The sequence below is a fragment of the Meleagris gallopavo genome, chromosome Z, assembly GCF_905368555.1.
Source record: "Meleagris gallopavo chromosome Z, MGAL_WU_HG_1.1, whole genome shotgun sequence".
NCBI lineage: Eukaryota > Metazoa > Chordata > Aves > Galliformes > Phasianidae > Meleagris > Meleagris gallopavo.
In genome coordinates this window covers 9268138-9479256 of record NC_139435.1, presented here as the reverse complement: position 1 = coordinate 9479256, position 211119 = coordinate 9268138, and the positions used below count along the sequence as shown (strand labels likewise).

Genomic DNA, 211119 nt, shown 5'->3' with positions numbered 1-211119 from the left:
TGATCAAGGGAGATTTAAACTAGATTCAAAGCGGGGAAGGGATAAAACTAACTTTGCTAGTGGTATGCCATGTGTTGGCACACTAAAACATGAGGGACTGTGTGCTTGCAAGATCCTTCAGCCTGCTGCACATGGTGCTAGGTACAATGAAGCACATTTGAAATGTTTCTACACCAATGCATACAGCATGAGAAATAAGGAGGACAAGCAAATAAAGCAGATGACATTGTGGGAGCCTACGATATGCCACCCAGCCAGGACAGTGACACTAATGAACTGTTCTTTACGGAACTAAGAGATATTTCTAGATCAAACACATTACTTGTGACGTACTTATGAGTAATTTATGAGTGTACTTATGAGAAACTTCAGCTTGCCAGACATAAGCTGAGAACACCACACATTTGATACAAACTGGTCCAGGAGATTCCTAAAATATGTTGATGATAACATCTTGGTACCAGTACTAGGGAAATAGACAAAAAAAGGTGCTTTCCTAGATCTGTTGCTTGTGAACAGAGAGGGTAGGGAGAAGGTATGTGCAGTGAAAACCCAGTTGAAGTTGAAGAATGCCAAACTGGGACAACAGAAAGGTCTTTGTTAAATATGTTAGCAGCACACAGAGGAACAGAGATAAGATTGGTCTGTTACTTGACAAGGATGGTCACCTCACAAACAGGGATGCAGAAAAAGTAGAGACCTTTAATGGCTTCTTTGCCTCTGTCTTCAACACTAATGACGAGCTCTGGAACCCCTGTAGCCCAGAGCTGGAGGACCAGGGCTGCAGTAACAACCAGCTCCCAGCCAACTCCCAACTTGTGTGACTTGTTACTCCAGATGCATACATCTAAATCCACAGGGCCCTATGGGATTCACTGCTAGCGACTCAAAAGATCTGGCTGATGTCATCACAAGAACCCTTTCAATTACTTTTCAGTTCTCCACTGAGAGAACCCATTTGATGGAAGCTGGAAATATTGTCCCAGTTCTCAAGATGGGCAAGGAAGAGGACCCTGATAATGACAAGCCTGTCAGTCTCACTGCAGTGCGTACGGAAAAGATTATTCTGGGAGTTACTGAAAAGCACCTGAAAACAGTACAGACATTGGTCACAGCCAACATGGACTCACAAGGGGAAAGTCCTGTTTAATTAAATTGATTTTCTCTTATGACAAGGTTACTCACCTAGCTGACCGAGGGAGGCCAGCTGGGAGCAGCACCATGGATCTAGGAGTTCTGGTTAGCGGGAAGTTGAACATGAGTCAGCAGCTCAGAGGGCTGACCGTACCCTGGGTGCCTCAGGCCCAGCACTGCCATCCAGTGAGGGGAGGGGTTGTCCCCTCTATGCTGGGCGGCCTCACCTCCAGCACCGGGTGCAGGGTGGGTGCCACAATATACAGACATAAAGCTGTCACACAGCGCCCAAAGGAGGGCTGTCATGGTGGTGAGGCTCTGCAGGGCAAGGAGTGTGAGGGGTGGCTGGGAGCTCTTCTTAATTCCTCTGTTTCTTGTCTGAGAAAGAAGTCAAGAAACACAGAGCCAGTCCCCAGGCCACCTCCCGGAGTGAGGTAACTTGTCTGAACTCTCTCCTCATGTACTTAGAACTTCTCCATGTAAATTACTTTATGTCTACCAGCAGTGACTTTGCCATTTGACTGTCCAGATTAGTACCTCACTTTGCCCAGCAAGCCTTGTTCCATCACCACACACACCCTTTCCCGAACTATTTATGAAACGAGGAGGAAGCACAAGCCCAAATGCAGATCCTGTTAGGCAACACTGGTAACTCTCCTGCCCTGTGTGACCACTTTCCATTCAGTATCTCCTGCCCTTTTACTAACTGAGAATGAATATGCTGTAGAGAAGAAGGATTAAAGGCATTTGGTGGAAGACTTGGCTGAAAATGTTTTGGGCATCCAGGTACAGTATATCCATCTGCCCAACTACATCCATGGAACTGGTTTCCTAACTCCTTCAAGGATTGACATGACTTTCTCCCCAGAGCAAACTTGTTTCCTCCCCCTCTGTTCAACCTTCCTGCGTGCCCAGAGTGCTGTTCCTAATTCCCAGAAGCCACAGATCCACAGACTTACCTAAAGCCCTTAGAGCAAAAAAGCAAAAGCCCAACCCAGGCATCTCATTTGCCTTCTGTCATTCCTCTGGTTTCAGGTTGAGTTAAGCAATACGTTGCGTGCCCCAAAGCTGCTGAGAGATCTGTGTTTGGGTTCCTCCAAGGTCTTGGATAAATGCCATCTGTGTCACTTAATGTTTGTGTTATTAATTTGTTTTGAAACATATCTGGCTACACTTTCGCTTGAAGCAAGTTATCACATTTGTTCTGTAAAACATGGTTTCAGGATGGGAGGTTCCTTTAACTGCTTGATAGTGTGGATAACTCACTGTTTCTTCCTGCTCTGCGACTATCTTCTCTGAATGACTCTCATGACTCTATTATCTACTGACTCTGTGGTAAGCTTCCAGTGTGAATTTATTTTCTGTTGGTTTTGAATGAGCCCTGTTTTTTCAGTTTTTCATATTCAGTCACTTATCATTCTAAGGTTATCATTATGGCTTTCCACTTTTGTTGTGGTTAGTTTCCTTCATAGAATTGCAGGAAGTTTTAAGGTACAACAAAGGGCACATCATTTCTCAAAATATGTCTCATTTATCCTTTTGCATGCTAATTTGATTCTTTAGAACTAACCTGGAGCTCACTGGAAACCCAGAAGGAAATCCAGTCCTGATACCTTCCTGTCTCCTCAAGGCAGCCTTACATGGCAAGCATATAAGAGTTCAGCAGTCTCACCTTGAGTTCTTTTAGATCTGCATCAGAGGACGGTGGGACATGAAGCATTCAAAAAGGTCCAGGATTAAATCTTTCTGCAATAGCCCTGCATTGATCAACAAAAATTACCACAGAGCCATAAAATCATTTGAGTTGGAAGGAACCCTTAAAGGTCATCTAGTCCTACTCCTCTGCAATGAGCAGAGACATCTACAGCTAAATCAGGCTTCTCAGAGTCCCATCCAGACAGTCCTCAGCCCCTTTTGCCCCTACTTTCACACCGGAGTGAAGCTCTGGGCATTTACTGATCCTGCAGTCATTGCATTTTGGGATGCTGCTGCCTACGGATCTGTGGATAGGCACTTTGCAGTTTATCCAGTCCCTGGAGGAAACACTGTGTTTCTCAGGCTCACCAGGCTGGGCTGGAGGGCTCTCAGCTCGTGTTTTGGTCTGTGCATCAAACTTGCCTTGTGCAGAGTGAGCACTGAGTACGACAGATTCTAGTGGTTAACAGCCTGGGGAACCTCACGCAACATGGATTTTGTTCCCAAAGCTGTACTTGTCTTCCTGTAAAGCAAGAAAACATTTGGCAAGTTAGAATTTTGGCAAATTATGAAGAAAGAGCACTTCACAGCACAATAAGGCCTGGTAAAGTATTTCCAAGGGTTTCTCCTGATGCTTTTGTGCCTCAGAGATGTCTGCCAGCAACAGTACCTGCCATGGTTGCTGTGCCAAAGTCACAGTCTCTCCCAAATACTGTTCAAGCTGAAATGACACCAGCCATACAGCAAGGGCTGGCCGAGCTGAGGGTATGCCAGCCTCACCCAGCAATAGCCCTGCACAACCTGCTGCAAGGAGAAAGAGGAGGAAGAGGAGTAGAAGGGAAACAAGGGAAGTGTGCTACATAAGGCCAAAGTTGCACAGGGCAGGTGTCAGTGTGAGTGCTGCTCTGGCTCCAGTGTGGCTCTGCCACACTGCTCACATCAGCCAGGGGTAAGGGGCAGCATGTTTCCTCTGCATAGAGCTGCACAGGCATCTTGGTGCACCTGTGGGTGGGGATTTAAGATAGAATTGCTTCAGCATGTAGGCTTGCTCAGTGGATTCTTAGTTTGGGCTCTTGTAAATAAGCAGCTGGGGTTTTTCTAGCCTAGAAAACAAAATGTAAGGATGTTTACTTAGCCTTGTCTGTGGATGGGCCACCTCTGAATCTTCACATCTGCAGTGTGCAGTTAATCTGCAAACCATCCTCAAACAAGGGAGAGCTGGAGTTTCAGAGGGGACTTTGTATTTGAGATAGTGCTACAAAAGCTGACTTTGTGCCCTTTGCTATGGCTAGCAAGATTCTATGACATTTTCCTATGGCCTTCAATTGCAATTCTCTCCTGGTTTTATCCAAAGGTGCTTTTGTTCTGGTCACATAACGAAGTGCAGGACTTCCAACTCAAGTTCCAATTTTCCATAAGTAAATTTTCCTTTCCTTTCTAACCTAACTTGGAATAAGAAGAAAGGAAGTTTCTACGGAAGCATCAAGACTGGTGCGATCAGCCTGTCTAGCGTATGTCCCCTGCAACATGTGGTGAACTCCTTCCATTTCTGTGATCCCAGGATGGAGGGAATTTGGCTAGTTCTCTGTCAGATGGTTAATGGTTGAGATGGAGACGGCAGTGCTAACACTGCATCAAAGGCTTAGTGAATTCCAAAATCATGTGCTTCGCATGACGGCACTAATGCTTCCCTTCATCAGCTCATTCAGGATTCTGCTAAAAACACATTTGTCTGCCGAGTTCCAAAGGCTTGTCACTGCTCCTTTGATCCTGTTTTTCCCCTCTTGTTTCTGCTGCAGTGTTACTGAGGTGGTGATTTGTCAGATCTGTGCATTGCTGAGCAGGACCCCAGCTCCAGCCTGGCCATGGAGAAAGGATGCAGTGCCACCAAGGAGGTTTAATGACCGGCAGATCATGCAGGACTGAACACTACTGGCTTTGATTTTTCTTTCATTCTTTCACTAGGGTTTGCTAACTTTTGTGTTTTTTTCTGACAGATTTTTATACTCCCTGGATACAGTTTGAGAGAGAAGCTGGTCTGCAACTTAATAATGAATGGCCCAGTTTTCTCTGCAGTCCTTCTTGAAAAACAGCAACCTGTACCTGTGACTTTGCAGTTATGCAGATTTTGTATTTAAAACCTACTGCATTCTGCTCACATTGGCCAAACTCAGTATGATATGTTGTGCAAATCTTTTTTACTTCTTCTTCCCACATATATTTTATACATATATGAAATAGCTTTTCTTTGTTCTTTCCAGGTTTCAGTGATGAACAACTTTGTTGAATTTTATATACTTATATACTTATATATTTTATATTTATATTTTATATAAATAAACCTGTGTTTGCACAGGTTTATTTCACTGTGTGCAAGAGCAATTAGCACTTGCATGAGTCCCTCAGCTGCCTCTACTGGATTCAAAGCAGTTAAGCTGCTCTTCCTTGGCTCCATACACGTAAAACATATTCTGTTCTGTAGAGATTGCTGCCCAAGAAGACACTTGGTCTGGCTGGATTTGACTAGGAGAGGATCATGTGCTGTTTGTACTTGGGGTCTGTTTTGGATTGCAGTGTGTTTCCCAAAGCTTTGGCTTTGCTTAGTCCCATTCCTGCCAACCAGGGAGGAGCTGAAAGGTCTGTAACTCATAGAATCATAGAATCACAGAGTCACAAAGTTGGAAAGGACCTACGAGATCACCTAGTCCAACCATCCTTCCATTACCACTGCTACCACAAGTACTAAATCATATCTCATAGCCCATCATCCAGACGCCTCTTGAACACTGCCAGGGACTGTGACTCCACCACCCCCCTGGGCAGCCATTCCAGTGCCTGACCACTCTCTGAGAAAAAAAGTTTTTCCTCGTGTCTGACCTAAACCTCCTCTGGTACAATTTGCGGCCATTTCCTCGGGTCCTATTTGTTGCCTGGGAGAAGAGGCCAAACCCCTCTCATAACAACCTCCGTTCAGGAAGTTGTAGAGAGCAATAAGGTCTCACCTGAGCCTCCTCTTCTCCAGATTAAACAATCACAGATCCCTCAGCCATTCCTGTGCTCCAGACCCCTCAATTGCAAGTGTTGGGTTGGATCAAATACAAAAGGTCCCAATTTTTCTTGAGTGCTGTATGCGTATGTCTATCAAACAGGGTGGCTGGATATTGCACTGAATAATTCTTCATAGGGAAGAGCTGCATCAGGAAAGATCTGTGATTGTCTGCCTTAATAACACTTAATTTGTTGTTGCAAAGAAAATGGGATCTAAGAAAATGGGATCTGATATGCCAGACATATGAAGTACTGGAAGACTGACTGTGGGAGGAGGGAATTACCTGCACCTAATGTAGGCAAATCCACGTTCTCTGCATTCCTGCTGTAATTACACCTAACAGAGAAGAGTTTCTGCGTAACAAAAAGCTGCATATTGCAAGAAAGAAGTTATCAGTTCACAGAATTATAGAATATCCTGAGTATGGAAGGAACCCACAAGAATTACCAAGTCCAACTCCTGACTCCACACAGAACCACCCAAAAATTACAAGCCTGAAAGTTTTGCCCAAATGCTCTGTAGCTCCAGCAGCTCAGTGCCGTGCCCGCTGCCCTGGTCAGGCTGTTCCATGCCCACCGCCCTCTGGTGCAGAGCCTTTCCCCAGCCCCCGGCCCTCCCCTGGCACAGCTCCATGCCGTTCCCTCGGCCCTGTCGCCTTCACACAGAGCAGAGCTCAGCGCTGCCCTCCGCTCCCTGTGAGGAGCTGCAGCCGCCATCAGGCTCAGCCTGCTGATGGACATGATAGTGCCAGAAGCCCCGGAAAGAATACAGGATCCTTTGGCCAGCCCTTAGAAGGTGGAGGAGACTGCTTGCAGGCAGTACTTGCCACATTGAGCAAGGCCAGCTTGTCCTTGAGGCCAGGCCATGCTTATCAGCTCTGCTGCTGTCTGGTGGCTCACAGCAGCTGAGTTTTCTGGCTTCTCAGACTGTCCCTGACTGCTTCTTGGGCCACTGGCAGAACCCTCTGGGGCAAGCAGGTGCTGCAGACTCGCTGCTTTAAAGGGTTTGTGGGTTGGTTTGCTTGTAACCCTTAAAATGATCATGTTAATGAAAGTTTTGCAGGAGTTTAACACCAAATCTTAGAGGCCATGGTGTTCACAGGAGCTGTAGTGTAGTATGGGAGACTTCTGTTCCTGCTGTCTTTCTCTGTGCAGCACCATCCAGCCCCTGCTGGTGCTGCAGCCCATGTCAGGTGATGTGGATCACCAGTTTCCTGCCTTAGTGGCTGTGGGCTGTCTGTTTCATTTATGAGAACTTCTTTTATGAGAGATCTGCTTTTCTTCTGCTCCCCTGGACAGCTGTGTTTCTGTCATCCATACGCCTTTCTCCCTATTGAGCACATTGCTACAACACCTGCACAGATCTGCAGTCCTGTTTTGGGGCTTTGCCATTTGCCTGGTAGATCAGGGCAGATGGATGCTGATGTCATGCAGGGCTGTGCAGTTGCTCTTCCTGCCTCTGGTTCCCTCTATGTTCCTGCCCAGGGCAGCAGCATTGGTATGCTTATCATGGTGTACTGCTGCACATTCTGAGCACCAACCCACACCTTGTGTGAGCTGCTGTCATCTTTGTCCACATGGAGATGTGACAAAGTATCCTGAGGGATCCTGGTACCTTCTGTTAGCTTTCAAAGTAAGGGATGCCTGGTCTGGAACATGTCAGTAGCAAAACTCATGTTAAACAAACCAAAAAAAAAGTCATGAGAGGTTATAAAGGGTTTCAGGTAAGAAAGTTTAGGGAAAACAGCCCACACAGAAAGTTGTATGGGGTCAGGTTCCCAGCTGGTTCTGTGATTCTGCTATCTGACCTTCCAAAAAGCTCTCTTAGTGCATTCTGCTGGCAGCATCAGTCTCCTCAGGCGTCAGTTGTGGATGGAGTTAATGTGAATGAAGATTTAGGCAGGGCAACGGGGGCCAGCCTGGTTGCTAGTGATGGTTTGGTGAGTAAGTATGGTTGTAGAGTTTTTTGGGATCTCTTTGAGTCTGCAGGAGAGAGACATGCTGGCTGGTCTCTAGCACAGCAATGGGGTGTAGGTAGGTGTCCCCATACTTAGCTCTGCGGAGACCTTATGCTTCCACTGGGGAGTCCCAAATCAAACTCTGAGACAACCTAAGATCTTGTGCTCAGGAAGCGCTTCCTGCAGCTCATGGTCAGTGCCATACATTCAGCCTCATGCTTGCTGCCAGCCAGAAGGCATGGATTAGGGTAGTGAAGGAATCTAGTGCATGTGATAATGAGGCTTTGCCAAGAAACCTGGGAAACAAAATGCTTTTGCCAGAGCTCCTTGGTAGGGCAGTACTTGCCTTGTAGTCATGGAGCAAATCTTAAGTTCATGAAATGCCAGAGGAGAGCAGGGAGGGGCAGAACCAGCTTGGGGGAAAACAGCAACACACAACACTTTGGTGAATTGAGACATCCTCACTGCTTACGGAGGAGCTCCTTTCCTGGGAGTCATCATCACCATCAGCAATCCATGACTGAGAGAAGGATTGGGACAAGGAATAACAGCTCACATGCTTCCCTCCTCCCCTGACCTCATGTCCTGCATCCTAGGCCAAGAACTGAGCTGTGCTCAAGCTGTTCACCCATATTCTGCTCTGGTTCTTCCACCCTTCTCTGTCAGGAAGATGTTCCACAGAGGTTGTGGAAGAGTGTTTCTAGGAGCTGCAGCATATACTGTATGTACTGTATGTACTGTAAGGCTGTGTTACCAGCAGCATGTTTCTATGCAGTTTTTCTCTCTATTCTTTGCCATTTCAGCTCATGCTGTGCTGCTGATCACGTCCACTCCAAAAGCCCGCTGGCATGGTTATCTGTGGGTTTTATCACCCAACAATGCGTGCAATGTTATTGAGCTAGAAAGAAAACAAAGCCTAATCCATTTTAAATTAAAACAGTGCCCCACTGTCGTGCAACAGATACAAACATGGTCTGGCTACATTGTCCTGCATGCATGTCAAGGGCCTCAAGGGGTTCACCCTGGAGGCACAAGGAACCCTGCTGTGCTCCCAGCACACATTAGCCGTCAGGCTGGAGACTGGTTTGTGCAGGACCCCCATGTCCAAAGCCTAAGAGAACTGCACTGCTCTGAGTGAGAGGTGAAGCACTGACATGTGCCGATAATTAGCAGCAGACAGAAAACAAAGATGGAAATGCCTGGAATCCTTCTGTTGTGGAACAAATCTGCTGTAGAGCCTTAACCAAGTCTTTATGAAGTTTTTAACGGTTTGAAGAGTTGGGGAGCAAGGAGACAGAGCAGATTACTTTTGGCCCAAGAGACCATTTTTTTTAATTATACTCCTCGTGCTATAAGAAATTTGTTTCCATTGAGGGTCCTCCCTGCAGCACTGTCCCTCAGCAATATCCCAGAGCTACTCATCAAGCCAGGCTTATCCCGGAATCTGCTGCCTCCTGGAGCTCCTGCCCAGCCCTTCTCCTCAGCAATCTGTTCCCAGCTGATCTGTGCATGGATGCCAACTGCAGGTGTCATACAGGGCATACCCATGGTGCCCAAAATGGGGAGGACTGCCGACAGGTACTGCTGTGTGGCTGCGATAAGCAGGCTCACTTCCTCTTCTTCCTCAAATCTGGCAAAATGAGAAAAGTTTAATCCCACTGTATAAGGGGATGCACTCTGCCCCAGCCAGCCTACTGTGCTAGGCAGAGTGCTCAGGTGGTTTGATCGGCAGGTCCTTTCTCTTTGCACTATTGTGCAGCCATCACAGGTAAGGGCTTCACCTAGCAACAACCATGTTGCAGCAAGTCTTGCCGGGAGACCTTTGCCTGCATATCCCTCCTTATATCACAGCCTGTCTGCTTTTCCACTGCTTGTCATGGCATGCAGGAGGGCCTGGCGCTCCTTGATCTGCAAAAGATCAAGGCCAGCACGTGCTGATGGCATTTGAGACTTACTACGTTTTTATAAACCTGATTCAGACAAGTAAGCTGGGTGGCAATGAATAAGAGCTTGTTAATTGGAAGCACCACATCTCTCTGCATCTGACCCTGCAGCAAAACATGTGGTGTTTGTCCAGTGGCTGTGTGTCTGCAGCTGGCACTATTTGCAAGGTAGGCAATGGGCAGCTGGCTGGTGCCAAGCACCCTGAGGCAAGCACTGGGTTGTGCTCAAGCTGCCTCAGGGCAGCCTGTTCAGCACACGGCACAGCCTCATGACTGCTGAAAGTGATGATTAAGAGCAGAGATGAAGCAGTGCTGGATCTCCCCTGCCCCTGCAGTATCTTGCTACATTCTAGAGAAGCTTCCTGTTTTCTGTCTGTTGGTTTCCACCTAAGCAGCACCTGAGTTCGGTTCAGTCAGACTTTGGATGATGTATACCTCTCCATTGGAAAGGCACTGCCGGGCTGGCCACTGGGAGCTGCTGCTGGCTGTTCTGCAGAGAACAGTACTGGCTGGGGGCAGTCTCCCTTTCGGAGGTTAGTACACAGGACCTCTGGTTCTCAAAAGCTGGCAAAGTTGTTGTGAACCAAAAGATCTGAGTGACTTGGATCTCTTTGTAAGTGTGACCCAGGAAAGCCACGCATGTGGCATGGAGCAGGCTGAAGAGATGAGGAAGTTTTTCTTGAAAATCCATGTGCTGAAAAATGTTTTTGGATCCTCAGAGCAGAATGATAAGAATTCCTACCAGGACGATGTGTGAGGAAGAGCTGATGGTTTTTCAGCTGAGAATCCTGCACCAGTGATTGTGACAGGGCAGAGACATTTCTTTTGTGTGCAGTTCTCATGATGCTGAGGCTGACATAAAGATCTGCTTCTGGTATACACATTTAGAAGTAACTTTGGTGGAAAATTGGAGAGTACACAGGAAAAAATTACTGGCTGCTCTAAGGCAGGGAAAGTGCCCTCTCGAGAGAAATTTAAAGGGCTTCAGGTGATGAAATTTTTAAGGTGGCTGCTGAGACATTCCTGGTTAGGATATGGGAAAATACACTGGCACTGAACTGACAGCAAGGCAGATGGAGCCAATGCCTTGGTTAAAGAAAAATGGATCAAAAGCATGACATTCCAACACTGAGAGAGACTGTGCATGAGAGGAGTTTCCTATGGGAAACCTTACGCTTCTTTGAGTTTTTGGAGCTCTGTCATTTGAAGTTTCCTCATCCCACATGCAACTTAGTCACACAGGCTGCTGAGCATTATAGCAGGGTGACTGCGTGCCGTGTTGCACAGACAGACAGAATACTCCAGAGACTATTGCTCCTTGCAGCTGCGAGTCCACAGCCACAGACTCCTCCATTTGTTCTGCCACAGGGGCATCCTGCCCCTCATCCCAGATGTTTTCAATTTTGTTTAAGCTGGTTTAGGTAAAAAAGACTCTGTTGCATAAATTCAAAGTCAGTGTTTTTAACTTGCAACCCCCCAAATTTCCGTTCCTTTAGATGGCTTCTGGATGTATGGTCCTCAGGGAAGTTTCGTTAGTGTGTCTCCCTTTTTGGAGGAGCAATTTAGAAGGAGTAATTCACCATTCAGGACAAAGTACCCTGATCACCACCTCACCACTCATCTCCAAAGAAATGAATCATGTTTGGTTTGCTTTGCGATTTGGGAAATGTACAGAAAGAAGCATTTCACAACTTTCTGTAAATTAGAGGCAAGATCTTCAACTGTGCTCATTTCTTATTAATTGAGACACAGTTTCTTTTTCCCTAATGCCATTTCACACTAAGGCAGCAGAAGCAAGAGTAACGTCACAGTTTCCTGTGACAGTACACACTACAGAAGCTGCTGGTGGCTTTTGACAACACCTACTTGCAGCAAGCACTGTTTGCTCAACTTAAACATCCAAGACACCACCCAGAGTGGATTGACATAGTTTCTTAAATGGGATGTAATGGGAAAATACTGCATAATAGGTGGCTTCTGAAAAATTACCTTATGTCAAGTGATAAAAAAGATTCAAAATTCCTAATTTCAAGGACAACTATTAAAGAAAAATATACAAAAACTAATGACTCCTACCTAGATTGAAGCACAAGAGCACCCAGCGTAATAAAGAGTGGGATGGAAATTTTTTGTTCATTTCAGTACAGGAGAGGTCTGAAACTTGTATCCCAAATAATGTGTAGAGTTTTTAGAGGGTGACTCCATCCCTCAGTGGTTGTGTAACTGCAGTGAATGGTACTGAGAATGAACAAAGAATTTGCTAGCAGCAGTAAAAGCTGAGAAGGGAGGTTGTGGCTTGGTGGCGAGTACATGCATGGAAAACTTGAGAACTGCTCCCAGTCAAGACCCTAAAGAAGAAACTCTAATACTATACAGAAGGGTCTTCAGTAGTTTTAGGAGTCTGATGGAACAACAGATGGCTAACATGTAAAGATTAAAAAATAAACTTTAGCTGTGACTCCAGAAATGAACGATGTTTCCCTCCATGTTGCTAGATGCAGGAACAGAAGCAGAGGACCCCCCAAAAAGCAAATTTAAGAACAGACCACCCCATTCAAAATAAAGCTCAGTAAAATATGATGTGACTGAAATTCCTCAAAGGTTGGCTTTTGGACCTACCTTCATGAAAAATATCGTTAGGGATGTTTACAAAGGGGAAGAATGAAGCTAGGAAATGCTGCCACTGCAGCTGAAAATCAGGCCATCGCAGAAGGGTTGTGAAAGATGAAGGAGCACAAAACCTCATATTTGTGAGTGCTGATGAGCTGCTAATGAGAACTCATGGTATACAAGAATAACAAGCAGGCAAAGCACTTGATCATGTATTTACTATGAGAGATTTCACATGTAGCTGGAGAAGTATTATTCTTATAAAGTAAATGTATAATTTAGGGTGTGTATGTTCAGGAAAGGTTGATTAAAACCTGAGGTGCAGAGGGTTAATGTGATCAGGAGAAGTAGAGACATTTATTTTCTGATAAGCTAAGCTGGTGTGGACTTCTGTTTAACCTTTCAAAACATGGTTTGTGAAGGGATTGAATTGCTATCTATAAATAAATGAGAGAATAGACACTATCAAAAGGGCAGCCCTACTTAGAAACAAATAAATATATTTTAGTGGGGAAACACATTGAGGCTACATAATAAACTCAGAGAAGAACAGAGGAGGAGGCAGACTCCTGCTCTCCAGATACAGCTCAGACAAGTCATGAGGGAAGTCACAAAGCTGCTTTTCCACAAGTAGGACTGGACTTGGTGCACAGGCAAGCTATGTCAGCCCTGGTTTGCACAAAACTATAGGTAAAATCTTGTTCTGCTTACTGTAATTAAAGAGATTGACTTATTCACTGCTTGAGAGAGATCATGCTGCTGCTCAGTGCTCTTAAAAGTGCTTGCCAGCTGTGAGTCTCCACATTTTTGTCCTGCTGGGACCACACTATGGCTGCTGTTTGACAGCAGGTTCTGGGATGCTTGCCTGCATGAAACACTCTGACACAGGGGCCAAGTCATATGTAGACCTTGCCCAAAGCCAAGCTTAACAGTTCCCAGAAGTTTTGCTATTTTGAAGCTGAGATTTGGGAGTGAATCCCTTAAAATTAAAACCAAATTCAGTTTCTCCTTACTCCAATTACTTTTTAGGCTTGTCCAACAGTTAGGAATAGACATGCAAACATCTTAACTGTTTGTAGAGACACATAAGTACATATTTTTAAGCAATCTCCACTAGAGTTGCTGGAATTCATAGTTCCAAAGCAGCTGCTGCACTGCAAGTATAGTCCTGGTTCAGGAACTGCCAGGGGAACCAGTTCCTCTGGTACCTGCTTCCTACCATCCGACGACAGAGAAGCAGACCACTCCAAGGACTGGCCAAAGTGGGTCCAGAGCCCCATAACAAGGATGTGCTGGGGTTGCTCTGAAATTAGGAATTATTATCCTAGAAAATTAGGTGATGTCAACAAACTAATTATCACTCTCACCTCAAAGTGTTCTTCACCATCCTACCCCCAAGCACTGCATGATGGTTACTTGCTGGAGATAAGCCATGCACTGCAGCAGTAGAGGGCTTGGGTGGTAATGTAAGTCCGTGGAGCATCTCTTCAGGAAGCTTTGTTTTAGCAACGTTTTAACAACGAACACAATAAGAGGGTCACCATGTCATTATCACTATGATATTCCAATTTTTGGAGAGTTCATTTTCTCAAATATCAGTAATGGAATAAATACCGCATGTGATTCACCCAGACAGGTAGTTTTCTTGCAGAAGTCATCCATCAAGCCCATAAGTCATGAAGGGGAACAACAGTGATGAAGTGATGCCCACTGCTGTTATATTAGAAGTTAGCCTGCACAAGATCTCAGAAATTCACTGTACGTCCTGAGAGAAAGGATTACCGCTCCAATTTTAATAAGGAACAGAGTCATGGAGTTCTCCTAGGCATCCAAGTCTTTTCTTAGTTGAGCTAATTTTCTTAGGAATTATATCTTTTTCCTTAGAATAAATCCTTTTACAGGCATTTGGAGATTATCCCTCCCCAGAGGACTATGACTAAACCAAGACTAGACAGCATTTCCTAAGGCACATCCACTTGAGCACAGCCTGTCCTGTGCTGCTGAGAATGAGAGAAGCTCCCTGGAGAGTTGGAGTTTTGTGCCTTGAACTGGATGCATGCTAAGATGAGCAGAAGTTTGTGTTGTGCATTTCAAGAGGTCCTATCTCAACAAAGGGCACATGTTGTTGTAAACCTTGCAAAGGGAGACGCCACTGTGTTCTTCCACCTTGCCTGCCAGGCTTGTGGGATGAGGCCATGATCCACAACCCACCGCACTCCCCGATGACACATCCAATGTGGCCTGTCCACAGATTCACCTTTTGTCCTCCAGTGTCTGTGAGTGCCAGTTATCTTTGTATCTACAAAAAACTGACAAGACACAGGAGGTGGAAAGGAGACGTGTGCAATTACAGCTTCTGTGATAGGATACATGCAGCCTTGAAGAGTAATGAAGAGGGAGGACAGTGAAACCAAAAGCAGGGCAGCAAGGCTGATGGCCTCACAGTGACTCCAGCTGCACAGAATAGAAACAGCAAATGCAAGGCGACCTACCTGACAAGTGAACAGGAGTATGCCCAGGTGTAAGCTGAGAACTTCATGGAGCTTGGCCAGAAAAGAGATAGATTCAGCCTGTTCTTCCTAGATAACCAGACTTCTTCCTCTTCTTCTGTTTTGATTAAAAGGATCAGGACTCTTCTTCCATTTTATCCTGTAGGATAATCTACAGGAATGTGAAAAGGAAAGGGTGTCTGAGTTGCATTTTATGGTTTGTTTTCCCCCCCACAGTCTTGTTTCCTTGAGCCTTGACAAATATCTGATGGTTTGGCTTATCTGGTGTTGGGAGGAACAAGGTGAATCAGGATAAAACCTGCAGGTTGGGAGTGCACTGATCCCACCTTCAGGTCATCCATCCCTAGAGACCCCAGGTGCACGCGGTAAGGCACCTGTTACAGGGGAGAGCAGCAATGCACAGTGCCAGACTGCAAAGAATCAGTGCAGCAACTTGTGTCCTAGCTGTCAGCTTTTGGGGACATGTTTCTCACACTAAGCACAAAATCCAGGCTGCACAAGAGCTCTCTTCCTCTGTGACAGGTCTCAAGCTCCATCACGGTGACAACAGCAATAGGTCTGGATGCGCTGGTTAGGGCTACACTGAGTGTGTTCATATAGGAAGGTGTGGGCTAGGAAACACCTGGGAAAACTGGTTTAGAAGAAGTGTGAGGCAATGGAGATATGGCACAGAACTGGGATGCTGGTAATAAGGAGCCCACCAACTTGTCTGGTGTCTTCTTGTACAGACACAAATTATACATTCGGCTGAAGGAATTCCCCCATTCCCTTCTGCAGTGTATGAAAAGATACTTTGCTGGTTGTTCTCAAACTTCCTGCTAGACAACATGGGTTGACAGTGTTGTAAATCCACTACTCAAGGAGTAAATGCGTCCTTGCTCCCTGGTCCTGTATGACCTGGGATGCCAAGACCACAGACTTCATCTCATCTTTGCTCTTTCCTTGTTCAAAAGCCATTTATATGCCCAGCCTGGCCCTGCACTTGCTGCTTCTGTACCTTTTGTGATGGGAGAAACAAAACCATGGGCAATAACTGAGAGGAGGATTCACCAGAGGTTTATACAACAGAAGAATGTGGTTTTTTTATTTGTTTTTTTCTTTTTTTTGTTGTTCCTGTTGTTTTGTTCTTTGTTTCCTTCTTGATAATCCCGAATGTTTACTTCATTTACTTTACTTTCTTGGCAAGCAGTCACCTGTCATCTCCGTGACTTGGATCTCTTCTGCGAGCTGCAATATCTGATTTAAAACCACTCTCTTGCACCCTTGCTTGCACTACTTCTGTGTTCCTTTGTATCTACAACACAGACTGCAACATGTTGTAGATCTGCCCAAGCACCACACATCACAGCCCCTTGAACTCTTCAGGACCACTTCAGCCTTTTCCTGACCCAAATTAAAATCATAGCTAATTCTATCTTGTCCCTGCCTGCACACTTTTTCAGACTACTGCTGAAAACACTGAAAGCAAGAGTCCTGGCACATCCACTTGAGCACAGGCATCACTGGCACATGGGGGGACACCCAGTACTGATGGAGTCCCTCAAACCCCTGCTAAAGGAGGACACACTGGGAAGATGGGTCTCACCCCACTACCAAGAGATCTCAAGCCAGAGCTGAGGATGTTCCTTACTGAGGAGGTCACTCACTGGAGATGTCTGTCACTGGAGATGTCAGTCACTCCATCACTGGAGATGTCCATCACTGGAGGTGGGGCTTTTTCAGCCCAGCACTGTGAGAGGACACCCATTGCTGGGGAAGTCTCTTGTGTCATTGCTGAGGGTGTCCCATACCCCATCGCCGATGATATCCCTCACTTTTTCACTGAGGACATCCATCACCCTATTGTTGAGTAGAAAGCTGAGGAAGCCCTCCACCCCATCACTGAGGGAATCTCATAGCTGACAATGGCTCAGCGCCTCACTGAGGGGGTCCTTCAGTCCAGCACTGAGGGAATCCTATAGCTGAAATGTCCCTCGCCCCATATCTACGCACACCCCTCAGCCCCCCCCGAGGGGCCCCTCACGCCCTCAGCAGAAGAGCCAGAGGGGCGTACGGGGTCTCCCGCCCCCCCTTGCAGGGGCCGGGCCTAGCGCCCCACTCAGGTGCCCACGGGGCAGGGTGGGCGGGGGCAGCCCCCTCCTCCGTCCCGTCAGTATCACGGGTTCGAGTCCCGGTGCGGGGGGCGGCGGCGGCGCCGCTCACCTGTCCGGGCCGGGTGGCGGCAGACTTTGCCTCCAGCCTCTATAAAAGGTAACGGCGGCGTTGAGTCAGGGCTGCCTCCTCCCCCCTCCTGTTCCCATGTATGTACGGCAGTCCTGACCAGCAGGCAGCCGCGGGCCGTCCCGCACGCCGCACTTGCTAGAGATGAACCGCACCGCGCTGCGGATCTGCGTCCTGCTGCTGGCCGGACTGGGCCGAGCCGCCGCTGGGCAGGAGCACGACCATAACGACGAGAACGCTCCGCACTCCCAGGAGAGAGGTGAGGGGAAGCGGCCGGGCTGCACAGCGCTGGCTGTGGGGTGCGCAGTGCGCGGGGCACCCCGACGGACGGAACAGCCCCCCTCCTCCGATGGGGCTTTGGGATCGCTGAGGCACTGAGCAGTGCCGCGCACGGGGCACCCTGGTGCCGGCTTCGGGTTATTCCGATGCACGAAGCACCTCTGTGCTCCCATGCACGATTCTGGGGGTGCTCTCTCGCTGGGACTTGGGGCTGCAGTGCCCACCGTTACGGAGCCCCGCCTCCCGCAGCCCCGCACGCCGCTGCCTTTGTCCCCGCTCCCGCCAACTCTTCGACCCCCGCGGGGTCCGCGTCCCCGCCCCGCGCGCTCCCGCCGGACGGCTCGCACCGCACCGCGGCTCGGGGCTCTCGGCCGCCCGCAGGGTCCGTGCGGCGGGACAGGTGTGGGGCTGCACCACAGCGAGCGGTGGGATGGGGGGAGCGTGGGAAGCGCGGGGCTGGATGCTGTTGCATGCCTCCCCTCACCCCACGCAGGGGGCTTTGAAGTTTTGGGGTCACTTTTGGGGGGTAGTGCTCAGTCCCTGTGGTCTCGGCCCCTTTTCTCATTCCGGCGTTCAGCAAGGTTTGAAGATGGTGAGGTGCGTTGCTCACTCGCGGCTGAGCATAGTGCAGGGATGTCCCCGTCCCAGCCCATGCGTTGCTTTGCCCATGGGTTTGCCTGTCCGGGCTCACAGTGCGTCTTCACTATTCCCTGTGTCAAATACGGGGTGCTGCGAGCTGCTGCTGTTATTGCAGTGATTCACATTTCTTACCAAGTCCTTGTTGGGCTGTGCATGGGGTTTTGGGGATGCACTGCTCCTTGCCACAGAGATGGAGAAACTCCTCCGCAGGGTGGGAGGGAGCTGGGTGACACCGTCTCCGTGCGGCTGTGAGCGTGGCGTGGGGCTGGGTGAGACGTGGGTGGGAAGAGGATGTGGGTGAGGAGCAGTAGCTAGCCCTCAGTGACGGTCCTTGTGCTGGGGCCGGGTCCCATACACATTCCTGTCTCTTTCCACCCCTTTCGGCTCCTGCATGGGGCCAGGCTGGCAGCATCCATTGCACTCTGCAGCCTTCTGTAAGGCTTTCCATGAGATTTCCTAGCGTGGGAGCCTGAGGAACCTCTGGTGTCTTTGTAGTAGAGCAGCCTATCTGTTCTCTCCCTCCTATTCAGACCTGTCCTGCTTTGTGTCCCCTGATGCTCTCTTCCTCCATCTGAGCTCCCTCCTCTTCTGTAACCCCCTCATTCAGCTCCTTCCCCCGCTTCAAGCCTCAGTCTTTCCCTGGGATTTCCCCGTTTTTATCCCATCCCTTGCTCCCCAATGCCCTGTAAATGTTTTCCCTTTCCCCGGCACTCTTCAAGACTGTTTGGGTTCACAGGCAGGAGGAACAGACCAGGAGCCATTCCTGCCCTGTGCTTCCCCCCCACAAACTCTCGCTGCTCCATGGGATGCTGCCTGCCTTGTGAGGCCCCTCTGTTTCCCAGCAGCACAAAGAACAATCCCTGCGGCGACCTGAGCTCCGGTGCAGATTAAAGGCTGATCCCCATGGCTCGCTGTTGGCTCGCTGTTGGCCGAAGTTAATAAACACAAAAGGGCTTTAGTGCAGCCAGGATCAGTGCCCCGTGGGCATTGTGCGCAGGGATGGCTGGGGCTGCATGGCTGTGGGTCTGGGTGGGTAAAAAGGGGCTGTGCTTGTAGAATCAGGCTAGGGTCTGCTACCTTCCTGTCCATGGGGTGCAGAGGTTCTTTGTACAGTTTGGCAGGGAATGCTGGCTATTCTCTGGACCCTGTACCAGTCCTTGCCTTGGGAGCTGGCTGCGGGCAAGCATGAGCGCCCTGGCACAGCCTCTGTACCTTGGTCAGGTTATTACTTGCAGGGGACAAGGTGCCTGGATGCGTGGTACACTGTGGACTTGCAGCTGTGCTGCTCATGCTTTGAGACATGGTGTATCTGTGTGTCCTGGTACAATCCACGTTGCTCTGTTCTGTGGACTGACTCTCCACGTGAGGATGGAGGGCTACACCGAGCCCTCTCTCTTCTCTGGTATTGGCTCTTGCTCTGTACAAACAGCGTTAGGTATGTAGTCCCTGCAGCCATGGGGATGTTTATGGGAGCAGCCTGCAACTTGCTGCTTTTCCCCACTGCTAGCAGCAGCTGCGCTACTCACAGTCCACAGGACACGCAGAACAGTGCACTGTTAATGGCAGCGCCCGCCCCGACTCTGCGGGGAGGTGTTGTTGGATGGTGTTGGACATCAGGAAGAAAGCAAGCTGGCGGCAGCACTGGAATCCCAAGATGGAAAGAAGGAGAGAGAGTGAATACAGAGGGGAGAAAGCATTGAAAGGGAGAAGTATTCCTGCTCTTGGGTGTGAAACACCCCCTGCTCAGGGGAGGGGTGGGCTTGGAGCAAGTTGGGAACAGAGGGACTCCACGTGTCCAAACAGGGCGCCTTTGTGCTGTCTGCAGTGGCAGCTGGCTCCTGCTGCTGCCCCTCTGTGCCCCACAGTATTTTCCTGCTGGGACTCTCCTTGCTCTCACCTCCCAGAATGTACATTGAAGCCCTATTGCAGCACTTTTTTCCTTACATGCACATTTTTGGGAGTATGTTGCAGCTCCTGCCGGGGCTGAGCGCGCCCACAGGCAGGGCAGGGCATGCAGGGAGCTGCAGCTGCGGCACCATCACCTCCGTTGTGGTGCATGGCAGCAGTTCAGCAGCAATCAGAGGGAGAAGACGTGCTGCAGCAGGGAGCTGGGATGGAGGCTGGGATTGCATTTGGGCTGGGCAGGGCAGGGGGTTAATGTGCTTAAAGGATGTGGGATTGTGAATGCCCCCGTGTGGAAGGGAGCAGAATACTGCAGGGCTGAGAGCTGAACCGCAGTGCCAAGGGATGCCACCCTGCAGCACCAAGGGCATGCTCCAAGGGACCCAGCTCCATGGGGTGGGAAATGTTGCCTCAGTGCTTGGGAATGTGTGCATGGGAGGTCTATGCTTTCTTCATAGGCGGAGCCCCAGAGGGAAGCAGAGAGGAGGGTGCTGGGGCAGACTGTGGGAGCTGAGACATGTGCAGTGTGCCCAGGTACTGTGTGCCAGCCCCGGGGTGCCACATGCTACCTGTGCCAGAGCACAAGCCCTGTGCTGCAGCTGAGGAATCAAGCCTGAGAAAGCTGCTGGAATATCTCCCACGGGTCTCAGCTCTGGTGCGAGTGCACCTATTCATCCTTCTCGTCTCCCTCTCACCTTGCTGTTCCCTTCACATACACCTTTGAGAATGTCCCACACTTCGATGAATGGCTTCCACGCATCACTCCTAAGCCTCAGCAACAGTTTGGGTTAGAAGGAACCTTAAAACCCACACAGCCCCAACCACTGCCATGGGCCGGTTGCCCTCCACAAGCTCAGGCTGCCCAGGGCCCCATTCAGCCTGGCCTGGAGTGCCCCTCGGGATGGGGCACCACAGCTTCTCTGGACTTCTCTGAGATGCCATCCCTTTAGAGCTGTCCCCATCCCTGTCCCTAGGCATCCTTCAGCTGTGGCCACCCGCTGCCTGGGGCTGGGAGGAGGACAGGATCCTGCTGGGCTTGGGGCTGTGCGCCGATTGCCTGGGCCTGGGAAAATGTGCCTTTTCCTTTCTCACCATGAGATGGAATCTGCTCCTATTAATAGCAAGTGGCTGTCAATGGCTGTTGTCACTAGGGGCTATGGGGACCAACATGGTGGCCCTCCTGCCTCCCGGCCACCCTGGCAGGCACTCACCCTAATGAGGGATAGATAAATGGTGCTGGATGGTGCTTACAGGAGCTGATGGGAGTACCGTGGGAGCAGTTGGAAGGGCATAACTGGTGCTACTCAGTGATGGGAGCGATATCTGTGAATTATTTTCCACTATAATGATAATAAGCAAGTATCAAGCCCTGGAGTTTTCTCTCTGCATGGAGGAGGCAGCGTCCCTTGGGAGCATCTCTGGTTCTGGTGAAGGAGGAGGACGAGAAGGCAAATGCTGGGAGAGCACTGAGGCAAAGGGTGCATGGCTGCCGCAGGACCAGGAGTGCTGCATGGCAGAGGTGTGTTTGCAGCCAACCTTTCCCTTCCATTCATGCTCTTTTTTTTTTCTTTTTTTTTTTCTTCAAGGTCCCAGTGACAACCATTGGAGCTATGAAGGTAAATATCCTGCAGTTGCTCCTGCTTTCCCCACCACCCATCAGACCCTGGGCTCCAGCCAGTCCTAGTTAATGATTACCAGGCAGCTGTGCACACTCAGTGTCTCACCCTTCCCTCCCTTCACCCTGCTGGTTCAGCAGTGACCAAGCCAGCGCACCCCCATTTGTGAGGCAGCAGGGATCCCCTATGCCTCAGTGTGGGGGTCCCTGGGGTTGTGCCTCCCCAGGCAGGCACAGGCCCGTCCCATGCTATTCTCACTGAGAGGCTGTACTGGGACTTTGCCCAAGGATCACCTTGTGTCTTTGCACCGTCTCCTAGAGCAGGGGGACGGCGCTGGCTTGCAGTCGCCCAAGGCAGAAGCTGCCGATGGTGGCACCGTGCTCAAAGGGGGCTGTGCCTGCCAGCAATGAGTGTGATGAGCTGCAGAGCTCCCCTGCCTGCCAAGTCCACTTGTAAATGATATTCTCACACTCTTCCCAAACACCCCTAAAATAGACTTTCCTGGCAGCTCACCACACTCAGAGCCCTTTCGTGATGCAGCCACAAGCGGTCATGTAGCAGCATAGAACCATTAAAGGTTGGAAAAGACCTCAAATATCATCAAGTCCAACCACTGACTAACCACTACCATGCCCACAGAGCTGCTCATGAGCTGACTTGGTAGAAACCAACCCTTTGTGCATGGTGCATGGCCCATCCCTTCTCCTGCACCCATCAAACCCCCAGGGTCCTGTCCCTGCCCGCTTTCACCACTGCCCTTTCCCCATGCCAGATCTAGGGCAGTGGGCCAAGCACTCCCCAGCGTGCGCAGGCAACATGCAGTCTCCCATCAACATCAACACGGAGACGACCATCTTCAGCCCCCAGCTGCGACCCATCCAACTCTCCGGCTACAGCCTGCCTGCCAGCCAGATGCTCACACTGGAGAACAATGGGCACACAGGTGGGTGGGGAGCTCGCTATTCACTGCAGTTGGGTGTTGGCTTCAGGAATTTATTGTAATTCATGTTTCCTTTAGAAATTTGTTCCTAATGCAGGTTTGCAGCCACTGGTTCCTTTCCTACATTTCACCTTTTTCAAAGGAGAAATCATGGCCTTGTATGAATTAGCCTCTAAAGTACCCACCTCTCTTGTAGGACACACTTTTTGAAGTCTATATTTTGAGATGCTATCTGAGGACCTTAAGACACTTTTAAAAGGCTACAACAGTTTTAGAAGGGCTTTTTTCACTCTATCTAGCGTGGTGAGACTGATAGTAAAATAACGTGAACAGATTCTGTCCCAGCTTTCCAGAAACCTCATCACTTCCTCCCTGCAGCAGTGGATCCTGGCTGCCACCAGCTCCTTCCAGGAGCACCTCCAGCCCTGTGCGTGCTGCTCAGACTGGGACATGCTGGTTCTGAGGGTGCAGCAGGATAGGATAGCCCCATGCCCTTGTCCGTGGGAGCTGATCCCTGCATGCTGCAAACCCAACAAGTCAGACTTGCTGCGCAGGGCATGCCCAGCACTCTATTTTATAGCCTCCTGCCCTAGCTGCCTGCATAGCTCAACGGTCTGAGGTCAGTGGTTGCTATTTTAGGCACCCTGGCATCTGGTGCTGTTTGGTGTTCGCAGAAACACTTGTAGCATTTTCATCCAGAGGGGCCAGGGCTGAGGTAGTTTTTCATGTGCTGACCTCTGTGATCACTCAGGAAAGACAGAACAAAGTGAAAAGTTGCAAGTCAGCTAGGACAGCTCTACAGTTACTCCTTCTTACACGTGTATACGTTGAAAATGACTCAGATGAATGCTAGGAAAGCACCAATTTAGATATACGATAGAAACATAGGAGGGTATAAATGCACAGAGAGGGAGGAGTGTATTTGAGTTCTGTATCTCTGTGCCCGGTGGCACAGGGGAGGACAGATGACTCATCACAAACCTGCACCCTGGTGATGTGATTGAAATACTTCACCTATAGGGATGGGACAGAATCACAGAATCACCAAGGTTGGAAAAGACCTACAAGATCATCCAGTCCAGCCATCCAACCATCTACAGCCTCTCCCAGGGTCCAGGGATGCTCGTGATGTTGGTGCTTGTACCCCCCCATAGCTCAACCCTTAGGTTATCCACACCACTGTTCTGCTCGCCAGGTATCTGGGGCTCAGCTTTCCCCTAAACCACACCTAAAGGTAAAGGCAAAACCAAATACATGTGCCCAGTGTCCAAACAGGCAGTGCTCTAATTCTCCAGATTTCATGTGACGCCAGCCCTGGTGGTGGCCAGGCCTGCAGGCTGCTCTGTTTGATGCAGCGGATGCAGCTCTGTGCTCCCACAGGTGTACGTGACTCTGCCAATCCCCTTATCCTCTATCCACAGCCTCTTTGTGTTGTTCCCACATAGTGAATAAATTTATTCACTGGGTGTCCTGCAGGCTGAATCCTGCTTCATAGCGTGGCTCTACTCACTGCCCTACTCTCAACCTCATTTAAGATCCAAAGCCACTTTGTTGTCACCAACCTCCCCCAGCCCAAGGTGACTCCTTCCCTTCAGCCATTCTGCAGACTCTGCCTTACCAGCCGCACTCTCCCTCCCTCTGCAGTGGTCCTGATACTGCCTGAGTCCTTGGCCATCGCGGGCGGCTACGCGCAGCAGTACCGTGCCAAGCAGCTGCACCTGCACTGGGGCTCACCTTCGAAACCTGGCTCCGAGCACACCGTTGACCACAGGCGCTTTGCTGGGGAGGTGAGGAGCGTTCTGTCCTGCCGTTGGGCTGGTGGCACAGGACTGTTAGCTGCACACAGCCAGCTCAGGCTGATTTCATCCCTTCTGGTACAGCTGCTATCCTCCAGGGTGGTTGTCTGCCCATGTTCAGGGCAGCTCCTGGTGCTCACTGCTATGGCACCTTTTTCCCACTTCACCAGCAATGTGCCCCTAGCAGGAGCTGCATCCCTCCTCCAGAATATGCTCTGTCCAAGGAAGTGAGCACCATCCGGGGGTGCCCATCCCACATCAGGGCTGTGTTTCCTTTCAGCTCCACGTGGTCCATTACAACACCAAATATAAGAACTTCACGGCAGCCCTGACCAAACCAGATGGGCTGGCAGTGCTGGGGGTCTTCCTGGAGGTGAGCAGTCCTTGAGCAAGGAGGGGAAGGAAGAACAACATGATCTGGGGGATGGATAAGGGGACAGCAGGACATGGGGCCCTTTGCCAGCAGCCATTCCTTCCATCACTGCTGTGTTGCAGGTTGGGCCAAGGGAGAACCCATATTACCAGCAGATACTCGAGCACCTGCACAGCATCCAAGGAAAAGGTAATGCCCTGCTGGTACTGCAGAGGAAGGCTGTGGCAGCTATTGGCTCTGTACACAGGGGAAGCTTGCACAGCAGCAGTTCACCACTGCCCCATATCTCCTCCCAGGTGATAAAGTCTTTGTGCCCGGGTTCAACATCGCTGGCTTGCTGCCTGATAACCTGCACTTCTATTTCCGCTACAACGGGTCCCTGACCACCCCACCCTGCCATGAGTCTGTCAAGTGGACTATCTTCAACCAAACTGTGATGCTCTCCAAGGAACAGGTCTGTTGGCCATGTGCGTGCTGGATCTTGGCTCCTCAGGGCATCCTGCATCCCACCCCGCTCACACTGCTTTCCTCCCAGATGTCCATACTGGTGAGCAGCCTGCAGTCAGATGACAATCACATCCTCATGAACAACTTTCGGCCGGACCAGAGCCTGCACAGAAGATGGGTGCTGGCAAGCTTTGAGCCCAGCTCCTCCTGGGAGAGGCAGATGCCTGTGGGTAAGGAATATGTGAGCATCCTGGAGGGAGGAGTGAGGCCTCAGAGCTCTGCTTCTCTTGGTGAAGGGTTTGTGCATGGATCAGCCCTGCTCCTGTCCTCAGTTTGTCCTCAGAGCACTTCCTAGCACTGGTGGTTTCCAGCTATGACTCGAAATTCCTGTTCGCCCTCAGGTGTGACTATCACTGCATCACTAAATTCGTGACCTTTCTCAGTTCTCTGAACTTACTCAGGGTTTTATTTTTTTGCTGTCCAACATCCTGTTCCCTCTCCCTCTGGGCGGCGTTTCCGATGCCCTGTGTCACACTGAGTAACAGCACCAGTGCCTGGGGCAGTGTTGGGGCTTCCCCTGGCCGTGGGCTCCCAGCACCGCAGTGCCTGGGCAGCACCACGGGAATGCTTCACTGAAGTCCGGGAGATAAAATCTACCGCATTTTCTTTGTCTAGAATCTCACTTATCAAAGAAGGATATCGGGTTAGGCTGGCATGCTCTATCTTTGGTAAACCTGTTGGCTGCTTTCATGTGTTCACCATTTACCTCCAAGCCTTTTGCCACTTTCTGCAGAAGCTGCTCCCTGGCATTGCAGAGGTGGGGGTGGAGGTGCAAACACTGCTTTTTCTCTCATATTTGCTATTTCTATCAAAGCCCTGAGCTCAAACAAAGCCCTTGTCCCCAAGCAGTGGTGGGAGTGCTGTTGTCGTGGTGGTGACTTCCCTGAACCATGGGACACTGCCACCGATAGTGCCAGCCGGCACCAGAGAGGCACAGAGGCGATAATGCAGCTGTGTGCAAGCAGCACCACTGTGCTGGGTAAATATTTGCCTGGCGCAGCCCCGGTCCAGCATTTAGGGCATGGACATACACTGGCCATCCCTATGCAGGGAGCAATGTGAGCAGCCTGGCTCTGGGGCCAACCTCTTGTCACTTCTGGCAGAACCCATAGTGGTGTTTCCCTTCCCTCTGGGCACCCCCTGACTGTGATGTGTCTTCTTTCAGGTGGTGGCACCTCAGCGACAGCAGGTAGGGGAGATGCCAGGGATGGGAAAGGGACTGGGGGTGCCTGGTGGGGATGGGGTTTCTGGCAGCCTTGTGCTGAGCTGAGGGTGAGAAAGCCAGGGGGGATACTCTAGATCCACCCCGGTGTCCCTGCAGCATGCTCTCACACTAGTTCTTTTTTCTCAGCAGGACACACCAGCTCATTTCATGCAGGTAAGCATGCTGGCTGCTGGCTTTGTGTAAGCTGCCACCAGCCTCGCACAATTCCCTCCCCCTAACCAACCTTGTATCATTCTTGGGCTCACAGGGGATGTATTGGCTGTGCTTTTCGGGGTGCTCTTTGCCATCACAATGCTGGCTTTCCTGCTCTATGTCTACAAGAACCGCAGCCAGAATGCACGGTAAGAGATGGGAACACAAGCGGTGGGCAGCAGTCCTCCCCAGGGATAGCAGCACCCACTGCAGGACAGCTGTTAGCAGGGCCCCCTCCTGCTCTAACTTCTCCTCTTCCCTCCTGCTCCAGGCTGGACTCACCCACTAAATCCAAGGTCATCTACACAGCAGCCACAGCTGAGAACACCGCCTGAGCCACTCCCACTGAGCTGGGGGAGGACCTCCTGCAGCTGCATGGATTGTTCACCTGGGACAGCACCTAGTCTAAGGGGATATTTTTGTTACAAAAATGATAAAACCATTAAAAAAAACCCAAACACTCCGATAAAAGCCTTTTGCTCTGCCAGCCACCTCTTGCAGAGGAAGCATCAGCTTCCATCCATGCATACGGCAGAGCTCCAGAGCAAGCAATGCAGGGCTCCTTGCACAGTCCCGCCCTGCCCTACATCGCTCTGGGACTTCTTCCTCCTCTTATTTGTGCAAAGTGTTGGAAAAACATCGCAGTGCTGTGAAGAAATGCAGAGGTGATGGTGGCAGACCCACCACTCATGGCCAACCCCCGCCCTGCTCCCCTTTGCAGCTGGAGCCAAGAGCAACAGGCTGGGTATGGAGCAGGAGGGAGCCTGTGAGCAGCCTCCACCCCAGTGCATCAGAGCTCCATACAGGAACAGAAGGAAGGATGCTTGCACGTCCAGCACACAACTTCTGCTCACCTCTGGTACTTGTTTTATTGGTACAAAAGCCCACTGTGGACAAAACCGCCTCTCAGCCCTGAGCCCATTGGCAGTCCTCCCTGTCCTGTAGCAGGTTAACAGGGAGGTACCTGCCTTAAAATCCCCTTTTGACTCAGGGAGAGGGCAGTGATCCCCAGAACAGCCCCAAGCCCCCCTCCCCAGGCGGTGCCAGCACCAACTGCAGCCCACTGCTCACCCCAAGCCCTTGGCTGCATGTCCACCAACAATGGTGGATGCGTTCTGCCCCTGTTCCTCCACATCATCCCCTAACCTTGCCATGCCAACCCCCATCTGCCCACCCTGGGATGCTCACTACAGTTCAGTGCTGGGGGTGCATCTCCCAGTGCAGCAAGTTGAGATGGAGAAAATAGCACCACAGCATTCAGTCCTGGCCCCAGCAGCACCTCACAAAGCCACTCCCCAGGAGAGGAGGAGACGTTGTGTCCCTTGTAGGCACAGGGGACTGCAGAGCATCTTCTGCACCAGGGGGAAAAGTGAGGGGGCTTCCTGGGCTTGGGTCACCGGCAGTCCAAGGAAGTACCCTTCCCAGGTGATAGCTCAGGGCCAACAGAGTTGAGTCCCCCAGACTGAGTTGTCCCCAGAGGGGCAGAAGAGCAAGCCGGTCACAGCACCGCTGCTGCAGCCGGATGGCAGCGTCCCCCGTTCCAGGAGAAAATGTATTGCAGAAAAGGCGACGGCCAACCTTGCTGCTGACAGGGGAGGGCAGGGGCAGCTGGGGATGGGAACGTCTGCAGGGCCTCAGGATGCTGGCTGGGGGCTAGCTCCACTCTGTGCACCTGCAGGAAGCAAGGGGTCAGTTTTCATCAAATTAACTTCCTCAGAGAGGCAATAACCCAAACCCTGGAGTCTCTTCCTTGTAGCAAAGACCATCACCTTGCTTCAGCCTCCAAGACACCCTGCCCCACCTCAGGACACAGTAACTAAAGAAAGCTCCATTTGGGTGACTTACAGAGCAGGAAGCGGCGCAGGTTCTGGACAGAGCCCCCTGACAGCATATATGCCCAGACAGCAGCAATGGCCATCAGCACGTAGGAGGGCACCAGGCTGCCTACATACAGCGGGTTGCAAAATGTCTGCAGAGAGAGGAGAAAGGGAAAGGGTGAGCAGGATCTCTCATGGTTTAATTGTCACACACAGCCACAGTGTGCCCCTCTTGGTTTGCCCCAGTGCTCTGGGGAGTGGCTGGGACAGGATGGGGACAGAGCAGCATCACTCATGGCCCCAGGGGTAGGAAACCAGCTCCAGGGTTTGGTTAGTGATGGGCACAGCCCATGGGGAACTCCTCGTAGGGAGTTCTGGTCTCTACATGCTTTGCCAGTGCACGTAGCTGCTCCTCCACAGGCACAGGCACCAGCAAACCCCACAGCCGCCCCTGGTGGCAGCACTGAGTTCTGCTCCGGCTACTCACCGACCCTGAAACGGCCAGGTGCATGACAACGACGGCTACGATCTCCCACCAGTGCCGGTTTTCACAGCCGTGGAAAAAGAGGATGCCCCAGAAGGTGTGCAGGAAGATCAGCACCATGGTCATGAAGGCTGCCGGGAGAACAGTGGGGAGTTAATGGAGATTCAGTAGTGCTGCAGGTCAGGGGTGGACAGGGTCAGAGGGGACTACGATATCACAGATGGGGGCTGCAAGTGGCTATGATACATCTATGGGTCTGCCGCTCTGTGATGAAGGCTTAGGGCACAATCCTGTCGCTCACCTGAGGTCAAGAAATAGAGCTGCGAGTCCCCATGGATGCCCACGGTGCCAGGTCCCAGAGCGTCCGCCAGGAGGTTGATCATGGAGAAAGCACCGCTCATGAGCCCAAAGCCCACGCCAGCCACTGCCAGGACACAGAGAGGCTGTGACACCCCAAGGACACAATCCCCCCCACCCCAAGCACCTCCAATACCCCAGGAGACCCAACCTCTCCCTCCCCATGCAGCACTCACCATATGCCATTTGCTGGATGGAGATGGGGGAGCAGCCGTCCTCGCTGAGGGCCACCAGCCCCTCGATGGCCTTCCTGCAGGGGACAGTGTGATGGGGCACCACTTGGCACCCTGGATGGACGAGGCAGGGGACTGGGGACTGTCCTGCACCAGCCCATGCCTCTCATGACTGCGCAAAAAGGGTACAGCAGTGCTGCTGGCAGGCACCTGGCCTTATCCTAAATGACCCTGAGGTTGATTAATGAATCAACAGGCACTCTGCACATCACTGAGATCCATTTAGGACTCTGCTGACAGCTCCTGGAGTGCTGACCGAGGGCAGTTTGTGGCTGCCAAGCTGGCTACCACTGTAACAATCACCATGGGTCCTCCTTGAATCTTTTTTCCAGAGAGCAAGACAAGTACACGCCAATGCTCAGACACGGGCTAGTGGGATGCTGCATGCAGCAGCACCCCTGGTTGTGAACACAGTGCAGGCATCAAAGAAATGAGACCTCAGCAGTTGTACTTTCTGTGAGATGGTGAAAAAATGCAAGGAAGTGCAGAGAAAAATGCTGAAAGCTAGAAAAAATTCAATTTTGGGCAAAAAACTCAGAAAGCTAAGCGTCCCAAATCTTACTGCGCAGCCAGGAGGGCAGTGGTGCTGGCACTGCCGTGGCTCTGCAGGGTGAAGCACGGATCTCTGCTACCCTCTGCCTGCCTGCCGCAGTGCTGCCACGAGGAGCGGCATGAGCCCTCCTCCTCTTCCTCCTCCTCCTCCTCCCTGCTGCTGCAGACACCGCGGGGCTGGGCCCAGACTTTGCCCTGTACAGGCAGCGGTGTGCCACCCACAGCAGCCTGGGCTGGGGGAAGGCAATCCTGCATTCACAACACTGCTCCAGATTGGGCAGACTGCGGTGCTGCAGAGCCCTAGAATCTCCTCCAGGCTCCTTCTGCTGATGCAGAGCTATTCCTGGGAAAGGCATGAGACTTGCAGCAAGGGCTGGTCCCTCACCCTTCTGCCTCCCCCATGCAGCAAAGTGGGAACCTTCTTGTCTGTGGTATCCCGCAGGCATTTGTCTGAGCTGCAGGAGCACCACCCACTCCAGTCACAAGAAGGGCGGGCAGAGAGGATGCTACAGGAGCTTAAAATCACAGCCAACCCACACAGAGATCAGAAAGACACTACCACACACTCAGCCTCCGGTCCTGAAGACCTGGGGTTGCTCTTCTCCACCACGCAGACATCCTGCACCTTAACCCATCTCTGCGCAGCAATTTTGGCCATAAGAGCTTTTGGTTCACCAGACCCCCTGACTGGGACCCCGAGCAGCAAGATGATGTGGCACAGGGACACAGAGCGGCTTCTCCCGGCACCAGGCTCACCGACACTACGTGCCCCCAGCCCGTAGCCAGGCAGGAGTTGCCCTTACCTGAGGAGCTTGTAGTAGAGGAAGCGGAATGCCTCCTGCAGCAACACAGAGAACATCACCCCGAAGATCAGGAGCCCCTTCTGCAGTGGCTCATCACGTGGGTCGCTAGCCTTCACAGCAATGAACCAGATGAGGGAGGAGAGCAGCAGTGAGACTAGCCAGAAGAATGCCCTGGGGAGGTGGGAAACAGCAGCAGCTGAGCTGTGTGGACACCAGCACGGAGCCATGGTAGGGCTTCAATCCCTGCTGCATGAGGGCTAGTACCAGTCCTGCAGTGCCACTGGCTCCCATGCTCCTACAGACCCCCCGTCCCTGCCGTGTCACAGCTACAGTGGCACCAGTGCAGTGGTCGTGCAGACACTGGTACCAGTAGCAATAGTGGTACTGGTGGTGCTATCATGCTCACAAGGTGCCCACCAGCACCCAGAATGGTGCTCAGACACCAGAACCAGCACTAATACTGTGCCAGCCCCCTGCATGCACTGGTACCAGTGCCATACTGGTGTCCTGGCACCAGATTGGTGGCCCACCACCCCCACACTGGTAACACTGCAGTACCGGTGCCATGACATCTCTGCACTGGTACCAGTGCCATACTCGTGCCCCACTGTCCCCCCACTGGTACCAGCACATACCAGCACCCTACGTCCCCCGCTGGTACCAGTGCCATACTGGTGCCTGAGCTCCCCACAACGGTACCAGTCCCATACTGCAATCCCAGCACCAGAACCGGTACCACACCAGTGCCTCATGTCTCCCCACTGGCACAGGCCCTATAGAGATGCCCCGATGTCACCGTACTGGTACCAGCCCCACACCAGTGCCCGATGTCCCCCCCCATCCCGGTACCACTCCCGTCCCGGTGCCACGATGCTCCCGTTTCAGTACCAGTGCCAGAGCACCGTACCGTGCCCCGACGTTCCCCAGCCCCGCACTGACCCCGCGATGAGGATGATGATGCGGAGGGGGTCGCGAGCGATGGTGAAGAGGAAGAGGCTGAACGCGGGCCCGAAGGCGATGAAGGTACACCCGAAAAAAACGGCGAGCGTCATGGCGGCGCGGCGCGTGGTACGGGGGTGGGGCTGCGGCGGGAGGGACGGGGCCGGACGGGGCCCGGCGGCGGCGGCGGCTGCTCCCGGCCCGCGCCCTTCCGGGCCGCCTGACGTCACACGCCGCGGCGCGCCGCCGCCCGGGCCGGAAGAGGCGGAGTGGGCGGGGCGACAGGAGGGCGTGGTCACCAGAAGGGGCGTGGTTTTGTGGGTGGGCGTGACTGGGTGCGGACCGTCTGCGGGGGCGGGGCCTGAGTCGGGGCGGAGCTTCTATATGGGAGGGCCTCAACGCTGTGGGCGGGGCCTGCTGGAGGCGTGGCCTACAGGAAGGGAGGATGTGGTCATGGCGATGCGGGTTTGTGCTTTGGCGCGGCCGCCAGCGTGGGCATACTGAGTGCAGAGTGCTGCGGCTGGGGCAGAGCAAAACCACACAGCTGCGGAGAGTTGGAGAGCAGCCCTGTGGTTTGGGGCTCAACACGAACCGACGGTGAGTTCTTGTGGCCCAGAAAGCCAGCAGCATCCCGGGCTGTCAGCAGGGGGGGCAGCAGGAGAGAGAGGTGCCTGTTCCCCCTCCGCTCTGCTGCGCTCTGCGCTGTTCTCCTTTCATGAGGCCCCATCCACAGTATTGCGTCCAGGTCTGGGACCCCCGGCACAGGAGGGATGCAGAGCTGTGGGAGCAGGTCCAGAGGAGGGTGCAGGGACAGTCAGAGAATCGTGTGAGTTGGAAGGGATCTTTAAAGGTCACCTGGTCCAACTCCCCTGCAGTAACCAGGGACAGCCGCAACTCCCATCAGGTGCTCAGAGCGCCCACTCTGATCTTGGGTGCTTCCGGGGATGGAGCATCCACCACCAATCTGGGCAGCCTGTGCCAGTGCCTCACCACCCTGACTGTAAAAAAAAACTTCCTTATATCCAATATAAATCTCCCTTCTTTCAGTTTGAAGCCATTTCTCCTTGTCCTATCACCTTCTTTTCTGTAGCTCCCCATTAGACACAGACAGGCCGCCCCCAGGTCTCCCTCAGCCTTCCCTTGTCCAGGCTGCACAGCCCCAGCTCTCTCAGCCTGTCCTCGTAGGGAGCTGCTCCATCCCTGATCCTTTGTGCGGCCCTCCTCTGGACGCTCTCCAACAGGCCCCCGTCTCTGCTGTGCTGAGCACTCCGCCTGTGGACGCAGCGCTCCAGGTGAGGTGTCACAGCGCAGAGCAGAGGGGCAGGATCCCCTCCCTCGCCCTGCTGGCCGCGCTGCTTTGGGTCTTGCAATGAGTTCCTTATCCATCAAGCAGTCCACCCATCAAATCCGCATTTTTCCAATTTGGAAAGAGGGATGTTGTGGAGAACTGTAAGGGAGATGGAATACCTCTCCTATGAAGAAAGGCTAAGGGAGCTAGGGATGTTCAGTCTGGAGAGGAGAAGGCCCCAGAGAGACCTCACTGCAGTCTTCCAATGTTTATAAATAGGAGAGAAACCAAACTTTTTACATGGGCAGACAGTGATAAGAGGAGAAGGAAAGACTTTAAACTAAAAGAGGAGAGATCCAGATTGGATGCTAGGGACATTTTTCATTGAGAGGGAGGTGAGGTGCTGGCATGCTACCCAGAGAGCTGTGGTGCCCCATGCCTGGAGGTGCTCAAGACCAGGTTGGAATGGGGCCCTGGGGAGCCTGAGCTGGTGGAGGCAACCAGCCCAAGGCAAGGTGGTGTGGCATGGATGTGGCTCCCAGCTGACTCTTGGCCAGCACAAGCCTCCTGGTGCCTCCCCTTCTTGAAGAAAAAAGGGGAGCAGAGGGTGACGAAAAGCAGAACTGGGGATCAGCTGGTGGTCATAGGCAGAGCATTACTCTGGGAGCAGCTTCCAGGGCCTTGCAGAAATGGAGAGTTTAAAGGTAAAGAAGAAGGATCTGGCATAGGGATGTAAATGGTTAAATGGACCAACCCAATTCAGGAGGCTGGAATGGGGAAAATCACTGGGTGTGAAAGGGCTCTTTGTCCCAGCAGGAAAGGACGCCCAGAAACTGAGTGCTGGGGACGCACCCTGATAGGAAGTCTGGGCAGGCTTGTTTGCAGGATAGGGTGCTGCTCACAGGGAAAGGCTGTAGTTTTGACTTGTTCTTTTACAGCAAGACAAATCCATTTCAGGAAGGTGCTTTTACCAAACACCGCTCAACACAGTGATGTACTGTAGGGAAGCAAGGCAGACCCAAAAAGAAACCCCAACCCTTGCACAGGACAGGCTCTGCCAGGAGAGTAATGTCTTTCTCTTCCAGCACATCCTGGGATGACACAACCCAATCAGGAACAAGCACCAAGGCAGGGAATGGGGAGCCCCCTTGTGAAGGATGCCTTTTGTCACATTGCCAGATGCAATTCAGAGTTGCAAATGCGATTTGGGGACCAGGAGGAGGGCAGGAGGCCAGCAGTACCTGGGTAGGAAAGAACTTGTATCTCCACCTTTCTTCTTTGAGCCAGGAGACACAGCAAATAAAGGAAAGTGGATGGGAAAGCTCTCCCTGTTGCTTGCTGGGTTGATGGCTTAGCCCAGCAAGGGGTCTGCATGAATTATGCCTCCTGGTCACATAAGGCTATGCTGTCACAGGGATATCCGCCAAGCAGCGTGAGATAGCTGGGCTCCATGCAAGCCACAGGGGCCCAAAGGAGAGGGCGGGACTGGATGATGGCTTTGGGCATCCCCAGGGAGTCCACCCCCTTTTGGTGACATCGATGAGATACATCCTGCTGCTCTTCTATTTGTGTTGGAGAAATTACAACAGAGTGGGAGGAAATTTCCTGAGTGCTCTTGGAATTGGTTGCCTGCTGTATTAATACTTGCTAGTTTATATAGCTGTCCCTTAGGCAGGCGTTCAGCATCTGGTAGTAGAAAATGCGAGTGCTACAGATAATGGTACAGATACTGAGCTGGGTGAGACACTGGAAGGTAGTAGTGTGTGTACGTGTGTAGTCATGCACTTGTACATGTCCCCATGTGGCACTGTTTGCATGGGCCATGAAGCAGAGTAAGTAGAAGAGAGCCAAGGATCCTGTGGCTTCCCCAGGTGCCAGGCAGATAATGTACTGGGTTGGAGGGGGACAGGCTGGTGACATATCTCTCTCACTGTGTGCATGAGGAGGATGCTAAGTTTGGATTGCCCTTGAGACTGAGGTTACCTGTGTGTCCTAAGGAACTGCTATCACTCCCATCCAAATTACTGCTCCTGCCACATCACAGGGCCCCTGCAGAGGTCCCAGTGCCCATTCCCATCCGCAAGGACCATTCACACCCATCCTTCTTGTTAAACTGCTTTAATATTTGGACATGAAGACAGGACAGAGCCATTCAGGCTGTGCACAGACAAGACGCCCCCGAGCCATGGTGTAAGGCTGCAGGGTTTCCCTTCTCAATGGATGTGTGGATTTGGCCAAAATGCAGTTTAGCTGGTGACGTCCTGAGCGTGCCAGTGGGGTGCACGTGTGGGATAGGGAAGGGGGATAAGGGTTCCCCAGGCAGCTCAGAGGTTGTTCAGCTCCAGCAAGGTCTGGTCCAGGACCTGGTGTATCCCCACATTCTCCTCTTTGGCACTGGCCAGACTCTCTGTGAACACAAGGGACACCCAGCCACACAGCAAGATGCACACGCAGACACAGCACAAGCATATCCAGGCACAGCCGAACCCACACACACCACACCAAGCACAAACACACGCACACAGACAGACATCTCAGTGTGGTGCCAGCAGGGATGTGCCCAGACCCTCTGGGACCCCCAGGGACAGGTAGTCCCTGCTCTTTATCTTCTCCATCCTCCCACAGTGCCCTGTTGCCCATGGACAGCCCTTCTGTGGCATGGGTACTGCTGGCAGGTACTACTCCAGCCAGCCATCCTCACATCCCCATCTCCCCATCCTGTCATCACCACCAGCCACAATGGGCACGTGTGCAAACCCTTGGCTGCAAAAGAGGAGAGCCAGCGCCTGCTGCACGAGCCACATGCTCCTTGAAGGAGAGGAGTGAGACAGCAGCCCAGAAAGGTGGGCGGAGAAGACAGCAGAGAAGGAGCAGAGCTAATGAGGCTGCAGGGATGAGCTCACTGCTAGGGCGGCCTCCTTCAACGCTCGCTTGCAGATGGTATCCTCCTTCCGTGAGAGATGGGAATGGGGCAGGGGTTCTGCCCATTCTGCTGCAAGGGCATCCTGCTGCGAGGGCATTCCCCTTCTCAGTTTGGGGTGACCAGAGGGATAGGAAAAAGCTGGCTGCCTGGGGAACGGGAGGAAGGAAGATACACAAGGCACTGTGTCTCTCCCCAGTGGGGCCAGGCTGATGCCAGGGGACAGCCACCACCTGATGGACATTCTGGGACATGGCAAAAGCTCTCATCCCTCCCCCAAGAAAATCCCATCAGCTCCACGGGGCTTCTCTGTACCACTGAGCAGGGCAGTCACCTAAGGGGGGAGCGGGCAGGGCTCACAGCCTCAAGCCAGCCTGGTCAAAATGGGGTGGGAAACAGCTGGGGCTGGGGGCATCCCAGGGGCTGGGGCAGGAGCTGTCGCAGCTCAGTTGTTAAGTTCGGTAAGGATGACCCGCAGCTCGTTAGTGAGAACGCGGTTTTTCTCGGCCTCCTGCCGGGAGCGCTCTAGAGAAAACAGAGACATCAGCGCAGCAGTGGGAAGAGAAAGAGAAAGGAGAGTTAGAAAAGAGACAGCGTTGCCCACGAGTCTTCACTGGGCACCCGTGGCTACCTGGGGGGCAGTAGGGGAAGCAGAAGGAGGAGGCAGCCAGTCGTAGGGCTGCTGGTCCATCAGTTCCGTGGCAGGGCTGTGGGGTAGGGTGGAATGCTCAGGGAGGTCTGGGACCAGAAATCACCACGGACAGCCCCTGCGGCCAGGGAGGGTGATGGAGGACAGATGCCAGTCAGTGCTGAGAGGATGTTGTGATGTCTGGGAGCACAGATGGGGAATGGATAGACCAGGTCTAGCCCTATGAATTTAGGCTGAAAGAGTCACGGAGGGGGGTCTGGAAGATGGCACAAAATGAGGAAAGCTGTATCCGAGAGCCAGGGGTGGTGGGGACACAGCTGTGCTGGGGTCCCTGAGACCACCCCAGGCTGCCGGTACGTGCATGAGACGGCAGGAAATGAAGGATGAGCGTGGAGAACCAGAGCAGCATGAAGAAAACAAAGGAGAAACCAAGGAGAGAAAACGCTTTATTGAGACCAACTCAGTAACCCAGAGGGACAGAACAGAAAAGAAAAAGTCATGAAATGCAAAATGCAAACTGAAAAGCAATGTGCAAAGGACAGAGGCAAGGCAGGGAGGGGAGCGCAGGTGGTGGGGGTGTCTGCCTGGGGCCAGGACCACCCCCCTCCATCCCATATCCCCCCTGGCATGCAGCACCGGGATGGCTGTGCTGGAGGGACATGGAGTCCCTAGTGCTTGTGCTGCTGGGGGGAAATGCGGGACACAAGGCCCCTGGGCATAGCTCCATCCTCCCACATCCCCGTGGGGTGTGGGGTCCTGGGGATGCACCCCTTCCCCTTTAACACCCCATAGCGCCTACACCTCATCTTGTGGGAACACAGAATTATAGAATCACAGCATGGCTGGGGTTGGAAGAGACCTTAAAGAAGAGGGTTGGAAGAGACCCTGCCATGGGCAGGGCTGGCACCTGCTATGAACACCCCAGGCTGACTCCTGTTGACCAGTGGCCACGGGCCAGGAAGGACAGAGAGGGGACAGAGTAGGGACAGAGTGGATAGTAGGAGTGGGGAAGGTGCCGGGCAGGCAAAATGGCCGAGCTGGGGGGGAGGAAGGCAGGCAGGGTGTGCGGTGCTGGTGCCCAGTGTGGGATTCAGAGTGAGGTGATGTCGTTAAGCGCATTGTCCAGCTCCTCGCTGATGGCTTTGTACTTCATCTTCTGTGCATATACTTCGTCTGCAGGTGGGGGGAGTGGGGAGCAGGTGGTGGAGCAGGGAGAGAGTGAGTGGCAGAGAGAGAGAGAGAGAGAGGTGGTGAGCAGGAGGCAAGGGTGGTGGGAGCGTGCAGGTACGGCACCGGGCACAGATGGTGTGGATGAGGCCATATTTCCCATCTGGGACTCCAGCAACTCCACAGCATCCCACCCTCCCCCTCCCATCACCCATGCCTACCCCCAGCACAAGGACCCCATCCCTCCCTGCCCATGAAAGAGGGATACAGGGCAGCGAGGACTTTTTACCTTCTAAGTCATCAATGGTTTTCTCCAACTTTGCCACAGACCGCTCAGCAAATTCTGCCCTGGTCTCAGCCTGCAGGAACACAGCAAGGACAGTGAGTGTGATGGGAATGCCCTTAAGTCCACACCTCCACACCCCAAACATGCTCTGCACCCCAAAACTGCCCCATTTGTTGCATCTGGGCTAGTGAGCATCTCAATTTGCCTCCAAGGCAGAGGGGTGAGATGTTATTTTGCTGCTGCCAGTGCATGTCCTGGGAGCAGAGCATCATGCATCCAACAGCCTTACCTCCTTCAGTTTCTCCCCTAGAAGCTTGATTTCCTCCTCATACTTGTCCTCCTTGGTGGAATACTGCAGGGACAGAGAGGACCTTTAGCTCTAGAGGACACCTCCAGTTCTTCACCCCAATCAGGGACCCTGCTCCCCTCAACCCTGCACGCTCTGCCCAGCCCCAGCAGTCCCACCAGGTCATACCTTGTCAGCCTGGGCCTCCAGAGACTTCAAGTTGTTGGTGACAATTTTCAGCTCCTCCTCTAGGTCACCACATTTACTACATCCCAAGCAGGGGCCACCAGGCAGGGGAGGGGGTGATGAAGGGGAGAAGGGGGGAGCGGAAGGAGCACAGGGAAGGAGGAAAGAAGGAGAGAGAACAAGTTGAGAGAGGAGAAAACTCAGAGTGGAGGAGCAGCAGAGCCACTGGGCACATATCCCTTCCTCGCATGTCACTGCTGTACTCCTGCATCCCTCTGAGGAGGAAGAGAGTGGACATGGAGGACCATGCTCTGCCCACAGAGGGACAGGCGAGGTGAGAGCTGTGGCAGCAGTGCAGAGAGGAGAGAGGTGGCTGGCGTGGCTCAAGAGACAGCGATAGAGAGAGGGGGGCTGCTGCACCTTGCCCCACACCCTTGCCCCAGTACCTCTTCCTCTGAGGCAATGAGGGATTTGAGGCTCTGGTCCATGGTCCGCAGCTCCTCCTCCAGCTGTCTCACTCGACTGGGGTGGAAAAGGGGCACCCACAGAGGGGGCCAGCAGAGAGCAGGTCAAGGATGTGCCGGGGGCCAGTATCCCTCCTCCCTCCTCCCATCTGATGGGTGACTGGGATGGAGCTCCCCATCCCCATGTGGACACATGGACATGTCCGCAGCTCCCATGGGCAAGAGAATGGGACAGGGGTGGTATGAGAGTCTCATGTGCCTAGAGCCCTGCTCACCTCTCCGCCACCTCTGCCCGCTCCTCCGAGCGCTCCAGCTCTCCCTCAAGGACCACCAGCTTGCGGGCCACCTGTTAGGGACATTCAGAGGAACATGTCAGGTTGGATATTAGGAAAAACGTCTTCTCAGAGTGGTGATTCACTGGTACAGGCTGCCCAGGGAAATGGTGGAGTCATCGTCCCTGGAGGTGTTCAAGAACCCTGGGATGTGGTTACTGGGCTTGGTGGGAATGGGTCAGGGTTGGATTGGATGATCTTAGAGGTCTTCTTCAATGATTCTATGAGGCTATGTCAAATGCAGTCTAGGAAGTAGGGCTGCAGGGCTGCACTGCCTTTGATGACACCAGGGATCAGGGGACATAGGTGGTGGCACGCACCTCCTCATATTTGCGATCGGCCTCTTCCGCTATGTGCTTGGCCTCCTTCAGCTGCATTTCCTGGAGTTCCATTTTCTCCTCGTCCTTCATGGCCCTGTTTTCAATGACCTTCATGCCTCTGAGGAAAGCCAGAACAAGAAGGTTAGGAAGAATTTATTCATGGAGAGGGTGGCCAAGGATTGGGATGCCCAGGGAGATTGGTAGAGTCCCCATCCCTGGAAGTGTTTAAGAGATGTGAAGACTTGTCACTAAGGGATATGGATTAATGATGGATCTCAGTAGGTTGGGTTGGCGATTGGGCTATTTGATCCTGAAGATCTTTTCCAGTCCAGATGATTCTGTGATTCTATGACGTTATGGCTATGGGTCAAGGTGGCACCTACATCACCTGCCTGCCCACTGTACTCTGATCTGTCCATCTTCTCGCTGCGGAGACACAGTACATTGCCCAGGAACACAGGCACCCTGTGCAGTAGTGTCACATCAACAGTACCCCGGGGATGCACAGCTGAAGCAGCAGAGATGCCCCATGGCAACCCAGGAGATGTGCCTCACAGCCAGGCAAGTCAAACTGATCTTTGCCAGTGGAGGCAAACAGCTAGCTGCAGATTGTTCATTGCCATCTGCCCAGAAGGCATTGACATGTCTGCCCTCATCTGCATGGCTCCTGCCCAGGAAATGTGTGTGCTGAAAGCAGGTACTTCACCAGAGGGTGAGCAATGCCCCGTGTGTGCTCTGCAGCCCTCTTCAGGATGCTACTGCTTCATTCCCAGGGGCCAATCTCAGCTCCTGAGCTACTGCTCAATCGTCAGAATCACAGAAGCACAGAATGGCCAGGGCTGGAAGGGACTTCAAGGATCATGATTCTCCAACCCCCCTGCCACATGCAAGGCCACCAACCTCCCCATGGGCACAAAACCAGTTCTGAGAACCCTCTGGCTCCAGGCACAGCTTAATAATTTGTATGGGCATCAGATCAAATTGTTAAGGATTTAATTTGTGCCCTGGAAATTTCAAAGCGTGCCACAAATGCCTGTAGCAAAGGGGGCTGTGTTGTGCTCCCTCCCTACAGAAAAAACAATGCAAACTCCCATGGGGTCAACTCAAGGGGTCCCCAAGCCCTGCTGCAAACCCAAGGGGCTGTCTGCTATTATGGGCAACCCAAAGCCACCCCCAATTGTCCGCCACTCCCCCCCTCCCTGTCACACCTCTCGCTCTCATCTGCCGCCTTCTCAGCCTCTTCCAGCTTCTGCAGGGCGGTGGCCAGGCGCTCCTGGGCCCTGTCCAGCTCCTCCTCCACCAGCTGGATGCGGCGGTTCAGAGAAGCCACCTCGGCCTCAGCCTGTGGAGCAGAAACCTCTTGGTCACCACATGGCACACAGACCTGTATATAGCACTGTCAGGAGTTACTTAGCTGGGACACCACTTTGCACCATGCAGCAATCACTTCTGACCCGCTCTGACACTTTGAGCACTCGCTCCATCACCCCTCCGTAATGACATGGGGTTCCTCCATCCCTAACATTGTGCTTGATGCCAGCTGCTCCTTAACATGTGTGCACAGCCCCCAGACCAAATCCTCGCACCCCCAGCCCAGGAGATAGAAGAAATGCCCTCAATGGGTACTCAAGGCTGTGCCTTCCCCAGGCCGGCATTAGGGTTTTGCAGAGCACCGAGTAAAGGACGAAGAATGCCTTGTGCTGACCTGCTCCCGAAAAGGAGATGGGAGCCACTTGTGGATTTCCTGTTTACGGAGGCGGTGGAGCAAACCGGCCCCATAGAGCCGAGCCCCCTCTTGGGGCCACCCGGAGTTCCCCTGTGCTGCGCTGCCGACTCACACAGCCCGGCCGCGGGGTGATGGAGCGAGCTGCCCTCGGACGCATGGCGCCCGGCCAACATCGCACCACCGGGGCCGGAGGGAGCGGGGCCCCCCGCGTTCCCATGCTCCCCGTGCGCCGACGGGGCGGGCAGCCAGAGCCGGCCGGGAGCGGTGGCCCTGGCCCCCCGCCAGTCCCCGGTCTCCTGGCCCCGTTCTCTTTCCATTCTCTAAAGCTTCCCTGCTCCATCACAGCGGGGAAACGCTGCCTCAGCAGTTCCAGACCCCGCGGAGGGGAGAAAAAACCCAAAACTCAAAGGGATGGGCTGCGGTAGGAGCGCCCTGCTTCATCGCCGGTACGTGGGGCAGAACGAGCAGGGATGCCCGAAACGGAGGTCCCGGTCAGATGCTCAGCCTCACCTCGGCGTGAGCTTTTTCCCAGGGAATGACCCCCCGAAGTGGGTCAGCGCTGCCCGAATGGGTGCTCGGGAACATGAGCTGCTGAGCGGGGAACCCGATCTGCGGCTGCAGGAAGGGGCCGCTTCCTCTGCCCGCGACAACGGCGCGGGTACCGCGCCCAGCTCTGCCGGCCCCGATAGCGGGAGGATGCGGGAGCCGGGGGAGGGCAGCGGAAAGAGAGACAAAAAACCTCCCCACAACAACAGCACAAAGCCAAACCGGGAACGACCCGCAGCCTGGAAAAGCCACAGAGCGGAAATACTGGCCTGTGCCAGCGCACAGGGATGGTTTGTCCTTACGACAGAGTGCAGAGGGCTTTGTGGCCGCTCCCGAAGCAGGCAGCAGCCGCTCGGGCGTGGGGAGCTGGGCCGCGATGTGGGGCCGTTTCCAAGCAGAGTGCCGCCGCGGAGCATCCCCGCGAGGCCCCGGCAGCGGGGAGCTGCCCGCAGCCCCCGCCCCGCACCGGCACCCGCGGCGGGGCTCCCCAACGCCCACCGGGACGCGCGGCCCCGCGGCCCGCCCGTGCCCTTCGCTCCCCGGTGCGCGGCCCCGAGGGGCGGCGCCGCCCCGGTCCGGGTCGCGGGGTGCCCCCAGGAGCCTTACCCGCTCCCGGGCCTGCCGCTCGGCATCGGCCTCCCGCTGCAGGTGCTCGGCGCGTTCCTCCGCCTCGTCGGCCACCTGCTGCAGGCTCTGGATCTTCTTCTTGACGGCGTCGATGGAGCTGATGCCGGCCATGGCCGTGCGGCCGGCGGGGAGCGCAGCGAGGCCGCTCCGCTGAGCCCTTTGTGGGATTCGCCTGGCTCGGGCAGGAAGCGCTCAGGCGGCGGCCGCTCCCGCCCTGCCTCCATCCCTTCCTGCTCCTCCTCCTCCTCCTCCTCCTCCTCCTGCCGCACACCGATCCGCTCCCTTCTGCGCTCCCTGCGCTGAGCGCTCGCCGCCCCCCGATCAGGCGCATTGCTGCGCCATGGAGGGCACGCTGTGCCCCCCCGCATTAGGGATGCAGCCCCCCCAAAGCAGGGCACAGAGTGCCCCCCAGGAGGGCTGCATGCCCCAGCCGAGCCTCAGAGGGGAAGGCGGTCGGGGTGTTTGTATTCCTGGGAGCAAAAGGGGCAGCAGAGGCTGTGAGCCCCTCTGCGTAGAGTGTATCCAGGGGTGCTCCCCAGAATCCCCACATATCTGCTGCAGAGACTTTTGACCCATAGGTGAAGCAATGAGAGAGATGGGGATCCAGGCCATCCTCTGGATACAGCTCTTGGCCACACAAAGACCCCCAGGGCTGATGCCCCAGGGTACAGGTATATCCAGCTCTGCATCCCAGCCTCAGCACATGCTTGGGTCCGTCAGAAGGGCAAGGTGTGGTGGCATTCAATCCTCCCTTAAGGACCTCTTGAGCTGCCGGGCAGCCCCAGACATACTCCATGCCTGCCTCCAGGGATGCCATTTCCCAGGATCCGGGGCTTCCCTGCAGGGGCAGCATCTGGCCATGCCCCCGCAGCGCTGTGTCCCAAACCAGATGGCAGCATTGTGGCAGCACATGGCTTTGGGCTTAGCCCTAGTCCCAGCCTCATGCTTGGGCACAGAGCAGCTCATGGGGTTCAGGGCAGAAGGGGAGTCTCAAGAGTAAAGAGGCAACAGAAGCAGGCTGTGGGGCAGGCACCCTGGTCCCATATTGGCCAGAGCAGGGTGCCTCCTGCTCTGGCCCCACCCAGGGATGCAGTCACTTCCCAGCAGCGCCCGTTCCCTCCCACCGGCTCAGGGAATCGCCAAATAAGAGCAAAGTCTCAGCTTGGGAGAGCGCTGGGGCGGGAACTTGGGTGAAGCCTTGTGGGATTGTGGCCTGTGATCATGGCCTGGGAACAGCAGAATGTGCGTATCCCTGTGCTCGCAGCTCACTGGGACAGGCCAGTGGCCAGGGACAACACGGGGCTGGATGGGGACATACCCTGCTCCGACCACCACACTGTCCTCACGGGATGTCTCTTTTGGGGACAAGGAGGGAATGGGGCTGCAATGACCTTGCTCAGCACTGCCAGCACGCTGATAATCAGTGGCTGCAGAGCAGCCTGTCCCCAAACTCTGTGTCTGGGGCATCCTGCACCAAGCTCACCCCATCCTGCACGAACTTGCTCAGAGCAGTACAGAACCACACACAGCACAGTCGCCCTCTGGACAAGATAAACAAACCCCTCCAGGGAATTCCCACTGCTTTGACAACTTGGTGTCTAACTTTGGGCAGCCTTAAGGGTTGGCAGTCAATGCCAGAACCTTTCTCAGGACAAACTTGTAAAACCTCCCTACAAGACGCAGCCTGGCACTGGGGCCATTGGCATCCAGTGAGGCTCTCTGCCTGCTCTGCCCACATCCCTGACCTGGCAACCCCTGTTCCCCTGTCGGCTGGGGGTTCCAATAGGGGACACAGGCTCCTTCAAGGACTTCACTGCCGTTGTCTGTCCTCATCTGCTCTCCCCTGTCCTTGGCGGCCACCTTGGACTTTTGACGCATCTCCCCCATTTAGCTCCATAAACCCGCCAGGATTGAATTTTTGTTCTCAATCCTAAAAAACCTGGCCATGCCCCTGCTGGCCATGCTCCAGACAGCTCCCCTTTAGCTTCTCCTCCAGTTTCCAGGGTTGGTTTTCATCAGAGAAGGACTGGCTACCAAAAGGAGCATTTATTTATAGGGTGTTAAATACTCCGTGTGGCACTGCGGGTTGTTATACCCAGCTCCTGAGCAGGCTCAAGCCACGCACAGCTGTTCCACCCTTCATCTCAGCCAGGCGCAAGCCAATTTCAACACCTTCCTAACATCTCCCCACTGGGATCCATTTCCCAGGAGAAGCATCAGTCATGGCCCTAAATAAAACTCTTCCCAGCCTTTCCCTTCTCAGGGTACAAGGTGGCACGTTGGACCCCTAAAGGGCTGTCCCCATGCTCCCTGAGCATCCTTCCCAACCAGTGCTCAGTACGGCCAAGAGCTTTTCCTATTTCTCAGTTTCTTTTCCCATTTTTTCTAGCACACTTTAGCAATCATTACGAAGTTTTTCCTACATGTGCATGTTGGTGCAGTGGGGATGCTCATCTCTATGAGCTCTAGGGCACTGCGCTAAGTGATGCCCCGGTACCCTGGCACCTACATGGCATCCACAGCCAGAATGGGTCTGACACCCTTCCCACCAATGCTGACCATATAAGGTTCCCCTCTTCCTTCACCCCCCCGGGGTCCAGTGCCTGCTCAGGGGAGGGGTTGCCTACGTACGTCCGTGGCTTTCTTCTCCGCCTGCTCCAGCTTCTCCTGGGCCTCCTTGACAGATTCAGAGTATTTCTCCACCTCATCTTCTGTGCCCTTCAGCTTCTTCTGCAGGCCCTGCTGTTCCTCCTCCAGCTGGGAAAGGGATAGAGCACGGGTGTCATGATTGGTCACCCTGGAGCACCCACCCAGCAAGAGGCAGCCATCCTCACCCTGTGGTGACCACAGTCCATTTTGGGGCCACAGGACTTCGGAAAGCCCCATGTACCCAGGGCTGGGGACAGGAGAAGTCCTGACATGGAGACACAGCTGTGGGGCACTGGGAAGGTCCCTGTCCGTGTGGCTATGGTGGAAGTGCATTGTCTCCCAGGGTGTCCCAAGCAGAGGGGTAGGGAGGTGGCAATAGGGGATCCCAGCAAGACACGGTCTGGGGATACTGAGATCAGAAACAACAGGCACTGGTCCCCATGGTTGGACAGCCCCAGATTGGAGAGCCCTAAGGTTGGACACCCAACAGGACAACTGCCTTAAGACTGGATATCCCCAGACTGGGGATCCCAGAGGTGAAAAACCCCTGAATTGTGGATCCTCAAGATTGGACACCCAGCAGGACAAGGTCCCAAAGGTTGGACAGCCCTAGGATGGGAGTTCCTACATTGGACACCCATTAGGACAAGGGCTCCGGGGCCAGATATCCCTAGACTGTGGGTCCTCAAGGGTTGTACACCCCTATAATGGGGGCCGCCAAGATCGAACACCCAGAGAAGCATGATCCTTAGGGCCAGATCCCTTTAGGGCTGGGATTCTCAGCACTTTTTTGGGGAAGGCTTTGGGACACTCACCTGCTTGCAGCGATCCTCTGCCTGCTTCTTGTCAGCCTCCGCCTGCTCGGCACGGTCGATGGCGTTCTCCTTGTCCAGTTTGAGCATCTGCATCTTCTTCTTGATGGCCTCCATGGTGGCGGTGGGGCGGCGGCGGCGGTGGGGCGCGAGGCGGCGGCGGTGGGAATCGGAGCACCGGGGGCGGCGGCAGCACCGGCACTGCGCCCACCGCCCCGCCGCGCCGCCTAAGAGCCGGGGAGGGGCCGCGCCGGGAGGGAGGGGGCCGCCCCGGGACCTCCCCCGCCGCCCGCCAGCACCTTTTAGGGACAGACTTCGCCGCCGTCCGCGGCACCGAGGGAGACGGGGGGGTCGGCACCCGGCGGGCGGCCCCGGCACCTGGCACCGAAGGGGCACCGGGAGAGCGGTGTAGCGGTGGCACTGTGCTGGGGACACCAGGTCTCTGCGGTGGGGGTGCCGTGATGGCACGGTGCTGAGGACACCGGTGACAGCACGCTGGGGACGCCGCGAGGGGTCTGATTGGGGGGACACTGTGCTGAGGGCACTCCTGGTGGCACTTCCGCGGGGACACTCCGGTGACGCTGGGCTTGGGGACACCGCGCTTTTATCCCTGTGCCGTTATTGTCACCTGGGGACACTGCTTGGTGACTCGCTGATGTCAGTGACCCACCTCTGTCTGCAAAGCTGTCCCTGAACGAGGGGACACCCTGCACTTTGTCACTGTGCCCTGGGGAAAGGGGACCCTGAGGGCTGGCACTGCTCTTGGGGGGCACCCACGGCAGTCCTGGGGGTTCTGGGGGTGCTGCAATGGCACTCGGACACCTACAGGCTGTGACCACCTGGGGACACCCCATAAGCCAGCTCAGTTCTCTGCAGAGCAGGGACAGAGGGGCACTCCATCAGTTTCGAAAGGAGCAGGGGATACCCAGAACCACCATGATACTGCTGTGCCCCAGGGTCCCCCGTGTTGTTTGTGTCCCTGTGTCCCCAGCAAGACACTGTTCTTCTGGCACTGCAGCCCCCCATAGAGCCCCATAGTATGGGTGCCCCATCAGCCTGGCACAGCTGGAGATTGGGGTCATGGCCCTAAGCCAAACATAGCACCCCTCTCCCAGGGCCAACAGTGGGCACAGGCATGCTCTGTGGAGGTGGCCACAGTGAGACCCCCCTATGCCATGCAGGCTCCTCCTAGCACAGCCACCCCGGGACCCTCCTCCACACAGCCTCAGTGTCCTCTGTGCAAGGCCTGGCAGCAAAACACAACAGAAAAATCCTCTGGGACTGGAGAGAGCCGAGCACTGCCCCCCCCCTTCCCATCCTGCTGCTGCGTCACAGCACTAGCACTGCCCCATGTTACCACCACCCCAGTGCCATCATTCCCAGCAGGAGGGCACCTTCAATGGGACAATGTTTCAGGGTGACTTGGGACATGCGGGCTTCCTTGTTCCTTCTTTCTTCTCAAAATAAACCATATTCCATAGGCCAAAAAAAAAAAAAAAAAAAAAAAAGCAAACCCTTCTGATCACAACTCCTCCAAAAATACCCCATGCTTGAATACCGCTCGTAAATGCTTCTGATGCATTCCCAGCTGCAGGGTGGGTTGGGAGCTGGGGGGGTCTGAGGGGATGGAGTGGGATGGGATGGGTGAGGTGAGGGTCTGTGTGAGCTCCAAGGCCATCTCTTTGCACCCGCATCCATCAATGGGGCTCACACCTGACTTTCTGGCACAGAAGTGCAGTGAGAATGGTCAGAGGTGAGAACTGGAGAAAGTGGCTTTATAAGAGCAAGACAAGGATGGTTGGCTCTGAGGAAGATGCTTCAGCCCAGAGCAGCCCAATGAACTCAGAGGTGATGAGCACAGTGTGAGCAGCTGGGGGAGCTTCCTATGAGTCCCTCTAGGATGCAGGTCCCACTCACTGCACTCTCCCATTTTCCCCATGGCCACATACTACAGGGACACCTGGTGCCATCCAGGTGTTCCTGTCCATGGCTTTGTCCTCAAAGCCAAACTGCAGGACAAGGGGTTCTGGGGTGGGCACCCTTCTCCAGTGTGCTCCTGGGGAAGGGACTTCCTTGGTTGTCACCACTGCCCAGTGTTCCCCAATGGCCAGGCTGCAGGTCCTCTATCCACCCCAAATTTGGGGCCATGGTGGGACTGCTGGCACCTTGTGATTGACATATCCCGAGCACCACTTGTGCCTGCTGGAACCTGCATGCAAAAATAGCCCCTCCAATCTCAGCTGAAAGATTTACGGGGTCAGGGCTCCAATCATGCTGAATGCTGTCTTGCGTCCCTCCAACATGTATTTACAGCTGGCACCTGTGTCCCAACCTTCGCTTGAGAGACGTGGCTGGGAGTCCCCACTGCTGCAGCCCACTGCCCTGGGTGGTGGAGCTGGGCTGTGCTTGTGTCTGGTACCTGGTGCTGGGTCAGGCAGCATAGATTGTCAGGGGACAGCTGGCAGGGCTGAGATTCCTGCAGGAGGCACAAATCTGCCCTGGAGCTGGGCCATGGGACAGCGTCCCGGGGGGGGGATAGTGGCCCCTCTGCACCTCGACACCCCAAGATGCCGCAGGACACCACAGAGCTGCAGGAAATGGAGACCCCAAACAGTCTCTTGGCCAGCCCAACAGACACGGCTGAGAACTGCAGAGTTGTGACATGCCATGAAGTGCAGTTCACCGTCAAGGCTGCTTGCTGGTGCTGGCCCTGCAACATGGGTACTTGGGGTGCAGTGACAGAGGTATCCCCACTGCATCCCACTGTATCCCTCGTGTCCCCAACTCTGCTGAGTGACGGGAAGGGGTGGCAGCAGGTGGGGAAGGGGCCACGCTGGGGCAGCCGGGGTGACTATTTCAGGGCCTGAGCTTAGCCCAGGCAGCCAGAGGGGCTCCAGCTGCATTCCCGGCTGCTGCCCCACTGGGGGGTCAATGCATAGGGGGTGCCCCACCTGCACCCCCTCCCACCGCCCTGCCTAGGGATATTTTCGGCTGCCTGCAGGAATGGGGCCAGGAGCACAGAGCCTCAGGGGCAGGTGCTACACTGGAGCTCAGCCGGCCCCCAAATCCCCCTGCAACAAAATCCCCCCCCGCGCCGGGCAGCACCTGTGAGGCTGCCAATGGGGGTCTGGGCTGCCGGGTGCTGCTTTGGACGTGCCTCAAATAGTTTCCATGCTGTATAAGCACTCATGCCGCTTTCCCCCTGCAAGGAGGGCTGGCAGCCCCATGCCGCCCACAGCGGGGTCTGCAGCACTCCTCCCCCTCTAAAGCCCTTCTCCTTGGGGGCACCCGAAGTTGGGAGTCCCTGCACTCCCCCATGGACACGTGCTCCAAGCAAGCAGAAAAACCACTTTTATTGATGAAAGCGTCTTTCCGAAGAGCCATCCGCATCCCCCCACCCCGGAGCTTCGGGGGAGGTGGTTTCCTTCCATGTGTAATATGGGATGCTCAAAATATCAAAATAGTGAGAAAAGCCTCAGCGAGTGCAAAGGGGAGGGAGGGAGATCCCAGAGCCAGGAGGGGTGGAGAGCTGCGGGCTTCGGGCCCTCGGGCAGGCACTGGGCTCCGGGGGTTAGTGGGGGTGATGTGAGCGAAGGGATAAATGAATTTGGAAAGCTGCAGGCTCAATACTACAGAATTTTAAAAGTTATAAAAAAATACTGAAGATCTCAGAAAACAATGCAGGCACTTGGGAAGGAGGAGAAGGCAGAGCTGGCTGGGAGACAACAAGATGGGAACAGCAGCTCTTGGGGAGAAGCCATGGCATCGGCCCCCCAAGCAGAGGCACTGAGGAGGGTGCACGGTGCCTCCCAGGAGGCTGCTGCTGCGGAGTGCAGGGGCGTTCAGCCAGCAGTAAGGCATAGAGGTGAAAGGAGGCTCTGTGCGAGGCACAAGGGAAGGTGCAGAGATGATCCCCAAACAAGGGCAAGGCACAGGCCTCACCCACTCCCACCTGGAGGAGGGAGAAGAAAGAAGCAAGAGAGAGGACAAGAAGGCACGAGGAAAGTCCTGAAAGGCGTGAAGGGCCAGGCCCCAGGCAGCAGGGAGCCTCGGGCCCCAGGGCACCTTGAGTTGCCCCAGGTCAGGCTCCCAGCCCGGTGTGCTGCGTGGAGAGGTGGGCTGGGTGGCGAAGCAGCAGTGCAGGTGCTGCACGGTGTCTGGGTCAGTCCTGGTGCACCGGTGCGGGCAGGGCACTGGTCTCGCCGAGGCAGCCCAGCATTGTTGGAGGTGGGGTGTCTTAAATAGGAGCTGGCGGCAGCAGTCTGTGCAGGGAGTGGCGGGAGGGCTCTGCCTGGGCGCAGCGCAAGGCGCGGGGCTCAGTTCTGCTCCTCGTCCCGCAGCTCAGTGGGCAGGAACTTGTACTGCTGCTGCCGGATCATGGCCAGCTTCTTACGTGCCTCCTCCAGCTCCCGCTCCTTGCGCAGCATCTCCTCCTGGGCGGCAATGATCTGCAGAGAGAGCAGTGAGATGCTTTGTCCACCCGTGGCAGGGATGGGAGCACATCTTGCTCTGCATCCTCCCATCACAGCCACAATTACGGCTAAGGACCCCCCGTGGTCACAACATGGTGCTCATGAGATAGAGCCCACAGCATCCCGCAGGCAGGTCCCACCAACACAAGAAGCTGGGACTTGTGCCATGCCACATAGGGCTATGCCTGTCTCTTGAACAGCATTCTACCCTTCACACACCCCGTGGCCACTGGGATGGTGCAGGTATTACACCAAAAGCATCAGCACATGTTTGCTGGCTGTACCCACTGCTAAACAGTAGGAAGAATATCAAGCCCTGCTGTGTGCGAAGGGAGCAACTTCCCAGCCTGCAGTGCTGTTCAATGACCCATGTTGGCAGATGGTAAGTATGGCCTTGGGGGCAGTTAGAGCCACCTTGCCCTATGGAAACAGCCCCACTCCTCACCTGTGCAATTCCTCCCACCATCTTCTCCTTCACCACGACTGTCTCATCATGGTCCTGGAAGGCAGCTGCCTTCTGTGCTGCCTTCACCAGATTGTCTGATGCTCTCTTCACAGCGTTGCCAGCAGCCTGGAGTGGGGAAAAAAAGGGGAGTATTACACTCAGCCTAGGGTACAACTGCTGTCTTGGTGGGGGAACGCCTGTGCCAGATGGGCTGGTCTGCAGAAGAGGCAGCTGGGAGAAGCGGACATGCCGGCAGTTTCTTGCTCATGGCTCGCTGCCACCACAACTGCTCATGACCATTTCAGGCACTGCTACTCCTGACTGAGAGCCCATGGGCTCCCTTGCTCTGATCCCACATGAACAGCGGATCAGGGAGTGTCCCATCCCAGCCTTTGGCCCAAGATGACACCTCCGAGGTCCCACTGGGATCCCTCCTGCAGCACGTGGGCATTCACCTCTGCCCTGCAGCCACGGAGATGGCCACATCAAAACATGTTCCCAAACTTTAATGCCAGGGATCTGGTGCATACATTTCAGGCATTCCCAAGCCAGGCCATCAGCCGTGAATGCCCCCAGGCTCTGCAATACCAGCCTGGTGGACAGGAGCCCAGGATTACATGTGCAAGCAGCTCAAGTCCAAGCTATGTGGAGCCAGCGTCCCAGTGAACCACCAAGAGCAGTGCCACAGCCCCATCCATGATCCTAGATGCCTCCCTGCTCCCACCCACCCCTCAAGCACACAGGGGAATGTTCAGGAACCTGGAGGAGGCAGCTGGGGCTCTAGGGACTCACCTGGAGCCTCTTCATAGCCTCTGAGTCATGATCAGCCTTCACCTTGCAGGCCACCAGTAGCTGTGCTGTGGAGGCAGCCACCTGCTTGGCTGATGAGATCAGTTTCTCCTCACTGGCGTGGCCCTGCACTGCTGCATTGGCAGCTTCGCAGAGGTTGTTGGTGGCAGCAGCCACCATGCGTGCCTGGAGTGAGAGAGGGTGTCAGAGGGGTGCAGGAGAGGGTCCCAAGGAGGACACGGCGCATAGGATGGGGACAGCTGGCTTCCATGCCACACCCCAGATGGTGGGAGAGGGAGTAAGCAGTAGGGCTGCTTCTTTTCGTATGCAGAAACACAACAACAGAGAGCATCGTGCCCAACACGATGAGATGTCCCCTGCCCCTATGTGTCCTTGATACTCACAGCTGAAATGAGTCCTTGGGACCATTGTCCATCATCCACTGCATTGGCCGGGATGACTCCCACCTGTTAAGCACAGGAGGTGAGTGAAGCACAGGAGCTGTCAGCAGCCCTTGGAGAAGAGGACCAACCACAGGCCCAGATCCACCTTCCCCTCCTGTGAAATTTCTGCATCTTGATGACTTCAACTCTCTTCCCTCCCAGCCTTACCTTTCCTTGGGCCACCAATTCTCGCTGGGCTGCGGAGGCCGCTTTCACCAAGGCACTTGTGGCTGCAGCGATGGATTTGGCAGCCTCCAGGATCTGCTCCTCAAAGTCCAGGCTCTCATCTGCTTGCTGCAGGCAAAAAATGCACATTAATCCTATACCGAAGGGCAGGGAAGGTGGCAGGGAGCTGGGGAGGTGAGGTGGGGCTCAGCACTCCATGCTACCTTGGGTTTGGCCCTTGGTTTCAGCTGCTCCAGCTTCTTGGCTGCAGCCTCGATGGCAGCTGCTGCACCCAGCAATTCATTCTCAGCAATGACCGTGGGATCTTCTGGGTCAACCCACTCCGTCCCTGCAGAGATAGGAACCAAGAGAAGTTAAACCCATGCACAGCTTGATTTCCCATTGACCCTACCTCCTCCCATCAGCTGCGGAACCCCAGGTGCCAGCCCAGAGGAGGATGTGGCCGTGGCACTCACCCTTCATGGCCTCGGCTGCCTGGATGAGCTCGGTGACAGAGCTGGCCACCCGCTTGGAGTACCCAGCCAGCTGCTGCTTCAGCTCATGAGTTGGCTTCTGCAGAATCTGCGAGAGCAGGAGTGAGCATGTTAGGGAAACTGAAGCAGGGGATGGTCCCTATATGGCAGCTCCCTGCCCCCAGAATTTGCCTGCTTGGAAAACGTGCTTTTTGGGGCTCAGACACCCTCATTTCAGGTTACTGTGAGTGCCATCACAAGGCAAGGAGGGTCCCATGGGTCCATTTAAGATCTTCCCCTAGAGAAGGAGGGGGGGAGTCCCCACCCTGCATGTGCATATCGATCATTGTTTGCCATCCTGTCTGCAGCAACTCTGGTGGGTCTCCTCCTGCACAGGGACAGGATGCTCTTCTAGGACATCGCACAACACTGAGGTTCTCAGCTTGACCCCTTCCACCACTCAGTGGCTGTCCCCTTGGATCTCCTCCCCACTCCAAAGCACTCCAAGCTCCAGAACCCTTCCCTCCCTCGCTGTCCCCCCCTTAGAAACTCATCTGCAAACACAAGCTGGGCAAGGGAGGACGTGGAGCAAGGTCCCAGCTCCTGCAGGGCACACATCCCCTTTCTAGGAGCCACCCGGAAGAGGGTGCTCTGGGGGACAGGCATGCACACACCACGCCACACCCGAGGCCACACGTCAGCTCGAGCAGGAGTGAGTACAGGCACGGACCGCGGGGTCCTGCTCCAAACCACGCAGACGCAGCTTCACCCCAGCGCTGGGCTGGGCAGGCAGACACGCTGCCAGCAAGGCTCATGCGGAGGTTAGACACTGGCAAGCACACCAAGTGTCGCCTTACTCACCGGCTGCACGGGAGGACGGAGAGGAGAGAGAAGGCGGCAGTGAATGCCCCAGGAGAGACACACGGGCAATGGGTGAAGGAGGTGAGATAGAGAAGTGGGAAGGAAGGTTCAGAGGCTTCCTGAAAGCTGCCATCACCACTTCGTATTTCAGCCCCAGCACATTTTCCGCTGGCCGGACCCAAAGGCTGCAGGACTGGAGGGACCACCCATGCCCAGAGCAGCACCTTACTTCTCCCTGCTCCTAACTGCCTGATTGCAATTTTCAGCCTGAATTTCTCTGCTATTGGTGGCAGAGACCTATTGTTACAAAATACCACATCCCTGAGGAGGTTCAAATTCCTTCCCCTCCCTGGTGAAATATGCTGCTTGCTTACTCTTCTGCTGGAAGCCACGTTTTCCATCCCAAGCTAAATAACTCTGTTTCTTGAACTACAACCACTCCTGTTCACACTCTGCGAGGCGTTGGCTCCCAAAGGGACCAACCCAGCACACATACAGCAAGTCTTGCTGTATTCTGTTGGTATCAGGCGGTATCCTGTCCATAACTTCCCCTTCCACACCCTTCTGTATGGGAAGGGACCAGCTCTGCATTCTGCCCCATCAGCACCTCTGCATGCCTTCTGCTCACTGCTTTCCAGGAACTTGCTGCCCTCCCACCGACATGACCCTGCACACACAGACTGGCACGCTGCTGAGACTGGGAGTGCTTTTGACTTTATTCTGGACTTGCGTGGGGCAATCTCAGAAAAGTCACAGGAGCTCCTGAGCTGACAGCATACAGCAATGGCCGGTTTGCCCTCACGAGCATATCTGGACAAAATGCCGTACTGTTAAGTCTGTTGTCTGCTCTTCTGATATGTTTTAAATTACTAAATGCTCTCTTTCTAGAGGACATAGCCTTCCCAAGATGTACCTTTGGTAAGTACTGAATGTACTGCATGTGTGATATTCAGGAGACGTCACAAGGCAGCTGGAAAGTTACACCCAAAATGCAGTGGAATAGCATGCTTCTGCAAGTAGACTGACCTTGGACACTGCCACAGTATGTCAATGCCCAATCGTCTGTGAACAACAGGTCAGCCAGAGAATTTCATCTAGTATGTCAGTCTTGGCTGTGATGTCTTATGTGTGGCTACAGCATCTTCCAGAAAGACATTTGATCTAGAACATGCAAAACTCACTGCTCCTCTTGGAATTGTATCCTGGTTGTTACCTCCTTCAAGCACAACCAACCATCCCCTGATTTCCCCTGTCTCTCTTCAATTTCTTGCCCTTGGCTCCTGCCTTCCTCCTTTTAGTTCTGCCAGTGCTGGCAATTCTCTTCCCCAGGGAGCTTGACTTTCCTTGACTTTCCCTGAGCTCCACCACTTCACATCTGGTGAATTTGAACATGATTTATCAGTCCCTTTTAACTAACCCAGTGAAACCATGCTGCGTTACTGACCCATGCTTGCTCTTTTTCCTTGCTCCTGGTCCAGGGCTATCAGCAGCTCCAAAGGCACACACCCTGCACATCCCTGCAGCAGGGTCAAGTCTGTCACTATGTAATCTTGCCAAGAATGCAAGCCACTGGAAGCACCTCACTGAATCCTTGCTTTCCATCCCTTGGTTAACCCAGATTTAATTTGCTTCAAGTAAGCTACGTTGATTTTGTAAGACAGCTAATTAAAGCAGCCAACTGAGAGGACTGCAGTAGCAGCAGTACCTGACCGGACTAAGCTGGAGGAAGACTGGATGAATAGGGCGCAGCTGGCCTTTGCAGCCAACACTTCTGCCACCACAGACATTGCCTGTCTCACACTTCTCTGTGAGCTTAACAAGTTCTGATTGCACACTGGCGGAAGTTTCTCCCTCCCACCACTTTTAATGGAAGCTGCTTCAGGATGCTGTTCCTGTGTTGTCGAATTTCCAGCCTCCATCTGTTTATGGCCAGTTAATCTCCATCTGTTGTTAGCCAAATACTTTTCTTGCATGACTGTTTATGGCTCTGATATCTGCTTCTGTAAGTAACTACAGGCAGTACTCCCATCCCTCCTCACCTTTCATTTGCCTGTCTAACCTAGGTAGGGACAAGGAATGAGACAGGAATCCAGCACCAGCTCCTCAAGAATCTTTTTGACACTGACTGTCCAGCTCAGGTCAAAGCAATTACAGCAGCACTAGCTCAGAGCACTGCAGCAACAAATAGCTGCAGTCTCAAGGTAGGGACAGGTCTCTCTTTTATGCAGGACCTGAAAAACAGGCATTGCTACCTGTTGTGCCAGTAGCCACTGCACACCATCTTTTGCCCTGCACTCACTTTGGGCAGTTCGAGTACAGGCAGTAAGGGTAAACTTGCTAAAATACCTAGTGAGGATAATTACAGAGCTCAGGGGTAGCTGGGGATCTGGGGAGCATCCTGGTAACCAAGTGCAGCCTCAGCAAACCATGGTGTTGGGGACACTCACCACCAGCACATGCTCCAGCAGCTCCAGGTAGCCATCAGCACACTCCTTGCCGAAGCGCAGCGCCCGCTGCCGCACATCTGCGCTCACCTCTGGGTGGTAGGCAGCTTCCTGCAACCCAGAGATAGCATTTTCATCCAGACATGAACACTTGGGCTCAGGCCAGGGTCCCCCCAGCCCTGTGTCAGCCCCACGTCCACCGCCCACCCATGCAGCACCTTGCAGGAGCGCAGCATGTCGGCAATGGCACGGCGGCTCAGGTTGGCAGTAGCGATGACATCCTCCTGCCGACATGAGTTACCAGCAGCCACAGCTTTGGCTGTGGCCATCGTGATGCCTTTTGTCATTCGGATGAAGTCCTCTGGGGTTGAGACCTGGGCAGGAGGCACTGGGGAGGAGAAGACCTGCAAGGAGAAAGGCAGGAGTGAGGCATGGGGCAGTGGGTGGGCAGGGTGTCAGCTGTGACACTGCAGTGGTGCTCACCGCCAGTTCTTGGCGGATATGCTCTATTGTGGCCTCCAGTGCTCGTGTCCCCTTTGTGGCCTCATCCTCAACAGCCTTCACTGTCTTCAGCAAGGAAGTGACGTTGGTGACCATCACCTGTGGAAGGGAGAACAGAGCCAGGTAAAGCCCTGCAAAAGCTCTAGGATGCTGCCAGCACCACCTCTCCCTCATGGTTTGGTGCAAAACTGTCCCTTCCCCAAACTCCACTCACACCACTTCATTTTGATCTCTCACCAATTCGTGTGTGCTGTGCCCCACTTTTCACATGTCTCTCTGTGCCCTTGTTCCAGTTGCCTCACAATTGTCCCAGTGCCCCTAGACATGCACAGAAGTCCCCAGCACTTTCTCCAGCCCTCCTGCCCCAACTTCTCTTCTCCATTGCAGACCTTGGCAGAGTTCTTCAGCTGATAGACAGCAGGATCGTCCCCAGCTTTGCCAGCAGCTGCTTTGGTGGCACCGATCAGGTCCCCAAGCGCTTTGGCCACATCCTTCACAGCATTGATCAGAACCACCTAAGGAAAGCAAGGTTGGGGTCAGGGCTTGGTCACACTCTAGCTGGGGTGGTGCATCCCAGTGATAAAAAACATGGGCACTGTAGGATACACCATATACATGGAGTTTAGCTCAGCTAGAGTGGCCAACTAGGGTCAAGGCCCAGTCAACCCTCTTTAGAACACGTGGAGTCCAGCCCAAACCATACACCCTCAGCTCCATTCTCTTCCTGCAAGGTATGAGCACCCTCCATTCACTCCATTCACATCCCAAATGCTCCATCCTACCTGAGTCTCTGGGTCTTCAGATCCCAGGCTGGCAGCACCCAGCTTCACCACCTCGGCCAGGCGGGTGATGGTGGACACAGAGGACTGGGCAGCCTGGGCTAGCTTCTCCTGGCTGGCGGTGGCGTTCTGCACCAGCACCTTGGTGTCCTCCACCAATGCCTTGGCTGTCTTCAAAATGCCCTCCCTGGGGAGAAGAAGAGTGTCAGAGAGAAGGCAGTGCTGCAGAGGTGTGCTTGCACAAGGTGCTCAAGAATGACATGCAGGTGTTTGTCCCTCTGCATGTGCACATATTCCTTGCTTCCTGCCTTCCATCTGTACGTGCTGGGTGTGAAAACAGAGCCAGCATGAATTTGCAGATCTCCCTGGGGCTGGCCCACAGCTTACGAAGATGTGAGATAGCAGGACAGAGCCTGACCCCTTCACCTCCAGCTGAGCAAAGTGTCCTATTACTCGGCCCTGTTACCTGTGGTCAGCAAAGGTTTCAGAGTTCTCCCGATTGAGAGTTCCTGCTGTGGCAAACATGATGGTGGTGTCGAGGTCAGCAATGATGCCAGAGACAGCACTGGCTGCAGTGATACAGGCTTGAGTCCCACGGTTCCCAGCCTGCAGGGCTGCCAGCACATGGGACACCTGTGGGGTACAAGTAGGTTGACTGGAGAGACAGACACATGCAGCCCCCACCAAGCACCTCTTTAAATCAAGGGAGGGAATCAGGAATTAAATGATACAACATCCCTTCTTAGCATCCAGTAATTTTTATCTCATATCTCTCACTTCTAGGATTGCAAGTACCACTGGACTCTGTTACTCTCCAAACAAGTGAGGCGTGCAGCTTATTACACATTACAGCTCATTCCTTCTGTAAGTGCTAAATCCAAATCCTTCACTCTGCCAAGCACTCTCAAAACAGTAATTTTCCTGGTGAAAAGTAAACTTGGAAAGGAAGAATCTGCAGGGGGTCCTGAGCATGGTGGTATGCGCCAGACAGTACAAACCAGTGTTTGTTTTTGTAATCTTGCTTACAAGTACTTCAGCTCTACATTTTTAACCCACGTTTGCATCTGTTATTAACCAGTGTGCTTTAAATGGACAAGGTTTTCCACCATGCCAGTAGAAGGTGCAGAGGAGATCAATCACCCAAAGTGAGTTGCAAGCTCATTAGAAATGCAGCGAATGCTACACATATTTCTATAAGGGCAGGTTTTTCAGAGCCCTGAGCTGCCATGAGGGTGTGATCAATACTTCTTGGCAGCTCAGCTCTTCAGCAGTGAGCACCTAGCTGTTGCACTCTCCAATCACAGCACAAGTTGGTACGGTGTCAGGAGGGAACTGGGGTTGCTCCTCCACCCCAGTTGTGCCAGAGCAAGCATGGCCAAGAGCAGACAGAGTCCAGGACGACCACCAGAGAAACCAGATTGGTGGCCATAGGACATGAGGTTCAACCCAGCACTCCTCCCCCTCCTATTACATGCTCTGAGACCCTCAGGGCTGCTCACCTTCTCAGAGACCTTGCGTGCACTCTCTATCAGCTCCTTCTTGGTGTAGGCATCACTGGGGCTACATTGCAAGGCTCCGGCCTTGGTCACCAGGGCAGCACAGCCATGGCCGAGCTCCTGTACCCGGCGCTTGATGTGGGAGCCAATCTGCAGGCAAACATTTGCATAAGAGAGCCTGAAGGGCATTAGCTTTACACCCAATACACCTAATGGGAAATGCCAATCATCCAATGCATCCAATCCTCCAGGCCAAACATCTTACCTCCTCATTTTCAGCAGTGAGCGCAGCTGGCTTGGCCTGTTGTGCCAGCTGCCCGTAGTCATTAGTAAGCTGGTTGGCCAGTATGCCCAACTCATCTGGGTTGGTGGTGGATTTGGTGACCTGCCAATAGAAGAAGGGCAGAACTCAGATAGGCCCTGTAGTAGGACAGGCAAGCACCAGTGGCAGTTGCCTTGCCTGGGTGAGACCACAGCACCACTGTCTGCTTCCTGCCTCAAGCAGGGGTGAATAGGAGAGCAGAGACTAGGCCCTGTACGCACCATCTCCTGCACAGTCACCGCAATAGCCTTGGCTGTCTTCACCATTGTGGTCTGGTAGTCCACAAATGTCCCCTCTGGCTCACCCATTGGTCCCTCATCCAGCTGCAAGAAAATATTTCAGGAGAGTTTGGTTCCAGCCCCAGCCCAGAGGCGCTCCTTGACTACAGCAGGGTAGGAGATTTGTGCTTCCCACAAGGGCTCCAGATGCTCCTCCCATAGACTATCCCCCCAGAGCTCCCTCAGGGGAAGATCTGAACAACTTCCAGCATCTCTCCCTGCCTCCTTGGCTGCCTAGGCACAGTACCCTGTTTACCACTCCTCAAGCAGGACTTCCTTGGCAGCATCCCAAGGAAGACGAGAAATGACAAAGTGTCACACAGAGTTTGAATCTGACTCCTCCTCTCTCACAGCCCTCTCTGTGTTCCCTTCACCTGGTTGATGGCTTGGGTGATGGAGTCCACCATGCCCCCAACAACGCCTGCAGCGCTGGCTGCCTCATTGAGCGTGGTGGTCAGATCCTCCACTGCCTCCTTCATCATCTGCACGGCCTCCTCCAGAGCCTCCTGTGTGTGGGCAGCTTGCTGCAAGGACAAGACAGAGTGAGAGAATGAAGTTACTTCACTCCAATGCAGACACCACATGCTTGTCCTGAGTTTTGGTGTCAGGCATGCACATATGATACATGACACATATCCAAAGCTCATGGTGTCAACATGTCCACCTCCTGCTCACCTTGGGGTTCCCACCAGCCTCCTTGGCTGTGTACAGCATCTGCAGGGCAGACTCAGCCAGAGTTTTGGTCTGGTCCAGGAGGTTCATCTGCTGCTGGTGGTTGGGTGTTTTGGAGGCAGCACCGATAGCTGCCAAAATGAGTGGCTCGAAGTACTGAGCCATCTGGGACACCTAGGGAAAAGCAGAGTCAGTGCTGGCAGGTCCTAGCACCCACTAGCCTGAGCCTCTCCTCATGGCGCAAACCGCTTGACACACATTTGGTGCCTGATCACAAGCTCCCCATCCCTGCCCTTCCATTACCTTGTGTCCCAGCTGTGAGGCTTCAGCCCGTGCTGCACTGGCCACAGGTTCTATCAGGTTGTTGATCTCCTGAACAGCTGTGATCATCTGGTTATGCAAAGCCTGTTGTGAAGAGAGTACCTTGCATGAAACTGCAGCAGAGTTGCTCTCACCAAGCTCTGGTGAGAAGGAATTAACCTGTCTGAGGTAAGCAGGACACCAAGGTGCTGGCTGCACTGCTAAATCAGATCTGAGTGCAGGGGTGGCCTGACGAGACAGCCCTGCTCCGTCCCACTGAACCAAACAGGCAGCAGGAACACACAGCTTGAAGCTAGGCTGTTCTGCCAAGCACTTAGCTAGGTGGATTTAGGACTCCTGCTAAAGATACAAGAAGGGCTACAGAAGCCCTTTGTGAGGGCAGAGGGATTCCAGGGTAAGATCCTGGCCCTGGGAGCATGTTCCTCACTTACCTCCTGGGAGATACCTTCTCGGGGGGCCAGCTGCTGGCTGATGGCTGCAAGGGAGGCCTGGTCCACCTCCCGCATGCATCTGTTCAGGACCTCAATGGCCTCATCACACTCCCGCTGTCCAGGAGCTTTGTCCCTGTATAACAGACATATCAGCACTGTGCAAGGCTTGCCATGCCATCGCTTTACCACAAACCTCTACTGGTGCTGGAAATGGGCAGGACCCCTTTCACCAAGCAACTTGGTGTTGGAGCCAGGGACTGTAGCTGCACCACATGACACCTCAACACTTTTCAGTGCTGCAATAGGGGCAAGAGGAACAACACCTTCCTTGCTTCCCCATGGCAATAGCCAAGGAGAACAAAAGCAAGATGTGCCAAAATATTCCCAGCCTGCTTGAAAGTGCACCCAATACTGGTCAGTGCAAAGGGGCCCTAGCCACACACACCAGATTGGCTGAGATGTTCCAGTCCACTCTTACCTCATGTTCGTGATGAGTTTCTTGATGGAGTCTGAGACAGTCCGAGAGTGGCCAGCCAGCACCGACCACTGTGGTGGGTCCTTGGGGTTGACAGCCAGGGAACGGGCAGTCTGAATGAGGCCAGCAGAGCTCTCCAGCATCGTTTTGGCAGATATGACAATGGGCTCCATGGCTCTGCGTCCCTGTGCGGGAAGGCGGTGGCCTTGTGAAACAGATGGACTGGCATGCGTGGGCAGCAGTTCCCACCATAGCCAAGCCACCCCTCCCAGTCCGAGTAACACCCCACCTCAGGGCTGATCTGGGCAGGAACAGTGGCAAACTCTGGATTGGAGGCAAAGGCTGTCAGGTTGTCCACAGCCTCTATGAGAGGAGCTGTGGCTGCGCGGCACCGCTCCCGGTTCTCCTCATTGAAGGCACCATCCAGGGCCTGGTGTGCAGAAGAGAGCGAGCAGTTATCTAGCCCTGAGCATACCCTAAAACCCTATACCCTACCCATACTGCCCCAACAGGAACCACACCTTGATAGTCTTCACCAGGTTGGCTGTGCTGTTGGCCACCTCCTTAGCTGACTGGACGAACTGCCGCTTGGCGACAGGGTTGGCGGTGCGGGAGGAGGCCAGGCGGCAGGTGTTGCACAGGGCTGAGGTATGCTTTGCCACAATGGTGGCTGCTGACAGCACCTGTATAGAAGAGTAGAGTGAGGCAGGACCCATAGCATCTCCCCATTTCTTCAACACTCCCTTTTAGACAAAAAAATGCCCACCACAGCAGCCCACCTCCTACTCACCTGAGACTGTGTGCAGGCAGGATCCACCAGGTTCTGGCAGGCCATCTGGATGGCCTGGTTAGCTCTGGCAAACTGAGTGGGGTCTACCAAGCCCTGCTGTCCAGCCTGGCTGTTGGGATCAGAAACTCCCACCAAGTAGGCAGCCTGTGAACATGAGAGATACAATGAGGGATTGCATGGGAACAGAGGCAAGCGATAGTTCCCAGCCCCAGGAGTGATACGTGAGGCTGGGAATGAGTGTATCTCACCTGGGCTGCTGCTTCCGTGAGCCCGCAGAGAGCTTTGGAGGCTGCGCTGATGGACTCTCCAAACTCGGGCAGCTTGCTGTTCTTTGCATTCTGGGAGATGCCAGCCATGGACTCACCCAGCACCTGAAGGATACACAGCCACCAGCTAGAGACCACCTCCTGTTTGCACTGAGTGCTCCAGATTCAGAGCTCACCAAGATCCACCAAATGAGAAGTGAGGGAGGAAGCTTCTTTCCCTTTGCCACATTTACCCTCACATACTTCCCCAAATCTCCCCATCCTTCCCCAACCTTCATTCTTTGCTCTGCTCCTGGCTCACCTTGGAGTTCTCCATGACACTATCCAGGCAACTGAAGTAGGACATGTCATTGACAGTCTGGGTGGGGTTCTCCAACAGCTCCTTCACCGTCTATAAAGACAGAGATGCCACATAAAAGGAAGTGCATTCCCTACATCCCACTCTGTAGCTGTAGCTCCTCTCCCCCTGCCAGATATCTCAGCATCCAGCCAACCCCAAACAGAGGAGGGCCTGGGTCACCAAGTTGCTGCTTCTCACCTCCAGTTCCCTCAGAGCATTGTCGCACTCCTTCTGGCCTGGTGCCTGCTGGGTGCACATGGTGATCAGCTGGTTAATGCTGTCAGTCACGGCCCTGCCAGGACAGGAGAGAGGCACACATGGATCAGTATTAGCTTCACCACCCAGAGCCATCACTATTGCAAACACTTTAACTTGGTTTTGGGGGACATCTTGGTACAGGAAATGGACAGACGTTTTGGTTATGAGACCGTCTTGTCAGCCCAGGGTCTATCTCTTTTCATAGACTGCAACAGCAGCCAGTTTAGGATTATATTAGACAAATGGGCTTAGGGCAGCCTCGTAACAAGCTGATTCTCACAGAGGCAAACACCTGGCCTAAACTGAGCCATCTGCAGCCCAGCCCAGCCCTTGGCATTTAACCACCTTTCCCCATGCACTGCAAGCAGTTCTTCCTACCGTGCTGCTGCTGCCAGTTGACTCTTGAGGTTGGGGGCTGTGGGGTCAGCAGAAAGCGCCTTTGCTGCCAGCAGCAGCTTGCTGGAGGACATGGAGATGCTCTTCAGGTTTGACACCACCTGCGCCTGGTCTTCTTTGTTCTGCAGAGAACCAGTAAGAGTCACCAACAGCAGGTTCCCAAGCTCTGTGCCCACCCTCAATCTCTTTGGTGCTTTCCAGGCTGTGTCAGACCCCTTTGTTTACTTTGTCTGCCAGCTGGCAGCAGCAAGGATCTGGTGAATTTGCTGAACCAACCCTAGCCTCTTCCTACTCCTCTACTGCCATTTTACCCAGTCTTGGGCTCTCCAAATGGGTGTTTGCACTCACTGGAGACAGGCTGGCCATTTCCACTCCTGCTTGCAGGAACTCATTGAAGTCCTGTCCAAATTTGCCAGAGGATTTCGCCAGGTCCTGAGGTGTGCCACGTGACGCTTGCACCAGCTCGTTGGCAGACTGGTTGAGCCCTGCAGCCGCCCGGTTCAGCTGGCTCTGCGCCTCCTGGAAGGTCTTGTTGCTGGGAGGGAACTGGAGGCAAAGAGGGTGTCAGGAGCTGCGGTGAGGTGGTGGCAGCTGGATGGGCATTCCACACCCAACAGCAGGGAGAGCATCCAGCAGTGCCCACCTCGACACTTCCCGGTTCCCTTTAGCCCCAGACTGAGCTCACCGAATCTGAGAGCAGCCTCTTGCTGGCCTCTCCCACCATGCGGATGGCAGCATCCACATCCCGCTGCCCAGGCAGGCAGTTCACACAGCGATTCAGAGCCTGTGACACCGCCTTGGCCACCTGCAGAAGATATGAACAGAGCCTGTTCAGCAGCCATCCCTGGTGGCCCGCCCTCATCCCACAGCCATCCAGGGGCCCAGACCCACCTGCACCAAGCGCTGCTGGCTGTCAGGGTCCCCAGGCTTGGCCACGGCTTTCCGTGCCTCCTCGATGAGGTTGTTGGCCTTATCCATCACATCGCTAGCGCACTCCAGCATGGCGCCCTGCACCTGAGGGTCTGAGCTGTTGGCCGCCACACCGCGGGCAGCCTGGCTGAGTGAGCGCAGGGCCTGGGCCACCTCCCGGGCAGCGATGCCTGCCATAGAGGAAAGCGGTCAGTCAGTGAGGGCCTGGCCACATGCTGCAGCCTGGCTGGGGGCCGAGGGCTGGTACCTGTGTAGTTCTCATTGCCCTGGGCTACCTCGCCCAGGAGGTGAGCGATGGCAGAGGTGACGGCCTTGGTGCTGTTCCCCAGGTCCTGCGCACACTTCTCCATCTACAGGGCAAACAACATGGAGGGGTTCTGCCCTGTGACCCACGCAGAGGGGTTTGGCCTCACCCAGGCCTCCGTGTCCATCACCCCGCGTGCCCTCACCGTCTCTCCCGGCAGAGGCTTCAGCTTGCCATCCCTGGCGGCCGCCTTGGCCTCCTTCAGGTCCCTCTCCAAGCTCTGCACCAGGCCCAGTGCTGAGTCGATCTCCAGGGGCCCACAGGCCTCCTGCGCCTGCAGCGGGTGGAAGGACGGACAGCATTACACAGAGCTCAGCCCACATAGAGGGCCATCCTGCCCACCTGCCCTCCGCCAGCCCCTCACCTTCTGTGCAGCTGTGCGGAGCTCAGCCAGGGCTGCGGCCAGGTTCTTGGCGCACTGGCTGAGCTGCATGGCTGAGGCCTGGTCAGTGATGGTGGGCACAGTGGCCTTAGCTGCGGCAACCATCTTCCCACCGGGCTGTCAAAAAAGAAAAGAGTGAGACATGGCATGGCACATAGTTGTCTTGCTGCCTGCATCCAGCGGCAGGTTTGCTGGTACCTGCAGGAAATTCTGGCTGGCGGCGATGAGAGCCAGCTGGGCGCTGGGGCTGTCCGGCTGTGACTGGCTTCCTCGCACGCCCTGCACCAGCATGGGGATCTGATCTGCCACCACCTATGAACAAGAGAGAGCAGGGTCACTGCAGGAGACATGGAGTGTGTGGGCCCCCCGATGGCTGCAGCTGCTCACGCTCTGAGGGCAGGAGCTCCCCTCCTCAGCACTGGCAGCTCATCCATGCAAAGATCTGACCACTGGTGACTTTATCAGGGAGTGCGGTGATGGGACAAAGAGTAGATGTAGATGCCCCATCCCTGGAAATGCATAAGGCTAGGTTCGATGGGGCTCTGGGCAGCCTGATATGGTGGGGGTTGGAGCTGGGTGGGCTTTCAGGTCCCTTTCTCACAGCAGCTTTTCTCGCTGTTTTGCCTAGCGGCCCACTGACACCCAGCCTGTGTCTCCCAAGTCCCTCACCTTGCAGCTCTGCACCAGCTGCTGTTGTGCAGCAGGGTTCTTGTTGGAGGCAGCGGCATGCTGTGCGGCGGCGATGGTCTGGGTGGCGGAGGCGGCTGCCTGCTTGGCCGCGTGCTACCAGGGGAAAAGCGGGAGTCAGATGTGGGGAGCCCAGCACAGGAGCCCTGTGCCACAGACCGAGGTCCCGCTCCCCAGTACACTTCTGTTCAAAACACCGTCCCTCTTTGCCCTCTGCAGTCCAAACCGCAGCCTCACCTCCAGCTTGTGCACCAACTTCTTCTTGATGGCGTTCTGAGCTGCAGCGTTGGTGGCCATGCGCAGCCCTTCTGCTGCCTCCCGCAGCCGCTGCTGCTGCTCCTCGCTGTCGGGATGGGCGGCAGCCCCCTGGAGAAAGCAGAGAGCCGTCGTACCCGGCATGACCCTCAGTTCCCCTGTCATTCTGCCAGAGGTCGCTGTGCTATGCCCCTGCCTCCAGCGGCTCCTCCCGCCTGCCACCAACCTTTGCAGCCTCCACCATCTTGGCGGTGGCATCAGCCAGGATTTTGGCTGCACTCAGCAACTTGCGTGAATTCTCCAGGTCAGTCTCTCCCTCTGCGTCAGCTTTAATAGCATTAACGAGATCGGAGGTGGCCTGGGCCAGAATACGAGCCTGGCGCACCATTTCCCCTAGGAAGGAAGGAAGGGTGGCTGTCAGCAAGTCCTGAGAATCATCGATTCGCTGCTTTGCTGCACCAGCCCCCCATCTTGGGGCAAGTTCCAAGCATGAGCCCCCAACAAAGCATGACTCCAGAGCCTGCTTCATCTCACCGTGCCTCTCAAGCCCACCATTCCCAGGTGCCACAGCCACTCACTCTTACCTGCATCGCCCATGGAGCTGAATATGTTCTCAGTAACGTTCAGGATGGTGTCAGTGGCCTGGTCGTAGCGCCCGATGGGCTGCCCACCTGTGGCGTGCTGCTTGATGTGCTGCAGCAGGTCATTGAGGGCCTGGGTGACGGCAGTGGCTGCCACCCCCACCTGCTTCAGCAGTTGGTCATCATTGGTGGCTGCCTTAGAGGCCTCCACACAGCCCTCTGCCGACTTGGCTACCAGCTTGCCAGCCTCGATCAGCTGCTCCTGGCACACTGGGGAGCTGATGGTGGGAGCCACCACCTGCAGGACAGGAAAAAAGCTGGGCAGTGCTGCCACTCTGCAGCCCCAACTCTCCGTCCAGCATCCAATGACCCCAATGATTGCTGACCTTGACCCCCAAGAAGAATGTTCCAAAGAACCAGGGTCAGAGGAAAGAGAGACTTCTAGTCTCAGTAGAAGCAAGGTGAGGGGTGGTGCTTACCTTGGTGCAGGCCACCAGCTGGGAGGTGGAGAGGGCACACTGTGTGGCAGCTGCAATCACCTGCGTCTGCAGGGCTGAGTCTTCTGTTTTCTGGGCCACGTTCTTGGCCTTCAGCACCAGCGCAGCGGCGGCGCTGGCCACAGCCTTGGCCAGTTGCATCAGCATGTCCTGGGAGGACGGACAGAGTCAGTCCTGGAGCCACCACAGAGCCAGGCACAGCCGCCTGCATGGCTTTCGTGAAATATTCAGCAGGGAAACATGAGATCAGGGGGCCTTTCCGCCACCCCTGCCTTGCGCCGAACTCCTGGTGTGTGCCTGGCAACACCTCCAGCCCATCCCTACAGCTGGGTGCTGTGGCATCTACCAGCACTAGGACATTGCCATGGCCAAAATCACCGCCTGGAGCAACTCAGCAGCACCGCCCATGATGTTGTCACAGGGACAACCCACGCAGCACCTCTGATCATCCCACAGCCAGAACCTGCAGTGAGGCCCCACGCTGCCAGGAGGCCCTGCAGCACACAGCAGGATCTTCCTGGCAGGATGCCCAGCACACTGCAGCCATCTGGATTCGCCCTCATGCCACGCTGCTGGATGCCACCAGCAGTGCTTGGGACAGGGAGCTTGGGCAAGGTGTATGGGTCACAGCTCCTCTCACTGCCCGTCTTCCTTCTGAGGGCATGCTTGCAGAACATAAACAAGACAAACACACCACCACCAGACTCCTGAATGAGCCCTAAAGCCGCACCCTCCTACAGCAACGCCACTGGCCACCAAGCAACATCAGAGCATCCCCACACCTACTGCAAGCCAAAGCCACTCCTGCTGCTGTCCATCACCCTGTCAGACATGGCAGCAGTCTGGAGAGCACATGCACCAAATTCTGGAGCCCACAATTCCCAAAAGCACAGCAGCTGCCTGAGGCAGAGAAGCAGCCACTCAGTATGAAGAGTCTGGAGGAAGGAAGCAAATACACTCGGGTCTGGTTGTGATACAGGCTATACATCCCACGATGTTTCTAAACCTGTCCCCTGCCCTGTGCTAGTTGCATACAGGATTGCATGGTCTTCAGTGAGGGCCCCCAGGAAGGAGCTGTCCCCCCAACTCCTCCTGCTAGCTCCTCCACATGCTGCCTCTGTCTCATTGCATCCCCCCACTAGCTGTTCTGCTCTTCTTGGTATTCTCTCCAGACTTTGCTGATCATATTGAGGCCATGTAGCTGCAGTGAGCAGAAACCTCATTTCATGAGCACATTTTGGTCCACACTAGGTCAGGTTCCCTCTGCTGCCTCTGCTGTGCTGAACAGCTACAGGAAACCAGCATGGGAAGAGCTCAGCTCAGCAAAAACAACAACCACATGGCTTTGGCTGTCCCAGATCCCTGTTCTGGGCAGCCAGGCACTGCAGGCACAAGGTGGTAGCGGGGGCACTGACCCGAGTGCATGGACTTCTGAGAGCTGATCAAGAGAAAAGCAGATTTTCCACCAGAACCCATCTCCAAAGAATTCAACTGATTGTTTCCAGAGGAGCAGCCCTGATATCCAAGAGGGGCGGACATCACAAAGCCATGCCTACAGCCCCCTTTTACCGTCTTTGGGTCTGAGGAGGGTGGGATCCAAGCACGCCGGCTTTCGGGCATCTACATGGGAATCCACAAGATAAGAGGCATTACATGACAGCGGATCGAAGGGCAGGGATGGGAATTGGCCTGTCTGCTCCCCCGGCACAGTCACTGTGCACAGGTCAAGCTTCAGCACGGACCTCTTCTGGGGCTCCTGTGCAGGGCAGAAGGATTTTCCAAGCGTATGTCCCCAAGCACAGCCAGAGCCGCTCACCTGGAACCGAGGGTCAGTGTCGCTTTCCCCGATCTGCTGCAGCAGCTCTCCGCTCGTCTGGCCCACAAGGCCAGCAGCCTGCAGGAGATTCTGGCGGGGCTGCAAGAAAAGAGGCAAAACCATCAGGTTGAGCAAGCCCTGCACCAAGCTGCTCCCATGGCTCCCATCCATTCTGGTTCAGCTCCCTAGTGCCCGCCAGTCCTTCCTGCTCCTTCGCACCTCAGCACTGGCGGGCTGTGCTGTCTTCAGCAAGTCTGAGACGGCACTAGCCAAGTTCTTGGCTGCCTGCAGGAGCTGCCGCCCATTTCCTCCCTCATCTTCCATCAGGGCAGCCAGCAGCTTCACGCCCTTGGACATCTCAGTCAGGTTAGAAGATATGGTGGTGACAGCGCAGCCCACAGCTGTGTAGTCTGTGTCAGCCGGATCCCCTGCATAGAAAAGAGAGGGATGTGGGGATGCTTGGAGAAACATCAGAAGCACCCAACCCTGTGCCTGGAGTAGATGTGCCTGAAATTAGTGTGATTCACGAGAAGCTCCCTGGAGCTGGAGCACACTTGTGGCTGCTACTACAGCTGAAAGTGGACAAATATACTCCTAGCAGGTAAACTTAGAAGGGGAAGGATGGGGAGCAATGATGCTGGGGTATCCACAGTCACCATGGGAGCTCTCCGGGCAGACCAGAAGCAGTCTGGACTCAGCACTGGCTAAGCCAGGCTGCCTCATTCCAGAAGGAAGAAACCTCAACCTTCATATAATCATACAGTGAGTTGGGTTAGAAGTGACTGTGAAGTCCACTCATTCCACTAATTTCCATCCTCCTGCCATGGGCTGGTTGCCCCCAGCAGTACAGATTGCCCAGGGCCCCATCCAACCTGGCCTTGAGCACCTCCAGGGATGGGGCACCACAGCTGCTATGGACAGTAATGCCAGTGCCCCACCACCCTCCCAGTGAAAATTTTCCCTGATATCCAATCTAAATCTCCTCTCTTTTAGTTTAAAGCTGTTCCTCCTCGTCATATCACTGTCTGCCCATGTGAAAAGTTGATTTCACCCCCATATATATGCTCTCTTTAAGGAAGGCAATGGACAATGAGAGACCAAAGCCTTCTGCTGAGAGGTGGTCCACTGCTGCCCTACCTGCAGTGAGGTTGACCACTGAGGCTGTGCCGGCAGTGATAGCATCCACCTGGGAGTGGATCTCATGCTTGGACTCATCCATCTTGTTTTTGCGCCAGGCTTTGGAAGCCTGAAATGAGGAGAAGAGGGTCAGGAGGTGAAGGTAGTTGGGAGCTGCAGTGAGATGTGAAAGGAGACAGGAGGTAATGGAGGAAGAGCTGCCACCACCCAAAACCCCTCAGCATGTCCTAAAGCTACAAGCACAGAAGAAGCTCCAAGACTGAGTATCCCAAATTCATGAACTGATGACACTTCTTGTCTCACCTACCCCACCAGCTAACTTCTAGCCCCAGCATCCTGGCACCCCTTCCCCAGGCACTCACGGCATCCTGCCCGAGGGGCGGCAAGGTCTCGAAGTCATCCAGTGTGGCCTGGGCTGCATTCACAGCTTGCATGCTGGAGTTGATGGTACCTGTTAGTGCCTGTTGTGCTGAAGTCTGCAAGGCAAGAGCAGAGTGAGGGGGCTGCTTGGGACAGTGCTCTAGGCAGGTGCTGACTGCAGAGCCCCTGCTCCCCTTGACAAGCCAATGCCAGGCCAGAAGGATGGGTCTGCATGAATCCCTTGGCTACCCTGGAAGCACCTACCAGAGGAGGCATGTGCCCTCGATGCATCTGGCCACTGGTGATTTGCAACTGGGCCTGGGGCATTGTCCCCACCTGGAAGTTCTCTGGCCCTCCGGCCCCTGTGCGCATGATGGCTGGCAGTGCAACCGAGCCCAGCTCTGCCTTGCCCACACGGTTAAACTGCTGCTGCAGGACGGTTGACCTGGAATAAAGAGAAACAGCAGCAGTGAGATCCTCCTCCTCCCTGGACAAGCACCTTGGCTGCTCTCCACAGCGCTGCCCTGAAGGCTGAAGGATGCCCAGAGATGCCAGGGGCTGAATTGTGGTATGCCACCTGGCAGCCAACTTGCTCCTGATACTTACTTCTTTGGAGACACCGAGTCTTCCAGCATGGTAGACTCCTCATCTCCCTCCAGACCAAAGTGGTCTTTGCTCTTTTTCTGTTAAGGCAAAGAGAAAATGCTTTGGTCACTGCACACCTCACAGCCTCCCTGTTGCTGCCCAGGCTGGGGAACTGCCAAGTCCATGGGATGTCCCCCCACCTATTCCCAGCAGCACCATGAGCCAAGGAGAAGAGCAAGCTGCCTTTCCCTGAACTTGCCTTTTTCAGGATGATGTCGATGTAGCCAGCAATCAGCTGGGCGATCTGCTCCCCTTCTGTTGTCTGCACCGAGTAGTAGCCATCCTGGTAATCTCCAAAATCCTACAAGGGCACAGCACAGGGTTGCACCAAGGCTGGATGCTGGCACATATCCTGAGCCCCTCTGGTATGTGCTAAGCACCATGGCCAGTGCTGTGCCAGCCACTTTCTGCCTGTTCTTGGGGCCAGGAGAGGAAGGGAGCAGGGCACAGAGGGCTGAGAGCTGGGGCTGGCTCCTACCAAAGTGAAGCTCTTGGGGGAGGCTGCCCAGCGCTTGATGTTGGTCAGGCTCCACTCCTGAATCACTTCCTTGGTTTTCTCATCCACACGCATCACGCATTCCTTAGTGATCCCCAGCAGACGTGGCACCAGCTTGTTCTTCCCCTTCATTTTCTCCTGCAGGACATGACAAAGGGGTTAGGGGGCTCACCAAAGAGCCGTGTGGGCAGCAAGCAACCCTAGGGCCACAAGTCCAGGTGTGGTAATTACCACATGGGTCTTGAAAAGGATTGGGGAAAAGCAGAAACTGGGTGGGAAGGCAGTGCAGATAAAAAGCCACAAAGTCCTTAAATTGGCCATTGGTTGCACCAGAGGAGGTTCAGGTTGGATATTAAGAAAAGTTGCTTCTCAAAAACAGTGGTAAGGCACTGGCACAGGCTGCCCAGGGAGGTGGTGGAGTCACCATCCCTAGGGGTGTCCATGAACCGTGGAGATATGGCACTGAAAGATGTGGTTAGTGGGCATGGTGGGGACAGACTGGTGGTTGGATTAGATGACCTTAGTGATCTTCTCCAACCTCAATGGTTCTGTGATTTGAAGAAGGGCAGGCAGATAGCAGGGATACAGGGAGAGCTAGGGTAATGTGGACTGAGAGGTAAATGGTGAGTAAATGGAGATGGGAAAGATGAAGAGATGCTGAAAAGGAAAACTCAGTCAGGCAGCAGGAGAAGTAGAACTGCAGAGCTGCTCTACCTTGACTAGGAAGAAGGAGACCCCATAGGTCTTGAGGGAGCGGGCCAGCTTGACATAGCGAACTTTGGCCTCGATCTCGCTCATGTTCCCGCAGTTCTTGTGGGCCTGTAATCACCAGAGGACATCAGGTCAGCTACCACATTGCCATCACCACCTTCACAGCTTCTCCAGGCTCTCCTCCTGCCCTACTAGTGTTCCGTTCCCCACCGTTCCCCACCCAAATCATCCCTCTGACCACCTGGAACTTCATATTTGTCACATGTGCCCAACTACAGCCACACACTCCTCTTCCTCACCTGCCAGGCTGTGATGTGCTGGGACAATAGCAGCCCAAACCTTTGGCAAGGAGTGACAAGCCTGATTTCACCACAACCTCGCACTTACCATAAAGATCTTGCGTTCCCCTTTCTGCTTGATATACTCCTTCGGCAGGAAGTCCTTCAGCCTGCCAAGAGACAGCAAAATCAGCTCCCACAGCACAGCCCAAAGCCAGCATTTGTGTTCCTCTACGAAGACGCTCAGCACAGAGCCTTCCACAAAACCTCAACGGTGCAGTGTTTTTGGGAACAGGAAGGATGTGGGAGAGGTCACTGCAACTAATGACAACTCCAGAACCCAAAACCTTGGAGCCACTCTCTGGGATGATGATGCCCTGGGGGATGGAACTTGGCACATGCGCAAAGGGACACCCTGGGACACTCACTCCAAAAAGCCTGGCTTGTGCTTCTGCTCGTTGTGTGGCCCGAACTGGATCTGGCACTGGTAGCCAGCAAACTCACACGCTTTGTCAAATGAGACGGGATGGGAACCGTTAAGGATGTCATCGCGTGCCTAAATGGAAAGAGAAGACACTGGGGTCTGCTCTGCTCCCTTCCACATCTGGTGGGATCTGTGCTAGCACAGAGGAGCTAGCCAGGCACCTGAAATGCCCCCCTAGCTGCTCCTGACCAAACACCTGATGGGTTGTCACAGGGCAGCATTGCTGTACCTGCACGTAGAGCAGGTTGAGCTGTACAGGATCTCGTGAGTCCACGTTCTGGTCAGAGTAGAAGAACTTCCGTCGCAGCAGTAGTGTCTCATTGTCATCGATGCCTTGTTCACGCAGAGTCCGGCCATGGTCCAGCCAGTTCACTGCAGGTGATGGCAGAGTGTGAGCAGGGACAGACAGCCAGGCAGGGACAGACACACAGAGACACACAGACAGTGGCCTCATTGCCATTCCCACCACCCCCAGCATGGGATGGCTCTGTCCCCAGAGCTTGCCAGCACATACACTCGTCATCAGTGTGCAACTTCTGCTTGAGTTTCTCCATCTTCTTCTCATCCCGCAGCAGGGTCTTGTCCTTCTTGAGGGTGCCAGTGACTTCCTCCTTCTTCTCCTCCATGATCTCCCGAACGAGTGAGTACTCATCATAGTTGGTGATGCCTGCAGGAGCACATACCACTGAGCTGGTGCTGCTCCCCTGACACTCCACCTTCCTCTCTGCCCCACATTGCCACCCCTCCTCTCACCAATTCGAGCACATATTGTCATCAGCATGTCTGTGACGGTCTTGGAGTCATCAACCATAACAGTTTTCACAGTCCCATCCAGCATGCGGATCTTCAGGGGCCGCTGCTTCTTCTTGTACTCCATAGTATCCTACATGAACAATCAGCACAACTCCAGTAGCTATACTGAGTACCTCACACCACATCCCCCTGGCTCCCATCTCCTCAGCAGGACCATGGGGCACGCACAGTGCTGGTTGAATGCTTACCCCATTGCGAAGCATGTAGTAGTCCAGTGCCTTCCCAGCCTCCAGCCAGATCCCCTTCTTTGGGTCTTCATCCGAGAGGAACAGCCCAAAATCATTGGCTGGAAAACACAGAGAGATTCTGTGTGGTTGGATGGGGCCACTGGGATGTGCATGGTACAGCAGCACCCCTGCACGCTGCTGGAATTGACTGCAGTGGCCATGAGATCAGGGAAAGCCTGAGTGGGCAAAAAGCTGGCAAACAATCTCTGCAGGGTGGGTGTTTTACATCTGTTTGTCTGCAGGAAAGCTCATCTGAAGCATGCCCACACAGTGCTAACTGGAAAATGGCAGTCACAGCTGACAGATGAGCTCGGAGTGGTGGCTGACAGCTCTAAAATGTTTGATGCAAAACATAACAACCAAAAGATGATGATAAAATACTGAGCATTGCCAGGAAGGGTGCAGGGAACAAAGCAGAGTTTGCAAACACACCAAAAGAGCAGAAGAAGTGATGGTTCCAAGAGGGGCAGCTGCTTGCTATGAGGGACTGACGAAGGATGTAATGGAGGTTTACAAGGTGAATTTGTACAGAACTTTGATGTTCTACAATCCTGCCCACTAGGGTGGGTCTGCTGCTGCCCAAGGACAGCCCTGTCACTGCTGCTGCGAGAAGTGCTGCCCTGGGAAAAGCCCTTCTGCTCCTTGCCAGCAACCTCTGGTTGTGTAAGCAGGCAGGGAGGGGGAAATTCCTGAGCTGCCCTGTGCCTGCCCAGCTCATGCTGTGCAGGGGATCCTGCTGAATGGAGCGGGGAACCAGTGAGGCTGCCCTTTGTTGGCTTTTGGAAAAGCAAGCTATTTCCAAAGCCAATTCTAAGAGGGTCTTTCTAAAGCACTGAGAACCATGCAGCTCACTCAGATCCCTGCAAAGGAGAGAGGCACTTCCTGGGGCAGGGCAAGAGCAGAGCCAGAGCTCAGCACACTGTGCAGAGAGGCAGCATTCAGCCACAAAACCCAGGCAAAAGGCAGGGAAAAGGGCAACAACTGCCCCAGCAGCTCGGGACTCCTCTCTGGGGCAGGAAAGCAGGCTCAGAGGGGTTTGCTGGGAAACATGCTCAGATGAAACTGTAACAGCATCCTGGAAAAGGAGCAGAGCAGTTCCAAAAGAGACTGACAAATGTCACTGGGTAATGGCAACAAAGAGAAACAAGAGAAAATGGTGAGCTCTGTGGCAGGGATGAGGTAAAAGCAGGTAAGTGGAAGAACTGCCTTGGGGATTCCTAGCATTGCAGCCTGAACGCAGGGACCCAAAGGCTCCTTTGCAGCAAGGCTGAGCTTCAGCTGCTGCCAGCAGAGCAGAGGGCAATGGTCAGAGCTGGGGCCGAGCGGCTCCCTTTAAGGCTCTCTCCTTGCGCTTTATGAGCAGCCTGGCACGGACCCAAGGGCAGGAAGTGCAATGGCTGCAGATCCGCGTAAACACCCTGTCCCCCTCCGAAACTGAAAGCCATGGTTGTGCAGAGCGAGAAGGCATTTCCTCTGCTGCGCCAGGAATCTCCTGCTCCCAGATGTTGCTGCCCTCCTACCACCTCCTGGAGCTGGTGGTGCCCATCCTTGGGACAGCTCAGCGTCCCAAAGTGCTTTGTCACCCACTTAATTTTGAGTCTGACGGCAGCAGGGAGATATTAGAGCTGACAAAGCTCAGCACAACGGCAGCACGTCACGGCTCCACAGAGGGCTGCCGGGGAGGGTATATGTTCCCCAAGAAAGGAAAAGTTAACTTATATGGTACAGGAACACCCACTGGGAGCGCCACAGTTGTTGGAACCCACAGAGTCCTGGCCAACTTTGTGCAGGCATGTAGGAGAGAGGAGACAGGAGGCAGGGAAAAGGCTCACAGCGATGGACACACATTTCACTTCCAATGCATTTTTCCTACCCCCCCCCTCCAAGTCCCCAAAATTCTTCCCACATTACTGGGAGGAATTTTTCTACGACTCGCTGCATGCTGATGGGAAGCCTAGAGCAGATCAAAAGCAGCACTTGCTGGGCTGCAGGAATTATTGCCTGTTCTCGTGTATTACTTATTTTGAAGCAAGTGACCTTAGCAGGTGACAGCGCCTGGGCTCAGGTAAAGTCTGCTCCTCTTGGAGCTCTTTTGTGCCGCCCTGTGTGGCTGAGCAATTCCTTCATGTCTGGGAGCCTACGCCTCGCTAGAACCAAGGCTCATAGAAACAGCTCTACCAGAGCAACCCCTCCAGTTGTTGCAGAGAGGGACCTGCATCCCTCCTGCGAGCGAAGCTCTAACACGGGAAACCTGCCTAGCAAGGGGTTGGACCAGATGATCTCCAGAGGTCCCTTCAACCCCTACAATTCTATGATTCTGTCTACAGAACTCCAAAACAGCCACGGTGCACTGACAAACACTCCAGCAAGATAACACCACCGAACGCTCCAGCAAAGTCCTCATTTTGCACAAAGCTTCCCAAGCTCAGAATCAAACTTCTTCACCCAGGGCTTACAAGATGCCTTGAAATGAGCTCTCTCATCGCCCTGGAGCATCCAGCAAACACCCTGTGGGTGCAGAAACCCAGACCTCGGGGGGACAGAACAGGAAAGAGAAGGTGAGAAGAGCCATTACACATATATTTTAGAGATGCAAACAGCAGAGCAGAGCAGGTCATAGAGCACAGCCTGAAATAAGATGGGCTTGTCCAAAGCTGCAGGAGCGTGCTGAAATTATGGGTGCTTAAAAGCTACCCATCACAGGCAGGTGAGAAGCAATGAGAGCAATTCCAGGGCTGCCAGAAGAGAAAAAAGGAGGTGTAGCTGGGGAAGCAGAAACACACTTGCAAAAGAGCAGGGGACGAACCCCAGACCGCACACTTACGCTGTCCCATCTGTGCCTCGGGCACGCGCTCCCGGATCATGCGGCAGGCGTCGTACACCATGGTGGAGGGCTCAAATTGCATCGTCTTCACCACATTGCCAATGCTGATTTTCAGCGAGAGGGCAACCATGGTGGCGGCCGGGCTATCCCCACTCCTGTGTCACCTGCTGAGGACACAACACGTCAGATCCCACTGCCAGGCACCAGGACACGATGCTGGGTGGAATGTGCTGGTGTTCACCCCTCTGCAGGTGCCTGGAGGTGGTGGGGGAGCAGAGACCAGAGCTCGGGTCCCAACCCAGGAGCAGGTGATGGTGGTGGAGAATAGGAGTACGGACTGAAGGGCTTCAGATGGAATTCCCAGCCTGGCCTACTAATGCAGAGCCCTGGAGCTGCTGTGCCCTCATCATGCACCCAGTGTCCCCAAGCGGGCTATGCTCGTTCACAGCTGTCACCCACAGCACAGAGGAAATGTGTGTCAGTAGTGTGCTGAGATAAGGCAGCACTGTGCAACGGAAGGGGCTTTAATTAAAACTGTGACAAAGAAACCGCAAGAGGAAGACCTCACGTGGTGCGTGGTCCGACCCCTCTATCGGGGTCCAGCAGGGAGCCCTGTGGGGACCCCAGGAAGCAGACACGGCGCTGCTCGAGGAGACAGGGGCTGGGGCAGCACCCAGCTCGCCGCAGTCCACTCCGGAGCTTCCTCCCCATCGGATCCCGGCGGACATAGGGCTCTGCTCGGGAGGAGCGCGGTGCCGCCTCCACCAGCGCGTGGAGCCGCTCCAGCTGCGCATTCCTGAGCCGTTCGGCAATGCGGCGCAGGAGCCCCGTCGGAGGCCCTCGGCCCCCGCCGACGAGGAATGCAACGCGAGCGGGACGGCCCCGCACGCAGCCGCCCCACAGCCCCACGGCCGGGAGCCGTAAGGGGCCGCCGGGATTTGAGGGGACGGACGGGCGGGGCGGCTGCGGCCGGCGGGACGGGGATCGTCCTCTTCCCTAAATCTAAAAATACCCCGGAGCGGAGTGCTGAGCCTTTTCCATCCCTCCCCCCGCTTCTGCCTACAGGGCAGGGTCAGGGAGCGGGGAGGAAGAGGAACGCAGAGGCAGGCGAAGAAATTAAAACTGTCCCAAAGCAGGACAATACTGCAAAGAAAACACGGGATGCCGCACCCGGCCGCCCAAGCGGCCCGGCCTCGTGAATTTCTGCAAAATCGGCGAACTCGGCCCCTGGCTGCACGATGTGCCGGAGGGGAAACTGCAATGGGACAGGGGCAGCTCCGGCTCTGTGGGGCCATCAGCAGCCGCACGTGGCCACCGCCCTGCGCCCCAAATAACACTGTGCCCCAAATAGCTCTGTGCAAGGCGCTTAAACCATGCAGAAGCCGGAGGCTCGTTGCTCTTCCTACGTTCTGAGGAAATGCTTTGTGCGTTGCTCTCCACCAGCGCGTTAAAGCAGAAGTGGTCTCTGCTATTTAGAGCAGTCCCATAACAACGTGGCGGCGGGGCATGATGTGAGGGTTGAACGTCTGCTCGGCTGCCGCCTCCCACATCCCCATGGCAGCACCCCGGGGTGCACTGGAAAGACCTGGGTACATTTCCGCACTGGGGTATGCGCGGGGACACTATACAGGTCAGGCGCAGGGGATGGGAGCATGCGCATTTGGGCATCGGAGGGCAGCGAGAGCCCTTCTGCGAGCTCTGCGGAGGCTCCGGTGCGGCAGGAAGCAGATGTGGGGCTCTGTGCTGATGACAGCAGCACCGTGTTCCCAAGGCACCAGTGCAGAGACAGCACCGGCAACAAAGGCTGTACTGTGATGGTGCTGCTGTGGGCACAAAGTGCAAGAAGCGAACCGTCAGCCCCAGGCTGCCCCACCAGGAGGTGAAAGAAAAACACAACAAAAAGCCAAACGATGTAATGAATGCACACCAATTTTCAGGACTGGCCGCCCTCCAGGGAAAGCAAACAAGTCAGCAGTGCTCGCTGGTAGGCGAGGCAGATAAGCCAGCACAGCAGCAGTGCAGCGGCTGCGGGCACTTCTGCATTTCTCTTCCCTTCCCCGCGACGCCTTCACCGCCTTCCCCGGGGCACAGAGCGATTTTCCACCCCATGACGTCGCCGCTGTATTTATATCTCCCGGCTTCAGAGCAGCGCTGCTGCGAGCGCGGGTACAGAGAAAGTTTTATGTTTGAAAAAAAAAAAAAAGAGAGAGAAAAAAGAAAACAAAGCAGAGCCCAACCGGGTTGTGCCTCACGGGCTGTGCCTGCAGGCAGCCTGCTCTGCAAACCGGTGGCACACATCCAGAGGCCGCAGAGCTTTCCCGAAGGAACCGAATTTGCTGCTCTCAGCCCGGGGAAAGGGGCAGCAGTGCGACCACACCGCAGGAAGTTCCCGCAGCCCTTCCGCTCCTGAGGGGAGCACCTCGCACCGCGGCACGGTGGAGCACTGGAAGGACTTAAACTGCTTTGTTCTGGATTTCTTTTTGTGTGTGTGCGTGCGTTTTTTGTTTTGTTCTGTTTTTTCATTTTTATCTCAGAAAGCGCAGCGCAGTGAGGTCTCATGCTCCGACGCCTTCCTCTTCCTCCACCGAATAAGTTAATGTTTTAACCCAGAGGCGCAGCGCAGCGCCGGCCCCGCACGCCCCGCAGCACCGCGGATCCCGAGCGGGCAGCTTCGTGGCGCGGTGACTCAGCCCCACGCAGCGCGGCTGATTCACGCCGCTTCCTCTTCTCCGGCAGCCGCGACCGGTTCATGCCCGCCAGGGATGGGCGCCGGGTGGCAGCGGACTGACAGCAGGGCCGGTGACCTCGTCCCCGGTGAACGGCACCGGGAGGGCCCCCTGCAGCACGGAGCCGCGCACCGCGCCCCACCCTCCCCACCCGCATCCTAAAGTGACGGCGTGGACAGGGGATGCTCCGACTCTCCCACGCCCCGACTCGCACTGAAATACAGCCCCGCAGCGCAGTGGCACCCACGCCCGCCGGCCCACACTGGGTGTCCCGGTCTCGCGGCATCGCTTCCAAATATGGGGCTGGAAGCGATGCAGCCCCGGGGCCGGGTGGGGGCGCGGAGCTCCGGGGCCGGGCGAGGGCTCCGCTCCGGGGACCGACCGCCGCGCTTCCCACGCGGGACCGCGGCCGCCCCGCGGATGCGGGAAACAGGATGCGGCCGCGCTCCTCCCGCACGGAGCGCCCGAGGGACGGCGGCCGCACCGGGATGGGGCGCGCTTCGCCCCGCACCGCTCAGCTGCACGCGGGGTCTCCGAGCGGCGCTCCCTCCCGCACCCCGCCGGCCCCACGGCGGCAGCCCCCACCCCACGCCGCGTGCCGCCGCGGAGCCGCCGCGCCGTGCTCCAAACGGTCTCCCCTTCCCCTGATCCCTGCTCGGCGTCGCCCCGCACTGGCGGGGCCGCGCCGCCCGCTCCCGGTGCCGTACCTGAGCGCGGCCGAGCAGCGCGCCGGGGCCCGCCGAGGCTGTGCGGCAGTGCAGCGGCACCGCCCGCTTCCCGCCCCGCCGCCCCCCGCCGCGCATGCGCCGGGCGCGGCGCGACGCCGCCGCCGGGCGGAGCGGAGCAGATCGGCCCGGCCCGGCCCGGCCCCCGGGCTGCGCCGCGCTGCGCCGCGCTCGGTCCCCGCCCACGCCCGCCCGCGGCCCAGGGCCGCGCCGCACGGATCCGCCGCCGCCGCCACCGCCACGCCCGCGCGCGCCCGCCGCCCACGTGCCACGGGCCAATGGCAGCCCGCGCTTCCCGCGTCACGTGGGAGTGGGGCCGGGCGCGGCGGGGCGGGGCCTCGCGCGGGGGCTGCCGGGCGACGGTGACATCATCGCAGGGCGGTGGGCGCGGAGCGGCAGACGCGGCCGCGGGCTTCTGGGCGCGGGGCGGCGGAGGAGCAGAGGAGCGGCCCGGCCCGGCCCGGCCCGGCCCGGCGGTCCACGGCGGCCCCTGCGCTCCCTGGAGCGGCTGCGCTGCGCACCGAACGTATCTGCGGCCCGCCCGTTCTGTCTCCTCGCGCTGCCCGGGCCCCGAGGCCCGGCCCGCCCCCCGTCCTCCCGGCGCCGCCCAGGCCCGGCTTCCCCCCCCTTGCGCTCTTACCCTTCGTGGCTCCTTCCCGCTGGGGCTGGGCGCTTCCTGGCTCCGATGGCGGGCCTCGAGCCTCTGGCCGCGCTGTCGGACGGGGACCTGCTCGACTTCCTGCTGAACGATGACGCGCCGGCGGCGGGGAGCCCCGCGGGGGACCGCTCACCGCTGGGGGACTGGATGCAGTCGCAGTTCGAGGTGGGTCGCGGAGGAGCCGCTGCCGAGTGCTGGCGGGAGGGTTGGCTCCTGCTTAGCTGGAGGTTTTTCTCCGCAGCTCCTGGACAAGGAGATGGATAGCTTCTTCAGCTACCTGCTGAGCACCCCTGAGGACGAGCCGTGCCCGCTGCAGGGCTGTTTGCCTGCTGATAGTGACAGCAGCACTTCTGAGGATCAGAACCCGTTCCACAGCTCAGGCAGTGATGTTGCCAGCAGCCCTCAGAGCTCAGACATCGTGCAGTTTGATCACAACTATTCTCTCCATCAAGATTGGCCAGCACTGGAAAGCGTGAGGTCTGACATGGCAGAAGGAGATGTTTCCATTGACCTCGGTAAGTGATGTGTGGGATCCCTCTGTCCTAGCTGCAGGCAGTGCTGTGCCTAGTGTGGAGATCTGGTGTAGGGACACAAAGTAATGTTGGAGAAAGATGAGCATGGTGGCTTTTCACTGTCATATAACTGATTTCATGCTGATCAAATCTGTCTGGTGAGCTTTTTGTGCAGCTTTATTAAGGCCCAAACCTTGATTCTGCCTTTATTACCCAGAGACGTGGATGTGTTTGGAAGGCACAAATGAGACGCTGGAACAGAACTGCAGTTTTCCTGTCACTGTTGCTGTGGATACTGGACCCCAGCATACACCTGGAGCCCCCATGCAGGTACTGAGTCTTTTGCCTCAGGAAGCGTGTACTTCTGGGCACTGTGTTTGCTTTTGCTCACATCTCCCTTTCTCTCTGGGCATGGACACTCGAGGAATGTTTTAAGGGAGACAGTGGTGCTGCTTTGGGAGAGCCGATTCTTGTTCTGAAAAATTTGCACACTTTTTCTACCTAGTAATGGACTCCCTTTATTTTGTGTTCTCAGTAGATGTATTTTTCTTGTTTGTTTGATTTTTTTTTTTCTTTTTTTTTTTTTTTTCTTTCAGTCCAACTTCCCAGAGCTGGTCCTGACTGAGGAGGAGAGACAGCTTCTGGAGAAGGATGGTGTTTCCTTACCAACCTGTCTGCCACTGACCAAAGTGAGTCCTCACTGCAGCCTTTAACTCCCAAGCAGACTTGGATTCCTTCAGCTCTTCAGTGCTGAAAATGCAGGATGATGCCTTGGTGGTGGGACAGTGTGCTCTCCTACACCACCATTGCTTTCAGCCTTTTTCATCCTGCTTACTTGGTGCTTCCTGAGTTGTGTGTTTTCCATCTCCTTCCAGTGTGACCCAGTCCTCTGGTACGCTATGAAATTGCCAGTCTTATCAGCAGACCAGAGTTTGCTGTGCAACCTGTGCAGTTTGTTCAATGGTTTGAAAGGGACAGAGGACAAAAGTACATTGCTTTCTGCTTCTCTAAGCAGGGCCGAGTGCTACACAGGATTTGTAAGGGCTGGATTGCCTTCATCCAGGGCTGGCTGCTAATGAGAAATGGTTCTTGCAGGCTGAGGAGCGACTTTTGAAGAAAGTGCGTCGGAAGATCCGGAACAAGCAGTCAGCCCAGGATAGTCGTCTCAGGAAGAAGATCTATGTTGATGGCCTGGAGAACAGGTATGAGCACACAGTACCTGTGCTGTGCTACTGCTGAGGTCTTGCCACTGTGCGCAGAAAATAAGCAGACCATGGAGGGAGGTCAGAAGCTTGTGGCGTAGTCTGCCTGCTCTCTTGTACTTGGAGAAGACCCAGAGGCTGCTCACTTTGAGTCAGGTGCTGACCTGCTAGGTGCAGCATGTTCTCCGTGTCAGGCTAGTTTGCAGTACAGACTGGTATCTCTGAACACTGCTGCTGCTGTGCTGCCAGGAGCAAGCATCCTTACAGATTAGTATGGCGCTTTCCTGAGGGACACAGCAAAGACTTCATCTTCCTCCCCGCCCTTTTTCCCCATGTCCTGTGTGAGGGATGGTCTCTGGGTTTTGCTCCACTTGATGTCCAGTAGATTCCAGAAGTGCTTCCATCTGCCCCAGCCACTCAGGGGCGGTGGCTGATCCCATGAAAAGGGATGCAAGAGAAGTCCCTGTGTTGTCTAACAAATTAAAACCTTTCTGTTTTTCTCCCTTGCTGTTCGTCTGTCCTGGGCAGGGTAGCAGCTTGCACAGCCCAAAACCATGAGCTGCAGAAGAAGGTGCAGCTCCTGCAGAAGCAGAACATGTGAGTTTTTGTTATATGACATGGCAGGAGATGTGATGGGGAAGGTTGTCCCTCTGCAAGGATTGTATTCTGTCACTGACTGTGAAGGAGGGGAGCACAGTTCATGCCTCAGCTGCTGCATTAACCTGCCCTGTTTGCTATCCTGCAGGTCTCTGCTGGAGCAGCTGCGTAAACTGCAGGCCTTGGTAAGACAGTCCACAACCAAAACTACCACAGCAAGCACCTGCATCATGGTGAGTGTCTTCAGCCCCAGTGTTCGTGATGGAGGGGTCTCTGCTGTCCCCATAAGCTTGGCAGGCAAGCATTTATTGCAGCTCTTGATGCCTATTCATGTATTTTGCTGTTCTTTGTTTTCAGGTCCTTGTCGTTTCCTTCTGCCTCATTCTCTCACCCAGCCTCTACTCGTTTGGCAACAAAGGGCCACAGCCAGAGTTCAGAGGTGAGTTCCCCAAGCATGATTGCAGGAAAAACGTTGTCTGCAAGAACAGAGCACTTCCCACAGAGACAGCCTGAACTTTGGGGCACTTCCAACCCAAGAGCCCCTTGCCTGAGATGAGCAAGTTTGGTTTTCCTTCCCTTTCTTAGCCTGTCTCCAGATTCTTTGTTCCTCTCACCTAGGGCTAGGGGTGATACCACCAGAACTGCAGAGTTCCTCTGTTGCTTGCAACACAGGCTGTGCTAATGGCTGGCAGCTGTGCAATGTTCTTTCTGTGCCACACTGGGAGCAGGCAGCCCCAACTGAACAATTTGAGTTTATCTCGCAGGTTCTGTATTGACCTGCAGGACCGTGAGAGGTTGATGCATCCTGCTCTCAGGGTGGGAGTGTTGAAGCTGGCTCTCTCTCTTTTGCAGTTCTGTCACGGCAGATTCGTGAGTTCCCAAACAAGGTCTGGCAGGCAGCACCCGCTGTGCAGGAGGAAGTTGTACTGGAGAGGTTCAGTCCAGAGCCTGAAGACACTTCACTGTTGGGCAGCCTCAATCAGTCACGGGAAGAGGGGCAGAGTCCACCCAAGCCTGATCCGAGATCTGCGTTCAACAGCAACTCATCCTCTGACCCTCCTGTGACAGCAGGCTCTGAACGGGGCCCTCCCCAGCCGCAGGAGCAGCACTCCCAGAGAGACGCCTTGCAGTCGGAGGTGCTGGCACCATGGAAAGATGAGAGTCAGGAGTGGGTGGAGCACACCACCAGTGTTGTCATCCAGCAGCACCACACCGATGAGATGTGACCATCCCCTTCTTGCTGCCTGACAGGATGAGGCTGGGCACTCTGTTGGGGAGGGTCAGCCAGAAGTATGTTAACAGATAATCTGTAAAAGCAAATGCTTTTATACAGTTTCCTGATTGCTGTCAGCTCGGAGGAATCATTTTAGAGAGGAATTATTTTAGAGATGATCTGTCCTTACACTCTGCTCTGTGTATCTGTAACAGAGGCTCCTATCCAAGATGTGGTAGGAAGCTCAGGGAGCGTTGTTCCCTGCAGCCTTGGGCAAGCCTTCAGACTCACTGGGGATGGGCTCTGGCCTGGAAGCTGAAAGCATCTGGGCCTGAGGTGTGAGTACCTGCAGGCTGCTGTTGATGAATGCCATTGCCTCGCTTCTTTCCTGCCCAGGTGGAAGTGAACAGGCTGGGTCCTGCGCTTCTTACTGCATCTGGTGGCCACAACCGCATGTCCCTTGTCCCTTATCTTTAGTCCTACAGTGATTTGTGATTTCTCAGTGTGATGCTGATCTTTAGTGCCCTGACAGGGAGTGGTCCTGCCCTTGCAACAGACCCTGCACTTCCTGTGTTCTTGTTCACTGTTGAGCCATGGGTGCAGCTTTTGGTTTAGCTAGAGGAGATGATGGGGAGTTCTTTCCAAGTTGTGCATGCTCGTTCTGTCACAGAGGCCTGAGCTTCTCCTCTCCTAAAGCTCTGGGAGCTGGGCTTCTGCCTCTCAGGGAGATGAGGAAGCTTTCTGCTAGACTACTAACTGCAGCAGAGCCTGTTATTCTGAAGGTTTTCCTTTCTGCAACTCAGGTGACCAGTGAGGCTTTTTGCTGGCTCTGGTTGCTCTGTGAGGCTGAGCAGAAGCGCTTTGCACTAGGGCCTTTCCTGGAGTACTGTTGAGTGGTACCTGTTGAGCATATCTCTTTGTCCTACTTTAGATCTAAGCAACTGACATTTCCTTGTTAATGATGGGAAAATAAAACGTGTCCTCTGTGTAACTGTGCACTTCATGGTCTTTTCAATCTGGGGCTGGGCTGACCAGAGGAGGATGGGGGCTGTGCAAGGGGTTGGGAGCATTGTGAAAGAACCCTGAGTGCAGGAGCCCTGCTCCCAGCCCAGCAGAGGCCAGGGGCATGCAAATATCCTCAAAATAGTTCAGGACAAATTTATGTTGCCAGCACGCATGCACAGTGACAGTGCTCACAGCACCATGCTACACAGAAATGCTGTTACCACAACGGAACTGAGCAGCTTCCCTTGTAAGTAACTGCTGTCTGTCCCCACCTCTGCTTTCATAAGGAAGAACTGCACAACTGCAGGAAGGCTGCGAGTCTGGAGTGGTGCAATAGCCCCATTGCTGGGGGGAATGGGGAGGGCCCTGCCTGCTAGGAAAGTGATGGTTGCTAGTTCAAGGCTATGTATTGGAGTCAGGCGGGATCACTGGATCCAAAGAGGCATCAGTGGCTGTGGAGTTCAGGCTGCTAAGCCCTGCACAGGGTTTGGGGTGCAGGAACTCGGAGAGGCAAGCAGCACATGCTTGTATGAAAAGTTCCTTGTGCAGATGGGCAAGAAGTCGAAGTGTATGCCAGATTTCATCACGGAGGAGAAAAAGTAAAGAAGGATGTCTCAAGACTGGGCCATGTCTCTGAACTGACAATAGCATGCTTCTAACAGGATGAGCTGCCTCATCCTGTTAGCTCAGAGCAGTACCTCAGTCTGGCCTTGGGAAGGCAGCCATGTTCACCCTGGGAGTCACTGCACCTCCTGCCCCAGGAGCCCTGCTCAGTGGTGGGGAGGTGTAGGAGTCTTGGCTGAATTTTGTTGTGTTTTTTCACAAGTAAAAGCTAAGATGCGTAATGGCACTGATGCTACCTGCAGCCCCTGGTGCTGGCCCAGCTCTACCCCAAATCCCTCTGAGTGATCCGAAAGCAAAGCGGGTGGTGCTGCCAGCAGTGCTGGGAGCAGACACCACAGTCGCTCTGGGGCCAGGAGTGTGGGGCTCTGCTTAGAAAGCACTGGACCTGACGCTGCTGGCACAGTGTGTTGGCCACACCAGCCAGCACAACCCTTCTGTGCAGAAAGATACTGAGCTGAAGAGTCTGGAGCATTTCGACACCCACAGCTGTACTGGGTAGAATAGTAGGGGGCTTTAGGGCTCGCTGATCTGCTTTCATAGCCTGTTCTACCCTAGTACTGCTGTTTTTCCTCCTTGCTTGCTTTGTTCTCACTTCTGTGCCACAGCAAGTGGCTGTAAGCCAGCAGGGGAAAGGAAATGCAGCCTGGACCTCCCACTGTGGGATGAGGGGCAGCGATGATAAAAATGCCAGGAATGAGCCCTTCGATCAAAGAGGCTCACGTTTTATTCCTGCAAGGCAGAGGAACAGGAAGTGTGCTATTTCTGCAAGCTCCTGGCAGAGCTGTCCCTGACAGCTTTCCTTGCACGCTCTGGGGTTTGGAGCCCTCCCTTTGTGCTCTGTGGGCCCATGCACACACAGCCCCTGCACACACTAGCAGATACGGCCCGTCTTCTCTTCCCTTTTGACTTCCTAACCTTCCTTCCCAACACACTTCCCAAATGTGTGCAGTCTCAAAGGCATTGAGCAGTACCTGTGGTAGCACAGGGGATGTGGTGATACAAGTGTCATGGGGTGTGGGACAGGTGGGGGGAGAGGAACAGGGATGCGACCGGGGGATGTGGGAGCCAGAAGTGCAGCCCAAAGGGACATTGCAAGAGCCACAGTGTGTCTGATATAAAGCTTTATTGGGAGGAATGTCACAAGCAGCGTCAGCACTGCAGCATTGTTGCTGATGTGGGATTCGCAGAGCCATCCTCACTCCTTCACTGAGCGCAGGCGAGTGAAGACATTGATGCCAACCCTGTGGGGACAGAGGGGAGATGTAAGGTGGGAAGTGCACAGCCACTAGGTCACTACCTGGGACGATGTTCCCCTGCCCTGGGCTCACCTGGTGGCTTTCCAGTCATCATTAATGTCATCAACGATTGACCGCAGCAGCCACATGGTCTTCAGGACCTCCTTGCCATTCCTGTCTATGAAGCACTGGCCCGTGAAGACAGTGGTGGACTCTGTGGGAAAAAGGGCAGATGAGTGGAGTGGAGTCATGAGCTCCACACAGGGCAGTGCCGTGCCAGCGCCATGGTCCCTCTGCCCTGGAGACAACTTGTCTGAGTAGTCCCTGCCCACTGGGGACATCCCCAGCACCTCCCCTGATCCTTGGACCAGGAGGTGACAGCAGCCCAGCAGTTCTGGGAGAAGTGATGGGGCTGCTGGGAACACAGTAGGGGATGGGGCAGCACCAGGGCCATGAGAGGCAGGGCATCATTGGAGGGACTACAGGTATGGCTAGGAAATCATCAGAGACACCACAGAGAGGAGGAGAGATCATCAGGGACACTGTAGGAAAGTGCAGGAGAGCACTGAGGCACTGTTGGGAGTGCAGGAGAGCATTGGAGATGTCGTGGAGAAGGGCAGGAGAGCAAAGGGGATGTCACAGGGAAGGGCAGCAGAGGAGCAGGAACATTGCAGGGAGGCTGGGGGAGAAGTACCTGAAAACTTCCAATTGACAGTGAAGCCAAAGGTAGGCTGGGTCTTCTTGTTGATGTTGTTTTGGGTCCCGTACAGTGGTGACTCTTTGATGTCATTTGATGTGGCTGTTACAGCTGTGTGGTAGGTGCCACTGAACTCGCCCCTGTTGTTCACAGCCCCGATGGTCATGTTGGAGCCCAGGTCGTTGATCCATTTCCCAGTCAGCAAGCACTGGGATGAAGTAGGAGGACTCAGTGCCAGGCAGGAGGCAGGGGTGGGCACCTAGGGGCACCCACTCCCAGCTCCATCCCGTTACCTTTTTGGCAGAGTGTCCGGGAGCCAGCAGAGCCAGGCTGAGCAGCAGCAGCAGCAGGGAGGAGGTTGCGTGCACCATGTCTGCAGCAGGTGGACAGCCGGGTGCGCTCCTGGCAGGACTCATCCCTCCTGCACGCTCTCTCGCCTTTTTATTGCTCCCATCAGTGACTCTGCCCAGTGTTATGCAATCTGGGTGAGCCCACATTTGCTGTTCCTGGTTGCAAACATATTTCCAAAATAATGTGCTGAAACTGACCCTCCTTGCTTACGTCTCATGTTTGTGCAGGACCCTTCAAGGAAGCTGGCAGCAGGATGTTCAGCTGGGGAAAATCCCTTTTTCTCTGGTCACTCTTGTGCTGTCTATTGATCACAGCAGAGCCATACACATGGTGAATGACATCATTAATGCCCATCTGGGAATGGCAGTACCCACGTCCCATCCCATTCTTCCTCACCTTGCTCAATCATGCATACTATTTTGGGACCAGACTGCAAGGGTCTGCAGGCATACAACATGTGCTCCCTACAGTTCAGTCCTGTGTGCAGCCAGGCTCAGGGTGCCTGCTGCAGACCCAATGGCTCAGACCTGCCCCAAGACCCCAATGCACTCAGAAGGCAGCGAAGAGCACAAATCCCACCTGTACCTGGGTTCCTTTTGCTCAGAGCTAGTGTGCAGGTTCATTGTTGTTTTAACAAATTGGCTTTTGTTGGAGGAAACAATATTGTTTATGGAAAAACAAGCATTCCCTGAATATCTTGGATGTTATATTTTATTGCCAACGAATATTGCAATTGTCCTAGGGTCTTACAGTTGCTTTTCTTGTGTATTTTCATGCTTCCCCTTCTGTTACATTTTTTGCTGGCCAGGGAGGCTGATGTAACTTGCTTTGCACTGCATTTTCTCATATGTTCCTTCGCAACATTCCAGGGGTCTGTTAAAATAAGAGTGTTTTACTTCTGCATTCATCACACCGCAACCTCATGGTGACCTGCATGTCAGAAAGCACTCCCTATTTTTCTTGTAAGGGAAACAGAAAATTGGCTGCTGTGGTCAGTTTCTCTTTCCCTTCAGACTCACTTCTGAGCTCTGATTACCGAACTGATCCCTGCTCATACTGCTGAGAATTGCACTGGACAGCTGCCCCAGTGCCACCTCAGTGCCACTTGTTACCATCAGTCAGTGTCAACTTGTTACCATCACTCTGGTGGGCAGACCCACCAACACTGCACTTCCATGAGGGGCCACATCCTATGGTTCATTTCCTGATGGATTTCCCAGCCCTTGTGCTCCTGCTGCTCACTCCCCACTCTGTGACAGCAGCCGTGCCTGGCTGGCCTTTCCTGGCTGCTCTTCTGTAGGAAATTCCTGCCCCAGTGTTTACTTTGCCTTTTTCTGGGAATTGGCTGCACATTAAATTTCCCTTTCCCACAAGGCTGCTGAGTTCACTTTGGCTGCTCAGGTACAGCTCATTCACACATGGACAGGCTTAATCCAGCAGAATAGAACCTACAACACTGCCATTACCACTGACCTTTAGAGTCACAGAATCACAGAATATCCCAAGTTGGAAGGGACCCACAAGCATCACTGAGCCCAGTGGTGCATCTTGTATCTTGAAGGTGGATTTGTTGGCAAGTCTCAGATAAGGGTGCTGAGCAAGGCAGGAGCCAGGAGGAGCCCTGTGGCTGAGTCAGCCCTGGGAATCATTTCTCCACAAACAGTGGAGAAAATGACTTCTCTTTGGTTGCCCAAAGTAACCAAAACCACGCCAGCCTACAGACATGTCCACATGGACCCTTCCAAAAGCTGACTCTTAAAGATACAATTTTAACTGAAGTGCTTGAAAAGTAAGAAAAGAAAATAGTGGAATTGTCCAGCAACACAGTAACACCAAATTTCCCAGCCTTTGAATGAAAGCCTGTAGGCAGCTCATTGTATAAGCTTAAAGAGCGATGCCAGTAGGTCACAGCAATAAAAGCAGCCTCTAAGAAAGCGTGACGGCTTTCACAGCTGTTTTTGTTCTTTGCCTGTTTGGATCAGGATGTGGTTATTGTGGTGATGGCCAGTGAGGGTGAACGGCTTGTTCCTTGGCGAGGAACAGACACTCCTGTCCTGGCACCCATTCTTCAGTCCTACAAGGGAAGACAATGGGCACAGGTGGTAGGGATGCAGGCAGCAGTGTGACATGGGCACGGTGTCCCCAGGGTGGCCAGCACTGTGCCACCACCCACACACTCTGGAGCCACAGCTGAACTCAAGCCATGGCACCCGTGGATGAGGGTTTGGGAAGCTGCACTGCACCGTGCTTCCAGTGCGAATGCAGGGCCCTGGATGGGATGTCCCACTGCAGTGTCCACAGGGAGACAGCAAGGGGTTGACAGGTGAGGGATGAAGGGCACCTCCCCAAAACCAGTTCAGTGCAGCCATCACAAGAGATGTGGGCTTAGAGTAAAAGTGACAACTAACTAAGGAATCCAGCTTTTACTCCATTAATCAGCCTTACTGCTGATTAACCAGTCATGGAGCCAGCCCTGGAAACCTCCCAGGCAGCTTGGTGTCATTTCATAGAACCATAGAATGGCTTATGTTGAAAGGGTCCCCAAATCCCACCCAGTCCCAACCCCTGCCATGGGCTGGTTGCCCCCACCAGCTCAGGCTGGTAAGGGCCCCATGCAACCCAGCCTTGAGCACCTCTAGGGATGGGGCACCACAGCTGCTCTGGAAAGTCTGTGTCATGGCCTCACTGCTCTCTTAGTGAGCAATCTTCTCCTGACATCTAACTTAAATCTCTCCTTTTAGTTTAGAGCTTTCCCCTTATCCTATCACTATCAGACTGTGTAAAAATCAGTTCCCCTCCTGCCTGTAGGTTCCTTGCAGGTACTGGAAGGATGCAATGAGAGGTCCTCTTCTCCAGCCTGAACAAGCCCAACTCACTCAGCCTTTCTTTGTGGGAGAGGTGCTCCAGCCCTCTGAACATCTTTGTGGCCCTCCTCTGGACCAGCCCCAGTAGTTCCACATCCCTCCTGTGCTGAGGGCCCAGACCTTTACATAGTAGTGCAGGTGGGGCTCATGAGGGCAGAGTAGGGGAGGACTGGGTCATGTTAAATCTTTCATGTCAAGTCCTTCTCTGCAGCGTTGCTCTAAAGGAGTTCTTTTCCCAGTCTGTGTACACACCTGAGATTGCACTGACCCAAGTGCAACACCTTGCACTTACAGGATCAGAGAATCATAGAATACCAAGGCTGGAAAAGACCTACAAGATCATCCAGTCCAACCATCCACCTGTCACCAATAGTTCTCACTAAACCATGTCCCTCAACACAATGTTTAAATGTTCCTTGAACACCTCCAGGGTCAGGACAGCCCGTTCCACTGCCTGACCACTCTTTTGGAGAAGTATTTCCTAACGTCACCCTGAATCTCCCCAGTACAACTGGAGACCATTCCCTCTAGTCCTATCACCAGTTACACGAGAGAAGAGGCCGACCCCCAGCTCACTACAACCTCCCTTCAGGTAGTTACAGAGAGCAGTAAGGTCTCCCCTGAGCCTCCTCTTCTCCACACTGAACAATCCCAGCTCCTCCAGCCGCTCCTCATAAGCCCTGTGCTCCAGACCCCTCACAGCTTCGCTGCCCTTCTCTGGACACACTCCACGGCCTCGATGTCTTTCTTGTAGTGAGTGCCTAAATCTGAACACAGTACTTGTTCAATCTCATTTGTTTCACATTGGCCCACTTTTTGAGTGTGTCCAGGTCCTCTGAATGGCATCCTTTCCTTCTGCCATAAAAACTGTACTGCTCAGCTTGGTGTCATCAGCAAACTTGCTGAGGGTGAATTAAATGTGGTTGATAAAAATGTTAAAGAATGTCAGTCACAAGATGGATCCTTGGGAGCACTCCAGTCACTGGCCTCCACCTGGACATAGAGCCATTGACCAAAACCCTCTCGCTGCAACCATTCAACCAATTCCACACCCATCAAATAATCCACCCTTCAAATCCATCTCATTCCAATTTGGAAATAGTGATCTAATGTGGGAACATGTCAGAAGCTGAGCATGATGCAACAGCCTGCTGAAGTCTATCCCTGTCTTTCTTACATTCCCCCATTAGACACAGACAGGCCGCCCCCAGGTCTCCCTCAGCCTTCCCTTGTCCAGGCTGCACAGCCCCAGCTCTCTCAGCCTGTCCTCGTAGGGAGCTGCTCCATCCCTGATCCTTTGTGCGGCCCTCCTCTGGACGCTCTCCAACAGGCCCCCGTCTCTGCTGTGCTGAGCACTCCGCCTGTGGACGCAGCGCTCCAGGTGAGGTGTCACAGCGCAGAGCAGAGGGGCAGGATCCCCTCCCTCGCCCTGCTGGCCGCGCTGCTTTGGATGCGGCCCAGGATCCGGCCGGCTGTGTGGGCCGCAGGGCACACTGCTGGACATTGTCAGGACATGCAGGGATGACACAAGGAAGGCTAAGGCCCACTGGGAATCAAATTGGGTCGGGGGGTCAAAGACAACAAGGACTTCTTCAGCATGTCAACAGCAAAAGAAAGACTAGGATATCTCATTGCAGCCTTCGAGTAGTTGAAGGGAGCTAACGGGCAGAGGACTGTCTTTTTATTTGGTGTAAAACTGATAGGGCAAGGAGGAATGACATTAAACTAAGAGTGGAGATTTTAGGTTAGATGTTAAGGGGAAATTCAGAGGGCAGTGAGATGCTGGCACTGCTGCCCAGAGAGCTGTGGTGGTCCATCCCTGGAGATGCTCAAGGACGGGCTGGACTGGGGCCCTTAGCAGCCTGAGCTGGTGGGGGCAACCAGCCCACGGCAGGGTTTGGGTCTGGGTGGCCTCTAAGGTTCCTTCCAACCCAAAGCCATTCTGTGATTCTGTGAAGGCTACGGATGGATTTCTGGATGACTATTAAGACCACAAGTAAGCAGTGGCCCAAACCCTGCTCCCCGGCCCATCCCAGCCAAGGGCACGGTGACAGCACGGCCTGTGCCGCCCTGCCGGGCCAAGTTCGGGGACGCCGGAGGCACGTCCAGCGGAAGGAAGGCTGCGGCACCGCCGCCATGTAGCCGCGGGCCGCGGTCTGCAGCCGGGCAGCGGGCGCCCGTTGCGCTCCGTGCTGGGAACCGCGCTGCCGCTAGGTGGGGAGGGCAGAGCGCCGCCTGGCGGCAGAAGCGAGCAGCGCTGTTTCCCAGGGACAGCCCTGCGGCGTTCACCGCGGTCTTCTGATCCGCGAGCACCGGCTGCTGGAGGCTGCGGGGAACGGACAGGCTGACGGAACTGCAGGGCCCGACCGAAACACAGCTGCGAATACGGTGGCTGGCTGTTGTATACCCGACGCCGTGTGCAGCTGCTTCCACGCCGCACCTTTGAATCCGTTTAGGTACGTCGCGTTTGGGAATCCTGCCTGTTACCCCGTTTCACAGGTCGCTCTTTGCAGCGTGGAGAGCAGCCAGGACACGTTCAGCGGTGTCCAGGGCCAAGGGTCGTTTTGCAGCCCAGCTTGTTCCTGCACAGGTCCCCTGGGACCAGGGGACATGACAGCATGTCGGAGCACCATAGCTCCCAGCACCTCGGCGGTGCTTACCTTCATGGGGGCTGTGGGGCCCAGGCTGAGCAGGAGGCAGCATGGAGGTGCTCCATGGCCGAGCTGCGCTCCGCCTGCTGCCCTAGTCCTGCTTGGACCTGTTTATAAGCAGTGGGGGCTGCAAGGGGCCCCTGGAGTCCTGCCAAGGGAAATCTACATTCTGTGCTCCCTTTTCTACCCTGAAGTGCCTGTTTACCGTCACATGCAGTGTGGGGAATGAACAGGAAGAGTCCGAGATCCATGGATGCTCGTAGGGCCGTGATCACATTGCGATCAGCACAGGGACGTAGTGGGAAAGCTCACATGACAGGAATGCTTTCAGGGATGACTGTCTACTACTTTTTAGGACAGACTGACAGCAGTGTGAGGTGGTGGATTTGCTGACTATGTGAGACATCAACTGGAATGTACAGACCTCTGCCAAGGGATGCATGATGAAGTGCCAGGTCAAGTGCTTTTTAAGCGGAGCCCCACGCTCCTGGTCCCAGAGTGTTTGCTCCCAGCACTGCTGGCAGCACCACCCGCTTTGCTTTTGGATCACTCAGAGGGATTTGGGGTAGAGCTGGGCCAGCACCAGGGGCTGCAGGTAGCATCAGTGGCATGTGGCGGAGGAGCAGGCGGAGCGTGCTATTTCTGCAAGCTCCTGGCAGAGCTGTCCCTGACAGCTTTCCTTGCATGCCGTGGGGATCGGAGCCCACCTGCATGCACCCTGTGCCCGTGCACACCCCGCCCCTGCACTTGGTGTGCAATATGGCCCGTCTTCTCTTCTGTTTTGGCTTCCTAACCTTCCTTCCCAACCCGCTTCCCAAATGTGTGCAGTCTCAAAGGCACTGAGCAGTGCCTGTGGTGGCACAGGGGACGTGGTGACGCAAGTGCCATTGCTGGCACTGCCACGCCATGGGGTGTGGGACAGGCAGAGGCGACAGGTGGGGGAGAGGAACTGGGATGCGACCGGGGCATATGGGAGCCAGAAGTGCAACCCAAAGGGACGTGGCACGAGCCAGTGTCTGATGTAAGGCTTTATTGGGAGGAATGTCACAAGCAGTGTCAGCACTCCAGCATTGTTGCTGATGTGGGACTCTCGGGGCCATCCTCATTCTTCCCTGTGTGCATGCGAGTGAAGTCGTTGTAGCCAACCCTGTGGGGGACAGACGGGAGATGTAAGGCGGGAAGTGCACAGCCATCGAGTCAGTGCCTGAGAATTGTGCCTCTGCTCTGGACTCACCTGGTGGCTTTCCAGTCACTGCCAATGTCACTAACACTTGACCGCAGCAGCCACTTGGTCTTCAGGACCTCCTTGCCATTCCTGTCTATGAAGCACTGGCCCGTGAAGACAGTGGTGGACTCTGTGGGAAAAGGGACAGATGAGTGGAGTGGAGTCATGAGCTCCACACAGGGCAGTGCCGTGCCAGCGCCATGGTCCTTCTGCCTTGGAGACAACTTGTCTGAGTAGTCCCTGCCCTCTGGGAACATCCCCAGTGCCTCCCCTGATCCTGTGGACCAGGAGGTGACAGCAGCCCAGCAGTTCTGGGGGAAGTGATGGGGCTCTTGGAAACACAGCAGGGGATGGGGCAGCACCAGGGCCATGAGAGTCAGAGCATCATTGGAGGGACTACAGGTATGGCTAGGAAATCATCAGGGACATCACAGAGAGGAGAGATCATCAGGGCAACCGTATGGAACTGGAGGAGACCAGTGGGGACATTGTGGGGAAGGGCAGGAGAGCAAAGGGGATATCACAGGGAAGGGCACCAGAGGAGCAGGGACATGGCAAGGAGGCTGGGAAAGAAGCACCTATAAAAGTCCATTGGACTGTGAAGCCAAAGGTGGGCTGGCAGACCGTGTTGTTTTGGATACCAAGCAGCGGTGACTTTGTGATGTTATTTGGCGTGTCTGCTACAGCTGTGAGGTAGGTGCCACTGAACTCGCCCCTGTTGTTCACAGCCCCGATGGTCATGTTGGAGCCCAGGTCGTTGGTCCAGACCCCAGTCAGCAAGCACTGGGATGAAGTAGGAGGACTCAGTGCCAGGCAGGAGGCAGGGGTGGGCGCCTAGGGGCACCCACTCCCAGCTCCATCCCGTTACCTTTTTGGCAGAGTGTCCGGGAGCCAGCAGAGCCAGGCTGAGCAGCAGCAGCAGCAGGGAGGAGGTTGCGTGCACCATGTCTGCAGCAGGTGGACAGCCGGGTGCGCTCCTGGCAGGACTCATCCCTCCTGCACGCTCTCTCGCCTTTTTATTGCTCCCGGCGCAGGCTTTTCTTCCCAGGTATTTCACAATCTGGGTGGGTCCACATTCACATTTTCCAGTTGTGGGCACAACCCCAAAATTATGCTGGCAGGTCTTTTAGGAAGCTTTCCTTGGGGTACAAGAGCTCTCCATCTCCAGCTGTAGAAAGTCAGAAAGGAAGGCAAGAGACCAGCATGGCTGAAGCAGGACTGCTGGTCAAACTGGAGGGAAAGAAGAAAAGAGAAGGTGGGATGAGCCAAGGTGCAGAAGTGAAAGCCATCCAACTGTAGAGCTTGCTGAAAATGAGAAGAGGCCAGAGCTCTACCTCCACATTGACTTCTGTTTGGTGGCCAGCACCCTTTTGGAGTGGCTACAGTAATGCAAGCAAAACAACAGCCTGCACAGAGGCCAACCCATCTGGGCTGCAGCAGTGTGGAAAGACACTGCTGCCCCGAGAGAGAACAAGGCTGTTTTCAGTTGGACCACTGAAGAATAGCAAGATAGCCAGCAATGGATCGGGCCTCCAGAATTCAAGGGTTTCAGGTCGGTCTGGACTGGTGAACAAAGGCGGAACTACTTCTAGCTCAGTGGGCTCCTGACACTTCAGGCCACCTAGGAAGAGATGCAACATACCGGTGGGCGTGGGATCGAGGGGTGGACTCATCCATGGACACTATTGCTCAGGCTTTCTGTGAATGTGAATGACGTGTGGCAATTGTGGAAGTCAAGTGCATAAAGCCTCTTGTGTACGGTGGATGATGGCGGAGGTCTACGTATGGGGAGGTCTGGCAGCTGGATTTCACCACATTTCCAGAAGCCTGCCACGGCAGGCACCGCGTGCTTACAGTGGCGGAAGCAATGATGGGATGGCTGGTAATGCAGCCTGTGCTCCGTGCCACTGCCCAAAGCACCATCCTGGGTCTTGAAAAGCAAGTCTTGTGGCAACATGGCACCCGAAAAAGAACTGAATCAGATAATGGGGCTCATTTTCAAAACAACGTCGTAAACACGTGGGCCAGAAAGCGTGGCATCCACACATCCCTTATCGTGTACAGCCTCTGGAAATGATTTGATGGACTGTTAAAGATGACACAGAGAGCAAAGGGTGCTGGGACACTCATACCTTGGGATACACGCTTAGCAAAACCCACTCGCTTAGTCAACTCTTGTGGATCCATCTGCCAGCCGAGCTGGTCCTGCCCAACCTAATGGCTTATGTACTGCAGAAGGAGGTGAAGTCCCTGCAGTGCAGCTGAGGGCTCAGACCTGCCCCAGGACCCCCTGCACTGCAGGAGGCTGCAAAGGGCACAAAGCCCACCTGCACATGGGCTCCTTTTGCTCAGGGCTGGCGTGCAGGTTTCGTGTAGTATAACAAATAGGCTTTTGTTGGAGGAAACAATACTGTTTACAGAAAAAGAAAAATCCCTGAATATCTGGGGAGTCGTATTTTAATGCTGATGAATATCACAGTTGTCCTGGGGCTCTACAATCCCTATCACTGTGAATTTTATTACTTTCCTTCCGTAACACTGGACCAGAGAGGCTGATGTAACTTGGTTTGCACTGCATTTCCTCATAGGTTCAGTGTAGTTCCCTGAAACAAGTGTGTTTTATTTCTGTGGCCATCGGCTTATGGCCTCATGGTGTACCAGGAAGCACTCCCTTTCTTGTAAGGGAGAAAAGGCAGCAGTGGTCTGTCTTTCCCTTCAGCCTCACTTCTGAGCTCCGATTAAGAACTGATCCCGACTTGTAGGAGTCTAAGCTGCTACACAGACTGGGGCATTTTGGAGGCCACAGCAGTACCACGGTGGGGGGCTTTCAATTCAAACAATGACCGTGCCTGCTTACCAGACTTACATAAGATCTCTCCTACCAGAAGGAAATATCCCTCCGTTCAGTCACGCCTCATTCACATCTTTGCTTTTTGGCTGCCGCACATTTGAGAAAAACCACTTTCAGAGATGAAGAACCGGAAGAGTAAAATTGCTGTAAACCATTGATAAGGCAAATAGCAACCCCAGTAATGAGGGACAAGCCACATTATGTAGCAGTTAGCATCACACAGCTCAAAGATTGGCCGTTCTCACCCAACATCAAGTCCCCTTGAGGCACACACAGGATGTCCCCATCCTTCCACATTACCCACCATGTGCACTCAGTGCCTTGAGCAAAAGCAGCCTCACCGGTGGCAGGAATAACCCAGGCCGTCCTGCCCAGCATGTTTTTCAGGTGCACTGCAGGGACTTCATCTTCTTCTACAATCCGTAGCACGTTAGATTGGACCATTGGACAGGACCAGCTCGGCTGGCAGATGGATCCACGAGCGTTGACTAAGCCGGTGGGCTTTGCTAAGTGTGTATCCTAATGTTTGAGTGTCCCAGCACCTTTTGCTCTCCAGGTAGTCTTTTGCAGTCCATCAGATAGTTCCCAAAGTGGTCCCGTATGGGAGTGCAGTGCTGGGAGTGGTAGAATTGAGATTGCCCTGAGTTGTCACTGGTGAGGCTGGCAGTGGCAATGCATTGCTATTAAATGCTGTTGGCATTAAAGTATGACATCCAAGATGTTTGGGATGAGTAGTTTTTTAATACACAATACCATGTTTCTCCAGCAAATGCCAGTTGGGTATAACAAAGCTAACCTGCACACCAGCCCTGGTCTAAAGGAGCCCAGGGGGGACATGGCAGGGAGTTGTGGCACTCACCAGCTTATTCACAGCGGTAGGTAGGGAGGGCATCCAAAGGGATGCATGATGAATGAGTGGAAAGGTTATGGGTGAGAACTAAGGGCAGGCTGTGATGAGTGACACTGTTGTGAGTGTCTACTACAGGCCGACTGGTCAGGAGGAGGAAGCTGAAGAGGCCTTGCACAGACAGCTGCTAGCAGCCTCGTTATTACAGGCGCTGGTTGTCATGAAGGACTTCAACCACTGTGATATTTGCTCAAAAAGCAATGCTGCCAGGCACACACAGCCCAGGAGGTTCCTGCAGTGCGTGGAAGATAACTTTCTGGCGAAGATCGTGGAGGAGCCAATGAGGAGAGGTGGGCTGCTGGATCTTGCTCCTACAAACACCAGTTCCTCCCCAGCCAGTCCAGGAAGGTCTGGTTGGGGATGTGAAGGCTGGGGGAAGCCTTGGGTGCAGTGACTGTGAGATGGTGGAGTTCAGGATCTCACATGGGCAGTTTGTGGGATCTCAGGCAGTTTGCGGGATTGCAATCAGGACTTCAGGAGAGCCGACTTTGACCTCTTCAAGGACATGCTTGGAGGCCTCCCGTGGGTTGGAGCACTGACAGGCAAGAGGGACCAAGAGAGCTGGTTGCCATTCAAGCACCGCTTCTTCCAAATTCGGGATCGGTGCATCTCTAAGACCAAGAAATCAGGCGAAGGTGGCATGAGGCCTGCAGAGGTGAGCAAGAAACTCGTGGAAAGACACTAATGTAAGAGCCAAGCCTCTGGAATGTGGGAAGGGGCTCTGGCCACTTGGAAAGAAAATAGGAATGTTGTCAGGACATGCCAGCATGCCACAAGGATGGCTGAGGCCCACTGGGAATCAAATCGGGTGACTTCCCAGTCAAGGACAACAAGAAGGGCTTCTTTAGCAAGAGGAAGACTGGGAGAACGTGTGCCTGCTGCTGAATGAGGTGGGTGACCTAGTAATAGAGGACACCAAGAAAGCGGAGTTGCTGACAACTTCTCTTCTTCACTCTTTCCTGCTAAGACTGCCCCTTGAGAATCCCAGAGCCTGGAGACAAGAGCGTGGGCAAAGGAAGACTTCCCCTTGGTCAAGAAGGATCTGATCAGAGGCCATCTAGACTAACTCAGTTAACGCACATCCATGGGCACCGATGAGATGCACACATGAGTGCTGAAGGTGCTGGCAGAAATGACTGTCAAGATGCTCTTGATCATCTTTCAAAGGTCATGGAGAACAGGAGAGGTGCCTGAGGACCGTTTCCTCCAGAAGGCCAATGTCACTCCAGTCTTCCAAAAGGGCAGGAAGGCGAAGCTGGGAAACGACAGGCTGGTCAGCCTCACCATTGTGCCTCGAAGATAGTGGAACAATTTGTTCTGAATGCCATCTCTAAGCAATTGGAAGAGAAGAATAGTCTCCATGGATTCACCGAGGGGAAATCACGTTTGACCCATCTAATTGCCTTCTAGGATGTCATCACCATCAGGGTAGTTGAGAGGAGAGCAGTGGATGTTGTGTGCCTCGACTTCAGCAAGGCTCTTCACACTGTCCCCATAACATCACTGTGGGCAAGTCTAGGAGGTGTGGGACAGGTGAGAGGACGATGAGGGCCATTGAGAACTGTCTGACTGGCAGAGCTGTCTAATGAGAGGGATGTCACTAGAGGAGTTCCTCAGGGGTCGGTTCTGTGCCTCCTTCAGCATCTTCTCCAGTGACCTGGATGACTGGATTGTATGTGTCCTCAGCAAATCTTTTGGCGATGTGAAGCTGGGAGAAGCAGCTGGCATACCAGAAGGCTGTGCTGCCATTCAGCAAGATCTGTGCACACTGGAGAGCTGGGGGGAGAGGAAGCTTATGATATTTAACAACGGCAAGTGTAGAGTCTTGCAGTGGGTGGGGAATAACCGCACACATCAGTACAGGTTGGGGGCTGTCCTGTTTGAGAGGAACTCTATGGAGAAGGACCTGCGGGTCCTGGAGGCCAAGCCGTGGGCCATGAGCCAGCAGTGTGCCCTCGGACCAAGAAAGCCAATGGTATCCTGAGGTGTATTAAAAAGAACATGGCCAGCAGGTCGAGGGAGGTGATCCTTCCTCTCTCCTCTGCCCTGGTGAGGCCACATCTGGAATACCGTGTCAAGTTCTGGGCTCCCCAGTTCAAGAAGGACCGAGAACTGCTGCAGATTGTCCAGCAGAGGGCCTTAGAGATAATGAAGGGCCTGAAGCATCTCCTGAAGGAAGCGTGGTTGGGAGACCTGGGGCTGTGTAATCTGGAGAAGGCTGAGGGGAATCTTATGAATGTTTACAATTATGTACTATCATCAGAACATGAGCAAATACTTCTTTACTTCAAGGGTGTCACAGCACTGAAACAGGCTGGCCTGAGAGGATGTGGACTGTCATTCTCTGGAGATATTCAGAATTCCACTGACACCTGGCGAATATATCTCATGCTCTGAGCTACCTCCTCTGCCCCCCGCCACCGAGTCCACACTCCTGTCCTGCACTCCTGACGCCGCTCACCACTCACATATCATGTCTGTGGTCAGCAATGCCCCCGTTCTCAATGAGCAGTCATTGCTTCAGCTCTGTCTCCATCACAGTCTGCGGAAGGCTGGGGGTATTCATGCAGCATCCCTACAGTGGCCCTCCCAGATGTTTCCCAAAGCCCACCGGCTTAGTCAACGCTCGTGGATCCGTCTGCCAGCCGAGCTGGTCCTGTCCAATGGTCCAATCTAACGTGCTACGGATTGTAGAAGAAGATGAAGTCCCTGCAGTGCACCTGAAAAACATGCTGGGCAGGACGGCCTGGGTTATTCCTGCCACCGGTGAGGCTGCTTTTACTCAAGGCACTGAGTGCACATGGTGGGTAATGTGGAAGGATGGGGACATCCTGTGTGTGCCTCAAGGGGACTTGATGTTGGGTGAGAACGGCCAATGCTTTGAGCTGTGTGATGCTAACTGCTACATAATGTGGCTTGTCCCTCATTACTGGGGTTGCTATTTGCCTTATCAATGGTTTGCAGCAATTTTACTCTTCCGGTTCTTCATCTCTGAAAGTGGTTTTTCTCAAATGTGCGGCAGCCAAAAAGCAAAGATGTGAATGAGGCGTGACTGAACGGAGGGATATTTCCTTCTGGTAGGAGAGATCTTATGTAAGTCTGGTAAGCAGGCACGGTCATTGTTTGAATTGAAAGCCCCCCACCGTGGTACTGCTGTGGCCTCCAAAATGCCCCAGTCTGTGTAGCAGCTTAGACTCCTACAAGTCGGGATCAGTTCTTAATCGGAGCTCAGAAGTGAGGCTGAAGGGAAAGACAGACCACTGCTGCCTTTTCTCCCTTACAAGAAAGGGAGTGCTTCCTGGTACACCATGAGGCCATAAGCCGATGGCCACAGAAATAAAACACACTTGTTTCAGGGAACTACACTGAACCTATGAGGAAATGCAGTGCAAACCAAGTTACATCAGCCTCTCTGGTCCAATGTTACGGAAGGAAAGTAATAAAATTCACAGTGATAGGGATTGTAGAGCCCCAGGACAACTGTGATATTCATCAGCATTAAAATACGACACCCCAGATATTTAGGGATTTTTCTTTTTCTGTAAACAGTATTGTTTCCTCCAACAAAAGCCTATTTGTTATACTACACGAAACCTGCACGCCAGCCCTGAGCAAAAGGAGCCCATGTGCAGGTGGGCTTTGTGCCCTTTGCAGCCTCCTGCAGTGCAGGGGGTCCTGGGGCAGGTCTGAGCCCTCAGCTGCACTGCAGGGACTTCACCTCCTTCTGCAGTACATAAGCCATTAGGTTGGGCAGGACCAGCTCGGCTGGCAGATGGATCCACAAGAGTTGACTAAGCGAGTGGGTTTTGCTAAGCGTGTATCCCAAGGTATGAGTGTCCCAGCACCCTTTGCTCTCTGTGTCATCTTTAACAGTCCATCAAATCATTTCCAGAGGCTGTACACGATAAGGGATGTGTGGATGCCACGCTTTCTGGCCCACGTGTTTACGACGTTGTTTTGAAAATGAGCCCCATTATCTGATTCAGTTCTTTTTCGGGTGCCATGTTGCCACAAGACTTGCTTTTCAAGACCCAGGATGGTGCTTTGGGCAGTGGCACGGAGCACAGGCTGCATTACCAGCCATCCCATCATTGCTTCCGCCACTGTAAGCACGCGGTGCCTGCCGTGGCAGGCTTCTGGAAATGTGGTGAAATCCAGCTGCCAGACCTCCCCATACGTAGACCTCCGCCATCATCCACCGTACACAAGAGGCTTTATGCACTTGACTTCCACAATTGCCACACGTCATTCACATTCACAGAAAGCCTGAGCAATAGTGTCCATGGATGAGTCCACCCCTCGATCCCACGCCCACCGGTATGTTGCATCTCTTCCTAGGTGGCCTGAAGTGTCAGGAGCCCACTGAGCTAGAAGTAGTTCCGCCTTTGTTCACCAGTCCAGACCGACCTGAAACCCTTGAATTCTGGAGGCCCGATCCATTGCTGGCTATCTTGCTATTCTTCAGTGGTCCAACTGAAAACAGCCTTGTTCTCTCTCGGGGCAGCAGTGTCTTTCCACACTGCTGCAGCCCAGATGGGTTGGCCTCTGTGCAGGCTGTTGTTTTGCTTGCATTACTGTAGCCACTCCAAAAGGGTGCTGGCCACCAAACAGAAGTCAATGTGGAGGTAGAGCTCTGGCCTCTTCTCATTTTCAGCAAGCTCTACAGTTGGATGGCTTTCACTTCTGCACCTTGGCTCATCCCACCTTCTCTTTTCTTCTTTCCCTCCAGTTTGACCAGCAGTCCTGCTTCAGCCATGCTGGTCTCTTGCCTTCCTTTCTGACTTTCTACAGCTGGAGATGGAGAGCTCTTGTACCCCAAGGAAAGCTTCCTAAAAGACCTGCCAGCATAATTTTGGGGTTGTGCCCACAACTGGAAAATGTGAATGTGGACCCACCCAGATTGTGAAATACCTGGGAAGAAAAGCCTGCGCCGGGAGCAATAAAAAGGCGAGAGAGCGTGCAGGAGGGATGAGTCCTGCCAGGAGCGCACCCGGCTGTCCACCTGCTGCAGACATGGTGCACGCAACCTCCTCCCCGCTGCTGCTGCTGCTCAGCCTGGCTCTGCTGGCTCCCGGACACTCTGCCAAAAAGGTAACGGGATGGAGCTGGGAGTGGGTGCCCCTAGGCGCCCACCCCTGCCTCCTGCCTGGCACTGAGTCCTCCTACTTCATCCCAGTGCTTGCTGACTGGGGTCTGGACCAACGACCTGGGCTCCAACATGACCATCGGGGCTGTGAACAACAGGGGCGAGTTCAGTGGCACCTACCACACAGCTGTAGCAGACATGCCAAATAACATCACAAAGTCACCGCTGCTTGGTATCCAAAACAACACGGTCTGCCAGCCCACCTTTGGCTTCACAGTCCGTTGGAATTTTTCAGGTGCTTCTTTCCCAGCCTCCCTTTTGCTCTCCTACTCTTCTGCACTATGTCCCCAATTCCCTCCTGCACTTTCGTACGGTGTCCCTGATGATCTCTCCTCTCTGTGGTGTCCCTGATGATTTCTGGCCCGTCCCTGCAGTCCCCCCAGTGATGCCCTGCCTCCTATGCCCCACGTGCAACCCCATCCCTTCCCCCAGAGCTGCTGGGCTGCTGTGACCTCCTGGTCCCCCGGTGCAGGGGAGGTGCTGGGACTGTTCCCAGAGGGCAGGGAGAGCTCAGATGAGTTGTCTCCAGGGCAGGAGGACCATGGCTCTGGCACTGCCCTGCCCTGTGTGGAGCTCACTCCACTCATCTGCCACTTTCCCACAGAGTCCACCAGTGTCTTTGTGGGCCAGTGCTTCATAGACAGGAATGGGAAGGAGGTCCTGAAGACCAAGTGGCTGCAACGCTTAAGTGTTGGTAACCTTGGCGATGACTGGAAAGCCACCAGGTGAGCCCAGGGCAGAGGCACACGGACCCTAGCAGAGACCCAGTGGCTGTGCACTTCCCACTTTAAATCTCCTCTCTCTCTCCACAGGATTGGCAACAACGACTTCACTCGCATGCACACAGGGAAGAATGAGGATGACCCCGAGAGTCCCACATCAGCAACAATGCTGGAGTGCTGACACTGCTTGTGACATTCCTCCCAATAAAGCCTTACATCAGACACTGGCTCGTGCCACGTCCCTTTGGGTTGCACTTCTGGCTCCCATATGCCCCGGTCGCATCCCAGTTCCTCTCCCCCACCTGTCACCTCTGTCTGTCCCACACCCCATGGCGTGGCAGTGCCAGCAATGGCACTTGCGTCACCACGTCCCCTGTGCCACCACAGGCACTGCTCAGTGCCTTTGAGACTGCACACATTTGGGAAGCGGGTTGGGAAGGAAGGTTAGGAAGCCAAAACAGAAGAGAAGACGGGCCATATTGCACACCAAGTGCAGGGGCGGGGTGTGCACGGGCACAGGGTGCATGCAGGTGGGCTCCGATCCCCACAGCATGCAAGGAAAGCTGTCAGGGACAGCTCTGCCAGGAGCTTGCAGAAATAGCACGCTCCGCCTGCTCCTCCGCCACATGCCACTGATGCTACCTGCAGCCCCTGGTGCTGGCCCAGCTCTACCCCAAATCCCTCTGAGTGATCCAAAAGCAAAGCGGGTGGTGCTGCCAGCAGTGCTGGGAGCAAACACTCTGGGACCAGGAGCGTGGGGCTCTGCTTAAAAAGCACTGGACCTGGCGCTGCTGGCACAGGATGTTGGCCACACCAGCCAGCACAACCCTTTAGCAAGCTCTCAGAAGACACCAAGCTGAGCAGTGCAGTTGACATGCTAGAGGGAAGGGATGCTATCCAGATGGAGCTGGATATGCCTGAAAGATGGGGTGCCATGCCAACCTCATGAAGTTCAACAAGGGCAAGTGCAAGGTCTGGCACCCGTGTTGGGGCAATCCCAAGCCCAGATATGGGCTAGGCAGAGAATGACTTTAGAGCAACCCTGAGGAGAAGGATTTGGGCATGTTGGTTGATGAAAGACTCAACAAGCAATTTGTGTTTGCTGCCCAGAAGGCCAACTGTATCCTGCGTTGCATCAAGAAAAGGTTCTGCACCCCTGCTCTTCTCTCATGAGACCCCTCCTGGAGTACTGCATACTTCCCAGTTCAGGGAAGCCCAACACTGGGAGGACATGGAGCTGTTGGAGTGGGTTCAGAGGAGGGGTATGAAGATGATTAGAGGGCTGGAACACCTCTCCTTAGAGGACAGGCTGAGAGAGTTGTGACTCCAGCCAAGAGAAGGGAAGGCTCAAGGGAGACCGTATAGTGGCCTTCCAGTAACTGAAGAGGCCTACAGGGAAGCTGGGAAGGACTTTTATAAGGGCATGTAGCAACAGGGCAAGGGGAAGTGTTTTTAAACTGGAAGAGGGTAGATTTAGGCTAGATATCAGGAAGAAATTCTTTACTGTGAGGGTGCTGAGATGCTGGAACAGGTCGTGCAACGAGGTTGTGGATGTGCCCTCCCTGGAGGCGTTCAAGGCCAGGCTGGATGGGGCTGTGAGCAACCTGGTCTAGTGGAAGATGTCCCTGCCTATGGCAGCAGGTTGGAACTAGGTGATCTTAAAGGTGCCTTCCGACCCAAGCCATTCCATGATTCCACGATTCTACGCAAGAAGAGACCCTCACTAGTGAAGAGACTGGGGCATTTTGAAGGCCACAGCAGATTTGGAACTGCAATCAGGGGTTTCCGAGTGCTTCCTTACCAGACTTACATAAAATCACTTACATCAGTGAATATCACAGTTGTCCTGGGGCTCTACAATCCCTATCACTGTGAATTTTATAACTTTCCTTCCGTAACACTGGACCAGGGAGGCTGATGTAACTTGGTTTGCACTGCATTTCCTCATAGGTTCAGTGTAGTTCCCTGAAACAAGTGTGTTTTATTTCTGTGGCCATCGGCTTATGGCCTCATGGTGTACCAGGAAGCACTCCCTTTCTTGTAAGGGAGAAAAGGCAGCAGTGGTCTGTCTTTCCCTTCAGCCTCACTTCTGAGCTCCGATTAAGAACTGATCCCGACTTGTAGGAGTCTAAGCTGCTACACAGACTGGGGCATTTTGGAGGCCACAGCAGTACCACGGTGGGGGGCTTTCAATTCAAACAATGACCGTGCCTGCTTACCAGACTTACATAAGATCTCTCCTACCAGAAGGAAATATCCCTCCGTTCAGTCACGCCTCATTCACATCTTTGCTTTTTGGCTGCCGCACATTTGAGAAAAACCACTTTCAGAGATGAAGAACCGGAAGAGTAAAATTGCTGCAAACCATTGATAAGGCAAATAGCAACCCCAGTAATGAGGGACAAGCCACATTATGTAGCAGTTAGCATCACACAGCTCAAAGCATTGGCCGTTCTCACCCAACATCAAGTCCCCTTGAGGCACACACAGGATGTCCCCATCCTTCCACATTACCCACCATGTGCACTCAGTGCCTTGAGCACCATGTGACTTGAGCAAAAGCAGCCTCACCGGTGGCAGGAATAACCCAGGCCGTCCTGCCCAGCATGTTTTTCAGGTGCACTGCAGGGACTTCATCTTCTTCTACAATCCGTAGCACGTTAGATTGGACCATTGGACAGGACCAGCTCGGCTGGCAGATGGATCCACGAGCGTTGACTAAGCCGGTGGGCTTTGCTAAGTGTGTATCCTAATGTTTGAGTGTCCCAGCACCTTTTGCTCTCCAGGTAGTCTTTTGCAGTCCATCAGATAGTTCCCAAAGTGGTCCCGTATGGAAGTGCAGTGCTGGGAGTGGTAGAATTGAGATTGCCCTGAGTTGTCACTGGTGAGGCTGGCAGTGGCAATGCATTGCTATTAAATGCTGTTGGCATTAAAGTATGACATCCAAGATGTTTGGGATGAGTAGTTTTTTAATACACAATACCATGTTTCTCCAGCAAATGCCAGTTGGGTATAACAAAGCTAACCTGCACACCAGTCCTGGTCTAAAGGAACCCTGGTGCGGGTGGGACATGGCAGGGATTTAAGCCCCTCACCAGCATATTCACAGCAGAAGGTAGGGATGGCATCCAAAGGGATGTGCAGAATAAAACTCTATAAACCACGTATGGTTATCAAGCAGGTATGTTTATTATGGCACTGTGAAGCACTGGTGATTTTTCCACCAAAAGTGATTAATAATTAGCGTAATTCAGATTCCCTTATATTTCCACTGATAATACGTATTCTTTAATTATGGGTGTGACAATTAACATATAAACACCTATTTCAGGGAGTGATTCATGAGGTCTCCAGTATTCTATTCCATGGTCTCTTCTACTGTCCAGTGTCCTTTAGCATCACGGCAGTACTACCAGCAGTCATTTACTTCAATCAGTGCTTTTCCTCACTTGTCCTTTAGATGAACTTTCTTCCCTGATGCATGCTCATTAAGAGAATGCCAATTGTAAGTAATTTATAGATACTAAAATCGTAACATTTGCTCACTCAGCAATCAGCCATTATTTCTGGACTTCTGCTTGACCCTGGATAGAGATAAGCTTGGAAGGAAGATAGAGGGCAGTATCTCGATGCCTTCCTGCTGCATCCCAACCCACCCCACAGTGAGACAATCCAGCCTTGAGTGGAGGCCCTGGCTTCTTTGATGTTTGATAAGCCTGCTGTTCTTTTGCCAAGGCTCTCTTATCCAAACATAATAACCTTACAACATGCTATCTAGTCCATAGTACTAGACCCATACTATTCGCAACATTCAAAAATCACTGCAGCTTTGCAAGTGAGAATTAATCACACAATTGAACAACCCTATTTCTAAAACATGCCCTGCGCGCTGCCAGCGTCAGCTTGGAGGGGAAAGTAGAGCGCCGCCTGGCGGCAGAAGCGAGCAGCGCTGTGTCCCAGGGACAGCCCTGCGGCGTTCACCGCGGTCTTCTAATCCGCGAGCACCGGCTGCTGGAGGCTGGGGGGAACGGACAGGCTGACGGAACTGCAGGGCCCGACCGAAACGCAGCTGCAAAGACGTGTGTGCCTGCAGAAAGTGGCAGTGTGGTTTAAATCAGTTTGCTCGCAGGCGCAATGCTGTGTGTCCGTGCTCCCGCAGAGCTGTGGGTCTTTGATAAGGGTTTTGTAAAGAGAACAGGGTGTGGCCCAAAATCTGGGCTGTGCATTCTCCCACTGTAAACCGTGCTGTGCCAGCTGACCAAGGCAGGCACAGTGAGGTTGGAGTGGCCAGGTATAGACACTGCTGCAGAACAAGGCAGGAGATGCTTCTGTTTGGATATTAGTAAAATTTTCTTCTCGGAAAGTAGTGGCAGAACAGTCTGCCCGGGTAAGCAGTGGAGTCACCCTTCTGGGGGTGCTCAAGAACCCTGGAGATGTAGCACTAAGGGACATGCTTAATAGGCATGGTGGGGATAGGTTGGTCTAAATGACCTTGGTCTCCTTGGCAGGGGGAGCATGGATGTTGCATGGCAGGATTCTGCAGGCATAGCTCACAGACACTGCGGCATAATTGAGCAGCTTGGGTCTCAGAGGTGCAAATATCAAGGGGGTGGCTGCAGCCACAGCACACCATCATGGGGTGGGTCAAATGACATCCTCAGTGGAGGAGGATAGCACCCTCTCAAAGCCTCCTTTCCCTGGGGTGCCCCAAAGCACCCTGAGCAGAATTCTCACCTCTGATGCCCCTGCACTTATTTGACCACATAGTGAAGACCATGCCATCTTACTGTCCTCCTGCTGGGATCCCTTAAGGGTTGAGGCATCGTCACAGCCACCAGTGAGGGTTGTCCTGGTGGAGCACTTGCCCTGAAACCCCCCATTGTCTTCCAATGCCAAAATCTCATAGAATCCCGGAATTGTTTGTTCCCCTACAATGAACAGGGACACTCACAGCTTCACCAGGTTCTCAGAGCCACTCCACCCTTACCTTGAATGTTTCCAGGGATGGGGCATCCACCACCTCTCTGGGCAACCCGTTCTGGTGCTCGCTACTGATTGTAAAAAAATTTCTTCCTTAAATCCTATCTAAATCTCCCCTCGTTTAGCTTGAAGCCATTTCTCACTGTCTTATCACAACAAAGCTTGTCCCCATCTTTCTTATAGACCCCCTAATGGGGGGTCTCAGGGCCACTCTCAGGTCTCCCTCAGCCTTCCCTTGTCCAGGCTGCACAGCCCCAGCTCTCTCAGCCTGTCCTCGTAGGGAGCTGCTCCATCCCTGATCCTTTGTGCGGCCCTCCTCTGGACGCTCTCCAACAGGCCCCCGTCTCTGCTGTGCTGAGCACTCCGCCTGTGGACGCAGCGCTCCAGGTGAGGTGTCACAGCGCAGAGCAGAGGGGCAGGATCCCCTCCCTCGCCCTGCTGGCCGCGCTGCTTTGGATGCGGCCCAGGATCCGGCCGGCTGTGTGGGCCGCAGGGCACACTGCTGGCTCACGCCCAGCTGCCATCCACCGGCACCCCCAGGTCCTTTCCGGCAGGCTGTGCTCTATCCCTACGTCCCCCGGCTCGTACTGGCAGCGGGGGTTGCCACGACCCGGCTGCGACGCCTCGCGTTGGATGTGTTGAACCTCAGCAGGTTCACCTGGGCGCACTGCTCAGCCGGTCCAGATCTCTCTGGATGGCACCCCGTCCCTCGGCCGTGTCGACCGCACAGCTGGGTGTCATCCACAAAGTGCTCAGGGTGCACTCCATCCCATGTCCGTGTCACTGATTAAAGAGCGTCAGTCCCAGAACTGACTGCTGAGGAACACCACACACTGCAGTTTGCACAGGGTTCTCGCCCTGGAACCCCTCTTGTCCACCAGTGCTATTTTCTTGCTGTTTGCTTGACATTTTGTCCAGAATGATAACGTGCAAAGCAGTATTGAAGGCTTTACTGAAATGCAAAAGGATTACATGAACTTGTTTCCCTACATCAACTAGGTGGGTGATCTTTTCTTAAAAGGAAATTTAGTTAAACAGGACTTTCCCCTCATGAACTCATGTTGGCTGTGACCCATGACTGCATTATCCTTCAGATGTTTTTCAGTAGCTCCCAGCATAATGTCTCCATAATTTTAGTAGGTGCTGAAGTGAGACTGACAGGCCTGTAATTAGCAAGGTCTTCTTGCTTGCCTTTCTTGAACAAGAACAACATATTCTGGAACAATATTTCCCAGCCAGCTGGGACCTCTCCAGCTTTCCAAGACTGTTGAAGAATAATTGAAGTCTTGTGATGACATTGGCCAGCACTCCGAGTGCCCTGAGGTGGATTCCATTGGGTCTCATGGATTTAGATGCATCTGTATGGAACAGCAAATCGCACACAGGTTGGGAGTTGGCTGGGAGCTGATTGTTACCACAGCCCTGGTCCTCCAGCTCTAGGGGTCCCAGAGTCCATCATTAGTGTTGAAGACAGAGGCAAAGAAGCCATTAAAGGTCTCTGCTTTGTCTGTGACCCTGTTTGCAAGGTGACCATTCTCATCAAGTAATGAACCAACTTTCTCTCTCATCCTTCTTTCATTGTTAACATATTTAACATTTAATATTTAAAAATTTTATTGTCCTGCACAGCACTGTCCAGCTTCAACTCTAACTGAGCTTTGGCCAAACAGTTTTTTTCCCTACAAAGGCAAACAGCATCCCTGTATTCTTCTCACGTTGCCTGACCTTGCTTTCAGTGGCCTTTCCTTCTAAGCTATTGAAGAAGATCCCTGTTCAGCCAAGCTGACCTTCTGCCCCAACTGCTTGACTTCTGACATTTTGAAATTGCCCATCCCGTGGTCTTAGGAGATGGTACTTAAAAAGTGGCCAGCATTGATGCACCCCAGTGCCTTCAAAAACAGTTTCCCAGGGGGCATCACCAACTAGTTCCCCAAGTAGCCTGAACTCTGCTTTCCCCATATCCAGGGCTGGAATTTTGGTATCCATTTTCTTCCTAACACCAAGGATTTTAAATTTGACTACTTCATGATCTGTGTGGCCGAGACGGTCACTCCATCCACAAGACTTCTCAAACTACATATCTAGGAGGGAAGTTTTCCTCATTGGCTCCTCTAGTACCTGCACCAAGAAGTTGTCAACAAAGTTCTTTAGAAATCTCCTGAAACTGTGTGGTGTTCCCACTTGACATCTGGCAAGTTGAAGACCCCATAAGGAAAATGGCGGTAGAGGTCTCTCAGTTCCTGCATTTGTGGTTCTGAAATATCATCCCTGCTAGGATGTGAATCCTGTTCTGCAGAGCTGAGGACCAGGCCCAGGGGCTCCTCCATCCTCTCAGGACTTGTCCTCTGCTCTTGGAGCCAGGGAGAGTAGCATAGCAGCAAGACCAAGCAGCTGTTTGTCCCTCAGCTGAAGCTGGAACTCCCTCACTTCGTCTGCTCAGGAGAGATAACAGCTGAATGGACATCGTGGGCATGGAGATGTCAGATGCCAAAATGTTGTGCAGTGAGCTGCTGGGCTTTGAGATGTTGGAAACTGGGAAGCTGGATGCCAGGATGTTCAATATTGAGACATGAATGGTTGGTAGGAATGATGCCTGCAGAAGATGTCCCTACTAGGGCCCTAAGGTAGGGAGTGTCTTGCTAATAGCCCTGCCAGCCCATGCCCTATTTCCTAATTCATGTGAAGCAGATACTTGGACTAAATATTAACTGAAAATGCAGGAAGCTTGTTAAAAGGTAACTCCAGACAGAGCAGCCAAGAAGGGAAAAGGCTGCAGCAGAGCAGCAGTGTAAATGCACTCTGCTCAGAAAGGTTGAGAAGGAACTGCAAAAGATCAACAGACTCAAGCCTGGGAGAAGGAAAGCATCAAGGATTTGGCAATGTGTCAGAAGAGGAATCCAAAGGAGAATGCTTTATTGGCAGCAGCAGGTACTCAATGGAAAGTTTTGTCCCCCAGCCACTGCTGCTATCCCTGCTCTCTCCAAAACTGCCCTGAAATGCTGCCCTGCCCTGCCCACTGGCACTAAGGATTTATTCTGCTATCATGAAAGAGTATGCTGTGCTGCAAGCAATGCTTGTTGGAGGGCCTGCAGTACAGAGAAGGTACTCATCCCCCAGTCAAGTGCATCCTGGTTGCTGGTCCCCTGCCTGTCTCTGTTCTGAGCTCAGCTGGAGGGGAATAAGAAGCACATGCAGTACAGCTCTGCTGATGCAGAAGGGTTTATTTGGCTCCTGTTGTATAGGCACAGGGATGCAGCAGGTAGGCAGCAGGACACAGTGAGGAGGCAGCAGAGAGCCCAGGTGCTGCAGACAGGATCGCGAGGTACAGGCAGTGCTCCCCATCACTTGACACGGGTGAAGACATTGGTGCCAACCCTGCAGGAAGAGGGGTCAGTGGAGTGGGGTGAGCATTGCAGGGGTGGCAGTGAGAGCTATGCTCACCTGATGGCCTTCCAGGTGTCCTTGCGGGAGGGAACCTCTTCCCGCAGCAGCCATGCCATCTCCAGCGTCTCCTTCCCACGGCGGTCCACGAAGCACTGTCCCACAAAGACAGTGGTGGAGTCTGGGGGTAAACCAAGGGCTGAAGCCAGGGGAATAAAGACTGCCTTCTCTGATAGACAGACACCCTGGGTGCCTGGGCTGACAGATAGCTCTATCAGACCCTTAGACAGACAGACAGACGCTTTGGGCAGAGCTGTCTGGCTACCTGTGGCCTTGCTGATGCTGCCGTACCTGCAAACTGCCACTGTACAGTGAAGCCAAAGGTGGGCTGCTGCCCCTTGGTGCCGGGGGGCTGCTGGGCTCCTTGCAGCGGTGACACCAGGATCTGCTTGTTGGTGACTGCTACCGCTGTCTGGTAGGAGCCGGAGAAGGTTCCAGCCACATCCAAGGCTGAGATGGTCATGTTGGAGCCCAGCTCATTTCTCCACAGGCCCTGCAGATCACACTAGGACCAGGGGACATGGCAGTGTGTCAGTCACAGCACGGCCCAGCTCAGCTCGGCAAGGCAGCTGCCCCCCAACACTGCAGCTCTGGCCGCCCTCACCTTCCTGGAGGCTGCGGGGCTGAGGCCAAGCAAGACCAGGCCAAGAAGGAGGCAGTAGCGGAGGTGCTCCATGGCCAAGCTGTGCTCTGTCAGCTCCAGTCCTGCTCAGAGCTGTTTATAGTGGTGGGGGCTGCGTGGGGCCCCTGGGCCGCCTGCCAAGGGTCACCAGCAGGAGATGGGCCATCGCGTGCAGTGGCATGGGGGATGTGGTGACGCAGGCATTGCTGCCACAGCGCTGTGCGGGGGCACAGGAGAGGCACTGGGAGGACATATGGGGGCATGGGAGCCAGAAGCACCGCCTGAAGGGATGTGACAAGAACTAGAGTGTGGCTGCAGTAAAGTGCTATTAGAAGGAGAGTCAGGAACAGTGTCGGCACCCCGGCATTGTCAACAGCTTGGGAGCAGCAGGGCTGCCCTCACCCCACAGGTTGGGGAGATTGGTGCCAACCACGGGAGGACAAAGGTCAAGATGAAGGCGCCCTACCGCAGTGCTGAGCAGCCCGCACAGGGAACCAGGTACGCTGTTTCTCCTGGGCCACTGCTTCTGGCCTGAGCTCCCCCACAGCTCTCCAGTCATAATCAGTGTGTGACTGCATGAGCCACAAGGCGCTCTGGCCTCCTTCCCAGCAGCTGGTGGCAGCCCCCGTGAGGGCTGGTGACATTTCAGAGCCCAAGCTGGTTTCTTTGCCTTCTTGCAGACATAAGTAGGGAGCTGGCTGCCACCCCAACTCTGCATGCAAAACCCTACCCCTGCACCTGCACACACACCAGGAAGCACAAGGAGAGTGATGGACAGCTGAACAATAGTTTATTAAAAACTTAAAACAATTAAATTTCTAAAACCCACTCCCTGCCCACCCCAGCTCACAGCACGGTACCAGACCAGGCTGGGCACTGCTGGGGCTGCGACTGTCACCATTCCCCAGTGATTGTCCCAGCTGGGCCCCCCAGCTGCAGAGTCAGCCCAGGGAGCTATACACTACAGCATCCACGTGTCAGTGTGGGCCGCATCCTGTCCCTGTCACATTCTGCAGGCCACATACCCCAGGACAGGTCTTGGGGCGTGGGGGTCCTGCAGGAGCCCTGAGCACCAGGGAGGGGACACACATATCCCCATCCTGTCCCCTCCTCTCACCACAATGATGACAGGACATAACACGTGCCTCTGGTCTCCTGTGCAACACAAGGGCTGGGGATCCCCCAGAGCAAGGGGCAGAAATGTGGGGGCCAAGGAGGTATGAAAGAAAACAGCAATTTGAGTATTCTCAAGAGAGGGAGGCACAGGATGAGATCCCTGCAACTCTGCTCTGTGCCACCAGTCTCAGGGGTGCAGAGGATTCTTCTGGGTTGGTGTGGGGCTGGGGGGCCGGCGGGTTTTGCTTTCCAGGGCCAGCTGCATGCTCCAGATGCTGAGGGGCCGCATGTATGCCAGCGAGCGGTAGACTTTCTTCTCACAATAGGCTTCAGGGGTCTGGAAAGCCATGCCCAGGTTCTCCCACACCGTTCGGTAGCAGCCCTCTGCTGTGTGGAAGCCCTCCTGCACCAGTCCCTGTGGAAAAAAGCTGCCACTGTCATCTCTGTGGCATGGAGATGGCACATGCCAGATCACCCCCTAGCACACCCACTTACCTCCTGGATCATGGTAGCAGCCAGAGCATAGACAACACCAACCCACACCTCACTGGACTGCACGCTGGAGGTGTCAGGCACACCATCAGGCCGCATGCCATTCACAGCACCCATGGTGCCACCTGCAAAGCTCATCACATTCTTCTCAAAGATGGTCTTCAGTGCGCTGACAATGTGGCTCTTGGGGAAGACCTGCATAGAGAGAGTGCCAGCAACTTGGTGACATTTCTCGCTAGGAATAGGTCAACACTGCTTGCTGATAAGTGGGCACCTTAGGAAAACACCAGGTAGAAGGCTTTTTCCCCCCCAAAAAAGACAGAAAGGAGAGGCAGATCTTTATGCCACCTTTCCCAATGGTGGCTAGTGACTCCTCCACAACTGTATCTCACTCCTGCTTTTGGGTTTGCTTTGGCGACAGGCCAGCCACACTCTTCAAACTTGCCCTACTTGAATTCCCAGCCTGCACTTATGGTCACTGCTGATGTTTTTCAGGCTATTGCCAACTCAGAACCCAGGCTTTCTGCTGGTTAAAACTGCTGTCTCATCCCCATCATAGCTACTTCATGTAGCTAGTGTAGCCTGCCACCACCTACAACAGGTATTACAATGCCCAGAAAAGATGAGACACGGACCAGAGCCAGACAGGAGATGCTGGTCAGGGATGCTGGAGGGGAAGGCTGTGGCACAGCCAGGGTAGTGACACGGGGATACATCCTGCAGCTGAAAAGTGGGATTACAGTATGTGTTGGGAATCCTATCAAAGCACTGAACATTGAAAATTACCCAGGCAAACAGGAGATTCAGCTTCTGCAGAGTGGAATAAGAAAAACTGAGCATGGTTTTGACAGATTTCAGGACTTCAACCCCTTCAGGTTTGCCATTAGGTGGCAATGCAGGGACTGCGTCCCTGACCAAGGGTTGAGGCGAGATAAGACAGCATGAGGATAAAAGGTTGGACTGTGACACATGGGACACCTTGTGATTTTCTGCTTACGGCAGGAGAGCCTTGAGACTTTTACCGCTAGCAAAAGACCTGTGAAAGGTCAGCAGTACTCACTGAGCAAACAGTCGCTTCAAGAGAATACAGGAGGAAAAACAAGTTATTCAACAAGCCAAAGCCAAGAGCTCACAAGAACTACAAGAACAAACTGAAGCACCATGCTGACTAAGCCCTCACAAAACAAAACAAAACCAAAACAACCCGAGCATGAAAATGCCTGCCAGTCAAACAGCAAGGAGGACTGCATAAAGATGGAAAGACTCTGCATGTAGTTGGAAGTAAATAATGCTTCTCCGTGGTGCTAAAACTAAAAAGTCATAAAAAGGGCATTGGGACAGGAAATAGGCAGTTTGCTTGCTTAGCCCCAGCACAGGATGCACCGACTTTTTGTGCACGTTTGCTGGAAATGTTGAGGAAGTGGCAAGCATGGTGACATGCCACAGGAGCTTGCCAAAGGCTGGCAGAGATAACCCAGCAATTTTTGCAGACTCATCAGGGGAAAGGCAGTGGATTGTTTTGTCTGTGCTAAAGCCAAGCATCTGATACAGTCATGTTTTCCAGTGTGGATCTGGAGATAAGCAGAAAAGCTGCTTGGGAAACAGTCTTCTCCAGCAAAAAAAGTTTCAAGGCAGAATTTCTTCAGGACTGAGGTCACCGATTTATCTTACTCTGCATTTCATTACTGACCTGCATACACAGCAGGAATGCATTAATGAAGTTACAAGCAGGAAAACTGCCAGCAGGCCAAGGGATCAAAATACATGGAAAAAACTGGATGACCATAGTAAACAGAGAGAGTTCATCAGTGCAGACTTCAGCAAGCTCAGAGCTCACCAGAGAGCAGGGGACAAATGATACCTTAAGCAACAAAGTCAGACATCAACAAAAACATAGGCGAGATTTCAGACTGTGCGACATTTACCACTTGCATCTAAAAAGGCTGTTTGAGCATCACTGTCACAAGGCTGGAGGGCACAGCCAGATGCTGTCTTCTCACTAAGTCCCTCAGAATTTGGCACACTGCTCCCAGGAAGAAGCTTTTGCATATTCTTTCCCACCACAGAGAGTTCTGCTCTGGAGCAGCGGGATCTGACGCCTTCCTTGGTCGTAAGTAATCCACAGGAGTGCTCTCTGCTGCCACGCTGTGTTCCAGCACTATCTTACTGATCACTGTTCTTACTGCCTTATCACACAGAGCAGCCTTTGGCCAACTCCTCCTTCGTGAGGAAAGAGCTGTGGACTTTAGGGCCACAAATCAATCTCCATGTCTTCCAACACTCATTTAGGACTTCAAACTGGGCAACAAATAGCACGTGGAAAGTTTCATGCATATTTTCACTGGTTTCTAAGCAAACACCATTTTGCTGAAAACAGAGCCCAGCAGGACCCTCCTAGCAGCATGCCAGACTTGACCAAGGTTACACACACTGCTCTCGCAGCCTATTTCTGAGCTGATTTCCATTCAGTGCACTGATGTGCATTAAGCCACCTTCACCCAAATGCTGCCCAGTGCACACCAGGAGCTAGCACAAAGCCAGGTGCTCACCCTGCTGAGCTTTCACAGCCCCCTTCTCCTCACCTCCAGCTCCTTCTGGTCCAGGCCACAAGCCCCCAGGAACCACTGCCCCGCACACTGGTCTGACATGATGCTACTGGAGGTGCTGCTCCCGCTACTGTCATAGTTGTAGTATTTTCCTGGAAAGAGCCAGAAATATGGTATACTGATGGCTGCAGCTGGCGTGCTGTTCCATCCCTCCTAACCTTCCCACCGGCCAGCACGCACCATTCCACAGCAGCCTTTCAAATGACTCCTTGCCCTTCTGCAGGATGGCACCATACTTCTGCTGGGTCTCAGCGTCACCCAGCACCTCTGCCATCTCACACATCATCCGGACAGCTGCCAGCCACAGCCCACCACAGTATGCACTGCCAGAGCAAAAAGGACAATTGTGTTGGCAACGCTGGACACATTGTGCAGTGCTCTGGTGACGTATGGGGAGCATGTCCCCAGCTCTGAGCTACTTCCCATCACTCAGCCCACACTCTTGGCCTGCTCACCTGGCCCCGTTCACCACCCATGCATCATACGTCTGGTCAGCAGTGCCCCCGTTCTCAATAAGCCCGTCATTGTCAGTATCAAACTTCAGCTCCGACTCCATCACAGCCTGCAGGAGGCAGGAGGTGGTCATGAAGTATTCCTGCTGTGTCCCTCTCCGGATGTCTCCCATCTTCTAAGAACCCTCCCACAGTACCTGGCAGACCGGCCACATGTCCTGCAGGTACAGTGCATCGTGCGTCAGGTAGTAGTCACGATACACCTGCAGCACAAACTTCAGGTTCAGGTCCTTCCAGTTGGCAGTGTCGTGCATCAGATAGGCATTGACTCGCTGCCAGGGCTCATCATCTGCATGAGGACAGGGCAGATACAGCAGCACAGCAAGCAAAAGGCATCCCTATAAGGTCCCAGAAGTGCCACAATCAAACAGCACCAAAGTGACACATTGTACCCACTGCCACCTCCTTTGCGAGCATCTGTTCAGCATCCCTGTGCATCCCCCTCACCTGGATCTCCAATGTCATGGGGCACTACATTCTTCAGTTTCACCTGGGCTGTTTTGCCACACACCAAGTACTGCCGTGGCTGCATGTCCTCATTCAACACTGTGACAGCTGGAAGGGTATGGGATATTAGTAAGGCATGAAGCCCAAACCACAGGCATGGGCAGGGCTATCAGCACCCTGCTGTGCCCTGCAGCATACTGGGGGACACCAGTCTGCTCCCAGTCTCTTGCAGCAAGGACATGTCCCAGTGCTGGGGGAGATGCTGAGTGGCATCAGTGGGATGGGGTTTGCCAATCGGAGCTTAGCAAGGAGCTGGAAGGCAATACCAGCCTTCAGCACCAACACCTATGGCAGAGGCCAATCCCACAGCACCAGCCAAGCAACTCACCAATGTCATACTGCAGGCTGATCTGCAGCTTGGGCCACAGCATTACAAGGGCGAAGGATGCATAGAAGTGGACATCATAGGTGTTGTACATACGGTACTCCTGCCCTGGAAGCAGCAGAGGGCCAGTGAGAGAGGGGAGACACAGAAGGACACGTCTCCCTCCCCATGCCATGCTTCATCCTGCAGGGGTGTGGAAAGCATCCTCGGAACAAGTAAAACCAGGAGGGTGCACTTGGGACATGAGGTGCATTTTGTCCCAGTGAGTTGTTACCTTCCAGATAAGCAAACCTCCCGTACTCCCTCAGGACAGGGAGGAGGTGGGACAGCTTGGCAGCCCCTGGTCCCTGCAGGTCCTGGGGGAGGCAGTCAGGAGGTAGGTCCAGCCAGATTGTGCCCCCATCCGTCATGAAGTACAGCTCATTGAACAGGGCTGACTTGTACCAGGAGGGCAGCTGACTGCAGGGAGAGGGAAAGTCAGCCAATGACCCAGTCCCACTGTCCCCTGCTCAGCCACTATCCCCCATCCACCCCACCTGTCCTCCAGGATGGGTTTCTGCCACGCTTCAATCTTCTTTTCCCACTCCTTGTAGTGTGTCAGGGCATAGTGTGACAGTGCAGGAGCTGCATCCCCATTGCTGCCAAAGAAGCGTGTGTACCGCCTGCCAAGAAGAAAAAACTCAGCTCAGGGATGATCCAAGTTGCTCCACCAGGCTGTCCACAAAGCACCCACCTGAGGTGCAGTCTTTCCTTGGAGCCAAAGTGAACACGGGGCATGTCCCACACCAGGGCCAGCTCCAGTGTCCCATGGCCTCGTGCAGGCACCATGCAGCTGGCACATACCGCAGCTGCTGTCACTTCTCCCTTCTGCGTCCGCTTGCTTTTACCTGCAAGAAAGACAATGATAAAAAGGGTTTACAAAGTAACCATGGAAGCCTACAAAGCCTGAGGGATTGCTGCCTCAAAGGAACAAAGTTTTCTGTTCCCCCTGCAACACGAAATGTTTATCTGATGCATTCTAGAGGCAGCACTGCTATGCATGAGCAATTACTTTTTGCAACCAGGATAGAATATTTGCCATGGGATGAGGGGTCATAGGGGAAAAAGAAAAAAAAAGAAAAAAAAGGGCATGGAAGCAGAGAGAGGAATGAGGCAGTAAAGCCAGCAGGCACGCATGGAATGGCCCTGTCACCCAGAACTGTGCACTGCCAGCCCAGACACCAGCACTTTGCAGTGACAGCCATCACCTCCAGCTTTCTAAAGGGTGGTTGAACAGCACCTGCATTTAAAAAAATGTCCTCAAGCAACTGCATAATTATACACCGGTCCTGACACGTGTACCAGGTAAACTCATTAAGCCAACAATTTTCACATAAGTATAGATCCTATAAGGTCCAGCATGCATGAAGGAAAACCACATCCCAATAGCCTAGAGAGCTCCAAGTGCATCAGCAGACAACAGAAAGGAGCTTTCATTTTCCTGAAATATTTAGGCAACTGGTGACATGAATCAACCCTCACGAAACATTGCAGAGATCCAGTGCCAGCATCACAAATCTGTCAGCAGTGTCAGCAATCTGTTCCCTTGGAAGGCAGGCAGGGTGCTGGATACATGCGCAACTCTACTGCAGCAGCAGGACAGCACGGACTGCAAAGTGTCACCCTGCTGGAAGGCAATGAGTGAGCAAGCAGCTGAGGATGACGCAAAGTATCAAGGAAATTCCAGAGACCTTCAGGAAACCCTAGTGGCAACAAGAGGGCAGCAGGTTACACCAGCTTCAGAACACAAGTGCTGCTAAGTGCTCCCTAAACAAATCAGAACCAGCTCAGCTGGCAGATCTGGCAGCATAAACCTAGGGAAGGTGGCTGGGCACCACTACAACCACATAGCAAACCTCAGCCCATGCTCCCCCCAGGCCTCTGAGACAACACTCACCAATGGGGGACTCCAGCTTGCCATCCTGCAGGAGGTCCTGCCACACGTCCCTGCCTGACCCCGCAGGGTCAAAGGCAGTAAGGTGAGTGATGACTGTGCCAGCCTGGGGATAAGGAGAGCATCAGGAAACAGCTCCCATTCCAAAGCAGCAGGTGATGCAACTGGATCACCCTAGAGTACATCTGAAGCTGGAACTTTCTCAGGTGTGCAAAGCTACCCACCATCAATCTCACAACCATAAGCTTGGTCTCATGCTGCACACCAACACCAACCCCCAAGTCTGCTTGCCTGGCATCATGCCTCACCCACTGCATTACTTGCTGAAATCCTAAGCAAGTGCTCCAGGGAGCTTGAAGACATCTTCCTGCTCCTATCCAGCTCCAGGGCTGTCCCCACACTGGGGTCCACCCCACAGCCACCAGGAGCAGCACAGCCCCACTCTAGCCCTCACCTTCTCCCGGGCAGCCACGGCGAAGGTGAAGGGATTGATGGGTGTACAGTGGTGCAGCAGGACGCCAGTCACCCGCTCCCCACCATCCTGCAGGGCAAAGGGCTCATTCCAATGCCCCCCACTCCCATCCCCCTTCGTGCCAGTGCCATTCTGCAGGGTGAACATGATGGAGACATCCACAGGCTCCTCACTGTTGTTCTCCACCTCCCAGATGAACACCCCCACTGGCAGGCTGGAGTCCTGCAGGGATACAACACAAACATAAGGGTAGGAAGTGAGCAGGACACAGTGTCAAAGCACTAGTGGGAGGGAACAGAGCAGCTGCCAGAGCAGAGCACAAGCAGCAAGGGATGGCTCCTCTCAGCACTAGATCTGGCTGTGATAAAACCCACAGCAGCTGATATCAGGAATGGGATCTTAGGACAAAAATAACAGGCTGGGAAAGATCAAGGAGGGAAGTCTGGCTAACAACAGTTGTGCCTTAGCGGCACCAGTGTGGCACTCCAGGAGCACTGGGACCATTGCCATAAAATACCACATCACTCCCCAGCTCCTTCCTGGAGCTACTGCAGTACCTCAGGGCACAGGCCTGATGCTTGAGGAACTGTCACCTCCTCACCTTGTAGTCGTGGGGGATGACTGGGGAGATTTGGCGGCATGTGAGCACCACGTTCTGCCCTGGCAGCTCATAGACCATCCAAGCACGGGGGTACAGTGCATGGTAGAAGGCATAGCGGCCACAGTAACCCCAGTTCCAGCCCTGCAGAGCACTGGGTTTCTCCACAGACAGGACCTGCTGGTAAACAGTCTGTCCCTTGCGGCGCAGGCACACTGTGAACTGGGGAGAAAAATAACATGGGGCAACAGGGTGAGCCCCGAGACAAGGGTCACAATGCTGCAGGGGGGCAGGTGGCCCTACCTGGTCAGTGATGACTGTCTCATAGTGGTATTTCCCAGGGTTCAGCTGCCAGCGACAGAACTCGCCCCGCCAGCCACGAGTGATGGTGCCGCCGCCAATCCCACCTAGTGGGCAGCCTGGTGGATGCAGGGGTCAGTACTGCCCTATGCCCCAAGTAGTCCCTTCCTGCCCAGAAGCACCCAAAGGCAGGAGCAGGACAATGCCTCTTACACCACCCCTTGCCCAACCCAGGCTCACCGTAGATCTGCTGCAGAGGGACAGCACACAGGAGGTCGATGAAGGCAGACTTCTTCTCAATGCGGGTTTTCTTGTACCACCACTTGAAGTACCTGCAGGGAAATCAGGAGGTGTGACTGTGGGTAGGAGCCAGCACTGCCATCCCTTGTCAGCCCCGCAGGGCAGCAGTGCCCATCAGATAAACCGTCACTGTGGAGCTGGCCCCAGGTAATGCCCTCTCACCCAACTGCTCACCAGTGGGCTGCACTGAGCCCAGCCTGCTGCCCCCAGGATGAACACACCTGCCCCACCTCAGTGGCAGGTAAAGGCTTTTCCAACAAATCTGGAGGCAGCAGCAATGCTGCACTTGGCTGTATGAGGATAGCATACAGAGGTCGGGAGAACCAGCCCATCCTGTGCAGCCACTGCCACTATCGGCAGCTCCATCACTTTGCTTTGTGGAGGTGCCCTAGACCGAGGAGCAGGGGGAGTACAGCAGATCCCCACCTTCAGCTTTCCCAGCAGCACACAGCACAGGCGATTGAGATTTTACAACAGCAGAAAGCCTGCCTGCACTGAGCCACACCAGGTCCAGAGGGCAGTACTTTCTGCTCAGCCTGGCACAGAGATTAAGCCTGCCCAGACAGCTCCCAGTGTGCCCTGTCACCACAACTGTGCCACCGGTGCACCGAGAGTCACCCTGCAGAAAGCTGCGGCAGCTCAGAATCCCACACCGCATCCTCCCCCTGCACCAACGCTACGGCACGGAGCACGGCACGAGGAAATGGTCAGCGGTGACACAGCCTCAGGCACGTCCCCTGCACTGCGCCGGGCCGCGAGCCCGATCCTTCCGAGGGAGGCACGGCAATTCCCTCCCGCTGGAAGTAACCTTTGCCCCGCGCACGTCTTGCAGAAGGCAGCGGGGCCGCGGAGCCGGTGCCGGCTGTTCCCGTACCGCAACTGCAGCGCGGGGACGCGACCCTTCGGCCCCGGCGTGGACAGCCGACGTGGGGTCGAGCCCGGCACAGGGAGACGGGAAGCGCGCAGAGCGCGATGACACGGGCGATGACACGGCCGCTGCTCCCCTCCGCCGCTCCCAGCCGGGGTCCGGAGGGCTCCGGGGCGGCCCTCTGCCCGGCCACCCTCCCCCACCTCTCCGTATCAGCCCATCTCGGCCCCTCCTGCCTCATCCCATCCTATCCCCGCCGCACCCCCCCCCCCCCCTCCGGCCCGCCGCCGGTGCCCCTGTCCGTACCGCAGCATCAGGCCGACGTGCCGCAGTACGTCGCGGAACGGCACGTCGCCGGCTCCGTAGGGCTGCCGCTGCTCCGGAAAGCGGTGCGCCAGGCACAGCCGCCAGCCGGCGGTCTCCACGCCGCGGCCCCGCGCCGACCCCTCGTAGCACCGCATCAGCGGCCCCGCGTCCGCCATAGCCCCCGCGCGGCTCCGGCCTTGTCCAGCCGGCCCCCCGCCGCCACCGGCGCCGCCGCGCCCCGCACGCGCCCTCTTCACCGCCCGCCACCCCGCCCCGCCCCGCTGCTCCCGCCCCGCCCACGCCCGCGGGGCACGGCGCCCGCGCCTCTGGAAAGCCGGGCAGCCGAGCCGAGCGGTGCCGAAAATTGCCGAGCGGGTTCGAGCGGTGCTCGGGAGCACCCGAGCGCTTCCGAGTTGTCCCGAGAGTTCCCGAAAGGCGCCGAGCGCGGCCGAGCAGTCGCTGAGGAGCGGGCGGCCCTGCGGCGGCGCGGAGCGAGCGGGGTTTCGGGGCGGTGAGTGCGGTGCGGGGCGGTGTGCAGGGCGGAGTGCGGGGCTGGGGCTGCTCCTGGGCCCTCGCCCCTCGCGGGGGTCTGCGGGCGGGTGCTGACGGCTGCGGCTGCCCCTCGGGCCTAGGGCCCGGGCCTAGGGGAGGAGCGAGGCCGTCCCTGGGCCTCCTCTGTGTGTGTGACACCAGGCGTGTTTATGAGCCGCCACCTCTCTGCTCACTCCGCCGCTCTCTCTGGCAGGTCCTTGCCCAGCCATGATCGAGGTGGTGGCCAAGCTGGGCCGCGGGCCCGTGTTCCTGGCTGGGGAGATGCTGGAGTGTGTGATCACCTTCACCAACCCCTTGTCGGCCTCCTCCACGTCCGCCAGCAGGTATGGCAGCGCTGGGGCTGCCTCCGGGTGTGCTGCGGCAGCGCCTATGGGGCTGCGGTGCCAGCTCAGCCCCCGGTGACTTCCCCGCCCGAGGTGTTCCCTAATGGAGCTTTGTGCCATCTCTGTTGCAGGGCGGAAACAGAGCTCATCATTCTGGTTTTCTGCCCCCGAGAAAGAGTCTGGGAAAAAGTATGCGGGTAGAGATGCTGGGAGAGGTGTGCTAAGTGCCCCTCGAGTGAGCCCTCAGCAGCAGCGTTGCTGGCAGAAAATGAAGCTCAGCTGGCTATCAGAGTAGGGTATCTCATTACACCAGAGTGAGTCTTGCAGGGCAGCGTCCAGGCAGTGTCATTATTTCCAACATTTATGGAAGGAGTTCTGCCTGGCAGTGCAGTGATGTACTGGTGTGATCCTTACCTTCAGAGCCAGCAGGCAGAGGAGAAAGCGGTAGCTAAGGGGAAGGACAGGCAGTCTTCAGCATTTGCTGTGGCCCAGATGCTGAGCGCTGCCTCACTTCTTGTCATGGCTCTGCCAAAGCAGCCTTTGAGGAAAGGTGACAAGATAGGAGCTTCCTACGTTGGCTCACAGGGAGTGACTCACCCAAAGGCTCTGTGTCAGATGTGTGTGTGGCCTTGTCTCACTTCCCAGGGTGGAGATGGCTTTCCTATCCTGGGTTCTTTCTGGGAAGTGTTTCCTGCTCCATCAGGTCCAGAACCTTTGCATCATCACCAGTATGACTTTCAGAGATGACTTTTGATGGAACCACTTCCAGTGCTCACAGTCTCATCAGCAGCAAAGTAGTATATTGTATTAACATCATAGGACATTTTTTAATTGAGTTCTTATCTTTCTATTGTTTCTTCCATGTTCCTCTTGCCTATTGAATGTATTAGCATGTATTTCAAGCACAGGAACATAAATTAGGGATAGTAAATAAATGGCAGAAAGCGAATCTAGTTGTGATGTGTGAGGCATTCGATAGAGGAAGCTGTCCTGGCCCAAACTGTGTGGATTGCAGCCATTATGGGTTACAGAAAGAGCCGTAGGGAGAAGTTAGGGAGAAGTAAGCTTGGTTCCTGTGTGGGGTCTGTTTGTGTCCTGCCAGCTGAACAAACAAATTCTTCTGGTAGGAAAGAACATGCAAATTTTGTTTGCATGTCTGGTTAAAAAATTAAAACAATCTGATGGCACATTGTTGGGCAATGCTAAAAATAAATGAAAAATATTCAAAATATCCTGTTTGAAGGAAAGTACTGTAATCATGCTAAGCTAACATAAAATGGGTAAGCATTGTGTCTTATGCAAGAGTATTTCTCTGCCTCCATGTAGCAGATACCTTATGAAAGAAAACCCTAGGGCAGCCCTTAAATAAAGCCATGCTGGTGCTTTTGAAGAATTGCAGCTTGTAGGGTTAGAGGTAACTGGGCAGAGTATCCAGTGCACATTCAGGTAAAGTACATAGGATCAAGTAGCACATAATTAGCTGAACGAATGCAGCAAACTTCTTTCCCTGGTTCACTTGAACATTTAAGTGGTCTGATTAGTCTCACTGAGAGATATCCATGTGCCGCAGAGGATCCCCATACCACCTAAAGTTCTGTGTCAGTGCTTACTAATCAGATTGTGATGCTGGATAACAGGGGAGGAACCAGACACTGCCTACATTCACAAGACTACTACTGAAGTAAAAACAGATAAGGGTTTTGGGAACTGGAAGGTGTCAGTGTGCCTATAGTGTGACTTGCAAAGGGGTTCTGAGGGAAACGGCTACTGGGAGGGAACACGTGCAGGGGCAGCTGAATCCAGTGAGCAGGTATTACTTCTTTCTGGTTTAATTTGAATCCATACACTTCTGTGATTGTTGTATCACCACACATACCTCAGAGTGCTGCTGCATGTCACTTTTGGCTTGGGTTTGGCTTTTTTGTGGCTAAATGTCCTTCATTAGTAGTGGCCTGTACATGACAACTAAACAAAAATTGCTGCTTAACAAGAGTTAGCGAGCCAGGCCTTGGGTGATACTGCTATCAACAGCTGTTATCCAGCTGTGATGGAGGGGGCTTCAGGTCAGCACCCCAGCTCAAGTATGTCCTGGAACCATATTGGGAGAGGGGCTTTAGGGATGGATTCAGTGGCAGTAAAGCAAGACCTCCTTCCTTCTGGAAAAGTAGTCACCCATGGAATAGGATAAGAAGAGCTGCTATTTTCCTGATTCATGCTCACTACAACCTAGATTAAAGTGTAGACATGAGTGTTCCTTTTCTTTGTTCTCAGTGAGATGCTGGCGTGGGCCAGTGCCCAGATCCACTGCCAGTTTCATACCAGTGAGAACCGGGTAGTGCTTCCTCCATCTGATGGCAGCAAGCCTGACGTACAGGCAGAGAACGAGACGGTCTTTGTTCCCAACAGAGGTGAGTGATTCTCACAGGTGGGGGAAGTGACAGCACAGCAAGCAGGAATCACACAGACTCTGACATGTGTTAGAGGACTGCATGGACAGGGAGGAGGACTGCAATTGCAAAGTCCCTGTTGCTTTTCTTGAGAAATTCCCTGGTGCATGGGCTGCTACAGGACCTCATTAATGCTGAGATCATAGTGGTGCTAGCTTGGAGCAAAATGTCAGGGTTGTCAGTCCAGCATCCCAGGAGTGTTGCATGCTCTGACCAGGACATGAGATGTTTCCTCATCGGCCCCTCTTCTTCCCCATTCCTCACTATGGAAGTGAGACATGACTGAGCCTGCCACAATGAGTACCCCCTTGTCCTCCCAGGGCTGGCCAGGAGCAGCACTTACACATTCTTTGTCTCTTCCAGGAGAGCGGGGTCAGTGTATCCTGTCCACACCACCAAAGATTCTTTTCTGTGACCTGCGACTGGATCCCGGGGAGTCTAAATCTTGTGAGTTCTGTCTTCTCTTCAAAGCATTCACCTCTGCACACTCAAGGTGGCTTTGCAGACCTGAGTTCTGCAAGCAGTAGACCCTGGTGCTCACAGAAGGCAAGTGATGTGAGGGTAAATTGTAGGGAACCTGCTCCTTGCTGCGTTGTCCAGAATTTGTTCTCTGTGTGTACTGCATTGTCTCTGTTTTGCTTCTGGCCTGTGCCTCTGCCACAGGTCCATTGTGTAGCTTCAAGGCATGAAAAGTTTTGAAATACTTGGCAGCCGGAGATACTCACACCTGTGTTTCCCTGCCTTTGTTCCTTCAGACAAATTGAAGCAGTCTGGGAATTTAGGCTGGCATCTGCCAAAGCTGTGTCCTTCCTCTTCAGGTTGTGGCTGTCTTGGAGACCATTCTACTTGTTGTAGTTTTTCTGATCTTTCTGCCATAAAAGTGAGAACTTCTCATTTTCTCTAGCTGAAAACTTCCTGTGTCACCAAAGTCCACAGACTTCTTCCAGCAGGCCCCCTGTAAGCTCTCTTTCATCACTGCTTTCCCTTTTGCTGTTCAAAATAAATATGCATCAACTGCTTTCCTAGTCCCAGGCAGTGTCTTGTCTGAGAGCCTTCTACCTGAGCAGGCAGCTGTGCAAACACAAAAATGTGCTGTTGTCCTTTGGTTGGTGGCTAGCGACCCAGCTTGTCATTTCATGTCAGATCTCTGTGTTCCAGCAGCCTGTGGTGCAGCAGCAAGTAGCATCAGAAACTGCAGGCTGTGTATGTATGTGTCACTCAGGTTGTCCCAGCAGAAATCTGGTTGGAATGGGTGATGGACACCTCTCAAGTCATGGAGTGAGGAAGCCTGGTGGAGGGGGCTCTGCTATAGCTTTCAGCAAAGCTGCAAGTTAAAGCAGGAAGCTGCGGGCTATGCTATGCTAGTTTTGAAGCTGGTACCTCTTGCCTTTCTTTGAGGAGCTTCGCTTGGGTAGGTGATTAATGGGGTGAAACAGTGCTCTGTGCTGCTTGACTGTAAAGTCTATCATTCAGGAACGTTTTGTTATACACTTAATGATGTACAGCACCACATATGTGAAAGCAGCTGGCTCTACCGCGTTGCATTCAAAGATGAATGTGTTTTCTGAATGCCAGGGAGGAGGAGGAGGCAAACATCCCAGGTGGCCTGAGGCTCCCCTGGGTGCTCCTGCACTCCTTGCTGCTAGCATGTGTGGGGCTGGAGCATTCTTTCTCCCACACATGGAAAGCCTTTTTTCCCACAGCAGCTTGGGCAAGCTAAGCAGGCTCTGAGAGAGCAGAGCAGTGATGACAGTCCAACCCCTAGGTGGCTGGGATGGATTGAGGGGATTTACTTGAGTACTGGCATGGCAGACGGAAGCTGTTGAGCCTACAGCTAAGCCAGTAGTCCCTCTGACTGATATTGTATGTTTGCATTCACTCTGCTGCTGGGTGACACTGGCACAAGCACAAGCTCCCTTATTTTTGGTCATAGCCACAGCTCCATGGCAAGAACACAAACTCTTCAGCACCTTGAGACTTCTTATCTCAAGGCTACATGTGGTGCACACATTTCTTGCTATGAGCTATGTGTGATGCTGCTGTGTGTGTGACTCTGGACCCCATGGCACCAAAACCCTGTTTCACAGCCCCAGTTCTACCTAGCTGCTCACACCAATCTCATCGGTGTGCAGTGCTGCTCCCCTCACACAAGACTGCAGCTGGCACGTTTGTGGATCATTCCTGGGGGCTCCTGCCAGCTCCGTGGAGGCAGAGTTAAGGCTGTGTGGGTGTGTATCTTAATTCTTCATTTCCTGTTTTTCAGAAGTTTTGAGTTTTCCTACACAGTTCGGGAAGGCAGAAAAAAAACCAAGCAATTTTAATTCTGCTTCAGCAAAGTACCATATTAATAAACCGTAGCCAGAGCTGGCACGTTTAGCTGAGGTTGTGTGAGGCTGTTGTTTGATAAAAGACCTCGTTTTCAGTTGCCTACGAGCTTGTTCCCCAATAACTTCCTCATGTTGTGGTGCCTATACGTTAACATTGACTCACCTCCCATCAGTTTGACACACTGCCCAGATGGAACTCTTTAAATTTGTCAATGTAAAACATTTTCTTAAGCCCTCCAGTCATTTCTGTGGCTATTTCTGGTGTTGCAATGCCTCTAAATATTTGGTAGATCACAGGGAGAAGAGGAAATGGAGGCTGCCTCAACACAAGCCAGGAGCCCAGCCAGAGGGTACAGCAGGAGGGTCGGGGAAGCATCTGCAGTGCCAGGAATGCACTTCCTCCCGGGGCCTGTCAGGAAGCTGGTGCTTCCTGAGTCTCAGGATTCCTGTGCTAGGCAGCAGATGCTGTGCATTGCCCATTTTCTGCCCCAGACGTGGTGGGCTCTGCTCAGACTATCCTTGCTAGGCATGGAGACCCTTGTGAGCATTTTTGCTAAACCTGCTGCAGGGGTTTGCAGCAGTCCGCTGTAACACTCTTGAACCTTCCTTGGAAATACCTGATTTTCTTTTCTGTCAAGACAATTCTCAGCTTAATTTGCACCTCAGTCCAGTGGGACTGCCTTTTGTTTTTGTGTGTAAGAGCTTGCAGCCTCTGGTCACCAGCATGGGCTTTCTTGTCTGTCCAATCTTCTTTTTTTAAATCCAGAAGTTATATTTTAAATGTAATTCTAGCTTTTAATCTAAGCCTCAAAGTTTAGGATATGCCAGACTTGGTGTAGGATCTGTGGTTTAACAGCAGGATGCTGCCCTTCCTCTGGCAGGGTGCATCTTTGTCACGGTGGATAAGCCAGAGATGGAGATGTTCCACAGTCCTCCGTTTCTCCGTGTCTCTTCTTAAATGGTGTGCAGTTTGGGAAAGCTGCAGAAGTGTTCATGCTGCATTAAGAAGCATTGGGATTTATGCGGTGAATGTGGATGGGGCTTTGAGAGGGCTGAATATGGTTCAAAGCCAGGACCTGGCATCTGAGAGATCTCAGAGTCAGAGGTTTTGTGGTCCAAGTCATCAGTCTGCAGAGGGGGATTACTCCACAGCTTGTTGTGAAGATCTCTTAATTGTTTCTTGGCCATTTAGCCCCAAGTGCTGGGAAGCTTCAGAGAAAAACACAGGAAGAAGATAATTTTTTATCTTCTTTTTTTTTTTTCCCCCTGAGTTTGGGGCTTGTGTAAAGTGAGTATCAAAAGAGGAATGAAGTATCGATCACATCTCTGTGCTTTCAGTATTATTTGTGCATAGATAAGGCAGAGCCCTAAGGAAAGCATAACATGTGACTGCTTCTTGTCATGGTTTATGTGGTGTACAAAGGCAAATTCAGGTTGAACTCGTGATGAGTAAGTTCAGCTCTCATGTTTGTGTTCCTGGATTATACATCTTTCACATTCTTTTGAGTCAAAATTTGTGTGTGTGGTTATATATGCTGGAAGCAATGTCTGGATGACGACGCGTGATGTGAGGTGAGAAGCAGTGCATTGGCGCTGGGAGCCAAGGATGTAATTGACCCACCTGGGGAGAGGAGATAGCAGGAAACACCGTGCTCTGCTCCTACCCCTGCCACTCTTCCTGTCTCAGTGCAGGGAATCAGCATGCAGCAGCTTCAGTAAATTCCTTGCAAAGCAATGCTTTCTGTGCTCGTTGCAGATTCGTACTGCGAGACGCTGCCCATAGACGGCCCTCCCTCTTTCCGGGGACAGTCAGTGAAGTATGTATACAAGCTGACCATCGGCTGCCAGCGGGTCAACTCCCCCATCAAGCTCCTGCGTGTGCCCTTCCGTGTCCTTGTATTGCATGGTAAGGGCATGCTCTGTCCTCTCCTCAGGTGCAGGCTGGTCTGCAGCCTGCCCCACTGACTCTTGCCTTCTTTACAGGCCTCAAGGATTACCAGTGCCCACAGGATGAAGCCGTTGCACCCTCAAACCCCTTCCTGGAAGAGGAGGAGGGCTTGAAGAAAGATTCTCGCCTAGCAGACCTGGCAACGGAGCTGCTCATGGCAGCCACCTCTCGACGGAGCCTGCGTAGGTCACTTCTGTTCAAACATGCTGTCCTGACCTACATGTGAAGCAGGAATGCCTGCAGGCTTGCCCTCTTCCCAGCTCAGTGCTTGCTGTGGAAGTCTCTTGCTGGCACAGTCTGTGGCTATAGCAGAGTTCCATTAGGGCCTGCTTTAGATCAGAATTTCTCACAAACTCTTCTCGGCCAATCTCAGTAAAAGACCCTTTCCCCAGCATATTGCAGCCAGCATGTGGTTTTCTGTTGCTTGCTACATACCTTTCCTAGAGGGAATGCCTGTCTTTCATCCAGGAGGTGCTGAAGGCCAGGTTGGATGAGGCCCTGGTAAGTGTGATCTAATGGATGGCAATCCTGCCCAGGGCAGGAGGTGTGAAACTGTGTGGTCTTTACGGTCCTTTCCAACTCAAGCCATACTCTCATTCTATGATTCCCCAGCAGACTGGGTGTGTTAGGCTCTTTGAGTCTGCAATATTAAGCAGAGCCTCGTTATGCCCCAGCTCTGTTTGTCTCTCTGCTTTCTATTTAGACTTGTACAATATCAGCAACACACGTGGGAAGGTGGGGACATTCTGTATCTTCAAGACTGTGTATAAGATTGGAGAAGATGTCATTGGGACATTTAACTTCTCAGAAGGAGACATCCCATGCCTACAGGTCAGTGCTGACTTCATTACACTGTGTGGAAAGGCAGGTGTTTTGGATGGGAAAGTGAGAGAAAGGATTGGAGTGGCACTGAGCTGCTGTAGGACTTCTGGTGAGACCTCAGTAAGACACAGCTAAGGTTCCTTTGGGGTTCAAGGTGGGAAGGGCTTTGGTTCTGAGTGCTGTTGGGAAACAGGCCCCAGGAGCAAGTGAGCATGAGCTTTCTGCTGGTTGCCCTCCAGTTTTCAGTGAGCCTGCAGACAGAAGAGAGCATCCAGGAGGAGTTCCAGAGGCGACGGGGACAGCCTGTCTCTTTCAGCACACATGCCCGCCATCAGGAGGCCTGCCTGCACACGGCCCAGAGCAGTTTCAATCTGCCAATCCCACTGAGCTCAACTCCAGGATTCACCACCAACATCGGTTAGTGGCCCTGATTGTCCCCATGGGAGGACCGCAGTGTCCCCAGCCCTGCCTTTGCTGCCCTGTGTCTGCTGGCAAACTCTCTGCGGGGCTATATCATGTAGGAGGGAGCTGACCGTGTGTGAGTGGGTATATTTGCTTGTCCCCTTGCCAGGACAGCCAACACTGAGACACTTGTTGTCCCTTGTTTTGTTGGCTGCTGACCTGCCTCTTGCCCACAGTGTCCTTGAAGTGGAGGCTGCACTTCGAGTTCGTGACTTCTGGGGAGACGGCAAAGACCTGCATGGTTCGTGGGAGCCAGTCAGAGGCCATCACCTGGACTGGGGTGGAGCAGATTGAAGTGGACACTTTCAGCTGGGACTTACCCATCAAAGTCCTTCCCACGAACCCCATCCTGGCCTCTCACGTATCTCAGTTCTCTAGTGCCAACTCCATCACCATCTGAAATGGAGAGAGCCAGTAAGAACCTGCAGTGCTGAAGGGATTGGCTGGCAGGACCACAATCAGTGTGCAGCAGGGTGCACACCCCAGTATTCCTCAGGTTCGTTTGCAAGATATGGGTGGGCACCGGGCAGGTCTGTCCTGCCTGTGGGCAGAGGAGCATTGTGCATGCTGCCATGCTCTGTGCCATGGCCTTCAGATGGGGGCCTGACCCTTCATGCTTGTTGGAGCCTGAGTCACAGCCCTTGCTGCAACAAGATCCACTTCCCAGGGAAGGGCCTTGTGTGTGCTTTTACCCCATGACAAAGCTATCAAGAGAGAAGGGCATAGCTCAGGGATTCTGGAGCTTTTCAGAGAAGCCCCGTGCTGGCTTTGCATGAAGGTCCTGGCAGGCCAGTCTTGTGCTGCCAGCTTATGCTTATGCTGGGCTGGATGTGGCCAGCTCCAGATGGAGCAAAATGGCAGCAGCATAATAATGATACAAAGCTGTAACATGCTGAGCACCTGGGCTGTTCTTTCCTTCTGCTCTTGTATTCAGAGGCTTCCTGCTGGTCTTGGGATCCTTGAGGAGCTGAAGTAAAGGCACAGTGGGCATTTGGGAGCTGGGACAGAGGTCTCTCTGCTCAACAGCCAGCTCTGCATTTCTACCAGACCTTTCAAAGAGTTTTCCTCTTTGCATAGTAGTCTAATAAACACCAGAAGATGCACAATTCAGCCTTAAAAAGACCATTATTCCTGCACCCTTTCTGGGGGACAGGCAGCCTAAGCATTCAATAGTCACTGAGTGGAGACCACTTTGTTTAATACCTTTATTGCAAGAACAGAAACATCTACACAAGGCTCTGTACAGCACAGGCATGGCACCAGCTGGGGCAGGCTGTCGGGGCAGCCAGCTCCACACTCGCAGACAGGTTGCTTCAGCTCTCTGAATACCAGCAGGGCACCCAGCTTCCTGCAGCTGGAGTGGGGCAGCCTGCACAGGGGGTCAGGCTCCTCCTGGGGTCAGCTGTTTTCCCCATATGCCCAGTGTTCTGCCTACCCAGGGCTGGCACACAGAGTTCTGGTCACAGGAGCTGTGGGAGCATGGACATTAGTGGTTCAAGAAGCAGGTTACGCTTCTTGCACTTGGGCAGAGAAGGGACTGGCCAAAGCACGTTATGCTTCAGGACTGCTATGCTTCCCACTGAGATGCCAGTGGCTGCAGGCAAGGGAACTGGGGTTTTGGTGGGAGCTGCTTAGCTTGCAGCTGGATGTGGTGTAATTTGGTCCTGTGGTCCTTTAGGAGCTGAAAATTCCTTGTGCATCTTGGTGGACATCCCTTGGGATCTCCATTCCCCCCAAAAATCACAGCTCAGGGCATGATGGTCCTGCTGGGGGCTTGTGTGCCTGGCCCACCCCACTGCTCATCTTGAGAGCAATGCCATGCTGGGGAAGGGGCCCCAGCTGAGTTCAGGAAGCTGAAAGCAAAAGCAAAGCTGTACTGTGGCAGCGCTAGGGTGTAAATGTTAGCTCAGTACAATAGTGCATGGATAGTGGTTTCCCTGGAAGGTGGCTGCAGTGATGTCTACAGGATGGGGCAGGTCTGGAGCATGCAAGAGGTGTGCTCTGGAGGAGTGGGGCTGACAGCAAGGCCGTGCACTCTATCTGCTAAGCCCTGCATCCAGCACCTTGTTCAGTGGCTCAGGGGTGCCGGCTGAGCCCCACTCGTGCTCCATGCTCTTCACACATGGCAGGCTGGGGTTGGCCTTCTGCACCACTGAGATCTGGCAGGTCTGCGTGTCATAGTGGGCCTCGCACCAGTCGGGGAAGTCAATGGGGTGCTGGGTGCTGAAAGAGAGGGCACAGTGCTGTTAGCTCCTCTGACAGGTACCAGGGAGCAGCCCACATATTTCCCGGGCCAGTTCCTGCGTGTCTGATGTCCACAGAACCCTCTGTAGCACCTCTTATTCCACTGCCATTCCTTACTTCCTGCATCCTCTGATCTAGTGCCTGATTTTGTGGTTGGCAACTGTAGCTGGAACACAGTGATATTTATGGTCCCTTCCAACCCAAGCACCCAAGCCCTTCTATGATTCTATGATCCCCAGGGCTCTACTGGTTGGTCTGTCACAGGTGCCACCGCCAGCCCTACTGCTGCCCATCCCCAGCATCCCTCACTTACGTCTCGCAACATCCGACGCCAATGGGGTGCAGGCAGGTGCACAGCAGGCAGTTGGTGCTCAGCCACGACTCACCAAGGGAGAACTGCTTCCCCTCGTACTCGCAGGGAGCTGCAAAGAAAATAGTGGCAGTAAGTGTGAGGATGTGTGGGAGCACCACTGGCATCCCTCTGCCCCGAAAGGAAACAGGTATATCACTGCTTCCCCTCCTCCTTGTGATATGGCAGATAGTTGGTGGCCTCTCCTGCCATCTGTGCAGGTTTGGGAAGCCCAAGTAGACACAAAGGGATATGCTCTTATCCATCCTGGTGACTTGGGGCAGAATCAGGTGATTCTTGGCTCTCAAACATTCAGTTTTGCTTTGGATTTCAGCATCTCTTCACCTCTGAAAGGACAGGAGGGCAGCCCTCCTCCCTGTGCTACTGGTCCTGCATCTTGGCCACAGCCGGGCTCCTGCCAGGAGCTCTTCATGGCCCAGCAAGCTGTTTCTCAGCCAGAACCCTGGGGAGCTGTTCTGTGGTTTATAGACTGCTCCTTCCAGTCATCACTGGCCCATGACTGTGCTCCCAGGCTCAGCACAGCCTGTGTAGCTCTTTGCAGGGCTGAGCCCAGCTGCCCTGGGGAAAGCCAAGGCATTCTCCCAGCATCCACATCCTCCCAACTCACCTCCCTGCTTACCTTTAGCCTGGAAGTAGCATTTGGCCTGGGAGCCTGGCAGCTGAAGGAAGAGGGAGAGAAGGAGGCAGAGCCTGCCCCAGGTGCATGCCGTCTTCTGCGCTCTCAGGGCCATGGCCATCGTTGAGCTGGGCTCTTAGCAGTCCTGCCGAGTGCCTTTTCTTCTCTCTTTCCTTAGCTTCTTTCCCTTCTCTCTCTCTTTCTCTCTCTTTCTCTCTGCCTTTTTAATGCTCTTCCCCTGATCCCAACAAGAGATATTTATAAAGTTCAGCTTTACGACCCTGGCCACCAGCTGTGCCCCACTGGAAAAGTTGTAAAACTCATTTCCTGATTTGAAAGGCATGAAAACAAGAGGTAGGATCAAGATTTTTAACAAGCTGTGAAAAGCTGATTCATGCCCTCCAGAAATGTCTCCAGTTGGAAGCCCCTGTGGGTGCAGGGCTCAGTGGCAAGGGAAGATCCAAGGGACCCTGGTGGGGTTGTCCTTGGCATGGTGCTGGGCACCCCTGGCTCCCAACCAGGGGGAGAGCTCCAGACACCCCTCTGTTGTGCTGCATCCTGGCAAGGTTTCCAAGCATCCCATTGTGTGGAGTGAGATGGGCACCAGATTGACAACCAGTGCTTCCCTGGTGGGTGTGGAGGTGCTCACGCCCAGCTCATGGAGTGGATTCCCGCTTCTCCAAGCCTCTAGTGAAGGCTGTGAGTGAGGGCTGTCTCCTTGGCCAAGGGCAGGCAGTGCAGAGGTTCCCAGTGGCACAGTGCCCTGTATGTCCACAATGGCTCCAAGGCTCAGCTTGGTGGTGCCAATGTGAGCATGGGGTCATGCCATCTGCAGCACCTGCAGATGCCAGAGGTGAGCAGTTCTTTCTAGAAGCTGGGCAACTGCAGAAGCAGGGATGTGACAAGAAGGATGAAATTAGGTGGATTTGGCCAACAGGTGACCTGAGAGGAGAACAAAGGGCTTGGCTGTATGTACCTGAGGGCTGCCACAGTCCCTTGCCTGCACCGACTGTCTGCAGGTTGCAGGGCTCAGGCTGTTACCTGCAGCCAAGCAGAGAGGTTGGAAGGTGAGGGCAATAGCACAGCACAGGGAATGGTGACTGCTCAGAGAGGTTCATTGCCCTCTGCAGAAGGTGCTGCCACAGCAGGGAGCAAGGCCATGGTTCTGCCTGCTGGCAGCTGTAGCAGCAGCAGCATACATGGGTCATCTGCCCAATGTTAAGCTGCCTTGTTTGGGATAGGTTTACACCCTGACGCGTGAGGCTTAATATCCCTTCCAGAATTTGTGTTGGCATCCACTGTTATAGCTGGATATTTCTGTTATCCGCATAGATGTCCAATCCTTCCTTGAATCCCACTAAATTTTGGCCTGAGCACTTTCCTGTGGCAGCCTAATTAAGCAGGGAGTGAAAAAAAAAAACCCACTTCCTTCTATCCGCTTTGGATTCACCACCTTTGGGTTTCGAGGCACATCCCTCCATGGACACAGGCCCCGCACTGCTTGGCGTCCCCTGGCCCCTGCTGCCACCCCACAGCCCTCCATTAAACCACTGTGTTGGCCAAACGGGTGGGGGAAAGGGAGAAATCTCAAAACAAGGGAAAAAATGGGGAGGCAGAAGGCTGCATGTGCTATCGGCTGGAAGAGGTGGTAATAAATCAGAGGAGCTTGGGGTACCCATGGATAAACTACAGCCCACATTCTGTGGGCAGGGACGGAGGAGTGTATCAGTAACAAATGAAAATCACCCTCTGGAGCAGAGTTGTTACTATATAAGGAGGATGAAAGTCTCCGTCGTCGGAGCGGTAAATGAATATTTCTATTGTGTGTTTGGAAAAAGGAGTCTAGCACGCTAGCAACCACAATGAACTAATCCATCTTTGTTTCATCACTGAGCAGAGAAAATGTTAAACAGAAGTTGTGCTTTTCAATTGGAGGCCCTGATGGTTGGTTCCCAGAGGGACACCAAAAATCTGGGGAGGGGGTAGTTGTGGGGCGGCCAAGCTCCTACAGCTGGGGATCCCAGCTCTGAAGGCAGTAGATGGGGATGGAAAGAGCACACGGAGCTGCAGCTTAGGTTGCGGGATGCTGTGGTGTGGTGCAACCCTACTCTGTCCCTGCGGTGACATGGAGTGGCCAGTTCTAGTGTTTGCCATCAGCCCCGAGCATCCCAGGACATTGCAGGAGGTGACATCTGTGTCTCAGCAACCTGCCCATACTGGTGCAGCTCAGCCCCTGCACACAGTGCCTGGCGCTGGGAAGGGTACCCCATTGCCAGGGGCAGCCGGAGGTGGGCAATGGGATGGGGTGGCAGCGGCCCAGCCCAGCCTCACAGGAGGTGTGCGGGTCATAAAAGATGATGGACAAGTTGCCATCGGCAGGATCCAGGAGTGTTATAAAACCCGAATCTCCTGAGCCTTCAGCTCAGGCTGCAGCTGCAGAGCAGGAAGCAAACAGGATCCCGGCTGGCATTGTGAAAGCAAACACCATAAATCCAAGGAAGTGCTGCGATTGCTGTTTTAGGCACTGGGGAGCTTGGCTCCTGCTCCCCACAAGCACTTTATTTTCTCTCTAAACAGCAAAAAAAAAAACCTGACCCAACTTATCACTGGGCCGAGCTGGGTCAGTGTCAGCCTGACTCGTGCAGGACTGAAGCAACAGCGGCTGCTGCTCCAGAAAGAGGACAAAGTGTAGGGGGCTGATCAATACCTTGATGTTGCGTTATTCAGAGGGGCTGGGCTGGCGTTCAGGCTGGGTTCTGTTCTCCAGTACACCTCGGACTGCACCCTGAGCCCCCCCAGCACGCTTCCAGGCAGACTGATGCTCCCAGTGCTTCATCACCTTCTGGCTTTCTTTCATGGTCTTATGTTCTACAGCTCACCCTCATGCTGCATGCCTCTTTGTCATGATCCATCTTTCTTCATTTTGGTCCATCCTTGTCCATTCTTGCTCTCATTCTCCATTCTTCTCCATTGTGGTCCATCCTCTTTCAACACCGTGGTCCACCCTTCTCCATCATGCTCAGCTGCTCACTCTCACAGCCCATTCTTCTTCAGTATGCTCCATCTCTCTTCCGCATGCTCCATTCCTCTTCCACATGGTCCATTTTCTCCATCACACTCCTTCTTTGTCCTCATGCTTCAACTCTCTCCAACATGCTCCATTCCTCCCCATTGTGGTCCATCCCTCTCCAGCGTGCTCCGCCCCTTTCTCCCATGCCCTCTCCAGTCTGTTTATCCCAGTGGCTGCATGCACCCCTTGTTCTCCTTTGCCACAGTTGCCCACAGAGAGGAGCTACTCCTCCCTCTGCAGCCCCACTGTACCTGTGTCACCCCATCTAGCATCACACCCTGGAGACATCTCTTCCTGCAATGCTCCCCCACCTCACAGCTGCTGGCACCCAGAGGCACTGTGCACCTTGCCCTGCCTGGGGCCACATTCTGGCACCAGGGGATACCCTGTGTGCCCCAATGCTGCCTTCAGCCACTTTTCCTAAGAAGAATGATGGGAAGGTGTTTGGGAAAACAGGCCTTGGCACCCGCCAGACATCCCAAGAAAATAATAACATCCGGGTGGGCAGCAGTGCCGCGAGTGCAAGAGAGTGGCACTCCATAAATCCCCTGGAGCAGGTGCTTTGTAGTCGGCACAAGGAAATGAGCACATTATTCATCTCGGCTTAAACCTCTAAATGCTTCCTGTCCTGTGATTCAGAAATAACCTTGGGAGATCAGTGCTGGGCTGCGCAGGAACTGCACTATCCAAGAAAGTGCCACGAGCCTGCCAGGCCCAGAGCCAAGCGAGGATGGGTGCCTGCGGCAGAGAAAGGGATGCAAGGATGCATGCACCACAGTGACACCACTGGAACTGTGGCACCAGTGGGGCCAGTGTCTTCAAAGAGGCTGATGGCACTAATATGACTGGTGGAACCCCAAAGGCTAATGGCACCACCAAGGCTGGATAGCACCAATGAGGCTGGTGGCACCATTTTACCTGGTGGCAACAACAGTGCTGGTGGCATCAGTATGGCTAGTAGTATCACAGCAGCTGGTGGTACCACAACAGGTGGTACCAATGGGGCTGGCGGCCCCAGTAAGGCTGGTAGCATCACCAGAGCTGGTGGCACCATCATGACAGGTAACAGCAATGAGACTGATGGCACCAGTGAGGCAGGTGGCACCTTAGACTGGTGGCATCTATGAGATTGGTGAAACCTGGGGTTTATGGCACCACTGGTGCTGGCAGCATCAGTGAGGCTGGTGACACCACTGGGGCCAGTAGAACCGCTGGGTCTGGTGACACCAACACTTCTATGTGCCGCAGTGCCAGCAACACCCGCAGTGGACACCAGGGGTTTACATTCTCAATGGCTCTTGCTGACTTTTCTCCAGCATCAGGATCACAGCTGCCTGCTCCATGCAGCCCAGCTCCAGCATAATCAGCCTTCTGCAGAATCACAGTGCCCCAGCACGTCATGGCTGATAGCCTGGACTCATGGCAGCACCCAAGGAAGAGTGTTCCTTGGGCACACTCCTCAGGAAGAGCCACAGTAGAGACCTGGACAGGACCCTATAGACAGAGGTGGGGACCCTCCTTCACTCTGGGGCATGGAGAGATGCTGGTGGCTCTTCCCATGGTGACATCAAATTCCTGCACACTGAGACCCCTGCCTGATCTGAACCTGAGGAACAGCACAGCTGCCACATTACCCACGCTTTTCTCTTCACAATCTTCTCTTCTGCTCATTTTTTTCCCATTGTTGGCATGCAGAACCCAAACACAAACAAGGAGTCCTTCAGGTCACCCTGACAACTGCAGCACGTGAAGCCCATAGTGTAGAAGTCACTGTGCATGCCCATCCCTGTGTGGTGCTCGTGCAGCAGCCTGTGAACTCTTGGTCAGAGCAGCCCCAACCTTTTGGAGATGTTCCCCTCATGGGAGGGATGAGGCGGTGTTTGGAGTAGCTCAGTGGAGGGAGATGGGGACTCATGGATGTGCCTCTTCCATCCATGCTGTGTCTCAGCTCCAGCCTCCTGTACTCCAGTGCCACACATCCCACTACGCTGATGTCCCATGCAGCTCCTCCACCCAGCTCGGTTGTCCTGACCCGCTGCCTGACACTTTACAGCCACCTCCTGGGGCTGACAGCTTCCTGGCCCTACTCTAGGTGCAGAGGTGAAGGCACTTGGCAGTGCTCTGCAGCCTGCCTGCTTGCCTCACCACGCTCCAGGAGGTGGAAACACATTTTTAACCAATTAAACAATCAGCAGCATTAGGGATCCTGCAGTTGTGTTTGTCTTCTGGGAACCTGGGAAATGAAATAGTGCATGAGCTCTGTGGAGCAGTGCTGTGCCCATGGTGCTCAATGCATGGCCCACTACAGTCCACCAGTCCCATCGCCACCCACGTGTGCCATTAGGGACCACAGGATGCCACCAGCAGCAGGTTAGTTGGCATAGCTCCCAGAATGGATGCTGCAGGCAGTGGGGACAGCTGGGAGTGAGGGCAAACCCTTCCTGCACGGACATTGATAGAGACAAAACTCCATGTGAGGGGAAGGCGAGACGCGGCTGCAAATACCCAAAAACAAGAACGGGACTGGAAAAGGCGCTGTGCACGCACCGCTATTCGCGGGACCCCCGCCCACGCTTGGCTGTACGAGTGATGCCAGCACGTGCGGCATGCGCCGCTTCCCTCCCTGTCCGTGTCCCTGACCCTGTCCCTGTCCCCGCGGTGTCCGATGTCAGCGCACGGCCGCCTCTCCCCGGGCCCCCCCTGGCGGCACGGAGACATCACGAGGGGCGGCAGCGGGGTTGCTTTTTGATGCTCTTAGGAGAGGTTTTGGTCCCCAGCGCGCCGCTCCCGATCGGGTTTCATCGCTCGCGGGTATTTATATTCGTAACCCAAGGCCGGGCGGGGGACGTGTCAGGGGACACCTGAAGAGGGACTGGCAGGAGAAGCCCTGCCCACACTCCGGAGGAGACATGCACTCCCGCTGCAGCCATGTCCTCACCGGGGGCCCCGCGTGGGCAGCCAGACCCACGCAGGCCCACCAAGCCCCCGCCTCCGCCCATCCTCTCGCCGCGTTCACGCGTGGGGCGGGCGCGGGGCGCTGAGTGGGAGGGGGGCTGGGAATGTGAGGAATGCGCGCGGGCACGCTGCCCCCAGCGGGGCCCCGCCAGATCCCCCCCCCATCGTTCCTGCCAGCGCCGCGTCCGGCTGCCCCTGCCCTGTGTCCCCCCAAGAGTTCCCGTAAGACCCCGCGCCCAAACCCACAGGGACTCTCTAGCGGGGACACGACGTTCCCCATTCCCCAACCATCCCCTGACGAGGTCCCCCAGAAACAGAGCATCCCCTCTCCGGTACCCCACGCCGGGCACTCAGGCCCACCTCCACAGTGCCCCCACGCTGGGGACCCCCAGGACGTGCACACCCCTCCCAGCCATTCCACGGTGGAGACCACCGATAATTTAGAGACACTGCACTCAATCAACCTACGTTGGGGAACCCCAGAATTTGCGTAATAAGTCCCGAGTTCCCCCAGGTGACCACCTCCTCACGCTGCACCATGTCTCCCTCCTCCTCGAACTCGGACACCCAATCCCCCCACAACAGGGACCTCCAGCACCCCAACCCCCTCCCGATCCCCACGTCTTGTGGCACATTAACACTCGGGACCACCTCCCCAACCCACACTTCCAGGTATCCCCAGAACCTAGGCACCCCTCTTGATTCCCCTATACTGAGGACCCCCAGCACCCCAGATCCCTTCTCCAGTACCCCCATGCTGAACACCCCCGTATCCCGATCATCACAACCCACTCATCCCCCTCTCTCCCCCCGCGCTGAGAACCCCCAGCACCCGGAACCAACTCCCCAATCCCTCCACGCTGAGATCTACCCAGAACTCGGACCTCCGTGGCACTAAAGACCCCCAGCACATAAGCTCCCCATCACCCCAGCCCCCTCCCCAACTCCCCCACGCGAGAACTCGCAGCACTCTGCCCCTCTCCTCGACACCCCCCACCCTCTACCCACGCGCCTGCTCCCCATCTCCCGGCTCGGGCACACCCCCACGCCCCGACGGCGCGACCACCGCCCGCCGCTGCTGCCGAGGGGCCGAGGGCGGGGGGCGGTGCGGGGCGGAGCGGCGAGGGGTGGGGGGGAGAGCTGCCCGTCCCGGGGCGGCCCCGCCCGGGGGAGGTGCAGGCGGCGGGGCGGCGGACGGACGAGCCGCGGGCGGCGGCGGGCGCAGGAGCCATCGCGGCCCATGGCTCGGCGGCTGCCGCTGGTGCTGGCCGCGCTGCTGGCGGCGGCGGGCGGCGGCGGCGGGCGGCGGGCCGCGAACCCCGACGGGGCGGGCGCCAACCTGACGGTGGCCGTGGTGCTGCCGGAGCGCAACGTGAGCTACGCGTGGGCCTGGCCGCGCGTGGAGCCGGCGCTGAGCCTGGCGCTGGAGGCGCTGCAGCGGGGGGAACCGCCGCTGCTGCCGCGGCCCTTTTCGGTGCGCGTCGAGTTCATGAGTTCCGAGCTGGGGGGGGCCTGCTCCGAGTACGTGGCGCCGCTGAAGGCCGTGGACCTGAAGCTCTACCACGACCCCGACGTGCTCTTCGGGCCGGGCTGCGTCTACCCCGCCGCTTCGGTGGGGCGCTTCGCCTCGCACTGGCGGCTGCCGCTCATCACCGCCGGCGCCGTGGCCGTGGGCTTCAGCGAGAAGCGGGAGCACTACCGCACCACGGTGCGCACCGGGCCCTCCGCCCCCAAGCTGGGCGCCTTCGTCTCCCACCTGCACGCCCACTTCAACTGGAGCTCCCGTGCCGCGCTGCTCTACGTGGACCGCAAGACCGACGACCGGCCCTACTACTTCACCATCGAGGGCGTCTTCCAGGAGCTGCAGGACGGCAGCAACCTCACCGTCCGGCATCACATCTATTCCCCCGACGAAGGCGGACCCGACACCGCCATCCACTTCATCAAGGCCAGCGGGCGCGGTGCGTGGCGGCGCGGTGCGGGGAGGGGCGGCGGGGCTCGAACTGACGGGACGGGATGGGATGAGGTGGGCGGGGGTCTCGCGGAGGGAACGTGGGCCCCGCGTGGGGCGAGGAGCTGCGCCGAGAGCGTGGAATAGTGCTCGGTGGGGTGTGGTGCGGGGATGGAAAGGAAGGGGGGGCTGCTCATGGGGCGTACAGCTGGACCCATCCTTGGCACAAGAGGATGGGCAGACTTCTGGGGACCCCGTGGCTCACAGAGAGAATGTGAGCACGCAGTGGGACCCGTGTGAGTCACAGCAAAGGCATGGGGACACCCGGCTGGGTACGACAAGGGGATGGACACGCAGTGGGACCTGTGTGGGACACAGCTAGAAGTGGGCAGCAGGGAACGTTTGTGGGGCACAGCGAGTGGAAGGGCACACAGTGGACCTTTGTGGGGCACAGCGATGGGTTGGGGATGCAGTAGGATCCGTGTGAGGCACAGCGTGGGGTGGGAAAAACGTAGGGCACGGGTGGGGGGAGGAAGGTTATAGCAGACTAGGGGGCATGGGGCAGCAGCTGCAGTGGGGGAACAAAGCTGTCCCTAGAGCAACTGGAGCCACTTTGGTGCCATTGGAGTATCCAGGGCAGGGTGAGGAGCCACAGGGCCCCCAGTCCCTGCCTGAAGCCCCTCACAGGGCACAAGAGACACAGTGGCACCTTGGTGGCACCCTGTGGCTCGGGCAACCGAGGTCAGGCTGAACCTGGAGGCGAAGGTGACAGTGCAGACATGGCCACTGATGAGCAGCGCTGGCAGTGGCTCTGGTGCCAGCACAGTGAGATGGATGTGCCCTGCTCAGGGAGGACAAAGCCTGGCATGTGGATCCCCCCCCTTGGTGCTGGTCCCCAGCTATGACCATGGTGGAGGGATGGCGACGAGGCTGGGAATGCCCCAGGAGAGTGGCTTTGTTGGGCGCGGTAAGAAATAGAGGGGCTCCAGAGGCAGCTGGAGAGCAAGGGCAGGCAGCTGCTCCTCCATTATTGATGAGCAGGGCATATCGATCGGGGAGGCAGTGCTCCTTAATGGATCTGAAGATGCTGTGTCATTAGGAAGGACATGAGGCTAGGATGAGAGGAGCCAGATGGGCCAGCAGGTCAGTGCCTGAGGGAGCTGTGAGCCCCCAGCCCTGAGCCGATGGCTTTCTGGGGTGAGGAAGTGTGCAGGGAAAAAGCTCAGCTCATCGATCGTTTCCAGTGTTTCCGGCTTGGAGCTGTAAATCATCCTCATGCGATTGGTGCCCCTGGCTCAAGGCAGCACAGGCAGGGACACGGGGCCTCTAGGGCTGCCCCATGCTGTGTGGGGCCATGGGGCACGCTGTTACTATGTGCACTGCGGTGAGCAACGCCGCCCTGGGCATCACCCAGGGGTGTGGATTTGGTGAGGCTGGTGGAAGAGCCTTGTCCCTCTTTGTGCCCCCCAGCGCTCCCCATCCTCATTGTTTGCTGCCCCAAATGTGGGTACAGGGGATGCGGCTGCATCCCCATATGGCAGTAGTAGGGCCGGCACACACCTGCCCCATCAGCACTGTGCTGCCATGTCCTTTCTCTGGGCCTGAGGGCGACGTGCTGGGCCCCACGTTGCTGCTGCTGCTCACAGCAGGGCTGATATAATTAGAGCTGCAGATGAGGGAATTACCAGGGCATCTGCCTGCGGAGCGCAGGTCCTTTGCCTGGGGACATGGGTGGGCACTAGGGTTTGTCCCATGCTGCTCAGTGATGCTGCCAGCACCGTGTGTTTTCCCCATTTGGGTGGCACCTGTCACACATCCCCAACCCCTCTGCGCATCTCTTGCCCTAGGAGTCACGCTAGCTCCGTCCCCCCCCCACGATGGGGGCTGTGGCCATGTGAGCCCCCGCACGGCCGTGCCACCATCTGCTACCAGCTGTCACAGCCAGGGCCGGTCCCACGTGGTGTCCCCAAGGACTGAGGGGTGGGGCAGGAGGTGGCATAGGGGTGACATTGTGTTTTTTGGGGGGGATGTCCCATTAGGAAGCCCCAGTGGTTTCTGCCCATGGAGAAGTCCCCCTCCGTGACCCTCATGCTGCCATGTGCCACACTGTGTCCCAGCACCTGTCCCTCCCCATGTGTAGCTCTCCAGAGGTTCTGCACCCACAGATGATGGCTTTCACCAAGTGCAGCGTCCACAGATGCAGATGCCAGCCCTGGTTCCCCCATCGCTGTGCACCCAGTCCCAGCAGTGCTGGGGTTAGGGCTGTGCACAAGGCCAGCGGCTGAGCGTGACATTCCTCCGGCGCCCGCCGCCTCCTCCCCCGTTGCTCAATCGTGGGTTCCCAGCCAGGCTGGCTGGAGCGGGGGCCCTGGTTTTCCGGGGGGAGGGAGGGCGGAGGCGGTGGCAGGAGGGCCCCTGCTTGGGGGGGTTCCGGACGCTCTCTGCACAGCAGCCCACGGGGTGCCTGGCTCCATAGCAGGGTACCTGCTGCCAGCGCCACACATCGCCCATCTCTGTGTCCCTGTGGCATTAACAGAGTCCCAGTCATCAAGCTGTGGGGTGGTAGGAGTGATGGGACGGGGCCCGGGCACCCCCTTGGCTCTCAGGTCGCAGCAGCAGATGCTCTGTTTCCAATTAATGCCGTGGCCGGCCGAAGGTGCTGGAATCCGGGAACCTGCGCATTCCTGCCGCACGACCGACCACAAACCCAAACATGTTTTTGTCCCTTTCCTCAGCCTGGATTCCCCAGCGGGCTCTGGGGCATGGCCCTGACGCCTTTTCCAGCCCTATATTCCCCTTCCCCAAAGCCTTTGGGCTGAGGTGATGACACTTCACAGCGCGTGGCACATAGGGCATCCATCCACCCTGTGTGCTGGATTTCCACTTTCCCCCATACTGGGTAATGTGGCATGGGCACATCCAGGGAGGCAGGACTATGGGGTGGCCCCATGACTCTTTTGGGTGGGAGCCGTGCCCTGACACCCCACATCCCGGCAGTGGTGTACCTGTGCGGGCCACCAGAGATGCTGCGCCGCATCATGCAGTTGGCACAGCGTGAGAACCTGACCAATGGCGACTACGTCTTCTTCTATGTCGATGTCTTTGGGGAGAGCCTGCGGGGGGATTCTGCCCGCGATGCCTTCAAGCCCTGGCAGCAGGGTTCAGGGCAGGATGCAGGGCTGCGTGAGGCTTTCCAGGTGAGCTACACCCTCCTATGTGGGGGGGTGGAGGGTGGGGATGGGGACCTCAGTGTGACATGGGGTGCTGTGCTTGCAGACGGTGCTGGTGATCACCTACTATGAGCCCCAGAACCCCGAGTACCAGCACTTCCAGACTCAGCTCATCCTGCGTGCCAAGCAGAAGTTTGGAGTGCAACTCAACTACTCCCTGGTGAGCAGGTCCCACTGCATGCCAATGGGGGACTGTCCCTATGGCGCACTGTCTGATGCAGGGACTGTCCCTTTGGAATTGCAGAGGGTGGGATGTGGTGGAGGTTGATGACATATGCTTCTGGTGGGAGCAGTGCAACGTGGTGCCATTCCTGCATGGCAAGTGTGTGGGTGTGGTACAGGGTTATGGGGCTGCAGGGTTGTGTGTGGCAACACTGTGGGCTTATTGGGATGTGCATGGCCGCAGTGCAGGTCTGTGGGGCTGCAAAGGTGTGCATGCCACCAGTTCAGGGTTACAGAGCTGCCAAGATGTGCGTGTGCCTGCTGCAGAGTAATGGAGCTGCAAGGGTGGGCATTGCCCCGCTGTGGGGTTATGGGGCTGTAGAGGTGTGCATGGCTCTGGCACAGGGCTGTGGGCTCGCAGGGGGTGCACGCAGCGCTCAGCTCCCTCCTGCAGATGAACCTGGTGGCGGGGTGCTTCTACGACGGGGTGCTGCTGTACGCCATGGTGCTGAACGAGACCCTGCGGGAGGGCGGCTCCAAGAAGAATGCCACGCAGCTCATCGAGAAGATGCGGGACCGCAAGTTCCAGGGTAGCAGGAGGGAGAGGGGCCAAGGGGAGGGATGTGGGGGAGCAGGTGGGCTGCAGGGATTGGTCCAGTCCCGCACATCCCATCTGGGCCTTGCTTGTCCCATAGGGGTGACGGGACTGGTGAGCATGGACAGCAACAATGACCGTGACACTGACTTCAACCTCTGGGCCATGGGTGACCCCGAGAGCGGGCAGTACGAGGTGGGGACAGCACTGGGGTCTTGCTGGGGGTTGGGGGACAGGTTGGAGGGGTGGGGTCTGGGCTCAGCTGTCTCCCTGCAGGTGGTGGGACACTACTCGGGTGCAGAGAAGCAGATCCGCTGGCTGGGGCGGCCCATCCGTTGGGTGAAGGGGGCTCCCCCCCTGGACAACCCACCCTGCGTCTTTGATGTGGATGACCCCTCCTGTGATAAAAGTGGGTGCATGGATTGTCCCACTCCATCCTTCCCTGGGGGTGCGCAGCCCCACAACAGTGCTCACAGCCCCCCTAACCTGAACCCTAAACCATGGCAGCCCCGCTCTCCACATTGGCCATCGTGGCTTTGGGCACCGGGCTCACCTTTGTCATGTTTGGCATCTCCAGCTTCCTCATCTTCAGGTGGGTGCAGGCTCTGGGGCAGCAGGGTGGGGGGCAGTAGGGATAGGCTGGCTGACCCACGGTGCCCCTCAGGAAGCTGATGCTGGAGAAGGAGCTGGCCAGCATGCTGTGGAGGATCCGCTGGGATGAACTGAACTTTGGGAGTGCAGAGCGGTACCATAAGGGAGCAGGCAGCCGGCTCACACTGTCCCTGGTGAGATCTCTGCCCCTGTCCTGTCGCTGTCCTGTCCTCCTGCACAGCCCCATGTCTCCTACAGGGTCATATTGTACTCCCTATTTTCATCCATCCCCTGCAAAGCTCTGCATCTCCTGTAGAGCCACAATTCATCTATTTCCTACAAAGTGTTCCATCCCCTTCAGAGTCACATTTCATCCATACCTTTCCATCTCCCCCACAGCCTGGAGCTCCTGTGGAGCACCATGCTCCATCCATCCCGTGTGGCCCTCCATCCCCTGTAATGCTGCATCTCCACAGCCTCCTATGCCCTGTAGTACATAGCTTATAGACTTCATGCTGACCCTACAGACCAGACCTTGTCCTGCCCCTCCCCTGCTCCATGAGTGCCATCACCCCTCCTGGTGTCCCCGTCCCTAATGCAACCTCTCTGCAGCGTGGCTCCAGCTATGGCTCACTGATGACCACGCATGGCAAGTACCAGGTCTTCGCCAACACCGGGCACTTCAAGGTCAGTTTGCACCCTTATGGGGTGATAGCATATCTCCCCAAAGCTGCCTGTTGGGCACTCACCCCTCTGTTGTCTGTAGGGCAATGTGGTGGCCATCAAGCATGTCAACAAGAAGCGCATTGAGTTGACGCGGCAGGTGCTCTTCGAGCTGAAACACGTAGGTGTGGGGTCTGGGACGGGGTCTGTGCCCTGTTGGTGTGCAGCATCTACTCCTGGTGGTGGTGGGGTGACTGGGTGCTGCGACTGGGTCCCCACCAAGCTCTGCTTGCATCCCCAGATGCGGGACATCCAGTTCAACCACCTGACACGCTTCATTGGGGCTTGCATCGATCCTCCCAACATCTGCATTGTCACTGAGTATTGTCCTAGGGGCAGCCTGCAGGTAGTGGGGGGCATGGGAGGGTGGAGGAGGTGGGAAAGGAAGGGGGAGAGAGATTGAGATGGGGGTGGGGGAATGGTGATGGGGGTGGAGCAATGGGGATGGGGATTGAATGAAGATGGAGATGAGTGCGAAGATGGGGTGGGGATGGGGATGGGGATTGGGGTAGGGAGATGGGGATGGGAGTGGGGATAAGGATGGGAATGGGAATGAGGATGACAACAAGGATGGAGATGGAGGTGAGGATGGGGATGGGGTGGCCAACAAGTGGTGCTGGTGCCACTGTCCTGGTGCCCAATATGCTTCTCCAGGACATCCTAGAGAATGAGAGCATCAACCTGGATTGGATGTTTCGCTACTCACTCATCAATGACATCGTCAAGGTACCTGAGCAAGGGGCACATTTGGCCCAAAGGGGATGCTGAGGGGTGCTGGTGTCACAGTGTCTCTCTGTCGGGCACAGGGAATGGCCTTCCTGCACAACAGCATCATTGGGCACCATGGCAGCCTCAAGTCCTCCAACTGCGTGGTGGACAGCCGTTTTGTGCTGAAGATCACTGACTATGGGCTGGCCAGTTTCCGCACACCCTGCGACGGCGAGGACACACATGCCCTTTATGCCAGTGAGTACTTACTGTGGGGTTGGGACATGGGTGGAAGGGGAACTGGGGCTTTATCTCACTGCTCTGTGGCTCTGTCCCTACAGAGAAGCTTTGGACAGCCCCAGAGCTGCTGCAGAAGGGCCATCTGCCTGCACAGGGCATGCAGAAAGCCGATGTCTACAGCTTTGGAATCATTGTGCAGGAGATTGCCCTGCGCAATGGCCCTTTCTACATCGAGGGCATGGACCTGAGCCCAAAAGGTCGGTGAGATTGGAGGAGGATGGGAAGGTACGGGGTAGATTTCGGGGCATCTGCTTACCATCAGCTGCTGCTTGCTGGACAGAGATTGTGCAGAAGGTACGCAACAGCCAGAAGCCCTTCTTCCGGCCCTCCATTGACACTGGGGTGCACAGCGAGGAGCTGGCCGTGCTGATGGAGCGCTGCTGGGCGCAGGAGCCTGCTGAGCGCCCCGATTTCAGCCAGATCAAGATCTTCATCCGCAGATTCAACAAGTGGGTGCTGGGGAATGGGGTGCAGCGGCTCCAGCTCCACCTGGGAGTGGGGACTGCCACCAGGGGGGTGTCCCCGTGTCCCCATGGCCCAGCTGCCCCTGTCCCTGTAGGGAGGGCAGCACCAGCATCCTGGACAATCTCCTGTCACGCATGGAGCAGTATGCCAACAACTTGGAGAAGCTGGTGGAGGAGCGGACCCAAGCCTACCTGGAGGAGAAGCGCAAGGCGGAGAACCTCCTTTACCAGATCTTGCCCCAGTGAGGGGGGCTGCATGGGGCTGGGGGCTGACGTGGGGCTGAGGGCACAGGAGGGCTTCTTTGCTCCCTGAGCTGGTGCTTGTGAAAGGAGCAGGGAGGAGAGGTGATTTGATGTGAGGACCGCCAGCACCCACTGTCCCTGCTTCCGTTGGCAGCTCTGTGGCGGAACAGCTGAAGCGTGGGGAGACAGTGCGAGCTGAGGCTTTTGACAGTGTCACCATCTACTTCAGTGACATCGTGGGCTTCACCGCACTCTCGGCCGAGAGCACCCCGATGCAGGTGGGAGCAGGGCTGGGGGTGGGCAGGGAGCTCCCATGCCTTGCTTTGCCATACGCAGGGCTGGGAACATCCTGCTGCCACCATCCCCACTGTGCTTCTTGCAGGTGGTGACGCTGCTGAACGACCTCTACACCTGCTTTGATGCCATTATTGACAACTTCGACGTGTACAAGGTAAGGGGTACGGGGCACCAACGTGGGTACCAATGGGTGCTCGCTCTCCCTGACCCCACTACCACAGGTGGAGACCATTGGGGATGCCTACATGGTGGTGTCAGGGCTGCCGGTGCGCAACGGCAAGTTGCACGCCCATGAGATCGTCCGCATGGCCCTGGCCCTGCTGGAAGCTGTCAAAACCTTCAAAATCCGGCACCGGCCTAATGACCAACTGCGTCTGCGCATCGGCATTCACACCGGTGAGCCCCAGGGTGTTGGGAGGCTGCTGCACCATAGGGCTGGGGATGGTGGGATGCTCTCTGCCCTTTTGCCATCCCTGAGCATCTCGGTGCCTCCAGGTCCCGTTTGCGCAGGAGTGGTGGGGCTGAAGATGCCGCGGTACTGCCTGTTTGGGGATACAGTGAACACGGCGTCCCGCATGGAGTCCAATGGACAGGGTGAGCCATAGTGCTGTCGGTACCCAACCCTGCTTTAAGCACCACAGGTACATCCAATTCCTAGCCCCATCCATGTCCCTTTCCACTCCAGCCCTGAAGATCCATGTCTCCTCCACCACCAAAGAAGTCCTGGATGAGTTTGGCTGCTTTGAGCTGGAGCTGCGTGGAGATGTGGAGATGAAGGTGAGGATGCAGTGCTGGGGATGGCACTGTGGTGACAGCGGTCCTGGGGGGTCTGACCATTTCCCCCCATTCAGGGCAAGGGGAAGATGCGGACGTACTGGCTGCTGGGTGAGCGGAAAGACCCCAAAGCTGTGTGAGCTCAGCGGAACCTCCTACCCCTGGGGTGCACAGGGACCCTCCGCAGCAGTACTGGGGCATGGGGGGTCAGTGGGCACTGCACCTCCCGTCCCCTCCATCAGCACCAGCAAAGCTCCCTCCAAGCCTCCTGCTGCCCCCTGGGTGGGAGGAGCCTCCCAGCCACCCCAGCCTCTCGGGTCCTGACTCCCCATCCCCAACCTCTGTGGCTCAGCGGGTCTGAGCTGTCCCCAGGGCCTGGCTGCCCTCCAGGGCACTTTGCCTTCTCTTTTCAGTACTCAGCTCCCCCTGCACCTGTCTCACCCCTTTCCCAGAGAGGAAAGGAGTGGGACAGGCTTAGATTTTGCTGCTCCTCTCCATACCTCCCCATGTATATAGCCCTCCCCTACACCCCAGCCCTGTAAATATCCCCTTCCCAGGTGTAAATATAAGCGTGCGCACAGACTATTTTGTTGAAATACAAATTGCCCTTAGTCCTGCTGTTCCCAGCTTCTGTGCTTTGCTTTGTCCCAGTGAGGTGTGGGCCTTGGAGGGTGGGGTGCGTGGCCAGAATTGCAGCCCTGGGGCAGCTGGATGGGGACACATCACCCACTAGGGGTAAGGATGGGGATGGGGACACACATCACCCACCTGGGGACAGGATGGGGAAGGAGATATGTCACTAATATGGGGATGGGGATGTGTGTCACTAGTTTGGGAATGGGGACACATATCATCCACCTGGGGCTGAGGACAGAGTTGGAGACACTTGTCACTCACCAAGGGTAGAAGGATGGGGTTGCATGTCATCCTCTTGGGGACAGGGATGAGGACACGGGAATGGGGAATGCAAGTCACCCACCTGGGAATAGGGATGGGCTGTGTCACCTATCTTGGAATAAGGATGGGGATATGTGACATCCACTGTGGACACTATGGAGGGACACGTCCCAGGGGATGTGCCACATTTTGTGGTGTGCTGTCCCACAGAGAGCCCCTTTGCACTGGGATTTGGGGTCCCCACAGACTGCTCTGGGGACATCCCAGAGAACACCAGTGTGCCAGCAGCAGTGCTGGCCCCTGCTCTTTATTGCATGCTGTGCCGCGGCTGGCGGATAGCTGCCTCATAGAGCAGGGGCTGCTCGAGATACTCGGTGATGGGGGTGGAGAAGGCGGTGTTCCTACGGAAGGGACTGTCCCCAGTGAGGATGCAGGTGACACCCTGAAGGGGAGAGATACAGAGACCTTTGTGAGCAGTGGGTACAGCAAGGTGGTGGGTCAGGGCGTGGGTACTCACGGTCACGCTGTGGGCTCGCTCCAGCCAGAAGCTGCGGGGCTGCTCCATGAGGTAGTTGTGGGGCTGCAGAAAAAAAGGGGAAATCCCCTTTGAGTTGGGGGATAGTGTGGAGACTCTCTCTTTGGGATGCAGGGTGGCAGGCAGTACCTGAGTGGTGAGTGGGAGTGTGGGCTGGAAGCCCCCTGCCTGATAATCCCGGTGTGTGGTGGAGAGGGTCTCCATGGGATCAGGCAGTGGATGGATCTCCTCCATCAGCTCCTGCCTGCAGGGCAGTGGGAGTGTGTGGGGTGCCCAGGTCCCCCCTCCCCATGCCCAATATTGGACTGGGCCTCTCTTGAGGTCCCACAGGCTCACTGGTACTTCTGGTACAGCATCCTCTCCAGCATGGCTTCCCGCTGCCCTGTGGGGTGCCAGCATCATCAACATTACACACCCCCCTCTACCACACAACCCCTCTCCCCCTTTTTTTGAGGCTGCACCTTGTGCCAGCAGTGGGATTCTGTGGGGTGGGTGGAAGGCATCCTTGGTGGTGCTGCAGGGCATTGAAACCAGTGGGTGTAGGGGGGCTAGCAGCCCACGATGACCATGCCGGTAGATGAAGCCCTCGCTGCCCAACTCCCGTGGTACCACATTGTCCAGGTGGTTGGTGGCTCTCTGGGGAACACAGTGTGGGGCGCACTATGGAGTCACTGTCCCAGAGTACTCACAGCTCCTTGTGGAGGAAACCTCAGCCCTGTGGATGTAGGGGTCTAGGGGCACCCAATGAGTATTTTGGGTGTCCTCCATCTAATTTTTGCCTAAATGGATGCTTCTGGAACATGCACCATTGCTCCAGTGCAGCCTCCCCCCGAACATCCCTGCCTGTGCTCAGCTGAGCCTCAGGGTGGGTGCTGTCAGGCTCCTTCCCCATCCTGCAAAACTCTGGGGCATCCCCAGGATGGGGAGCAGGGGCTCACGGTGGTCCCTGGGCTGGTTTTGGGGCGCGGGTTTACCTCCTCCTGCCAGTTGTGGATCAGGCAAGTCCCCCGTGGCACATTGCATCTCAGCTGCTCTGCAGGGACCTCAGGGAGGTCCTTGTTTGTGGGCACCAGCAGCTTGGGGGACTCCTCGGTCAGAGTCAACGGCACCTCGTGGTGGTCCTCTTCTGTGTCCACCACCTTGGGCGAGTCTTCAGTCGGGGTCGTCATCACCTCCTGGGGCTCCTCGGCTACAGCTACCACTGTGTCTCTGCAGCATGGGGACACCAAGGGCAGCAGCACCTCACCTCGCAGACCGATCCCGCACGGGGGTCCATCTGCGGGGTCCACGGGAACGACATGGCCGGTCAGAGCCACCCTGCGTGGGGACAAAGGAACAGCTGGGCTGCATCCCATGGTGCGTCCCCCACCCCACATCTTCTGGTAGCCTCCCACCCCCCATGTGTCCTGTGTTCTGGACCCCCAAATGACCCCGGAGACTCCCAAGGCTCATGTGAGCTCCCTACGACCCCTCCGGTGCCCTGGCCCCACCCTTGGGGGGTCTCGGGCCCCCGCCGCGCTCCGCGTTGCATGGCCGCGTCCCGCATCTCCACGGGGACGGTGAACACGTGCCGCACCCGCGCTTCCCGCGCGCTGATTGGCGGCGACGCGTGCGGGCGCGCTTTCCATTGGCGGGGGTGAGCGCGGGGCGGGGCAGGAGGAGAATGGGGCAAAACGGAGCGAGGGGCAAGGGGGCGTGGCCAGGGGCAAGGAGGCGTGGTCATGCAGGCGCAGGCGCGGGCTCCGGCCATGTGCGCGCTGCGGGGCCAGGCGGGGCCTTCGTGTCCGGCGCCCAGCTGCGAGATCGGCCCCACAGTGACAGCCCGGGGCAGGCAGGGCAGGGCCGAGCCGCCTGCAGGACGCCGGCCCCGCTCCCCCCCCGCCGGGCAGAAGAAGGGCCCTTTGACGGCGGCGGCGGCCCCGGGCTGTTACTGCAGCGCTCTGCGGTGTGCGCCGACGGTGCCACCGCGCTCCGGCTCTGGGGCCTCTGTTTATCCTGGCCGACCTCACGTCCCACCCCCTGCCCCAGCGCAGCGGCCTCTCCCCAGGCACTCGGCCTCGCGCCAGGCGGGGGCAGCGGGGCTGCGGCAGCCGCTGGGGCCGTCCGTGCCGGAGCCCTGTGGAGGGGCCCGGAGCAGGAGCACATCTGGGCACGGCGTGCCGGTGACACATCTCCCCCGCTTCTCCACCCCCCCTCCCCCCGCGATCTCTTTGGGGAACTTGCGTCATTTGCGATAGTCCTTGGCTGAGGAATGCGAACAGCTCTGGACGTTCGCCAGCCGCGCTCCCCACGGCGCGGCACGGAGACGGGGGCTCGGCGCCCATGCATTTTTGGGGACCCCCCCAACCCAGGGAGTGCTTTTGGCGTTCACCAACCTCCTGCTGCTGTGTTGCTGCTGCCCGCCAGCCGTACAGCAGCTCAACTCCTGCTGACAGGAACCTCAGGGGTCTGCGAGCAGCACGCGGAGAGCAGGGACCCGCCGGTGCCCCCCAGCCGGGCCCCAGCAGAAGCACCCTGCTGAACAGACCCCACATTATCCCCGGCGGCTGCGGTCCCCGGGCGGCTGGCGGGGGCCCAGGCTGCGGTGCCAGGTGGGCTGCGCGCTGCGCCAGCACCCGCCCCGCGCTAAATTTAGCGGCGGACGAAGCGGGAGGCGCGGGGCAGGGAGCCCACGGACGCCTGCGCGTTGCGACCCTGCACGTGTCCGCGTGGGCTGGAACCGCGCCCGGAGCTGCTCCGACAGGAGTGCGCTGCGCGTGTTTTGCACGTGCGGGGGGGAGGGGAGAGAGGCTGGAGTAAGCAGTGTAACGTGTTGTGCATCGTGGCAGATGCACGCTTGCTGCTGATGTATGCAGTGTGCTGTGCATGATGTATGCATGGTGGTGCATGGCCTGTGCTGTTCAATGCAACATTTTGTAAAGTGTTGGATGCACAGTGGGTCTCGGCTGTGCAGTGCAACGTTTTGCATATTTGTGCATGGTCTGGAGTGTACAGTGCAGCATGGGTCAGAACTTAAAACCAACTTCCATCCCTGGGAGAGTCACCACAAAACAGAGCCAGAAAATCCACTGCGTGTCCCCAAGAAACTTTATTGCGGGGTGACCTGGGGAGGGCGGGGGACCTCAGCCGGGGGGCCAGCTCATCTGCCGCCCGCCCAACACGTGGAGGTGCAAGTGGTACACTGACTGGGCACCGTGCTTCCCGTCGTTGATTACTGCGGGGAGAAGAGCAAGGATCAGGGTGGGGAGTGTCAACCGTGGGGGGACACGTGGTGGGGACACTCGACTCACCCAGCCGATAGCCGTCAGACAGCCCCTCTGCCTGTGCCGTGCGCGCTGCCACCACCATCAAGTGTCCCAGGAGCTGTGGAAGCGGAGCCTGGGCTCAGCCCCGCGTCCTTCACCCCTCACTTCTGCCCTCGGCAGCCATCCCCTCTCACCTGTGCATCCTGCGGACCCACGCGGCTCAGCCGAGGGATGGGGCGCTTGGGGATCACTAGGAAGTGGACAGGCGCCTGCGGAGCCACGTCGCGGAACACTAGGCACTGAGGGAGGGAGGGCAGGCTGAGCCCCGCTCTCTCGCATGGGTACAACCCACGGCGTGACATGTGCTCCGCTGACCCCTACCTCGTCATCCTCATACAGGATGGTGGCCGGCACGCTGCGGGCTATGATCCGGCTGAAGATAGTGGGCTCCGTCCCCACCTCGGCAGCCGCTCGCTGCGCCTTGCCTACCTCCCCGTCCTGCCCGCCGGTCGCGCAGCGGCAGCGCTGGAAACACGCGGGGATGTCACGAAGCGCGTGGGGAGGGGACCGCGCGCTGGGCCACACGGGGGCGTTAGGAGTGCGAGGTGGGGATTGGACGTGGGGAGGCAGGAGTCGATGTCGGCGCCACAAGCGTGGGTTACGAGCCGCAGTGAGACAAGACGCACGGTGGGAGGCGCTCCCTCACTCGTGGACTTTGCACGGATGAGAGCGCGTGCACCGCCACGAGCCCCCCCCTTTCGCCTCCCTTTCCATTCCGCCCCGCGCCCCTGCCGTGCCCTCGGCTCCGCCCCCGCGGTTCCCGCGCCCCCTGCCCACCCGCGCCCACCTGCCCGGCGCGCGCCCGCGCCACCCAGACGCGCGCCAACCGGCGCGCCAGCACCGCCGCCATCGCCCGCAGCGGTCCCGCCCCCGTCCCGCGCTCCCATTGGCTCCCAGCCCGTTGCTCCCGCGCCTTAAAGGGCCCGCACGCTCCTCCATGCCCCCACGCGTGACACGGACGGCACCGCGTCACACACTGCGAGCACCCCGCCCGAGGCGAGCACGGTGCTGCCCGCTCACCCACGCACCGACGAGCGTACACCCGCTCGCGCCGTCATCTCCACGCGTTCCGCGTGGGTTCTCCCAAGGATCCTGACAACGAGAGCCGTGCCACTCTGCGTTTATTGCTGCTCAGAATCCCATACGGGGCCGCTTGCGCCGCTGTTGCGAGGCGGAGGAGGGCTGACTTTGTGAGCTGGGGAGCTGGCTCTGCGAGGAGGGGATGCAGCTCTGCACCGTGATGCTGCTGGGGGCCTCGGGGAGATCCTGCGGGCCCTCGGCCCACACGGATAGGTAGTCCCGCAGTGTGCGCCGACGCTCCTTGGGGATGCCGCGGGATCGCAGCTCCTGAGAGGACAGCAGGATCTCGGTGGGGCGTGGTGGGGGGGTGCCGGGTGGAGAGGACACCACCACCTCCCGTGGGGTGGCCGGGGGGGTGCGGGGAGTGCCGCCCTCGCTGAGCTCGGACAGCTCAGACTGGTAGGTGATGGAAGAGGTGAAGCTGGCCGAGAGGCTGCGGTGAGCCCGGCTACGCTTCTGCCTCCGCCGCCGCTCCCGCAGCGCTTGTTGCCTCTGCAGGGTGCTGCCGGCTGGCCCTATGGCCCCCCACTCGCCTCTCCATGCTGCTGTTAGCCTGGCACTCAAGGCATTCGGTTCCAAGGAGGGCGGTGGGCTGGGAGGTTCTGGGGCTGACTCCCAGCGCTGGATGCGGCCCCGCCCACACATGGCCTGGCGCAGCTGCAGCTGGTACTCCTGTAGGGCACTTGGTGCCACCTCTGACAGCTCCTTGCGGGTGAAGAGGCGCCGCCGGCTGAGGGTAGGGGGCCCTGATCGGCAGGAGGATGCTGGGGAGCGCATCCATGCCCGCAGCCAGCGGCGGTACCGCACAGCTGCAGCTGCACTGGGCACATCTGGGGCAGGCTTGGGGCTGGCATGGGACTCAGGTTCCTCAGTGACTGCTGGTGTGGCCACTACCTCCTCCTCCTCTTCCTCCTCATCATTGATTATCACCTCCAGATTGGATAAGTAGAAGGTCTGCTCTTCTTCCTCCTCCTGTTTTTCTTCCTCGCTACCAAACAGAATGGGAGAGCCAGGGGGTGTTGTTCCCTCATCCTCCTTGTTGGGAGTGGGAGCTGGTTCTGCCTCATCCCCCTGGTCAGGAACAGGTGAGGGTGCTGCTTCGTGCCTCAGCATCTGGTAGAAGACATCACCTGCCTCGGAGAGCTGGAATACCAGAAGGGACTCCTCCTGGCCCTGCTCATGCTGCACGGCCGCCAGCCCTATGAGGACAAATGGGGCAATGTCACCACACAACCAACACCACCTCCCCATGGGTGCAGCACTCACTCCTCTTTCCCAGTTTGTCCCTACATCCTCTCCCTAAGCCAGCAGTATCTCATCTTGAGTAGCATTTGCCTTTTGATGCATGCCCGATAAAGCACGGACAGCTGGCTGCTGCCCCTGCATGACCTGAATGCCCCATGACCACTCACCAGCTGCAGGGATGCTGAGACGCTGCTGGAGCAGGTGGTGCTGGTGTGGGAGCTGTGTGGGGAGGTGAGGTAGGCAGCTGGCAATGCTGTGTAGCTGCTGTGGTGGCCCTGCAAGCTGGCAGGCCATCTGGCTGCCCCCTGCAATAAGACATCAATAAGACATATCAAAAATCGGCTAGTGAGGCAGCAAGGTCAGGACATGGACATGAGGGGAGTTTCTGTGTCCCCTACCTGATTTCTCACCTGTGTACTGCAGCAGTAGCAGCTCCTGAGTATGAGAGGTGCCCAGCAACGCTTTATGGTTCCTTCCAGACTCCCCCGGCACAATGTCAGCAAACAGAGGGGGTGCTTTCATCATGTGTGACCATTTCAGCACAGGTACCAGTGGCAAGCGTTCGTCCAGCAGGTACACAGCAAACTGGGAGAGGGCAAGGCTCAGCAGGGTCCCCTCCACCTGCATCCAAACCAGCTGCACAAGTTGGCTAGGAGGTCTGGGGACTCTGAGCCATAGAGGACTCACCTGGGTGGCAACGAGGTGCTGGCAGGGGTGAGCCCTACCTAGGTACATGGGCAGTACTACGCGTTCACCCTGCTCGCACTTGGCTTCCTCACCCACCTTGAAGAAGTCGAAGTGGCAGCTGGCAGGGGCCTGCAGATGCACAGCAGGGTGCTGTCAGCACCATGGGGAACAGTAGGACACCCGTCAGGTGACCCTGACCACTGTTCTCATGCTCACCCGAGCATCCAGGCACAGGATGCCAGTGCGGTCAGCACAGCTCAGCACCCGTGGGTGAGCAGTGAAGTCACTCCAGCGCCAGGGTGAGTGGTCCCGGAAAAACAGGGTCTGGGGGTCATGGCGGAGACGCTGCAGCCTGTGGGGAAGGGACAGAGCTCTTCCTTGCTGTGAGGCACCCTTGCCTCCTGCTACTCCGAACGCTGGGGATGCAGCACCCCAACTCACCCTGTCTCAATGTTCCATAGATAGACGGCTCCACTCTGGGTGCAGACTGACAGCTCCCCAGACAGGTATGGGCTGTGGGGCAGAGATATGGCATCACATTGGAAGGTCTGTGGCTGAGGACCTCCCCTGACCTCTGTATCCCCAGCACGCACCTGACGGTGAGGCAGGAGGCTGGCACATCAGTGTGGATGACCTGCAGTGGGCTAGGGGCAGTTCCTGTCTTGCCTGGCATCCTCCAAACACCACAGTGGTAGTCAGAGCGAACACCGACAAAGTCTAGTAAGAGACAGGAGAGAGGGCAGGTGAAAGGGCAGGGACCTTACCATCTCTGTATGCAGTGCACAGGTCCCAGGGCTCACTCACCTTGCCCATCCACCCGGGCAGCAGCTACTTGCCGGATGCGCCCATTAAGCTCAAACTGCACTGGCAGCCCCCGTGCCTGAGGCTGTTCCTCCAGCACCACATCCTGGAAATCTGGAGTGCTAGCTAAGGGCACTGCCACACAGTGCCTCTCTGCCCCAGAGTCTCCCACATATCACACAGAAGGATACAGAGGTGGTTCATGGCCAACCCACCAGGGTACACCAGGCGTCCCACGCGACTGCTTGCATCCTGAGGAGGCAGCCAGGCTAGTGCTCCCCCTGTGGAACTGTCATCGAAGAGCAGGCTGGTCCACTGTAACAGCAGCTCTTCATGCACACAGTCGGCCAGCAGCCCCAGTGGCACCTCAAAGAGCCAGTCCCGGCACAGGTGAGAGAACAAGCGCAGGCGGGAGGTAAATTGATGCTGAGGGCAGCCACTGTGAGGGGACAACCAGTGTCAAGCAGGTGCTGGAGCCCACAGCTCACCCAACCCAGCAGCACTCACCGCCTGGCTTCCATATGGTTGATATTTTCCACCAGGGATGTCATGCGGATGGTTGTGTCCCGGACACTGCGTTTCTGCAGGGAAGAGAGCAGCAGTGCTGCGATGAGCAGACAGGAGGGGCACGCCGGTGTCCCCCTCAGCCTCACCAAGGGCACTGACCCTGAGCCTGGAGTCTCCCAGGTGGAAGTTCTTGTGCAGCAGTCGCCCCAGGGAGCTGAAGGCGTCCTCAGGGTGATCCACAAAGAAATGCCCCAGCTGTATGGGGACAGCAGTGTGGGGATGTGCAAGGATGTCACAGGGGAGCTCAGCCCTGGCTCCTCAGCAGCACCCGAGCCTGTACCTGCTTGGCAAAGTCCAGCGCAGCCCCAGACCTCCCAGTCCGCAGCTTTCTGTGCAGGATACCGTGGTAGAGGATATCCTGAGGGGTGACAGTGGGGACCCAGCAGCCTGCGGTGGGGGCAGGGGGCGGTAGGGAGGGCGGCTGCCTAGGCTGTCCGGACACCACGTGGCAGCCCCATTCTCGGCCCCCCCGCACCACCTGACCCTCACCCATATTGGGCGGCAGCAGCGGCACTGCCGCGGCCTCGGCCGGCGCCCAGCTCTCGCCCTCGTGGCTACGGAGGGGCACAAACGGTGGCAGCACCTGCAGGGAGAGCGGCGAGGAGGTGAGGGTTCCCTTCCCGTGCTCCCAGCGCCCCGCATCCGTCCCCCAGCGTCCCCTCCTCTGCCTTCCCGTACCTTCAGTGCCCCCTCCCGTGTCCCCTCACCTGCCGCAGTCCGGGCCCGGCCTCCAGCACCTTCCCGCGCTCTCCCCAGCCGGCGGCCGGAGCCGTGCCCCCCTCGTCCTTGGGGGGGCCGCAGCCGAAGTAAGACGGGAAAAGCACTTCCGGGAACTCCATGGAGATACTGGAGGAGGAGGGGGAAAATGGTGATGCCCGGTACGTGAGCTCGGCAGTGCCGGTGCTACCCGGGACCAGATCCGGACCGGAAGCGGCAAGCACGCGGACCCTACGCCGCCGGAAATAGGAGTGAGCGCTCTGCACCGCTCACCAATCAGCGGTCGGGCATAGAAAAGAGCGCGGCCTGGAGTGCGACACTGCCCCCTGGCGTGCCGGCAGCATAGCGCGCTCAAGGCGCGCAGAAAGCGGGGCCGCGCCGGCTGTGAGTGACAAGCAGAGCCGCCAATAGGCGTGTGGGGGCGGGGTAAGGGGGCGGGGCGAGTGACGTCATGGTCGTCCCTGCGCGGCGGGGCTGCTGGCGGCGCGCACCCCACGGCAGCCGGCGCGGTGGCATGGGGCGGCGGGGCGGCGGGCGGGGGCGGCCGCTCCCACCGCCACCCCTCCTCCGCCTGCCCCTGCTGCTCGTGCCGCTCCTCCTCCTCCTTCTCTTACCTCCGCCGCCCGCCGGTGAGTGCCGTGGGGCCGAGGGATGTGCGAGGAGTCAGGGATCTGAGTGCTGTGGGATGCTTCGTGGGGGGGAGGTGCGTGCTTGCAGTAGGGGACATGGGAAATGGGATGTAACGCAGTGGGGTGAGAATGGAGCACAGACCGTGTGCAGTGGGGAACAGCATCTACCTGCTGTGGGATGCGTGTGCAATGGGACAGTGTGTGCAATGGGGTGCGGGACGTGTGTGCAGAAAGATTTAGGACAAATGTGCAGCAGGGCACATAGATGTGTATTCTATGGGATGTCCATGCAACAATGAGTTTAGGGTGTATAGGCAGTGGGGCACGAGGTATGCGCACAGTGGGGCACATCCATGTGTGGTGGGAGATGGCAATTTGAGTGCAATGGGGTGTTGGCATAATGGGATATGAAGATGTGTGTGCGGGGGTAGTGCCTGATGATAAGCAGGCAGTGAGGTAGATGGGGGGCTCAGAGGTGTGCGTGCTGGAGGGACACAGGTGGTGTAAGTGCAGAGGGACGCCCAGAGTGGTCAGACTCATCGTCAGGGGCTCCGGGGATCTGCAGATGCAGTGTGTCTCCAGGGCAGAGGGCTGCGAAGTGGGACAGGGGGTGCGTGTGCAGTGAGGGTGAGTGAGGGGACATTGGAGTGACTACGTGAAGAAATGAGTGTGCTATCGGGCACAGGAGCTGCCTTCATTCGGGGGCTGCGGAGGGGTATGCGGTGTTGTCTATAGGGGATTACAGAGGAAGGGAGCCCAGATGTGGAGTAGGAGCACTACGGGCCCCTATGGAGCGGCTGGGGGGAGCTGTCCGTGGTGCTGAGCCCGACATAGTGTAAGCTGTCCGTGGTACTGACCCTGCTGGGAGGGGAGGTCGCCTCTCTTCGGCCTCTGGTCTGGGGCAGAGAGGCTCTTGCTTTTCTCCTTCCTTTCCTTCGTAGATAGGAAATTTTGTTCCATCCTCCAGCTTTCTTGCCTGCAGTGTGGCTTCACTGCCGCAGGGCTCCAGCCTGACTCTCCCTTTGCACCTGAGTGCCCTCATTTTGCCTCAGATGAGTGGGCTCGAGGAAGTGCAACGGGGTCAGGAAGCTCTGCGTGCTTTCCCCATGCCATCTCCTGGAAGCATGTTCACAGTCTCTTTCTCTTTGAAGTCCACTGCCGGTTCACTGACCCCAGCTGGCAGGGAGCTTTGGTCCCCTGGGGATCCATGGACTGGCCAGGTGGTTCATGGCAGGGAAATTGTGATTGAGTACTCTTGCACGCAGATGGGAATTTCATGCCCATCTTGTGTTGGCTGGCAACGAAGGGGGGGGGGGGGGGGGAGCTGCCTTTGTTCCAGGCAAGGGAGCAGATGCATGTCAGTGTTCAGCCTGCTGGGGCTGCACACACGCAGCACAAACACACGTGCATGCAAGCGCATGCGCACGCTCCCAGCCAGACACTGTAAAAAGCAGCCTTTCTTCTCAGCTGTCCCCTTCCCTGGATACATCCTCCTGGCCACAACCCTGCTCCCATCAGCTCCTCTGCTAGCATCCCCTTTGTTGGCTGCTTGTAGAGACCTACATCTTATTCTTGGTGAGTAAGGCATGGATCTCTTTGTCTGGCAATGGGGAAGCAGTACAATAGTGGAGTGAAGTTACTGCTCCTGTCTGGAGATCAGATCTTCCTTCTTTCCACTGTACCGAGGAAGTGTCTTCCTTCTCCTGCTAAAGCTCCTGAAATCCCCAGGCAGCTGGACTTTTGGACAGTGAGACATGCCATGCAGTAGCTAAAGTTGCCTTAAACATAGAGCTGTATACAGCCACACACACCCTTGTGTGTGGGTGTGCACGCCTTCATTTAACTGTGCATGCAGACAGCGCCCACACATGCATATGCGCGCACATATGTGCACCATTCCTCCTCCACAAACACAGGAGAGCTTAGAAGCTGTGCAGGAAGTGCATAGCTCTATAATTCTCGGTGCTGAACGGTGCAGACTGTGCCAAGGGTAGGCACAGCTGACATCAGCCCTGGCCACACAGTAAAATGGCTCAGTTGCAGCTTCTCCTGCCTCTCACACTGAGAGTCCCTTGAATCTCTTTTGCAGATGGGCTCTTCGTAACTGACTACTTCACTCGCACACCACGCAAGCTCAGTCCCTTCCGCTCCTTTGCCAGCATCGAACTCTTTCATTTCCACATCCCTGAGGACACGGTCATTGCTGTTTGGAATCTCATCACCTTCAAAGAGCAAGGTGGCACCTTTGGGGACCAATGCCCAGACCGTAGCATCACTGTGTAAGTAAGCAGCTTGCCCCCTTTGTTCCCTTCCCACCTGATCCTGCCTTCTGCTGCTGTCTGCCTGGATGTGCCCTGCAGCCTGCTTGCATCTGTCTGCTTCTTGCTTGTGCATGCATGATTACACACACATGCAAACATGCACTTGCATGCATGCACAGATCATGCATACACAGGCACACAGGCATTGGATTCAAGTATACACGTTCACAGATCTGTGCACAAACATGAACATATGCACGTAGATGCACAAACATGTTCATGCACATGCAGATGCATACACTCATTCTCCCTCCCCATAATTCATTTGTTGCAATTTTCATTCCTTTGTGCAGCTCATCCATGAGCAGTTTTACTTGGACACCTGTCCAGGAAGCTCAGGGTCTTCACCAAGATCCTAGCTTACTGATGTCTTCCCCATGATGGCTCTGAGCTTGCTTGCAGAGACACACCCTGCTTGTATGGTGGGCTGCCCCTGCCATGCTGCTCAACCTGGGCTCTGTTAATTGCTGTCTCTCCTGCAGGTATTTCCGCTCAGGGGCTCCTTCCGTCATTAACCCACTGCACACACACTTTCCCAGTGACACGGCTGTCCCTGGCTCCTTTGCGCTGACCCTCACCTGGACCTTGCCCAACCGCACCACAGGGGTGTTCAATATCACCAGCCCCCTCCCTGGAGACTGGTTCCTGGCTGCCCACCTGCCCAAGGATGAGGGAAAGATCTCTGTCAAGGTGAAGGATGGAGGGAACACAGAAGTTGGGTTGGCTAGGTGTCTTATACGGGGCACTTGGGGGGCATATGAATAATTGGCAGGGGTCCTGGCCATCTTTGGAAAGAGGAGACCAGGGCAGACTGCCTACCCCCTCGCCATAGTGCAGGGCTTGTGGCTGTGGGACAGTGGCTCGGTGTGGCCAGTCCCCATGTTGACTGTCCCACTGGCACAGGGCCTCTATGAGGAGTGCCAGTACCTCTTCCAGCCACAGCTCATTGTGCAACGCCTGGTGAACATTGCCGTGCTATACCCTGGTTACATCACTGAGCAGAGCATGGCCCCTCATAACCGCTCCTGCCTCTACAAGTGAGTGTGAGAGGATCTGATTAGAAAGGGCAGCCTTGGGACCCAACCCCTGACCCACGCTGATGCAAGCATCCTGCAGGGTGTTCGTGCCCAGCTACACATCACGTGTGCTGGTGGAGGTGCTGCGGTGCCGTGGGGTCGAGGGCTGCCCACTCTGGCTGCGCATGCGAGCGAAGGCCCCCCCATTGCACAACTCAACAGCACTGGACTGCCGGGAGCATGTGCCCTGCCAGCTGGCACTGGACCTGCCTTTCTGGCAGCACTGGTACTATGTGCTGGTGGAGAGGCACCCTGGGTCTCCGGGCACCGTCTCCTTCCAGATAACTGTGCAGCTGACAGGTGAGGGACACAGGGAGGCTTGAGAGGGCACAGAGTTGAGTGGGAGATGGCAAGGGTTGCCTGTGGGATCTGGGTACGGAGTGACATCCAGCTTGCTGAGGATGTTGGGATGCACTAAGAGGTGTTGGGACACTGGGAGATTGTGGAGATGTTGGGGCTTTAGGAGGTGCTGGAAAGTGCTGGGACATTGGGAGGTGCTGGGATGCTGTGGGACACCTACCATGTGCTGAGACTTGGAATGCTCTGGGGTACTGGGAGGAGCTGGAACACTGAGATGTGCTAGGATGCAGGGATTGTCAACCTGGGGGATAGGGAGGGCAGGTGGGAGGTAAGGGCTGGAGGCCGGGGGGCTGCGTGGTGCCAGGGCTGATGGCTCTGCTCCCAGACTGCTCCCGCCCCAGCCTGGCCCGGCCGCCCTTCCTGCCCTCCAGCGCCTCCATGAACATGCCGCACTCCTTTGGTTCTGCGGGTGGGACGGTGCTGGGGGACAGTCCCCCTCCCACCAGCCCCAACAGCACCAAGCGACCACTCCCCATCTCTTCCACCATGCCTGCCACTGAGCGCTGCTGGCCCATCCGCCCCACGCTGCGCAATGAGCTCGACACCTTCTCCGTCCACTTCTACATCTTCTTTGGGCCCAACGTGTCAGTGCCACCCGACCGTCCTGCCATCTTTGTCATCAACCTCCTGCCGGTGCTGGACAGTGGCGGGGTGCTCAACCTGGAGCTGCGGCTCAATGTGGTGAGGTGGTCGGGCCAGGAGATGGGTGTGTTGGGGTCTGGGGCAGGGGTGCCTTTGGGTCATGGGCCATGATTTGAGAGCTGTTGGGTGGTGGACCGTGGGTTAGGATGCTTGAGCAGTAGATAATGACCACTGTGCTCCTGGGTGATATGTTAGGATGCTGTCAAGTGCTGGGCTGAGCAGGGGACACTCCCAGTGCTGCTTTAGGGCCATCTCCCCTCTGCCCTCAGAGCTCCCTATGTGGTGAGAATGTGACAGTGTTTGGCTGTTTGAACCATGAGGTCCCACTAACATCCGGTGACAACACATCAGTTACCTGTGAGACAGGTAGGTTGGGCTGTGCCTGTCGCCCTGCTGTGGCCATGGGTTTTGACCCCCAAGCCTTGTCAGGGACTGCCTGGGGTGGGTGGGTGCCTGGCCTGCCCCCTGCCCAGCTCACCCGCAGCTTTCCCTGCCGGCAGAGTCCCTGGCAGGCTTCCTGCTCTCTGTCAACGCCACAGCCAGCCTGAGCCGCCTGCACATCCCTTACCCCCAGACGGGCAGCTGGTACCTGAGCCTGCGCTCCCTCTGTGCCACAGAGCATGGGTAAGATCCCAGCATGCCCACCATGTGTCAGCACATCCCAGTGCATCCTGGCATCTTTCAGTGCATCCCAAGCATCCCAGTGTATCCCAGCCTGCCTGTCCTGGCAGAGCTGAATGTCACTGCACTGTGGGCTCCTGCAGCTCTGCTCTGAAGTTCTCAGTTGGGAAGCAGCTGTTGGCTTTTTTGTATCTGGGGGCTGTGCTCATGCCCAGTGCATGTGCATTCAGGTGTTTGCCCTTGTTCCCCCACGGGGCAGGTTCGAGCCTTGCACCAATGTGACAGCTGAGGTCTACCTGCGTGCCTACCTCTCACCCTGCATCAACGACTGTGGCATCTATGGGCAGTGCAAGCTGCTGCGTACCAACAATTATTTGTATGCAGCCTGTGAGTGCAAAGCTGGTAAGATCTGTTCTAGGCACTTCGTCAGTCCTCCTGTCCCAGCTCTCCAATGGGTACCGGATGGAGCTTCCCCTCTCTTGCAGGATGGAATGGCTGGGGCTGCACTGACAATGCCGAGGCATTCTCCTATGGTTTCCAGCTCCTCTCCACTCTGCTGCTCTGCCTCAGCAATGTCATGTTTGTGCCTCCCGTGGCCATTGCTGTGCGCAGTCACTACCTCCTGGAAGCTGCTGTCTACATCTTCACAATGTTCTTCTCCACTGTAAGTGGAGGATGGGGATAGAATTGTAGGATCTTTTGAGTTGGAAGTGTCATCTAGTCCAACTCCCCTGCAATGAACAGGGACATCTACAGCTCAGTCAGGTCCTCAGAGCCTGACCTTGAGAGTCTCCAAGGACAGGGTATCTACCACCTCTTTGGGCAGCCCATATCTAAATCTCCCCTCTGTTAGTTCAAAATAATTTTTCCTCGTCCTATCACAATAGACCCTCCTAAAGAGTGTGTCCCCTTCCTTCTTTCAGCCCCCTTTTAGATACTGAAAGGGTAGCTTGTGTTGAGATACTGAAAGGATGGTGGGCAGGGAGTTAGGCAATATGGAACGACTCTCACCCCATTCCCTCTGTGGCCCCAGTTTTATCATGCCTGTGACCAGCCAGGCATCGTGGTGTTCTGCATCATGGACTATGATGTGCTGCAGTTCTGTGACTTCCTGGGTTCCCTCATGTCTGTCTGGGTCACTGTCATTGCCATGGCCCGGCTGCAGCCTGTGGTCAAGCAGGTGAGTGCGGAGAGAGTGCGTGTGGTGGGGAGGGTCCTGGAGTGGAGGTCCAGCCTGATGTCCCTGTCACCACCCCACAGGTGCTGTACCTTCTGGGGGCCATGCTCCTCTCCATGGCACTACAGATGGACCGCCATGGGCTATGGAACCTGCTGGGACCCAGCCTCTTTGCCTTGGGCATCATGGCCATTGCTTGGGTAAGGACTCATTGCATCCTTTTTCTGTTGTATCAGCTGTCCCCATGCTCAGCCCTCCCCAGCTTGTCACCAGGGGTGGGGGACATGGCTTGTCATGGTGTAGTGGCAGAGGGGCCATGGCCACCTCTGAGATCCCGTTGTCCCCATGCAGACAGCTCGCTCCATCCGTCGCCGCCACTGCTACCCACCCACCTGGAAACGCTGGGCGTTCTACCTGTGCCCAGGTGCACTGATTGCAATGGCTGCCGTGCTGCTCTATGCCTTCGTGGAGACAGAGGAGAACTACTTCTACATTCACAGTATCTGGCACCTGCTCATCGCCGGCAGTGTGGGCTTCCTGCTGCCACCCCGCGCCAAGCCCAGCGGGCGCCTGGGGCCACTGCCCCGCCGTAAGGGCTGTGGGTACCAGCTCTGCGTCAATGAACAGGAGGAGCTGGGGCTCGTTGATCCAGCGGTGGCCTCCATCAACAGCATTTGCACCAGCTGATGCTACCAGTGCACTGGACTCAGGCAGGGATGGTGACACAGGGAAAAGCAGGACTCCTCCGGGCTGCGCACAGCTGTCCCAGTGTCACAATTACAGCCTGGTTGAACTTGTCAGCAGGCATTGCTTGCTACTCCATCTGGCACAGGAGTGCCCCTGTCCCCACTACCTTCAGCCCCCCTGGACACCTTGGTGCCCTGCATGTGACTGTCCCCACCCCATAGTGCTGGAGCTGTGACATCCCTGCTACTGCCACCAGCCCTGGGCAGCTGCAGGGCACTGAGCCTTTCTGGAAGAGGGCAGTGCATGCGCTGGGCCCCCAGATCTGCTTACAGATGTCTCAGCCTCTGAGCGGAGTTGGGGGAAAGGTGTTCTGGGGGGGACACAATGACAGTCAGGTCCCTAAGACCTGTGTGCCAGCCAGGGTGTCCTCATGTGCCCCTGTACAGCCTTAGGTCATGTTGGCAGTGGGGCAAAAGCTGTGCCACATACTGGGCTGCATCCTGGGGACCTGCCAGCTACATGAGGGGGGCAGAACCCTGACCCTGGGCACCCTGAGGGGGTGGGAGGTGAGATGGAGCAGAGGGAGGGAGACTCCACTGCCCCTTTTCCCTGCTGCAGCAGATTGCTTCAGTTCCCCAAGCTGCAGCCCAGGAATGGATCCTGATTTACAGCGGGCTGGGGGTTGGTGGGTGCGAGGCAGACAGGGGCAGTTCCAGGTCCACTGTTCTGGGGGCAGCAAGCAGTGCTGAGCCATGGTGCCTGTGCAAGGGCCCCGGGGTCCGGCACCCGGGAGCTTATCCTCCATCCCTGTCTCTGCCAGGCAAAATGCTCTGTCTGGTCCAGCCAGGCGGCCGGTTGGGGATTAATTTTTAATTAAAAACGTTGCTCACGTCACACAATTGCGTCTCTTCATCTCCCAGAGAGACACAGTACTGAGCTCTTGCATCATTGCAATGCATGCAGAGTGCGAAGGGTGGTGCTTGTGCCATCCAGTGCAAGCATCTGCCTGTCAAGGGGTCCTGCACACCGCACCACAACATGGAGACACTCAAGATCAGGCTGGAGGGGCTCTGAGCACCTCACAAAGTTGTAGCTATCCCTGCTCATTTCAGGGCAGTTGAACCGAATGTCTCTTAAGTGTCCCTTCCAACTCAAATGATTCTAAGATTCTATGATAGATTCTATGAACTTTACAGAGAGGATTGTGTCCTGCATGGCATCTGTGCCCCATCCCACCACTGTGGGGCTGAAACAAAAACTGCTTCTTGGTGAGTTTAGGTAGGCTTTACAATAATAGGCTGCAACAAATATGTGGTGAGATGTGTCTCAGTGGGGTTTATCCATAGGAGCTGTCCTGAAAAGCTGCAAGGAACCACACTCCAGTTCCTCTTGAATTCACTTCTCAGAATCCAGGGCAGCTCAGCACTCAGTTAATTAAATCTGTGATTGCATCTTTCATCTCAAGGCCGGGCCAAGCAGCCAGACTTGCTCCTGGGGGTGGAGACTGGCAGGCATCAGTGGGAAGGATCCCAGCACTTAGCGACAGCCCAGTGCATCCTCTGGGTCCTGCTGGCTGCCTGTCAGGAGATAGATATCCCCATCCCCCTGCCTGCTTCCCAGGTACCTCCATCCCTAATGAGGATGTTGTTAGGGTAAAGACTGGGCTCTGCCTGTTCCCTGCTCAGATTTTTGGCATTCCTGTGACTCCAGTGGGAACAGCCTTCCTAGTGGTCCATTCCTGCCTCTGCCAGACACAGCAACTGCATCACCATGGCAACAGTGTCTCCATAGCAACCAGGTACATCTGACATCCTCATGGCAACCGGGTCCCTGAACATCTGGTGGTGGGAAGGGATGGGAGCTCTGAACCCCACCAGCGACATGAGGACAAACACAACATCCAGAGCAGTATGATCGTTCATATGCCTGTCCTGACAGGGGGGACAGGAGGGGACAGAGGGAAGGCAGAAGGGAGTGGCCTTGGGGCCAGCACTGCCACTGCTCAGCATCCTGCATCCCATCCCTGCCATTGGGCCAGCATTCCCTGCTTGGAAATGAGCATCCCTAAAATCCCTTCCTGGCCCTAAATCACACTGTGGGATGTTGTATCTGCTGCCTGCCCTCCTAATGGAGCTCACCCTGCTGCAGCCTGCACCATGCAACTGCAACTTTAATGCGCCTGGCCTGAATCACTGAGTCCTGCAGCAGCTGTGTGAGCATAGGCAGCATCTCTCCCTCCTCACTCCTTGCCCTCATGTGCCCTGACAGCAGAAAGGCAGTGGTCACCAAAATCCAGGAATTAAGTTTGTCAACCTGACATTGACAAAAAGTTGACATTGTTTGTATTAACATCTCATACTATGCATGCAGAGTGTTAATATGGAGCTCTTGCAAAGAAGAGTTTGGTGATCATGAAGTACCACACGGAGGTGCTACCCAGGCAGAAAGTCATGGTCAGGTTCCATATATGGCCAGGAACTTATTTACTAAAAAACGTGGCTGTTGACTGAATTTCTAATCAGCACTTAATCTGGACCATTGGCAGCCACAAGAAGTCCCCTCTTCCCCCATCCCAGGCCATTTTTGGAGCAGTGTTTCCATCATGTGGTATCCAGACAACCTCAGTGACACTCAGCTCGGTTCCCTTGGGCTGACAGCCTCTATGCACCGATACCACAAGGGCAGTCCATAGGGACTGGGTAGGGGTTCAGCACCACAAAGCCCTAGAGCTGGAGGCAGCATGTCCCCACTGCTGTGCCCGTGATCCCATCACACCTGCATCCCACAGCTGATGTAAATCCTGCTGTGGAAACAGTCAGAGCTTGGGCACAGCTACCACCACAGGGGATGCAGGCAGTGCTCTCATGTGGAATCAGCCTCGCAGCAACAGAAGTCAAACTGCTGCACCATGTGCAGTCCCAGATGAATTTGCCTGAAGAAGCAAGCCTGCAGAGGAAGAAAAAAGAATGGCACAGGAGGTCGAGAACATTTTACATAGGGTGCAAAGCCACTGTTCCCATTATGGATTGTAGATTAAAGTTTTTTCATAAAAAATACCTCTTTGCTCAAATATCGCCTAAGATTTCCTTTGAGAAAGGCAAGTGCTAAACAATGTATTGTTGGGTATTATGAGCAGCACTCTCAGTGGAAGCTGTGTTAGAGAAATCACACTGAATCTTTCTGTGGGAGCCTAAGAGTGTCTGCACCAAGGGAAATACTGACGTTTATTCTTACTTCATATAAAGATGTTTCATCAACTCCAGGGCTAAAACCCAAGACATTGCATTTCTAAAGAGAGCATTTGGGTTGAACCAAAAGCAGCTCTTAACAAATGCAATTGAGAGATTTCCAGTCTGGTTTCCTGCCCTGAGCCATGTGCTGCTCCATCATATCAAATCTGCCAATCTCTGCCAATCCCCATTGACATTCTGACAGGACAAAAGGGGAGAGGGGACGAGGGCGCCTCAGAGGGCATGGTGGGACTGAGTGTAGTGCTGTCCCTGTGCCTGCCCTCACATCGCCATGGGATGTGCTGAAGAATGTGGCATGGAGCAGGATCACTTGAGGACACAGATGTCACTGCATCACCATGCACAGCACGACAACCCCTAGCCCCACATAGAATGCTGCTCCAGGAGTCAGCAAATCTCCTGCCAGCACCACGCTGGAGCCCAGACCAGCCTGTAGGAATTTTTGTTCTTATTAATGGATGACAGCATTCTCCTTTGAGAGGATGACACACTGCAGGCTCCCTGCAGGGCTCAGCAGACCAGAACGAGGTCCCAAAGCATGGCAGCCGTGTGCCAGTACCCCAGCAGCTGGGGGGCATCTCCTGGCCCAGAGGCGATGCTGTTGCAGTTGGCGCATGAAAAGTAGATGGAAAAATTTGCAGCTCTCCCCGCTGCTGCAGGACGGAGTGGTTTCCAGCTGTAAGCACGACGCGTCTTTTGTGGAAGAAAAGTGATTAAGGATGGGCTATGCGTTCAGGACTCTGGTTCTGGGTGCCCATCTCACCTCTCCGTGCCCTTCTTATCCCATCCCATCTTCCCAACACATCTCATTGCCCGCAGCTCACAGTGTCCAGGCAAACGAACAGGGTGAGGGCTGCAGTGCAGGATCTCGTGCAGCAGGTACAGGATGAGTTAGGGGAGTTAGGGCTTTGGGCACAAAAATGACACTCCTGGCCCGCTCCTTGTTTCCCAATTACGGTGCCGGGTGGGGGGGCTGCCCCGCTGGGGGAATCCCCCTCCCGTAACGTCATCAGAGATCCACCCCTGCGCACATCCAGCAGCCTGATTGGCTGCACAAAATTGGCTCCGCCCCCTCTGCGAGTGAGGCGGACCCCGGCATGACCACGCCTCCTTTATTCCTTCCTGATCTCCTATTGGCTGCTGAGCTGTCACTCCGGCCTTGCACACCCGCCTACTGCCGCCCAGTGCTGCTCGGTGCTGCGCTCCGCTGGATCACTGCAGCGTCCCACGGCAGTCCAGTGCAACCTCACTACACCCAATGCGACCTCACTGCACCGCGCTGAACCCCAATGCAACCTCATTGTGCCCCAACACTGCAGCCTCTTCGCAACCTGCTGCATCCTCTGCCTGCTTCCTATCTACAGCCCCACTGCATCTCCAGCCCTCTGCATCCCCACAACACCCCTCTAAACCCTAGGTTTAGTGTTAGGATTACGGTTAGGGTTGCACTGCATTGCATGTCATTGCAATCCACTGTATCGCATTTGGGTTAGGGTTAGGATTGCGTTTCGTTTCATTGTGTTGCATTGCACTGCACTGCATTGCTTTGGATTTTTTTTTTTTTTTTGCATTTCATTTCCTTTAAGTTTATTAGACTACAATGCATTTCACTGCATTCTCACTGCCCCCAGCCTCCCACCACCCCCATGTCAGAAATCACCTTCTGCCAGGGAGATGCCCCCTCTCCACACTGGGTGAGCCTGTGTGCCTCCATGCCCTGGGCCTAGAGGTGGTGGCTGCAGCCTCTATTAGAAACAGAGACCAGAGCACAGAGCAGGGCTTGAGAGTGTCCCCATCAGGGCTGGCAGTGTCATGGAACCACTGCATGTGACACAGGGAAGAGTGCCACTACAGGTGATGGATTTCCCCAGCACGGCTCGCCCCCGCTGGGCTGGGAGCCAGGTGTTGGAGAGGTGACAGTGGCACCATCCCTGTTCCACCCATGGGTGCACATTGGCCCAGGGGAGTTTCTGGGAGGCTTTAAATAGTGCAGTTCCCCTTCCGCTCAACTCGAAACCTTGAGTACGGGGGGAAATAATTGGTCAATTGCCACTGCTGATACAAAAGCTATTTTTAATGTTACTAAAATCTGTGTCTTCTATAAACATCTAAAATCCCCAGAGCTCCTGTTATAAAGATTTGTGCCACAAGCACACTCACGGCAGGGTGCAGCCAGAGCTAGGAGATGCCTGGCACTCCTCTTTGGGATCCGGGGAAGCACAAGGCAGCTCAGAGAGCAGTGGCACCAGGGGGCTGCCCCCAAAAAGGGAAATGTGTGGAGCACCGTGACTGGGGGGGGCTTGTGGCCGGAGCAGCAGCTGGTGCAAGGTCTCGCCCACCTGCACCAGGCTGTGTGAGAGGAGGTGGAGGTGGGAGACCGTGTCGCTGGCGAGGCTCTCCAGCAGTGCCTGCTGCTGTCGCGACGTCTGCAGAATCTGCACCAGCAGCTGCTGCACACTCTGCAGCAGGCCAGCCACACCACAGCCTGCAGTGAGAAAGGAGGTCAGAGGCAGCCCAGCCTCACTGTGCATCCACAGGGATCTGCGGGCATGACCTACCTTGCAGGCTGGCGTCCGGCACATCCTCACTGGCTGCTGTCTGCTCATAGGGTCTGGGAGAGCTGGGGGCTGCAGTGGGCACTGGCAGCACAATGTTTCCTCCTCCCGTCCCCAGGGATGTTTCAATGGGGAAACCTGCACCAGAGATTGGCATGGAGATTGCAGTGGGATTGTGGGGCCACTGAATCCCCTGCTCAGCCCCAGCTGCCAGGGCTCAGATCCCTGTTCCAGCTTAGCATAGAGCAGAAGGCACAGGTTCTCACCTGCCTTCTGCTCAGCACTTTCCTGTTTCAGGACAGTCTGCCTGCCTGCAGAGAGCAGATGCAAAGTGTCACCAAGGGCTGTTTCTCTCTCCAGGATGCCTGAGCTCGGTGGCCAGGGCACAGTACTCACCCAGGATGGGAAGAAGAGGGATGCAGTGAGAGGTGTCTGCAACAAGAACTGCATTAGAGCCTGCTGGCAGGGATGAGAGGGGGAATCAGGGCAGGGGAAGCCTTACTTGGGACAGATGTGGGGTCAGGCACTGCTCCAGCGATATGCTCCCCGCAGGCTGCAGAGAGAGAGCAGAGAGGAGACGCAGGGTCTGTTGGGACCTGCTGGAAACAGCACCAGCCTGGGATCTGCCCTGCTGCACGGCCAGCCCGGCGTGCCCTAGCCACAGCTCCCCAGCACCCTGTGGGGCCTCAAAGTGTCTCATGAGCTAGAAACAAAAGCAGGAGTCACTCACCCACCACTGCAATGCAGCCACCTCTGGGCTAGAAGGCAGCAACCGCGCAGCGGTGCACAGCCATGCTACGCAACAGATTAGGACTGGAAGTGAAGGAGAATCCCACATCCACTTGAAACTGCAGGGGGAATTTAGGGAAACAACGTAATTACCCAGTGCGGATGCTGGCTGGGGTGCAGGGGTTCACTCCCCCTGTTACTGGGAGCCTGGGGACAAAGCAGCTGGGGCTTCTGTTTGGAGGAAGTTGTTTTACCCTGATGGCTGCTGGCTCAGGGAGCAGCAGTTGCTGCCTCCAGCTGCCCACACAAATCAGGGATGCAGCCTGCATCACCTTAGTGCCGATCCCTGTGAACACCCTTCAGGCTGCATGCAGGTGGAGATGCTCCTAGCTCTGCCCTCACCCTCAGTTCTATCTCTTCTGAAGTTTTGAGTTGTTCCTGCAGCTAAAGGCAGGGGGCTGCACACTCTGCAGTGCTGCACAGCTGCAAGAGCCCCCTGGGCTGCAGCAGGACCACATCCCTGCCAGCTGCATGAACAGCCAGCAGTCCCAAGGCTGGATCAGAGCTGGGGAACTCCTTGTGCCCCACATCCTCATGCTCTGGGGCTGTTCCCAACACCTCCATCCATGCACATCCCTACCGACAAGTCCATTCTGGTAGCACCCCTAAGACCCCTCTTCCCATCATGCTGGCGTGGGCATGGGCTAGAGCCGTGCAGCCCGGTGTGATGGGGCAGAGTGGTACTTACAGCTCTCTGGCTCATCCTTCACATGCCACAGCAGCGGAGACAGCAGCGTGCCCTGGGAATCTGTGGAGAGGAGCTTCAGCAAACAGGAATTGAGGGTTCCCACAGCCCCACAGCCCCATTCTAGGTACCTGGTGGTACTGGTGAGGATGGAGAGCAGGTGGCAGGGACCGATCTGCGCCTCCTGGGAGGCAGCTTCCCCAGGTCTGGAAGAAGAGAAAAAGCTCCAGCTCTACCCTGGCTGTGCACCCATCCTCCCCACAGCCCTGGCACCCACCCAGGAGCCGCCGCTCGCGGAAGACCGGTCGCCCGGCAGCCTTCCAGATGCTCTTCATGGCTCGGTAGTGCGGAGGCAGACGGGGAGAGTGGAGTCCGGCTCTGCGTCGCGTCTCCCGCTCCGAGTGGAAAGCTTGCTTAAGTGCCTTCCACTTGGAGCGGCACTGGGCCACGCTACGGCTGTAGCCGGCCGCCGCCAGCCCGCGGGAGATCTGCTGCCACAGAGCCTCGTTGGGCCGAGAGGTGGAGGCCATCAGTAGGGCGGCCTCCCCCGAGCCCCCCACCAGCGCCAGCAGGCTGCCGACCTCCGCCTGCGTCCAAGCTCGCCCCCGGGGCATGGCGCGGGGGGAGGCCCCGGTCAGCGGGGGGCTGCACCGGGAGCCACGCTAAGAATGGGACCCAGTGGGGACCACGCACCGGGGATGGCGGCGGGAGCCGCACCGGGAGCCGCACCTGAGTCCACCGGGAGCCACACTGGGAATTGCACCGGGAGCTGCCGGGAGACGCCGGGAGCAGCAAGGAGCATGTGCAGCCCCGGGAGGAGCCGCTGGGAAACGTAGTCCTGGCGCGGCGGGGCGTGCGCATCCCTCGAGCATTCCTCCCCCGCTGATCTCCGCGCCGGCAGGGATCGGGGCCCCGGGAAGGAACTGGCAAAACCCTAATTCTAACCCTCATCCTAACCGTCAAACAGTAGCCCCAGCAGCTTCATCCAGCCCCGACCGTGCTGGGGAGCTCAGCCCCAGGGCACCGCGGGGATGCCCGTCGGGGCAGCCCTCAAGATGTGGGGGAGGGGAAGGAGCACCCCATCCCCCGGCTTTCCAGGGCTGAGATGCAGCTGCAGCCCCATGCAAAAGAGGTGGCAGAAAACACCTCTGCACCCGCCCCCTCCACCCTGCTGCTCGGGGAAGAGCCTCGTGTCCTGCTCCCAGAGTTTCCCATCACTTTCCAGAGCAGACAGAGCAGCCTTGAGAATATTTCACATCCCCAGCCCTCTCAGTCGGTGCTGTGGGCGCGGGGTTCCTTTGTCCCACGGTGCCAGCCTGCACCCCCTGGGGCTGTCACCCAGCTGGTGTCTCCGGGGACTTCACCAGGAAGTGACACTTTCCATTTCGTGTCACACTCGGCTGCCACAGAGGGAGGCTGGGGAAGGGGGTTGCTGCTCCCCCCCATAGCTGTGGGGTGCACAGCGAGAGAAAGAGGGAAGGATGGAAGAGGATGTCATGTATGCTGAGCTGCGCCTGCCCCCTGCACCAGGTAAGGGCACACTGCTCTCCATCCTTCTTGCCAGAAGCACCCCCACCCTTACCTTTCCCTGCTGCTCCTCTCTGCTGCAGACCCTCTTGTCCCATTCCCACACTGCAGATTGCCTGCCAGTGGAGTTGGGGGGCTGCACACTACTGCAACCTGCTGCATGGCACAGTGCACATAGGCGCCTGCTCTGCTGCCTTCCTTGTGCAATGTCTTCATTTCATGTCAACACTCTCTCATCCTTTGGGGACAGAGCATGAAGGAGGCCCCTGCCTGCAGTGCACAGATATTAGGGTGTGATGGGGGGGGTTCTGCTTTGTTGCCACTCAGCCCTAAGTGGCATTCCCTCTTTCAGCCCCTGTGCAGACAGCACGGATGTCCTGGCACTGGGCAGCCCTCAGCCTTGGAGCCCTGTCCCTGCTGCTCCTCCTGGCACAGATCATCCTCGTTGGATTGAGCTTCCACTGTGAGTGCCCCTTTGTCCCCATCCCTGCCCAGGAGCTTGGAGTCGTGGTTGGCACTATGGTTCTGTGTGTACCTCCGACTTACTCTGTGTGTCTTCCTGCATGGGGCAGAGGGAGCTGCAGGTTTGTGGGCTTTGGGGCAAAAATAAAAGATGAAGGTAAGCCACCTTCATTTGCTGGAGAGAAAAGCAGGAGGCTTCACACCACTGGTGGTGGTGTGAAGATGGGATGTGATGCTGAAACCAAAAGGCAGAAACACTTTCTCCAAAAGCCAGCTGTGTGACCTGTTTCCAGCTGCAGCAGTGTTGACCAGCTTGGAAGGCATGTCAACAAAAATTGGAAATGCTACTGTGCTCTCTCCTCTTTTGCAGATTTAGCCCGACAGGCGAGCTGCTGTCGTGGTCCTCAGTGCATGGAGAACCTCAACTCTGGGCTACAGGCTTTGCAAGGTAGGAGAAAGGCGAGTGTGGGGTCCTCTCTGTCTTCTGACACTTCAGTGCCACCCACCACAGTCTGTGTTTGTATACAGGGAGCTGCCAGTTCTGCCCAGCTGGCTGGCTGTGGCATGCAGGGCGCTGCTATTACTTCTCCTCAGCCAAAAGGAGCTGGGAGCAGAGCAAGGAGGATTGCTGCTCCAGGGGAGCACAGCTGGCCATCATCCAAGCCAACAGCACACTGGTGAGTACCCAGGCCCTGGCTGCTCCAACTTCACCATGGTCATTGGATGACATCAGTGTCCCCCTAATGGTTCTCCAGCGCTGTCTCTGTCCATGTGCCTAAAATCCAGCTGGGATCTGGATGCTGTGCCAGAGCCAAGTGGCTGCAGCCGGGTGTCCCTGAGGAACTCATGCCTATCTCCTCCTGTGCAGGCTTTCCTGACACGTGTGTCCCATATGGACGTCTTCCATGTGGGCCTGAAGCGGAGCCTGTCTGGGCTTGAATGGAAGTGGCTGGATGGCACCGTGCTGCAGAGGTGATTGCTGCAAAGGGTTGGAGAAGTAATGGGGGGGGACAGCCAGCCTGCAGGCAGGGATGTGCTCCCTGGCTCAGCACCCTGCCTCCCATTCTTCCTATCTCATTCCACTCCCTCCACACAGGCTCTTCCGAATCCAACGTTCCACCAGCTCCTTCCTGGCCTGTGGCAGAGTGTCAGGATCAGGGCTGTCTGGTGGTGACTGTAGGGAAGCCCACGGCTGGGTATGCGAGAAAAGTGCCGTCAACCTGCAGTGGCTGCGGTCCTCACCACCTGCTTTCCTCTGGGGAAACACCACCTATATCTGTGCAAGGCCGTGATGACCATGGGGATAGACAGTGCCCAGCACCCACACCTGCCTGCCAGGCACCCAGGGCACTGACTCTGTACTCACAGCTCTTCATCCCTCCCCTTTGTTTATTGTACGTTGCTAATAAACTTTGACGCTCACACTGTGGGTGGTGTTGGGGTTTAGGGTTGGGATTCAGAGCTAGCATGGGTCCAAGTGTCCCCATGGCCTGGTGAGAGATGGAACAGCTCTTGTGTGAGCTGGGGCAGATGCTTTTGCATCCATCCTCCCATTGGGAGCAGACCAGCAGCTCAGCAAAGGCATTCCTGGGTGCTCCCCATGCTGGCTGTTACCTGAATATAGAATTGGTGACGGAATGGGGAAGAGAACATGGGGGAAAGCAGGGTCCTTCTGTGGTCAAGGCTGTGGGGCTCCTGGTGCTGCACAGTGGTGGTGTGGTTTAACTCCACAGGCAACTCAGCACCTCACAATGCTTTGCTCACCCCCACTCTCCAGAGGGAAAAGAGTCTGACCTCTCTTCCAGTCTGAGCCATTCTCCATTCTATGATTCTATGATGTGATGCTGAACAAGGCAGAGAGTGTTGTGCAGGACAGAGCAGTACTTTTGCCCTCTGCACAAGATCAGCATTGGAAAGGAAACCACATTTTGCAAATCAGACAATTACTTCTGCTTTCCTGTAAATCAAGAACTTTCCCCACATATGATCATAAGTTACCATCTAACTGAAGTGAGTAGAAGTCAGAGTTGCTGGCCTGTTCCTATCTGGGGCAGAGCCACCAGCAGCCCCATGGCCCAGAGCGTGCTCTACGCCGACCTGAGATTCACCAAGGGGCCGGGAGGCCACGGCACAACCAGCCAGGCGCTGAAGGCAGGTGAGAGCCATGGGGACCTCACACCTCCCCACATGGCCAACAGCACCACCCCATCGCTGCCCGACCTTCCTCCCACAGCCAGCATGGACGACACAGACAGCCCCTATGAGAATGTTGTACCGGGATCAGCACCTGTGGGCACAGCAGGGGAAGGGACCCAGCAGAGCCCAGGTAAATGCCCGGAGGGGGACAGGGATGGGGACAGGGATGGGGACAGGGGGCCCCACTGCCCCCAGCAGCATGGGTGACTCGTGGCCGCTGGTGTGTCTTGCAGGGCACTGGTCCCGGCGGCGCTGTGTCCCTGCGGGGCTGCTGGCAGTCAGCCTGCTGCTGTTGGTGGCCCTGGTGACCCTGGGGACCTGCTGTGAGTGGGGACAGTATGGCTGGGGAGGGAGTGGTGAGGCAGATGGGGGCCAGAAGGAGCTCAGGGCTGGGATGGTGCAGCTTCTCACTTGGCTGCCCCATGCTGCCTGCACTGCGTGTGCTGCCTGTGTCTTCCAGTACTGCCTGCATTGTGTGTGCTGCCTGCATCTTCCAGTACTGCCTGCACTGCGTGTGCTGCCTGTGTTAGCCTCCCATGAATTACTTCCTATTGCTTCCTATTGCTTCCCAGTACTTCCCATTGTCTCCCATCACTTTCTGTTGCATTCCATTCTTTCCCATTGCCTATTACTTCTTACTTCTACCTCCCTTTTCCTCCCTCTTACCTCCTATTAATTTCTGTTACCTTCCATTGGTTGCCATAACTTTTCAGTTGCCTCCTATTTCTTTCCACTCCCACTGACTTTGCTTTCCCATAGACTTCTCATTGTTTCCCATTGCATACCGTTACCTTCCCATTATGTTCCACTGGTTTCCATTGCTTCCCTTGCTTGCCAGTTGCTAAGTCAGTACCCTTTACCTCCCAGTTCTCTTCTGTGTCCTTCCTACTGCCTCTTACTGGCTCCCACTATTTCCTATTGCCTCCCATTGCCTTCCCATTAACTTCTCATTTCTTTCCATTTAAGTCCTTTGTTTTCTATTGCTTGCCATTCCCTTCCACTTCACTTCCCATTGCCTACCCATTGCCTCCTATCGATTTCCACCGTCTTTTATTATTTCCTATCATCTCCCATTGCCTTCTAGTTTTCTTCCTAGTATATCCCAATGCCTTATGTTAACCTCTGTTGGCTTCTCTCTCCCTTCCATTGTTTCATGTAGATTCCCACCACATTCTTATTGACTTTCTCCCACGTCCTCCCACTGCCTTCCACCACCTCCCATTTATTCTCATTGAATCCTAGCACATTCCCATTGACATCCTACTCTTTCCTACTGCCTTATTTTTGTCAATGATAGATTTTTACTGCCACTCATTGCTTTCTAGTTGACTTCCCATTGCTTCCCACTGCTTTCCCATTACATCCCATCAATTCTCATGACTGTCCAACTGAATTCCCATTGCCTTCCCCCACCTTGACTCCCTTGGGTTTGCCCTGCCTGCCCCACACCCGGCCATGACCCACGCCCTCTACTCAGGCTGCCCCATCCCCATGCCCCAGCTCACCTTGTCCCATCCACAGACTGGCAGGTGAACCACCAGCTGCAGAACGTATCCATGGAGCAGGCCACTGAGCGCAGCCACTTCTCACAGGAGGCACAGGTGTGGAAGCAGAGCCTGAGGCAGACACAGCAGGAGCTGGCATGGGTGCAAGAGGAGCTGCAGCAAGCATGGCAGGAGGCCCACCGCAGTCAGCAGGAGCTGGCCAGGCAGGATGTCGAGCTGGTGCGTGTCTCAGGGGCCCTGAATGCAACCCAGAAGGAGCTACAGGATGTGCAGGGGAAGCTCAATGCCATCCAGCAAGCAGCGAGCAGCCTGCGTGTCTGCCTGAATGCAGGTACGGGGAGTATGCACTCCCCACAGTGCAGTGGGGAGGGGGCAGTGCCTGAAGCATGTGGGGTGCACGTCTGCAGGTGGCCAGCAGCTGAGCTGTGCTGCTGTCTCCAGACTGCTGCCCCTCGGGCTGGCTGCTCTACCGTGGCAAGTGTCTCTTCATCTCGATGATGAAGAAGAGCTGGTGGGAGAGCTATAGGGATTGCATGGGGAAGTCTTCCCATCTGCTGATCCAAGATGAATGGGAGATGTGGATGCTGCCGGTAAGTATGGGGGCTGCAGCTCCCCAGCAGGATGCCCCCTATTGCCTGCTGCCACCGCCCTGGTGTATGGCCTGCTGGGAGCACAGCTGGTCCCAGCACTCCTGGCCACCGGGCATGGGGCAGACACTTCACAGCTTCTTTTCCCACAGCAGTTTTTGCAAACAGATGGTGCCAAGTACTGGATTAGAGGAAGATACTGGCCGTTAGGTATTTAGAATCTGAATAAGAAGCCGTATTACACGTAAGTCAGTAATCTCCCTCTTGGTCAGCCAGGATTGGATGTACCGCACTCTGCCTGGCTGTCTGTCCCTGACCAAGGAAGGATGTTCTGATGGGAACAAGTCTGGCTCTTCTGCTTTGCTGAAAGGGCCCAGTGGCAGGCAGCAGGCTGGGGACATCATCAAATATATCACCCTGTCACCTCTCACCTGCTTCTTCAATTCTAGGGGAGAGCCTCTGGGAAGATGGACCAGAAAAACTGCAGAGATGATTATGCATGGATCTGTGAGCAAGCCCCAAATATGAAAGGCGTATCAGAGAGCATCTTTCCTCTGCTGGCCAAAGGGTGACTCTGGCACTCCCTCTCGATTACAGGACTTGGAGACAGAAGCTGTGGATATAAAAGAAAGACAGCCTTCCTGTTGTGCATGGCACCATGCTCGTGCCCTGTCATGGTCTGGGGAGGTAGATGGGGAAAGAAAGTGTTAGTGTTTTAAAGCTTGCCTGTCTGTTTCTCACACTCATGCCCATCCTTGATACTTGACAATAAATTCAAGGCCTTCAGCAGTTAATTCAAACTCTTCACAACCTGACATTCTGTCTAGATAAGCATCTGGAGCCTCAAAGCAGAGTCTCAACATCACACAAGCCTTGAGGAGATACACTATACCCTGCGAGAGTTGATAGGTGCCCTAACAAGGTAGAAGTGCTGATTAGAAACTCAGTCAACAGCCACGTTCTTCGTAAATAAGTTCCTGGCCATATATGGACCTGGCTTATGTAACACATGACTTTCTGGGTAACACCTTCCTGTGGTACCTCAATACCACCAAAGAAATCCTTTCAAGAACCCCGTATTAACACAGAACACGTGTATTGGCTTTTCAACCTGTCTCTTGGGTTGGCGAGTTTCATTCCTGGATCTTGATGACATGCCCACAGTGCCCTGCCTTCTGGTCATGGCTCTCAACCATGCCAAACTGAGCTCTGCTCACATCCTCTGCATGGCCGTCGCCTCTTACATATTTTGAAGATGGCTATTATGGCCCCACTGCTGTTCCTAACCTGTCTGCCTTGGGAAGTGCTTTGGCTTTACAGATGCCCCATCACTGACTGTTGACGTTGTCAGAATTTTTTCTCCCTGGAGTCAGGTCTCTCCCCTGTGTTCCCAAGACTTCCCCACCTACCCCATGGTTTTCAAGTTTCTCACTACACCACCATTTCCTCCCACAGTCTCAGGGCTCCTTCTTTTCTCCCCAGAGTCTCAAGACTCCCCGCTGTACCCTCATTTCCTCTCAGGACTTCCAGCCTATTTCTCATACTGATAGTACTGCTGCCCACAACTTCCCCAGGCAGAATCACAGAATCACAGAATCATTAAGGTTGGAAAAGACAAGTGATATAATTCACTTCACCCCAAACAAACTCCACTGACCAAGTTCCTCATTGACACATCTCCACAGTTCTTGGATGCCCGCAGAGTCCATGAATCCACCAGCTCCCTGGGCAGCCTTTGCTGGTGCATCACAATTCTTTTGGAGAAGAAATTTTTTCTTATATCCAACCTGAACACTCCTACGAATCCAACATGATATCACCATGAAAAACTGGCCATGGTACATGGGGACATGTGTGTGAATCTAGGAAGCAGGAAAATGTAGGTACAAGTGTCTGCATGCATGGGAGAGAGGGGAATGAGGTCTATTTTACATAAGCCTTGCTTTAAAATACAGGCAGTTCTCCAGGCCATTTTCTCAGTGCTTTGCCACATGTTGGAAAGAATGTGTACACAGCACTGGGATATTTCTATGAGCATCCCAGCTGCTGTCCCCCAGCTCTGTGACATGGAGGGGCTGGCAGCAGGGTCAGTCCTTGGTCAGGAGAGGAGTGAGGCTCTCGGTCACGCTGCTTAGCACTGGGGACTGCTCACAAATCCATGGGTAAAACTTCTTGCATGGTATGTTCTGCATTTTCCCGGCTATTAACAGTGCACAGTCTCCACTGTACTCATACCTAGGAGATAGGACACATGTCAGAGAAGCAGGGACAGCATACACTGCCTGTGCACACAGTCAAGTTCCTGCACTGAGGACACAATGAAAGAAGAATCTCCTTCCTGACAGTGGTTTTCTCTGACCAAGTGGATGAGCTTATGGACGGCACTGAACTGTGCGCTAGGATATGATGCTGAGTCTGAGCATCGCTACCTGGGGAGTGTAGTGCTGTGCCCCACACGTAGGCTCTGATTATGGCTGTTTGGAGCACTACTCTAAGGAGGATCTCATGAGTTGAAAAGACTCTCAGAGGTATAGGAAATAGGGTAACCTGCAGTTCCAATGATTGGACCAGGGACTGCTAGGTATACATGCAAAACAGCTTGCAGTCTCATACACAACTAACCTCTTTACACTGTAATAGTCTTCTCTTGTGATCCAGTACATGGCACTGCTTCCTTGGAGAAAACTCTGTGGGGAAAGAACATGTTGAGTGCCTCCCCCATGCCTGGTGGCCAGGAGTGCTGGGACGGCCTGGGGGGCATCCTGCTGGGGAGCTGCAGCCCCCATACTTACCGGCAGCATCCACATCTCCCATTCATCTTGGATCAGCAGATGGGAAGACTTCCCCATACAATCCCTATAGCTCTCCCACCAGCTCTTCTTCATCGTCGAGATGAAGAGACACTTGCCACGGTAGAGCAGCCAGCCCGAGGGGCAGCAGTCTGGAGACAGCAGCACAGCTCAGCTGCTGGCCACCTGCAGACGTGCACCCCACATGCTTCAGGCACTGCCCCCTCCCCACTGCACTGTGGGGAGTGCATACTCCCCGTACCTGCATTCAGGCAAACACGCAGGCTGCTCGCTGCTTTCTGGATGGCATTGAGCTTCCCCTGCACATCCTGTAGCTCCTTCTGGGTTGCATTCAGGGCCCCTGAGACACGCACCAGCTCGACATCCTGCCTGGCCAGCTCCTGCTGACTGCGGTGGGCCTCCTGCCATGCTTGCTGCAGCTCCTCTTGCACCCATGCCAGCTCCTGCTGTGTCTGCCTCAGGCTCTGCTTCCACACCTGTGCCTCCTGTGAGAAGTGGCTGCGCTCAGTGGCCTGCTCCATGGATACGTTCTGCAGCTGGTGGTTCACCTGCCAGTCTGTGGATGGGACAAGGTGAGCTGGGGCATGGGGATGGGGCAGCCTGAGTAGAGGGCGTGGGTCATGGCGGGGTGTGGGGCAGGCAGGGCAAACCCAAGGGAGTCAAGGTGGGGGAAGGCAATGGGAATTCAGTTGGACAGTACTGGGATTCAATGGGAATTGATGGGATATAATGAAAATGTAGTAGGATGCAGTGGAAGTTAATGGGAAAGCACTGGAATTCAGTGGGAATTAATAGGGGGAATGGAAGGTAGTGGAAGTCAATGGAAATGCAATGGGAAACCATGAGAACAAATAAAAGGCAAGGAGTAGCCAACGGATGTAATGTAAGGGACTGGGAAGACAACTAGAAGGCAATGGCAGGAGATGGAAATTAGTGGAGGACAATGGGAAGGTAATGGGAGGCAAGTGGAAGGTAATGCCAATCAATGAAAGGCAATAAAAATTAACAAGAAGTGAGTGGAAGGAAAAGGGAAGCAAAATGAGGCAGTGGAAGGCTATGCAAGTGAACAGAATGTAACAGAAAGTAATGGGAGACAATGGGAAGGTGATCAGAGATATTGGGAAACAATGGGAAACAATGTTAATCCATGGGAAGCTGCGCAGGCAGCACATACAGTGCAGGCAATGAAGAAAGTGCAGGTGGCACAGGCAGTGAAAGGAATACACAGCGCAGGCAGTACTGGAAGATGCAGGCAGCACACGCAGTGCAGGCAGTACTGGAAGATGCAGGCAGCACACGCAGTGCAGGCAGTACTGGAAGACACAGGCAGCACACGCAGTGCAGGCAGTACTGGAAGATGCAGGCAGCACACACAATGCAGGCAGTACTGGAAGACGCAGGCAGCACACACAATGCAGGCAGTACTGAAAGATGCAGGCAGCACACACAATGCAGGCAGTACTGGAAGACGCAGGCAGCACACACAATGCAGGCAGTACTGGAAGATGCAGGCAGCACACACAATGCAGGCAGTACTGAAAGATGCAGGCAGCACACACAATGCAGGGAGTACTGGAAGACACAGGCAGCACACGCAGTGCAGGCAGCATGGGGCAGCCAAGTGAGAAGCTGCACCATCCCAGCCCTGAGCTCCTTCTGGCCCCCATCTGCCTCACCACTCCCTCCCCAGCCATACTGTCCCCACTCACAGCAGGTCCCCAGGGTCACCAGGGCCACCAACAGCAGCAGGCTGACTGCCAGCAGCCCCGCAGGGACACAGCGCCGCCGGGACCAGTGCCCTGCAAGACACACCAGCGGCCACGAGTCACCCATGCTGCTGGGGGCAGCGGGGCCCCCTGTCCCCATCCCTGTCCCCATCCCTGTCCCCCTCCGGGCACTTACCTGAGCTCTGCTGGGTCCCTTCCCCTGCTGTGCCCACAGGTGCTGATCCCGGTACAACATTCTCATAGGGGCTGTCTGTGTCGTCCATGCTGGCTGTGGGAGGAAGGTCGGGCAGCGATGGGGTGGTGCTGTTGGCCATGTGGGGAGGTGTGAGGTCCCCATGGCTCTCACCTGCCTTCAGCGCCTGGCTGGTTGTGCCGTGGCCCCCCGGCCCCTTGGCGAATCTCAGGTCGGCGTAGAGCACGCTCTGGGCCATGGGGCTGCTGCGGCTCTGTCCTGTGCTGTCCCTGCTGCAGCCACCTGTTGCGGGGTGCAAAGGAGAAGTGAGGTGGTGTTTGCAGAAAGTTGACACTGAGTGGTTGTGGAGGCAACGAGTCGCAGGGACCTGTACCCTGTTATTGGCTCTGCAATGCCAGAACTTCCCCTCCCACACCCGAGAACCGTCACGGTCCCCTAGATTTACTGTCATTTGGAGCCAAGCCATGAAGTACAGCAGGGTGAGGGCAGAGACTCATTTCTTGCATTGGAGTGAGTGGGTGAGAACTCCAACGGCACAGGGCTGATCCTGTCCCATGTGGACATGGCCCCTTGCTGGGCTCTGTGTAGGATCTGAATACTGTAATGAGTGGAAGCATTTTTCTTTCTATCCTTAAAGGGGATTTCCACACTGCATGCAGAACTTGTGCACCTCATGACACCCAGGGACTCCCCAGGAAGAGCAGTGCTGGTGGCTCTCATTGTCCTGTTCCCACCAGCATATCTCTCTATCTACCCCTGGACACCACTTCCCACTCTTCCAACAAGGTGAGCAGGACACGTGTCCCAGGTCCTGAAGGTTCATAATAAGTGGTCCCATTGCTGTCCCTTTAGAATCGTAGGAATCAACTAGTCCAAATGCCAATCCATCCCCACCGTGCTCACTAACCACGTCCTTCAGTGCAACATCTCCACATTTTTTGGACACTTAGAGAGATGGTGATTTCTTCACCCCTCTGGGCAGCCTCACCACCCTCCCTGTGAATACATTTTTCCTGATATCGGACCCTCCTCCTTGCCCCCCATCCCACCACTCCCATGGTGGCAGGCAGGAGAGTGGGACAGATGGCCCTCGTCCTTGGAAAATGTCACGCAGGTCACCCAGACATCACCATGTCCTCCCTGGGCATGGGTCACCCGTGCTCCATCTTCATGGAGATTGGGTGGGAGCTAATGAAGCTTTGTCTTTGCGCATTGTGGTGGGAGGAGATCCATATTCCTTGATGCACAAAGGGAAAATGCTCACGATGAGCACTTTCAGTCCCCCGTGGAGCATTCTCGGCGCTCCTGTGCGCAGCTCTGCTTTGGTCCTTCCCAGCCTCTGGGTACAGCCCTGCTCTGTCTGTACTCACACACTGGGCTGCCCGATACCGTCATGTGCCCAGGGGACTGTGACAGCTCTCAGAGTGTGGGAGGGGATGTGCTTGTGGTGCTGGGCCAATGGCAGGGTGCTGGTCCCCACAGCTTTGCCTCGCTGGTCCCATCTGCTGTGGCTCAGAGCCAAGTTCTGCTTCTGTAAGAGGCGGCCTCACTTCTCTTTTGCACCCCAAGCCAGGGTGCAAAGACCACCCCAGAGAGTCGGGTGGAAGACAACAGGACTCAGGGCTTGTCTGCATGGCCCAGGGAGTGCTCTACACTGACCTGAGGTTTGCCAAAGGGCCAGGGGGCCGTGGCACAGCCAACCAGGCTCTGGAGGCAGGTGAGAGCCATGGGATCCTCACACCTCCCCATATGGCCCCATCATCACCTCATTGCTGCCTGACCTTCCTCCTACAGCCCTGGGGATGGATGAGGCTGAGAGTCCCCACGAGAACATAACACCAGAGCTGATGCCTGTGGGGACTGCAGGGGAAGGGGCCCAGCACAGTCCAGGTAAGTGCCTGGCTGGGATGGGGATGTGGGAGGTCATGGTATGGGCAGTGCATGTTGCTTCAGGGCACTCCCCATTCCCTCCTTGGAGAGAGGAAGCGCCCACGCTGTGCCACCACGTTGCCAACATGCTGCCTGGGGCTGGTGACGAGGGTGATGCATGGCCACTTGGTGTCTTGCAGGGTGCTGTTCCCGCAGGCGCTGTGTCCCTGCGGGGCTACTGGCTGTCAATCTACTGCTGCTGGTGGCCGCCATGGTGCTAGGAGCCTGCTGTGAGTGGGGACAGGTGGCACTGGGACATGGGGACAAGAGGGGTGAGGTTGGGGTGGGTGCCACAGACTATGCGCATGAGCATGGAAGTAGGTCTGTCTGTCCCAGTTGCCCCAAGTTGCAACTTGTCCCTCGCACATCATGGGTATTTCCATTGGCTGCCATCACCCATACTCCTTACTAGGCTCTTCATTCCTGCTCTCCTGCCCTGATTCTGCCCCAGCCTGCTCTGCTCCTACTCCAGCCCACCCTGCCAGGTCCTGCCCAACTCAGTCCGCACACTTCCCATTCCTCCCCATCCATTCCCACTCAGTGGGGTTGCCCACTGCTCTGCCTACCCCATGCCCAGCCCTTTTCCTTCTGCCCAGGCTGCCCCATTCCCATGTCCCAGCTCACCCTGCCCTGTCCCCAGACTGGAAGGTGACTCGCCAACTACAGGACACATCCCTGGAGCAGGTGGCCGAGCGCGGCCGCTTCTCACAGGAGGTGCGGATGCGGGACCAGAGCCTGGAGCAGATGCGGCAGGAGCTGGCACAAGTGCAAGAGGAGCTGCAGCAAGCATGGAAACTGGGCAACAACAGCCAGCTGGAGCTGGGCAGGTGGGAGGCCGAGCTGGCGCATGTCTCAGGGGCCCTGGCTGCAACCCAGAAGGAGCTGAACAGCGTGCAGGGAAGGCTGAACGCTAGTGAGAGCACCGTGACCCTGCTGCGCTCCTGCACGGCTATAGGTACGGTGATAGGGCAGCCCCAGCGTGCCTGCAGTATTGAAGTGTGGATGGTGGCTTTTTGGCCATGGGGTAGAGATGAGATGGTAGAAAGGCTGAAGCTCTGCAGGACATGGGGTTCTGCAGATGCAGAGTGTGAGTGCCTGAGCTGAGCTGTGCCCCTGTTTCTAGACTGCTGCCCCTCAGGCTGGCTGCTGTACCGGGGAAAGTGCCTCTTCATCTCAACAGATAAGAAGACATGGGATGACAGCAGAGCAGAGTGTGAGGAGAAGTACTCTCAGCTCCTGATCACCAAATCCTGGAGTCGCTGGACTGTGCCGGTAGGGAGTGAGAGCTGAGTGCCAGGGCATTGCAAAGCTGAGGGCATCCAACAACAAGGGGACAGCACAAGATGTGGAACTCTTGGATTGGGTCCAGAGGACGGGCACTAAGATGATCAGAGGGCTTGAGCACCTCTTGTATGAAGAAAGGCTAAGGGAACTGGGATTGTTTAGCTTGGAGAAGAGAAGGCTCCAGGGAGATCTCATTGCGGTCTTACAATATTTGAAGGGAGCGTATAAGCAGGAGGAGGAACAGCTGTTTACAAAGGTGGATAGTGATAGGACAAGGGAGAATGGTTTTAAACTAAGACAGAAGGTTTCGGTTGGATATTTGGAGGAAGTTTTTCACACAGAGGGTGGTGACACACTGGAACAGGTTGCTCAAGGAGGTTGTGGATGCTCCATCCCTGGCGGCATTCAAGGCCAGGCTGGATGTGGCTCTGGGCAGCCTGGTATGGTGGTTGGTGACCCTGCACATAGCAGGGGGTTGAAATTGGATGATCTTTGTGGTCCTTTTCAACCCAGGCCATTCTATGAGTCTGTGAGTCTATGGTTCTATGATTCTATGATCCCTGGAGCTCGGTGTGGGGCTGGGATTGCTCAGGTTCTGAGGGAGGATAAAGGCTCTGCAGCCTTTAAACCCCATGGAAGTGTCAAAAGGCCCTTTTGCCCCTTCTCCAGAGCTTCCTGAAGAATGCGGACGTCGCGTACTGGATTGGGCTGCAGAAGAGCAGGTACCCTTGGTACGAATATGACTGGCTGGAGGAAGGAGAACCAGATGGTGAAGGGCTGACGGACGCCTGGTTCTGGGTGGACGGCTCGCTTTATGAGAGGTACTTCATGCCCACATTCCCCCTCCTCTGGTGAGGCTTGATGAAACACTTTACGTCCCTCCAGTAGCCAGTGTGTGAGCACTGGGCTGAGATGCTCAGAGCCCATGCAATGGGAAAGCTGAGCCTTGTGCCTACGGGATGTGGAGAGAAAGGACAAATGGTGCCATCCTAAAGGTTTAAGCATTTTACTGGGGTCTAAGCAAAGTGGTTGAGCCTCGTTCCTATCTCCCACACACCACCCTCATCCTCCTGGAGGGGAAATCATCGCTCCCTGCCCGCGGGTCCCGGGCTCCTCCCCGTCACGTGTGCCACCAGCCCGGCTCGCCTCTCCTTCCTCTTGTGGTGTCTGAAACCAGTGAGGGGGAACTGCCCCGTCTGCTCAGCCCCTGCTTGCCCCTGCACCCCAAGCACACTGGGAGCACCTCTGGGGCGAGATGCTGCTGGCGTGGGGGGCAGCCCCGATGCGTTGTGTCCCCATGCAGACCCTGGCAGCCGAAGTCCAACGGGTCATGTGCCGTCATCAGTCGTGGGAACATCAAACCGGCGCCGTGTGAGGGGCCAGACGACCTGCACCTCTGGATCTGTGAGAAGGCAGCAGGGCCCAGCTCCCCGTTCATAGGATGAGAGCAGTGACACTGCCAGCTCACCCCATGGTGCGCAAGGAAGGCAGCAAAGGGGAAAGATGGGGAAAACCCCGTCCCAGCCCCACTCAGCACACCCTTCCCTTTCAGCGCCCGCACCCTCTCTGCTTCAGCTTTCATGCAGCACAGGAGCCCAAGAATGGAGCTACTGCTGGCGTTGGCATTTGGGTGTTATTGCTTATTAGAGAGTAGAGCAGTGACCTTTAGGATGGCATAATTTGGCTATGCACTTCCAAAGCAGCATCCTGCGCCAGACACTTTGCAAGACAAGTCATTGGGAATTTAAATAGCTGCCATGCACGTGCAGAATAGCCCCGATTTATGTTCAGCCTGGCGAGAGCAGAGGAAGTTGTGTTCTATTACGGGGTTGCGCGTGCCATATTTAGTTGATTAATTGGTATGTAAATCTCTTTGCTTGAAGAGCACAAGCTGTTAAAGGCATTTTAGAGGTGCACGTGTCGCTCCACATTGTCCGCTGGTTGACCTCATACTGTAACAAATAAAGAGACAAAGCTTGTCTGCTGCTTGCTTTCTTCTTTACTGCTAAGACAGATTCCACAGTGCAAATCCAATTATCATAGAATCATAGAATCATTAAGGATGGAAAAAACCACTAAGGTCATCTCACACAAATGTCAGCCCATCTTCACCTGCCTACTGAATATGTCAAAAAACTACCATACCATAAATTGGAATTGCCCAAACCACAAACTGGAATTTCTCCAAAGCTGAGTCAACTGAGTTGGCCACTTCAGTGACACTGAACCAAACTTGCCCCAGTGGCACACAGTCAGACCAAGTCCCCGTCATCCCCACACCAGGGCTCCCCATCCCACTCAATGTGTATCCCAGGAGACACAAACATCAGCCCAACTTGCTGGGACATTCAGTTTTTATTGAACACTTTAAATAAGCTGGGTATATATTACTAGCCATTATTATTAATAATTAAAAAAAACACAACAGTTCTGCATTCACCAGTGCGTTGTGCAGGAGGGAGGAAAGCCGGATCCCACTCCTGTCCCTCCCTTATCCCCTGGCCACTCAAGAGATGCTGGGGGCTACAGGGTGCCCTCAGCTTGCGGTGAGCAATGTGGATGAGTCCCTGGTGCTGGGCAGGACAGCACACGTGCTGGGGGCTCAGTGCCCAGAAACCCCCAGTGCTGGTCCCGTCCCCGGGCCCCTGTATACCACGGTGTTTCGTTATGTCAGGGACCAGGTGTGTCTACACTTGCAGGGAGGCAGCTGGGACCCCCACTGCTCACATACAGACACGACTGCTTTACACCCCCTGCTCAGCCCTGCTTGCCCTCGGTCCAAGAGGCTATGAGAGCCCACTGAGGCTAGCCCATGGGGACAGGGGAGTCCCACAGGCTTCAGACTGCGGGGACCTGACCCTGCCACCTGGAGCAGCAGTGTTATTGCACTTCAACCCCCCAGGCAGTAAGTACTTCCATGTGCTGAGCGAGTTGTGATGGAGCAGGGGGGCACCCCAGGCTCCCAGTGGAGTCCCCAGCACTAGGACTGTGCCTCAGGCAGCTTCAGGCTGGGCTCCGCTGACTCCTGGGCTTTCTGGAGGCAGTCATGGCAGAGGAGGCTCTTGGCCTCACAGTTGAGGTTCTGGTAGCGGGGCGGGCTGGGTGCTGGCCGGTGACAAAAAGAGGTGAAGCTGAAGGGCCCCAAGCAGCAGCTAGGGCAGGGCAGCACCTCATCCTGCTCTAGCGCTATGCTGGAGCTGTGCCCGGGCAGCATGGCCGCATGCTCCGTCCGCTCCAGCACTGCTGCCGCGCAGGAGATGCTGAGCTCGGAGAAGCCATCCTCCAGCCTACTGCCCCAGGACAGCGGCTTGCTGACTGCTGCAGGATGGTGATTGTTGAGGAGCTGCCCACTGAGCGGCTCCGGCTGCCACGGATTGCTTCCCGAGGCCGATGTGTGGATGAAGGTGCCACTAGTAGATGCCGGAGAACGGAGCTGGGATGGTGGCTCAGGGTGGGGTGGAGTGCAGTCTCTCCGCTCCTCCACCCCGGGGCTGGATGGGATTCTTGGCTCTCTGCTGTCCCAGCAGCACTGCTTCAGGGCAGGGGGCCGGAAGGGGGACCTCACGCCCAGCGCCAGGCCACCCCGGTGGGGCAGCTCGGGGGAGGCAGGCAATGAGTGGCACTTGCGGGGTGGGGTGGTGGGTGCTGAGAAGTCACACTGCACCTCCACGGCTGGCTCAGGAGTGATGGGGCTGGCAAGCTGCAGTGGGTTTGGAGGGGGCAGGTCAAACGTGAGCGAGATGACCGACTTGCTGGGGGTGTCGAAGAGCTTGATCTTGCCCCCCTTCAGGTCCTCGCGCTGGGAGAAGGGGTTGACACGCTGTGGCGTCTCCTTGGTCCTGGCCTCAGTGCAGGGCTCCGAGATGGGTGATTTGGGAGGGAAGACGTCAGAGTGGCTGTGGGACAGGTGCTGGTCTGGCTGCAGGTGCTGTGTCCCCAGCTCACGCAGTGGGGACTGCTCAGCGCAGCCAGCCACCCTCATGGCCACTCCTGGGTTGGGACACAGGAGGGAGTCACCAGTGGAATGTGGGGACAATACGGGCAGAGGGCTATGGGGCTCTGTCTCACAGATCCTCTCTCCCACAATGATGGGCAACCCACACTGCTGGGACACCCACATACCACTGAATGTGGACACTGTGCTGGGTGCAGGCACGCTGTCCCCAGCGCAGAAGAGGGTGGTCCCGGCACCCTCAGTGCCCAGCTGGTGCTGCAGGACACCCTCCAGGCACTGCGTGATTTCCAGGAAGGAGGGGCGAGAAGTGGGCTCCATCTGTAGGAGGGAGGAGACCCTGGTGAAGTTGGTGCCCCTCCAGCCCTCTAGGGCAGCTCCCATCCCAGGCAGGGAATGGGAAGCAGGGATGAGGGCATCACGACGCAAGGGCTCACGTTGCAGCAATGGAACGCCAGCTGGAGAAAGGCTGTCGGGCAGTCGTTTCCCACCATGGTGCAGAAAGTGGTGATGTCCAGGCCAAAATCCTGCTCCGAGGAGACAAGGAAGAGTGAGGCTGGGTGCCAGCACTGGGCTGGGTGCAGCAAGAGAGGACACTGGAGCAACTCTCAGTAGGGACAAGGTCCCATTTCACACTTTTGGTGACACATTACCAGCCCTGGTCCTGCCATGCCCTGCCCTTGCTTCCCATCCCATTGAGTTACCTCGGTGCGGGGCAGGTAGTCAGGGTCAGCGGGGACACGAGCAATGGTCTCACACAGGATGATGCCATAGGCGAACACATCAGCCTGCAGAAAGCAGGGAGTTGCAGGGGGCTGCAGTCTGAGACCATGTAGTCCCCTGCTGCAAGCCCTCCCCTCAGGTCCCCCCAGGGAGGGGGGGTCCCGTGCAGCGTCACCTTCTCATTGTAGATCTCCCCTCGCAGAACCTCGGGTGCCATCCAGTAGGGAGAGCCCACCACGGCCAGTGGCTCCTTCTCACTGCCCTCACTGGGGACACAGTGGCATGTCAGGGTTCCACTTCCCCAGATCCCATTCTCCCTGTGCCAACCATCCTCCATGCATCCCATGTCTCATCTCGTCCACCACTAGATCACCAACACCATTCCCTTCTCCACCTCCTCCTGGACATCCCTGAACACATCTGTCTCCCATCAGTCCCCCCACCAGGGATCACTCCACCACCCTCATTCCCACAAAAACATCCATCACTCCCCCACTCCCACCCCAAGTGAGCTGGAAGCTCTTGCTTGGAGGATGGGGATGGACAGACAGACCTGTAGGTGGGGATCTTCTCTGCCAAGCCGAAGTCGCCCACCACAGCCGTGTAGCCATTGGCCTCACAGCGCACCAGGCAGTTCTGGGGACACAGCAGGACCCCCTGTCAGCCCCCACCGTAACATCCCCACTTCTGGGATGCGTGTAAGGGAAACTCATGGCATCAGGATGCCCCATACCTTGGAGGTGAGGTCGCGGTGGAAGATGCCCTTGGAGTGCAGGTAGCGCAGGCCACGGGCAATGTCGAGTGCCAGCTTGACACGTGTGGACCAGGAGAGGGGCACGGGGCTGTCCAGCAGCTGCTCCAGGTTCCCACCATTGATGTACTGGTGGGAAGAGCCATTGCCTTGCTGCACCCTGCTCGATCCCACCAAGCTGCTGGGTCCCCAAATCTTTTCCCCAACCACACACCAATTGCCCTCATGGTCACCAACACCCTCTCCCTGGCCCCATGACCACCATCCCACTCTCACCTCTGTCAGCGCGTGCAGCTGCCCCTCGTGCACACACACCCCCATGAACCTGCGAGAAGAGAGAAGCTGAGTGTGACCTGGGAGGATCCAGACCCAGGAGGTCACCCAGCCCCACAGCAGCCCCAAGTCCCAGGGACTGGGACAAACCTGAGGATGTTAGGGTGTGAGAGGCGGTTCATTAGCTGCACCTCCCGCAGCATGTTGCCCCGGTTGCTGGTCAGCTTGTTCATCTTCAGCACCATGATCTGCCCAGATTGGCGATGCCGCACCTGCAGTGGGTACAGGAGGAGCTCAGCTCTGGGGGTCCCCACACACCCCAGGTATGGGGCATCCCAGTGTTAGTGGGGGGCTCTCCGAGCACAGCAGCGCCCCAGGAACCCCCATGCCCATGACACACAACCCACAATCCCTGGAGCACCCCACATGCTGTTCTCCCCCTCCACACGACCAGACCCCAGAGTCACAGTGGCAGCCCAGTCCCAAGAGTGCAGGAATGGATTGCAGCATGGACTATGCGGCCAGACCCCATAGCAAGGGGTTGAGGAGAGAGGGAACGCACGCTTCCCCAAGCAGCCCTGGGGCACGGTACTTGGATGATGCTGTATATTTAGCCAGCCCAAGGCTGTCACATGAGCTGTGGCCTGGCGCCCTGCCAGGAACAGCAACCAGGAAAGTGGCCAAACATGGACACCCCTGGCCCACCATGGTTCCCAGCATGTGTGGGGTGAAGGCACAAGCATAGGGTCCCCTGTCCCAGTGTCAAGGAGATGGCACAAGGGGTCCCCTAAGCTGGCACAGGAGGAAGGACAGGATCCACAGCAGCTGCCTGGGGGGAGCACTCGCTCAGCTCCAGCTGCACCCCAGCACACATGGAGGCACAGGCATTCCTCAGCGCTTCCGTCAGCTTGCTGCTCTTCTCCTTTTTAGTCGATGCTGCTTGAAGCTGCTGTGCTGGGCCCTCCTCACATGCCCCCACCCCCAAACCAGGGCAAACCACATGTAGCCCTCGCACGTCAGCTGAGGCTCCCTGCATGCAAGCAGCACCTCCCACTGAAGGACCTGGAGGGAATTAGGAATTAATAAAGACCCCTTTCTATTAATCCCTGCCCGGGTGCACTGAGGCCAAACCAGCCTTGGGCAGGGTTGGAGCAAGTAGCAGCACAGCCTGAATCATGGAGGGGCTCTGAATAATTCAGCAGCAGCTGCCACCCCACTCTGGTTACATTGCATCACCTCCTTGCCAGCCTGCGGATACCTCTATCCTTTGGCACAAGGGAGGACAGTGTGCCCCAAAACCCTTAGTGAGCACCTGATCTGGTGCCTGTGCCCAGAGGGAGCCTGTTCCCATGCCACCTGCAGCCCCACAAATGTTGAGCGCCAAGCTGAGCCGGCAGCGCTGCCCTCCCACACATCACATCACAGGGCTGGTGGGACTGGATGGGTCGGTCCTGGTGTGGCACCGGCTGCTCTCAGGCGCCAGCAGCTGGCTCAGCCCCATGGGTGCTATGCAAATACCTGATAGCAGTAGCATGTGCCATGGCATGGCTGCCCACCATGGGAATGATCAGATCCAAGCCAGCATCACTAAGCAATCCTCTGGTGGATGCTGGATGGGATCATGTAACCAGGACGTGCCCATGGCCCAGTTCTTCGTTCATTAACCTCCTGCCATGGTGATAGGCTGAGTGAGGTCTGAGTGCATAGTATGGCGTTAATGCCATAATCCTGGAAGATCCTGGGGGAGGGGGAAGAGAGGAAGAACCTGCTGTGAAATTTCCTGCTAGGACTACAGTTGGTCTCCAAGCAGCACAGTCTTCTCCCAGCGCCCCATCCCCAGCCTAGCCAGGCTCTGGCACCATCCCAGCAGGCTGGATGTCCTCAGGAAGCAGTGATGGCCTTCAAGCATAGCAAGCCACAACCCCATGTGACTTGCATGTTTGTTCTGAGGGGGTTTCCACCCTCCCCCTGACATCGGCAGGGGAAGGCAGCGGGCAGCAGAGCGTCCCCAGGCAGCACGGGTCCCCCCTCGCCTCTCCACGTGCTGGCCCTGTGCCCAGGAATCCCAGCACATTCCCTAGAGTTGAGCTCAGTCGAGTGCTGGGGGAGGCAGCAGCCTGTTGGCCCCCAAGCGGCAGCCAGCTCTCACCCCCTGCCTAAGCCCCCCAGCACCTCCCAGAACCCCCCATGCCCCAGCCCACCTGCAGCACTGCATCCCCATGGCCCCATCCCATCTGTTGTCATGAGGGCAGGGGGAAGGGACAGGGCTGGCTGCAGCCCCAGCCTGGGCACAAGGGATCTGGGCTCTTTTAACAGCGGAAATTAGAGTCTTATTTAAAGAGCATGCTAATCAGCGTGAGCAGACAGCCCTGCAGCCTGTGCTCCTGGCGTGATGCAGGGCAGCACCAGCACCTGGGGGTCTCACACCTTGAGCAAAGGCTGGGTGCCTTTTTCATCCCCTTGTCCCAGTGAGGATGGGCAGAGGGGTGCAGGTCAAGGAACAAATGCCACAGGCAATTCTGACAGTTGCACCTGAGCTCACAGGGATCCTAGCAGTGCAACAGGTCTCACACTGGGCAGGACTGGAAAAGCTGCTCCCCGTGCAGAAAAGGCAGATCCTACAAGAAAGGTTTCCTCTGGGGAGCACAGGAGCAGGAAGCTCAGTCAGGCCGCTCACAATGAGAACCTGAGCATCAGCAGCGCTCACCAGTCTGGGTTTGTTTCCCCATTGGTGCCACCTGTGTCACTGCTCCACCTGGCTTTGTGGAATGAGATGAGGTCTGCCAATGAAGGGCATCAGATAAGAGTTGTGTCATTCATGAGCTGCATTGGTCATTTGCGAATAAAGGTCAGTAGGGAAACCAGCTTAGATGGACAGGGGGCATCTGAGCAAGGGCTGCCCCCCATGGCTATGGGGCTGTGCACAGTGGGGAGCTGCATCCTGGAGACAGCAACTCTGGAGAATGGGCATGTTTGGGTACAGCCCCAGGGGAAGGGGAAGGGAAAGGTGCTGCAGGGAGGGATGTGGGAAGAGATGCAACAGTGGGTTAAGGGCTGGAGAAAATGTCTGGCACGAACACAGCCAGCTCAATCTGCTCTGTCTATCAGTGAGATGGAGAGGCGGCTCGCTGCAATGCCTGCGCGCCCAAGGAAGCAGGTGGGCCTCTGGAATCACACCGAGAACCAGCTGCTGCCGGGAGCAGCAAGGGCCAGCTCTGTGGGGGCACTGCTGGGAACACCCTGGGAACAGCTGCTATGGCTCGCCGGGGTGGGCAGGGGAACGCTGTCAGATGGCTGTGCTGCGCCAGCACCCCGGGGCCAAGCCACCTGGGTAAGGACACAGAGGTGTGGGCCCCTCCTCATTCCCCACCCCCACCAGGGATGGAATGAAGCAGGACCAAGCAGACGGCTGCGAATGCCCACAGCTGTGAAAAGCACTGTGGGGTGGAGGGAGGTGGGTGGAACATGACCCTGTGCTGCATCCTCCTAGCAAGATCAGGGTACCGTCACCCTGTCAAACCCCACTGTGCTCAATGCCTGGCCTCAACCCTCTGTACCTGCACAAAGCCCAACCAGACGCTTCCTGTTCTGGCTGCTGTGGTTCCATCCAGCTCCCACTCCTGCATCCTCTACTCCCCCAAATTCTTTGCGGACACTGTGAGTATAGTGTGGGAGCAGAAACAGTGAGCATGGAGAAACCATAGCCTGGCAGAGATCTGGGATCATCCATTATTAAAGATCCTGGCTTTATTAAATGCCTCCTTCTGCTCCCAGGTGCTGCTGTGTGCTCACAGCCAAGGATCAATAGGAGGAACCTGGCCAGCAGCAAGGCCACGGCCCCGCAGGAGCGGGAGGGATGGCCTTGGAAGGGTCCTTCCTGCATGGCCACCACGGCCACATTGCAGGGCAGTGCTCGGGGGGGCTGCAGAAGAGCTGGGAGGATCCTGATCTAGCAAAGCTGTTATCAGAAAGGGCTGAAGCCACAAGAAGCGTAAGGCGATACAGAGCGCGCTGAGTACAAAAATATGTGCACACACCTCTCCCTGGAGTTAACACAGCACGCAGCCCTTCGACGGGCTGGGAGTGCCATCAGCACTGCCAGGACCTCAACACCCGCGCACCCACACCTGGGCGCGGCCACGCGTGACCGTCCCCACTCCAGCAACCTGCGCCCATCCCAAGCCTCGGGGACCTGTGGCACAAAGGCAGCCCCGCGACACCGTCCCCTTCAGACGGACCCCGCACACCCACCCGCCCCGCTCAGGGTGCACGAGAAGGCGGCAGCACCTCCCGCCTCCGAACCGGCTCCGGGATCCCCCACCGTGGCTTTCCGACCCAACCCCCCCTCGGCCACCCCTCCGCCCGCCGGTGGCAGCGCTCCGGAGCTCCTCGCCCGGCCTGGCTGTAAACACTGCTCCCCTCCCCCGGGAAACAACAGCACCCGGCCGCGGGGCTCTCCCGCAGCCGCCGCCGGGCACCTCCTCGCCCTCGGGAGTCCCAGGCTTCCCACCACCCAGCCCCGGCGGTACCCCGACACCCAGTACCACCCTCCCCCCCCGCCGAAGGGATGCTCGGGGGCCGCGCACACCTTGAACACCTCGGAGAAGAAGCCGGCACCGATCTTCTCGCAGTAGAAATCGTCGATGCGCGCCAGGGTGGAGACGGCGCTGCGCAGCGCACGGTACGAGGAGGGCCGCATCCTCCCGCAGCCCAGCCACGGCCCCGCCGCCTCTCCCGTCTCGCTCTCCTCGGGCCGCTCCCATCGCAGCGTCGAGCCGGGCCTCCGCGGCAGCTTCTCCCGCTCCATGTCGGCCCCGCCGAGCAACCCCCGCGCCATTCACATCCCCGCGGGGTCACGGCCGGGCCGCCCCGCCCCGCCCGGCCTGGCCCGGCTCGGTCCCGCGACCAGCAGCGGCGGTGCGGGGGGCAGCGCAGTGCTCATGGCCCCGCGGAGCCCGCAGCCCCGACCCCCGCCCGGCCCGGCGCTGCGCCTCCGCCGCCCCGAGCGCTGGCACCGACGGGGCGGAGCCGAGGCGGGGACAGCCCTTAAATCCTTGGCAGCCGCCGCCGCTGGGCGCAGACCCCTCCTGCGGTGCGGGATTTCGATGTGTGGGGTCCGACGTCGCCGCCTGTCCGGCCCCTCGCCACATGGGGTCACGGGTGCTGAGCCCTCTATGAACAGCGCGGTGTGGATGGGCCCCGCCGAGGCTCCGGGATCTGCTCACGGCTGTCCCAACCCAGATGTGTGCTGTCTATCTGCCGCTCCCTGCCCGGATGGTGTCTCTGGGACTGTGGGAAGTGTAGCCTCTTGGTGACAGCGTGCCCACTTTTCTTCTCTCCCTTTCTGCGTCCCCCCACTTTCCTCCTCCATCCTGCTCCTTGCTGGTCCATCCATCCTCATTCCCTGGGGCTCCCTGCAGTGAGGGCTCCCCATCTTGCATCCTCATGCACCACACTAACTGCTATCCCCACTGAGAAAAGTAGAAAAGTAGCAGCGCAGGTTGTCTCTAGGCACGGTGCTTTTGGCCACCGCCTGCCTCAGGGTTTCAGCCATCCCTTTCCATGGCAGCACCACTCCAGCCCCGGTGCCTTCACTTGATGGGGTGATGGGTGCTGTGCGCCTGGAGGCTGCCCAACCCCAGGAGCCACCACGCAGCAGGACATGTTCCTGGACATCCTGGGCGTTACATCCCAATATCTCCATACTCCTACCCTACTGCTTCCAGCTCCTCTGTGGTGCTGAGAGATAAAACTACAGCTACAAATACAGCTGGGATCCAAGCAAACCTTGTCTCAGCCCTTCCATTGAGTGCACACGAGCAGCAGCCCCACCGGGATCAAGGCAGAGGTGGAGATTTGTAGTGAGGCATTTTACAGAGAGAAGCTCACAACCACAGCCTGTTTCGGGTTCCTGCTGCTTACAAGTGGCTGAGTTTACATTCAATTAAGCTTTAACGGATAAATGAAAGCCCTGGAGACAGCCCTGACTGTGGAAATTGCTGCTGCAGGATTTTTGGTCCCTTCTCTCATCAGCGCTGGTAGCTGTGCTGCTCTACTTCCACACCACTCTGCTCCTGCCTAGCGCAGTCATGAAGGTCCCCGGTGCCTTCAGCCCTCCCGTGGTGCCAGCAAGCCCAGCAGGCTGGCTGGGTTGAGCAAACCCCAAACCAAGCCCCTCGAGTTCTGATGAGGAAGAGCAGGGACAACCCACTTGGGACCTGCTCTGTGCATAGAGCCGTAGAGGACAAGGGAGAAAGTGCCAGCTCCAGCGGTCTGTGCGCTGCCAGGTCGTGCCCAGCAGCACGCAGCACAGGTGACGCAGCAGGACTACATTTCCCAGCGTGCTGCACGTCCCTCGGTGTGCGCAGGGCCCTGCACGCCCCGCACCCAGCAGACTCTGCGAGCTGCAGCAGCCTGCGTCCAGCTGGTTGCAGGTACGGCGCTGCTCTGTTCCCTGGCACGCCAGCTGCAGGGCCAAATCAGCAGGGCTGCTTGCAAATATTTGTTGTGCTGTTAATTTTCTAGGAGCAGTGTCAGCACGGCACCTGGCAGTGTTTGCTCTCCCCCTCCTGTCAGCTCCTGTTGATTCTGCATACTGGTACTGTGGCATTTGTGGAGGCGGCATCCACATCCCAGCTCCGTCCCTTAGTGGTGGGCACTGATTTCAGTGTGCAGCCCATCTTGCCCCTGCTAGGAAGCGCAACACTATGCCATGGGGCTGAGTAGGTGGCAGCTATGGCCATGCCCACACCACTTGTGTGTGACCCACAACAAGGTGACATGTAGATACATGAGCCCAGCTACGTCCTCACAGTGATCCAGCAGGAGTGGTCACCAGGAGCTAGCTGCCTTGTGCCGTTCAGGTAGGGGATGCACCACCATCTCCAGCATCCCTCTCTCTTTCCTGAACTGCCCATCTCACAGTACCTGCCTTTCTCCCTCTCTAGGCTTCTTACAAGCGACAGAGCTCCTTCGCCTTGGGCTACTGGTGGCTCATACCAAGAGGCTGTGCCAGCTTTGCTCCACCTCCTGCCCTTCACTGGGCTGTTAGCAATACTCCCCACCACAGCACAGAATCCCTGAAGTGCTTGTGGTTCTGCAGATGTGAGCCAGGAGCGGGGATGCCAAGAGGCAGTGGGAGCAGAACCACATCAGAGCTGCCACAGGGCCCAAGGGCCAGCTGCAGGGCAGCAGGGCTGGAAGGTTTGGTGGCTTTGGAGAAGAGCCTCCACTTGTGGTCTGTCACTGCCCTTTGATCTCTGATCGCATGATGGCGAAGCCATGCATAGCTCAGCACAGTGTCTGCCACAGACCCTTCACAAACCCACCTGCACAGCCCAGCCAGAGACCCTATAAGAACAAACCAACATCTCAGCCTTGTCGTGGCTTTCTTGCCTATCCCAGATCTGGCGGAAACATGGAAGCAAGCAGTGCATCAAGCTGGAGAACGATTGCCCTGTGAGCTCTGAGATTTTGTCCAGAAAAGACACAAAATAAAAACTATTTCCTAAGAGAAAAGGAAGAGACAAACAACAGTAATGATATGTAGATACATGTAAATATATATATTTATAAAAGAAGTGATGCACAACGCATTGTCTCACCACCTGCTGAAGGGTGTGTGGTGCTCACTGCTGCTGGGTTAAACCACAACAGTCCCTGTGGCACCCAACATGAAACCCAGAATGCTGAGATGATAACAGATCTGACCAGAATGCATTAATATATTATTGATGTAGTAGCTCAAGAGCTGCTGGTCACAATGCTGATCTTGTTCACAATGTGGTTTTATTTGCTTTCAAGGTTGTTTTTCTTAACTCTATCCACATTGTTTATAATCTCTGAGGGCTGGTCTGGGCTTTTTTACAGTTTAGACAGTTTGTATACTGTTTGTGCTCATATTGTATCAGTCAGGTATTTAATTTGGTGCTTGTACTCAATCATAGACTCCTAGAATTGTTAAGGTTGTAAAAGAACACTAAGATCATCTAGTCCACCCTCAACCCACCTCCACCATGTCCGCTAACCCACGTATCTCAGTGCCACATCTCCACAGTTCCTGGACACCCCCAGGAGCAGTGATGCCCCACCTCCCTAGGCAGCCTGTGCCAGTACATCACCTCTCCTTCAGAGTGCATTTCAGATGTGTAAGAACAGTACTGAGAGGTCTGGCAACTCAAAGGGAATATAACTTCCTCCTCACTTGCACGGACCAGCCTCTCAGCTACCAGAGATAAGCATTTTTCAGCTCAAGAGAGAGGATATGGTTGGTACAAACCGTGTGCCACCCTGTGGTTTTACTTTGGTGACCATGGAGAGGATATGAGGAAGTGAGATGAAAACCCACCACAACCCTAAAGAGACAGGTACATGAGTTGCAAGGGAAAACAATCAAGAAAGGGGGTTCTTCCAGAAACATGGTTGCTTCAGCTTTCAGTGCAGTCTGCCAGACAGAGAAGATGGTCTGATCCTATTTCTAAGTTAAATAACAAGCCTTTCATTTTGCATTCACGGGAACTGAATGACAGAGAAATAATAGACATAGAGGGGCCCTACCCCCAGACAGGTGGAGGAAAGGGATGATCGTGTTCATCGGACTGTGTGGATTTGATGGCCTGGCACATCACAACCACTGCAGGATAAGGCTCTGGTGGACACCACACACTGGTGTGCAGTGTTCTCTTGTACTATCAGATTACTAAGGGGCAGAACCCATCTGTATTTCTGTAGGGACAGGGGGATCCCAAGAGTTAACTGTGCCGGAAGCCAAAGTGAGCTAAGTGGGAAGGAGTGGCAAAAGCATCCTTTTGTGACTGGCCATGAGGATCCATGCATCTTTGCTATAGACCACCTCAGCAGAATGTACTTCGTGGACCCCAAAGGATATCGGGGGGCTTTTGGTATGGCTGCCTTGGCGATGGAGGACACAGAGCAGCTGCCTACCTTGCCTGGTCTCACAGAGGACCCTTCTGTTGTGGAGCTGCTAAGAGTAGAAGAACAGCAGGTGCCAATCGCTGCTCCAACAATACCCTGGTGGCAATATCACACCAACCAGGACTCCCTAATTCCTATTCATTCACTGATTTGCCAGCTGGAGAACCAAAGAGCAACTAGCAAGACTTGCACACCCTTCATAGTCCCATATAGTTGGTGAGAAAGTCCAAAGGAGAGTGGAAGCTAAGAGTGGACTGTCATGGCCTGAATGAAATCACACCACTACCAAGTGCTGCTGTGCCAGACGTGACAGAACTCCAATATCAACTGGAGTCCAAAGCAGCCAAGTGGTACGCTGCAACTGAACTGCTAATGTGTTTTTCTCAATCCTTCTGGCAGCAGAGTGCAGGACACAGTTTGCTTGTCCTTTCAGGGGCGTCCAACATACCTGGAATTGACTGCTCCAGGGGCGGAAACATGGCCCCACCATTTGCCATGGGCTGATCCAGACTGCGTGGAAACAGGGGGAAGTCCCTGTACACCAGGACAGTGCCCCAGGCCAGCAGCAGAAGCAAAACACATCACTAAGAGAAGGGCAGTGGAAGCAGCACCGCCTGGAACTGGTGGCTCCAGCACAGAGCTGGGCTTGAATCCTGCTGCACCTGCGCACTCAAGCCCCGCTTCCAGGCAGCACCTCCCTTCCACCACAACACAGTAACAACCTAGATGACAGTGGCCTACTTTTCATCCACCTGTGCCACAGCTGGGTAGTCACTGTTTCCTACTGAGCCTTGGTCCTGGTTGCTCCACCGCTGGATGAACTGGTCTCCTGGAGTAACAACAGCCAGGAGGACCTGGTGGTGAGCCAAGTGCGTCACCATCATCCAGCATCTGGGGTGCAGGTCACAGCATGATTCACAGCATGTCCTGGTCTGTGGGACATTCTGGAGCACCTGTGTAAGTACCCTGAGCCCTCATGAAAGACCACTGCTGGTAGTACCTCTTCGAGCTCCCCAGGGGATGATTGATACCTCCTAATTCCTTCCAGAGACATGACCTCCTTCATGGCTCAGAGGCAAGGCAGCACCCCCCTTCCTTCCCCTTGCAAAGGTCTGAGATCTGCTCAGGTTTTTTTTTCCCTTGGATTGATCGCGAGCTGGAAGCACACATGGCTTCGTGCACATATTTATACAACAAAGAGCAGCTGCTCCCTGGGCACCGTGCCATATCCACTGCTATCACCAATCTGCCAGGACACAGTGTCCTTCCCTCTCCTTCCCCCTCTCTCAGCCTCTGTGGGAAAGAAAGTCACAGCACTGTGGCCGGAGGTCTGATACATCCTGGAAGCTGGGGGAAGCCATCAGCCCCAGTTGTTCACATGGAAGAAGGGGAAAGCTGAGGATGCAGCCCCTATACAAAATCCTGGGACAGGTCAGGGTCCTGCTGGCAGCAAGGTGAGGTCACAACTGTTGGAAATATCAAAATAATTTATCAGTATGGTATCTTTGATAAAGCAGATTTTATTTGCAATTGCAATGGTGGGAGTCCCACAAGCAGGAGAGCACGCAGAAAAGTGTTACATCTTTTTATGCCCTATTATTTGATGTTTATCTCTTTCTCCCTTGGTTCTTCATTGACTGAGTGCTTCCAGTTCACGATTTTCCTAATGCTCAACTAATCATACGGATACTGGATAAACATAAATCTTTGCTAGCTAAGCATATATCGCTAATTATTTAACTTCTAACATTTGCCTACTCAACACTTGGTTCTCATTTCTGGACATCTGCTTGTCCTTGCATAGAGATAAGCTTGGAAGGAGGATAGAGAGGAGTATCTTGATGCCTTCCTGTTGCATCCCAACCTACCCACAGAGTGAGACAATCTGGCCTTGTGTAGAGGCCCTCACTAACAGCCTTACAACATGCTTTCTAGTTCACAATACTACACCCATACTATTTGGAACATTTAAAAACTATTGCAGTTTTGCAAGCAAGAATTAATCACATAATTCAGCAATTATATTTCTAAAATACGGTACTAAAATATATGGTATTTCTACTTTTTCACATCAGCTATTTCTAAGGACAAGTTACAAAAGACAAATAAATTGTATTCTTCTACTGCTTCAGATCAATACCCTCTTTTCAATATCTAGTTTAGAAACAACATTCCATTCCTACACCATTCCCTCCAAAACATGGCTGGAGCAGGGCCATGCAAGACAAAGCACTGTGCATCCTGCAGAAGCCCCGCTCGCACTGTGAGCTGTGCCACCTTCCCCCCTCTGCCAGGCCACTGGGTCCAGCTCACTGGAAAAACAGCTGCTTGGCTTTTTCTTCCCTATTCATCTGTTTCCTTCCGGGCTCAGGATATTTTGGGCACTTCTCTGTTCCCAGCTACCCTGGGTGGCATAGGCAGTTCCTCAGGATTTGTTTTCCTTTGGATTCTGTGCAGGCCGAGAGCTGAAAAGGGGAAATGCCAACCCCTTTATTTCAGACTTGCTGCATATAGAAGGAGAGATTCACCACTTCACCATACTCAAACACACTGTCAGCTGCCTGTGGAGGAGAGCTGTGATGCGTGGGGCCAGCATGTGGGTCTGGGTGGAGCATTACAGGAGGAACATTGTAGAGTGTTGTGCAACGAAGGAGGTGCAGAGTGAAGGATTTGTGTAGGAGGTAGAGATCTGCTCTGATACAGCAGCGAGACTCCAGACACAATATGCTACCACTGCCAGAGGGCAGATGGGTGCAAAAACAAGGGACAGAAAGTGAGAAGTATTGATCTTGGAGCAGAGGTACCTGAAAATGGCACCATCACAAAGCAGGGTTTAGGAGGAAGCTGAAACATCACTTGAAATCTCACAGTTCCCACTTCCAGGGCTTAGCCAGATTCCCTGTCCAAGAAGCAGGGTGTACGTGCTGAGGTGGCCCTGGGGAAGGCAGCAGGAAGGGCTGGACCAGATGTGGAGCTGCCTGGAGGTCTGAGCTGTAAACCCCATGTGAACCATATCTTCTCCAAACCAAAGTGCAGCAGCCCACGTCCCTCTGGCCTCACTTCACCCTGCTCCCAGCTGCATGCTGCTTATGTCCATTTTGGTGTGCTGAAAATGCCTTTCTGGGTGTTCAGCAAGTGCATGGCTATGTGGGAGTGGACGGCAAACTGCAGCAAAGGGGAGTGGGGCAGCATTTGAGGGCAGTGGTGACAACTTGGGTGGCCAGTGCCACAAGAGGGAGTCCCTGCCCAGGCTGCAAAACACCCTAATGCAGTCTGTGCTCCAGGGATCCCACTGTGCTCCTGTGTTTGTGAGGCATCTTCCTTCTGCCACCGCTCTGCAAGAGGCTGGGATATCTGGGGTGTGTCATCAGCTTGGTGAGCTCCTATGCTCACAGCTCCGTACACTTGAAAGAAGTCATGACTGCCGCTGTTGTCAGCTCCACTGCAGCACAGGCTAGCATAGAGCTGGCCTTTGTTCTGCTGGTGACACTGCAGGATGGTTGGTGGGTTGGATGATGGACACCTCTTGGGATTCTGCAGGTATTTTCAGTCTCTGCCCACCAGCAGAACATCTGGACTCCAAGCCAGGAGTCCAGGTCACACAGTGTTACACCATGCCCTCAGTGTTCTTCCATGTCAGAAGTAAGACTGCTCATAAATTGCAGGTGGTTTGAGTTTCCCTCTTTGCAGCCCAAAGATCTGAGTGTGATTAGTTCACTGATGATCGAGTAATCACTGATGGAACCATCAGGAAACAGCTCATCAATCATATTTATGATGGCCAAACCTGCAGCCTCGAGGCCTCAGTCCTCTTGAGGACTGCTGGGTAGCTTTCTTGTTGGCAAAATGTATGCATTCTCTGAATGCTACACAGGAAATCAATATTAGAAAGCGTCTACAACGTGTTGAGATGACTTTATGATGCAGTCCTGCTCTAAGGGCTAAAATACTGTATGTAGAGCACAAACAGCCCAGATGTCACATGCTTGTGAAGTCCCAGTGGGTGTTCTGATGGAGATGAAACTCCGTAAGTCGTGCCATACTGAGCAAGGATTCGTGATCTGCTGACTTGACTGTCTCTTGTCTCTTGGAAACCTTCACTGATTTGGATTCTGTGCTGGGGATCCTGGTGAAATAAGGCGTCATCTGTTGAGCCAGCAGCTGCAATGCTATGCTGTGTAGGAGCCAGGCATGCAATTGAGTGCTGTGGCCTTTAGTGCAGCATTTCAGCATTTTTTTCTATTGTCTGTTATACACCAAGAAAACAAAAACAAAAACAAAAAAAAAGAGAGAAATTTTCTAACATACAGAAAGGCTCTGCTTGAAGTAGCCAAGAACAGTCTTCTCCACCCAGCTTCAGAAAGATTCTTTACCCCAGTATTGTATGCACTGTCCATCTTGAGGTGCCTCACATCCTATAAACCATGGAGGAAATATGGGACAGGGCAGGGTAGCAGGGAATGTTTGATGGAGAAGGCTGCATATGGTGGATTCAAGAGCTCAGCAGATCTGGAAGGTCCGCAGTTGGGACTCAACAACAGGGTTGTGGCAGCTGGACTTAGTGAAAGCAGTGAAAAGTGGTACACAGTTCCTCCTACTGACTTAGACAGGGGGGAAAAGTGAACGTATTTTCACCCTTAGTATCTTGTTAGCTCTAACAAACAGTAGTGAAGGCCTAGTTTAAGATGGGAGTGGTGGGCTGACCTCAGACTGCAGCCAGGCGCTTCCCAGGTACTCTCTCATGCATCTCAGGAGGAGGAGGTGGAGCTTTATGTTAGGGGTCAGGAAGGAAGTGGTTAGGTTATAGAAAATGCTGCCCAGGGAAGCTGCCATCCCTGGGGGTATTTAAGAGGTGGGAGAATGTGGTACTTAGGGACATGGTGTAGTGGAGGACTTGGTAGGGTTAGGCAGCTGTTGGACTTCATGATCTTACAGGTCTTCTCTCACCTAAATGTTTCTATGATTCTATAATGACACTGACTGAATGACGCTCCAGGAAAAACTGGGAAAATTCTGGGACAATTAACCTATTGTTTGCACAAATAGATATGGAGAGTGAGAGAAAAAATGTTATCAAAGAAAAGTTTAAGCTGCTTTTCCCCACCCCTTCTTTTCCCAGTGTCAACTTTCCTTCTCATTCTCAACCCCTTCACATCCCCTCAAGGAGTGCAGGGGAGTGGGAATGGGATTGAGGATGAAGACAGGGGATGGCGATGGGATTGAGGTTGGGGAAGATGATGGGGATTGGGTGGGAGGTGATGTAGATCCATCCTGCTGGCCTCTGCAGCTCCTTCCTCCTCCC

At 55.4% G+C, this 211119-nt stretch overlaps 23 protein-coding genes across 49 annotated transcripts; 9 read left to right on the top strand and 14 right to left on the bottom strand.

Annotated features, from left to right (window-relative positions):
• The first annotated feature begins 17048 nt into the window (after window positions 1-17048).
• CA9 (carbonic anhydrase 9) lies at window positions 17049-27058 on the top strand. Of its 3 annotated transcripts, none has more exons than XM_085213459.1 (12): window positions 17051-17377; window positions 21525-21554; window positions 22327-22497; window positions 24139-24281; window positions 24571-24663; window positions 24786-24852; window positions 24960-25117; window positions 25199-25340; window positions 26336-26359; window positions 26525-26548; window positions 26643-26736; window positions 26859-27058. In XM_085213459.1, the coding sequence occupies exons 1-12, from the start codon at window positions 17263-17265 to the stop codon at window positions 26920-26922; spliced, it is 1125 nt and encodes a 374-aa protein (XP_085069585.1). In that variant the 5' UTR covers window positions 17051-17262; the 3' UTR covers window positions 26923-27058. The 3 variants fall into 3 exon arrangements, with proteins under 3 accessions (XP_085069586.1, XP_085069585.1, XP_085069584.1); XM_085213458.1 differs by having other exon boundaries at window positions 26522-26548; XM_085213460.1 differs by lacking the exon at window positions 24571-24663 and having other exon boundaries at window positions 17049-17377; window positions 26522-26548.
• Window positions 27059-27431: 373 nt separating this feature from the next.
• Window positions 27432-32029, bottom strand: LOC104914811 (gamma-secretase subunit Aph-1b-like). The gene is made up of 7 exons (XM_010725289.3): window positions 31773-32029; window positions 30834-31004; window positions 29422-29495; window positions 29190-29312; window positions 28892-29019; window positions 28433-28556; window positions 27432-28259 (listed from the first exon to the last, which is right to left on the bottom strand). Exons 1-7 carry the CDS (start codon window positions 31883-31885, stop codon window positions 28222-28224), a joined length of 771 nt encoding a protein of 256 aa, XP_010723591.2. The 5' UTR covers window positions 31886-32029; the 3' UTR covers window positions 27432-28221.
• A 3133-nt stretch (window positions 32030-35162) lies between these two features.
• TPM2 (tropomyosin 2) lies at window positions 35163-46266 on the bottom strand. 8 transcript variants are annotated; one of them, XM_085213028.1, is made up of 9 exons: window positions 46034-46266; window positions 45201-45326; window positions 40879-41012; window positions 39671-39788; window positions 39294-39364; window positions 38558-38633; window positions 38372-38434; window positions 38086-38155; window positions 35163-35467 (listed from the first exon to the last, which is right to left on the bottom strand). In XM_085213028.1, exons 1-9 carry the CDS (start codon window positions 46145-46147, stop codon window positions 35385-35387), a joined length of 855 nt encoding a protein of 284 aa, XP_085069154.1. In that variant the 5' UTR covers window positions 46148-46266; the 3' UTR covers window positions 35163-35384. The 8 variants fall into 8 exon arrangements, with proteins under 8 accessions (XP_085069154.1, XP_085069152.1, XP_085069158.1 ...); XM_085213026.1 differs by lacking the exon at window positions 38558-38633 and adding an exon at window positions 39001-39076 and having other exon boundaries at window positions 46034-46265; XM_085213029.1 differs by lacking the exon at window positions 35163-35467 and adding an exon at window positions 37227-37802.
• Window positions 46267-49365: 3099 nt separating this feature from the next.
• Window positions 49366-80465, bottom strand: TLN1 (talin 1). Of its 3 annotated transcripts, none has more exons than XM_085212727.1 (58): window positions 80308-80465; window positions 76875-77038; window positions 74012-74109; window positions 73764-73893; window positions 73525-73677; window positions 73240-73382; window positions 72955-73082; window positions 72636-72696; window positions 72252-72356; window positions 71520-71675; window positions 71241-71342; window positions 71003-71079; window positions 70661-70841; window positions 70399-70512; window positions 70037-70145; window positions 69119-69327; window positions 68900-68998; window positions 68653-68703; window positions 67066-67233; window positions 66590-66884; window positions 66232-66398; window positions 65988-66116; window positions 65733-65846; window positions 65262-65375; window positions 65046-65180; window positions 64827-64955; window positions 64625-64727; window positions 64339-64547; window positions 64133-64252; window positions 63796-63993; window positions 63430-63569; window positions 62992-63085; window positions 62755-62844; window positions 62436-62558; window positions 62188-62331; window positions 61919-62080; window positions 61687-61827; window positions 61401-61582; window positions 60923-61055; window positions 60474-60575; window positions 60174-60344; window positions 59873-60022; window positions 59442-59543; window positions 59164-59283; window positions 58902-59048; window positions 57869-58035; window positions 57406-57589; window positions 57013-57138; window positions 56606-56722; window positions 56341-56526; window positions 56126-56233; window positions 52821-52926; window positions 52569-52693; window positions 52348-52473; window positions 52141-52203; window positions 51740-51922; window positions 50948-51073; window positions 49366-50478 (listed from the first exon to the last, which is right to left on the bottom strand). In XM_085212727.1, the coding sequence occupies exons 2-58, from the start codon at window positions 77002-77004 to the stop codon at window positions 50347-50349; spliced, it is 7677 nt and encodes a 2558-aa protein (XP_085068853.1). In that variant the 5' UTR covers window positions 77005-77038; window positions 80308-80465; the 3' UTR covers window positions 49366-50346. The 3 variants fall into 3 exon arrangements, with proteins under 3 accessions (XP_085068853.1, XP_085068855.1, XP_085068856.1); XM_085212729.1 differs by having other exon boundaries at window positions 76875-77041; window positions 80308-80464; XM_085212730.1 differs by lacking the exon at window positions 68653-68703.
• A 194-nt stretch (window positions 80466-80659) lies between these two features.
• Window positions 80660-85498, top strand: CREB3 (cAMP responsive element binding protein 3). Of its 2 annotated transcripts, XM_085212731.1 has the most exons (9): window positions 80663-81148; window positions 81225-81498; window positions 81713-81825; window positions 82092-82184; window positions 82591-82697; window positions 83226-83294; window positions 83443-83527; window positions 83652-83733; window positions 84147-85498. In XM_085212731.1, exons 1-9 carry the CDS (start codon window positions 81011-81013, stop codon window positions 84518-84520), a joined length of 1335 nt encoding a protein of 444 aa, XP_085068857.1. In that variant the 5' UTR covers window positions 80663-81010; the 3' UTR covers window positions 84521-85498. The 2 variants fall into 2 exon arrangements, with proteins under 2 accessions (XP_085068858.1, XP_085068857.1); XM_085212732.1 differs by lacking the exon at window positions 83226-83294 and having other exon boundaries at window positions 80660-81148.
• A 1744-nt stretch (window positions 85499-87242) lies between these two features.
• LOC723980 (avidin) lies at window positions 87243-88527 on the bottom strand. Its single transcript, XM_003213390.5, has 4 exons — window positions 88362-88527; window positions 88066-88276; window positions 87465-87585; window positions 87243-87377 (listed from the first exon to the last, which is right to left on the bottom strand). Exons 1-4 carry the CDS (start codon window positions 88482-88484, stop codon window positions 87332-87334), a joined length of 501 nt encoding a protein of 166 aa, XP_003213438.2. The 5' UTR covers window positions 88485-88527; the 3' UTR covers window positions 87243-87331.
• Window positions 88528-93577: 5050 nt separating this feature from the next.
• LOC100539381 (avidin-related protein 1-like) lies at window positions 93578-105006 on the top strand. Its single transcript, XM_085213081.1, has 5 exons — window positions 93578-93739; window positions 103647-104008; window positions 104094-104298; window positions 104668-104788; window positions 104876-105006. The coding sequence occupies exons 2-5, from the start codon at window positions 103886-103888 to the stop codon at window positions 104964-104966; spliced, it is 540 nt and encodes a 179-aa protein (XP_085069207.1). The 5' UTR covers window positions 93578-93739; window positions 103647-103885; the 3' UTR covers window positions 104967-105006.
• On the bottom strand, window positions 94991-96323 carry LOC146542130 (avidin-related protein 4/5-like). Its single transcript, XM_085213492.1, has 4 exons — window positions 96028-96323; window positions 95738-95942; window positions 95169-95289; window positions 94991-95081 (listed from the first exon to the last, which is right to left on the bottom strand). The coding sequence occupies exons 1-4, from the start codon at window positions 96148-96150 to the stop codon at window positions 94991-94993; spliced, it is 540 nt and encodes a 179-aa protein (XP_085069618.1). The 5' UTR covers window positions 96151-96323.
• A 7842-nt stretch (window positions 105007-112848) lies between the features above and the next one.
• Window positions 112849-113950, bottom strand: LOC100539228 (avidin-like). Its single transcript, XM_010725268.4, has 4 exons — window positions 113811-113950; window positions 113498-113711; window positions 113207-113327; window positions 112849-113140 (listed from the first exon to the last, which is right to left on the bottom strand). The coding sequence occupies exons 1-4, from the start codon at window positions 113880-113882 to the stop codon at window positions 113107-113109; spliced, it is 441 nt and encodes a 146-aa protein (XP_010723570.1). The 5' UTR covers window positions 113883-113950; the 3' UTR covers window positions 112849-113106.
• Window positions 113951-114601: 651 nt separating this feature from the next.
• GBA2 (glucosylceramidase beta 2) lies at window positions 114602-124430 on the bottom strand. The gene is made up of 17 exons (XM_085214385.1): window positions 124164-124430; window positions 122930-123021; window positions 122693-122808; window positions 122393-122611; window positions 121774-122013; window positions 121323-121425; window positions 120120-120273; window positions 119923-120048; window positions 119661-119845; window positions 119390-119494; window positions 119002-119109; window positions 118692-118843; window positions 118498-118604; window positions 118223-118365; window positions 118019-118134; window positions 115440-115631; window positions 114602-115359 (listed from the first exon to the last, which is right to left on the bottom strand). The coding sequence occupies exons 1-17, from the start codon at window positions 124337-124339 to the stop codon at window positions 115132-115134; spliced, it is 2562 nt and encodes an 853-aa protein (XP_085070511.1). The 5' UTR covers window positions 124340-124430; the 3' UTR covers window positions 114602-115131.
• Window positions 124431-124542: 112 nt separating this feature from the next.
• Window positions 124543-134150, top strand: RGP1 (RGP1 partner of RAB6A GEF complex). Its single transcript, XM_085214386.1, has 9 exons — window positions 124543-124674; window positions 124909-125038; window positions 127310-127446; window positions 127849-127932; window positions 131569-131718; window positions 131796-131942; window positions 132464-132591; window positions 132822-132999; window positions 133221-134150. The coding sequence occupies exons 2-9, from the start codon at window positions 124923-124925 to the stop codon at window positions 133442-133444; spliced, it is 1164 nt and encodes a 387-aa protein (XP_085070512.1). The 5' UTR covers window positions 124543-124674; window positions 124909-124922; the 3' UTR covers window positions 133445-134150.
• An 85-nt stretch (window positions 134151-134235) lies between these two features.
• On the bottom strand, window positions 134236-136666 carry MSMP (microseminoprotein, prostate associated). Of its 2 annotated transcripts, XM_010725272.4 has the most exons (3): window positions 136278-136666; window positions 135602-135710; window positions 134236-135267 (listed from the first exon to the last, which is right to left on the bottom strand). In XM_010725272.4, the coding sequence occupies exons 1-3, from the start codon at window positions 136393-136395 to the stop codon at window positions 135081-135083; spliced, it is 414 nt and encodes a 137-aa protein (XP_010723574.1). In that variant the 5' UTR covers window positions 136396-136666; the 3' UTR covers window positions 134236-135080. The 2 variants fall into 2 exon arrangements, with proteins under 2 accessions (XP_010723574.1, XP_019465885.2); XM_019610340.3 differs by lacking the exon at window positions 136278-136666 and having other exon boundaries at window positions 135602-135996.
• A 6780-nt stretch (window positions 136667-143446) lies between these two features.
• Window positions 143447-152956, top strand: NPR2 (natriuretic peptide receptor 2). The gene is made up of 22 exons (XM_085214375.1): window positions 143447-144260; window positions 147248-147447; window positions 147527-147640; window positions 148097-148232; window positions 148338-148432; window positions 148514-148646; window positions 148745-148829; window positions 148902-149022; window positions 149441-149515; window positions 149595-149672; window positions 149793-149897; window positions 150206-150277; window positions 150358-150517; window positions 150601-150756; window positions 150840-151008; window positions 151119-151265; window positions 151421-151544; window positions 151649-151717; window positions 151785-151959; window positions 152059-152157; window positions 152249-152340; window positions 152415-152956. Exons 1-22 carry the CDS (start codon window positions 143540-143542, stop codon window positions 152475-152477), a joined length of 3189 nt encoding a protein of 1062 aa, XP_085070501.1. The 5' UTR covers window positions 143447-143539; the 3' UTR covers window positions 152478-152956.
• Window positions 152957-153500: 544 nt separating this feature from the next.
• Window positions 153501-155389, bottom strand: SPAG8 (sperm associated antigen 8). 3 transcript variants are annotated; one of them, XM_085214387.1, is made up of 7 exons: window positions 155260-155389; window positions 154744-155086; window positions 154231-154405; window positions 154106-154151; window positions 153899-154013; window positions 153752-153838; window positions 153501-153676 (listed from the first exon to the last, which is right to left on the bottom strand). In XM_085214387.1, exons 1-7 carry the CDS (start codon window positions 155313-155315, stop codon window positions 153542-153544), a joined length of 957 nt encoding a protein of 318 aa, XP_085070513.1. In that variant the 5' UTR covers window positions 155316-155389; the 3' UTR covers window positions 153501-153541. The 3 variants fall into 3 exon arrangements, with proteins under 3 accessions (XP_085070513.1, XP_010725490.3, XP_085070514.1); XM_010727188.3 differs by having other exon boundaries at window positions 153752-153814; XM_085214388.1 differs by lacking the exon at window positions 155260-155389 and having other exon boundaries at window positions 154744-155246.
• A 1449-nt stretch (window positions 155390-156838) lies between these two features.
• HINT2 (histidine triad nucleotide binding protein 2) lies at window positions 156839-157992 on the bottom strand. Its single transcript, XM_085214389.1, has 5 exons — window positions 157862-157992; window positions 157396-157539; window positions 157209-157313; window positions 157060-157132; window positions 156839-156983 (listed from the first exon to the last, which is right to left on the bottom strand). Exons 1-5 carry the CDS (start codon window positions 157922-157924, stop codon window positions 156892-156894), a joined length of 477 nt encoding a protein of 158 aa, XP_085070515.1. The 5' UTR covers window positions 157925-157992; the 3' UTR covers window positions 156839-156891.
• A 186-nt stretch (window positions 157993-158178) lies between these two features.
• On the bottom strand, window positions 158179-162418 carry TAF1C (TATA-box binding protein associated factor, RNA polymerase I subunit C). Of its 5 annotated transcripts, none has more exons than XM_085214378.1 (14): window positions 162162-162418; window positions 161944-162037; window positions 161735-161841; window positions 161554-161649; window positions 161395-161468; window positions 161079-161326; window positions 160891-161001; window positions 160680-160803; window positions 160528-160599; window positions 160303-160438; window positions 160087-160215; window positions 159798-159984; window positions 159567-159704; window positions 158179-159353 (listed from the first exon to the last, which is right to left on the bottom strand). In XM_085214378.1, the coding sequence occupies exons 1-14, from the start codon at window positions 162291-162293 to the stop codon at window positions 158206-158208; spliced, it is 2796 nt and encodes a 931-aa protein (XP_085070504.1). In that variant the 5' UTR covers window positions 162294-162418; the 3' UTR covers window positions 158179-158205. The 5 variants fall into 5 exon arrangements, with proteins under 5 accessions (XP_085070504.1, XP_085070505.1, XP_085070502.1 ...); XM_085214379.1 differs by having other exon boundaries at window positions 159810-159984; XM_085214376.1 differs by having other exon boundaries at window positions 161735-162037.
• A 195-nt stretch (window positions 162419-162613) lies between these two features.
• TMEM8B (transmembrane protein 8B) lies at window positions 162614-170583 on the top strand. 3 transcript variants are annotated; one of them, XM_085214383.1, is made up of 13 exons: window positions 162614-162800; window positions 164890-165079; window positions 165661-165811; window positions 166025-166158; window positions 166238-166497; window positions 166883-167238; window positions 167469-167565; window positions 167700-167823; window positions 168080-168222; window positions 168306-168484; window positions 168854-169000; window positions 169081-169197; window positions 169349-170583. In XM_085214383.1, the coding sequence occupies exons 1-13, from the start codon at window positions 162623-162625 to the stop codon at window positions 169682-169684; spliced, it is 2412 nt and encodes an 803-aa protein (XP_085070509.1). In that variant the 5' UTR covers window positions 162614-162622; the 3' UTR covers window positions 169685-170583. The 3 variants fall into 3 exon arrangements, with proteins under 3 accessions (XP_085070509.1, XP_085070508.1, XP_085070510.1); XM_085214382.1 differs by having other exon boundaries at window positions 165604-165811; XM_085214384.1 differs by lacking the exons at window positions 165661-165811; window positions 166025-166158.
• A 4405-nt stretch (window positions 170584-174988) lies between these two features.
• Window positions 174989-177781, bottom strand: LOC116217505 (uncharacterized). Its single transcript, XM_085213701.1, has 8 exons — window positions 177242-177781; window positions 177096-177170; window positions 176968-177027; window positions 175993-176043; window positions 175887-175922; window positions 175757-175801; window positions 175494-175628; window positions 174989-175420 (listed from the first exon to the last, which is right to left on the bottom strand). The coding sequence occupies exons 1-8, from the start codon at window positions 177576-177578 to the stop codon at window positions 175092-175094; spliced, it is 1068 nt and encodes a 355-aa protein (XP_085069827.1). The 5' UTR covers window positions 177579-177781; the 3' UTR covers window positions 174989-175091.
• A 195-nt stretch (window positions 177782-177976) lies between these two features.
• On the top strand, window positions 177977-180375 carry LOC104914795 (killer cell lectin-like receptor subfamily G member 1). Its single transcript, XM_010725254.4, has 6 exons — window positions 177977-178494; window positions 178844-178954; window positions 179324-179401; window positions 179482-179630; window positions 179822-179925; window positions 180050-180375. Exons 1-6 carry the CDS (start codon window positions 178446-178448, stop codon window positions 180243-180245), a joined length of 687 nt encoding a protein of 228 aa, XP_010723556.2. The 5' UTR covers window positions 177977-178445; the 3' UTR covers window positions 180246-180375.
• Window positions 180376-180959: 584 nt separating this feature from the next.
• On the top strand, window positions 180960-183841 carry LOC104914797 (uncharacterized). Of its 2 annotated transcripts, none has more exons than XM_085213133.1 (5): window positions 180960-181279; window positions 181383-181472; window positions 182671-182985; window positions 183096-183244; window positions 183397-183841. In XM_085213133.1, exons 1-5 carry the CDS (start codon window positions 181024-181026, stop codon window positions 183457-183459), a joined length of 873 nt encoding a protein of 290 aa, XP_085069259.1. In that variant the 5' UTR covers window positions 180960-181023; the 3' UTR covers window positions 183460-183841. The 2 variants fall into 2 exon arrangements, with proteins under 2 accessions (XP_085069259.1, XP_085069258.1); XM_085213132.1 differs by having other exon boundaries at window positions 183394-183841.
• Window positions 183842-184816: 975 nt separating this feature from the next.
• LOC104914799 (B-cell differentiation antigen CD72-like) lies at window positions 184817-188319 on the bottom strand. 2 transcript variants are annotated; one of them, XM_010725262.4, is made up of 7 exons: window positions 188125-188319; window positions 187954-188046; window positions 187761-187850; window positions 186293-186607; window positions 186034-186182; window positions 185864-185928; window positions 184817-185476 (listed from the first exon to the last, which is right to left on the bottom strand). In XM_010725262.4, the coding sequence occupies exons 1-7, from the start codon at window positions 188207-188209 to the stop codon at window positions 185329-185331; spliced, it is 945 nt and encodes a 314-aa protein (XP_010723564.3). In that variant the 5' UTR covers window positions 188210-188319; the 3' UTR covers window positions 184817-185328. The 2 variants fall into 2 exon arrangements, with proteins under 2 accessions (XP_010723564.3, XP_085069306.1); XM_085213180.1 differs by having other exon boundaries at window positions 187954-188319.
• Window positions 188320-189503: 1184 nt separating this feature from the next.
• LOC100551438 (C-type lectin domain family 12 member B) lies at window positions 189504-193157 on the top strand. 2 transcript variants are annotated; one of them, XM_010725258.4, is made up of 8 exons: window positions 189504-189688; window positions 189766-189861; window positions 190041-190130; window positions 190541-190855; window positions 191024-191172; window positions 191854-192005; window positions 192488-192658; window positions 192737-193157. In XM_010725258.4, exons 1-7 carry the CDS (start codon window positions 189604-189606, stop codon window positions 192627-192629), a joined length of 1029 nt encoding a protein of 342 aa, XP_010723560.3. In that variant the 5' UTR covers window positions 189504-189603; the 3' UTR covers window positions 192630-192658; window positions 192737-193157. The 2 variants fall into 2 exon arrangements, with proteins under 2 accessions (XP_010723560.3, XP_085069601.1); XM_085213475.1 differs by having other exon boundaries at window positions 192488-193157.
• Window positions 193158-193520: 363 nt separating this feature from the next.
• On the bottom strand, window positions 193521-201943 carry TESK1 (testis associated actin remodelling kinase 1). Of its 3 annotated transcripts, XM_085213474.1 has the most exons (10): window positions 201472-201943; window positions 197034-197155; window positions 196887-196935; window positions 196593-196739; window positions 196413-196495; window positions 196035-196125; window positions 195841-195924; window positions 195574-195663; window positions 195307-195457; window positions 193521-195174 (listed from the first exon to the last, which is right to left on the bottom strand). In XM_085213474.1, exons 1-10 carry the CDS (start codon window positions 201718-201720, stop codon window positions 194165-194167), a joined length of 2076 nt encoding a protein of 691 aa, XP_085069600.1. In that variant the 5' UTR covers window positions 201721-201943; the 3' UTR covers window positions 193521-194164. The 3 variants fall into 3 exon arrangements, with proteins under 3 accessions (XP_085069600.1, XP_085069598.1, XP_085069599.1); XM_085213472.1 differs by having other exon boundaries at window positions 193521-195457; window positions 196413-196516; XM_085213473.1 differs by having other exon boundaries at window positions 193521-195457; window positions 201472-201942.
• Between the last annotated feature and the right edge of the window lie 9176 nt (window positions 201944-211119).

Coding starts and splice junctions, on each gene's coding strand:
- HINT2 (XM_085214389.1), bottom strand. CDS start 157,924: ATGGCGGCGGTGCTGGCGCGCCGGTTGGCGCGCGTCTGGGTGGCGCGG. Junction 157,540..157,861: donor CGCGGGCGCGCGCCGGGCAG/GTGGGCGCGGGT, acceptor GCGTGTTTCCAG/CGCTGCCGCTGCGCGACCGG. Junction 157,133..157,208: donor TGGGTCCGCAGGATGCACAG/GTGAGAGGGGAT, acceptor CCGCTTCCACAG/CTCCTGGGACACTTGATGGT.
- CREB3 (XM_085212731.1), top strand. CDS start 81,011: ATGGCGGGCCTCGAGCCTCTGGCCGCGCTGTCGGACGGGGACCTGCTC. Junction 81,499..81,712: donor AGATGTTTCCATTGACCTCG/GTAAGTGATGTG, acceptor TTTATTACCCAG/AGACGTGGATGTGTTTGGAA. Junction 82,185..82,590: donor CCTGTCTGCCACTGACCAAA/GTGAGTCCTCAC, acceptor TGGTTCTTGCAG/GCTGAGGAGCGACTTTTGAA.
- GBA2 (XM_085214385.1), bottom strand. CDS start 124,339: ATGGCGGACGCGGGGCCGCTGATGCGGTGCTACGAGGGGTCGGCGCGG. Junction 119,495..119,660: donor GAGGTTTGCTTATCTGGAAG/GTAACAACTCAC, acceptor TGCTGCTTCCAG/GGCAGGAGTACCGTATGTAC. Junction 118,135..118,222: donor TGAAAGGCTGCTGTGGAATG/GTGCGTGCTGGC, acceptor GGCTCTTTCCAG/GAAAATACTACAACTATGAC.
- LOC104914811 (XM_010725289.3), bottom strand. CDS start 31,885: ATGACGCTCGCCGTTTTTTTCGGGTGTACCTTCATCGCCTTCGGGCCC. Junction 29,020..29,189: donor GCTCTATTTCTTGACCTCAG/GTGAGCGACAGG, acceptor TTCTCCCGGCAG/CCTTCATGACCATGGTGCTG. Junction 28,260..28,432: donor CCTGCGCCGCTTCCTGCTCT/GTAAGTCACCCA, acceptor TGCTTCCTGCAG/GTGCACAGAGTGGAGCTAGC.
- LOC723980 (XM_003213390.5), bottom strand. CDS start 88,484: ATGAGTCCTGCCAGGAGCGCACCCGGCTGTCCACCTGCTGCAGACATG. Junction 88,277..88,361: donor CCGGACACTCTGCCAAAAAG/GTAACGGGATGG, acceptor ACTTCATCCCAG/TGCTTGCTGACTGGGAAATG. Junction 87,378..87,464: donor GATGACTGGAAAGCCACCAG/GTGAGCCCAGGG, acceptor CTGTCCCCACAG/GGTTGGCATCAATGTCTTCA.
- MSMP (XM_019610340.3), bottom strand. CDS start 135,903: ATGGATAAGAGCATATCCCTTTGTGTCTACTTGGGCTTCCCAAACCTG. Junction 135,268..135,601: donor GGCGTCGGATGTTGCGAGAC/GTAAGTGAGGGA, acceptor CCTCTCTTTCAG/CACCCAGCACCCCATTGACT.
- LOC100551438 (XM_010725258.4), top strand. CDS start 189,604: ATGGCCCAGGGAGTGCTCTACACTGACCTGAGGTTTGCCAAAGGGCCA. Junction 190,131..190,540: donor CATGGTGCTAGGAGCCTGCT/GTGAGTGGGGAC, acceptor CCCTGTCCCCAG/ACTGGAAGGTGACTCGCCAA. Junction 192,006..192,487: donor GACGGCTCGCTTTATGAGAG/GTACTTCATGCC, acceptor GTCCCCATGCAG/ACCCTGGCAGCCGAAGTCCA.
- TLN1 (XM_085212727.1), bottom strand. CDS start 77,004: ATGGTTGCCCTCTCGCTGAAAATCAGCATTGGCAATGTGGTGAAGACG. Junction 62,559..62,754: donor GTGTCATGGAGAACTCCAAG/GTGAGCCAGGAG, acceptor TGTATCCTTCAG/GTGCTGGGTGAGTCCATGGC. Junction 61,056..61,400: donor AAACTCATCACGAACATGAG/GTAAGAGTGGAC, acceptor TCTGTTATACAG/GGACAAAGCTCCTGGACAGC.
- CA9 (XM_085213458.1), top strand. CDS start 17,263: ATGAACCGCACCGCGCTGCGGATCTGCGTCCTGCTGCTGGCCGGACTG. Junction 17,378..21,524: donor TCCGCACTCCCAGGAGAGAG/GTGAGGGGAAGC, acceptor TTTTTCTTCAAG/GTCCCAGTGACAACCATTGG. Junction 24,282..24,570: donor ACAGGCGCTTTGCTGGGGAG/GTGAGGAGCGTT, acceptor GTTTCCTTTCAG/CTCCACGTGGTCCATTACAA.
- RGP1 (XM_085214386.1), top strand. CDS start 124,923: ATGATCGAGGTGGTGGCCAAGCTGGGCCGCGGGCCCGTGTTCCTGGCT. Junction 125,039..127,309: donor TCCTCCACGTCCGCCAGCAG/GTATGGCAGCGC, acceptor CTTTGTTCTCAG/TGAGATGCTGGCGTGGGCCA. Junction 127,447..127,848: donor GGTCTTTGTTCCCAACAGAG/GTGAGTGATTCT, acceptor TGTCTCTTCCAG/GAGAGCGGGGTCAGTGTATC.
- LOC104914795 (XM_010725254.4), top strand. CDS start 178,446: ATGGAAGAGGATGTCATGTATGCTGAGCTGCGCCTGCCCCCTGCACCA. Junction 178,495..178,843: donor GCGCCTGCCCCCTGCACCAG/GTAAGGGCACAC, acceptor TCCCTCTTTCAG/CCCCTGTGCAGACAGCACGG. Junction 179,926..180,049: donor GATGGCACCGTGCTGCAGAG/GTGATTGCTGCA, acceptor CCCTCCACACAG/GCTCTTCCGAATCCAACGTT.
- TPM2 (XM_085213028.1), bottom strand. CDS start 46,147: ATGGAGGCCATCAAGAAGAAGATGCAGATGCTCAAACTGGACAAGGAG. Junction 45,327..46,033: donor CAGAGGATCGCTGCAAGCAG/GTGAGTGTCCCA, acceptor TCCCTTTCCCAG/CTGGAGGAGGAACAGCAGGG. Junction 35,468..38,085: donor AACCATTGATGACTTAGAAG/GTAAAAAGTCCT, acceptor TTGTGTTCACAG/AGAGTCTGGCCAGTGCCAAA.
- LOC146542130 (XM_085213492.1), bottom strand. CDS start 96,150: ATGAGTCCTGCCAGGAGCGCACCCGGCTGTCCACCTGCTGCAGACATG. Junction 95,290..95,737: donor AGTCCAATGGACTTTTATAG/GTGCTTCTTTCC, acceptor CTTTTCCCACAG/AGTCCACCACTGTCTTCACG. Junction 95,082..95,168: donor AGTGACTGGAAAGCCACCAG/GTGAGTCCAGAG, acceptor TGTCCCCCACAG/GGTTGGCTACAACGACTTCA.
- TESK1 (XM_085213472.1), bottom strand. CDS start 201,720: ATGGCGCGGGGGTTGCTCGGCGGGGCCGACATGGAGCGGGAGAAGCTG. Junction 197,156..201,471: donor TCTTCTCCGAGGTGTTCAAG/GTGTGCGCGGCC, acceptor TACCCACTGCAG/GTGCGGCATCGCCAATCTGG. Junction 196,740..196,886: donor AGCTGCACGCGCTGACAGAG/GTGAGAGTGGGA, acceptor TCTTCCCACCAG/TACATCAATGGTGGGAACCT.
- LOC104914797 (XM_085213132.1), top strand. CDS start 181,024: ATGGCCCAGAGCGTGCTCTACGCCGACCTGAGATTCACCAAGGGGCCG. Junction 181,473..182,670: donor GGTGACCCTGGGGACCTGCT/GTGAGTGGGGAC, acceptor TCCCATCCACAG/ACTGGCAGGTGAACCACCAG. Junction 183,245..183,393: donor GGGAGATGTGGATGCTGCCG/GTAAGTATGGGG, acceptor CTTTTCCCACAG/CAGTTTTTGCAAACAGATGG.
- LOC100539381 (XM_085213081.1), top strand. CDS start 103,886: ATGAGTCCTGCCAGGAGCGCACCCGGCTGTCCACCTGCTGCAGACATG. Junction 104,009..104,093: donor CCGGACACTCTGCCAAAAAG/GTAACGGGATGG, acceptor ACTTCATCCCAG/TGCTTGCTGACTGGGGTCTG. Junction 104,299..104,667: donor AGTCCGTTGGAATTTTTCAG/GTGCTTCTTTCC, acceptor ACTTTCCCACAG/AGTCCACCAGTGTCTTTGTG.
- LOC104914799 (XM_085213180.1), bottom strand. CDS start 188,209: ATGGCCCAGAGCGTGCTCTACGCCGACCTGAGATTCGCCAAGGGGCCG. Junction 186,608..187,760: donor GGTGACCCTGGGGACCTGCT/GTGAGTGGGGAC, acceptor TCCCATCCACAG/ACTGGCAGGTGAACCACCAG. Junction 185,929..186,033: donor GGGAGATGTGGATGCTGCCG/GTAAGTATGGGG, acceptor CTTTCCCCACAG/AGTTTTCTCCAAGGAAGCAG.
- LOC116217505 (XM_085213701.1), bottom strand. CDS start 177,578: ATGCCCCGGGGGCGAGCTTGGACGCAGGCGGAGGTCGGCAGCCTGCTG. Junction 176,044..176,967: donor GAAGGATGAGCCAGAGAGCT/GTAAGTACCACT, acceptor CTCTCTCTGCAG/CCTGCGGGGAGCATATCGCT. Junction 175,802..175,886: donor CCCTCTTCTTCCCATCCTGG/GTGAGTACTGTG, acceptor TGCTCTCTGCAG/GCAGGCAGACTGTCCTGAAA.
- TAF1C (XM_085214376.1), bottom strand. CDS start 162,293: ATGGAGTTCCCGGAAGTGCTTTTCCCGTCTTACTTCGGCTGCGGCCCC. Junction 162,038..162,161: donor CCGGGCCCGGACTGCGGCAG/GTGAGGGGACAC, acceptor CTCTCCCTGCAG/GTGCTGCCACCGTTTGTGCC. Junction 160,439..160,527: donor CTATGGAACATTGAGACAGG/GTGAGTTGGGGT, acceptor CCTTCCCCACAG/GCTGCAGCGTCTCCGCCATG.
- NPR2 (XM_085214375.1), top strand. CDS start 143,540: ATGGCTCGGCGGCTGCCGCTGGTGCTGGCCGCGCTGCTGGCGGCGGCG. Junction 148,233..148,337: donor GCGGGACCGCAAGTTCCAGG/GTAGCAGGAGGG, acceptor CTTGTCCCATAG/GGGTGACGGGACTGGTGAGC. Junction 150,757..150,839: donor CATGGACCTGAGCCCAAAAG/GTCGGTGAGATT, acceptor CTTGCTGGACAG/AGATTGTGCAGAAGGTACGC.
- LOC100539228 (XM_010725268.4), bottom strand. CDS start 113,882: ATGGAGCACCTCCGCTACTGCCTCCTTCTTGGCCTGGTCTTGCTTGGC. Junction 113,712..113,810: donor GCCCCGCAGCCTCCAGGAAG/GTGAGGGCGGCC, acceptor CCCTGGTCCTAG/TGTGATCTGCAGGGCCTGTG. Junction 113,141..113,206: donor GACACCTGGAAGGCCATCAG/GTGAGCATAGCT, acceptor CTCTTCCTGCAG/GGTTGGCACCAATGTCTTCA.
- TMEM8B (XM_085214382.1), top strand. CDS start 162,623: ATGGTCGTCCCTGCGCGGCGGGGCTGCTGGCGGCGCGCACCCCACGGC. Junction 165,080..165,603: donor CCAGACCGTAGCATCACTGT/GTAAGTAAGCAG, acceptor TCTCTCCTGCAG/GTATTTCCGCTCAGGGGCTC. Junction 165,812..166,024: donor AGGGAAAGATCTCTGTCAAG/GTGAAGGATGGA, acceptor CCACTGGCACAG/GGCCTCTATGAGGAGTGCCA.
- SPAG8 (XM_085214388.1), bottom strand. CDS start 155,145: ATGTGGGGTGGGGGACGCACCATGGGATGCAGCCCAGCTGTTCCTTTG. Junction 154,406..154,743: donor TCCACAACTGGCAGGAGGAG/GTAAACCCGCGC, acceptor TGTGTTCCCCAG/AGAGCCACCAACCACCTGGA. Junction 153,677..153,751: donor AGCGAGCCCACAGCGTGACC/GTGAGTACCCAC, acceptor TCTCCCCTTCAG/GGTGTCACCTGCATCCTCAC.